Raw genomic sequence first — 284,961 nt, 5'->3', positions numbered from 1 at the left:
CATAGGTATAACGAAGGCTATAATCCATGTATAATGTGTACAAAATGGGGGCACACATTATACATGGTAAAATCTTTTAAAAAAGAAAGAAAGAAAGAAGCCAGAATTTTGTGCTGTCAACCCAGTAGCCACCTTGGAGGCGGGGTGCAAGCATTCACTTTTTTATTGAAATACTCATTTTCTCTGCTTAGCCTTGTTTTGGTCTTATGACCACATGTGTTTGTAACTCATTCCCAGTATATCCTGAAGCCTAGGAGAACCAGGAGACAGCCCTTTAAGCCCGTTCCACCTTACCCTCACTGGGACTTACCAGGATACCCAGCAAAGGAGCCATGATTAGACCTTATCTTCTGTGGCCTCAGAATGAATAGCAGCCCTCCTCAACCTGGAGGAGATGAGCTGAGTGACAGAATGGGAAAATCGTGCCTCCTACACAGGTCTTTCTGAATCAGGTCTTTGCAAGATGACTTACGTACCAGATGGGCCCTCCTTTGCATAACAACTGAAAACTCTGCTTATAGTAGGTTCTAGGCAGCTACTTGAAGACACTGGAGTGTGGTCAGAAGCAGGCAGGTTCCTACCAGGGGTCCTGCTTAGAGAAGAGGTGCTGCACAAAGTGAGTTCCCATTTTCTTTGGGCCCAGTCTGTGTGCCGAGGAATGCAGTGCATGAGGGGCAGTGCTGAGAAGTCCTAGCATTTCTGGAGGGTGGGACCAGAGATGGAATCTTTTTTTTATTTTTTGGTAAAGAATAAAGTTTTTATTCACTCTTCAAGAAAGGAGAGGGGCATGGTGTGGAGAGCTACACCAGCTTTGAGGGGTGGAGATTTAGAGCTTTTATTGGATTACAATTGGATTTAAAGAGGTTGCTGTTGTGTGGCCCCGGGCTGTTGGGATGGAACCAGAGGCTGCAGTTTGTTCCTGTGTTATCTTCCGCCTGTGGCTGCAGGGAGCAGTTAGTTCTGTTCTTACTTTCCAGTAATTTGCAGACCTGGAAAGACTGCCATGAGCTGTGTGACAAAGCAAGGTACCAGGCCATTTCTCCAAGGGGCTTTTAGTGGCTTCAAAAGTCAATCTTAATGCCTTAAGGCTTTCTGGTGACATCCAGAGTCCAGGCATGACTTCAGGAACAGTTGCTGAATTCTGGAGCGATTAGGTAGGGAGGAAGGATATAAATGTTTCAATATTGCTTATGAGCAATATTATCAATTGGTCCAGGGAAAAACCAAGTTTTCTTATATAACCTACTTACGATAAAGTTTAATTTACAAGTTCAGCACAGTAGGCTCAATAACCATAACTAATGATAAAATAGAAAAATTATAACAATATACTGTGAATGTGGTCTCTCTCTCCTCTCTCAAAATAGCTTCCTATGCGAAACTCACCTTTTCACTTACAAGAAGCATTTTCTGGCTTCTCTTTGGCTGATTGGAATTGCCAGCATCACTGCTCTTGTGCTTTGGGGCCTTTATTATGTAAAATAAGGGTGACTCAAACACAAGCAATACGCTACTTTGAGAGTTGATCTGATAACCGAGGGGACCACCGAGTGACTAACAAAGGGCGGGTAGCAGGGACAGCACGGACGCCCTGGACAGAGGGATGAGTCACCTGTAGGGCAGGACAGAGCAGGGCAGAGCTAGGTTTCATCATGCTGCTTCGAAGGACGAACAGTTTAAAACTTTTGGATTACTTCTTTATGAGATTTTCCATTGAATATTTTCAGGCCGAGTTTGATTGCAGGTAACTGAAACCGAGGAAAATAAGGGGAGAGACTGCAGCCCGTAAGGGGGGACTACAGTCCATACAATAAAAGCTGATGATCTTTTTAAAAGGAATTAGTGATTTGGGATTGCCGTAGTTCTAGGCGACTTCTACGGTAGTCTTCTGTGTAGTTTACAGACAGTTGACTTCTCAGAAGGACTGAAGTACTAGAGAACTCCGCATGTGGGTTTGTAGCTACAGGCATGGCAGCACCTGGTACTGAAACTTTTTTCCTTGCTTTTTACTATTAGAAGGTAATTCCGAGTCTAGCTTTTCTTCCTTATTGTCCCTAATTTTACTTATTTTTTAAAGATTTTATTTATTTTTAGAGCAAGAGGAAGAGAGGGAGAAAGATCAATGTGTGAGAGATACATCAACCGGGTGCCTCCCGCAGGCAGCCCAGGCGTGTGCCCTGACTGGGTATCACACTGGCAACCTTTCAGCTCACTGGCCAGCACGGAGCCCACTGAACCACACCAGCCAAGGCCCTAATCCCTGATTTTAGATGACAAAAGAATCATCTATTCTCTATTCTGTCCAGTGGGAGACAAGTAGTAGGCTTTAGAATTCATTCCTTCAAGAAAATAAGTCTTAACTCCAGGTCGTATCTTCAAAAATAAGCAAAACCTGAAGCATCTTCAGGGGGAAGAGTTTGGGATTAATTTTTAGTTGATAGCTGAGCCAGGCTCTGAGCCAAACCCAGGCCTCAGCCCAGGAATGATTTTTCATTCCTTTTACTGAGTCCAGCGTCGGACTCTGATGACAGAGCTCCTCCTAATATTAACATTATGCACAGTGGTTCCCCTGAGATTCATGTGGGTGGGTGTTACCATCCTACGACTTTGTAAGAGAAAGGCAAACCCTGGCTGCAAGAAGGAATGAATGACGTTGTGTACGGCACTCTGTTCTCTTAATGACAGCGGTTACACACGGTCCATCTGAAAGGTTCACTGCACACGTCCTAGGTTCACCTTGGGTCTGTCTGTCCGGACTGGGAACCAGGATCTGAGGACACAGCAAAACTGACAAGTTATAAGTAAATGGACAGGCTTAATGGAAACTTCCTTTTATTGATTTTGTCTTATCCTGAAAGTTATTTTGACAACATTTGGTGTGTTTTTTTGTGCTGCGGGGCCAGTAAACAAGCCTCGTTTCCTTCCCTGAGCTCGTTTCAGACACTGCTCCTTTTTAGCAGATCGAAGGCTCCGTGTGAGAAGCAAATGAAAAGAACACATATAAAAATGACTGGGATCCAGGTAATAATTATTCCTCTGTAAACTTTGAAAAAGTGCCTGGGAGAGCTCTTCCAGTGCTGAAATTAAAGAGCATCTTCCCTTCCTGGGAGCGTGGAGCTACAGCCAGCAACCAAGGCAGCAATTCTGTTAATCGCCTTCTGCTGCTGGCCGGGGCTTGCATGTTTATGGTACTGATATTATTCATGAAAGGCAGGTAGTAAGAATTCAGCATTTGTTGGACGTTGTTTACAGTGTCAAGAGAGGCAGAGGCATAGAGGAGCTTGATCTCTTCACCCCCAAACACCTCTCTACTTACTCTCAGACATCTTAGTTGCTGTTGCTCCATTTCAGTCTTAGAAGAAAAAAATCTTCTTGGGCCCTGGATGAGTGTCCTTGGGCTGCCGTGACGAAGTGCCGCAAACTGGGCGACTTAACACAACAAGGATGTGCTGCCTCATATTCAAGAGGCTACAGGTCCACGATCAAGACAGTGACAGGCCGCATTCCCCCCGACCCACTGTAGGAACATTCCTCCTTGCCCCTCGTAGTGTCCCGTGGCTTCCCAGCCACCTTTGGCGTTCATTGCCTTGTAGGTGCATAGCTCCTGTTTGTCGCCATCTGTATTCTCCTTGCATGCCAATATCTTTCCCTGGTTTCTTCTTACAAGGACACCAGTCACGTCGGGTCAGGGGCCCACCCTACCCTAGTGTGCCCTTGCCTTAACTGGTTACATCACAACAACCTCTTTCCCAGTAGAGTCATGTTCTGGGGCCCTAGGGGTTAGGATCTCAACATATCTTTTTGGAGGGAGCAGAGGACACAACTCAACCCATAACATGCCCCGAAGATTCCATGGTCCTTTCTCTTTCATGCTTGCGCCTCTCCATCTGTTCATTGTTGCTGCACCTTGAGAAGAGCCTGTTTTGTGTGGGGCATCTCTGTCTCTGTCACTCTCTTCCTTTTTTTTTTTTTAACTTTAAGTGTCTGTGCTACATCCAGAGTCTCAGAAAGGCAAGAGGAGCAATGTTTCTGACATGCTTACCTAGAAAGACATGGATTCATGCAGTTAAACAGAGGAAATAATAAGGGAACATAAAATAATTGCGGGGGTGGCTGTTGGCCTCGGTTCAAGTTCTGGTCTCGGTGCAAATCTGTTAACCTCTGTGAACCTCATTTTCCCCCCAGTCCTACCAACCTGACCGAGAGGTGGCAAGACCTAGATGGGATAACACATAGAGCTGCAGAGATTGTAAAGGGCTGTAAATACAAGACAGCAATGCTGATGACAACTGTGAATCATTATTATCATCGTCATTATTACTACCACCACCACCACTACTATTACTGTCTCATCCATAGATATGCGGGGTGGGGGGTTAGTGATTTTTTAAAAACCCACCAGAGATAATTTCATATTTAATCTACATGAACAGGCTGGAACTGTTAGAGCCTACACCACATCATGCCACGCTGTCACCATCAGTCATCTCAGATTTTGGAAAACAGACCTTATTACATGGGACCCAGTCTTCCGACTCCATACAGGGATCTCATGTTGCACGTGCCCCCGCGTTGTCACTCAACACTGGATGCCAACTCAACTGGAAAAACACATAGGGACCTCGATGCCTTGTAGTTATTGCACCAAAGGGACTCAGTACCTGTGTGGACTTGATCTGACCTCCAACAGTGTCGTTTTCTCCCTTTCTTACCTACCACTGGGAAGCAGTGGATACCGTCGCACGAAATGATTGTGCTTTTGTGAAGCAGGCTCTGAGCTATGTGCGTTACTGTTATTTCCGTCGATTCTCTCAGGAAGTCTGAGGGGAAGGTGGGGTTAGTCTCACTTTACAGGTGACTAAAGCAGCCCTGGCTGGCATGGCTCAGTTGGTTGGAGCGTTGTCACAGGTTTGATTCCCAGTTGAGGTACTCACCTAAATTGCAGGTTTGATCCCCGGTCAGGACACATATGAGAAAGCAACCAGTCAATGTTTCTCTCCATCTCTCCCTCTCCTCTCCTCCCTCTGTAAAAGCAATGAAAAAATGTCCTCAGATGAGGATAAAAAAAAAACCACAACAAATGACTAAATGAGGCCCCTCAAGGTTAAGAAAACTGCTGAGTGTTAACACTGCCAGCAAGTGGCCAACCTGACTTAAACCCAGGCAGTGTGTCTGCACCCAGCTCTTTGTTTCCTGACGTTATTAGACTGCTTATTTTTAAAAGAAAAAACAAATGAAGATTATTTTTAAGGCAAAGGATTATATCAATAATGGATGAAATGATAATTTCCCATGCTGAGGAGATTTACACATTCTAGTTTATTGAGTAGGGACTTGTGCCAAGTTCTAGTTGTTTAGTCATATACTTTTCATTTAAAATTTTTTTCTTTTTAATATATTTTATTGATTATGCCATTACAGTTGTCCCATTTCCCCCCTTCATTCCCCTCCACCCTGCACACCCCGTCCCCCACCATTCTCCCCTTTAGTTTATGACCACATGTCTCAAGTTCTTTAGATTCTATATTTCCCATACTATTCTTGCCCTCCCCCCTTTATTTTCTACCTACCGTCTATGCTACTTATTCTCTGTACCTTCTCCCCACTTTTCCTCCTCCCACTCCCCTGTTGCTAACCCTCCATGTGATCTCCATTTCTATGCTTCTGCTCCTAATCTAGCTGTCTTCTTTGTTTTTATTTTAGGTATGGCTGTAATAACTGTGCGTTTGCTGTCCTTTCACTGTTCATATTTTTTATCTTCTTTTTCTTAGATAAGTCCCTTTAACATTTCTTATAATAAGGGCTTGGTGATGATGAACTCCTTGAACTTGACCTTATCTGAGAAGCACTTTATCTGCCCTTCCATTCTAAATGAAAGCTTTGCTGGATAGAGCAATCTTGGATGTAGGTCTTTGTATTTCATGACTTGGAATACTTCTTTCCAGCCCCTTCCTTGCCTGTAAGGTCTCTTTTGAGAAATCAGCTGCCAGTCTGATGGGAACTCCTTTGTAGGTGACTGTCCCCTTATCTCTTGCTGCTTTTAGAATTCTCTCCTTCATTTTAATCTTGGCTAACATAATTATGATGTGCTTTAGTGTGTTCTTTCTTGGGTCCAACTTCTTTGGGACTCTCTGAGCTTCCTGGACTTCCTGGAAGTCTATTTCCTTTGCCAGATTGGGGAAGTTCTCCTTTATTATTTGTTCAGATAAGTGTTCCACTGGTGACTGTTCCTCTTCCCCTTCTGGTACCCCTATAATTCGGATGTTGGAACATTTAGAGATGTTCTGGAGGTTCCTAAGCCTCTCCTCACTTTTTTTCAATTCTTATTTCTTCATTCTTTTCTGTTTGGTGGTTTTTTTCTTCCTTCTGGTCCACTCCCTTGATTTGAGTCCCAGTTTCCTTTCCATCATTATTGGTTTTCTGGGTATTTCCCTTCATTTCCATTAGGTTAGCCTTCATTTGTTTCTCTAATTTGTGGCTAAAATCAACCAGTTCTGTGAGCATCCTGATCACCATTGTTTTGAACTGTGCATCAGATAGGTTGGCTATCTCTTGGTTGCTTAGAATTATTGGCTCTGGGGCTTTGATTTGTTCTTCTGTTTGAGCCATAATGTTTTGGTCTTTTCGTGCCAGATACGTATGAGGGGTGGAACCTTAGATGTTCACTGGGTAGGACGGCCCAGTCACTGGGTTATGATGCTGTATGTGGGGGCGGAGTCCGAGAGGGGCAGGGGCGTTTTTTTCTGCTGTTTCTCAAACCTCCATCCCCTCTGCTGCTTCCCGCATGCAAACCTGGCCCCCCTGGTGTCGGCTCCCGTGCGTGTGGGCCTGTGCACCCTCCAGGACCTTGTGGGTCTCTCCAACAAACTCTCTGTGAGCCTGGGAGCTTCTCCTGGCACCTCGACCCCAAAAGTCTTTCCAATTGGTGCTTTCAGGCTCTAATTCCCGTCGCTGGGGCCCTAGCCTGAGCGGTCTGTCTCACTGCTCGTTCCTTTGCTTGGTTTATCTGCATGCAAATGTGTGTCTGAGGTCAGCCAGCTGCCTTGGGCCCTCACTGGGTTCACTCATTGCCACCCCGCACCTGGGATCCACCTGTGCTCCTGGATCAGTCTAGCCACTTTTTCCTTCTCTACCCTGTTCCACCAGCCGCTGACTCTGCCCCTTATCGGTCTGGCTGAAAGGTTCATTGTTGTCGGACTTCTGTACAGTTCAATTTGCTGTGTTTTGGCTGTGTTTTTGTTATTAAAACTTTGTTGTCTTTAAACTTGGTTGTGCAAGGAAGCACAGTGTTTTTACCTACGCCTCCATCTTGGCCAGAAGTTGATCCCTTTTAAATTTTTTATTTATTGATTTGAGAGAGAAAGAAACATCAATTTGTGATTCCACTTATTTATGCATTCATTGGTTGATTCTTGTATGTGCCTTGACTGGGAATCAAACCCACAACCTTGGAGTATTGGGACAATGCACTATCCAACTGAGCTACCTGGCTAGGGCTTACTTTTTCATTAAGTAACAAAGTTTTCATCATTTCTCTGTGTCAAGGTAGCATCCCCCCAAAAACATTGTGATGAGTTGTACACCTGTTATACAGCTTATCTTATTTGGGTTTGTCTCAAGCCAGCATAATTTGCTGTCTCTCACTCCTTAAGATCCAGACCAGAAGCACAAGTTTCCAAATGTTCATTCCCACACATTAATGACTGAACGTTTAGTCATTAATGAATGCCTGTTTTTCCCAGGATCTCTACCACCTGTCAAATGTAAGATTTGTATATAGGACAGCAACTTAGAAGTCATGCCCTTAAATCTCTGAGTTAAACAGAGTTTATAGCTAGATTCCCCCCAAAGATAATCAAGGGCCTTTTTCAGGGGACTATTTTTCCCAGGATCTGTGCCCAGGTCTGAGAGACCAGGGCTGGAGGGCGTCAGGAGAGGGGCGGTGCCAGGCTGGAGACAGACCCAGCCTGCGGGAAGTGGGCGAACAGGAGAAAGGCCAGGCCTGGTCTGGGCAGACAAGCCGCTGCTGCTGCCCGCGGGAGGCGAGTGGGGCGCTCTATTCATCAGTGGTGCGAGAGCCTCCACTCCCCATCGCTGCATTTTGTTTTCCTCACATAATTTCTTACACTGAGATATTCATATGCATAAAATTTACCCTTTTAAAAGTGTACAAAATAAAGTTTTTAGTATATTCGTAAAGTTGAGTCAACATTACCACCACCTAATTCCAGAGCATTTTCATGAACCAGGAAAAGAAGCCCCTAATCTACTGTCTGTGTTGCAGCGGCCCGGTGCTGTGCCTCACATCCGATCGCCAGATCGCCTTCCTGGAAGAAACTTAATATTCCAACTAAGATCAGATGCTCATTCCAGCCTGAGCCAGGTGGGGTGTGTGGGGTTGCTGGTTCGTGTAAAACTGTATTTGTCCTCCACCATAGCCATTTGTGAGAGGAGGGGCTGGTCCCATATGTCTCCTCAGTGGTACGTTGGCCAAAGCCTTCTGGCATTAGTGATGAATTTGAGAATGAAAAGATTAGAACTCAGTACCTTACTGTGACTGCTAAAATATAAATGTTCAAACTCTTCTAGTGATAGCATAAGTGGCAGTTTGGAAGCCTTAACATTTAAAACTGCTCCCTTGCTGCCTTTTCTGCATGTCATTTACCTAGGTCTACATGCATTAGAACTTGGTTTGTCTTCCTCTTCTGCATCAGACTTATGCTAGTTTATTTTCTGTAGGACAGCTTTTTCTTTACCCCTATTTTCATCTAAAATGGCCAAGAAGATTATAGAAGAATTGCACACCCGAAACTATATAATTTTATTAACCAGTGTCACCCCAATAAATTCAGTTTAAAAAGTAAATAAAAAATAAAATGGCCAAGAAAAAGGTAATACCACTTAAATGCAGAATTTTAGAACGTTGGAGGTAGAAGAGGCCTTAGAGACTATATTTTACAAAAATTTCCCTTGGCTTATTAACCTCATGAGTTGCTCCTTTGGTATAAGGTCTCCATGGTCAAATAAGTTTGGAAAATGCTGCGTCCAACTATAGATTCTCTTTTTGGATATTTGGTGCACGTTAGCTTGTTAAGGAGTCTGAGGAGAAAACTAACAATTCCCTCAACTCATTTACCAAGGAACCCTCTCATCATTATCGTGCCAAGTAGTAATGTTCTGTGGGACATACTTTGGGAAATATTCCAACGATCTTGTTTTATGAATGAGGAAATAAAGTTCGTGAAGAGGCTGTCGTTATGATTTTCCAGAGCTAGCGCCAGGAAGAATTAGCACTCATTTCCAGTTGTTCCTGGTAGTTTGTGTTCGCCAGGAGCTAATGAAATTATAGTATCTCTCCTTCTCTCTTACCTAATTCACTTATTCACCTGAAACAAGGTTCATCTTAGTACCCGGGGCATCTTAGGTACCATCACAAATGTGAGTTGGAGCACAAGTTAAGCAGGAGATTTGGGAATGTCTGCTGTCAACTTTCTTTTCTCTAGATAAGACGCAAGATACAGATATCTTGTACTAGCAACTCAGGTGTACATCAAATGGCTGACTTTCCAAAATGATAAACTACTCTGTAAAGTTCCAGCAAATCAAAATATTGTCTTCTCTCAATTTATACAGTAGTTGCATTCCTAAAGAATTCAGTGAATGAGTGTATTAAAATCCCACAAAAATACTTTTACTGAGCATTTATTATATGATAGCACATAAGTTTGAGTGCTTTATATTAATTAAGTCATTCAGTCTTCAGAATAATCCCATTTAGGTATGATTAATATCTGCATTTTACACGGGAGGGAATGAAGACAGGGGAGATAAGAAACTTGTCCAACAACCAGTAAGTGGCAGTACATGACCCCCGGCAGCATGACTCCAGAACTAGTGCTCACATGTTCTGGGACTGTCCTCTGACGGACTCAGAACTGAGTCACTTGGGCCTTTGCGACACGATCGTGGCTAACAGAAGGCTGCTTCAGGTCCTGGGAACTCGATGCCCAAGAGACTTCCTCCCTGCAGCTATTTACTGTCTACCCTGGAGGGGACGGAACAGTGAGAGGAGTGTTGGGGCTTGCTCTGGACCCAGGTGCCCTGACCTCTCAGGACCTACCAGTGTGAACTCTGCAGAAAGCAGAGACAGAAAACAAGCTTGGCTTCCTTTTTACCCTTCCTCATGTTCCATTATCTTTTGCCAAAAGCACAGTCCAACCACGAGCTACGCCATCCAGCAACTTTCCATAATTTACACAGACCTGAAAAAAGCAGGGAATGGAGAAAAACTGATGTGAACAAACACCTTCGGGGCTGCCAGGCTGGGGAATAAGAGTCTTGGGGCTTTCCTCCTGCCCCGCAGCCTGACTGGGAATTGTGTCTTCCTCTGAGAGTGATTATTCTGATAATTAGATGGGCCTCTGGGTTGCAAAACCCAATTATCTTCTCTCCATTCTCTGAAAGGGAGTTCTGACTAGTGTTCCCTCCTTGGGGTGACTCAAAATGACATTCAGGATTGATGCTCTGGGGTCTGTTCCAGTCCGTTGCTCATCGCCCCATGGTTTATTTGCCCTCAGCAAATCTGCTCCAAATAAATTCCATCTTCTCTGGGATTTAGTGTTTAATAATAATATAACCAACACTTATTAAGGCCTTATTGTGTGCCAGGCAAATACTAAGTTCTTTGGACTCGTTATGTCATCGGTAACACCCCTGTGAGATAAATACGCCCATTCACTCTGTTTACAGATATGAAAATTGAGGTCCCAAAGTTTGCATATAGTTGCCCAGGTCAAAGAGCCAGTAAAAGGTAGAACCGAGTGCAAGCCCAGGCTGCCTTATTGACAGCTGGGCTGTTCAAAGGCCCTAATTACAACTGGCCCGAGACTATCCTTGAGGAAGAGGTGAACTGTTGTTATAGGTATATTGGGACACACTTGGCTTCCTCGGACCCTATTCCCTTAAGCACTGGACTTTATCCTACTGTAATTCTCCAGGGTCAACAGGTGTTCAGTTACTTGGGGAGCAGCCAGAGAGATCTTTCTGAAATGCACGTCTGCTGAGATCCAGTCCCCAGCCAGCAGTTTCTCAGTGGTTTCTGTGGTCTGTAAGATAAAGACCAGGCTCCTGCACAGGACACGCAAGGCCATGAGTGTCCCCCACCTGGACCCCACCTGACCTGTGTAACTGTCTTTCCTGTACTTTACTCACATGCCCTGAAAACCTCCTGCCAGCTCCAGATAAGCTGCATGCTGTTCTTGCCTCCACCACTTGGTCCATTCTATTTCTCGTGTCTCAGGTGCCTCCTTCCCCGCTTCCCCACCTGTGCATCTACTAAGCCTTTCTTCCTCCTTTAAGACTCTACCTAAGTGTCACTTCTTTGTGAAAAGCCTTTCCTGGTTTCTCAAGTAAAGTTAGTCCTCGCTTCTCCAGTCACTGCAGGACTAGATACTATAGTTCACGTCTGACGTCAAGAGAAACCCTGAGCCCCTGAACATATAGTCACATTTTTTAAAAGTTGTGATGAAATTTAGCACCTTAACCGTTTCTGAGTGTGAGGTTCGGCAGCGTTTTTGTGTACATTCGCATTGCTGTGCTCTGGTCACCGCCATCCCTCCGCAGAACTTTTCATCTTGCAAAGCTGGCACTCTGTGCCCACTAGCTCTCCGCTCCTCTCTCTTCCCAGCCCCTAGCAACGACCACTCTGTCTGTCCCAGTGACTGGGACCCCTCTAGGTACCTCATTCCATTCACTTGTATTTTCCCCAAATCTAGCACATTGCCTTGCACAGAATAAGTGCTTAATAGATGTTTGTGGAGAGAGCATATGAAATCTTTTACTGACGCAAACCCATCTTTTAAATTTCTTAGTACCTGACTTAGTAGTTAAGTAAATGTTTTAGATCTTAACCTGAAAATCCTGGACTTCCAAACTCTTCCAGGTTTCCCAAGAGCAGAAGTTGTCCGAACAAGTTTGGGAGTTTTACCTCTCCTACTTGGAAATGCCTAAAGTTTCTGTTGCCGTGGGTTGTAGACATGCTGTCACCAAAGCAGGTGGGACAAGAAGTCCTGAGGCAGAGTGACAGAATGAATATTGATGTGTAGCTGGAACCATCTGCATTTCAAAGCTTGGTTTCTCCCCTCCACACCTCATCCATGTAGATCTATTCGTATCTCGCATATATTCCCCTGCATTTCTCGTAATCCCAGCTAATTTTGCAGCGGAGGCAGCTGCACGTTGGTTGCCTATAACTTCCTCTGTGTTCAGAATTGCCCTTCACATACATGTGACTGACAACAAACTTTTAAGATATTTTGGGGAAAAAGATAAAATTTTAATTTGTGGACCAAAAGTGATTTTGACCCTGTCTCCTTTCTGGAAAATGAAAACCCGGTTGCTGAAAGTTTAGCAAGTTCCAGGAATGTAATAGGCTGTGTCCAAATCACATCACTTATAACTGGCACTTAGACTTTTCGAAGGTGAAGTCATAGCAGTGATCCCTATTTCTGAAACCAGGACGCATCTCTTACTGAGTCTTCTATCCAGTGCTTTTTCCTGACATCCTAAACTACTCTGTCAGTCACCTGAAGAGTATAAACAGAAATTAAAAAACAAATTAAGCCCTGAGCCCTAATCCCTAAGATTCTGATTCTGGGGCCCAGGCATTTAAAAAGCCCCCCCCCCCCCCGGGAATTACAGTGTGCAGCATGGGGGGAGGATCACTACACTGGAACAGCAATGTTGCTTAGACGCCAAGTCTGGGCTGTGCAGACATACCTGCAAGTGGGCCAGTGCTGTTTTCCAGTTCAGTCCACAGCGTGTGTTAGCACATAGTGCAGCCCCTGCCAGGGCCTCTGATGTGTAGTGACTCTGGTTTCTTCTGGCCTTTGGTCTGTCTAATTCTATAACCTTTTGTTCCTGAAGTGTCTGACTCAGAGCATTGAATTCCACTAAGTGAAAGCCCTAAGGAAAGTGGCCTGCTGCTTCACCTGTGGCCAACTCAAGCTCCACCTGAGGCTGTGTGACCCAGGTGAGCCAGGGGTGGGGCCAGGCCCTGCTACAAAGGAAACCCAAGTCTTGCCAGCAACTGGTAGACTGGTGGCTGCTCCCTCTCCTCCCTGATCAGATCCCATCTACATAAGGCAGCTTTGATGGTGCAGGAAAAAGGTCAGATGCTCTCCATAGCTTTCTTTTGCATATTGGATTTTCCCCAGACTACACATATTCAAAAGAAAGATTTGCAGTTAGCTCTAACAGACACAGGTTTGAATTCTAGCCACGCCCTTGAGCAAGTCACTGAACCTCCAAAAATCCCCTTTCCGTCCTTTGTAAACTGGGCCTAATAACACCTGCCTCACAGGATTAAATGAGATAGTGTGTGAAGGGCTGGCACGGTGGCTCAAATGTGGTAAACATGCACTATGTGGTAGTAGTGAGCCTGTTGCCATTACCATCTAATCCCACATGGGAGACATTCAGTGCAGAAAGGGAGGGAGCAGGACTGTGTTCCTCAGCAGGGTGTCTGTCCGGAGAGTTTCAAGGGCCAGGGAAATGAAGCCCTTTTCCCCAGACGTGATAAAGGGACACAGTCTGAAAGCTGGGATTGTAACCACCTTTAAGGAAAAAACTCCCAGTTTTTCCCACGAGCATCAGCCTGCGGTCTTTGCACATACTCCGGCCATTTTTCCTGCCTTCTTTGTTCTATTTCTGTGCCTGTGCGGGTGCAGAGCACGGAAAGCTGCTGCCTTCCTCAGGTTGCTATTTAAAGCCATCCCGAAAGATGCTGCTACCGCTGCTCCCAGCAGCAGAGCAGTCACTGTTTCAGTCTGCCACAGAACTGGCTGTAGCCTCTGTCGGCTCCGTCTGACACCGGGAAGCAAGCAGGAAGCATTTGGGTAGCATGCCTCAGCGTGATCTAGCCTAGAGTACACACAATTAGGTGTGAATCCCCTCACTTGCTTTTTGTGTAGGCCCCTAAACTGTGGCCCCACTCAGGGGTTAACTGGCTGTCTTGGTCTTGGTCTTTGTCCCTAACCTACCCGATCCCTGTAGCATTTTTGGCACTTGACCAGTTAAATTTTTTCCCCTTACTCTTCAACGAAAGTCACGCTTGATACCCTCCTGCCGCTCCCCACCCATCTCCAGTTTTCACTTGAGACACTCTCCCCATTTAACAGCCAGGCACAAGCCAGAAAGGGTAAAAATGCCATTTATCTCTGGGTCGAGCAGAGAAAAATACTATGGAAATAAAAGGTTTTTGAAAAGCCCAGTAACCTCCAGTTAATAGTAATGCTACCCTGAACTGTTCAGCATGTTTGGGACTGTCTGTCAGGCGTGGATAGAAATCTCCTAGACATTAGTAATCCTGTCTTTCTGTGCTGACCCTCCCAACGCTTTCAATGAAGTGGCTCAAAGCCTGGTCTTTCGGTCTGAATTGGCCCTCATTTCTGTTTCATAGACCCATCAAAGTGGAGGTTCGGGTTTTATCAGTAAAGCATGTATCCTTTGTCAGGCCAGAGCTCCCTGAATGAGGTCCCGATTGTCTACCTCCATCCTGCTTCCTCGGTTTGTACCCTGCTCGTTATCTCAGAGAGGCTGCTGGCCTCCTCGACCTCAGAGCCAGGCTCCTGTCCACTTGCTCAGCAGAATGCCTCCGGGTGCTCTCGGGTCTGCAGAAGTGGCCAGGCTCCCCGTATTGGCACCCATCCGGCCCTGACAGTGTGTGCGGGTGATGGGGTACCTATTTCCCTCCCCTTTTTTCTAACTCCCCTCCATGTGGTCACCTTCCTGACCACTCGTTTTTAGCTTCTGCTCTCTATTTTTTGTTTTCAGGGTTGTGCCTTCCCCCTCATTTTCTTAACCCCTTGGTGGTAAACCCAGTTACCTCAACGTCGGAGTAGTAATAGCAATGCTATTTTGAATTATATATCACTTTGCTTATGATTGCAAAGGGTTCTCACATGCTTTATGCACCCCACTTCATAGTAGTGAAAATACAGCCACTTTGAGAGACAGAACAGTGTAGTGGAATAACCAAGAACATGGGCTCCCAGTCCGGCTGCCAGGGTTTGAATTTTGGCTCTATGTGATTCTAGCTGTGTGGCCCTGGGCTAATTGGAGGTAATAATAGTACTTCTCTCTTTGTGTTGTTGTGAGGACTGAGTTAGCTAGATAAAATTCCTGAAACCATACCCGGCACATAACAGGTATTATGTAAGGATTAGCTATTGTTATCATTCATTCATTCACTCATTTATCAAAAAATTTACTGCGTGCCAGCCAGTGTTGTAGGCCTTAGTAATAGAAGAGTAACAAGTGGGGCGCAGTCCTGGACCTCAAAGAGATCAATCACAGCATTAGTGGGCAGACTGACAAGCCACCTCTTAGTTAGCAGCCCCCATACGCAAGTCCTTGTGGTTGGATCTTTAGAGACATTGATCCTTAGAACGGCCTTAAAAGGTGGCAGTGTTATCTCCATTTTACAGATGAGATCACTGGGTTCTGAGGGCTGAAGGTTCCTTAGCTAGTAATTGGGAACTCCAGGATTCACTTCACCCAGTTCTCCCGCCTCCAGGCCCTTAGGCTCAACTGCCCCAAAGGGTGGTTGCTCCTGACGGGCGGGCACTGGCCATCATCACCCAGAATACTCGGCACAGAGTCCTGCACACGGCCTCGGAGATGTTGGCTGAGCTGTGCTCTGTTGATGACCCGCTGCCCCGTTCCTAGTCTCGTCTGTTCACTTTTAACTTCCCTCAGCCACCAAATCATATGTTGGTTTTAACGCTGAGGCACAGAGGTCAAAGTGAGCGTTCTTAGAAGTTGGCTTTCAGTTTTCTGTCAGGTTCCTACTACACCGAATGGTTATTCCAACGTGTTTTTAACAGAACTAATCAGATGCTGCGGTTTCTTCCTCTTCTGATCCCAATCTAGAGGATGGTGTTGTGTGCCGGCCACTCCGCAGCTGCTCCCGTCCTCCTCCTCCCCGTGGCTGCCCCCGCTTCTTATTTCAGAGTCTGACTTGCCTGTTCGTCCTCTGTTTCTGTTTTTGTGCCCAGTACTTATTTCTGAGCCACAAAGGGAGCCACAGTCAGTGTTTGATAGGATTGTATGGAATTTAGTTTTCTTTCTTCCTGACCTTTCTTGCCTCATCTATTGGTGCTATAGAAGATTGAATTTCGAAGTATGTGCCAGCATTGAACTTTTTTATCCTTTTATATTTAGCAACCTATTTCCCCTTAAAGACTAAGGAATTGCAGGTGGAAAATCCTTGGCGGGATCATAATTTCCCAGGTCTTATTTCCGTAGATGTTTGTGATCATATGTGTTGTGTCTTGTTGATCTCCCATAATAATAATTTCATTCATCTAAGTTTCATTTGTAAAGTCACCTTGAAGTACAAATCACTTTTTAACTATTAAAATCATTTTTATATATTTTAAAGATTTTATTTATTTACTTTTTAGAGAGGGGAAGGGAGAGAGAAAGAGGGAGAGAAACATGAATGTGTGGTTGCCTCTCACGCCCCCTTCCTGGGACCTGGCCCACAGCCCAGGCCTGTGCCCTCACTAGGGATTGAACCTTCAACCCCTTGATTCGCAGGCCGGCACTCAACCACTGAGCCACACCAGCCAGGGCTGTTAAAGTCATTTTTAATGTAACTGAATCTACCAGTTACTAAGTGTCTTTACTAGTGGTGCTTACATTACAGAGGTTGTTTGGCTAGAGACTTTTTTTTCTTCCTCTATTTTTCAGATATTCTGGGTTGTGGTTATACTGCTTTTCAATTATTCAAAGAAGAAAGATTTTGGCCATCTATTGCTCTTTTTGATCTTAACTCAGATACAATAACCACTTCAGGGATGTTCCTGGTCAAGCTCATTGAAAGAGCCGAACACGGAACACCGCTTCCCGCTGTTCCATTGAAAGTGCACCTGTGTGCCCTAGGCAGTCTTCTGCTCTCACTGTTCCCTTTTCAGTAGGGCCTGCCTCCTCTCCTCACCTGGTCTTTTCTAACCCTGAAGATTCGCCCTTGTCCCTGAAGCATGAGCATTGCGTGCTTCAGGGAACGGGCGCCTAGAGAGGGCAGGGAGGGGCAGGGAGGGGCAGGGAGGGGTGGAAGTGTGTGTGCTCACCCACGCACATCTGCTGGGCTCCCACACTCTAAATTCTTTTAATAAAGCACCTGCACCCCACCTTTTCCCAAAGGATTTTCATACTGCACATCTTGGTATTTCTTTAAGACATCCCTGCCCCACCCCCACTCATCTCTACCCCACTCCACATTTGCTCGGAGTCCTTGGGCCTTGATGAGCAGAGGGATGAAGAGCAGGTGTGAACTCTTAATGAGAGGTTTCCTCTGTGGGATTGCCTGTATCCTGCCCACCACAGAAGCTCCTGTGAGTAACTTTACCTTTGAACTCTCCTTGTATTCAGCCCCTGATCCACCGGATTTGGTGACAATCCCTGGCTGGCAGGAAGCTTTGATCCCTGGGGAGTCCAGAGGAAGTCCTGTGATGTGTGGGATCCCTGGGGTTACAGGGATTGGAGGGAAGCGGACCAGGGTGGATTGCTCAGGTAGACCCATTAATTAAGAAGGAGGCTTTGCCTAACATTCAGTTACCTTAAAAAGGAGATCCGGTGACTGATAACAAGGAGCTCAGCATCCCTCAGGTATGAAACGCTTGGCGCTCGGCGTTTGCGCAAGCGTTACTGTTATTTTACGGGCACGGCAGGGCTGGGGGGAACATTCCTCCCTCCACCAGGAAAGTTCTGAGTAAAAGCCAACCCTGCTGTGGATGTTAGGAGGCTCTAAAAAAATCTCTAAGATAGGGCCCTGGCTGGTGTAGGGCCCTGGCTGGTGTAGGGCCCTGGCTGGTGTAGCTCAGTGGATTGAGCGCGGGCCTGCGAACCAGACAATCGCAGTTCGAATCCCAGTCAGGGCACATACCAGGGTTGCAGGCCAGTTCCCTGCAGGCCAGTTCCCAGCAGGGGACGCACAAAAGGCAGCCATACATTGATGTTTCTCTCCCTCTCTCCTTCCCTTCCCCTCTAAAGATACATAAAAATTAAAAAAAAAAATCTCTAAGTTAGTTTTAACTGGGTGAAAGACTGCTCTAGGAAAGAAAAAAAAACATGACCTTGTAATAAACAGTAGGAACTCTAGAATTTCTGTGACACTTTGGGCTATAACGCATTAGAGAGAATGTTAGGAGACAGATCTTTAAACTGCATTTGCATAACAAGCATGCCTGGCGGGTTCATACTCTGCATTTATTTGGTTACTTGCAGATGAGGGGACTCCCTGACACTTCCCCAGGCCACTCCTTGGTGCCACCCATTGGCTACAAATGAAAGGGTGAAGGCCCTTTCCATGGTATCTAGATGCTCTTCCCCCACCTACTTCCACAGGCGGAAGTGCTTCCACAGAACCCTCTCTCAGAGCGGGGGTCATGCTGTCTGAGGTGTGACTGCCTCCCTCCCCAGAGGGCAGGGTTTGTGCGTTACTCATCTTTTTATCACCGACACACTGTCTGGGCACGACGCAGACCCTTTATAACAATTACTGAGTGAATGAGTAATCCTGAGGACGTAGCTACGGGGATTCATCCTCTTTCCGGAATCATCCCTCTGTTTCCACACCGCCAGCCTGGAGGGAAGCAAGGGCACTTGGGGTAGTGCCACAGTCAGATGCCTGGTCAGGAGATCCACCTCCCGTTGTGTCTCAGCAGCGTTTTGAGAAAACCCAGGAGACAAGTGCGCAGCAGGGATGGGGCAGCATCTTTGGGAGGCTTTGCCCAGCAAGGAGCTCTATGAACTGTCTGCAAGGCCCACTGCATAGCATGTGGGGCCCCATACAAATGAAAATGCAGGGGTGCAGGGTCCCTTATTCAAAAAGTGCTGAGGTGGTGTCGACAAAAGAACATCCAGCCTAAGGAAAAGTCTTACAAGAGGTTTTCTGAGCCAAACCAGTGACAATTGCAGGGAACAAAATCTCAACGGGCTGAGAAAATGCTCTAGAGAAGGACAGTGTTGCACCTTATTTTATACATTAGAATCAAAGGAGGAGACGTAAGGGGGCTGCATGAAACCCACTGGTGGTAGCTTAGGGAGGCCGGAGTAAGCAAAGTGGGGCAACGTCTGAGACTGGATAAAAAGTAAAGTGGAGGGACACATGCGTCTCTTACACAGGTGAGCATTCGGCAGTTAACAGTTAACATTTACAGCACCGAGAGATGGTGTGTGGGCTCTGGTACCTGGAGCTGGACCTTTGAGGGGTCTGCACACGAAGAGTACTCTGACATTTCCCAGGTATGTTATCTTAGATGCACAGAGACAATAAACAATGTCAGAGTTAAATACTGACCTTCGCCAAGGATGCTACAGGCCTAGGACATGACTACCCACCATGACACACTTTCAGTTAGAAATTCTAACATTCTGACTGCCCCGTGTTGTTACGCTGGTCCCTGGGTTTGTAGGGCCCACCATGCAGGCGTCCCCTGAGTTTGTCAGGCTGAGTACGTGGCCCCTTTTTTATCCACGTGGTTTTAAAATACAGAGTTTTTTCCTTTCTTCCACAATCCTTCTATCTCTCAACTTGTCATGGTATGTTTTATTTGCAATTAATTTTGTTCTAAGTAAAGAAAAATGTAAATGTTATTAGCATGAATTTTACTGTTCATCTTTATATTGTGCAATGCCAATTGTATTTATTTTTATTTTTTAAAGATTTTATTTATTTACTATTAGAGAGAGGGGAAAGAGAGAAAGAGAAGCGTCAGTGTGTGAGAGATACAGCAGTTGGTTGCCTCTCACATGTCCCCAACTGGAGACCTGGCCTGCAACCCAGACATGTGCCCTGACTGGGAATTGAACTGGCGACCTTGCAGTTCACAGGCCGGCACTGAATCCACTCAGCCACACCAGCCAGGGCAGTAATGCCAATTTTAAATGCAAGTATAAGAGTATTTAACTCATATGTGGAACCTCCAAAATTACACAATTTGTAATCAGTAGCTTGTACATACATATGTATTTCCTTCTGAGCCGAACAGTGGAAACTGCACAAAACTAACGCAGCTGTTTTATCTCACTTCTTGACAGGTGCATATTCTGTCGGTCCTCTTTACCTTCGGTTTATTAATGAGTAAGAATGGATGGAAAGGAATGAGGTGTGGGTTGTCATGTTTCCTTCTGTGTCATCGTTTTCAGTGGAAATAAATGGTTGGCTGAAACAGGGAAGCAACATGGAGGATACATGGAGTTTATTTCTCCCCTGTGTTTCTTAGAAAACCATTGCCTGCTGTTCGAAGCGAGTTCTGGTTCCAGTGGAAAGCACGGCCCCTCTGAGTGCCTCTATTCGCTCAGTTGTAAACATAACAAACACACTCCCCTTCTCCTGGCTTTGAACCTGGCTGAACTCCCGTGTGGTGTGGCTCCTTCTGAACTCGGTGCTGGGGGAGCGCAGCAAACGCTATAGTCAAAGGCACCGTCAGAGAGTAGCGGACGTGCGTATGGGGCGATCTCTGCTCCCACTCATGTTCCTTTGTCCCCTTGGACTTCACATACACAACACAATTCAAAGATGAAATTAGTAAGAATTGTAAGATGACAACAGCATGGGGCCTCTTGATTGTGGGGGGGTCCCTGTGTGACTGTGGAGGTCACACACCCAGGAAGCTGACCCAGGTTGTGTAGCCTCGTTTTGATAGATATCCTTAAAATTTTTAGGTTTTCCCAAGTGAGAGACTGGCCAAGAACAGCGTGCGTTTCTTCTTTCTTTCATACATAGTTTTTAGGTATCTGCCATGTGCCCGTTACTGTATAAGGACACCAGCAGTTGAACAAGGCGAGATGTGACCTCGGGGTCAGTAGCATATGTGACCAGTGAGGAAAACTTTTTAAAATTACACAATAAGTATTTAAGTCACAATTGCGATAGGGGCCACAGAAGAACTACAGATAGGGTGGAAAGGCTTACTGTGGGTGTCCAGGGAAGGCATCCCTGCAGAAGTGGCATTTCAGGCTAAGTGTAAGTAGGAGTTCTAGGTGAGGAGGAAGTAAAATAGTCTCCCAGGCTCAGGGAGCAGCATATGCAAAGGCCCTGAGCAGGGAAGGAGCTTTGCTCAGACCAGGAAAGAAAGAAGGCCTGCACAACCGGAGCACAGGGCCTGGGGGCTTGATTTGATTTTTCCGTACCTTCCTCCTTCCACTTCCCAGAACCCATGCTGATTGAAAATACGAAAGGTGGAAAGGGCCCTTTCTCTGGTCTTTGGCAAGCCCAGGATATGTGGTGCCGCACCCGTGGTTTGCTGACTTGAGACGTGCAGGAGGCCCTGGGCCCAGACCATGTCCTTGTTACTCGCTGACGTAATCGTTCTCTTCATGTGTGTCCACCATCTCCAGTTCACTTCCTGTTCTTCAAACGTGGCCTTCTCTACCCTCTCATCTCCCTGTTCTCTTAGGACACTTAGCATGTTCTGTTTTGTGCCGTCTTTATTTATGTGCGCGTCTTACCTATAAGCCTTTGAAGGGCAGGTTCTGTATTCTTTTATCTGTGAAATGGCCTTAGGAAAAGCTTTATCTAGGAGTTGACTCAGTTCAAGAAAGGGTATTTATTTTTAATAGGTAAGATATTCATAAAATTAAATGCTGAAAATGTACAAAAGAGTATATAATTCTCCCCTTCCCTCCCAGTTTCCCTTTCTGGAGGCAACTAGTTTTTCAATGAGTTTTTTCATGAATACTTCATGTTTATACTATACAGGCTATCACACATATTTATTACATGTTTATATTATATAGGCTATTACACATATTATTTGTGAAAAGCCAAAAAATGAAAGAATGGGTGAATGTTCTATTTCTTTTTTTCTGATCATCCTCCTTTTAAGAAATTATATATTGGCACAGTCTTCAATGTACAGTAACTCTTGAAGTTCTAGTTGTTAGAGAAAAAGTTTTAAGTCCATTTGAACCAATTATCGTCATAGATGTCTGCATAAAGTGATGTAAACCCAGCTGGATGCATGTGGGTAGCATTATCAGTAAATAGAAAGAACATCGCATAGCATAGTTGCTAAGATTGTAGGCTCTATTTTTTCACAAAGAACCCTGACAAATCAATAAGGAAAAGTTCAGTTATTCATACTGGAAAACAGTTATATACTTTATGTATTTATTAGAAAGATGCAAATTTAAAATAGCAATGTGCTACTTCTTACAGGATTAGCAAAGATAGGAGTGTACGATGCGTAGTATGGATGAGAACATGGGGGAACAGGTAAAAATGTAAATTCTTGCAGCCTCTCTGGCCTTATTTATCAAAAGCATAAGTGTGCATCACTCTTTGACCTAGAATTTCCATTTCTAGATATTTGTCCTATAGATACCCTTGTACATGCCTGCAAAGACTTAGGTATCAAAATGTTTATTGCAGCAATATTTGCAATAGCAAAATATTAAAAACATGACTAAATGGCTTTCATTTGGAAGAGTGGGTAAATAAATTGTATGACATATATCATGTGCAGTCATTTTTAAAAGGTTATTTCCAGCCCGGGCTGGTGTGGCTCAGTGGGTTGAGTATCAGCTCGCGAACTGAAGGGTCTCCGGTTTGATTCCCGCACATGCCTGAGTTGCGGGCCAGGCCCCCACTGGAGCACATGTGAAAGGCAACCATTAGATGTTTCTCTCCCTCTCTTTCTCTTTCTCTCTAAAAATAAATAAAATTTAAAAATAAAAATAAAAAAGTTATTTTCATATGTGCCAGTCATACAAAAGGCCTTCCGAGTATGTCAAGTGTGGGGAAGGGCATATGTGTATACTCATGTATGCTCACAAACATCTCGAGTATTTCTCACAGTTAAGAACCGTAACTTCTGAGAAGGGAAACTAGGAGTCTGGAATCAAGGAGGGACTTATTTTTTTCCTGAGTATGATACTTTTTGTACTACATTGCCTTTTCTATATAAATAAGTAAATAAGAACACAGTCTCCACCATTTTTTTAGCTAAGTAACCTTGGAGGTTACTTAACCCTCTAATTCTTTGTTTCCTCATCTGTAAATGGGGCTAATAACTGTCATTTACGTGACTGGCATAAAGATTAGATGATATATGGAAAATATGTAGTATAGTACCTGACCCAAATGTAGTCGTTCTTGAGACAAAGAGCCAGACCAGAAGTGACTGCGGAAGTAGCCTCGGACAAGTTACATGACTCCTTGTGACCTTGTTGTCTTCAGTCCCCAGTTTGACCAGATGATCCTTAAGGCCCCTTGTTGCATTTTTCCATTCTTTTGAAACTTATTTCTTGCTAGAAGTTCTAGCTCCCAAGCCAGGAAGATTTTGGAGGAAACTGGGAGCTCCTGGGACTTCAAAGTAGTGGCAAGGGTAGGCATGACTGCCGAAGAAATAGCCTTCTGTGTTTCATAAGTGGATGCCTTCTCCTGTGGATATCAGCAAGGGCTTTGCAGAGCACGAGAGGGAAATGCTGGTGACTGCTCTAGCAGCTGTCGTGCAGTGCGCCTGAGGTCCGTGCCATGTTTTGGGACCAAAGCAAGGAGTTGGGGTACTTGGATCTGATGCTTAGTGGAGCAGCAGCCCCAAAGGACAGTGTTGTGAGGGGTCTGGAGTGTGTGAGAAATCAAAGGGAAGCCCGTCTCAGCACAGCTGCCCCTCCCTCTACCTCTAACCTGAGTGGGCCGTGCATGATCTTCTTAAGGGAGCATGCGAGTTCCTCACAGGACTCCTCAGATGGGAGAAGGCAATTTGCCCATCCCTGGAAATGCTCACACAGTGGACAGATGGTCATGACCCTCTCTCGCACAGGTGCTGAGGGACGTCCTCAAGGATCTCTACCACCTGCTGAAGCACGTAGTGTGTTTGGAGCCCGATGACGTGGCCAAGCTCCATGCCCAGCTGGCCTTGGAAGAGCTGGATGAGATCATGAGAAACTTCCTGTTTCCACCACAGAAGCTGGAGAAAAAGATCGTGGTCCTGCCATAGACCTGGCAGACTCAAAGGACCTGGAGGAGCCCTGAGGAACCCAGCAGCCAGAGCAGTGCCCGAGCCTTCCAGCAGGTGGCCCCACAATGTCTTTGAGGCTGGCAATATGGCTGACCCTGCAGGTGGCTTTATGTCTCTGGTCAAGAGGTATTTCAGAATATGAAAATGCAGTTGGAGGTAGGGAGGGGGAGGAAATTGTTACTGAACCATGCAAAATGCAATAAAATGACCCCGGCTGGAAAGGAAACAGGTCTAAATCTGGCCCTCTGCTATCGAGATGGAAAGCTGTGGTGTCAATCAAGGAGGATTTGCTCTCCAGGAAAGAGAATCAGGCTGGTTTCATCTCTAGAAAAGAAGGGCAAGCCCTGTATTTGTCCTCCCTGGCCATTTTCTTTCACGCCCTCTGCTGCTGTTTGCATGGAGCTGCCCTGGTACTAGGAGAAGGGAGCCACAAACGTCTCAGATGGAATCGTGTACGTCCTGTGTTTAGTCCTCTGCTCCTTTAGGGAGGTGAATGAATGCTTTCACAGTCGGTTTGTACTGAATGTGTGTGGACCGATGCCGGGTTTGTCAGAATCCTTTCAGGTGTAGCACTGTGGAGTCCTCTTTATTTATATATTTGGTCACTGGATTTTAGTTGCAGCTAAGAGAAGACAAAAAGGAGAAGCTTGCTGTTTCCAGGGTACTCCCTATTGTCAACACCTTGACAAGGCTGACCCTGAGCTCCTTGATCAGCTCTCAGCTTTGCAGGCCTGGGTACAGAATTTTACCACAGGACCTGACCCCTGTCTCTGGGGTGATGAGGCCCCGGGGAACCAGAACACAGTTTTCTAAAACTCTCAGGTGGCTGAAGGATCTGTATACAAGCATGCCTATTTCTGTGTGTCAGTTAACAACAAGATATTTCTTTCTGGCCAGATTACAAATACAGTTCTTATTTTAGAACCTTCGTGATATGCATTCCTTTTAAGAAGTTAAGTCATAGCCCTTGCGGGTGTAGCTCAGTAGATTGAGTACTGGACTACGAAGCAAAGGGTCACTGGTTTGATTCCCATTCAGGGCACATGCCTGGGTTGTGGGCCAGGTCCCCAGTAGGGGGCAAGCCAGAGGCAACCACACATTGATGTTTCTCTCCCTCTTTCTCCCTCCACCTCTCTCTCTAAAAATAAATAAATAAAATGTTTTTTTAAAAGTCAACTTATAGACAGTTAAGGATCACAAATTACCTTAGTGAGCCAAGAAGTAGAGCAACGGCTGTTTTAAGGAATGTTTCCATTCAGCTGGGGTAGCTGGGCTGATTTCCATTCTCCAAATCAAAGATATCCAGCAAATGAGGATTGGGGCTCTCAGAGGAGAGAAGACTCTCCTTGGGACCAGCTAGATATGCACAAAAAATCCTTGTTTCTTGACCTTCCTTTAACTAGACTCCATACAACCCGCATCACATAATCAGACTGATTGTTAGATGATTGACTTAACTTACGCCTTTTTATTTGATCCCCACCTAAGGACATGCACATCGATTTGAGAGAGAGGGAGAGAAAAAAGAATCCACTCTGTGAGAGATAGATGTCGTCAGTAGACGTCGTCAGCCTCCTGCACACTCTGCCGTGCGTCTAGGCTCGGGGTTGAACCCGCGACCCCGCCCGTGCCCTGAGCAGAGATCAAACCCGCAATCTCCATCTCCTGGTGTATGGATGACTCCCCACCCGATGAGTCACCTGGGCAGGGCTGACTTACAACTTATCTGTACTAAATGCGTTCCCACTCTGAAGACATGTCCTAGTTGATCATGTTGATTAGACTGAGAAACTCTGCAGTCTAAGAACCTAGTCTCCTAGGACCTCACGAAGTATTCTAGTCCCTGCATTTCCATTTCTAAATTGCCTCTTTTTCGCCCTGGATGAGTAGTTTAGTTGATTGGAGCATCGTCCCAATACGCCAAGGTTACAGGTTCCATCCCCAGTCAACCAATGCATGCAGAAATACATGGAACAACAAATCGATGTTTCTCACTCTCTTGCTCTCTCTGAAATCAATTTTTTAAAAATTAAATTGCCTTTTAAAAAATTGTAGAGAAATGAAGGGAGGGAGAAGGAAAGAGAGAAACATTGTTTTTCCACTTATTTACACATTAATTGGTTGATTCTTGTTTGTGGCCTGACTGGGGACCGAACCCATAACCTGGGCATATTGGGATAACACTCTAACCAACTGAGCTACCCATTCAGGGCCAAAATTGGCTCTTAATTTCACTTATTTGGCAAGTAAGCAATAAGCACCTGTCCTTTGTTGATTTCCATGGATTCGATCCACAGTGACTTTTTTTTACTTTGTTACCAAATTCAAGGGGAAGATGACTTAATGTAACCTTCCTAAACATGACCAAAATATTAAAAGTTTCCAAGTGCCCTGGCTGGTGTAGCTCAGTGGATTGAGCACAGGCCTCTGAAGCAAAGGGTAGCCAGTTGGTTTGATTCCCAGTCAGGACACATGCCTGAGTTGCGGGCCAGGTCCCCAGTAGGGGGCACATGAGAGGCAACCACACACTGATGTTTCTCTCCTACTCTTTCTCCTTCCCTTCTCTCTATAAATAAATAAGTAAGTAAGTAAGTAAGTAAATAAATAAATAAAATACTTTAAAAAAGTTTTCAAGTTATTAAATACCATATTTTTTGGACTGTAAGACACACTCCCCCACCAAAAAAATTTTGGAGGAATAATGGTTGTTAATGCTGCTGTTGAGTTCTGTTTACATTTACATTGGTAAAATATTATGTTATTAAATATTTTACCACATTTTTTGCTTCAAATTTTTTTTTCCTATTTTCCTCCTCTAAAACCTAGGTGTGTGTTATGGTTTGAAAAATATGTATGGTAGTTCTTTCAAGTTTATATATATAAAACCTCCATCCATCTCTGGGATAGAGCATAAGCACTGAGAACTTTAGAATGGTAAACACAAAACTTAAAAAAAACCCTCCAGGGGCAGATGGATGGCAGGAGCAGCGCTGATACTTCCCTGCACAGGTCTGTGAGGTGTCTGGCTCTGCGCAGTAACCACACGCCCCCGCTTCCTCCCCCTCTGCCCACCTCTTCTCCCTCGGAGGCCCCCTTCCTCCTGCTCCTTCAGTCTCCCGGCCTCTCGTCTTCGGGCTCCTCCACTGCCCAGTGTTCTGTCGCCCGAACTCCCCTGGATCGCCCACCTGCTCTTTTACTTGGCCCCTTCCCTCTTCTCCTTTCTTTCCCTTCCTGGTTTCTCCCACCTCTTCCCAGGCCTGCTGTGCGCAGCTCCCTTGACCTGCAGAGCATGGCACTGTGGCAGGAGCCCAAAGCTGTGGCTGCAGCCAAACCCCAGGAATCGTGCTCAGGCCTTGACTTCTTGTTCAGGTTAGGCTTCCTGGACATTCTAGAGAGTTTCCCTTTCTGCTGTGTTCTTCCTTCCTGGCACAAACTTGACCTTCTGCAAGTGCTCTGTTATTGAATCAGAAATCTCAGTTTATACTTTGCTCTTTATCTCTCCACACTCATAACTTTTACATATTTCCTAATATTCTTTTCCTTCCTTCATCCTTCTTCTTCATTCCTTTACTTCCCTGTGGCTGTACCCACCCATCCACATATAAGGGCCGAGGTGTCAAAAACTGGACGGTAGGGAAGCAAACCACAGACATCAGTGACAACAGTTTATTGAGCACCTACTAAGTTCCAGTTGGCTGCACCAGACACACTGCAAACACAGCAGTAAACAAAGCTGACAAAACCCTTGCCCTTGGGGAAGCTTACTTCATAGAGGAAGGAGACAGATAATAAGATTAATAGGATAGACAAAATGTCCAATGTTGTTCAATGCTATAGAGAAAAATAAAGTGGGGGAGGGGGTTGAGAAGCATATGGGGATGGGAGCTGTGAGTTTAGGTAGCTTGTCCAGAAGAGGACTCAGAGAAGTTGATGTGTGAGTGAGGATCGGAAGGAGGGGAAGAGCATTCCAGGCAGAGGCCCAGAGGGGAGTCTCTCTGGAGGCCGGTGTGGCTGCAGCAGAGGAAAGTGGAGGGGTGGGGGGAGGAAGGCGATGTGCCGACCACATCACATCAGAGCTGGCTGACCACTCTGAGCCCGGGGGCAGCCTCAGACCTACTTCTACCTGAAGCCCCTTCAGTCTGTTGCTGGAAAGTGCTTTGAGGCCAAGATGATAAGTTCTGTGAAATGGGAAATACTTGTAAACAAAAGGCATTCCATACCCAGCCGCAGTTTTCATCTCAGTCAGAATGGAGCAGGTGGACCCCTGTTCCTTTTCACCACCCCCTCTTCTCCAGCAGCAGCAGTTTCTCCTCACTGGCCTGAGAAGAAAGAGAAAAGCAGTTGTGTTATCTGCCCTCAGGCCACCCCCCTGCTCTGTCCCTTTGTCTGTGAGAGGGGGAGTGAAGGGAGCGTCGCCTGCCCCTGCTGTGACCCTCACCTGCAGTTATCCAGCGGAGGGCTGGCGAAACCATCTGAAAGTCGGTTGATTGGTAGGAATGACTTGGGGGATGACTCATCTGACCTGCAGGAACCAGATGGGCTTCCGCAGTCTTTTTGCACAGAAATCCAAAATGTCAGAGAGAATTTCAGTGGCAAGGGAGAGAGAAACAGGAGCTGGGTGCAGGGTGGGCTGTGAGAAGTGACCACTATTCTGTGACTATGGGGACTCTTCTTCCCCTGCTCCCTGTTCAGCAGACATGACCTCTGAGGGCCCGGCTGTGTCCTCCAGCGAGTTCTGCAGGCAGAGACATCCTGCAGTCACATGCGGCAGCTTCACTGCAGTGCCCAGCACCCCTGACTTCCATGCGCCACTCAGCTTGGAACCGAGTGGCTGCCTGGGGGTTGGGAAGTTGTCTTCTTAGAACATTGGCTGCTGCACTCTTCCCTGCTGGCCGTGCTCAGGCCTGTGCTCAGCACAACCCTATGTGCTGGCAAGTGAAGGGGAAATGCAGACCCTCACCATTAGCCCTGGAAGGGGCTGTGCCCACTAATTTGAAGGGTCATCTTCCAATGCCCCTCCCCACAGTTCTTTATACTGACTCAGTAGCACCAGGCCACCAGGAGGGCTCAGGGATTGCCTCTCAGCCCAGGTCACCCTCTGCAGTCCCCGTGGGGCATAGAGTAGCATGGTCAGTTGCTGTGTTTCCTGTAGTTTGGAAAGTCTTTCTTCTTTTCTTTTTCTTTTTAACCCACAAGCTTGTCTGGCTCTCACAACATCATGGAACAGGGAAGCACACTACTGTTAATCCCCCGTTGGTGGGATTTGGCCCCCCAGTCTCTTGGGCCCCAGCCAGACTCATTTGAACATCTGCTGAATATCACGGGGCCTCTTCCCCCAAAATGAGTGTGGAAGGAAGAGCCTTTCAATGAGAGCCCAGTGTGGGAAGCGCACAGGTCAGGGGCTCATATATCCCCGTGAGCCCTGGCATTCGGGTGCCACGAAGAAGTCACTTCATCTCCGCTGACACATCCTAAGGATGCCCACCAATGTCCTGTGCCCGCCTCTGCCCTCTGAGAGCACCGAAGAGCTGGAGCCCTCAGGTATGGATGCCCTGGCTGCCTCTGTGTGTGTGTGTGTGTGTGTGTGTGCGCGCGTGCTGACCACATAAAGTAATATGAGTCGCAACAAATTTAATGTGTGTGTAACAAAGAAAGAAAAATTCCCACAACGTGGCCTCCACTCCTTCCCCAAGAGCACCACTGACAGTTTGGTGCATCTCTCTCCAGAGCTTTCTTTCCTTTCACCCTTTTCCCAAATGAATGCTAACAAGTAGTACTGCTTTCAAAGACAAAAATGTGACTTTTACCGTAACTAGTGTCCCAGGTAGTTTTCCTTAGTTATATACCTCGGAGACACTCCTGTCGGTCCTTCTCCTTTGTGGCCAGGTGGTGGCCTGTCTTCCACTGTACAGGGGAGCCATGGTTGGTTTAAGCATTTTTTAAAAAGATTTTGTTTATTTTTAGAGAGAGGGGAAGGGATGAAGGGGGGGGAGAGAAACATCCATGTGTGAGAGAGACGTTGATCAGTTTTCTTTTGCGTGCTGTAGCCAGGGAACGAGTCTGCAGGCCAGGCACGTGCCTGACTGAGAATGAAACCTGCAACCTTTCTCTTTGTGGGACGACGCTCAGCCAAGTGAGCCACGCCAGTCAGGGCTAAGCATGCGTTCTTGATGATTCGTAGAGTTGTTCCTAATTTTCCATGATTTCTTCAGTGGTTCTTAAACATAACCCTTTGTGTACTGAAGTGTTTCTATAGAGGTGCTGGATCAAGGAGCTATGAGCATTTTAAATGTCTTTACCAAAATGTTCGCCATAAAGTCAGTCTTGGTCTGCACTCTCCTGTTCTCAGCTGACATTGCTTTAATACTCACAGTCAAGTGTTAACGCCATTCTCTAAATAACTTGGGACTAGGGAATCTTCAGGGGCTGGAGTTTTCTGTGCACCAAAACCGCCAGTAGGGGCACAATAACATGCTTCGCAAGTACACTTACCAGCAGCAGTATCCCAGCTGCAAGCATTAGGTCAGGGCTTACATGGTCCCGCCCTGGGCAGAAGTCCTGAGCCCCTGCAGGTCTACTGAAAAGGTCTGTTTCCCGACTCAGCCCCGAGATTCTGTCCTGAGGGTTAGGGTATACCTTCTCATGGGGTGTGGAATGACCTCAGGATCATGACCCCAGTTCCCAAACCAGACTCCAGACATAGGGTCTGATGGCCCCTCAAAGTATCTGTTCATCCTGTAAACCCTGGGCTGAATGGTTACAGTAGCCCTACGTCACTGCACCTAATCAGTTAACAGCATAAAGAGCAATTCTGCTCTTCTGTGCACTCGACATATATTAATCCATTGAGTCCTCACACTTCGCCTCTGAGACAGATGATGTTATTATCCCATTTTACAGATGGGAAAACTGAAGTACACAAGAGGCTAATTACTTGTCTCAGATTACAGAGCTAGTGAGAAGTAGCCAAACCAGTATTTGGACCCAGGCAGTCTGGCTCCTTTCCAAACTATAAAAATTGCTTAATACTAAGTGGTTCCCTTATTTAAATGGACCGCTTATATCGCCCCGATTCCTTCCAGGTAGTGTCTCGAACATCAAAACCCAACCTCAGACACCAGAACTTATTCTATGGGACTGGTGTTTGCCCTAGTAGTTTGCCCAGCAGCTGTGGATGAGATTTGCTCATGTTCCCCAGCCCACCTGCTCCTTCAACAGCCTTTCTAAACGGCTTGTTGGACGGCTTGCTCTTCTTTCTAGGGTGGCTACGGTTGTACTGTGGACCGAGGCTGCCTTCCTGGGAGCAGAGGGGCAGGGAGCCGTGTTGTGTGTGTGCATCAGGGAAAATGTAGCAGGTCTCCCCTGAACTCTGGAGCCCAGAAATGTCCCCTTTTGGTTTGGTTTGCTGTTGTATTTGATGTGTTTTATCCTTTCGTCTCCTGTAAGCAGTTTCAGTTCTCAGATTTCATTTTCAGAATGGTAACAATGGGACATTTAAACTATTATTTCAGCCCTGACTGGTGTGGATCAGTGGCTTGAGCACTGGCCTGCAAACCAAAGGGTCCATGGTTCGATTCCCAGTCAGGCAGGGCACATTCCTGGGTTGGGGGCCAGGTCCCCAGTGGGGGGGGCGTGTGAGAGGCAACCACACATTGATGTTTCTCTCCCCTTTCTTTCACCCTCCCTAACAATGAATAAATAAAATCTTTAAAAAAAAACTTACTTCTTGCATAAATATTTCTTGCACATGTACATTAATAGCTCTGTTCCATACCACTCCTTGAGAGAGACAGAGAGAGAAAAAAAAAGACATCAATTAATGGCCTTTGTTTGCAGAAAGGAAAAAGAAGGGCCAGAGAAGCAAGTTCTTACAAATGAGAAAAGAAAGGGGAGACGTTGAGTGCACTTGAGCAGAGAGAGTTCCTCCTCTATTTACTAGTTCTTAATATTAACCCGTTCAGCAGCGCCTAACTTCGCCACAGAGACGCGGACGGCTGCTGCGGGGAGAGTGGCTGAGATCAGAAGACGCAGTCTGCAGGAGCGCCCTGTGCGCTGGGGAACCAGGAGAAGCTTCTCGGCCTTTAAGTGATTTATTAAATGATGTAAGATTTAACCTTCACTGTCCGCCTTAGAACCAAAGCCCACTCGGAACAGCGCCTGGGCGGGGCTTTTCTGGTGCGCGGCCCTAGTCATCACATGCACAGGCAGCCCTGCGCTGGAGAGAACAAAGCCGCCCGCTCCACACTGGCGGAGTCTCTGGAACTTGAACGAGCTCCTCCCCTCCCCGCCGCCTCCCCATATACAGCCTTTATTAGACTACATACCATTTTCAAGACTTCAGAACCTGTGGAGACCGTATTAATCCCAGGGCAGGGCCATCCCGAAATGAGGCTGCCTTTACTAGGATGGTGGTGCTGCTGCTTCAAAGAGCTGGCAGGGGTGGGGGTGAGTCCCCCGCCCCAAAGACACTGTGAGTCTCCCCGTTGTTCAGAGACTGCAAAGAACGAGGCTCCAGTGTGTGGGTATTTTTCCAAGGCCAGGGCCCACTACCCTCATGGTCCTTGAGTAGGAAAAGCCCCCAAGTGCAGAAGTGCCGTCACTTAGAAAACAAAAGCTAATCCAAGTTGCATGTGGCAGCTCTGTCCTCCCGCTGGCAAGGGCTGGTGAGTTTTTCCTCAGTTCTCTGGTAGAGGCAGGCAGCCCCTTTGCCAGTCACAAGACCGTGTCCAATTCCAGGTAGACCGTGGAGCCCTGGGGGCTGGCCCGGCCCTTCTGGTCGGTCCCCTGTGGTTCTCCCCAGCTCGCCCTTCTAGTTTCCAGTTCCATCGGCGCCCTTTCTCTCTCTTTTTTCTTCTGGCTCGATAGCTCATTTGGTTACATTTTTAAAAAAGATTTTATTTATTTATTTTTAGAGAGAGGGAAGAGGAGGGAGAAAGAGAGAGAGACGTTGATGTGCGAGAGATACGTCGGATACATCAGTCGGTCGTCTCTCACGCGCCCCCCACTGGGGACCTGGCCTGCAACCCAGGCATGTGCCCTGGCTGGGAATCGAACCAGCGACCTTTTGATTAGCAGTCACTCGATTCACTGAGCCACACCAGCCAGGGCTCATTGGTTACATTTTTAAGGTTAGTTTAATTCAAACAGGTGTGGCAGGCAAGATGCTAGAGGAAGGTGGATAGACACTCAGTGTACTCTGGGGCTCACCTCTGAGACTGACTGGCTCTCCGGCACCGTCGAAACACAGTGCCAGAAACCCATCTGCAAGTCTCAGCTGAGCATAATCCTCTCTGTGCTAGATGTATAATAGAATTGCCTTGCGAATTTCAGGATTAACAAAACGACTCAAGCCTGAGGCTCACCCCCAGTGATTCTGACTAAATTGATTCAGGATAGGAACCAAGCATTAGCATTTTTTTAAAAAGTTTCCCAGGTTTTAAAAATCTAATGTGCAGCAGCCAGACGTGAGAACCACTATATTAGCTTGTCTGGTGAGAAAAGAAAGGGGGTGGTGTGTGTGTGTGTGTGTGTGTGTGTGTGTGTGTGTGTGTGTGTGTATGATAGTAGGATGTACTGTGGGGGTCCCTCCCACAAAGGAGCTGATGGGAACTGCTCCTACCCTTGGCTCTTCTGTAATAGCTTTGACGGAGGATCTGGCTGTGGACCTCCTCCGTGACAGTGACTAATGATGTCTTTAATCAAGAAAGAGAACATGAGGTAGAAGTGCCAGCACATTTAAGAACTGTAGTTGATACTATCGTAACAAGAGCCAAATGAATTTGGAACGAGGTTACCTTAAGCGATTTGTTCCCCTCCTGTGGATCTGGAGACCGGGATTGTGACTGTAGACTGGGACTGAGCTCCGTTAAGGTCTGGGAAAGTGTGCGCCTGTGTGGCCAGCTAGCGGGCATGTGTCCGTGTAGTGAGGGTGAGTTACGTGCATGCTCAGGAGTGGACGTGCACATGGGCACTTGCATCCGGTTTTCAGCACCTGGAGGACCTCTCTCTAGAGACCCCTCGGGCGGGAGTGCGGTGCTCTTGGCATCATCGCTCTTGGAATGCTTTTTCTGAGAAAGCGTGTCAGGGTACGCACAGAGCATATAATTATGTGCGCCTCCCTCCCTTCCCAGGGTCACCGTGGGGGCTGACACCAGCTGGGGTGCGCCAGGCAAACCATGAGCCCCGATTCAGTGCTGCGTTCCCGGGAGGAAGGGGCCTTTTTCTAATTCACGCCAAGCTGCTGGGTGAGCTAACACAGCTCTGCGTACTGCCCCCTTCCCTTTGAAATTTTTTCAAAGGAACAGTGGGAAGGATTTAAATAAAGCAAAGTACTCAAGTTTTGGCCACCACTACTCCTGTACCCTGGCCCCCCCAACTTGACTGAGGTGGTCTGATCCTTTTCAAATGAGTGCATCTGAGATACAGGCTCTGCCTGACCCATTCCCAGTGTGGAAGGGAATTCTGTGAACTCACAATTCACATCATCTCAAAATATCTTTTTGTCATAAAATTTTTATACCTATTGATAGGAAATTTGGAGAACACAGAGAAAAAGGCAGAGGAAAAAAATCTATTGTTCTACCACCCAAACCTGATCTTAATATCTGAGTGAACTTCTCTCTTGCCTTTTGACTCATAGGATTTAAAAGAAAACAAAGACCCTGGCTGGTGTGGCTCAGTGGGCTGAGTGCCAGCCTATGAACCAAAGGGTCACTGGTTCGATTCCCAGTCAGGTGACATGCCTGGGTTGAGGGCCAGGTCCCCATTGGGGGCGGTGCACGAGAGGCAACCACACACTGATGTTTCTCTCCCTCTTCCTCCTTTCCCCTCTCTCTAAGAATAAGTAGAATCTTTTTAAAAAAGAAAACAAAGTAAATGTAAGTCATTCATACCTAACAACTTTGTATCCTGCCTTGTTTACATTTTTGCTTATTTCTGCATTCTCTCTCTCTCTTTTAATTTATTGGGATGACGCTGGTTAAAATTGTACAGGTTTCCGGGGCGCAGTTCTACAACACAATGTACATCCTATTGTGTGTTCACCCCAAGTCAAGGCTGCACCCCTACATTCCCTTAATGAGCATAATTTTTATTAGCTGCCCACTACATTCCACGAAGAAGGCAGATTATGGTTGGAAATGTCCTGGATTTTTTTCTGCATTCACCTAGGGGAAGGAGAAAAAGGAAAAATGGCCAAGAAGAGCCTTTTCTGTTCCCAGGATTCCAAGAGAAGCATCCCCAGGTCTGGTTTGATACTCGGTTGTCACTCTGCTGTGCCCTCCTAACCCCGACCTTCACGCCCGCACGAGAACCTGGCCTCTTAGTAGGGACTGACCGCTCTGTTGCAGAGCAGGGTCTCCTTGATTTGAAATGAAAACAATTCTTCCATCCAAGGAGAGAGAGGGAGACTGGAGTTAAAAATCTCACCATTGTAACTGCGGGACTGCAAAGTCCTTACACCTGCTTCTTCAAACACAGCCCCTGGAAATGGGACTGGTTGCAGAGTGCTTGTCAGTAAGAGGGCAGAGTTATGAAAGGGCGACTTTGTGTGGTAGTAGCTACCTCGCTGTGGTCAAGGCACACGGTTTCCACTTTGAATTACGTATTAACTAGTATTGCAGATTAAACCACCCTGAAGAGAGAGCCCTATTTAGTCAGCTGGGGGACATAACCTGCTCCTCTTTATAGGCCAGTTCAAGTTCACCTTCATGAGCTTCAAGAGGTTTTGATTGTAGTCTGCCCAGGGGAAGCTGAAGGGATGGATGAACTGGGGGGGGGACCTGGCAGCTTGGCTGCCGTCCATTCTGCTCGGCTTGGACAAAGCTGTGGGCTGGTTGCCAGGAGGAGCACCGAGTGTGGGTCAGAGGGTGAGGGGCGGCAGCCAGAAGGAGCTAGAAGGACTCCCGCCCCCGAATCTTCCCCTCCCAGCCCCCAGCCACTCACTAGGAACCCAGCAGAGCCCAGCAGAGCAGCGCCTGCTTCCCAGAGGGTTGGTTCCCGCAGCCAGTGACCCAGTGATGACACGAGAGACTGGACGGCAGGCAGTCTCCTGTTGGCGCACAGTATTGGAGCATTTCAGGAGTTTGGATTTGAACTTCAGTGGAAAGGTGAAATCTTCGTGGACCTCTCAGCTTCGGTGACCCAAACCCCCCAAACAAACCATTGAGAATGGCCCTTTCATCCTTCCGAACTGTAGAAGTTACTCCTCCACCTCTACCCTCACTTGTGCCCAAGATGGTGACACTGCCTGCCCCCCCTTCTGAAGTCAGCACCCCTCTCTCGTGGCTTGTCTGCCTCCTAGCAGGTCTTGTACACCCCACTCCTGGCCCTTAACGCAAAACACCACTGGCACAGCTGTCCCCAAACAATACTTTCAGTCTATTACTACCTTGCTCAGACGTCTTCAGTAGTTCACCATCTACCCGATCGAATCCAAACTACTCGTTTGGTCATTCACAGCCTTCCACAATCTGACTCTAGCATCTTCCTCAGCTTGTAGGCGCTTCCTGTGTAATAGCAGGCACCAGTTAAGTTCTCTAGTGCAAATTTCTTGTCCCACCCAGTCCTCTCTTTACTGTCCTTCAAACACACCTCACCCATTTCTGTACCCGCTCCTGTCCTTAAGCTATTTTTCCCATCTAGGACGCTTTTACCTTTCTGCACAGTCAGCTCAAGGTCATGAACCCTCCCAGCCCCTTCCGGCTCACAGAGATCCCTTTCCTAAAATCCTCAAACTCTCCTAGTTGGATTCTGTCTTCAGTACTTAATGACAAACTGCCTTGTATGGTGACTTAATTGTTTAAATATAATTTGTCTTCAGAATGGAGAACCATTTAGCTGGCAGGGACCAGCCTGAAAGTTCCCAGTGGCCAAGCACCATTCTCTGGTCAGAGCAGGCCTGTAGAGTTTTTTAAATGAATGTTGAAATGAAGCACAGATCTTCTACAACTGAGCTGAACAGGGAGGCTTATCCTCTGGACCCTGAGTAAAAACCAATTCACAACATCTGAATTCACATTTTTAAGTGATTGGGTATGGAATTAGTCCTATTTCTGAATCCCCAGTGGTAGGCAGAGATAAAGTTGAGCTCTATTGTATCAGCCCCTTGAAAATTCCCCTGCCCAACTCCTCCCGAAGAGATGGATGTAAATAGGGCACCAAAAACCAGATGTTCGTTACAGACAAACCCTCCCCGGCCGGCACAGGCCGGCCTCAGAGGTAAAGACTCTCCTGGCTGCCTGATAGCACCAGATCTCTGGCCCTGCAAACAGAGAAGGGTTTCCTCCCTTGTGCAAGCCAGTTGGTATGGGCCAAGCCTTTCGTCACGATGTTGCAATGGGACTGGCTGTTCATTTAGGATGGTTGAATGGTGCTGCATCAGCCCACCACCACCTGTAAACCCCCCTGGAGCCAGCTGAGCAAGATGGGACAAAGTTAGGTGACCCTGGCGCAGCCCCAGGCAACGGGCACTGGAGGAGGTCTGTTGCCGTTGCCCTGAGGGCAGATGGGATCTTTCCAAACTAGCTATGCCTTATGCTTCTAAACGGGTCACGTGCCAGAGGCCAGTTGGTTGGCTATATGACTCAGATACACTTTTGCCTAGCCCATGGGGTGTATTTTTCAACATTGAATTAGCTTGCAAATTGGGAGACTTCACACAGAAATCCGAATTTCTGGCTTCTCCTGACAACGAACAGAACACCCGGCCATGCTGGGCCCTCCCTCTGACCTGGACAGCTCCTTCACGTGGGTTACTCACTGCCCAGCAGGCTGAGGCCGTCTCACTTTTTGCCCTCACCAAGTTCCTGCTTGTTTCCCCTGATCTGAAGTGTCACAGAGTGCAAATCTGGGTGGGAGGTAGGATCAGACAGCTAATTTCTGGCAACCCCAAGCTCCGTGATGCCCCTGAATGTGGAGGAGGTGGCGCAGGGCTCTGGGAGACCATAATGCAGTCAAGACAAAGCATTTGTCATCAACACTGATCTCTGAAATTCCCGTCACATCCTGGGGCGGGGGCATTTGGAATCCACAGCATGGCAAGTGGATGCCATTCACTGAGTACTTACTGTCAGCCAATCTCTTCAGTCCTTACAGCAACTCTGTAAAGCAGACACTCAGTCCCACTTCTGGGATGAAGGTACTGAGGCTAGTGCCACACAGCTGGCGGCGGAACTGGCTGCCTTTCCTCAGAGCCCTCTTCTTAACCAAGGGTTTTCCGCTCTCCCTGTGCATTGTTAGCCCTCTTTAGGGCCAGTCTTTAGTTCAAAACACGTTGCCATTGTGGACTCAATAATAGTTTTTAAAAGCACATAAATTGTTTAAACGATGTATCACATTTGTGATGATTTTCTCAAGCAAAAGTGTAAAATGATTTGATATCTGTAATGCAAGATGGGAGTGGGTGGAGGAGGTGTGTGTGTGGGGGGCAGTCTTTGCTTGCCTGGGGCGCTGGGGCGTGAGCTCTGTGGCCCGGAGTGAGGGCTGCTGGGCAGGCAGCTAAGGTGCCCGGAGGAGCAGTTTGTGGACCGAGACTCGGGCTTCTGTAAATTCGTGGCAGCTTGGAAAGAAATGGAAATTATCACAGGTGCGCTTGAAGGACATGCAAACTTACTTTTTAGTGGTCTTTAATGATAATTTCTCTTCGAGTTTTTCCGACACCGAGGAGCTCAGTGTGTTCAGCTAGTTCTAAACTTCCTCTGCTGATAACCCCCGCCTGTCCCCAACCCCGCCCCACCTCATCCAAGTCTAGCCTGAACTTTCAGGCACCTGGAAAACACCTGCCATAAGGTCAGTTGGGAATTTAAGAGGTCATGGATATCGGGAATAAAGGTGTATAAAAGGAGGAGGAGGAATCGGTTTTGGCGTTAAGACACCGGAACTTCCAAGGTTTTTTGCAAGACGCTTGCAGCCTTTGCAAACAGCCTTCAAGTCATCAGCGCCCCGCTGCGGAATTCAAAGCTAAGCTCGTCATAATTGTTAACACCTTCTCTGACCAGTCTTTTAATATCATCATCATCATCATTTTGCCGGCGGGAAGAGTCTGCGGTCTTGGTTTCAGGGAGTACTATATACAGGGAACAGCCTCCTCGCGTACATAAGTCAGGGAAGATTTCCACCGGCTTGCAGGGTGAGTAGATTTCCACGCTTAGAAAGCGGGGCGCGGGGCAGGGGAGACGGGGAGGATCGATTTTGGAAGGCCCCAGGGGTTGTGTTGGAAGTTAGCGACGCTTCAGGTTCTAGGTTGAGCACAACGACCGCTTTGCTCTGGGCAGCAGGCTGGACCCGAGGCGATCGCGGAGGAGCTCGGCCTCTGGCGCGGCCGGGGGACCCCAGTTCTCCAGGGCGCAGAGGCTGCGAGTCTCTGCAAAGCGGAGGAGCCGCGTCCACGCGGGAGCCGGCATCCTGCGGGGCGCCGGCCGCGTGCAGGTCCCTCCGCCCGAGCCAGGAAGGGGGTGCACGCTCGCGGCCCGGGGGGAGCCCTCCCACTCGTCCCAACTTTGCCGGCCCCGGGGCCGGAGGAGGGCGCCTCTCCCGGCGGCGATGCGCTCGGTACTTAAAGGCGTCTCGGCTGGGCCGGCGCTCGTCAGTCGGAGCGCGCGGCGGCGGTGGTGAGGAGCGGGAGGAGGGGCATGGAGCAGCCGCGGGCCCGCTGAGCACGGGAGCCGGTGGCCGGCGGCACGGTGAGCGAGGGCCGGGCCGCGGGGGCTGCGCAGAGAACGCGGGAGCGCCCGGCCGCGGGGCTGCCCGCGGAGTCCGGCGGCTCCCGCGGATGTGCGGGCGCCGAGTCCAGCGCCGGGAGGCGGGCCGAGGGCTGCGGCATCTCCAGGCTCCCTGGCGGCGGGTCCTGCAGCCCCCTCCCCACTGACCCTCCTCCCTTTCTTCCTCCATCCTCTGCTCCACTCTCCTCCCTTCCTCCCTCGCGGCTCCTGGTTTGTGAATGGATTGGGAGGCGGACGACCGTGCAGGGCGCGAGGCGGGCTGAAGTCTCTCCCTCCCCCAGGGCCGCCCGCGGGTCCGCACCTGTCCTGGCACCGAGACGCTCGGTGCCCGCGTTGCTGCGGGTCAGCCGGGCAGAGGCCGCAGGTACCCGCGGGCCTGGGCGTGTTTTCTTTTGCCGGCTCGGAGGGGCCGGTAGGAAAGAGCCCCCGCCCCGCGCACAAGTTTCCTCCCCGCCGCGTGTGGGCCCCGAAGCAGGGCACACCTGTCAGCTGGAGAAGCTGCAGATTGGGCAGCCCTGCAAAGTTTCGGGGTCGATCGGCTGTGTGCGTCCCCGGTTGGAGGTTTTCTCCTTCCGTTTGGCTCGTGGGTGGTGTGGGGAGGCGGGGGTCGGTCTTAGGGGTTGCCCCTGATCCGGTGCCTGTGAAGCCGGGTGCGCATTAGCCCGCCAGGGCCGAGCTCGAGTGAACCCCTGCTGAGCGAAGGGGGAAAGTGTGCGGGGACCGCCTCGGTCTAGCCTCCCCTCCGCCGGCCCGGGGTGACACGGCGCCCTGTCTGGGCAGGGGCACCTCGGCCAGAGCCCACACCAGCGCCTGGCTGTTCGCGAGGTCATCGGCTATAGAATCTCTTCGGCCTTCAGAGGGGTCGGGGGCGCAGGGTAGTGCCTCCAATTCCTGCTCCGGGTGTGGGAGTCCCGCCCGGGGAAAGGTGGGGGCCGGCGACACCGGGGATGTCGCCTTTGTCTGCAGGCAGACTTTGTCAAGGTAGCTCGGGCCCCGGGGGGATGAGTGGGGCCTGGTCCGACTGATTCCTTGGGTTTTCCTGTTCTCTCCCGTGGGTCGTGGGAACCCCGCACGTGGGTGTGGCCGGCGCCTCCTTCACCAGAAGGGGAGACCCAAAAGCGGGGGGCGGGGAGTGAGAAGCGTGGCGAGTGCCTTCCCGGCTGCATTTCCCTGGTGGGCACTGCCTCCGGCACTGCCCCGAGGCCACCGCCAGCGCCCGGCACGTTGCTGCACTGGCCTCGGACCCTCTGCCGTTTCCCAGATTGCAGGTGGACAGTGGAGCGGGTAGCGCCTCCTCGGCATGTGAGCTCTGGATGGGGACACGAGGGGGCAGCACGCCCCGGGCCCTGGGTACCCGGTCTGGGGGCCCCTGGGCCGCAGGCGGGTGCCGGGAGGAGGTGGGGTGGGAACCGGGGAGGGCTGGGAGCCCTGCAGAGGAAGCCTCTCGGGGATGGTGGGGCAGAGCTACCGCCCGGAGGCCGCGCTTCCCGGAGAGGCGAGGCTGCCAACAGCACTTTCCGGACTGAAGCTGCTGGAATGGGGCTGGTGCCTGAATCTCATTTGATACAGGCAGTGACTGCGTGCTCCCCTGGCAAGAAGGTGTGCTTGTGCTGGGGCGGGGCTCAGGGGGCGGTTTCAGTGAGACCCAGAGTTGGAGCAAGCCGCCAAGTGAGACCTCATTGTCTGCAGAGGGTGGTGGAGCTGGTAACGGGATTCTCCAGATCAGGTACCCCTCCCACCCACCCACCCCCACCCCCCACAGTCAGCTTTCCCACTTGGGTAGTCTTTCATGACTGGAAGCGCTTCCATTTTTAGAGAAATGATTTATTAATACCTGAGATCTATGAAGCAAGAAGCCATTAGAACCCCGGTTAAGGGGAGATACCAAGTCCAGAGAACTTGGGCAAGGTCAGGCAGCCAGGAGGTGGTAGAGCCCTGTTTTAATTTTAAGCACAAGTCTTCTGGTGTCTGTCTAGTCTTAGGCTCTTTTCATTAAAACACATTGGTTTCCAACAGTACAGTTGCTAACAGCCCTGATTATTGCACAGGTAATCTGGCAGCATTTGCAGGAGTGGCCGGGCAGGGGGACAAGCAGAGAGATTCCATGCGGGCGCTAGGACCAGGCTGATGGGGCCTCCCAGGCAGCTGCAGTGTGGCTGCAGTTCCCTTTGGTGCCCTGAGCGCTGGGCTCTTCCAGGAGAGCTGTCCACACCGCAGCCCTCATTTTCCTTTCTTTCCCTTGTCCGCCTTTCCCAGTTGCTTTCCTTTTCTCTCCTGACGCTCAAGTAAATGAGAAAAAGGTGACAAAGCAGAGAAAACAGGGAAACTTTCTCTTACTGATTTTGCTGTTTTGAGAAAAGGAAGCTGTTTCCTTCTTTTTTCCCCTGGCACCTCTTTATGTTTCCTGTTGTCCCTCCTCTCTTCCTCCCACACTTTCTTCATCGGCTGGGCTTTACTGGCACATGTTCTCCTCCCAGAGTGCAGTCCCCTAGTGGGTACAGCAGGGTAGAAGCTCATGGCCCACTGGCTGCCTCCGTGTCCGTCTTCCTTCTCCCTGGCCCCTCCTGTGCTCAGGAGTGCCTCAGGCTCCCCCCACCGATGCCTGCCTTCAGGAGGTTTTGGTCAGGCAGATCCCAGTTCTGCCATCCACTGCTCAGTATCCTGTAGCTCTCTCCAGCTTTGGTTTGTCTAACAATAACAAGTGCTACTTTAAGTGCTTTATGTAATCATATAACCCTCAAAGAGGCTACAAGGTTAGTGCTACAACCCACAGATTACAGATCAATTAACTAAGGGACAGAACATAGTCACACAGATAGTGTCAGGGCTGGGATTTGAACCCTAGTAGTCTGGCTTCCGAGTCTGCAGTTTTAGTCATGCTCAGCAATGAAAATGGTTTTGGTTAGTGGGTCATTTCACCAGTTTTGGGCCACACCCAGAGAAAATGCTTCCACTCCCAGTGACTGGAGATGCTGCCTCCTGCCTGACCCCCACACTTCCTGCCTTCTCCCACCAGATGCCGGTACAGCTAACGACAGCCCTGCGCGTGGTGGGCACCAGCCTGTTTGCCCTGGTAGTGCTGGGTGGCATCCTGGCAGCTTACGTGACAGGCTACCAGTTCATTCACACAGAAAAGCACTACCTGTCCTTCGGCCTATACGGCGCCATCCTGGGCCTGCACCTGCTCACCCAGAGCCTGTTTGCCTTCCTGGAGCACCGCCACATGAGGCAGGCAGGCCGGACACTGAAGCTGCCCTCCCCGCCACGGCGCACGGTGGCGCTCTGCATCGCTGCGTACCAGGAGGACCCTGACTACTTGCGCAAGTGTCTGCGCTCAGTCCAGCGCATTGCCTTCCCCAACCTCAAGGTGGTCATGGTGGTGGATGGCAATCGCCAGGAGGATGCCTACATGCTGGACATCTTCCATGAGGTGCTAGGTGGCACTGAGCAAGCCGGCTTCTTTGTGTGGCGCAGCAACTTCCATGAGGCGGGAGAGGGTGAGACAGAGGCCAGCCTGCAGGAGGGCATGGACCGTGTGCGGGACGTTGTGCGGGCCAGCACCTTCTCATGCATCATGCAGAAGTGGGGAGGCAAGCGAGAGGTCATGTACACGGCCTTTAAGGCCCTTGGCAATTCGGTGGACTACATTCAGGTAAGGGTGGCTCCCTGTGAGTGTGCGGCTGTGTGGCTTTGTCTGGCTAGCCGGGCACACCCTCCCCCAGAGTGTCTGTCCAGTCTGGATCCGTCGTGTGGTGCACGGCCCTCCTCTGCACTTAAGCTGACGATAGGCATAATGGTTCTGAACAGCCGTCCTGGGGTCAAAAAGGCCTGGGATGGAATCCTGATTTTGCTGTTACCTAACTCTGGGACTTGTGTCCTAATAATAATAATAATAATAATAGCAAACAGATGTATAGCACTTCCTTCATACCAGGCACTGTTCCGGGCTCTTCATACATATTAACTCTCTTAATCTTCGTAATACTCCTAAGGGAGAAGTACTGTTTTTTTGTTTTTTTTTTTAGATTTTGGGTTTTTATTTATTTTCAGAGGGAGGGGAAGGGAAGGATAAAGAGGGAAAGAAGCGTCTATTGTTTGCCTCTCCCATGCTCCCAAGTGGGGACATGGCAGGCAACCCAGGCACATGCCTGACTGGGAATCAAACTGTCAGCCTTTAGGTTCACAGGCTGGTGCTCAGTCCACTGAACCACACCAGTCAGGGCCAGGGATAAGTACTATTATTACTGTATTTTTCTGACTGTAAGACACACTTTCCTCCCCCCAAATTTGAGAGGAATAATGGTTGTTAATGCTGCTGTTCGGTTCTGTTTACATTTACATTGGTGAAATATTATGGTCTTTATGCTATTAAATATTTTACCACATTTTTTTGCTTCAAAAAATTTTTCCCTATTTTCCTCCTCTAAAACCTAGGTGCATCTTATGGTCCAAAAAATACAGTATCTCCACTCATAGAAGGCAATCCTGAAACACAGAGAGGCCAAGTGACTTGCCTGAAGTCACTCAGCAGTAAGGTACAGACAGAGCCAGAATTTGAGCCCAGGCATCAGCCCTTACTGTGCAATGCTGCCTCACCACTGGTGATGTGGGGATGAGCCTCTCCAGCACAAAGAAGTGTGGTGAAGAGTGGAAGTCATCACACAGGAAAGCACTTGAATACTGTTTTAGTTATGGACCAAAAGCCCTACTCTTCCCAGTGTCAAATTCACATCTGTAAGGTGGAGGGACACAGGTGCCACTCATCCTACAGTTAGATTCTGTCGCAGTCTTGGCAGGGCCAAAAACCTGAACAGCTTCTAGTCAAAGGGCTTGTTGACACCAGCCTGAAAACTTTATTAGATTGTCAAAGTTAAGTATTTCCGGCTTTCAAATAACAAAACCTAGAGAGAGCTGATTAGAGCTTCATGCATTTCAGTTACAAGAAACTGATCCCCAGGCCCCGAGATTTCGGGTCCAGCATCCACGCTGTCCATTCCTCTCTTTCTACACTTCTCTGTACTTGCCAGAGGGCTTTGCCCATCGCTTGAGTGAGTCGTGGCTGTTGTGGCAGCCTGCCTGTGTTGTGCTGTAACTCAGTCCTGCTGACAGCATGTTAAGTACTCCAATATTTAGATGTTCCATACCTCACTCACCTAAAATTAGCTTGCCAAAGACTTTTTGTTTGGGTTTATTTTTTTCTTTGGAAAGTTGCATCTTTGCATGAGATATGGTACATCTACCTTTTCCTGGTTCCTAGGCCCAAGGACCTCCTCAGCCTTGTAGGGAGGCATGTGAGACAGTTCTTGATTCTGCAGTTCACCTAGGGTCAAAGGGCTCTTGAACCTTTCCTGAGGACTCAGTAGGCCTAGCAAAAGCCCTTGAGCCCTGGCACAGGCTCAAGCCACAGTGACTTTGTCATCCACTCTCTTGAAGCACAGGATCCCCCGGAGCCTGCTCCGCTCATCTTTTCCTACGTGTTCTGGTGGATTAGCAACCAGGCTCACACTCCTGAGCCAGCCTTTCCCCTTAGTGCCCTGGTGGTGTTCAGCTTAGTCCTCCAACAGCCATGCTGAGGATGTATCTTTCCCTCTTTGTGGCGATTACCTTGCCCCAGACGGTGGGGAACAGCAGGCAGCCTGGAGCTCTAACTTCCCTAACCCTGCCCACTAGAAAGACCTTTCTGGAATGAAGGAAGCTGAGAAGCAAGAATGGGTAGGGTCAGAGCAGGAACTAGCCACAAGACCAGCAGCACTGGGAAGCTTGGTTTGTAAGCTGAGGAGGCTCTGAGTCTGGCCAGGAAGTCTGGACCTTCCCAGCCAGGCCAGAAAGTAAGAGGTGGGAGAGCAGGTGCGGCGCTCTGCCTGGTTCCCCCTCAGGATAAGCTTCTGTGGCTTATCTCTGGCCACTGTGTCTTCCAACAGGGAGACAGAAAGCTGGGTAGGTTGAAGCATGAGGGGCTGCCCCCTTCCCACAGGCTAATGGCTTTCACTCTGCACCTTCGTAAAAGGATTTGGGGCTTTGCAGAACAGGGTTTGGGTTCATCTGTGGACACTTTGCTCCCTCAGAGGTCAGGAAACCAATCTGCCTGCCCAATAGCTATCTGAGCTCTTTGTACCATCTCAGCAATTTTCTAGAAAACAGACAAGGACTCTGCAGCAGGGTGTGTTCATAGCCCAGATACAACTAATAACGGGTCTGCGTGTTGGAATCAGACCATGAGCCTCCTAGGAAAGGAGGGCAGGTGGGCAAGATTCGATCCAGATTTTAGAGGCAGTTGTTGCCAGAGTGCAATCCAGGCAAGAGTGGTCCCAAGCCATTCTGTGCCCTGATCTGAGACTTGGCCAAAGTGACTGGGTTGTGGGTCATCCAAGAGGCCAGAACCTGAAACAGGGAAGACCCTGTTGTTAAAATCCTATGGGACAGTTTTAGGCAGTAGCCTCTGCAAGAGCTTGGCCTTCTGAGGAGTGCCTGATGGCCCTGTGTCTATAATCTGATTTCAATGACTTGAGCCTTGTTTCTTCCCAAGGACCCAGAGAAACATTTTAAGATCATTTCTCAGGGGCGTGGCTTCACAGGGGCTAAACTTGCCCAGCACTAAACCTTTCTCTCCTTGCAGGTCCAGGGCTGACAGAGCCCAGGCTTCTCTCTCAGCCTACTTTCCTTTGTTTCTCCGCTCACCCCCTCCATTTGGCAGAGATCTCTTAGCTAGTGGCTGGAAATAAGTCATATGAATGGAGGTTATGTTCCTCAGGCCATGTGACCTGAGGCCAAAATGACCTGAGAACCCTGGCTGGTGTGGCTCACCTGGTTGGAGCATTTGTCCTACAAACTGAAAGGTCACTGGTTCAATTCCCTGTCAAGGCACATGCCTAGGATGCAGGTTGGATCCCTAGTTGAGGCGTGTGCGAGACGCAACCTGATCAGTGTTTCTCACATCGATGCTCTCTCCCTCCCTTCCCCTCTCTCTAAAATTAATGGGCATGTCCTTGGGCGAAGATAAGAAAATTTTTTTAATGGGCTGACGGTGCATTTCCTCTGCAGGTATGCGACTCCGACACTGTACTGGACCCAGCCTGCACCATTGAGATGCTTCGAGTCCTAGAGGAGGACCCCCAAGTAGGGGGAGTCGGGGGAGATGTCCAAGTAAGAAGTAATGAAGGGTTCCTGGGGGAGGGGTCTGGACTCTTTCTTTCTAATCCAATTGGATAAAGCTGGGAAGTGGCACCTTGACTTCTTAGTATTTGGTGGGTGGGGGAGACATTCCTCTTTGACAGTTTCAATGGGCTCACTTGCTACTCAACCTATCCCTGCCCTTTTTCAACCTAAGGGGGTAAAATTACCAGGTATGTGGAGAGCCTGTGATGCTGGGGGGGGGGCACAGGGTGCTGAGGCCATTGATCCTGGAGGGGTGCCTCCTTTTTTGCTGATGGCCCAGCAAGCACCTCCCAAGTTAGGCCCCTGAGAAACCTTTGCTCTTAGGTAAGTTGCTCTGAGGTGCTCTGGACAGTGTGGTCAGAATAAAGAGCATTATCTTCTTCCAGAGGGTACTGCTGATAACATACCAGGTCTTCCCAAGAAGCTTTCCAATGGAAGGGTCAGGACAGGTGGCTGGGTGTTGCTCTGCCTCTTCGTCAAGGCCTTCTGTCTGTCACTGCCATAGGCTGCCTCCTGAGACTGAAGGTGGCTTTGACTGCTAGAGTAATTTCACTGCGACAGCCTGTGCAGACGGCGCAGTGGAGAGTTGGGGCTGGTGCTCAGGAAAGTGGGTGTGGTTGGCTCCCCCGAACCTCAGGTTTGCCAGCCCTGGATGGGCTAGAGCTCACGGCTGGAATTTGAGCAATAGGCTACAGAACTCAGGGTAGGGAGGCCTCATGGTCTCCAGTGTCTGTCTCCTGGGGCTCACGGTCTCAGGTGAGGAAGCCCAGCATCTACGGTTCCCTTACAGATCCTCAACAAGTACGATTCATGGATCTCCTTCCTGAGCAGTGTGCGGTACTGGATGGCCTTCAACGTGGAGCGGGCCTGCCAGTCCTACTTTGGCTGTGTGCAGTGTATTAGTGGGCCATTGGGCATGTACCGCAACAGCCTCCTCCAGCAGTTCCTGGAAGATTGGTACCATCAGAAGTTCCTAGGCAGCAGGTGCAGCTTTGGGGATGACCGGCACCTTACCAACCGTGTCCTGAGCCTTGGCTACAGGACTAAATACACAGCACGCTCCAAGTGCCTCACAGAAACCCCCACGAAGTACCTCCGGTGGCTCAACCAGCAGACTCGCTGGAGCAAGTCTTACTTCCGGGAGTGGCTCTACAACTCTCTGTGGTTCCATAAGCACCACCTCTGGATGACCTATGAATCTGTGGTCACGGGTTTCTTCCCCTTCTTCCTCATTGCCACAGTCATACAGCTTTTCTACCGTGGCCGCATCTGGAACATTCTCCTCTTCCTGCTGACAGTGCAGCTGGTGGGCATCATCAAGGCTACCTATGCCTGCTTCCTCCGGGGCAACGCAGAGATGATCTTCATGTCCCTCTACTCCCTTCTCTATATGTCCAGTCTCCTGCCAGCCAAGATCTTTGCCATTGCTACCATCAATAAGTCTGGCTGGGGCACCTCTGGCCGAAAAACCATCGTGGTGAACTTCATTGGCCTCATCCCCGTGTCCATCTGGGTGGCAGTCCTTCTGGGAGGACTGGCATATACAGCTTACTGCCAGGATCTGTTCAGTGAGACGGAGCTGGCCTTCCTCGTCTCTGGGGCCATCCTGTACGGCTGCTACTGGGTGGCCCTCCTCATGTTGTATCTGGCCATCATCGCCCGGCGATGTGGGAAGAAGCCAGAGCAGTATAGCTTAGCTTTTGCTGAGGTGTGATGTAGCCCTCAAGCAGAGCGGGAAAAAGTGCAATGGGTAAGGGAGGGAAGGGGAACAGAAGAGAAAAGATGGGATGGGAGGGAGGAGGGAATGCTGTTTTAGTTTCTTAATGGTCCAAAGGACAAATCTGAAGTGCAAAGAAAGGTGATTAGTAGTATGGCCGGGGGCAGTTCTGCTTAGAGAAGGCAACACTGATCCCAGCTCAGGGGGGTGGAGAGAAGACTTACTTGTTTCTAGGCTGTCTGCTCCATGGTGGTCCGGGAAAGATTCTACTCCCTGCCCCAGGGGCCAGAGGGAACTCACAAGTGTGCTAACTCAAAGTAAGTTCTACTCAATGGCAACTTCTGATAGGCAAATGAGCAATGCCAGCTTGTGGGAAGAGGTTCTCTTAGCCCATCTGAACACAGCCAGAGGTGGTGGGAGAATTTGAGGTCTGGGCCAGCTAGTAAATAGCTCCCCCCTCAACCTAGTTATCAATGCAATAAGATTGTGCCTGAGATACAAGACCCAGAAGCTGGATCTCTGGGCATCAGAAAACAGGGTACAGGAATGGTGCTTTATTATGTGATATACCCCATTCCACATCTCCACATCCCAAGGATGAGCCAAACTGACAGGGATTTAGCACTGAACTGCTTTCAGGTGCACACAGATACGAATGTTAAAAAGGAAAGTTTGCTGGGAGGAACGACAATTGGCAGGGGCGCTAAAGACCATGGGCTATATGGAGGCCTGTATGTGTTCTACCTGGAAACTGCCCAGTCATCTAGATTGGCTTGTCTGTGAACTCTACTGGGGAGATAAAACATTTTGGTCATCTACTGGGAAGACTGAACCCCAACATACTAAAAAATGAAGTGAAGACTCGGTATTTCAACCTGTCTGCTTCCTGAATTCCTCTCAAATTCAGCTGAGCCCCAAGACGGCCTCCTCACTTTGCTTTCAATGAGCTGTCGTCCTCTTCACCCTCTTCCTCATTGGTTTTTCAAGATGGCTAGTGTGGCAGAGCCTGAACTCTCACAGGCCCCTCTGTAACAGGCAAGCCTGCCCTCAGCACATGGGGGAAAACCTATGAGAAGCCTCTGACCAAACTGGCTACCACCTTGGAACTGCTTGGGACAGATTCCTTGGCAGCTGGGTAGCATGTGTGACTTTCAGGTTACAATTCTTGACAATCGTCTCTAATGGTAAGCTTTTCAGTGTTCCCTAAGTGGACCCTCAAGTCCAAGCTGGTCATCTTTGAGACTGTCCATTCTCCTCAGTGGCTTCTCCAGGGAATTCTTACAGCCAAGCAGTGGATAGTCCCTATTGCAATCGCTTCTTTCCAGAAACCAAACTAGGAGACGGAATTGATTCCTAAGGTTCTTGCTTTCTCAGGCCACTCAAGGCTGTTTTACTTCTTCCTGCTTTCATAGGGGAATAAGGGAAAGCCTTTTTCTAGAGACTGGCAATCCACAGACTATTTTCAGCTCCTGGGTTTGAAACCTGGGATCTTGACTAAGCCTCTGAACGAGGGATTGCTTGCTTGTGTGTGCTCTCTCCAAATGGTCCACTCTCACGGGGTCCAGCTAACCCCAAAGGAACAGCACTAAGGGAGAGAGGAGTTGAGGGGACAAGCATCTAGTGTGCCCAGGTACTTCCTACAAAGGAGCAGTGTGCTGAGCCACAGACTGGCAAACCCTGGTGCTTTCCTGCATCTCCCATGAACTCAAAAGGTTTTCCAAGTGCAGCCAACACTGCTGCATCACACAGACCTCAAGTTTCTGATAAGACTGCTGGTTGCTGTTGGACCCGATCCATGGAGACTAGAAGAGGCAGCAGGCACTTGCTAAAGGCAGTTGTTCTAAGCTCTTCCATGATTTTTGCTGGCCAAGAAGTAAACTATTTTGAGCACTACAATGGAGGAAATTCGGGTCATCCAACTGCAGAGCTCAGACTTGACGAAGGGCTTCTTTTTCTTCAGGCTTTACTTGAAGGTTAATGCAGGATGGACCCCCAGGATGGGAAACTCTGGGCTGTCCTACCAGCAGCTCTGCCTTGCACTGCGGTTATCAACTTTCCTCACATCAAAAGTAGGCGAGTACAAGTAGTGGGCTCACAACATTTGACCTCGACTGGTTTTTCTAAGTTATTTTGTATATTTTTCAGCAGTGAAACCAAACTGGGTCTTCAGCTTTATCCCCATTTCTAGCAAGGGAAGAGCCTTTATATGATCGGGACACATTTTGGTTTTTCCTCATTGAGAATTTTAACTGTCCTTTTTTGTATTATTTCTACAATAATTTGTAAACATATTTATTTTTACCTGCCTTGTTTTTAACTTTTCATGTCAAATTTTTTATACACATTTGTCAAAATAAAGATTCTCACATAATGCTATTTATCTCTGAGCTACTTCCTCCCTTTTTGTACTTAATGAAAGCTAGCTCTTTATTCCAGTTTTAAAAGCAGCACTTGAGCTAGAAATGTAGTTGAAATAACCAAAGTGTTACTCAGAAACAGGGTAAGGTGTCAGTTGCCTGCACCAGGGACAGGCCCACCTTGGTAACTACACCTGTGATGGCTTAGCTTTTATTGTATGGGGTGGGCAGGGTCTTTGGTGAAATTATTGGCAGATGAGTGAGCCAAAGCTAAAAATCAAGCGTGCCTCTTCCTTAAGTGAAGGCATTTTATCTGGCAGATAATGGATTGTGGCCAAGCTGAAAACCATAACCAGCGGGTAAACTTCCTTCCCTGTGGACCAGGTTAACAAAATGGAGTGACATCGGCAGCCCTCTCATCCCGTTTATTAAAGAAACAGTTAGAAAAGATACAATGCAGGAAAAACAACCATCCTTTCACATCAGGTTGAACAAAGCACAGTGATTTCTCCCCTTCACCCCCAGCCCCCCACCCCATGTCCCATCCGCATCAGCTTAAATTCTGAGGTTCTGTGATCGGGAGTACCAGTGGAGGGAGTTGTATGAGCAGTGGAGCCTTGATTCTGGCCTCCTCTGAGTCCCAGAGAAGGCAGCTGCAGGACTGACTAGTCGTCAAGTAAAAATTGTATTTGGTGGGTCTGTAAAGTGGTTGCCCACCTCCCTATTCTGTGTTCAAGCCCCCAGGGAAAAGTACGGCAGTAGAGGATGGCCAGGTCCGAACTGCCGAAGCACGGTTTGTTCACCAGTGCCGCATTTCTAGAGAGCAGTGAGCTGATTCTCCAGTGGTGAGCAGGGGGCTGCATATGAATTGGGACCTGCAGGCCAATGTATCCCTGAGGAAAGTCCACAAGAACAATTCAAGGAACTAGTAAGAAACAAGGGGCAGAAAGCTGTGGGACAAAAGCACAGCAGGCTTCTGGAAGGCTAGGGATCCTTTCTCTCGAGGCTAGGATCACTCCACCTGCTGCAGTCCATGTCCCACAAATAACATTTCACCTTCAATCAAGAAAGAAGCAGAATTTGAAAAAGATGGCTCATTTGAACTTGAGCCCCAGCTATGTACTTCAGACTGTAGCTCCATGTCTACCCTTTTGCCTAAAACACGGCCTCTGCCCAGAACCACAATGCCTAGAAACCAAGGTGGTCCTGGAGAGAAAATGCTATTTAAGGGGGTAACATTCCATTTGGGTACATTGCAGCCATTGGACCTCCTGGTCTGGAGAAAGCAGCTGGGTTTGTACCAGGGAGACTACCCACTCTAGGAAACGGGACCAAAGTCTTGGCTACAGGGCCATTCATCCTTGGAAAGGAAGTTGGGTTTAGACCCAGAGTCCCTGTTGCCCTTGCAAAAGGAGCTGGGTTGATACCCACGGGGCCTGCTGAAGAACCCAGAGGCCCAGGAGCTGACCTGGGGAAAGTAACCTGACCAGAGCCAAGTGGGCCAGTAGACCTTGGGAACGTAGTTGGACTTGGACCTTGTAAGCCAGTGGCTCTTGGGAAGTTAGCTGGGTTGGGTCCTAAAGGCCCAGCGGCTCTTGGGAAAATTGCTGGATTTGAGCTCTGGAGACCAGCAGACCTCTGGAAGGTAGTTGGGTTTGAAGCCATTGTGCCAGAAGACTGAGAGAAGGCAGCTGGGTTCAGTGCCCCTGAACCTGTCCCCCTTGGAAAGGGATTAGAATTTACTCCCATGGGGCCAGCTGACCTGGAAAAATGAGCTGAATTAGGGCCTATGGGGCCAGGAGCCCTAGACAAGGGAGATGGATTTGGCCCTGGAAGGCCAATTCCCCGAGAGCCAGGACCAGAGTTTGGGCCCATGGGACCAGGTATTCTTGCCATGGAAGGTGGGCTTGTGCCTAAGTTTCCAGAAGCCTGTGAAAAAGACGATGAATTTGCTCCTAAAAGACCTGCTGCTCTTAGAATGGGGGCAAGATCTAGGCCTTGAGGGCCAGCCATTCTTAAGTTAAGACCAGACCCCGTGCCCAAGAGACCACCTGATCTGGTATCCAGATTAGGGCCTGGGCCCAGGCCACCCGCCCTTGGGTTAGGCCCAAGGCCTGGGCCCAGGTCACTTACTCTTGGGTTGGGCCCAAGGCCTGGGCCCAGGTCACTTGCTCTTGGGTTGGGCCCAAGGCCTGGGCCCAGGTCACTTACTCTTGGGTTGAGCCCAAGACCTGGGCCCAGGTCACTTGCTCTTGGGTTGAGCCCAAGACCTGGGCCCAGGTCACTTGCTCTTGGGTTGGGCCCAAGGCCTGGGCCTAGGTCACTTGTTCTTGGGTTGGGCCCAAGGCTGGGGCCTGGAAACATACTGGACCTTGGGGCAGGGTTTGTGCCCATGAAGCCCGATCTCAGACTGGGACTTGGTTCAGGGCCTAGGCCAACAGGCCTATTATTGGGAGGACCATTTCCAGAAGTCAAGAGGACACCCGTTCTCAGGTTGGGTGCAGGTCCAGGGCCCATGGGGCCACCACTTCTGGAGTTAGGACCTGTTCCTAGGAGACCACCAGCCCTCGAGTTGGGCACAGGACCTGGCCCTGGGAGACCCCCTAACCTTGGGTTAGACAGAGGCCCTGGGCCTGGAAGAGCCCCTGCTCTAGGGTTTACAGCTGGGCCTGGACCTGGGCCCAAGAGGCCACCCGGCCTTGGGAAAGAAACTGCACTTGTGCTAGTGGGATTCATTCCCCTTGGGAAAGAAGCCATGCCTGGGTCACGAGCACCAGCAGGGAAAGGTGCTGGATTTGAAGCCAATGAACCTGATGAAGCTGGAAAAGGAGAAGGGTTCCTTGGAAATGGAGCCAGATTTCTACCAAGAGAACCAGGTGTCATAAGGAGGGAATCCGAGATCATGCCCAGTGGGTGGCCTGTGTTTAGAACAGGACCCCCCTGTGGTCCCAGGGAACTGTCAAGCCGTCCTCGAGGTGGCAGTGGAGCACGAGTCCAAGGAGTTGGCCGCTCTCTAGGGAAAATCCGGGGTTCTTTCATACTTTCTTGGGAACGTTGGTGATAATGGGCTTCGGGCGAGTTTTGAAAAGAATCTTGTTTTTGATGAGTGCTGTCACCAAGTACCGGGTACCAGTCTTGCAGGCACGCTCATCACAGTCCTGCTCCCCAGAAATGTGTTTGATAAGGACTGCAAAAGGTTTTTCCAGGTGGATGATTTTCCCATACAGGATGTGATGCCCCACGATCAGCACAGGGATTCCCTTTGGCAGAACAAGAACGAGATGCCTGAGGTTCAGGGCAAGATCATAATGCTCAGGTGCTTCCTAGAGATGCTCTTAGCAGGCAACATTGCCACCTGCTGCCCTCCCTGGTCTGGCTCTTCCATTGCTGAGTAACCACAGTGGAAAACCCACCCTGTGCCCTTTTTTGCCCAGGTAAGAGAATTTTCATTTTTAAAACTGTGACCTTTCGAGCTAAACTGCCCTGCTACTACAGAGGTGGGAGGGACAATAAGCAGACAGCTTAGCAGATTAGCTAGACCTTGAATAACAAACCTGAGGGCAGTCCTCACTCTGGGTCCTGGGAGCACCACCTTGGTGTAGCTTGCTTTCCTGAGGCATTAGGCAGGGAAAGAAAAGCCCCCTCACCTCAGTGGTGTAATGTAGGTCTCCCAGGAGGTTTCCAGCTAATCCAGTGCTGTAGCGAGCCTCGATCTCCCCCTGTAGCTCCATCAGCACCCATTCTGCCAGGCCTCCAGCCCCAGCACTGCAAGCAAAGGGCTGGCGGTTACAATATTTTTGTGGGGTGAAGGATGACTAGTGTCCTACACCACCGTTCAAGGCCCAAAGGAACTTTGTGTTGAGCACAAGTTTTCGGGAAACTGGGCAGTGTTCCACACTGAACTAGAGATTGAAATGCAAGGATCTGTATGAAAGATACCTCAGGACCCTGATTCCTCCAGTAAATAGAACATCTATATAGCTCTAAACATTCAAGCTGAATAATAATAATAATAATAATAATAATAATAATAATAATAATAATAAAAAGCCTTAAAATGTACTCACCTGGAAACAATAATTTGTACCATGAGCCTTCCGTCTTTAAAAAAGCAACTGAAAATAAGCTGTAGAGGGGAAAAAGAGGTTTAGGATAGTAACAATAGCTTGTATTTGTATGTGTACTAGATACTTAGTGCTTCATATACATTTCATTTCATTCCTCTAATAATTCTATAAGGTGTAAACTTTAAAAAAGCTGATATACATATAAGGTTGTTTAACATCACCAGAGGTAACAATGTAAAGTTAATCAGATATCACAATTGGGTTCAAAACCACATGCCTACTAGTCAAAAAAACAGAATTTGAACCCAACCTATACACTGCACAGCCCACATTCTTGACTACTATACTAATAATCTGCCTTCCTCAAGGATATTAAGAACTAGTTCTTTCAGATTTTACTTTTTTCTTTGGTCATGCTATAAACTTTGTGCCTACTTTGCTTATCTGGTATTTCAAGGTTCAAAGATCTCCTTTAACTAAAAGCCTTGAGAAGTGAAAAGGCCCTCAGTCAACTTTAGTGAAAGGTAAGCTGATTTCTGATGTGACTCTCATCAAATGCTGACCATCTTCCACTTAAGACACTAAAAAGTGTACCATGACACTTCTAAGACTCTCATTTTATACAACAGCACCACCTGGTGGCAAGATTGTAGTACTATACAAGAATGGGTTTATACAGAACACTTGCTGGAAACTGGTTTCACTTGTACTTCTCTTTCTGGGAAGGGCAGATTTAGCAGGGATATAAACTACTTCTGTGTATGTCTTTCCAATGGATAGAATGTTACTGGAAGGTTATTAGTCCAGTGTTTACCAAATGCACTACAGCAAGTTAGTAGGTATAACTGTGCTCAAGTTTAGCCAATAAATTAAAATAGGTTTCTTTACTGATCTGTTAATCATTTTGGATCTCCAGGGAAGAGTGCACTACCATCAAACAAACTTAAAGGACAAGAGTCTTCTCTTGAGCACCAAACATACTTTGGGAACATGAGGTTGGTCAAATCACTGGTCTTTAAATATAAACGGCAGCTAATATTTAGCTAATTTTTATACAAATCAGATGCTGTGCACATATATAGGTGGTATCTCTTATTACTGTGACCACTCTGGAATAGGTACTTATCCCTATTTTGCAGATAACGCTATTGAGATACATTTGCTTGTATGTGGTGCACACACACACAGCCAGTGTATGGTAGAGCCAGCTTAAGAACCTAGGCCATCTGATTTTTATCTACACTGGTTATGACTACCCAATTCTGTCCTAAGGAGAAAACCAAGTGCCGGTGATAATTAAAAGGCATCAGGCAGGTACAGCATACACTTAAGAGCTGGTCAGAAGGGCAACAGGGAATCAAGAAGCCATCCTCAAGCCACACCTGCAGAAGCAGTGCCAGTTGTGGGACCACTTAAGAACAGGTAATGCACTACTAGCTCAGGAGGGCACTGGTCTTTTGACAAAGGAGGACCTCATCGAAAGAACCACCACTTCCAATGATTTCTTGGAGAAAAAGAGTAATGATTTAGAATAAAACCCCAAAGGTTTGACTGGATTCAGAACAATCTGGGTGGGATACACATTGTCATTTGGTTTCTAACTCTGTTTTGAAGTTAATTACTATTAAAATTATTAACTTAAAAACCTCAAAAATCAAAGTGCCACCACAATTTCTAAGAAGGTCCAGGCAGAGCATTATCTTTATAATACAAAAAGATTCATTTCTCACTCGTCTGAACTTAATCTGGAATCTTTCAGTTCTGAAATGAAAACAATTCTATGATGTAGGCACTGTCTCACCTCCCATTTTACAGATGAAGAAAACAGGCTTAAAGAAGCTAAAGGTCAAGTAACAACTCATAAAGTGGGAGAGCTGGGATGTGAACTAAGTCCATAACATGGTCTCTCTGGCCCCCTCTCCTACTACAACTATATTGTCGAAATTTAAAAATTCTACTTTAGGGCCTTAAAATATCCTATCGCCTGAATCGTGTATTTTTTTCTTGCAACAGTTGCCCTTTGGCAAAGTAGATAGGCATCCAGTATGCCTGTAGGAGAACTCTGACTGCTTTACAACACTAGCCTTTCCCACAGCATCTTTTACAAAATGCCAAGTAAGTAACCTATGCAGGTCTTGTCACCAAATAACTTGCCACCAGAGCAGCTATTACATCTGTGGGATGGGCAATTAAAAAAGAACTATAAACCTATTTATATTATCATTTCTAATTGTTTATAGAGGGCATTCTTTGATACTGATTCCTTTTCATCTCCAACAAAATTTATCTTTCAGTTTGTGAATTAAAAGATTAACAATGTCTTACAGAGAAGTCTTATAGTAAACAATTATTTTCATAATGGTAACTGCCCCCAAGATAATGTATGGCAGAATAAAGAACACAAAGCTTTTACTGAAAGGAGCCTTGACTCCATGGTTAACTTAACCACAAATAATTTTTTTCTAGAGCTAAATAATGTTTTATAAATTGTTTTCATTAGGATTTTTAAAATTCTTGTTATTTTAAGCTTTTTAAAGTAAGGGAATAAAGGCTTTAACATCTGCTAGGCCAACAGGTAACATTTACTGGTCTCTTATTTGGGCCCAGGGACTATTCCTGTGTTTAGGGATACTGGGAAGAAAGCCACTAGATCTAGATTCTATGATTATGCCACATATCCTATGTATGACAGGGGTAATTTAACCTTGTTTCAGTTCCCTGCTAATAAACCAGGCATAAAAAAGAACCACTTCAAGGAGTTGTATTAAATGAGGTTATGAATGTATTCAGCACAGTATCTAGCACATGATAAAGCCTTCAGGATCAAGCTATTGATTACCTGGAGGAACATGGCTTTTTCTTAGTATAGAATGTCTTTATATTGCACTATTATTATAATGTTTATAGTGGAGTAAAACATCCTATAGAAGCAGTGGGTTATCAGAATAAACCAAAATTCACACAATGGGAGAACAATTCAAACATGGCAGTCAGGATTCACTAAACTGCTTCAGTTCTTGAGGTTGTTTTCCTCTAAATTATGACTATTTTTCTGTGTGCCTTTCCACCAAATGAACAATTCAGGAAGTTTGATATATAAATGAATACAATTTTTTTTATTAGCAGTGTTACTGTGGTTTTGTGACTGAAGGGGATGGTCTAAAAGGAATATGGTCTGTGGACAGCTATCAAGTGATGAAATCCTGTTTCTGAATGAGAACCTTGCCTCCCTCCAAAAGGGGGCTATGGAGGGTAGGTGGAACTGAATGCTTCCAAACTTTTCTTAGTGAAGAGTGTGTTCAGAAACGTGTGTGGATACTATGCATACACGTGGTACTTTCCCATCACATTTTAGGATTCCCATGATGGAGGGAATCAATTACTGGTATTTGCAGACAATGAGTGGAAAAAATGGCTTCAGTCGATCTGAGTTACTCCAGTTTTCTCCATCTTCCGCCACTCTGCAACCCCATCTCCACCCTTCCTCCTCTTACTGCTACAGCACCCGGTGTTCCCCAAAGCCCCTTCCTTCTAACCCTGCTTGAGATCTCCCTCAATCGTGGACTCTCCTCCCACCAGCCCCCATTTCCTCCACCCTCTCTCTCCCTTTCCCATTCCTTCCCTTCAGTTTGGGCCACAAACACTTCCTACTCGTAGTCCCGCCCACTTTCTGGGAGTTCTCAATCCGCTTCCCCAGGCTTCACCAACCTCCACCAAATTACCCGGACTTTCTCTGGGACCTATTGCCAAGGTGTTTAATCCTTTCTCCTACTTCCCTGAGAAACGATTCTTTACACTACCTTACTCCACACCTCCTAGAGTGATGTTCCAAACCATTCACCCTCCTCCAAAGGTTAAACTTTCTTCTACCACCCTCATTCTCCAAAATCGTTTGTACCCCTCTAATTATGATATACTTCGTTCTTTTTTTGGAAGGACCCCGCCCGACTCTTCGCTTATCTCTCACTCCGCCCACAAAAGAACCTGGGTCACTTTTCAGACTTATCTCTTCCGACCACCCTCCAAAATAACTCTCCCAGGCGTCTACCCCTCCCCCCCAATTTAAAATGTCCCCTCAAACCTCACAGCCCTACAACCCCCCCACCCCCGAGAGTCCCCTTTCTGATATTCCCGCTACCGCTTAGGTTCCGGTTCTAGCCCGTCCCCATAAACCTCATGTACTGGGCTCCCACCCCACGAGGGAAGAGCCCCTTTCCGCACATACCTCGAGGATCCGGCCCGCGCCGCCCCCTTCTCCGTCCTCCGCCCGCGCTCGGCCACCCTTTCCGCCCTTCTCCGCTCCGCCCCACTCGCTCCCCTCCCTCCGCCTTCCGTCTGCACAGCGCTCCCTTCCCCCACAATTCCCGGCCTTCCTACGCCCGGGGCACCCCCTATTTCTTCCCCCACCTCTGCGTGGCCCTCCCCGCGCCCCTCCTTCTTCCCGACCTCCCCTCCCCCGCCAGCCGCTCCCCGCCCCTCCGCTCGCCATTCTTCTCCCGGAGCCGCGCGCCCCGCTCCGCCCCAGCTCCCTAGCTTACCGGTCCCTCACACCCTCGCCCCCATCCCCAGCTCGGTCCTCGATCCCCGCGGCCTCCCGCGCCCCCCCGCCCGCGGCCTGACCTGCAATGGCGGCCGCCGAGCGCGGCGCCGCGCGGCCAACGGGCGACAACCGAACCTCCCGCCGCCGTCGCCGCCGCCGCGAGCACTGCCTGCGCACTTCCGGCCTTGCTCCACGAGCACTTCCGGGGCAGAGCATGTGAGCGCGCGCGCACGTGGGGCCGGGGCGGAGAGAAGCTTACCCGTCCGCGGGTAAGTTGGAGAAGATGGGTGGGAAGCGGTTGTAAGGAAAGGGGACTTCGCGGAGTTGGGGTACTGCCTACACTAAGTCGTAGTCCCTTGGAGCTCGCCGGCTCCGTGTGTCGAGGGCTGGTGGAGGCTACTCCGTAGATCCCCGGAGATGGGAGGGGCGGTGGAGACCTTGGGCGGTCCTCGGACGCTCTCTTAGCCGGGCTGGGCCCAACACATTTTTCTGCCCTTGGGTTCCTTCCCTTCCGTTGAAAGGAGACAGCTAAGGAGTGAACGGGACCCGGCCCCTACCGTTGCAGAGTGCGTATGTTGGCAGCGGAGGTGGAGTGGGAGGGGTAGTTGACAGATGCCAAACCAAGTCCTGTCGCTTCCTTCTTGAGGAGCTCTCGTTTCTGGCTGCCCCATCAACCCCACCTTCACTGTTACAGTTTGAGTCTGTAATTTGCACACTTACCATGGAATAGAGTTAGGGAGAAGCGCTTGGTAAAACGCAGTTTCCTAATGGCTTCCGCCCCACGCCCAGAAATTGGAATTCTGGAGCTATGGAGTAAAGATCCTAATCTTGCATTTTTAACAACCATTTTTTCGAGGGAATTTTGATGCAGGGGTTCTGCAGACTTGACTTTGAGAAACTGGTTTAGGCTGTCAGCATTTCTTGCCTCTTTAGAGTGATGGTGGTGGTGTTTACCCTCCTCTTGGCCCTCAGAGAAACCTCACACCCCAAATAAAAAGAAGAACCTTAGTTCTGCTTGGACTACAACCGGTCAGCTCCATGTGTCTTCCTTTGTTCAAGTTCACGCTCCCATTAGAGAATGAGATTATTTTCAGTCGTTTGCTCTAAGATCAGTTTTAGGTGCTCCTACTACTTCAGCGGTTGTCAGGATTGTTAGAAGTCTGGTTGATGCTCTGTATGTTGACATTTTAGTTTTTTTGCAGAAGAATCTTGAGCTGCTGGAGATTGCCTAAAAGAGTCTTGCGTGGGGCATGAAGATATCATTACTTAGATACTTAGAAATGAACCTCAGGGGAATGTAGTTGGAGCCTTCCATCCAGAGCAGTGATACTAAGGAACAATATATATGGCATTCTGCAGTTAACATTTAACAAAAATTACTCTTTTTTTCCCCTCCCTTAGGAATGGGTGAATTTAAGGTCCATCGAGTTCGCTTCTTTAATTATGTTCCATCAGGAATCCGCTGTGTGGCTTACAATAACCAGTCAAACAGATTGGCTGTTTCAAGAACAGATGGTACCGTGGAAATTTATAACTTGTCAGCAAACTACTTTCAGGAGAAAGTAAGTCATTTAGGAGCCTGACTTGGTATTTCTGAGGTTAATTTTCTTAAGTTCAATTCTACAAAAATTAAGTCTTTTATAGTCAAAGAGGTCAAAAGGAAGTGAGACTCTGTACCCTCTCTCTCGAGTTGTTTTTGAACTGCGTAACATCTGTAGCATGTGATTTCTTGTCTGACTTTCTTGATGAGAAAAGTGCAGAGTTTTGGTCTGTGTAATGTTGGTTGGAAAGATCCTACCTAGGAACTGGGGCAGCTCACTGTCACTTAGAAAGTGAGGTTTGCTGGTTCTTTGGGGCACAAGAAGAGAAACTGTTGAGACCATTGATTTACATCAGTCTGCACACCATTGCAGCTTTGGTAACCTGGCATTTCCTGCTGGCGGTATCAGTACCTACCTCATTGGCAGTTCAGAAATATTCATGAAACATTTTTATATCAGAAACTCTGGTGATGTGATAGCAGGAAGGTAGATTTCCAAGTTCATCTGTCTGAGAGAATGTAGACTGACATGTCTATATATTGAGAGGAAGGGAGTTTTTTTAAATTAGGTAAAAACCGTTGTGGATGTATGCAACAGGCTGTTATTGCAGCATTTTTCTTCAGAGGCACTGATTATTCATTTCAGATGCAACATCTAATTCAATTCACATTTATTGCCTTACATGCCCTGGGCACCATGATGTAAATGGATAGATGAGTAAATGAATGAATTTAGAGCTTGGCTCAGCCTAGTACTTGGGAGATAGACTCTCTGTAAAAGTTTTTAAATGAATGAGGAGCAAGTATTAGGCATTAAAACAAATGTCAGAGGCCCTACCATCAAGGAGCTTAAAGTCCAGGGGGGAAAAGATGAATACGCAGTTTCCAAACATTGTCATAAGTTTGATATAAAGCTATGCACAGGCATGCTTTTAGTGGAGAGATGCTGTACTCTAATGAGATGGGTTTAGGAATCTTGGAAAAGGGATGACTTATTGAGCTGACCCCTGAAGAACTAACAGGAGTGAAAAAATTATTGGTCACCCCAGCTGGGTCCCATTCTGTATAGTGTGAAAGTCATGCTGTGGTTCGTGCTTGTTGCCTCACTTGTGACAACTAATTACATACTAGTTTATTTATTTAATGTCTTCCTCACTGAACTTCAGATTTTATGAAAATGGGACATGTCAGTGATGTTCATGACTATATTCCTAGCATTCAGCAGGTGTCTAGTATAAGCCACTGCTGAGTTAGTATTTGTTGAATGAATTAAGTCAACCATGTCTTACTTAGTATCTCTTATTCTCTGTTTTTTCAACAATTAATTCAATCTAGTCTGCTTTTTCCATATTTGCTACTATTTAAGATTACTTAGCTCTGTTAATCATTTCCACAACAAGAAAAAATTGTATCCATTAGAATGGAAAGAATAGGGACTAGGAATAGTGAGACCACCGTTCTCTTCATGTCATTGAGTTTGGCACTTTGGGCATGTCACTTAACTTACAAGTTGGCCCTTTCAGATTCAAGTAGGAAAAATTATATCTACCCAGTCTCTTTTGCATCAATCAAATACAAGAGAACAATGCCTTGATAGGTATGGAACTTTTTGAGGGCTAAGAAAGCACTTAGAAATGAGACTTGAATGAAAAACAGTGAGCTGCATTAGTTTACCTAATTTTTATTTTTTAAACGGCTTTTTATAGGTAAAATTGATACAACAAACTATGTATTTAAAAAGGCTATATGTTGATAACTTTCAACATACATACACACCTTTGAAACCATCGCACAATTAAGAGAGTGCATTGATTTTTTTAAAAGTTAGATACAATCAAATACAATGGGATAGAAACTATATTCTACTGAAAAGTCGTTGCAGAACAACTCCTAGTAAAAGAAACAAAACCAGTTGTGGAAGTCAGGAAAAATGTGAACCTGGAAAAAAATGAAAATGTCAGTAGAAATGATCTGGTAGCACAAAACCCCACACTTTTTTTCTAGGGAAGCATTTTGTTTTTCACCATGTTGGCTGTGATGACTCAGTGCTGATAGCTGATGGATCCATGGTGGGCTGAGAAGTTATGGTGTTTCTGTAGTTTTTCCCAGGTCATGAGTCTCGAGCTACAGAAGCTCTGTGTTGGGCAAAAGGACAGCGACTCTTCAGTGCTGGACTCAATGGAGAGATTATCGAGTATGATTTACAGGCATTAAACATCAAGTATTCTATGGATGCCTTTGGAGGACCCATCTGGAGCATGGCTGCCAGCCCCAGTGGCTCTCAACTTTTGGTTAGTAAGCAACTATTGGTCATTTAAGCCAAGATTTCTCTTGTGTTGATGTAAGCAACTTCCCTCCCTGCGTTCATAGGATGGTAGATTAAAGTTACGTTATGGCATATAGTGACTCCAATCTGAGCTGGATTCCAGCAACCCCAATATAAGGTTGGAGTTGATATTGCCAATTAAAAATCTCTTGTCCTCGCCTGGCTGTTGGGGCTCAGTTGGTTGGAGCATCATCGTGTAAATTGTAAGGTCAAGGTCATGGGTTCATTTCCAGTCAGGGCACATGCCTAGGTTGTGGGTTTGGTCCCTGGTCAGGGTGCAGTCAAAAGGCAGTGGATCGGTGTTTCTCACATCGATTTTTCTCTCCCTTCCTGTCCCCTTTCTGAAAACAATAAGCATGTGCTCAAGTGAGGGTAAATAAAGCAATTTAAAAAAATCTCTCATTCTTATACATCCTTTCTGCTCTGCTTTGGACCTTGTTTATTTATTTATAAAATGAGAGGGTTAGTTTGGTTTACCAAGCTTTGTTCTTTGGAAATGAGAGCTGTAGAGACTTTTTTGTTTAGTTGTGCTTCAGAATACAGCTTACTAAATCCATTTGTAGATTCACAGTGCACTAATGTGTATCTGAAGTTCTGAGATCCTTCCTCCAGTTAATCTGTGCAAGTACATTTTACCGCAGTATTTCTCAAAATTGTTTCAGTACAGATCGAGAGGACTACTCTCCCCCCACCCATTTAATATTGGAATGATGCTTTCAGAGATTTAATTTTCTGTGATAAGACTTTGATTCCCTTTTAATTTGCATTAATTTGTGCAATATCTCGGCAAGTATCTGTTTAGCTTATATAGTTAATAGGTCTTTTATTTAGGCCACGAGTCTCTAGCAGAGATAGGCTGTGAAATCCCGCTTTTCTCTTCTATGTCTTGTGCAGGAATTGGGTCGCTAATTAGCCTGCTTTCTCATTAGGACAGGAAGGCTGCCAAGAATAAATACACTATCAGTTTCTTGGTGCCAGTCCTTTTTCTCTCTCACCAACTGTTTTTCAGGGCAAGTGATCGGTTTAGGAAGAAATGTATGTATTTGTAAATATATACATCTAGTTGAAAGGATAAAATGCTTATCTTCTGTATTTTCTACCTTCTTTTCCCTATAGGTTGGTTGTGAGGATGGATCTGTGAAACTATTTCAAGTCATCCCAGACAAGATCCAGTTTGAAAGAAATTTTGATCGGCAGAAAAGTAAGGGTCATTTCTGGCGGGGCAGTGAATAGCCTTAACAGGTATTTGTGTTTTTCTGTCACTGGGGCTGCAATATTTTCCCACAGGCCCAGGTAACGTTTTATCCGTAAAACTTTCTTTTTCAAAAGAAGGTGGCAGACCTGATTTGGGCTTAGGGGCATAGTTTGCTGACTCCTTACTGAGAGAATAGTAACTATTCCATGTGTTCTCTGTGTCCATGAGTAATATTTATGCTCTGCTACTCAGATTTACGTTGGTTGTTTTTAAATATCTTGAGGTGTTCTTTTTAAATTACAAAGGTGATACAGTGCCTGTTAAAATTTTCATGTTTAGCCAAGTATAAAAGAAAATACCTCATTTCACAATGTAGACAACACTTTGGGATGATCTTCTAGACTTTTGTATATTCACGTAGACATACGCAGGGAGTGCCTGTACCTGTTTGCAGCTTTCTTTCACTTGTTATGTAGCAGACGCCTGTGGCAGTCACGCCAGTCTGCACAGCACAGCTTTGCATTTTATGGCGCTCCATAGTTTATTTAGCCAAATTCCTGCTGACGAATAGTGATTTTTTTTACTACTACAACCAGTAGTGCAGTGAATATTTTGATATACATATTTTTGGGTATTCATACAAGTATTTCTGTAATTAATTCCCAGTACAATTACTGGGCCAAATATGCAAATTTTATTTTGTTAGGTTACTGCCAGATCACCCTTCAAAAGGTTGTGTTTATTTATACTCCCGTCAACCATTTATACATTATTAAAGTTAGTGTCAAATACTTCATTATGGATCCCAGGGCAAAGCTGTTCCTCATCTGTTATAAAAATAGTTCTTCACAAGTGTGTAGTGGCGAGAGAGCTGAGACTATAGAACACTAGTCCTATTGATAATTGTGGAAGGAGAACTCAGTTACCTTTTGCTGTATATTTACATGTGTGTCACTTTCTTTTTTGTCGTTCAACTCCCAAGGTCGCATCCTGAGTCTCAGCTGGCATCCCTCTGGTACCCACATTGCAGCTGGCTCCATAGACTACATTAGTGTATTTGATGTCAAATCAGGTGACTGTTTTTCTCAGTTCATTTGGGATGCGGGCCTTGTTTGTCAGATTCACATTTCTGGGTTCCCAAAAGCTGGAACCCTTGTCATATTTTCAGGGATGTTCAAGGCCTAACCTTTCATTAATTTCCCAGGGTATTCATTGTGAATGTCAGACCTTTCTTGGTTTACTGATCAGTAGAACAGCTATTTATTTGTGCCAGTTCCTGGTAAGAGTGAGCATCTGTCTGAGGAACAGGAGATCTTGGTAGCAAAATTGGTGAGACGTGAAGTCAGAAAGGTAGAGAATCTCATGCTTTTTCTGCTCTTGGCCTAGAGAATTAGCTAGTGGAATCCTTCAGTGATGAGATTGACTTCAATTTGTTAGGTGGTTGTATCTGTACCCATTTAAGAAGAAGTTAAACTCATTTGGTCTGTCTCCTTTTTCTTTTTCTTCAATGCTTGAGTAAGTTTTTATTGTTACCAGTTATGCATACAGAGTCAAAGAATTCCTTAAGGCTTGTTACAGAAAAGCAGGGCTCCCTCATTTCCCTTGTCCACTTCTCAAAGGCAACCACCTGCAACTGTTAACTGATTCCTTTGGTACTTACCTCTATGCTATACATAGTATGCCTGTTAGGATATATTTTGATTTTTCTTTTTTTTTTTTAAATTTAATTGTTCAACTACAGTTTTCTATCTTTTATTTCCCTCCCAGCTTACCCCCCAGTGCTCCCCACTTCCCTCCCATTTCCACCCCCCTTAGTTGTTGTCCATGTGTCCTTTTGACTTTTCAATTTTAGACCATTGTTTATTGACTTCCACCATTTAGCCCTCTTTCTCCCATCTGTCACATGTACACTTTTTCCTCACCCTCCCAGTACAGTGATAACTTTGTTCAGATTAGTAGTCACTGTTTTCATGGTAATGAAATATAAAATAAATAGTACTCACATAGTAAATTACCTTTACTGTCCTGTATGCTTTTGGTCAGTGTTTCTCTCTCGCGCTCTCATACTATTTACACACACACATCTGTCTAATTCCTTCCTGCATTCTTTCAGTTGTATAAATTAGGTTCAGATACTTCTGGTTTTCTTTCTACCACTTTTGTCTTCTTGACTGATCTCTGCCAGAGAGTCTGACTTGCTCTAGTGCAGCCAGTTTCTGGGCCTCCTGTACAACTGTGAGATCTTGAACTCTGATTTTTCACTCATTCCAGGGATTCCCTTTGCTTTTCTTATTGGTAGAATCCCATTTTCATGTCATTCACTTTCTTGATTAATCTTTTGTTTGGTGGATCCTGAGAAAGGGTTCATGAGAAAGGATTCTGGGTTGGAAATTGTTTTCCCTTAGAATTTTGAAGGTATGGCTCCACTGTCTTCTAGCCTCACATATTTTTATGAAGTCTCATGTATTCTGAGAGTAGATCTTTTGTATGGGTCTCACCCAACCCCTGGTCCCCTCCCCAGAGGCTTTTAGGACCTTCTCTTTGTCCTTACTATTCTAAAATTTAAGTTATGTTTCTTGGTGTGCAGATCTCTTAACATATTTATCGAAGCCTTGGTAGTTTCTTTTAAACCAAAATCCATGTTTTTCCATTCTAGGGAAAATTCTAGTAGTTATTTTATAAATGAGCTTCCATTTTCTCTTTTCTGGAATTTTATTTGCATGTTATCTCTTTCAGTTTTCTTATTTCTTTTTTCCACTTATTTTTGTCTCTGTATTTTACTCTGCTTCTATGGAGACTTTGTTATCTTTATCTTTAAATCCTGTTATTGAGTTTTTCATTATTTTTTTTCTATAATTTTACATTCACTTATGTCATCATGTGACAGGTTTTTTTTAATCATTGTTCAAGTACAACTGTACTTGTCTCTTATTTTCCCACTACCACTTTCCCCTGCCCCCCGTTAATTAAGTTTTTCATTTCCAGAGGTTTTTTGTTTGTTTCCGGACTTTTACAGAATTCTCCTTCTGTTTTCACACTAGCTCTTCTCTTTCTAAGGCTGTTCTTTATGGTATTTGTCAAGTGTTCTTCGCCCTGCCTCTGTTTCCTCCTTGTTGAGTGTGTGTATGTGTGTCTGTGTATGTAAGTATTGCAGTCTGCTTGGCCCCTGCCTTTCATAGTGAAGCTTTCCCCACATGTCTGGTGATCGCTGTCATCACGACATGTGTGGAGCGTATTGTGCATAGGCTTCACTGAAGAGTGGTCTGGCTGGGATGTTTGGAGAGCCTCCAAGTGAGGACTGGGTTATTTGGATATTTTGTGGTGGTCATCTTCTCCAGAAATGTTCTTTTTTAAACACTTTTTAAAAAGATTTTATTTTCTTTAGAGGAGAAGGGAGGGAGAAAGAGGGGAAGAGAAACATCGATGTGTGAGAGAAACCTCAATCTGTTGCCTCTCAAATGTCCCCAGCAGGGGACCTGCCCCACAACCCAGGCACGTGGAGGAATCCAACTGGCAACCTTTTGAGTTGTAGGCCAGCACTCAATCCACTGAACCACACCAGCCAGGGTAGAGTGTTCTTTTTTAAAATTCTCCTGCCTGCATTATTGCCTGCATTATCAGCATTCTAAGGAGAAGGAAACTGGTGTTTTCAACATTTATGTAATCTACTCTCCATACAGGATTCCCATCTTCAATTCTGCCTGATGTCCCGCTTCAGAGAGTAGGTCTCTAGCCTTCTGTTGAGATGGGGTTTGGGGGAGGTGCCTGGCTGCTTAGTTAGGGGGTGAGTATCTGAGGGATTACAAGTTTCTTAACCTTACTTTCAACCAGCCCCTCCTTAGCCCCGCTTTCACCTCTGTTTCCAGAGTACCTGGGGAATCAGTGCCTGACTTTTCTGAGGATCATGTGGTGTAAGGTAGCTTCTTGGCTTTCCCCACAGCTGACCTGGGACTTGGTTTCAGGACTCTGCTAAGTCAGTTACCATCCTGTAAATGCCCCTAAATTGTCACTCTTCTCTTTCTTTCCCACGGGGTTTTGGAAAAGAGCAACATGTAATGGGTGTGTGTAATTGGCTAGTTTTAAGTGAAGTCCAGTGTGTCTTTTCCATTTCATCCCTTCCCTCTCTGTCCTCTCATCCTTAGGCAGCTGTTTTGCTGTTCAGAAACTGGGTTCACCATAACTAGTATTTACCAGCTGTTAGTGCTCAGGCAGCTAACTCGACATATGTCTACTACAGGTAGTGTTTGAAGACTGAAGGAGAAATAATTACCATTCAAATGTGGGCTTTTTTTATTTTTCAGGGAGCACTATTCATAAGATGCTTGTGGACAGGCAGTATATGGGTGTGTCTAAGCGGAAGTGTATCATATGGGGTGTGGCCTTTTTGTCCGATGGCACTGTCATAAGTGTGGATTCTGCTGGGAAGGTGCAGTTCTGGGACTCAGCCACTGGGACACTTATGAAGAGTCATCTCATTGCAAATGCTGACGTGCAGTCCATCGCCGTATCCGATGTGAGTATAGTCCCTGTTTTGAGTGGTTCCTGTACAGTCCAGGGGATGGCGCTCCACACACAGTGGTCCGTGATCCTAAGTGTTATACTGGAGGGAGATGCGTTTGGGAAAATGGATCTGAAAAGCCACGTAATTTCCCTGAACTCTTTTATTTTCTAACAACTAGAGAGTATTCCCCGAAAGACTAGCTGGCAGAAAGGTTTTCTGCAGACACCCCCCACCCCTAGCAAATCCAGTCTGATTGTAGACAGTGCACAAGTGTCCTAGAAGAACTTTGAGAAGCGCATTCCCTCTCTCTGTACAGTTGTTCTGCTTCCTTGCTTGGGAAATGAGAAGATAATTTTATAGTGATTTTGAAAGTGTTAATTGTCTCCTGTTTGAATAGACTTATGCAGATTTTTGCTAAACAAGTGTGCCTCTTCCCTTTTGGTAACCAGAATTCTTGATCAGAAATGTTTGGGTAGTTTAGTGGTGAGGTGTGGAAGTTAACTTTGGGATTTGACTAGATCCTTTATTCGTCTCATTAGTCTGAGAATTGTTTGCTATCTTCAGTGTGAAAATCTAGTTTTTAATGTAGAGATTGCTCCTATTTGCTTTTCTTGCCTGTAAAATGTTCCTGTCCCATTTTGTAGGTTTTCCATAAGAACAACGTGATGCGTGTTAAAAGCCCTGTGAAACATTTAGATGTTATCTATAAATATAAAAAAGTGTAAGCGAAATGAGGGGGGGAAATTCTCTTTTTAAAATAGTTTTGATCCAAACTGTTTGGAATTATTAGACTTAAGACTTAATTATTAAACTTAGTATCACTTAAAGTGTACTTACTCAAATATGCTTTTTCAAAGACCAAGGAAGATGTATATTTACTGCTGTGTAACAATTTTCAGGAGTTATTGTTAAGGGAAAATAGAACAGTGTAATAGTATATAACATAGGACATAATAGTGTATAAAGAGAAGAAAGGACAGATTTCTATATTAGACATTAGATGTTTGTATATTAGATACTTTATGTATATGCAGTTATCCTGATACATATACACATAGACATATAATATCTCTAAAAAGATTTTTAAAAAGCAAATAATTTCTGGAGAGTGAAGTTGTGGGGGAGCGGCAGGAGACAGGCTTAATTTGTACTGTATACTGTTTTATGCTGTCTCATCTTTTTTCTGCCATTTGCCTATATTACTACATGGCATTGAATCTTGATATAAATGACTGTAGGCCATAATTTTTTTATTATCATGGGAAAGAGAAATACTACCAATTAAACTATGCTATAGTGCTACTTTTAAAAGTTAAGTCTGAATTTTGTATGATAAACATGTAATATAAACTCTTACAATATAAAATGACACGATGCCTTTTTAAACATAGGATTTATATTTTCCTTTTTGAAGAACTCCTTGAGACTTAAATTTCTGTCATATTAGTTACGCATGTATAATAAGGGAAATATAACTGACTTGGGATTAAGGTATTCATGCGTTGTCTTCGCATTCAAAGTCGGGCTCTGAATCACTTTTCCACGAAATCGTCAAGGTCTGTGTCTGCCACACATGCCTCTCAGCCATCCATGTGGCAGTGATGATGCTCCGCTGTGGTCCCAAGCTTTTCTTTTACACTGTTGGAGAACCTTTCTGAAGTTCTGGTGCTCGCTCTTTACCTGAAGATGCCGCTCATGAACAGGCAGACAGATACAAGATATCGTGATCTGAGAGCTGTTAAAATGTGGTAAAATACGTGCTTGAGAATTAGCGAATTGTGATATATAATTAAGATAGAAAAATGTAGTTGTACATACAATATATAGATGATGCATTACAGTATTGCACACCCGAAACCTATATAATTTTATTAACCAACATTCCCCTAACAAATTCAATAGAAAACATGCAGCCGTACAAATGCCACCCCTCAGAAATGCTTATCACAGACTCTGGAATGGGCAGACTTGAATGTGACTCCCAGCTGTACCACTCAAACACTACGTATCTTCCTTGGGCAAGTAACTCCTTCCTGAGCCTCATTTCTTTTCTGTGAAAACAGGGATGCTAGTAATACATACAGAGTTGGGGGAAAGATGAAATGGGTAGCGCTTGTGAAGTACGAAGTACAGCGTCTCAGAGTGCATGTGGTGTTGGTGTTAATGTTTTTACATCTCCTTTGAAACATCCTAATTACAACGCTTTTCTCCACTACACTCTTGCCAGACAGCTGATTATTTTTAGATTTCTTTTTATTGGATTTTCATTGACTAAAATGTGAACAGTGGCAAACACCCAGTCTTTGATCTTTTTAGGTGTCTTTCATCCTCACCAAGTACAGGAATACTGATTCCTGCAGGATGTTGCAGGGAGCTTTGCTTTCCTTTGTAGGTCAGTCCTGAGATTTTTTTTCTTTTTCTGTGTGAAGCAGTCACTCTGATTAAATTAGGGCACACACACAACCACGTCCAGTACTGCTTTTCCCTTCATTCCTGCTTCACCCAGAGAGTGTTCTTTTGTTTCCTTTTTAGTTCTTTTATGGCTCCACCTCAGGGAAGGAGGCTGTGGAGTGAGGGAGACCTGCCTTCCGCATGCCTCTCAGTAGGTGGGACTTTGAGCAAACTGCAGCTCCCCCCACCCCCAAACTAAATGAACTGTTTAGTTGGAGATGGGAGAGAGTGTGTGGGTTCCTAAGCTGCTCAGTGTCTCCACTTTTGGCTTGAGTGAATGGATTTCAATTAGTGTCCTTAGAGGAGGTGAGGGAGAGGCTGGTCTGGGCCACTTTATGTGCTGTCCTTCAGATACACTTTCCTTCTTCACCATCATGTGCCTACAGGTGACCTCAAAGAGAGCTGGCATGAGATGGCACAAGGTTGAGCAGGTGTGGGGTGTCCAGAGCAAAAGCTTTGGAGGCAGAGAGCCGTGTGTCTTTGTCATGTCTCTAAACCTCTCGAAGTACCAGTTTTCTTATCTGTATAAAGGGCTATTAAATGATAGAAAAATGGGTAAAGTGATGAGTCATACAAACATGGACTGGAAATACGTCAGAGATGTTCTGTAACTCGTTAACTGAGAGAACTGGTAAGATGGTACAAGTACTTCAAAGGAGAATTTGAAGAACACAGATATATACGAGGTCATCAGGAATACTGAAACTGCCCACAAGGCAATACTCAGTTGCATTTTACCATGCAAAAGTTTTTGCATTTCTGTGCAAAAGAATCATCACCCCCAATTTTCTGCAATTGATGGAGTTGTAAAACAGCTTCTAGACAATCAAAGGGCTCAGTAAACAGGACACCAGTACTTTGAATGCTCATTTCAAAGTCTTACACAGTTTCTCCTGATAGGGCAAGTGATGCTTAATTTTGCAAGGTATTGAAGGATTAAAGATGATATGACATATGCAAAGTTTCTGGAACAGTAAGTGGGTTATTCGTGGCAGTTGCATGCTCAGACATATTCAGACATCTCATACCTCTTGACTGGTCAACCTAAGTCTTCAGGCTATTTCATTGATTAACTGCTGGTTTGGGTTCCTGATTTTTCTTTTTCTTTTTAAGGATTTTATTTATTTATTTTTAGACAGGGGGGAAGGGAGGGAGAAAGAGAGGCAACCACCATCAATGTGTGGTTGCCTCTCAGTGCCCCCTCCTAGGGACCTGGCCCGCAACCCAGGCGTGTGCCCTAGACAAGGAACCCAACCGGTGACCCTTTGGTTTGCAGGCCGGTGCTCAATCTACTGAGCCACACCAGCCAGGGCTGGTTCTTAACTTTCCTTACTTTTCTTTCAAACACCCTATTTTTTTTGTCTTGCTCAGAGTTATGTGCATTTTAAAAAATTAGTTAAAGTGAAAAGGTTTTAAGAATATAGAGGATTTAAAAAAGTAAACTAAAACCTTTTAAAACTAACAAATCACAGTGTTCAACATACTGGCAAGAGAAAGCCTCAAACTGGGGACCAGGGACCCTGGGTCTTCAGTACTGATCAGGCTATTTCCCCTGCTCAGCCCACTTTCTCTTTATCTTTAAAATGATGACAATGGCCGCCAAGATGGAGGCATAGGTGGAGACGCCATGCTTTCTCACACAACCAAGTTTAGAGACAACAAAATATTAGCAACAGAAAACACAGCCAGAACACAGAAAATTGAACTTTTTGGAAGTCTGATAACAACAAATTCTTCAGCCTGACTGGTAAGAGGGGCGAAACCAGCAGCTGGCAGAGCGGGGTTGCACAGGAAAACGCGGTCAGACGGACTCAGGCGCGCGGGTCCCAGGCGTGGGGATCCCAGGCGTGGGGTTGCAAAGGGCCGACCCAGTGAGTGACTTATTGAGCGCGACCCAGTGAGTGACTGGCGAGTCTGGCGAGGGTGAATGGCGGCGGGTTGACTGTGCTGGCGCATTCCTGCTCAGATAGACTGGCGAGGGAGTGGGCAGTGAGATGGGACCCAGTGGGTCCCAGCAAATGGCGGCAGCAGAGACGGCCGCCATTTCCTGGCTCTGACCCCACCCCCACATACAGCGTCACAACCCAGCGACCTGAGCTATCCTTCTCTGGTGAACACCTAAGGCTCTGCTCCTCATAATTAAGGGGTGCGAACAGACCAAAAATGGCTCAAGAAGATCTCAAAGCCCCAGAGTCCATAAATCTAAGTGACGAAGAAATAGCAAAACTTTCAGATGCACAGTTCAAAACACTGGTGATCAGGATGCTCACAGAACTGGTTGATTTTAGTCACAAATTAGAGGAACATATGAAGGCTAAACTAATTGAAATGAATGGCAGGGCACAGGAAACCAATAGTAATGGAAAGGAAACTGGGACTCAAATCAAAGGAGTGGACCAGAAGGAGGATAAAAATGACTAACCAGAAAAGAATGAAGAAACAAGAATTCAAAAAAATGAGGAGAGACTTAGGAACCTCCAGGACATCTTTAAACGCTCCAACATCCAGATCATAGGGGTACCAGAAGGGGAAAAGGAACAGCCACCAGTGGAAAACTTATTTGAACAAATAATAAAGGAGAATTTCCCCAAGCTGGCAAAGGAAATACACTTCCAGGAAATCCAGGAAGCTCAGAGAATCCCAAACAAGTTGGACCCAAGAAGGAACATACCAAGGCACATCATCATTACATTAGCCAAGGTTAAAATGAAGGAGAGAATCCTAGAAGCAGCAAGAGATAAGGGGACAGTCACCTACAAAGGAGTTCCCATCAGACTGTCAGCTGATTTCTCAAAAGAGACCTTACAGGCAAGAAGGGGCTGGAAAGAGGTATTCCAAGTCATGAAATCCAAAGACCTACATCCAAGATTGCTCTATCCAGCAAAACTTTCATTTAGAATGGAAGGACAGATAAAGTGCTTCTCAGATAAGATCAAATTCAAGGGGTTCATCATCACCAAGCCCCTATTATATGAAATGTTAAAGGGACTTATCTAAGAAAAAGAAGATAAAAAATGTGAACAGTGAAATGACAGCAAACTCACAGTTAGTAACAACCACACCTAAAACAAAAGCAAACTAAGAGGACAGCTAGATCAGGAGGAGAACCATAGAAATGAAGATCACATGGAGGGTTAGCAACAGGGGAGTGGGAGGAGGAGAAGGGGGGAGAAGGTACAGAGAATAAGTAGCATAGACGGTAGGTAGAAAACAGATAGGGGGAGGGCAAGAATAGTATGGGAAATATAGAATCCAAAGAACTTGAGACACATGGTCATAAACTAAAGGGGGGAATGGTAGGGGTGGGGGGGTGCAGGGTGGAGGTGAATGAAGGGGGGCAATAGAACAACTGTAATGGCATCATCAAAATAAAAATAAAAAATGATAATGAATTTCAGGGATTTTCAAACTTCAGTCTTTTGACTACCTGTTTTGCAATTTTCCCTATATTCTCAATAACTTTATGTACATTAAAGTTTTTTATTGTAAAATTTTACCATTTTAACTAGTTGTAAGTGTATAGTTCAGTGGCATTAAGTAAATTCACGGTGTTGTGCATCTGTCACCTGTCCGTTTTCAGAACTTTTTCATCACCCCAAATAAACTCTATGCATTAAAGAATAACTGCTTTATTCCTCTCCTCTCCTGGCCCCTTGTTACCTCCATTCTACTTTCTGTCCCTGTAAATTTGCCTGTTCTGGGTGCCTCATAAATGGAATCATGTAATATTTGTTCTTTTGTGCCTGTGTTATTTTACTTAGCGTATTATTTTCAAAGTTCACCCATGTTAGAGCATTATCAGAATTTCATTTCTCCTTATGGCTGAATGATACTTCATTGTGTGCATACACCTCATTGAGCTTATTCATCTGCTGATGGACATTTGAGTGGTGTCTGTATTTTGGCTTTTGTGAATAATGCTGCTGTGTACGTGCATCTGTTTGAGTACCTGCTTCCAAATCTTTCTTTGAGTATATGTTTTCATTACTATTCTTTTTTTTTTTTTTAAGGTTTTATTTATTTAGAGGGGAAGGGAAGGAGAGAGGGAGAGAAACATCAATGTATGGTTGCCTTTGGTGTGTCCCTGCTGGGAACTGGCCTACAGGGAACCGGCCTGCAACCCAGGCATGTGCCCTGACTGGGAATTGAACCGCAATTGTCTGGTTCGCAGGCCTGTGCTCAATCCACTGAGCTACACCAGCCAGGGCTCATTACTATTCTTGACCGGGTTTGTTTCTTATGTTTTTCAGGGGTTTTGTTTTCTCATTTTTTAAAAAGATTTTATCTATATATTTTCAGAGAGAGAGGAGAAGGGAGGGAGGGAGAGAGAGAGGGGGAAAGAAACATCTATGTGCAAGAGAAGCATCAGTCGGTTGCCTCTCACACAGCCCCAACTGGGGATCTGGCCCACAACCCAGGGATATACCTTGACTGGGAATTGAACCGGTGACCCTTTGGTTCACAGGCCGGCCCTCAGTCCACTGAGCCACACCAGCTAGGGCTGACTGTTAGTATTTTTAGTGTGTTATGTAAAACTTATAAATTTCCTTAGTGATCATCAATATCTTTATTACGTTAAATATTCCTATTCAAGAATATGGTACGGATTTCTCTGTTTAGGTAATCTACTACGTCCTTTAGAAGGATTAGATTTTTTTTTCTTATATAGGCCTAGCACATTTTTGTTAAGTTTATTTCTAGGTGTTTTATCTTTTTCGTTGAATTCCTAATTAGGTCTAGTTTGTGTATAGGAAAGCACTTTCCTGTTTGAGGTGCATAATGTTAATTTTGTCAGTAGGGGGCGCATTGTTATCTCTGAGGGAGCTTGTTCTATGAAGGGTGTTGGTGATGTTAGCTTCTGGAGGAAAAAGACCCCTGTGACCTACCTTCCGATTCTGGCCATAAGTTTTCCCCTAAGCTGTCCAGACAGACAACTTCAGGAAATATTGTCTAAGTAGGCCCTGTTTTGCTCAAATGTACCTCCCTGATGATTTAATTTCTCAGCAAGAAGACAGTATCGTGGTGGGCACAGCCGAGGGGACAGTATTCCATTTTCAGCTGGTCTCTGTGACTTCCAACAGCAGTGAGAAGCAGTGGGTGCGGACAAAGCCATTCCAGCATCACACTCACGACGTGCGAACCGTGGCCCACAGCCCAACAGCACTGATATCTGGAGGTACGTTCTGCTCTTGGCCAGGCTGCTTCTTGACTCTGCCCAGCTCCTGCTGGCTTCATGCGGGACATTTTCTAATTCTGTCTTCTCCCCTCACCTCTTGCCCAGGCACTGACACCCACTTGGTCATTCGTCCTCTCATGGAGAAAGTGGAGGTAAAGAATTATGATGCTGCTCTCCGAAAAATCACTTTCCCCCATGTAAGTATCGCCCCTAACCCCCACCGTCCCCTCAATTCTCTGTGCCCCTGCCTCACAGACTGAGCACAGCTCACAGTTCCTGAGCAGATCTGTAAGACTTCAGTTGTACCTTCCTTCATCCTCCTGTTTCTGAGGCAGGCCTCTTGCAGAGACGTTTCTGTGGCCAAGAAAGTTACAGTAGCGCTTCCAGTTCAGTTTCTAGGGGTATCATCATTCCCTTCTTCAGAAAGCAGTGGTTATTGTGGAGTTTGTTTTTAACTCTAGGCTCTTTATTATTCTGGGTGGGAGGAGGAAAACTCAGGGTTGCAGTGTTCCTTGGTAGGTAAATGGACATCTTCCCAAGCCAAAAACTCATTTTCCTACTACCTGCTTCTATATTCCATTCAACCAGTAAACCTTCCTGAGTCTACCTCCTCATTCTCTCTTTAAAAAAAAAAATTACTGAGTTTAGAGAAAGGGGGAGAGAGAAAGAAACATCAGTTTGCTGTTCCACTCATTTATGCGTTCATTGGTTGCTTCTAGTAGGTGCCCTGACCAGATATGGAACCCACGACGTTGATGTATTCAGAGGACACTCTAACCAACTGAGCAACCTGGCCAGGGCCTCAGTCTCTCTCTGGTGTTTTTTGTTGTTGTTTGTTTGTTTGTTTGTTTTTAGAGAGAGAGAGAAGGGAAGGGGAGGGAGGAAGAAAAGGAGAACTATCCATAGGCTGCCTCTGCATGCACCTGACCGGGGCCAAACCCGCAACCTAGTCATGAGCCCTGACTGGGAATCAAACCCCATGGCCAGTCGATTTACCGGAACATGCCCAACCAACTGAGTCACACCAGCCAGGGCTCATTCTCTGTTGAGAGAGAATTTACAGCTATTCTAGCTGTTTCTCTTTATTTACATTGCCATTATCCTTGTTTGGATTACTGTCTTTTTATATATGGATGTCTTTAAAGTAGCTTGGTAATGATCTTTACTTACATTTGTATTATTCCAGCCTGTTCTCCCCTGATCAGTCCAAAAAGCAACTTGGTTCATCACTCCATACTTAAAAACCTTTGGTTGACCCCTATTTCCTTCAGCATAAAAACCTAATTCCTTAGCACAGCTCAGGAAACCTGGCTTGATCTGGCCCTGGCCCTCCCTCTCTCACACCCTTGCACACCCGAGCCAGTCTAGCCATTCAGAAAGATTCATTTAATTCCCTCTAATGCTCTTTTACTTTTCAGCTGTTTCACACGCCATTTTCTGTCCTTGGAATGTCTTGCCCTACTTCTTCCTGAGTAGACTTGACCCGTGGGCTCCTCTCTTTACCTTCGCGAGGCTAGAATAGATGTCCATGTACTTTTTTGTTACATACTGTGTTCAGGCGTGTTAAAGCTCTTAGCACATTTAGTGTAAATGCCTATTAGTTCTATTGCAACCCTTCAGACTATAAGCTTGAGAGCAGTAGGTATGTTTTTATTTACCAGTGTGTTTTTAGACCTTAGGCCTTAGTGCTTGGCATATGGTAGTATGTAGGAAATATTTATCAAGGGAATGGATTTCAACAGTAAAAAATGTGCAGTAGATGTTGCTGCTGTACCTAGTGCTGAGGCACAATATGATCTTGGCCTACTTACTGCTTTTAATTCTTGGATACAGCGACGTCTCATTTCCTGTTCAAAAAAGAAGCAGCTTCTCCTCTTCCAGTTTTCTCATCACTTGGATCTCTGGCGATTGGGATCTACAGTTGCAACAGGTAAGATTGAGAGCAAGTTTTTTCCAGTAAGAAAACTGGAGAGAGAAGCCAGAAATTAGAATTGTAGTTGATACTCTGTGCTTATGGAAAAAAGACTTTTCTGTGTCTGTTGGAGCTCACAGCTTTTCCATCCACTAGGTGGAGCAAAGGAGTTCTTCAGAGTGTTAGAATCCTCAGCAGGGTACTGGATCTTGTGTTCAGGTTGCAGATCTGAACTGTTGAGAGGGTGATAGTGGAGGTGCAGGATGTAGTGGATGTAAGGGTTCTGGGATCATCGTTTGCTCTGGCTTGACTGAGGTAAAAACAGGATGTGGAGAAATGACAGGATTTAGTGTTGGTTAGTGACAACTCTGCATGAAAAAGCTTACCTGGGTCTTAATGGGGTGACAGCTTAGTGGCCATTTGTATCTCCTGTTAGGAAATGTTTGGGTTTTGTTGTTTTATATTGGATTAGTTTATACTGGATTTAGGTTCCAAATGAGCAAATGAAGTTGAGGCCACACAAATTCCACTTCCAGCCTGGCTGTGGGGTAGAACTTCAGCGAATTAGTGAGGTACTGTAGGCCGTGGCCAGGGCACCCGAATAGAAGCTAAGAAACCGTTCACTGCTTTCCTCTTCATATACCCTCAGAAAACAGTGGGCTTCCTGAGACATTTTTTTGATTTCTCACTGGTAGAGATTCCATTCTACCCAGGAATGACTTTTGAGAAGAAAAAATATGTATACAAATAACCTTTCTTTGAGAAGAAAAAGCTTCAAGGAAATTTCTTATTCTAGGAAAGCATGGGGATACCCTTCCTCTCTCTAAAGATGCAGATCATTTACTGCACCTCAAGACAAAGGTAAGGAAGTTCGACTGAGTGTGTTCAGGCTCTGAAACCCACAGTGTTCTTCTCTTTCTGAATTCTGAGGATTGCTTAGTTAACATCACTAACTATAAAATCTAAAATAATTTGAATGAAGTACTATGTGAATAGAACTAGATATCCTGACTTTTTTTTTTAAGATTTTATTTATTTATCTTTAGAGGGGAAGGGAAGGAGAGAGTGAGAGAAACATCAATGTATGGTTGCCTTTGGTGCGTCCCCTGCTGGGAACTGGCCTACAGGGAACCGGCCTGCAACCCAGGCATGTGCCCTGACTGGGAATCAAACCGCTATTGTCTGGTTCGCAGGCCCGCGCTCAATCCACTGAGCTACACCAGCCAGGGCTCTGACATTTTTAAGTTGGGCATTCAAAATTTGTTGGTTGAATACAGGAAATTGGTTTTATTTTTTTTTATTTTGTTATGGAAGTAAGATCCTTTTTCAAAAATTAAAATGATATAGAAGAGTATGCAATGAAAAATGAGTCCCTCTTACCCAAATCCCTGGTCCCACTCTGCAGAGGTAATTATTGCCAATAGTTTCTTATATATCCTTCCAGAAAAAGATTCTACCGGTTTGTGCATATATCCTTTATTTTGACAGTAATGGAAATATACACACTTCTTTGTATCCTTAAAAAAACCCTTTATTACACAGATGTGTGAATACAGTCTTACTGTAAAGAATTAAAACAATATCGATAGTTTAAATCTTTGTCTACCTCTTTAATTCTAGTCTCCTCTAATGTAATTGTTGTTAATTGATTAGCTGTATATATCCCACATCTTTGTGTGAGAAAGTATTTGTGTGTGTATGTGTACGTATACATATTTACATACATTTAGATATATTTCTTGAGTTTTTTGAATTATAAAAGTGTTACATTAAACCTTTCATTTGTTCTGCACATTTTTCACTTACCATTTTTTATTTTTTTAATCCTCACCTGAAGATATGTTTATTGGTTTTAGAGAAGGAGGGACAGAGAGAGAAATAACAACTGGTCACCTCTTGTACACTCCTTGACCAGGGATCGAACCCACAACCTTTTGATGTAGGGATGACACTCTGAACCTACTAAGCCACCTGGCCAGGACCACGAACTATTTATTAGAGGTTTTTAAAGCAGGTTGTCATATACCAAACAAAATCAGTTCTTTAAGTCACCTTGCTTCCAGAGTTTCCCTGCATTAAATTTTGCTGAGGTTTCTGAATTAGGGTTTGGTATGAGGCTTTCTGTGAGGTACACAAGGGCTTAGATGAGTTCACAGTGCTCATAGACCCCTGTTCTTAGAAATTGAAGCCGCACCAGTTAGGTGCTCCACTTCTGAGAGAATCGTGGTGACACAGCGAATGACTGTTAGAATTATGCGCAGGTGTTTGTGGATCTGCCCAGGGTGACGGCAGCTCGGGGATTCATGTCACAGTGAGCCTTGTCGTATGAAGCTTTACTTGAACATTCATCCTGATTCCTAACATTGCCAGGGTCCCGAGAATATTATTTGCAGCTGTATCTCCCCATGTGGAAGTTGGATAGCCTATTCTACAGCTTCACGGTTTTTTCTCTGTCGGTTGAATTATGAACATGACAACATAAGCCTCCAAAGGGTAAGTGATAAAGCCCAATGTCTGGTTGAAAAGGAAGAAAATTTATATTTTTGTGTGAAGTAAGAGTGTACTGGATATGAATCCTTGTGTAGCGAAAGCTCTTTGGAGACAGCTGCTACAAAAAAGCCTTTTATTTCTACTTTGATTTGTTTTTGTTTTTGGAGGAGTAGGGAAATGCCAGGAAGTGGCAGTGAAGTTCAGGCTTTTGAAGAAGAGATGAAGGAGGGAGTGGATAGGTTTCAATATGTATGGCAGCGTTCCAGGCCCTTGGTCAGTGGGCTTCTGTAGGGACCGGAAATGTTCGTGTAATTGAGGCCTGGCTGTGATTATTTTTTATGGTCTCTGGGTCTCACTTCTTTCTCTTCTCTCTCTTGTTTTTACTACTGGTTCACCCCCAGGTTTCCAAAATGCCAGCGTTCCTTCGCTCTGCTGTTCAGATTTTGTTTTCTGAAGATTCAACAAAGCTCTTTGTGGCTTCAAATCAAGGGTCTTTGCATGTCATTCGGCTGTTGGAGGGAAGCTTCAAGCACCTGCATACTTTTCAGGCTCAGTCAGGTAGGAACTTGGTAACTGGCCACAGGAGAGAGTTGTCAGTCTTCGATATTTTTTTTTTTTCCCTTTTAAACCTTATTCATTGTCGAGTGTTCACTAATAACTCTTCTCCAGCCTGCAAATGTACATTCACTCACATGTTTGCAATTTAAAGTAGGAGGAGAGATCTGGCAAATGAAAACATTGATGAGGTCTGAAATGTTCCTTACACCTACTCTTTTCTCACTGGGCTCTTGATTCCTTATTTGGGTCCACAGAAGTTTCATCACCCTTCTTAGGGTTTTTGTTAGCAGAGCAAGAAGAAAGTTAAAGTCATCTGTAATCCTGACACCCAGAAATAACTACTGTTAATATTTTTGTATATTTCCAACATGTGTTTGTTCATAAGCATTTTATAAAGATAAATTTACACATATAGTTTCATTACCTGTCATGTAATATTCGTGACCATTCTTCCATGTTTTATGTGAACATGAGTGTCCCTGAATGAATGAATGGTTAGCTAACTGGCTGAATTAATTATTGAGGACTTACTATCCAGTTTAGTTGGTAGTTTTTTGGGTACTTCCTATGGGCCTTTTCCCTTCTCCCTGACCCTGGATTATAGCAGCTTCACTGTCATTTAGATTCTGTCAGCGTGGAAAGTCAACTCTTTTAACTTAAATTCTGAACATTCATAAGCTGCTTCGGAGGCATACAGGAAGAGAAATGCACAAGTTAGTAATAAGACAAAGTAAACTGCCAATTTTTATTGAGTTATTTGTGTATGTTTTTATTATAAAACTTAGACCCTTTATTTTGCATTTAGCATCCCTTAATATTGGGCTCTGCATTATATATATATATAATTTATTTCTCTCTCACTTCATTTCCCCCTTATAGTCTGGCTGGTTTCTTTACAGCCCTAACACCTGTATTTCAGTCCTTGTCACTTAGTTCACGTTGTTCTTCGTCCTTCTCTTCCTACCTCCCTCATCCTTTAGCACCTGGCTTATGTCTTGTTTGAGAGCTGCTTTATGGTTTAGGAGTGTTACATGCAGCATATATTTCGGCACATAGCATCACTGCCACATTTCTACCCCACGTGAGTCTTCACATTGCCAAATTGGTTTAAAATCTTTTGATGACAAAGATGGCTTATATGCGCCCATGCTCCCTTAGTGCTAAGTATGTGGCAGGCACTCAATAAATTTTAAGGTTTGCTTCAAGCCTGTTGAATAGGCTGTCTGTCCATACCTTTAATTAAAAACTATTTGGTAGGAAAGGATTTTTAAACAATTACAGATTTTAGTGCAGCCGCTGTCCTGATCCTTCATTCCTATAGTGGGCAGTGTCTCACTAAGGCCTGGGCAAGTAATGTTTTCGTGTGTATCTCTCTGGCTCCTCTTTATCTGCAGAATGGTTAGTTAAATGGAAATAGACAGGTTGGCTTATCTAGAACTTATTTGCAAAATGATCACAAAATGACCGTTAGTAATTTAAAACTGAGTGTCTCACTCGCTTTTGCCATCATCTTCAAGGCAGGGCTGGCTGTGGGCACTGATGCAAACCTAACTGTTTTCTGCCCTTGCAGGGACAGTGGAGTCCATGTGTCTTTTGGCAGTTAGTCCAGATGGCAGTTGGTTGGCTGCATCAGGCACCAGTGCTGGAGTCCATGTCTATAGCCTAAAACGTCTAAAGGTGAGCTTTGGGTTCAGTAGTGGCAAAAGGAGGAAGTTAGCCCTGTGGTTTTGAGGCTCAAGGCCAGTCGGTATGACCCAGAAAATTGCTAGGTTTTTTTTTTTTTAAACCAAGAATTTTTTCTCTTTCACTTGTTTGGAACCCAAAGCTATAATCTGTCATATTAAAATCAGTCAACAGGAACAGTGAAACCACTCATGCACAGAAATTTGAAATTAAGGATTTATGGCCATTGAATCCACATCCAAGTTATTTCTGTATTTTGGAGAGGAAAAATTCTGATTTACCAAGGTGATGAGTTACAGGCAGTGACAATTTCCTTAATAGCCTATCTTGTACTCTCAATGTATTTTTTTTTTAATTAAACAGGCAAAGGAATAGCAGGAAGGCATTTTTCACAAATCAGTAATGATATTGTCATTTATACATTGAATCACTAATGATTCCTTGCAAGTTCTCTTCATCATAAAAGTCAGATAAGAACTACCCAAAACTTGCATTAAGCATTACAACCACATCTAAAACAAAAGCAAGCTAAAAGGACAGCTAGATCAGGAGCAGAACCATAGAAATGAAGATCTCATGAAGGGTTAGCAACAGGGGAGTGGGAGGAGAAGAGAGGAGAAGGTACAGAAAATAAGTAGCATAGACAGTAGGTAGAAAATAGATAGGGGGGAGGGCAAGAATAGTATGGGAAATATAGAATCCAAAGAACTTGAGACACATGGTCATAAACTAAAGGGGGGAATGGTAGAGGTGGGGGGGTGCAGGGTGGAGGGGAATAAAGGGGGGAATAGAACAACTATAATGGCATAATAAATAAAATAAAATAAAAAGAAAAAAGAAAGCCTGCCAGACAGATGAGGAGCGCCCTCAAATCTGACTTATGCCTACCTACATTGCATTAAGTTTTTTTGCAAGGGGGAAAAAAATAAATAAATAAAAAATAAAACAGTATCAGACTGCTGTATTTAATGGATTTGCCTGTTAACTACACAACTTCATTATATTGTGGCAGGAGCATGTACTGCTTGCTCCTCGAGGCTTGCCTGGCATTTATGAATGTTCCTCTGGAGTGGTGCACATGCCTAGCAGTTGCATGTAAATGTCCACGCCTAGGCACTGATTTCTTTTAAACCCAGTATAGAGCTGCAAATTCCCTGTTTAATGATGTGTTTATGGTCAGTTCACAAATCTCAGCTTTACTCTGAAGTTCTTTGCAAATGCTGTCGGTTTCATAAGCAGTTACACATTTTTTAAAATGAAATTAAAGTTTAGTGTTTGGAGAAACACCTGGCATATATGAGAACTTCCATAGAATCCTTTGAGTTCCAAAGAATGCTGTTTAAAAACAACTGACTTAGAACACCCCGTCTTTTCTGGGGGGAGGTATCACATGGAGTTGCCCTGTTTCTGTTTTTTCTTCCCAGCTTCACTGCACAGTTCCTGCTTACAACTTCCCTGTGACTGCCATGGCCATCGCCCCCAACACCAACAACCTTGTCATTGCTCATTCTGACCAGCAGGTAAGAGAGTCCTGTTTTTTCTAATTCCTGGATGGTAACTTAGAAGCCGAGATAATGACAATTTTGGAAGACTCTTTCTTTGAAAGTAGTGGATGACGTAAAGGTGGTTTTCTGCTGTGTGAAATAAAGCTTTCACGACTAGTTTGGGCCAGTCGTAGGCCAGTGATCTCCATGGGCTTGATAGGGCACAGTGGAATGGTGACGCACCGAGGTTCTAAAATAAAGAGGTACAAGAGGGCAAGAATTTTGAAGTACTTGTTTTACTCATTGTTTTTAGAGTGGAGATGACTGGACTCAGGTATTAGACTAAGTATCGGATGGAGTAAGATTTTGAGAGTTGAAAGTGACTAAAAATCAGCCTTCACTTTTGCCAGAGAGGAAATCAGGTATCTAACAGCAGCCAAAATTAGTGCTTAGTCTACTGCTTCTTTCCATGCCAAGTTGTAAGAAGACTGTAATTATAAGAAGAGTTTTAAAATACCCGAGATGCAGAAAATACTGAAATTATTATCAATACTTCAGTGTGTAATGTATCTTCATCTGTAAAATGGGCATGATAGTACCTTCCTCGCTGGAGAGATTAAATGGGATCCACGAAGCACATTTAAGTAGCCTGTTAGGCAAATGATGCTTACTACTTTGATTAGCAGTTTTGAGGGTTTTTAAAGATTTTATTTATTTATTTTTATAGAGAGGGGAAGGGAAGGAGAAAGAGGGAGAGAAATGTCAGTATGAGAAGCATCAATTGTTGCATCTCGTACACGACCCAACTGGGGACTGAATCTGCAACTCAGGCATGTACCTTGACTAGAGATTGAACCAGCGACCTTTTGCTCTGTGTGATGAGGTCCACCCAACTGAGCTATACTGGTCAGGGTTGATTAGCAGTTTTTACACTCACACATTCACACACATATGCATTCTATCTAAAAGTTTATATCTGTCACTTCAGTTTCATAGATATGCGTCCTTTACCAGTAACTGAAAGATAAGCGAAGCAACGTCCTTGTCTTTGTCACACATAATGATAATGTCCACCTAATGCCTTTAACTGTCAGTTGGTCCCCAAAGTGCATCAGTCATTAAAACTGGTGGGAAAGATTTTTGTTTGTGTCAGATTATCAAAGATCAGTAGAGTTGATAATATACAGGGGTGTGAGAGTAAGGGGAAACAGCATTTCACACATTGCATGAATAACATTGTATGACTTCTTTAGAGGACATGTTGGCCATATCTAAAAAAAAATTTAATGCACGTAATCTTTGGTTCAGAAGTTCTGAGTCTATAAGTTCTTCCTACAGATAATATGCTTTCAGTTGTGCAGATGGATATTCTACAGAGATGATCATTGCAGCCTTGTTTGTAGTAAAGATTAGAAATAACCTAAATGTCCATTGAACAGACTAGAAAAGTAAACAATAATGGCACATCCACAAAGTGAGTGGATTATTACATGTTCTTCAAAGGGGGCATGAATGGTCACTACTGACATGAGTCAGTCTCTGTGATACAGTGCTAAAGGGAAAAAACAAAATACAGGGTGGTGTGTCTTATATGCATAAAATATCTCTGAAAAGATGTAAATAAGAAATAGGCTACTTTGGTCTTGGGGAAAAGAGCTGTCAAGATTGCAGGGTGATTTTTCATTATCAGCCTTTCCATGCTGTTTGAATTATTTATTCTGTAATTTACCTTACATTTTCTTTATTTAAAAAAAGCAGTGAGAAAGCAAAAGGCTGAATGTGATACATTCAAGGTTTGTGTAGGTATTTTCTGGTTGGGAATGAGGGATGCCCTTCTGGTCTTTCTGGATACCAGCCAGCATTTCCTCTGTATCATGTCCTTCCTCAGATGTTTGAATATAGCATCCCAGACAAACAGTATACAGAGTGGAGCCGGACTGTCCAGAAGCAGGGGTTTCATCACCTTTGGCTCCAAAGGGATACTCCCATCACGCACATCAGTTTTCATCCCAAGAGACCAATGCACATTCTTCTCCACGATGCCTACATGTTCTGCATCATTGACAAGTCGTTGGTGAGTTCTTTGCCGCTATCACCTGTGCTCTCACTGAATCTTAAGAATCTTCAAGTTCTAAAAGCAAGATGTACAATAAGTTAGAAGGAGAATCAGAATTTTAAGTTTTTCTGCTATATATAGTCTTTGGAGGAGAGGAGCTTTGTGTTCTGCAGATTCCTCATTTGTGCTCCCACATTCTTTAGGCTCCCAGGGATGGAGTGGGCCTTTGTGTGGCTTCTGCTGATTTCATCATTTCTCTGTTTTGTCTATGAGCACATAAACTTAAGTAGGAAAGTGATTGGATCCGTGTTCAGAAGGTGACCCTCATGGGGGAAGATCATTGATTTGGCTGAAACACTTCCAGCTTTGTACCCTGAGTGATTGAATAATGTGGTTTCATCAAAGATACAGACTGTGGTTTTGACCGCACATGCCCCTCGGCTGCATGTACTGACACTATGTGCAGGCTTGAGGAGTTGTTGGTCTTAAGGTCTTAAAAAAAAGTCCGTCTTGGAAAATTTCATTCTTCAGGGCTGTGGTGCATATGCACACACCTTCGTTTAGGTGGGATGTGAGCATATTTTCAGTTCTAGAGTCCATCCTCTGCAAGCTGCTGTTTGGATTCACTACTAATCAGTATGTCTTTTCTGGGCAGGCACTTTCTTTCCTAGGAGTGCAATGAACTGTGGCCTTTCCTGTAATGCCCTTTGGGCTTAAATTACAAGCAACACACACACACACACACAGTATTTTGGTGTGTCTGTGAAGGTGGGGGTGGAAGGAACATGGAGAAAGCAGCAGATGGCTCTAAGGGAGCTGTGCGTGATGTGTCACTGGAACTCTTCTCATGGGCCCTGCGTCCTCTGGGTGTGGGAAGCAAAGCCCGCTGACAAGTACCTTCTGCGATTTAGTGATACAGGAAGGGCCTCTCCCACTTGCTTGCCTCTTTGTAATCCAGTCCAGATTGGCCCATATTTTTTCCCAAGTGTTGGTGATAAGTCCATCACTTCCTCTTGCCGGGCAGAGCTATTTCCCAAGGAAGTCAGAGATGAAATATCACTTGCTTGGCCAGAGGCCATCTCTTGAGGTGTCAGTGACATCAGTGGGGGTGGTTTTGTTGCAGTTTCTCCTGGGGAGAACTTTAGTTACTTGGCCAGTCTGTGATCTGATTGGGGGAGAGTCTAGAAAGCAGAGGCTGCATGGGCTAAGCTCCTGCACATGCCACTTTGTTCCTGTCACACTAAGTGTTGCTGACAAGACTGGCCAGAAGCCCCGGCTGGACAGTTTGATCTTGCCGGCAGAGTGCCAAGCCCTTTTTGCCTCATTCTGCCCCCTCTGCAGTACAGCTCTCTTCCTGAAGCAGGGAGAGTCAGGGAGGTACTGAGTGTATGCTGTGATGGTTGGAAGATAGTGTTTGCCTGAAAAATCACTAGAGTCCTTTGTTCTGTACAAGCGCAATAAAAATAACGACTTAAACAGTATATCTTTGTCTTTTTAGCCTCTTCCAAATGACAAAACCTTACTGTACAATCCACTTCCTCCCACGAATGAGTCAGATGTCATCAGGAGGCGCACGGCCCATGCCTTTAAAATTTCTAAGATATATAAGGTAAAACATCTTCCATAATACTCTGGACAGTTGATTCCTTGTGATATTATCAAAATGTAGTAAGCTGTCAAAATGTCACCTTTGTTTTTCATGCAGAGGACCTAGTTTTGGGAGACAAGTGACCTTTCCTAGTTTTGGGAGACAAGTGACCTTTCCAAGGATGTGCGACCCTTATGTCTGTATTGCATTGCTCTTGCTTTAGTAGATTGGAGGCAGGCACATGATACCTCACCGGAGTGAAATACATAGGTAGTGAGAAATGATGGTGGAGCTCAGAGGGGTTTTTCTTTTAAACCTGGCTTTTAAATTTGACTTCTGGTTGGAGAATGTTCCATAAGATAATTTACAGCAAATGGAAGTCATTGACTTTATTATGACTTTCTTTTCCGGGCTACGGTTTTCACTGTATATAAAACAAATATCTGTTGAGCTTATGACAGTTCAGCTATTTGTGCCACCTCAGAAGTTCTATATATATGCTTCTCAGATTGGAGTTCCTTGGGCACCCGGGGACATTTTCTCAGGTGTCTGTGTGCATTTTTTAAAGGGGGTATCTGCGAATTATTCAAGTATGATATGCTTCTTGGTGCATTTGTAACTTGCCATTTGTCCAGAATTTTGGCTAGAAAGCCCTCAGTTAACATTGATAGAAGAAATTGGATTTTCTGTACAGAGAAACATGAAAAATCTTGCTTAAATCTTCTATGAGTGAACTCAGTTAAAAGTCTCCAACCTTTTCAGCTATTTTGAGTCCTCGGGCAGGAAGGATTGTCAGAGATTTATATCCCTCCAGCCTCTAGGTCCTATGTTCAGGACTAGCCCTGGAGCCTAACTCCTGGTAGAGTCATTCTTATCTCTCTGCAGCCTCTACTCTTCATGGATCTTTTGGATGAAAGAACACTCGTGGCAGTAGAACGGCCCCTGGATGACATCATCGCTCAACTTCCACCACCCATCAAAAAGAAGAAATTTGGGACCTAAAACAGAGCACTATCTGTGCCCTTCCTTGAACTCTTCTACCCTATTTGTTTTCACCAGACATGCTAATAAAACAAAGTTATTCTTAAGGACAAGTCATCATAAATATCACCTTTCAAAGTAATGGACAGTGATTTCTCTTCGTTGAATGAGAGTGAACGGAAACACTAAGGTATTTGTAGGTGGGGTAGTATTCCATGTAACTACAAATACATGTAACTTTCTTAGGGTTCTGCTTGTTCTTTAGAACGTAATCTAAGGGAAAAAAATTTTACTCTCTATTTCCTAACATGTGCCTGAGGCTTCAGAGTGCTGATGACCTTCACTGTCTGCAGCCTCCAACGTGTAGCCCATGCTAAGGCCTGCCCAACATTGCCCTTGAAGGCAGGGGAACTATGCTTGCTTACCAAAGATAGCCTAACTACCAACAGCAATAATCAGCCTGTGTTTGAAGGAAAAATTTTAACTGCAGTGCTCCTTCAGAAAAGCAGATGCTTTGGCCTTTAGTTGTCAGGTATTAATTTTATTTAAAAGGGAAAAACTAGGCTTTGGAATATCAATTCCATTAACCTTCTTTTCACCTGTTTTATGCTAGCATCAGAGGTTAAGAAACCATTGGGCATTTTGTTAGGCAGTAGGACTCCAAATGGAGATCAGAAGCCTGCCATATATTTCACTATTCTGTCCTCGCGTACTCTCTCTGACATTGTTACTGCTGTGGGTATGATCAGCGGACAAGTTTTAATGCGATCTTTTAAATTAGAAAGTGAAGGACTATACTTCACCTGAACTGCGCAGATAGATTTCTTTCCCATCTCAGTGGATGTATTCTGTTGCATGCCTGTGGAAACCCAGTATGTGTGGTTTTGTTTGTATGTTTGTTTTGGGGATGGAGGGCTGTGGTGTAGGCAGAGAGAAGTATGTGATGTGAGCTCTGATGACATGAATACAATGCTGGTGGAAAAACATTTTGCTAACGTGACACCCCCTCGGAGTCTGGAAGGGAAAATAAATGTGAGAACCTAAGGTAGATGTGTGGGAGGAGGATTAGCAGGTAATAAGAGATAAAGGGAGCCCAATACTTACAGGACAGCCTTGGTTCGTTTGTTAAGAGGGAACAACGAGGTTTATAATAGACACACTGTCTTGGCCACACCTGTTTAGATTTTTTATAGTGATAATCAGGACTAATTTAAACAAACAGATGCAATTTTGTAGGTCCTCTGTGTAAAATAACTTTCCTCTTGAATAAATAATGACCTTAGTGTGGCATATTCTCCCAGTCTGTATTTGATTGGACTATTACAAACTTTCAATAGACTAGAAGATCCTGCCTTTTCTAAGAAATGTTTTAGGTGCTCTTGTGTGATCAAAACCAAAGTTCACGTCACTGGTCCATGTTGACTGTGACCAGAGGGAGATTAGGATTCCGTAAATATTAACTCACTTGCTTTTCACTGACTGTAGAGCTATAAATTCAGAGGATCTTTATTAACTGGAGTTTAGTTCATTACTTGATTTACGTAACCTTAAACATTCTGAAACTGTGTGGATGCTGGAGGATGTACTTCTGACAGAGAGGGCTCACAGCCCATCTGAAGAAGTAGAACTTCTTAAAGTAGATAGCGTTCTTTTGCAACATTTCCAGCCAGTGATTTGGATTTCCATAAATGGTATGGGAAGTAAGAGCTTTGGGCCTTGAAATTCTTCCTAAGCAGAGAACTTTGAATTCAAATGAAGCAGAAACTGACTGGGGGGAGGAAAGGCGAAACAGTACGAGAGTGCGGGACACAGTTTGGGCGTTAATTTACCTTTCACCATGGAGATTACAGCAGATTAGACTGGAATATTGGAAAAAAGTTAGAGATTATCTAGTGTGGGTTTTTGAGTTTTTTTTTAAGCTCTTTGTGTAAGCATGAAAACTTTGTTCCAGTGGAACTCTGTTCTCAATTGCAGTACATGGTATGGATAAAAGTGGAACTGTTCTGGTTGCCGGGAGGAGGGATGGGAAGGAAGCAGAGTTTGTGAAAGAAACCATGTGTTTCTCGGCCTCATTTTTATATTCTTGGTGATGGGGACCAAGAGATGAAAAGGTCGATTTTTTCCCCCATGGTCAAACAGTGGTTCATTAGAGACCAGGGTGGCATTCTTCCGGTTATTTTCCCACTGTCTCTTGGTTATAGGGACCCAAACATAAATAAATATGATCAGCAGGCATGGTATACTAAGGATTTTCCATTTCACAGGTTACAGGGAAGGTGTTCTTCCATTTCTTGCCCTGGACAAGCACTGGATGTAGCACAGTTCTGTGGCAGTCTTGTGTGTAAGTCGTACACGGCGCTGTAGTGAACAGCCTAGTACATTGCTTCATGTCTAGAAACCCGGCGGTGTTTCTCCAGCGGTACTTCCTGGGACTGGAATGGCCCATTTATGCCCATAATATGCCCATTTTCTTTCATTTTTAGTTGCCTTTTGGAGGGGTTGTATTTCTTTCAGCAGTGTTTGAAAGTACTCATTTTCTTTCATGTTGCCAGTATAGTGCTGAACTTTAGCCCATCTAATGGGTGAAACAGTATTTTATTTTGCTTTTTGCCTGTTTACTAATGAGATTGCTCACTTTTTTATGTGCTTTGGCTGTTTGTATAAATTGCACATTCATAACCTTTTTTTTCCCCTAGCCTGTCTTTTTTACTGATGTTTCAAGGTATTTTAGGATACAGGTCAGCACTGCCCCGTAAACTGTCTGTGGTGTTAGAAATAGTCAGTGTCCCTACTGTACACTACGATGGTGACTAGGCACATGTGGCCGTTGATTGAGCACTTGAATCGTGGCTGATGTGACAAAGGAACCGAATTTTTATTTTTAATTTAAACATTCACACATGGCTACTGGCTTTTGTGTTAGACAGCAGAGAGTAAGCTGTTAAGGCCTAGCTTTTTGTCAGTCTTTTATTTTCAGGAAGTTAAAGAACTTAATACTCACTAAGCCTACATTTATTAAGTTCCTGTTCTATGCTGTGTACCAACAACAGGTGAAAAGATGATCTCAGCCTTCAAGAGCTTCACAGCCCAGTTGGAGAGAGAAACAAGTAGATCAGTGATGCTACATTAGAGGTGAGCATTGAGAAGAGGCACCTAACCAGGAGGGTTAGAGAAGGTTGAAGGTAGGAGATGGTTCATAAGCTAATTCCTCTTGAACTAGGTGGTAATTAGCAAGATGGAAGGGAGAAAAGAAGATGATTCCTGAAGCATTCTTAGTGCCAAAGCCTGAAGCCAGAGAGAGTCTGTCCAAGGAACCGCCAGTAGTTCCACATGGCTAACACACAGCACATTAGAAATGGAGGAAAAGGAGGCTGTGAGGCCCTCTGTCATGGTACTGAGAGCATGCATGCCTCACTCAAGAAAACATCCCTGCCAGGTGACAGCTTCCCTAGTTGATAGAACTAGGTGAGTTTCCTAGAAGAAGTAAGAGTAGAGCAGTTTCCAAAGAGGAAAGGTAGAAAAGTATGTGGAAAAGTTAAGTAGGTTTGGATAAAGAAGCCTTAAGCCAACGTGTAGAGAAATGACACCAGGTAGGAATAAGCCTTGCAGTCAGGTTAAAAATTGTCATTCAGTGGAGAACAGATGTGGACCACTCAGATTCAAAGGAATAACACAGCACAAATGCCCATTTAAGTAAATAAGGGACAGAAGAGCCTGGCAGTTGGAAAGGCAAAAAAAAGGGCCGTTGTATAGATTCTTGATTTGGGGGTCTGTGTTTGTTTGCTAAAGCTGCCATAACACTGTGGCTTAAACAATAAATTTATTTTCTCATAATTCTTGAGGGTAGAAGTCCAAGGTCACAGTATTAGCAACTTTGCTCTCTTTTAAAGCCTCTTTCCTAGGCTTGCAGATGGCCATCTTCTGGTGTCTTCACATGGTCTTTCCCATGTGTGGTCTGTGTCCCAGTTTCTTATAAGGAGACCGATCTGTTGGATTAGGGCCCACCCTAATGACCTTGTTTTAACTTGAGATTACCTTTAAAGAACCTCTCACCAAATATAGGTACATTCTGAGGCATTGTGGGTTAGGACTTCAGCCTATAAGTTTAGAGGACACACAGTTCAGCCCATACAGCAGTCATTGGGAGGGTTTTAGGGGCCTTTCAAGCTCCAAAGTCTGAATGCTGAACTTTGTACAAGTCCCCATTTGCCTGAGGCCTTGTCCACAGCATGCACCTGATTCCCAAAGGCACCCATGGTCCCTCACAATTGGCCATTCCATTAACTCAGGAGGGAGTCACAGCTGTAAAACAAAGGCCTAGAAATACCATATGCATTGATAAACATGATTAGTGTTCAATAGTATATAAAAAAAATGAAAGTTAAAGCTGACTATAAGACTGCAAATCTTAGGAGGTACTGGAAATTCTGTTAGAACTGATACTGGGGGAAGGAGATTTTGACTTTGCAACTATATTTGAATTTCATGACAAATTATGTTATTTTCTTGTCAATTAAAAACACTGGTAATTTTCCATAACTAAGTGGATTCAAGGAGACTAACCTTCTGCTTAGTATGTCCTTGCTAATATTTTCCTAAGAAGAAAGCCACAGAGCTACAAAACTGTCACCAGCTGCTTCTCATTAGTAATGTGGTTAGCAGATGTGGGTTTCTATCGTCATAAAGCATGAGATAGTTAATCCATTTTTGTGGGTTTCAGATGGATAGTGATTTATCTTGGCGGGATTAATTTTAAAGTGTGGTTGCATCAGCTAAAGGATATATGCACCTTTTCCTCTTTCACTTCATGTTTGTGCTGGAGAGAAAAATATATTTTAGGATATTTCTTCTGGAAGGCAGAGAACTGTCTGCTGTGAAAAGGACAGTTGATCTCACCGTCTTCCACCTGGAGAACTTTTCAAAGTTGGAGGTTGGATCGGTTACCTTATAAGCCTATTTTGTCTCTTTGGCCTCTTTAGTAGCAACTGAGCAGCTCTTGCTTTTGTTCCTCTGGCATTGGGCTGCCTTTGTGGTAGTGACCTTCAGGCTTGCTAAGGGCTGCAGTTTCGCCTGGGGCCTTCCTTCCTTATGAAATTGCACAACACTCAAACCTTGGATGGGGCCCCAGATCCTCTAATTCTTTCCTTTGACGGACTCTTGGCAATATGTTCTCCCTTTCAGCCCAAGTGTAGCTTTATACAAGATCTGTTTGTCACCAAAATTAATTTGGCCATTTGCCCTTTAAGCCTGGAATCAAATGGTATCATGGCAGACTTATTCCTAGATAAAGTATAGACTCAACCAAAGGTTTTATTACTGCTGCAACTGAAGATCGGCAGGTAATAATAACAGTAGTGGGTGCTTTTTCTGGAACTCTTCATAGTGTGGTAGGTACAAGTGCTGCTAAGCGCTTTGCATTTGTTGTCCCATTCAGCCCTCACAGCCCTCACTACCTTCAGAGGTAGAAGGTATCCGGATTTTTCCAAAGAAGAAACTAGAGCCCATGACCCTCAGCTCCTTGACCATTGTCATAGAGCTAACAAGTTGCCACCTGCCATTTGAACTCTATGCTCTTAATTACCATGCTATATTATACATCCATGAAGGAGAGGGAAAAAACAGACCATTGGGTTTTGAGGGGGCATGGAATCAGAGCCTGAGTCATAGAGCTGTAGGAAATTATGGAACAGAGCTCTTCCAACCCCCTCATTTTAAAATAGCAACAATCCTTGCCTTGTTCTGAGAAATAGTAAGATAACAGCTTGAGCAGCAAAGATTACATATTGATAGGTGACAGGAATAAAAGATTATTATGAATTATCTCAGTCATTTCCTTTTTTAGAGGTAGAGAAAATAACATGGCTGTTCAAAAATTGCCTAAGCTTGTCTCACAGTCCCTACGAAGCCATGGAAACAGATGTGTACTCTTTTTTATTTCAGATTTCATTATCAACAGTAAGTAGATTTCCACTGACTACTTGAAATTTCCTAGATGGTAATTTTCACTCTGCAAGGAACCAATAACCTTCACAGGGATTATTTGAAATGACAACAGCCCAGGAGGCACTGAATGCCAATCAATCACAGCTTAATGAGTTCCTTTTCTGCAAGGAAATATTTTTTGGAATAGTGGAGAATAAAAGAAATCAATGGGTGGTCCTTGCCCTACTGTAGTTTTAAATCTGCTTGGGCAAACCAGCCAAGCATAATATAAAATTCTTCAAAGGAAAAATCCCAATGAATTGTGTAGACAGGGAACACTTGGATCTTGGTAGGTGAGAATCTTGCAGCCCTTAGCAAGCCTGAAGGTCACTACCACAAAGGCAGCCTGATGCCAGAGGAATGAAGCAAGAGCCGCTGAAGTGCTACTGAAGAGGCTAAAAGGAAAAATAAGCTTATAGGATAACCAATCCCACATCTAACTTGGTAGGTAGGTAGTGGTTGAAAGGGGCAGGAGATGTTTGGAAGGATGAACTCAAGCAGGAATTTGCAAAGCATCATTGAGAAATACTGACGGGATGAATTTGGCTAATCTGAAAGTGATGTGATTGTTGAAAATTAATTTAGGTTCTGATGGAAGATGTAAAAACAGCTTGATAGTGTGGGATTTTTAAATGGATATATTTTTAAAACCCCAAGTAATCCAAATACCAGTCTTCATTACTGTCTGTCCTCCCAGGGTTAAATATTTCATTATATAACTTACTACCTTATGTAAGTGCCCTCATTTGCTATTTAGTTGGAAGACCTATAACTTCCTTCAACTCTGTGGACCAAAAGATCTTGATACTTTGGGAGAGAATTTCCAGCACTTCCCTTTTGCTAATAAAGGACAGTGTCCTCAAGTGCCCAACCTCTGGGTGATTACATTTGTAAAACTGTTCAAAATAGTACTCGTACTCTCAGGAATCAGCTGCAAAGTGCTCTCTAATAAGCAGAAATCTCACATAACTCAGTCCTCTGGGGGCTCATGCCTCACCTGGAGCAAAGCCAGAAACGTCTGGGACTGCAGGTGCACTTGGGCACATCGGGACCTGCTGGAACAGCGAGCTGGCCTCATTGCAGTTGATTTAGGAGAGGGCTGGAGGGTTGAGCTTCTGCTGACATTTGCAGCTTGGAAAATCCAGCTCCATTAATTGCAAAGCAGATTCTGTTGGAATGATTTTTTTAGTAGGATACTTTTCTCAGTTTGAATTCTTCCTTTGGGCTCCAGGTGCTTTCCAGTCTCTATTTTTATTGTTTTAACTCCTGGTATGGGAGACTGTCAAAGTTTTGCCAACACATGAATGTGCATTCAAAACATGAATGTGCATTCATAGTGTGGTTCATGGACATGGCTTGCAAGCTTCAACATGATATACTTCGTGAGCAAGCAGCTTATACAACCCTTTTACAGGAATTGGTGCACACTCCCTCTTGCTGCCCCCCTCTTCCCCCATGAAAACATGGGGATTTTGCTTTCGCTGCTGAGAGTTAAAGGGCACCTTGACCTCATGTTTTTGTGGGGATGTTTCTCAGCAGTGTGATTTCTGGACCCTCAGTTTTGAGGTCTGAGGTATGTAGTTTGTTTTGTTTTGCTTAAGTACTGGTCCAGGAGGCTGGGTTTCTCTGCTTACTGTGTACTTGGGCCAGATTCATTGGTTTTCTGAATCTCACTTTCCTCAGCTCTTCCATTCTATGAAGCTGGAAGCAGCAGGTGGATTGCATCACCCATGCCTTAGGATAAAAGCTACTTACTGTAGGCTCTGCAGGGTACGTAGGATTTCTGGAACCACCCAACTACACTTGTACCAACCAAAGGCCATGGCCTCCAGGATAAGAAAGTCAGATCTGCAAACCCAAGTTCAAACTCTTTGATAATTAATTATATGTGGCTTTTCACACTCATGTTTCTGCCTCCACTGATCCTATGCTCCATTCACATTGGAATTTTGGCATCTTCCTAAGTAACCATCCCTGCAAATCTCTTCAAGGCCTACCAGTGTTACAGGCAAGTAAACAGATGATTACAAAGCAAGGTGACAAATGCTTGGAATCCTGTCTCTGGACCTTTGCCTATGCAGTTACCTCTGCTCCACTTACCATCCGTTGTTACCTCTCTGAAGCTGACCTCAGACCCAACTAAATGTTTCTCCTACTCTGTTCTCAGGGTGTTTTCTCTCACTTAACCACACAATATCACACCAAGTTCGTTGGGTCTGTTTTCCTCCCCCCACTAAACCACTAGCTCTCAGCTGTGGTAGGTTTTATTCATCTCCTGGCCTCAAAACTGAGCACACCAGCGGAGCCCTCAGTAAATACGGAATGAACCAATCAATGCAAGAATGAACCTGCAGCGCCCAGTTTTGCAGGCTTGCAAAGTACTCTTCAGAGCTGACTTTGCTTTCCGTGCTCAGGCAGCTCGGGTTAATTGCACAGTAGAGGTCAGGAGTTGGGGGCGGAGCTGGGGTCTGTCGGAGGCTAAAGGAAGGAAGACGGGGCCCAATAAGGCCCACGCTGCCCAACGTCCGGTGAGCTGCCTTGGACTAGACTGCCGGCAACGACTTAACCTCCCGGAAGCGGCTCGTATCCCCGCCCCTCTGGGGGGCGGGCGTGGCCTCATGAATAATGATCACAGGGGGTGGGACCGGGCCCACCCCCTCCGGCGGGAAGGGGGAAGCGCTGAGGCTGCCTGACTGGAATGAGGGTAGCTGCAGCGACTGCGGCGGCGGGAGCGGGACAGGCCATGGCGGTGTGGACACGGGCCACCAAAGCGGGGCTGGTGGAGCTGCTCCTGAGGGAGCGCTGGGTCCGGGTGGTTGCCGAACTGAGTGGGGAGAGCCTGAGCTTGACCGGAGACGCTGCGGTGGCTGAGCCTGAGCCCGCTCTAGGGCCGGCGGCGACAGCCTTCAACGGCCTCCCAAACGGTGGCGGCGCCGGTGACTCGCTGCCCGGGAGCCCGAGCCGCGGCCTGGGCCCCCCGAGCCCGCCCGTGCCATCAAGGGGTCCGGCGGGCGAAGCTGGCGCGTCGCCTCCGGTGCGCCGGGTGCGGGTGGTGAAGCAGGAGGCGGGCGGCCTGGGCATCAGCATCAAGGGCGGCCGCGAGAACCGGATGCCGATCCTCATCTCCAAGATCTTCCCGGGGCTGGCGGCCGACCAGAGCCGGGCACTGCGGCTGGGCGACGCCATCCTGTCGGTGAACGGCACCGACCTGCGCCAGGCCACCCACGACCAGGCCGTGCAGGCACTGAAGCGCGCGGGCAAGGAGGTGCTGTTGGAAGGTAAGCGGGGCTGGCGGGCGGGCTGGCGGGCCGACGCTCACTTTGTTCCTGCCACCCTACCCCCTTTGCGGAGCGAGCCCCTTCCCTCCCCCTCCGAGTCTTCGTCGCCCCTCTGCTGGTGACCCAGCTCTCTCCAGGACCTGTGGGCTGAGGCTTTGAGTATGGAAAAACTGATGCTACTTGCAGGAAAAGTTGGGCAGTCGCGGACTTGCAGTCCCTGGAAGACTCGGTTGAGATTTAGTAAAATGCAGCCGCGCTTGAAGCCCCGCCCATACACGCTAAACTGACACTAAGAATTTAGAGGGCTCGAGTTCTGGAGGTCTCGGTTTGCCTCCTGAGGAGTGCCGGGTTAGCGGTTTCTTCACGCACCTCTGGCTCTCAGGGCGGACGGGTTTGTTTAAAAAAAAAGTTATCCAGAGGGATGTCAGAGGTATGGTTGGACAAACCACCAAAACGCCAGTTAATTTATGGGAATTTAACCCATCATTGGCTCTCGACAATAACCAAAGGAGATCATAGAACTTCCTTGAAGCCAGAAAGCTGAAACAGCAAGTTTGTGTGGTTAATGAGCCCTATTTAACAGTGGAGGCTCACGTGTTTGAACATTTACAGCCAACTAGAGTTTTGCCCCTTTTGCAAGAGACCGGCGCCAGCTTCCTTCCATTCACAGGCGTGCTGCTGCATGGCTTTAAGCTTTTAGAAGTTTGAAATGTTAAATCGCAAGATACGTTTGAATAGCCAGAGTTATTACTTTAAGTATATGTGGTCTGGATCTTTCTTGGTGAATTTATGGGACTAAGGCAGAACTAAATCTCATCTCCTTGAAGGACTTGCATTTTGGAGGTGATAGAGTATTGTAAATGTGATCTGAAAAGCCAGTTAGATCAAAAGTTTTTGAGCGATTGGCCGTTTTCACTGGTGATTCAGTCATTCAGGAAGCATTTATTGCTGGCTGTATGGAAGAGAATATAAGAGATGATGTGTTTCTGGTCCTCTACTTGAGGAAGTGATAGGAAAATGCAAAACTTACAAGTTATTGATTATCTAGTGCCAACTTTATATAAATGCCAAGGGGATGCCAAGTTAGGGAGTATAGTAGTTAGTGAAAGTGAGGATTAGTCATGGAGAACTTTTTCAAGGAGCTCAATCTTGAGCCACATCTCCAAGGATGTGATGGACTTAGGCAGACGTGACTCAGGAGGGTATTCCTGGTCCAGAAAGAACAGGGGAAAGGGGTGGGGAGTGGGAGTAGGAAGGCTCTAGTTCTCAAAGTGAGAAACCAGAACTCCTGCTTGGCAAAGGGATTTTCACTTTTTTTCAGTATTGCTGGTAAATATTTTGAAAAATAATTAGTTTGCAAGTACATGGTTTGATGTGCTCTAATTGTGAAATTCCAGTGTTCCACCTTTATAATATCCTGTTTATAAGTCATATATATCTCACTCATAGGTGGGGCTAGACAGTGCTTAGAAATTAGTGTTAATAAAGCAACAAATGAGCAAACAAGAAAAGCAAACAAAAGCTCATAGACACAGACAACAGTGTGGAGGTTACCAGAGGGAAGTGGAGGTGGGGGGATAGTAAAGAGTAAAGGGGGGTGAAATATACGATCACAGAAGAAGATTTGTCTTTGGATGGCAGGCACACAATGCTTTATTATAGAATTGTACACGCGAAACCTATATACTTTTATTAACCAGTGTCACCCCAATAAATAAAAAAGAAATTAGTGTTAATAAAAGGAGTAAAATTATGTATTGTGGCTTGGGTGGTGTGCATATAAAGAAATTGTTACTTTGACCATGTACCTTGAAAGTGTCCTAAGCGTTTGGTTATAAATTCTTAGAGCCCCGATATTGAATGTAATATTTATGTAGCACTCAGTGGTGATGGACAGACATTTCGAGTGCTTACGCCGTCCTTTTTTAAAACTCAGTTTTAGTTTAAGTATAATTTGAATCTGGTATTTATACCAACTAAATGAAAATCATTTAGTAAATGTTTTCGTTAGTTTAAATTGGCCACATGTGCTTTTAGAAGGTTTACAAATGGTGGCTTAGTAACATTTACTGAGTGCCTTTTTACCTAACAGACACAGGTTCAACTTTACTTTCCCATTTTGTAAAAGACAAGTGGTTTTTATACTAATGTGGGGTGGGACATATTTAAAATTATACTTTAAAGCCAAGGGATATAAAAATAAAGTTACTTAGGTTAAGCAAAAATCGCTGAAAGTAGTGATTTAATTGATCTAGTCAGACTATTTAAAATTGAGAGCTGGTGTCCTATCCAGGTAGGCCACTTTTAGAAGATAGATTTTATTGAATATGTTTAGCTTTTAAAGTTTTGGAACTGTATTGACCTTTCATTAGATGTCTCAAAACTTGAAAAACTGCTTTAACATAGCACAGTGATGCTCTTTTGTGGAGTGGGCAGGGAATTTCAGGCATGCCCTTGCCACCCTCAAGCAAAGGAAGGCTGCAGTCTCTGGTTGCCTGTGGTTAGGGAGCTGAGCTAAAGGGTTCCTGTTTATCTCTTGGATTTGTAGGGATTATTCATTCACACATCCAACATTTATTCAGCTCTGCCATGTGCCAGAGGCATTTAAATATACCTAATTTGTGTCCCCTGGGAAGTTTGAAGTTGAGATACAAAATAAATACAGCAAAGGGCTAAAAGCAAAGGGCTGTAATAATAGAACTCTGAGAGGACACAGCACAAAGGAAGGAGAGATCTACAGAAGATCATAGTGGGCATCAGAGGTTGAGGATGCCCAGGAAAAGGTTGATGGAGAAGCTGAAGCTTGAATTGAGCCTTCTCCTAAAGAGAAAGCTGCTACCAGTAAAGACAGGGTAAGAGACATTAAGAAGGTATTCTAGGCAGTGAGGGTGGAGCACAAATGACGACTTTGTGGTCAGACAGATACGGGTTTGTTTCTGGCTAGTGGTGTAACCCCTAGGCAAGTTATTTAACCTTCCTAAACCTTAGTTCCTCATCTGCAAAACCAGGATGGCAATAATGACTCCCTCAGAGGTTGTTGTTCACTTGACAGTTTATGTGCTGGGTACTTTTTAGAGACTGGCATACAGCAGCAAACAAAAACAACAATAAAAAACAAAGTCTGAATGAGAAAGGTAGGGTAGGTGTGCCTTGAGTTAACAAAGATATTCTCAGAATAGCCAAGCTAACAGTTGTTAAAAATCAGAAAGCTTCATTTCACTTGAAAAGAAATATATAATAAGATTAAGAATTATTTTAGGTGAACAAGTTAAGAATGGGTTTGCATTTCTTGGATGCGAAGACCTTTTTTTCTAATCTAGTTTTTCTGTTTTTTCTATAATATGTGGTCTAGGCAAACTTCTTTATCCTTGAATTTTTCATTTCCTTTCCCATACCTCTTCCTTCACATTTACTACTCAGAACCTTAAAACCTGCTATTAACTGTGTGCTCGTAGTTTTGGCTAGTGACTCTTAGCAAATATGTAAAGAGACATGCAGATTGTAAGCCTAAACAGTGACTACCTACCTGTCAGATATTGTACATTGAATTTACTGTATCCTGTGTGCTGGAAATAGGGTCTATCCAGAAAGCTTCTAGAAGTTATATTTTTAGGGCTATAAAATTAGTTAAGCAAACGTGAATTACACTATACATCAAAAAGTGTTCCAGAGAAGGTCAGGGAAGACAGTGTACAGTGTCCAGTTTAAGGTTTGATATTTGAGAAAAGGTCAGTATTTTTAAAGCAATTCCCATGGCAGTATTGTTGAAAAGATCATCTTTTATTGCCTAAATATGGTTCTTAAAGTATTACTATCTAATCGACTGAAAAGAAAATGGTTAAATGTATAGAGGAAGTAGATTGACGTGAAATTTAACTTCGGGATTGAAAATAGCCCCAGATTTTACTTTGTGATCGATCACATGTGTGTCTTTGTACACAAGAGGTGAGGTACAGCCTGTGGCTATAGAACAGTGGTCATTCGGGGGCCCCCTCCCCTTGGCTAGGTAAGCACGCTATCCTCACTGAACAACAAATAATGTTGCTTGCTTACATTCCCCACTAACTATAATGCCTTGCATTTTTATCAGGGTTTAAAAATTATTGGTGCATTTTTATCTATATTTTCTCCTCTGACTTTACACAGTCCTTCGAAGTGGTGGGCTGTTTTATCTTTGTTTTATAGATGATTACACTGAAGTTCATTAAAATTAAGTGAGTTACTAAAGGTCTCAGGATTTCTCTTGATTTTTAAAAGAAAAAATTTAATGTTTCCTTTGGACAAGAGGGGAATTTCAATTCCCCTGGAATTTCAAAAGTTGTAAAGTCTCATCTTCTAGATGAGAAATTAATGACCAGAGAGGTTAGTGGCGTGTTCAAGGTCATCTAATTAGTGGCGGAACTTGGACTAAAACCTAGTGCAGTGCTTTCTCCCTGTACCATGCTATCTACAACCAGTCAGATCCTTTAGCATCTCTTACACATCATCATGTTGCAATGTGTTGTTAAGAGATCAATGTGCAGAAGAAGTTGAAGGTGGTCCCTGGCATCTGAAGACTTAGACTTAAAATTGGGGAGAGAAATATACCACATAGAGAGTAACTGCTAAATGTGTGGTACTCACTCTTGTTTAAAAGTTCTCTGAAGGGACTTATGATCAGTTGGGAGACAGAAGAGTTGAGTATGACTTCATGGGGAAGGGATAATTTGATCGGAGGTGTGAAGGACAGATTGCTTCTCTATATGGAAGGCTGTCCAAGTGGAGGAGGTAACCTGAGCAAAAACCAAAATGAGCATGACATATGATAGGAAGTGAGGAGAATTGGAATGGACTTGGGGAAAGAAAATAAAGTTGGGTAGATAAATCGGAGCCAGACTGTGCAAGGCCTTGAAAGCCAGCCAGAGGAATTTGGACCTTTTTCATTCTGTCAGTCAACATTTATTAAGTACCTATTGCAAACAAGGTATTATGGTAAATGCTAGAAATTCAAAATTGGGAGTAATTCCTGCCCTTTCGGCTAGTAAGGAAGCACAGCAGGTTGTGATAGGGCTTTGGAAGAGATAACGTGGTACCCACAAAGCAGAGGTAGAAAGAAGCTCAAAGGAGACAGCATGTCAAAGATAAGAAAGTGATGAGTATCTGGCGTGTTGAGAGAAGTACCGCATGGTGTGGAATGGGAAGTGTGTACATGGAGACCAGGCAGAGGCGGGCAGAGGCAGATCATCAAGGGGCCTGTGTGCCGTGCTAAGCAGTGGTCTCTAACTGCAGTTTATACAGGGTAGGGCAAAAGTAGGTTTACAGTTTTGAATATGCAAAACACAGTTTATTCTTGTATTATTATTAATGTATTATTTTCCATACAAACAACTGTAAACCTACTTTTGCCCTACCCTATATTTACTTTTCAACCTGATAAAAGATCTTGAGCTTTATTAATATTTAATGTATGGATGACACTGGCTCTCTCAGTCTTTTTTTTTAAATATTTTATTTGTTTATTTCTTAGAGGGGAAGGGAAGGAGAAAGAGTGGGAGAGAAACACGAATGTGTGGTTGCCTCTCATGTGTCTCCTACTGGGGACCTGGCCTGCAACTCAGGCATGTGCCCTGACTGGGAATCGAACCAGTGACCCTTTACTTCACAGGCCTGTGCTCAATCCACTGAGCTACACCAGCCAGGACTTTCTCAGTTTTATGAGATGGTGCCATAATACATTCGACATACAAGGTGATGTCTTAGGGGAAGAGTAGAAACCTCACAAAGCTGAGGAACTAAGTGGTGACTATACTAATTTGCCTGCTGTTACCACATTGCAACTCACTGCAGTTTTACTTGAGTCTGACTGGAGTAGATTTACTTTATATTATCTGCTTTTAACTCAGTCTTCACACAAAGAAACAATAACAAATGTGGCTTAGAGATTTGCACAAAGAAGTCACGGATTGAAGATAATTCTAACAAAACAAATAATAACAGGAAGATAGAACTGACATTTCTCCTAGTAGGAGCTCTTTCTCACATTTCAAGGTAATCATATGTGTCAAGAGGTCAGACTGGCCCTGGCTGGGTAGTTCAGTTGGTTAGAGCATAGTTTCAGCGCTCCAAGGTTGTGGGTTTGATGCCTGGTCAGAGCACATAAAAGAATCAACCAGTGAATGCATAAACAAGTAGAACAACAAATCGATGTTGTTCTCTCTTTCCGCCCCTCTTTCCTCTCACTCTCTCTCTAAAAATCAATAAATAAAAAAAAATTTTTAAGGTAAACGAGTCAGCCTAAAAAGTTGCCAAGTAGACTATGTGAAATGTAGATTAGCACATTATTATTAATAATTAAAAAAATGAACTTCACCCTGAGAATATTGTACTTTGAGTCATGTAATAGCTAATGGTAGTATGACTTCATCAGGGATATATTTGTGTGTTTATTTTATCTTATTTTTTATTTCTGTATTTTATGTTTTATAATATACATTATATGCATTAATGAATATTCATAGTTTAGGGTGTAGACTCATATTTTTACTGATAGGTATGAACTGTTCAAAGTTTTAGGCCAGGGGAGCCACTGAGACTTTAAAGTGCTTTAAATGAGAAAGTCCTTTAAACGAGGGGCTGATGTCTTAGAAAGTTCAGAGTGGCAGAGGGAATGTGGAAAGCTCAAAACATGAGGTAAGGGATAGCAGTTAGGAGACTAGAAGGACAGTATGAAACCAAAAAGCATTCAGGATGGAAGCAACAGGTCTAAGTGATCAGTCTGAGGGCAGAGGAAGAGAGAAGAGCGGAGGGTCACCCCTATGTACTTGGCTCGGGAAACTGGAGAGCTAGGAAACCAGAATGAATGGGGGAAGAACTAGTTTTTTGAATAAAGATAAGAAATGTTTGATTCGGGACATGTTAAATGTCCTAGAGTTACCTGTGTGACATCCTGGTGCAAAAGGCCAGTAGCTGGCAAAAGGCCAGTAGCTGGTTTCTGTAGTGAAGAAAAATATCAAAACTGAGCTGAAGGTTTGAGATGTCAGGGCAGAGGTGGTAATTGAGGCCGTGCATGGATGTAACCAGTGAGTGCAAATTAAAAAGGGAAATCGAACTAAGATGGAACCCTGCAGAACCTCTCATTCAAAGTGAGAGTGGAGGAAGAAGCTGGAAAGAGATGGTCCAGGAGGTAGAGAGCAAGTCTGGAGAAAATGGTGTATTGGAGGCCAGGGAATCAGGAGTTTCAAAAGATGGGAGTGATAAGCATCTTCAGATGCTACACAGAATCCAAGAAAGTCAAGGTAAAAGAAGGAAAGATGATAACTAGAGTTGAATGAAATGTGTAAAGAAGGTTTTATTTCTGTGGTGGTTTGTGTTTTATTTTGTTTTGTTTTAAATGGGAAAGAATTGAGACATACTTGTATAGCAAGGAGAGGAGGCCAACAGAGAAAGGGAGAGGTTGAAGAGATCGAAAGGGTGGGGAACTGATGCAATCCATTTTTAAGCCAGGAAGTGACATGATGGGAACAGAATTTTGGGTTGGCAGCAGTGGACACATCGAATGCAATGCAAGAAGGGAAGACCAAAGGTAGGAACACTACAGCTGTTGTAAAATGCAACCAAACCAGACGTGATAACCTTGAAAAGGGTAGTGGCAGTGGCACTGGGAATAGATAGAAAGATTCAACTCAAGCAACATTTTAAAGCAGGTGATTCTTGCCAGGAGACAGCAGAATCCACTAGGGACCTTTCCCCACCCAGGCCGCCTCCTCTGACTGACTACCCGTGCACCCAAAGATTTGAAACTTGGAGAGAATCTCTGGCAGTGAACCTCTGGGCTGGAAAATTGAGAGCCACTGTTTTAAGGAAAGAAATGACAGGATGTGGGGGCAGGCTGGGTATGGTGATTTAGCCCTGAGATTTCTATCTCAGGACACTAGAAGATTAGTTGTTACCAGTGCGTGTGTGTGTGGGGGGAATGGTATAATCTGGAGGGTGTTACGTTTATACCATTCAGCTTTGTTTTAAAGCACTTAAGCAATGTAACTCTGTGGCTGTGGGGAGTGAGAGGAAAAATTTTAGTCCATAAACATTACATAGAGTCACAAAGCATGAGGACATACTCTTCCTTAAAGGGTTTTTTTGTTTCTTTCCCCCTAGCTTAGGGAAATGAGCTTTTGGCTTCCTCTGGAGAAATTATGATGTGTTCATGTGAGTTTAAAATTTTATGTCTAGAGAAATACAGTTGATTTAGTTACTTCGTGCTGTTCTAAGGAAAATACACTGATTCCTTTATCAAATATGTGTTTAAGTTCAGTTTAAAAACAAAACTCATGAAATAATTTTGTAAATGAATAAAGTGCCAGTGATTATGGTGTCAATAGTTCACCTTTTGGGAAGGGTAAAATAGTTACAAAACTCAAATTTGGTTTCATTTCTGTAACCCAGCTCCCAAGACATTGCTAGAATGCCTTGACATGTAACTAGGTAAGGATATGTGAAGTGCAGATTTCTTTAAAAATTCCTTTGGCTTTTCTGCAGCATTTTTTCTTTCTACTGTCTTCTGATCCTCTTGTTTTTGAATTTACAAATTATTTAAAGTGCTTTATGGTAAATAAACTTAATGGGAGAGATAATAAAGTTGAGTCAGGTATCTTTCCATTTAATTATCTATCTGTGTAAAATATTACACCTCACACTTGGAAAATGGGAAGCATGGATTTTTCATTGAAAGAGACTCAGAAAAATTATAGATAGATTGATTGATTTTAAGCAAAATGAGTTGATTGACTAACAACACAAAATGATAGTATGCATTCCTTATTCAAGGCTCTTTTGGTTTCAAAGCACAGAAAACTATTCCAACTAGTTAAAATAAAGGGATGATGTGTTATCAGGATGCAGACTGGTCTCAGAAATGTCAGGAACCAGGGCAGTGCTTGGACCACTACTCCTCTCGTATCTCAGCTCAGGACTTCTGGTTCTCTTCTGAGAATATCTTTTACAACAGTTTTGTTCTACTCCTTTTATGGTTTGGTTTTTTGTTGGTTTTTTTTTTACATTTAACTTTACGTAGAGTTTATTTTGGCATATGGTATGTAGTAGACATGTAACTATTTATTTTCTCAAATAGTTAGCCGATTGTCTCAGCATTACTTGTCAAATACTCCTCTTGCATGCACTGTCTGTGAGATGGATGAGGCTGCCTGGAATGCCATGTGAGGAGATTCCAAAGCCGTATCTGGGTTCAGCAGGAAAGCATGCTAGTTAATTAGCGATGTCTGGGGCGAGTGTGGTGAAGTACAAAACACACGCTACCTATCTGCCATGGTTGGGATGACCTGTCCTTCCCTGATTGATTTGAAATGCACCTTTTTTTATACACTTAATTTTTTACATTTTGTGATCTGATTCTGGATTTTCTATTGTGTTCTATTTGAGTGTTCTTGTAGCAAACCATACTGTATGTTGTACCTTTAACATTTAATATGTGATGGCTCAAGTGGACTATACCAGTCAAGAAAGATGTGAAAAATAGCAGTAAATAATTGCACAGTGGTGTCGTTATTTATTTCTTCAGATAAAATTTGGAATGATTTTATCAGTCCTTAAAAAATTTAGGGATTCTTATTAAAATTGTTATAAATTCATAAGTTATTATAAAGAAAACTAATGTCTTTGTAATATCTTTCCTAGTTGTTCTGCCAGAAATCTGGACCTCACTCAGCTGTGTTGCAGTCAGGTGGCAAGGCTTAGATGAGGTACTCACCTTGGAGCCAGGGACTAGGGCAGCCTCTCCTAGTTCCACGTGCACTGAAAGTGAGGGTTTCTCAAAGGATAATCAAAGTAATGTTACCAGAATAAGGAGACATGGATACTAGACAGACGTAAACAACAGGTGTCCACTACGATGTTCTGTACTCAGATTAAATGAGAAACTTCCGTATTAATCAATTTAGAAATGTTATAGACAACAGCAAAGGGAAAGCAAGAAGAGTACAGGTTAATGAGCTGGAGTATTTCACAAACTCTTGACACTCCAAAGTGAATAATAAATTATCCCCAGGATTTATTTTAGCACATTTTGAACATCACTTTCATGTGAATTTCAAGCAACTTTGCAAGTATGCACTATGATTATCACTTTATAACTAAGACAACAAAAATATATAGAGCTCAGGGATAGATCTTGAAGTTAGCTTGAGATGGAAGAAAATTATTGTCTATCAAAATAGACATACACAATTTTTTTAGTGAGAATTATTTTGAACCTAAGCAGAAGTGGAGTATATTGCCTCATATAACTCCTAAGAGTGGGGGTGGATCTAGGTTTAGGTCCGAAGGGATCCAAAGGCTCAAATTATCTTGGCTGCAACACCTCCTGCTGTGGAGAGTCTAATTCTATGTAGTCAGCTCAGATGGTGCCGGCAGTTCTGGGAATATACTGCCCTAACTTAGTAACCCTGTTAAAAGAAAAAAAAAGGAAAGTCTGGGACCCACATATAAGTTTCTGGGAAGGACTTCTGAGTAGCACTGCTTTTTCTACCCCTTCAACCTCTCATTATTTCCAAGATTTTGGACACTTATGAGCTGGGTCTGTGGCACTTGTCCATCACTGGTATGTTGAAATTGGCAGGCTTACCACACTAGGAAATGTGGAATGGGGTAGTGGCTAGGCAGACTTATGTCCATTACAGCAATGCAGATGCTGAAGCTGTAGAGCTTAAAATATTTTGATAGCTAAATTACAAATTTAAAAAATTCAGGCAATATAAATAAATAATATTATTGGGTACTCTGCTAAGCTATTTACATGTATTATCACAGTTATCACCCATGCAGCAGGTAGCATCATACCTATTTTAAATATGAAGAAATTGAGGTCTGGAGAGATTCAGTAACTCACCCACAGTAACAGCACTTGGATGGTGAAGGCAAGGTGTTACTCAGATTTGTCAGACTCCACAGCTCTTGGTGTTTACCATTATAACAAATTGCTTCTCTGATGGATCAGTTTAGGTTAAGAAACTAGCAAGTCTAAAGACCAACAGGATTTATTGTCGTGATTGGCTTAATGTACAGGAAATTGTGCCCTGGTTTCTTTGTTGTCACTACTGTCTGGAGATTATCATTAATGTTGCTTTTTGTTTCTGATTTCTTCATGCTGGGCCCAAATAGATAGCTGTATATGATTAATCAACTCATATTGAGTACCCATACTCAGCTGGGCACTTTGTGTATTTTTAAGTACCCAGAATGAATTTATAAATGTTAATGAACTGCATAAATTAATCCAAATTATTTCATACATTACAAGTGATAGACAAATGCTGAAAGATCTTGGAATAAAGAATAATCTAATGTTAGGAGTATGTTTTGGGTCAGGTAAAAGAAAGGCAGGACAAGAAATGGAGATGGGGGAGGTATGGAAGGTCGAGGTATTTTATGTGAGGGGAATGGCATGTCCAAAGGGCAGAGATGGGAATAAGCAAGTGATGTTCAAACTCCAGCTAATACAGAGTAGTTTTGACAGAGCAGTTGATTTTCAAGACTCTGGTGCACTGACTTTAATAATTTTAATGTTTTATTAGTAAAAATGATACAAGCGACTTCTTAGATAATTTTTAAACAATTTTGTTCATTATCTGCTGCTTTGTAATGCCAAATCAAATTTTCTTTTATAATTATTCTAGCCAAACATTTTTTTGTTAGCTCTTCCATTTTTAATTTATTACTATGTTGTTTTACTTTTGGAAAACATCAATTTTAGCAAAGTAACATTCTCCAAACTTTTTTTTACAAAAAAATATATGTCTAAATGAAACACAGTCTGTTTCATTGAACACTAAGTGTCTTGGATTTGCCTCCTTATTCTTCTGTAATCATTGGCCACAAAAGATATTCAAATTATTAGCTATTTTCATTGCAATATGGGCAGTGTAAGTTTTTTTAATCACTAGTAATTAATACAATATTTTAGAGTATCAAGAATAAATCCTTTGTATTAATATCTTCAAAGATAATGAATTACATTCTGGAATAAAACTTCATTTATTTTTACAATGAACATAAAGTAAAAATAATTGAAAAAATTAAGCTACCTCTAGGAAAGTAAAAATTCTGCAGAAAAACAACAACAACAAAAAAAGCTAAAGTAAATTTCTGAAAATCACTGTTCACTGTAGATTTTTTAAAAGGTTTTATTTATTTTTAGACAGAGGGGAAAGGAGGGAGAAAGAGAGGGAGAAAAACATCAATGTGTGGTTGCCTCTCATGCACCTCCAACTGGGGACCTGACCTGCAACCCAGGCATGTGCCCTGACTGGGAATCAAATCAGTGACCCTTTGGTTTGCAGGTCAGCACTCAATCCACTGAGCCACACCAGCCAGGGCACTATAGATGTTTTAATAATATTGATCTTTATCTTACAGTGGCATAGAGTTGATTTTTGTACTTGTTAATTTCATTTTAGGATACAGAATAATGACAGCACGCACAAGATTAGTATTAGTCACTTATACTGGAAATAAAGAAATGACTTAATTTTAAATGCTGCCACGCTGGTTTTTAGCAGCCAGGTGTGGTAGGTAGTATCAAACAGCTGTATTTCTATGTATATTTCACACAAATTTTGACAACATGTTTTTCTTGCATGATTTTCCTCTGCTTCTCTCTAAAGAGATTGTAGTGGAGAGAAAGAAAATTTACTTCCCTCTTATTCCTCAATCACCTACAGGTTTACTCCCTCTACTCTCTTTTCATTTCTCATATTTCCTCCTACTTCCTTTGTGCTTGGGTCTCAAAAGGAGTCTAGGCTCATTAAGGCATGTCTAACCCGCAAAATGCAGTTACGGAAACTACCTGAATTTTCTGGTACCAAAAATGATTTGATTCCAAACTGAAGCATGAGAGAACAAGATACTTTGGAAAAAATACAGCAAAGCATATCTGACAGCCTTTAGCTCTTAATGTGACCTTAGAAAAAATAATTTCAGCAGTACAAGCCTTGGTGCCTTACAGTTCTCATATTTTATAATTCTAAATATGAGATAATCAGAGAAAGAAGAATTGTAGTTAATATAAATGGACTGTGTACAAATACATGGATTGTCAGAGAATTAGAATGCAAATTATTTTTAATACTAAAAATATTTTAAATGTAATCAAATCAATCTATGATCATGCCCATGGAACCTCAGGATTTGTAATACCTTATTGTGAACTTCACTGTTGTGATAGAGATGCACAGAAGTGCTGGATAAGATTTTAATGTTATAGATTTGCAGATAAATCAGCTTTTGCCCTTCTTTCTGCCTTTCATTATAACTAGTAACAACTATAACAACTATAGCAACTATAACAACTATAGCAACTATAGCAACTAGTAACAACTAGTAACAACTAGTAACAACTATAACTAGTGTAACTATAGCAAAAAAACCAACACAGGAAGCTTTTTAAATGATCCTTTTCTCCAAATGGAAAAGAATCACTTAGAGAAAAGAGAAATATTGACCCATCTAGATTGCAATGAATTTCGTCCCCAATTGTTGTGTAACTTGAGGTTTCTTCATTGTTCTTTAGTGAATGAGGGCAAGACTCTCTTAATGAATATTGCAAAGAAAGGTCAAAGTCTACGACTCAGATGCCAAATAATCCCTTCTTTCTCCTTTGTAGTATGAAAAAGCAGGAGAAATGTGGAAATTATTTACATAAATATTATATTTATTTGTGTTGGCTACTGTTAAGCAGTTGGTGATTTAGGAATTTAGATGCTAGAATATTTTGATAAGGTGGGGAATCAATTTCTTTTGCAAAGAAATTAATATATATCTCATTTAGCATTAGCACATTAGTATGAAATTATTTGTATGGTAGCATTCTGCTCCTCTGTACTGTGTTCTTGGCACCTAGCAAAGTGCCAGTCACATCACTGGTATTATGTGTGTTTGTTAAATGAAAGAAGAATGGAATTATGGAGCATTGAATCTTAAATAAAAGAGGGCATTTAAAGCATAGGTGACTTAAAAAAATGTTCATGGTTTATGTTTAACTTTATAAGAAATTGCTAAACAGTTCCTTAGATAGGTGTACCATTTTATACTCGCAACAACAATGTGTGAGAGTTCCAGTTGCTCCACAAACTTACCATTGTAAGATATTATTAGTCTTTTCATTTTAGCCTTTTTAGTAGGTGTGAAGTGGTATTTCATTCTGGTTTTTTATTTCCATTTCCCTGGCAAATAAAGGTAAGTCACCTTTCCATGTGTTTATTGGCCATTCAATGATCTTAAAAGTGTTTCTTCAAGTATTTTACCATTTTTTACTGGGTTATTTATCTTTTTATTGTTGGTTTGTAGAACTCATATATTCTGTATACAAGTCTGTTGTCAGATGTGTTGTATTGTGAATATTTTTTCTAGTCTGTAGCTTGTCTACTCATTTTTAAAATCTTTTTTGCCTTATTTGTTTACTCATTTTCTTAATGCTGGATTTAGATGAACTGAAACAATTTTTTTCATCTTTAGTGTTGTGTGTCCTGTACAACACATCTTTGCCTACTTCATGGTCATGAAGATCTGTGTTTTCTTCTAGAAGCTTTATGGTGTGTTTCAAGTGTAGACCTATAACCCATCTTGAAATAATGTTTATATATTTAGAATATATATATTTTTGCTATTACTTTGTCCTCACCTGACTGATAAGGTTCTTCTGAGTGTAAAGATGCTCATTATTCTCTTTGGAGGGTAATGACTCTCTTTGGAGGGGAAGACAGCTCTGTAAATTTTACCAAATGCTTTTACTGAACACTGCTGCCACCTATTCATTATGTGTGTTTCCTCTTCAGTGATGCCTCACTGAATCACAGACAGATCGAGCTCTCTCACTCTCCCTTAATAGTTACTCACTGTCACACTTTCAGGGCCTCCAAGGGCCTGGCTTTAAAGCAAAATATTTAGGAAAGCCATAGCAAAACAGCATATTGACTTAAAAGTTGCCACCTGGAATATTGAAGTTTATGCATGGTTATTTAAAGGATTTAGATATTTTTGCCCTGATCAGTGTGGCTTGGTTGGGCACAGTTGGTTGGGCATTGTCCTGCAAAGTTAGGGGTTGCCATTTGATTCCTGGTTGGGGCACATGCCTGGGTGGCAGGCCAGGTCCCTGGTAGGGTGTGCAAGAGGCAACCGATTAATGTTTCTCACATCAATGTTTCTCTCCCTCTCTTTCTCCCTTCCCTCCCATTTCTCTAAAATAAAAAAAAAAAAAATCTAAAAAAGGGATTTTGATGCCTTCTTTACCTTTTATTTAAATCTTGTTTAGTGTAGCATTGTAATGGTACTAATGTCACAGAATTAAAAGGACTACTCACTAACACTAATAAATGGGAAACCGTGCACTGAAGTGAAAGATGCAGTCTTTCAGCTTATGAGACACTCTTAAATGCAGATTTGTACATAAAACAGCAGGCTAACGTATTTTTGTAGTATTGATATGCTGAAGGGAGAGGAAGGAACAGTGGCAAAATTGAAAATATTAAGGGGGTAAGAACATAAAATGCTTTCATATTGCTTAAGTAAGGTATTCATTTTCTCCATCTGAAAAAATCTAAAGTTATTTAAGAGAGGAATATATTTTCAAGTTGGGGGAAGGTGGGGAACTGTTAGTATCATATTGGTTATTAACCAGGTTAGGGTACAGACCAGAGTACATCTGAAAGGAAATGTTAATCCTGATAGATTGTGTTTATTGTCAACAACATGCCAAAAAAACTAACCAATCGAACAAACCCCAAAATGTACCCTGGCTGACTATTCTCAGATTTTTCAGGAAAGAAAAAGGTTTAGATAGTTTTTTCAGATTTCTTATTTGGAGGGTAATAATCTTGAGTCTGGTTAAACCATTTTCTCTGAGCAGTCAACACTTAATTATTTATGTGAAATCAATCAATTTTGCTGCTTATTTTCCTAAAATATTTCATCTTATTCGGGTTCCTCTTGCCCTCTGGTTCTGGGTGGAGAATGAATTGCCACAATCTGCTGCATTTACTATGAGAAGGAAGATGCGTTGTAATATTCGCTTCAGCAGAATGTAATTAGATAAAACTGCTGCTACAAAAGAACAAAAAAATCCTAAGATTTAAATTATTTTTGAAATACCCACTATGTAGACTCTTTCACTATCCTTTCCACTAGTGCGAATGGTAAGGTTAGAAGTCTTGACTCCTATGGAATTCTGCTTTTTACATGTTTTTAATTTGCTGACTGTTCATGCATGCTTTTTCCATGGTATCCCAGCAGCATCTCCTCAGTAATAAGAGTAAGTTCTGTAGCTGTCGTGGGCCACTACAGGCACAGCCTGAGCTTTAATCAAGGCAAGAGCTAGGAAGTCAGTGGCTCATATGGTGTAGGAGAAAGTAAAAGGTCCAGAAACCTATGCGTCAACAAAGTAAGGTAGTTAGCACAGTCCAACTACCTTAGGGTTGTCTGTCTTTTAGGGCAAGAAAAAGTACTCTCGAGCAGAATATTCTCAAGGGCATCTCTGCCAGTGATGTATTTGTGTTGTATTACAGAAACAGTATTGGCTTTGAAGCCAAACAGACCTAGCATTGTGCATGATGTCAGGAAAATAACTTACACTCCTTGAGCTTCAGTTTCTTTTCAGTCAACTGATTGTGAAGGTTACCCAGGACCTGACCTTCAACCAGGTATGTGCCCAGACCCCAGGAATCGAACCAGTGACCTTTCAGTGTGTGGGGCAACGCCCAAGCCACTGAGCTACACCAGTTCAGGGCAAACATACTTTTTATAATGTACCAAACACATAATAGTCATTCAAAAAATGCTAATCTCCTTTCCCTTCTATACTTTATACCTAGATGCAAAATTGTTTCAGGATCTCATTCCGCCTGTCTGGAGAAACTGGTGCCAGCTGGTTTAGGGGCAGATCAATGAAGCAACACAAACAGATAGGGTCCTGATTCATCTCCCTCATGTACGCCCAATGTTTAGGTCGGGTGTTCCTATACTGTCAGCTCTTACCTGAGTATCTATAACGTTCAGTCATGTCTTTTTGTTCCCAGCTTTTCTGTGATCCCTTACCAGCATATCAGATTTAACCATGATGTTGCCAACCATCTTTGTGGTCGTTTATTATTTGATTAAGGAGGTACAGCCCTTGGCCCTGTCTCCTCTGTTCTCTGGCTTTCTCATTGATTTTCAGGAGTAACTCCCCACATCTCCTCAGTTAGTAGGCATTATTTTGAACGAATGAAAATTCTTACCTCTAAAGAGCTTATCTTGGGAGACAGTATGATGATTACTATTCATACCAAATGTAGCTCATGAGTTTGTTGCACTATTGATATTTTTTTTTCACTTTTTTAAAGATCTAATTGGCTTTATTCAACAATCCATGAATCGGACAGCATCCTATGTAGTAAATATAAAGGTGCTCCTGTATTATTGATAACTCGAACAGTAATGTTAATTTTTGGATTTTTGCCTTTTCCATTTAAAACAATTTTCTTAAACCCTTTCTTTCTCCTTTTCATTGCGACACAAATCTGTTGTTTAGTGAGAGCCTCCCTCTTGATATTGTCTCATAAGCTAGAGGCGTGTGAGGACTCTCCTTTGCTCTGAGTATGGGGAAGCAGAAGTGGGTAGATAGCACTGTGACTCAGCCGCATTTGCTTCCACAGGGTCACTGGGGTCACCAGAAATCTCCCACCAGGCACCAGGTTCACTGCATTGTATGCCATCGGGTCTCGTTCCATATATGGAATTCCACTACTCCTCAAAAGAAAAACATGTTGGGACAGTTGTTTCTAAGAAGTCAGACTTTGCCACAATTCCTTTCAGACTTAGTACATCAGGCCTTTCTTAGCATAGATTTAAAATTCTTTCAGAAGCACAAATTCTTCACAGGGACAGATGATTCATTGATTTTGCTCTGTGGAAAGAAAGGATCTCAGGTTACTACATTGCTCACAACCTAAATGAACTGACTGCAGATTTAAGCTTTGAGAAACTTAAAACATATTTAAGAACATTCAGTCATAAAATGAAGTGCTATACTTTCAGATGAACTACCAACATACTGAAGTTTGCAGCATTGACCCCTTCAGTAATCCATCTTGGTTGACTAGTCTGTGGCTTAAGCAAGTATTTTCACTCTCCAGCTTACCACCTGTTCCTTAGCATGAAATGACTTTTCTATTCAATTCAGATCATAAGTTTAGTTATGAAAGTGGAAATGGAAGTTATTCAGTGATGTTACTGCTGTATCAGTAATGTACGGTCATAATGGTTAATGCTGATGACTGGGGAGGGGCTGTGGAAGTTCTTTTATTGTTTATTTTCCATGAATTTTTTGTTGTTTTGATTTTGGCTTTTTCTTTTTTCTGTTTTTCTCTTTTTTTAAGTAATTTTTTTAAAGATTTTATTTATTTATCTTTAGAGGGGAAGGGAAGGAGAGAGAGAAACATCAATGTATTGTTGCCTTTCGTGCATCCCCTGCTGGGAACTGGCCTGCAGGGAACCGGCCTGCAACCCAGGCATGTGCCCTGACTGGAAATCGAACTGTGACTGTCTGGTTCGCAGGCCCGCGCTCAATCCACTGAGCTACACCAGCCAGGGTGGTGTAGCTTTTTTTCTGTTTTTAATGAAAGTGTATCTTACATACAGTATTATATTAGTTTCAGTTATGTAACATAGTGATTCGACATTTGTATACCTTATAGTGTGATCACCACAAGAAGTCAGATAACCATCTGTCACAAAACAAAGTTATTATGATATTATTGACTGTCTTCCCGATGCTGTACATTATATTCTGTGACTCAGTGATTTTATAACCGGGAGTTCATACCTCCTATTTCCCTTTACTTTTTTCATTATCCTCCATTCCCCTCCCTTCTGCCAATTATGAGTTTATTTTCTGTATCTATGCATCTGCTTCTGTTTCATTTTGTTTGTTCATTTGTTTTTCTCAGATTCCACATGTAAATGAAATTATATGGTATCTATTTTTCTCTGACTTAATGCACTTAGCATAATACTCTCTAGGTCCATCCATTTTTGTTGCAAATGGCAAGATTTCATTCTTTTTTATGTCTGAGCAATATTCTGTTTATATGTAAGTAGGTAAGTATGTATACACACACATACACATACACATACACACACCACATCTGTATCCATTCTTCCGTTGATGGACAGGCACCTACGTTGCTTTCATATCTTAGCTATTATATAATGCTATAATGAACATAGGGGTGCATATATCTTTTCAAATCAGTGTTTTTATTTTCTACAGATAAATACCAGCCATGGAATTATTGAGTCACATGGTAGTTCTATTTTTTAAAGGAACCTCCATACTGTTTTCTATAGTAGCTTCACCAATTTACAATCCCACCCAACAGTACAGGAAGGTTAACACCTGTTATTTGTTTACTTTTTGATAGTTGCCATTCTGACACTATATTTAATATTGGTTTTGATTTCCATTTCCCTGGTGATTTAGTGATATTGAGCGTCTTTTCATGTCTGTTGGCCATCATCTCTGTCTTTGGAGAAATGTCTACTCATGTCTTCTTCCTGTTTTGTTGTTGTTTAATCGGATTGTTTGTGGGGTTTTTTTAAAGATTTTTTTTTATTATTTATCTTTAGAGGGGAAGGGAAGGTGAGTGAGAGAAACATCAATGTATGGTTGCCTCTTGTGCGCCCCCTGCTGGGAACTTGGCCTGCAATCCAGGCATGTGCCCTGACTGGGAATCCAACCGTAATCCTCTGGTTTGCAGGCCCGTGCTCAATCCATTGAGCTACACCAGCCAGGGTGGGTTTGTTTTTGTTTGTTTGTTTTATGTTAACTTGCATGAGCTCTTTATATATTTGGGGCTTTGTTCAAAAGAAAATTCCTTTATTTTCAGAGAGAGAGAAAGAACGGGAGAAAGAGGGGGAGAGAAACATTGATGATGTGCAAGAGATATTTTAGTTGCCTCTTGCTGGTCCTCTACCAAAGACCTGGCTCACAACCCAGGCTGGGAATTGACATGGCAAATTTGCTGTACAGGACCACCCCCAACGAACTGAACCACACTGGTCAGGACATTATTATTTACCATCTCTCCTTTCCTGCTCTAGTGGTCCACGTGGTTTACAAAGGAGGCAAATAAACACATGGTCAATACATTTCTTTGATCAGAAATCTCTAATCTTTAAATTTTGTACTTCGTAAGGCTAATAAGTGGAGATCTGTTAGGAACCCTACACTCTTAACTACTATGCTGGTTATGATTAGAATTCATCCCAAATGTGATTGATTCTGAGACAGCTAGATTCTGAGTAACTAGGAAAATGTGCAACAGAGGGGACAGAAACTTTAGCAAGACAGAATATACATTGCAAAATTTGGGAAACCTTTGTTCTTGTAATTTCTTCATTTTTGGTAAGTGTTATATTTTCATTTTCATTTTATTATTTAATGTTTAAAAATAACTCTTTGGTCCTGACTGGTGTGAATCAGTTGGCTGGGCGTGGTCCCACAAAGTGAGAGGTTGCCAATTCCATTCCCCATCAGGGGACATGCCTGGGTTGCAGGCCCAGTTCCTGACTGGGGTGCCTTAAAGAGGCAACCAGTCAATGTTTCTCTCACACGTTGGTGTTTCTCTCCCTCATTTTATCCCTTCCTTATCCTCTCCCTAAAAATGAATAAAATTTTCAAAAAATAAAATAAAGTAACTTTTTGTCACAAAATGATCAAGTACTTTAAAAAATTCAGTCAATAGGGAAGTATATTAAAAAATTAAATAAAGATTTTCTCCTTCCCCAGGATGTTTTTCTGATTATACAGTTTCCTTTGCTTTGAATATTTTATAGGATAAGGGAATACAAGGTCTGTCCAGAAAGTAATTCTTCTGCTTGTTGCAGGCCTTCCAGAATATGGATCACTTTCAACAGATCCTCAGCCATTTTTGAAGCATTTGTGTCACTTTTATCTGTGCTGCAGTCATTGCATCGTCCCCAAAAGCCTTCTGAATTATCCAGATAGTTTCTGTGGAGGAATGTTCAAGCTTAATGCAAAAAATTTTTTAAAGATTTATATTTATTTTAGAGAGAGGAGGAGAGGGAGAGAAACATCAATGTGTGGTTGCCTCTTGCGTACCCCTACTGAGGGCCTGGCCTACCTCTCAGGCATGTGCCCTGACTAGCAATCGAATGGCAATCCTTTGGTTCACAGACTGGCACTCAGTCCATTGAGCCACACCAGCCAGGGCTGCTTAATGCAAAATTTAATGCAGATTCATTGCCCTGCTCAGTCATTTTGAATACAATGGCCACATAGTACACATGCTCACTTACCAGCATCTGCCTCCTCCACTGACTAGTACAGTGAAGTTATCGTTGTTTATGCATGTATATTCCAGTCCACTCTCCTTGGCTTCCAGGTTATATCAGTGTTGTGCAAACAGTTCTCATTATGTTAACAATGGCTGGGCTCTTTCTGGACAGACTTCATATATTATTATGCACGTATAGATCTACATACCTGGTATATCTAACAGTGGCAGAGGTAGGAGAGTAACCTGTACTTTCAGTGATCATTTAGGGAGGTTTTTACAGAGCCCCCTCATCTACTATGTTACATACTTCTGTAATATTAAAATGCTTATAGAGTACCCGATTCCTTTTGTGGTTTATCCAATGAGGGTGAAAATTGTTTTAAAGCAATGAAATAAAAGAAAGGAATATTATACTAATTTACCTGAGCCCTAGGGTGATATTCTAGGATACTTTGGAGGAAAACTTTGTTTCCTTTAAATTCTTCAAAACATTTTTAAAAAGAAAATCTCCATTTACATTTTTAAAGGTTTTATTTATTTTAGAGAGGGGAGGGAGGAAGAGAGGAGAAAAACATCAATGTGTGGTTGCCTCTCATGTGCCCCCAGTGGGGGTTCTGGCCCTGCAACCCAGGCATGTGCCTTGACTGGGAATCAAACCAGCAACCCTTTGGTTTGCAGGCCAGTGCTCAATCCACTGAGCCACACCAGCCAGGGCAAAACTTTTGTTTTCTTAAGTATATACCCAGTTGTTTGGTAATTGTGTGTGTGTATTTATTTTGATATTGTTTAACATTTCAAAATTTTAAAAAGATTTTATTTACTTATTTTTAGAGAAAGGGAAGGGAGGAAAAAAGAGAGGGAGGGAAACACTGATGAGTGAGAAACATGATTAGTTGCCTCCTATGTGCCTGACCAGTAACTGAACCTACAACCCAAACATATGCCCTGACAGAGAATTGAACTGGTGACCTTTCACTTTGTGGGACTGCACCCAACCAACTAACTGAGCCAACACCAATCAGGGCAATCCTGATACTATTCAATCATTCTTTAGCTACTCTTCAATATAAACTTGAAATGTAAAAGAATTGAAAACGATTTCCTATATGGCTTTAATTGTTGTTTGTTTGTTTTGCTTGTATTTGTAGCTTAAGGCTAAGGCCAAATCTGAGATAACCTGTTCCTGCGTCTTTGGCATGCACAGAGACGATCCCTTTACCTGCCTGTATGTTATTACTAAGGGCAGGAGCCCTGTAATACACATCTTACCTGCTCACAACTATGGTGACGTTTTTGATGCAGGAGTGAGGTTCTTTTTTTACTTGAAAGTTAGCTTTAAAAAGGTACATATTTTTAACCTTACAAAGATTTTGACCTGTATTTTCATAGTGATTCTTAAGCTCCGCTTTGAGGGAAAAGTCTTTTATGGTTTTTAGGGTACTACTTTTCTTTTGTAGACTTACCTTGGTAGCTCTTTAAGGAGAAATAATCCATAAAAGTTGATACTATCTTTCCTGGTGTCTGATAACTCTTAACTGAATATCAGTGATCTTTCATATGCAGATTACTGCTTTTCACCCTGAACCCTGCACTCTAGCCTTTCATAACTGCTTGCGTTTCTCCGAGTGTTGCATGTTCCTCCTTGCCTCTGTGTTGTAACCCCAGCCAGACTCATTCATTTCCACCTTGTCTGCCTGGGGCACTTCTGCTTGCCTTTCAGTGATCAGGGTCTCCTGTGTGAAGTCTTGCCTGACTGACTCCATCCTTCTTCCCCCTTTAAAGTTAAACACTTTTTTACTTTTGTAATACATTTTTATGTATATTTCTATAACAGTGCTTAGTATACTGGGTTGTAATTATTGGTTCATTGGTAAAATACAGTAGTAGTTACATGGTTGGTCTTTGTCAATTTTTGCTATATTAATGGTAGACTGGCAAGTGGCAAGTTTTTACCTTCTCTAAGACCTCAGTTTCCATCCGTTCACTCGGAGCCCTGTCTGCTTTGATAATATCTTTGATAATGTGGGAGGAGGTCTTAACCACTTTGTACACTAATTCATTTGACAAACACTTATTGAGCACTTGTATTTTGCCGTGTACTGTGCTAGTTCTGAAACCAAAAATGATTAAGTTCTACATTAGGTAATAATAGTAATATCTCAAATTTGCTCTACAAATTACTTTTCTAAAATTCTTTTTTTTTTACTTTAATTTATTTAATCTTCATAATAACCCCCTAAGGATAGGTTTTATGATTTTACAATATAAAGAAGCTAAAATCCAAAACAATGGAATTAAGCCAGTCAGTGGATGTACATTCTGAAGCAATGGACACATGGAAGCACAATCTTTTCTAAAAAATAATAACTTTCTTTGAAAAAAGCATTCTTATTTCATGCTTTTTATTAGGTTTTGTCTTGGCTCCGGCTGCTGTGCTTCTTTTCCAACTGCAGACTGTCTCCCTGCACCATGGCTGCCAGGCCCACGACAGGGAGGGAACAGTGGCTATGACTGGTGTTAGGTTCCTCTGTGCTTCTGAGCAAATGATCCGAAAGCATCACTTGCTTTCAGAATGGGTGTAATAGTTAGTCAGTTAAATATTGATCCCTGATATTCTTTAAATAGTTTGTGTTTGAGGTAGAAAAAGTGAGTTACCAAGGACTCTGGCCCGAGTTTTTAAAATATATTAATGGTTAAGTAATAGTAATAAAATGTACCCTGCGAGATTGTTAGCACCCACGTTGTGCCCTTTTTTTTTTTTTCATTCTTGAAACATGAATTGTAATGCTCACTTGTTCTCGTACGCGGGGAGATTATCGTATTAATCTTAGATGAGAACTGATTAATTCGTTTTTTGGCTGCAAAGACCTAGTGAGCAAATTTGAGTGTTGGATGCATTTGCACTGGCTGCCGAGAAACCTATACAAATAGTGTTCCAGGATTTTATGCTAACTGAAACACCAAATTGAAAGTAGAAAATTTATTCAGGAAAAGATGACATGGGTTTTTAGCCATGGCTTTGTCACAGACTGACTCTGACTTAGAAGAAGTTTTTTAATTTCTTTGAGCCTCATATTTCTTAGGGTTTCAGTTTAACATTTTAATTTAATTATTTATGTCGTTACTTATTTATTTATTTCATTCTTACCTGAGGTTATGTTTATTGGTTTTAGAGAAAGAGAGAGAATGAGAAAAAGAGAGAAAGAAAGAGAAATATTAATGTGAGGATGAAGCATCAGTTGGTTGCCTTGTGCATATGCTCCAGACAGGGATTGAACCGCAACCTTTTGGTATGTGGGACTGCGCTCCAACCAACAGAACCGCCTGGCCAGGGCTCAGTCTAACATTTTAAAATATGAACAGGTTGGACTGAGTTATCACTAAGGTCTTTTCCAGCTCTAAAATTCTATATGTTACCTGTTTTTAGATTAGTATATGCAATTAGGACACTATGGATGGGCTTGCATGTGTAGTGGGCAGAACCTAATATACTTGCAATTAATAGCTATTTTATTAATCTTCTCTAAATAGTGTCATTTACTTAGGCTGTCTTGAGTGTAGCTCTGTAATTTATGTGTACTTGCTACACTGGTGAATCTTTCTCCTTTCCTAGAATAATCTCCCTTCAGGAAAGATGGGAGGATTTAGCGTGCATGAAGATAAATGTAATCTCAAGATAAGCACTCTTACTGATTATAGGAAGCTACTGTTAACACAATTGGCTGTCAGTTTCAAGGACAAACATTGACATATCCAAAGCTTATTTATAATATGACCTTAATATTTTTTTACCAGAATATTTATCATGGAATTTTGGGATTAAATATAGATACATTTAGAATGACAGTATTCTTTGGTTTTGTCATTATTCTACCACCTCAAATTTACTCTGGTTTATGAAGAATGAAGTAAAAATGGGTGGGGGAAGTTTGTATTCCTTGACCCAGTACAAACTTTCAGCTATAAGATGAATGGTTCTGGGGATCTAATACTTAGCATGGTGATTATAGTTAACAGTACTATTAAGTATATTTGAAAGTTGCTAAGAGAGTAGATCTAAAAAGTTCTCACCACAAACAAAAATTGTAATTATATGAGGTGATATATATGTGTTAACTAATAACCTTATTGTGGTAATCAATTTTGAATCATTTGCATCATTTTGTAGGATGTTTACCAATTTGAATTTGTGTCTTATTTTGTTGAGACTGCAAATATGCTGTTATTCTTAAACTTTTCACTAATTTTGGCATTTATCAGTGGGTCTTGCCTACAATTATTACTGTAGTTTTCTTTTTTTACTCTTAATTTTAGAGAGAGAGGAGGCAGAGAGAGAGAGACATTGATTTGCTGTCCCACTTATTTATGCATTCATTGGTTTATTCTGGTATTTCTTGTATGTGCCCTGACCAGGGATTGAGCCCGTAACCTTGGAATATCAGGACGACACTCTAACCAACTGAGCTACCTGGACAGTGCTATCTCTTATTCCTCTAACATTTATTAACTGGGATTCTTCTATAAGAGTTGTCCCTTCTCACCCATTTATTTGTTTATTTATGTTTATATGAATTTGTGGGTATCTATTTTGTTTTAGAGGTTATAATCTGATACCACTATTATTTATTTTGGTGCTCAGATTGTTCCAGGTTTTGTTTTCATCACCTTTTAATTTTAAAAATTAATAAAACAAATTACCAGTGAATACAGTTACTGGATATGGGTTGAACAATGTATTTCACAATAGCTTAACATTCAGTAGTTGATTTCTATGAACTGACAATTCTTGTCCAATACTAGTGAACTCCTTAGTCATGTGTTATATAAGAATGAAGAGGGAAAGAATACGAACCCATCTTTGTCTTTTCTGCTCTTCCTGAACCCAGTTAATTCTGCCAATTTGGTTAGAAAATCCCTAATGACAACAAAAGCTTGGCAGTTACTAAGAGCAGTTCTTTTGTACAAAAAAATAAATGACAAAGTGTCTAAAGATATGGAAACTTGATGGTGTTCTCATTCCCCAGTGGTGACTCTGACTGGTTGTTCAGGATGGAGTGCGTGCTGACCCCTGGAACACAGCTATTGTGCTTGGTTAATATTGTGTTTCCGTATGGAGTTTATCACCTGGGGTGCTGATCCAAAACAAACCATCCGGTGTGTCCAGCTTGTCCAGGACATACCCACTTAGCAACAAAAATACAGCTAAGGATTTCCTTGTGCTCAAACTGCTAGGGTTTTGGGTTTGGGTTTGGTTTCCCTTTTTCTAGTGAAAAGCATTATTTTTAGTATTTTTCTTTTTCAGTTATTTCATTGTTTACAGCTGTTATATCCAGTTATGTGTAACATTTTATTTATACTTCTCTTACAACATTTATCACATTTTTTTAAAATTTTACTTATTTAGTTAAAGTATTTATTTATTTATTTTTAGAGAGGGTAATGGTGGGAGAAAGAGAGGGAGATAAACATCAATGTGTGGTTGCCTCTCACGTGCCCCCTACTGGGGACCTGGCCCACAACCCAGGCATGTGCCCTGACTGGGAATCAAACCAGCAACCCTTTGTCTTACAGACCAGTGCTCAATCCACTGAACCAGCCAGGGCCTAATTTTATTTATTTTAGAAAGAGAAGATGGGAGAGAGATGATGTTGTTCCACCTATCCACACACTCATTGGTTCCCTCCTGTATGCGCCCTGACTAGGGATCAAACCTGCCACCTTGGCATATCAGGACGGTGCACCAGTCAACTGAATTCTCCCCAGCCAGGGCTGTATGTCAAACATTTTCAATATCCCACATGCTTTGCACACAAGAAAGAGTTCTTTGTTGTTGAAAAGGAGAAATACTACGATTTTTGAGAGTAAAAAAAATAGTTTCCTATCACTTATGTTAGGAATATATTAAAGCCTATACTATACATTGGGTTTGTGAGGCAAGGATTTTCTTTATTTATAGAAGAATGTTCTAATCCATTAGACTCATCATAATAAGATTAAATTTTTATGTCACTGCAAGAGCAAACTGCTCCTACTTAAGCCATGTGTTTAAGTTGGTAGTTTATTAAGGAGAATTTGTTTTAATGGCAGATTGTTCTGATAGCACATTTAGCTGAAGAGAACAAAGATCAGACATATAGAATTTATGTGATAATCCTCAGTATAGGGAGAGAGTGACTGTGTGTGTCCTACATAGTCTATAGGCACATAATGATGTGCAACAAGGTTCCTTTATCCAAAATATTTGCAAAAATCCTTAAGCTAGAGCTATTAACAACATTTTTAAACTGGATTTTATTATCCATGCCATAAATATTTCTTAAGATTTCTCCAGTATAGGGAAATTAAGATTACAAAAATTTATCTGTATTTATGACAGAATTTTTCATAATTCATCTAAACAATATTTACATCGTGTCTTCTCTTTATTGGTGATCCCTGCTGTGAACACTAGCAATGTACTGCCCAATTTTGACTAATGTATAAAATTCATTTGTCCTACAACTGAGGATGCATATTGTTATGGCGATGTCCTGTGGACTGGGGTACAACTTGCTCTAAAAGTTTTGAAGCAAGTATGATATCAAGCCAGAGTCACAGAAAGGTTGTGAATGTAATTGAAAAACACATGAATTTTACCTCATGGGTGTGCAAGAGGATGTATGCAGGGCCTTAGATAGTCCCACACAAACTGCAGCACGGTTCAGAAAAGTGACTCAAAGAAAAAAGTGAAAGAACCTTGGCAGATAAGCACCACAGAAGTGATGTGTTGTAATTATCATTGACCTTTATGGTGTCAAGTTTTAATTTTTTCCATGTACTTTGGTCATATGGGAAAGATGGGGAAAACAGAAACCATGACTTATGACAAGTGCCATAATAGTGACATGTGGAGTGTTAAAAGAATATAAGTAAGGAAGGCTAAGTGCTGTCAAAATTGGTCTTTATGTAACAGGGAAGACAAAGAACCTTGCTGTCTTTCTGGAGATATCTTAACTACCATCTCCAGATATTCTTCCATGTTGCATAATAACCCCATTCTGTAGATCAGCGATTTTCCAACTGCTGTGCTGTGGCAGGCGCACCTGTGTGCTGCAAGTTTAGAACATGCAGTACCTGACTGTTTAGTCAGGGGCAGTGACCTTGACCTCTCTTCCCTTAAACTGTCAAATTAAAAAAAAGGAACAGCAAACACGACAATAGCCGGCCCGTGTGGATGAATCAAAATCCTACCTGTTTTTTGTCAGATCAGCAAAAAGTATAATATATTTTTTGGGGTGCTGCAGAATTATAGTCATTAGTTTATGTGTGCCATAAGATGAAAAAGGTTAGAAATCACTGGTGTAGATTATTTATGTTCAATAGTTCATATCTTTCAGGCTCTCTAAAGCAATTTACTTTTATTAGTTAATCTTATCCACTCCTCTCAGTTATTCATTAAAATTAGTATAGGGTTAGTATTAGAGTTTTATGGATTAGAAGTTGAGATTGAAAAGTGAAATTATTTGTCTATATCACAAATTTTATAATTGACAGAAGTGAAATTCAAATCTGACCTGTTCAATTTCACATCTTAGACTACTATACTATAATACCTCTTAAGTATATTGTATTGATTGTACACAACACACACACACACACACGCACACACAATAAATACCTACAGTGCTCAAGCACTTTTCCAACATCATCTCATTCAGTCCTCACAACACTCATTTGAGGGTGGTGTTTTGTTGTAAAAATGAAGAGACGGATGCTCAGAGAGGTAAATTATGTGCTTCAAACCTCCCAAAAGGTAAATGGTAATATCAAGGCTTTCACTGAGATTCTTTTGACTAAAGTTTGTTGCTCTGAACAAACTTTATACTTTAATGATTTTGCAAATTATCTAAAGAGCATGAACAGTAGATTAATGCAAATGCATGGTAGGGTATGAGGTATAGATCTAAGATAATTTCCTACTTGCTACCCCATTGTTCTTTCAGCACTTACTGAATAATAACTTTCCCCCATTGTTGTATTGTTTCCACTTTTAATCTACTTCTGAAATTACTTTTCTAATCCATTTTCTTTATTAATCAATGGCATATTTTTTAAATTAACTTTAATATTATTTATTATAGTGCTCATGCTTATCATTAAAAAATTCTAACATATAGAAAGTAAACTTCAAAAATGTGAAAGAAGTCCCTGTAATTACAGTGCACATATAACCATCATTAGCAATTGGCATGTTTTCTTGAACACTATATGAACATACTAATCTACATATAATTTTTAAAACATAACTGAGAACTTGCTTTTATCACTCAACAATTTGGATACCCTTGGTTGTACCCTAGTTTTATCACATGAGTCATTTTATGATGCTTTTAGAAATCTAGTAGGGTTCTTTTTTGTTTTTTCTTTTCCAAAAACTAATCTCTGCTTTAATATTTCAACAGAGGCAGAGAAGTAATACAAATGATTCCTCTCTAGCCTGTTTCTTCTTATGCAAATTGCCTTTTTCATTGCCTCTGCTTTAGTGAAAATGGAATTAAAGTCTTGTCTTTCTACTTTTTTCTAATCCTGTAAGTGGTCAAGGCTTTTCTCCTGTTGTCAGCGGTCCTCTGTGCTGAGTATGTTTTGAAGTAGGCAGAAAGAACATGGTTGCACATAAAGCAATACTTCTTTATAGGGAAGGGAGAAATGCTAGGAATGGAATTGACTTACAAAAAACAAAGGTATGGCATAGAAAATGAATATAAATTGCAACACCAAAAGAAGAAGAAAAATATGTAATTCGAAGAAATTTTTCAGGTGCAGTGTCTCCCAGTTTGGGGATTGATTATATAAGGGTTTATAAACACACCACTTAAAGTACAGCAGTTTCCACAGGGAAATTTGCTGGTAGCTGCCTTGCTTACAAAAGCACTTAAAAATGGAAACCTAAGCTGTTTAAAGCTTTTTTAAATAAAAAAGTTGAAAATCATACATATCTTTTACAGTTTGAAGAAACATTCCAAAGAGAAACACTTTTAAAATTCATTTTTTAAATGTTTACTTTATGAATGGCCCACAACTAGCTTTACCATATAAGATTAGTAGTTAAAGAAGAAATTACATACTAAACAGTCCCAAGACCCATATTGTTTCAATCTAGCTTGTTCTATGTTTGTGTATATAAAAGTGTGAAAGCTAATACTTTTGTATAAAAGTAATAGATAGCTATGTTAGAATTTGATTGAGGCCTAAAATATCTTTTTTTTTGCCAGTTTACATGAATTTATTATAAAAAGCCATAATTTTAAAATTTTATTTGCTGTTGACAAATTTCAGAGCTACCTAATTTCTGGTGTTTTTGGACTTGTTCCACTATACCTCAGAGATTTAAAAGGAAACTTGAGTTCTCCTTGTTAATACTAATAGTAATTTGAGATCCTCAAAAAGGATATATAACTCCTACTTTTATTGACTTGGACAGGCCTTGTATTGAAATGGAGAAGGAATGATGGGTAATGAAGGGAATTGAAAACCCCAGGACTAACATAAACCACAGCTGGTTTTTTTTTAGACCCCAAAATGTTGAAATCACATCTTATAAACACATGCACTGCTTGGTTCTGAGGACATCCTTGGTTTCCTGGTGGGGGATTTTTTTTTTCCCTCCTGATAGCTAGTAAGAAGAAAGGAGCTAACTTCACAGAGTTCAATGATAAGGCAATAATGAGAAATTAAGAGTGGCTTTGGAAATGCTAGTACAGCAAACCCAAGGAATTGTAACTCAAATTTTTGTTATATCTAAGGTGCTGGTGATTGTCTTGAAACTCCTCCCATGTCTTTAGACAAAAAAAAAAAAAGTATAAAGAGACAAGGATTTCCTGCTTTTAAAGAAAATAAAATAATAATATCCTGCATTTGTTGAGGCAGGGGATCAAGATTGGGTGGGCATATGACATAGCATTTTTCATCCATTAAAATAGCAAATACTGTTTTAAATAAGATTTCTTAATGTTCACAAGTGTACCGACATGGACAAGTTCATACGTGCTGGTGAGAACATAAGATGGTATAATCCTTTTAAGGATTTGCAATATTTGTCATAACCTTAAATATTCCATTGACCCAGTAGTTTGTCCTTAAAAAATATGTAAGTGCCCAATAATTATGGAATGCCTAAATAAATTATGGTAAACACATAATAGAATACTGTCTAGATATTTTTTTAAGAGTTTAGTCTTTTTTTTTATTGTGTTATTTTTAGAGAGATGGGAAGGGAGGGAGAAAGAAAGGGAGAGAAACATCGATATGTGAGAGATATATCCATCAGTTAGTTGCCTCTCACAAGCCCCCAACTGGGGAGCTGGCCCACAATCCAGGCATGTGCCTGGACTGGGAATCAAACCAGTGACCTTTTGGTTTACAGGCCAACACTGATGTTTCTCTCTCTCTCTCTAAAAATAAATAAATAAAATCTTTTAAAAAAGTGGTTAAAATGGTAAATTTTATGTCATGTCTATTTCACCACAATTGCAACAGCAACAAAGGCCATTATAATGGTTTGGGTAACCCAGAAACATGTTGACAGTGGGAATTGAACAGAGTACAGTTAGAGAAAAATTTCAGAGATGGGATGGGAGGGTTTGGCACTTGGCTAGGGAGAGGGAGGCGTCTGCAAAGTGGTTCCCAGAGATTGACTGAGTGTGAGAATCAACCACTTTTAATAAAATAGATTATTGGGCTAGGTGACTAGAAAGGTGCTAATAACTAAAACAGTGCACACAGGAGGAGATTAAAAGGAATTAGCTTACCTTTGGACAAATTGAGTTTGAAGGATGAGGACAGCACCCAGGTGGAAGGAATTGGAACCAACAAGGGACGACAGTTCCAGAGCTCCGACATTGAAAGTTGCTGGGGACTAGAGACACAATGAGAGGAAAGTGCGATCATCAGAGCCTTTGGAGACAACTACCTGTAGGGACTGGAGGAGAAACAAGGCATTAGAAACTAATGGCGCACAGGGGAAATAAAAAACAGGTAATAGAGTATATTGTCAGATGTCGGAATGTTCAAGAATAAGGATTGGGAAAGGACCTTTGGATTGGGTAAGAAAACATTGTGACTCTTTAGAATTCAGGTTAATTCAGAATAGTTAAGGAGAAACAGGAGGAAACAGAAATTGTAAAAGTAGACTTTTTTTTTCAAGAAGTGATAAAGAGAGGAAGGAACCAAGTCAGGATTAGTAAGGTCAAAGCGAGGCTCTCTCAGTCTGGATAAACTTGGTAATGTTTTAGGCCAGTGCTTCTGTGGAGCACTTGTCTCTCCTGGGCCTCCTGTCTCTTCCGCTGTTCCTTCTCTCCTCCCAGCCCTTTCATTGTGGGATGCCCTCTTCCTCACCCAAACTCACTCCCTGGGCGCCGGAAAGTCTTCCATCTGCCCGTCTAGGTCCACTTCTCCATCTCTAATTGCTTTCTCTCCCAGAAGGCTGACCTCCTTGGACTAGTCAACAAGCTTCCTGGGATGCTGGAGGGAAAGAAGTTGGAACATTTATCCCCTCAGCTTTCCAGTCTGAAGGGTAACTTTAGTCTGGCTGAATCGACTGAAAGTCACTGCCACTCTCAAGTCTATAGGACTCTCTCCTCATGGGTAACCACTTCCTCTCCCAGTCCCTTCAGGCTGAGGTGTAGAAACCGGATATCACAGTCTATTTTCTTTGTGGTTTCCCTGAACTCTTTCCTATACCTTTATAAATTGTCCCTTTATTAACTCTGTGTCATTCATTTCCTGCTGGGACCCTGACTGATGCAGCGATCTTATCCAGTCTCATGACTTTAATATCAACTACTACATGCCAGCAATTCCCACATTTCTAGGTCCAGCCCAGACCCATCTCCTGAACTGCAGACTCATGCATCTGGCTGCCTGCTAGTTGTGATTGTCTAACGTATGTCTTAACTTACTGATCTTTTCTCCTAAACTGTTCATGGCAACTCTGTCCCAGTTGTTTAGGACAAAAAAAATCTTATAATCATCCTTGATTGTTTTTTTTCTCACACCCCTTATCCAATCTGTCAGGATATCCGAACAGGGCTTCCTTTCGTAGAGAATCTGATCTCTTACCACCTCTTCTCCTATCACCCTGCTTTAACTACTATGCTCTCTCACTTATAATACATCCCAGTTCGTCTTCATGCTTTTTCTTTAACCTCTTTCACCTTATTTTCAACATAGTAGTAGTGAAAATGATTAAAATGCAAGTTAGATCATGTCACTCCTCTGCTTAAAACCTCCCAATGGCTTTCCATTTCAGAATAAAAGCCCAAGTCCTTAGGCTGACCTGAAAGGTCCTACACCATCTGCCTCCCACACCCCGTACCTCTGTGACCCCATTTTCTGTTCTTTCCCCACATTACCTGCACTAGTCACGCTGGCTTCCCTTATTGCTCTAACAAGGTTCTCTCTGTCACGAATGCTTCTCCCAAATATCTGCCTGACTAACTCCCCTACCCCCTTTAAATCTCCATTCAATGTTTTTTTGCGGTTTTTTTTTATTTTATTTATTTATTTTTAGAGAGTGAAAGGGAGAGAGAGAAACATCAATGTGTGGTTGCCTCTCAAGCGTGTGTCCCCCTCCCCCCCCCCGCCCGGGGATCCGGTCTGCAACCCAGGCATGTACCCTGAGTAGGCATCAAACCAGTGACCCTTTGGTTTGCAGGCCAGCACTCAATCCACTAAGCCACACTAGCCAGGGCCCACTGTTGTCTTAATAGAGCTTACCCTAACCACCTTACTTATTTAGAATGGCAAATTTACCAACCTCTCCCCGTGGCACTCCTGATCCATCTTTCCTGTTTTTCCTTTTCTGCAACACTTAATATCTTCTAACATACTGTATAATTTACTTTTTTGTTTTTTAATTATCATGCAATAAAATTATTTCCCTCTCCCTGCTCCCCCACCCACAACACCCCCACTGCCCTTAGGGTATACAGTCCTATGAATTTTAATACATGTGTAAATTCTTATGTTTATTGCCACAGTCAGGATATAGGATATTTCCATGCTCAAAAAAAATAATCGCATCTTCCCTAACCCTAACCCCTGGCAACCACTGATGTGTTTATCATAGTTTGCCTTTTCAATAATGGGATCATGCAGTATCTAACATTTTGACACTGGCTTCTTTTACTCAGTGTAACACCTTTGACATTTATCCTAGTTCATGAGTGTATCAGTAGTGCATTCCTTTTTATCACCTAGTATTCTGTTCTGTGGCTATCCTGCAGTTTATTCATTCACCCACTGAAGGACATTTGGATTGCTTCCAGTTTGCAGGGCACTTAGGAAAAGAGCTGCAAAAACATTCATGTACAGGCTTTTATGTGAACATAAGTTGTTGTTTCTTTGGAATATAATTTACTTATTACATTCATCTTTCTTTTTCACGTTTTGTTCACAGATGTATTATTCTAAGTTCCTAAAACAGTTCCTGGCACATACCAGGAGCTCAACAAATTGGTGAATTTGCAGTGTTACTTTAAAATGGTTACTTTAAAACAGTACAGCAAAACCCGGGTTACTCAGAACACATTCAGGGTTTGCATCGCCAACACCTGGACTGGAGCCTGCTCACATTCCAAGTGTCAGGAGACCTGAGTTGAAAGACACCTGCTAGTTGAGAGTGTAAATGTCCTTACTGAAAGTAATTCCTTCCTAATGTTTTTGGTGGCCATCTATCAGATTCCTGATTTGGAGGAGGAGCTTGGGATGAGATTAAGGAAAAACCTCTTGGGAGAATACTTTAACAGTGATGTCAACATAATTCATTTGTGAGCAAAAGGAAAAGCCAGCTCTTCCTCCCTAAGGATAACCCAGGAATGAACTTGCTTGCAAAAGCAGGGGAAATGATGGCACTGCTATCCCCACATTGTCTGACCCACTTAGTTTCACTTAAACTCATAGTAATAAGTCCCCAGATGGGATTAAGAAAAAGATAATTTTTAGAGATAAAGAGGAAAATAATGATTATATGAGAGGTTGGTGGTTATAAGGAAAGGTAATTGATTTACTGGAATATTTGTGTTAACAGTCATAGCCTATGTCTGACTGTGAAGTATATTTTGGGTAAGCTTTTAAGCGACATTCGATTTAAAATCATTTGCTGCCTAATACTCCAAACCAGATAGCAGTGTATCTCATTAAAATCCATGGCCCCCCTGTAACCTTATTCCTCGGAGTACAGAATTCAGTAAGAATCAGTTGGCTCTTGGATCCCATCCAGTGCATTATGGTTTTTGAAGGCTCAGCCAGCTTTCACTCTAAGGTAGTTCTATGTTTAAAGTTTGAGGAAGGTTTTAGAATAAGGCTTCTTCATTTATCAAGTAAATTTTTTCTTGGTATAAATGATAACAGATTCATAAAAACTTCAAGTATACAGAACTATATAAATAGAGAAAGAGAGATACCTGTGCATAAGCATTATTGATATTTTGATGAAAATCCTTCCAGACGTCTTTCCAGGTGGGTGTATAACACATGTATGTTTTCATTACTCTAAAGAGAAGGGCTACAACGATGCTTTTAGGGTAGGGGAAAGCCCTCTTCTTTTTCTTTTTTTTAAAAATTATTATTTATTTATTTTAAAGAGAGAAGGGAAGGGAGAGAAAAAGAGAGAAGTATCAGTTTGTTGTTCCACTTCTTTATGCATTCATTGGTTGATTCTCATATGTGCCCTGACTGGGGATCAAACCCTCAACCTTGGTGTATTGAGATGATGTTCTAACCAACTGAGTTACCTGGCCGGGACCCCCTTCATTTTCAATAAGAGTGATCAGTATATAGAAGGAAGAAAATTTACTTTAGTACCTAAAACCTAAAACACTGCAAACATCAGTGTTTAATTAAACATTTTGAGGATGATCTTTATCAGGAAAAATGAAATAATTCTGAAATACAGAGTCTGACAGAAGTAACACGTGCTTGAGTGTGTTTGGTGGGGAAATGATATGAGTGTAATAATTTATAGCTTTAATTTGAACATTTCACCTAAAATGTCATGTGGTGTGCTTGAGTGTGATATTGTTATGTTACAGAATTACATGCCTATGATTTTATAATAAAAGATTTTGTAATAAAAAAGGGGCGTTATTTGTGCCAGACCCTGTATATTGAGGGATCTGAGTTGACCTGAATGCCATGTGGTGGTATAGAGGCTTTGCTTATTCATTCAAGTATCCAGGTTAAAGCACTGTGGCAACTTAGAAGGTCTAAGTATAGAACTAAAACAGGACCATTAACTTTCTATCTTCCCCAAATCTTGGGTGAATTAGAAATAGATGTCTTTTCACAGTTCTTCAGCCATTACAGATGGGAGTATGAGCATTGCTGTCATCAACTCGAGTGAAACTCATTGCTCTCTGAAAGCCATGCAATAGGCTGTGTATGTGTGTCTGTTTTAATTCAATGTGTACAATAATCAGTTCAGCAATGCTACTGTGGAATTGAGTGAACCTCGGAGTAGATCATACAGGGTCCTTTCTAACCACTATAATATTCAAGATTAGTCATTTACAATATGTTTAATTTCCTCCAGTTGTTGGCCTAATAGTTGGTATACTGCCTTAAATAGTTCAAAAAGCAAGTTTCTGCCATGGCAGTGACTGGAAACTAGGAATTTCTGCCAAAGTTCTTGTGATCTAATCCTCTTTCGAAAGTACAAAGCTAAAGCATGTATTGAAATGCCTGAGTCAGCTGCTCAAGGGGTATACTGGCTGCAACTCTGCTCATTTTTCTAGGATGAAAAAAATCTCTTTGGTGACCTGAGGCAGCTAGCTAGCTTTAACTCTCTCCACCTAGAGATACATGTATTATACCTATGCGTAGAAAGCATTCACACATATATATGAACACATGTAAATTATATCTACATGCTAGCATAATTTTAAAAGGATGCTTTATGCTCTATTATATTTTCTAGAATTATGCTTAATTTTAACAGATCTTGTTTAATGACTTATAAAAAATAACTTTACTTCTATTGATTGCTGTTTAAAAGTTTTAACTTACCCAGCTTTCTAATTTAGGGAAGGGAAAAAAACTACTATTTATCAGATGTTTAATATATGCCTGGGATTTTGACTTGTTTAATTTGAACTCCCATTTCATAGATGAGGACCTCAGAACAGGCAGGTGAGGTCACATAGCTCCGAGGCAGCAAGCACAGTGAGTGTTTGAGCCAGGTCAGTATGATTCCAAAGGCCTCTCTACCGCAAACCACCACATCATGCTGTAGAATGAGCTGTAGAATGCTTATTAAAAAGACTTTATTATTAATATTGTTATGTAAAAAAATATAACATGCAGAACAGTAAACATAATATACTGCCACTGTGTGATATGTGTGTATACATACATTCACGCATGTATCTGTTTTACATATACTTAGCATAGCCAGTAGATCTCTGGAACACCGTCTAATGGTTGCCCCCAGGATGGGAATTGGGTTGCTAGAAACCTAGCATTTTTATTATAAAATCGTGTACACCATTGAATTTATTTATGTGCCTATATTACCTGTTCAAAAAAGAAACTATTTTAAAGACAGTTGTTAGCTATGTTTTTAGAAACATTTGTCTTTTATTTTTATTTTATTTTAAAAATTTTTAAAATTTATTTTTAGAGAGAGGGGAAGGAGGGGAAGAAAGAGGGAGAGAGACAACGATGTGAGAGAAAAATATTGCTTTATTGCCTCTCCTGTGTGCCCAGACTGAGGACCAAAACTGCATCCCAGGCCTGTGCCTGACCAGGATTCAAATGGGCAACCTTTCACTTTGCCAGACAATGCCCAACCAGTTGCATCAGGGCTGATTAGTTTGTAGATTTAGTAATCTGTTTGTGAGTAAAGTTTCATAGACTTGTAAAGCTTCATAGACTTGTAAAGCTTCTAATGCTACAAAATGTTAATGCTAGGTAATATACTGATAATCATTGATAATGATAGTATCATTCTAGTTTTCAATTCCCAAAATCTACTCTAATGACCTACCACTTTGGAATTTGAGAGGGAGGTAGAATATGATATAACATATTGATGTTAGCAGAGGTAATGGTGACTGATTCATCTGCATTCAACTATTTACATTTTAGTGTTATGTAAGATTTTAATAATCTTTGGTTTATCTGGTTTTTGAAACAAGAGCACTGTGTTTCAGATGATGGTAGTTGCCAGTCATTCTTGAGGTAAAAGAAGTATTTTTATATGATTCCTAAAATTGAACTTTAAAAAGTTTCCCATCTACTAAAAGGTGTATTTTAGCTTGGGGCTACCATTAATGGAAATACCTTATTTTGAATGTACTTATTTTTCTACTTGTTTGTACTTATTTTCAAAGCTGTAAATGTCTGTTTACATAGCTGCCTTCCTTATTGGACTGTCCATTCCTTGACCAGTGTCCATTCCTTGAGCGCAGTGTCCATGCCTCGTTTACTCTTGTTTCTCGGTGCCTAGCCTAATGCTTGATACTCGGTAGGTAGCTAAAAATGTTGATTGAATTGAATCAAATTGAACTAGAGATATTTAGCTCAGCCCAGAGAAGAGAGAGAGAGATAATCTCAGTCTTCAGATATTTGAAGGTGTTCTCTTGTGGAAGACATTTGTTCTATAGGCTTCAATAGACAGAAAGCCAGCGAGTGGAAGTTTTAAGGTTTATAAATGTTCACTTATCTAAAGCTACATGGCACTGTCTCTGGGGGTACTGAATCTACACCGGGAGATTCATTCATGGCTGGTCAGCTACTGATACAATTCAAGAATTCAGTTATTCGTTTGTTCCTTCACACATTATCAAAACATTTATTGAACAGACACTGTTCTAAATATTGGATGCCAAGATTGAATAAATCATAACCGCTGCCCTGGGGAACTCAGCAGTCAACAGGGGACACAGAAGTTTTCGAAAAGGATCACAACCCAGGGTTGTTCTGAGAGGCTGTTAACAGAGGTGTAATGTATAACCTGGAGAGAGTGGACAGGAAAGGCTGCTGAGGAGGTGACTGTTGAGTAGAGTTGGCCAGGCAGACACGGGGGGAAAGGAGTGTCCTAAGCAGATGGGACAATACATGCAAGCTCAGAAATTAACGTTTTTAGAATAGACTGATGCTATTTCATTTGGATTTATATGCCCTTAAAGGACTCTCCAAACTTAAGATTCTGTGTGCTAGCTCGTTAACGTACTATTTTTTGTTTTACTTCATGACAGATATTTCATGAATGCATGTATTTTAGTTGTCATTTTTTTATAGGAAGCAAGAATACTAATCTTCTTCTTTGATTTTTGTTCATAGTCAAGTTCATCCGAGAAGTAACGCCATATATCAAGAAGCCATCATTAGTATCAGATCTGCCATGGGAAGGTGCAGCTCCCCAGTCACCAAGCTTTAGTGGCAGTGAGGACTCTGGCTCTCCAAAACACCAGAACAGCACCAAGGACAGGAAGGTCATTCCTCTCAAAATGTGCTTTGCTGCTAGAAACCTAAGCATGCCGGATCTGGAGAACAGGTGAGCTGTACCTGAGCAGAACATCATACTTACAGCCTTGCAGACTTAAAGACATGCTGCGATATTACTTATGCATGCTATTATGCTATAATATGCCTAAATTACACAGAGGAAAAGTCAGTCTGAGATGAGAGAATAATTTTTGGTGTTCCATATTTAAATTACTTCACACGTATATGTGTAGTAAATATATAGAAAAATTTTGGACAAACACAAGAAACTTAACGGTATATACTCCTGGGGAGTGAAATGGGGTTAGAAGGAAAGAATGTTAGTGATTTTAGAGAGAGGGGGAGAAAAGGAGAAAAACATCAATGTGAGAGAGAAACATTGACCAGTTAGTTACCTTTCATATGCCCCCTGACCAGGGACTGAACTTGCAACCTAGGCATGTGCCCTGACTGGGAATCGAACCTACAGCCTTCCGGTTTATGGTATGACACCCCATAAAGAAAGCTTTCCAGGGTGATGATAATGTTCTATATCTTAGTTGTTCTGTATGGGACAACTAGGCCACACCAGCCAGAGCTGGAGTCCCAGTCTTAATGCTGCAAAGTGATTTGTTTCAACTTTTATTTGAAATACCAAAAATTGCAAATAATTAGCTTTTTGTAAAATGTAAATTGAAAAAGAGAGTCAAGGTTATTCCTTTATCAGTCTTACTTGCATTCCAGAGGAAAAGGAAAGCAGTGGAATTACAGGTACCTGGCAAAATTATGCATAACTTATATCCACAGGAATGTGAGCATCCATGCTGTATTGGCAGAAAAAAATGTTCAGAACTATTGACTGATTAAACAGAAATTAGGATGATGGTCTTTGTAACTTTGGCCAAGCTATTTGTTTTCCAGAAGCCGTAGTTTCCTCCTGTATAAAATGAAAGGTTATATAAGGATTAAATAAGAGAATGATTGTAAAATTGGCATAATGAGCTTTCAGTATATTCTAAATGCTGTTAGTGGCCTTGTGACCTAAGTTCCTTAATTTCTCTGTTGTCCTGGGGTTTTTTTTCTGTCTGTAAAATGGACATAATAATAACTGCTCAACTGTATACTCTTTAGAACTACTTCAAGGATAAATAAGATCATATCTATAAAATCACTTGGAGCTCTTTGATCCTTAAACTTGTCCCCACTCTGTCAAAGGAAATGTCATGGCAGGTGACACAGTTGCAGCATTCAAAGCTGCGCATAAAGAAAATGAAACAGTTCATATAGGAACAGCAAAAATAAGTTTCATGAGGACACATATCACCAAGACACTTTTAAAATTACAGCTTTATATAACTGATCGTGTTTCTGTTTGAAAATCTTCATCTTCCATGTAGTCTCTTGTACAACTCTGAGCAAGAAATAGGCTCAGGTGTGCCCTCACCTGGAACGTACTTAGGAATCTGTTTTTAAGCCTTAGGTAGGCATGTAGTTTCCCATCATTCTTTATTTTTTCCCTAACATTCTATTATGAAAATCTTCAAAAAGTAGTAGCAAAGTAAAAATAATTTTATAATCAATGCTCATTTTCCCACCACCTAAATTCTGTCATTAACATTTTTCTGTAGATACTTTATCACAGATTGGCCCAACTGTCCATCCACCAATCCAGGGTTTGTTTTTTTTTAATGCATTTCAGAGTACATTGCAGACATTAATATACTTCCCTCTAAATATATAAGCATGCATTTAAATAATGAGAGTTCAGTGTTTCATTACAGTTTCTTTTCCTTTTGGGGATAATATTTATATACAATAATATGCACAAATCTTAAATTTTTTTAATCCCCACCCCCTCGAGGGTATATGTATTGATTTTAGAGAAAGAGAAAGGGAGAGAGAGACATCAGTCACTTACCTCCCATACACTCCCGACCAGGGATTGAACCTGCAACCTAGGTATGTGCCCTGACTGGGAATGGAACTTGCATCCTTTTGGTGCAAAGAACGATGCTCCAGTCAACTAAGCCAATCAGTTTGTGGCCAGGGTGCAAATGACAAGTTTTGACAAATGCATACAATTATATAACCCAGGCCTGTCAAGATACAGAACATTATCATCACCCTGGAAAGCTTTCTTGTGACCCTACAGTCATTTCTCTCTCCTGCCTCCCAAGGCAACTACTGTTCGGACTTTCTATCATTAGATTAGTTCTAACTGTCCTAAAACTTTATATAAGTATAACCGTATCATGTGTATTCTTTTGTGACAGAATTCTTTACCCCACGTAAGGTTTTTGACATTCGTCCATTTGCCCTGACTGGTGTGACTCGTTTGGGTGTCATCCACGAAGTGAAAGGGCACACATTGGATTCCCGGTCAGGGCACGTGCCTGGGTTGCGGGTTTGGTCCCCAGATGGGGTGCATACAAGAGGCAACAGATCAGTGTTCCTCTCTCCCTCTCAGTCTCTCTCCCTTCCCATCTCTATCGCTGAGTAGTATTGTGTCATATGAACGTATTACACTTTCCTTGTCCATTTTTGTGTGGATGGACATGTGAGCTGTTTCCAGTTTGGAGCTAATACTATTTATTGTACAACTCTTTTGGGAAGCATACACCTTCATTTCTCTCAGGTAAATTCTTATAAGTGGAATTGCTGGATCAAAGGGTAGGTAGGCATATATTTAGCTTTTTTTTAAAAAAGGCTAAACTTTTTCCCAAAGTGGTTGTGCCATTTTACATTCCCACCAACAATGCAGGAGAGTGTCTGTTGCTTCACATCCTCACCAACATTGCTGATGTCAGTCTTCCTAATAACTATTGTGGGGGGTAAGTAGGAATCTGTTTGTGGTTCATCTTTTACCTTCTAAATGAAAAACGTATTTGACATGAACGGGAAGGCTTCTTTTCTTCCATTTTACTACTTTTACTTAGTTTAACGTTCACTGTCCAGAGCTGGGAAAAAAAGAAAGTGCCAACCATCAGAATGAGTAAGGAAGGAGGAGGAGGAAGTTTACTGTCTTCCCCACCTTGAGTTCTCAGTACCTCACTGTGTGCTCCTGATAGTTATAAACCGTGCATTCTGGAAATTGAAAGCTAAATAAATAATGGTGAAGTTCGGGGAGAGAACATGAGCCCATTCCTTAGCAAACAGCATTGTGGGCTGTGTGGAGCTTAGCAAGGACAAGGTGTTCTTAAACACCGCTTTTCAGAAATGTAAATCTGTTTCCTTTGAGCTGGTTCACAATGCCTGGTACATCTTCACACCCGCTGTTTTTCATGTAAAAGATAATTTTGGCTTATGACATATAAGACAATATGATTATTGCTAAATTGAACACATAAGTTATGTCAAAGACTTTACTAAACAGAAGAAATAAGAAGACTAGACTTAAAGAATCCTGTGCTTCTGTGTACCTAAACATTGATTTGATTTATATGATCAAAATGGAATTGCATTTCTCAGGAAATCCTCAGTGGTTTGACGAGAAGCCAAAACTCTTTGCACTGTGGCTGCTTCCTCCCCTCTCCTGTGGACCGAAACAATTACTGGCAGGCTGCCTCGAAAATTTTTGTTAGAAGAGTCTTCATATGAATTTTTCTTTTAAAACAGCAGTAGGCTTTAGGAAACACTTTGTCCCCTTTATCAGATGTAGAGGGGCTTTCTCTTCAGAGGTAGATTCTTCTGGACCTTAGAATCATCAGGATTTCGGAGTTTCTGTTCTGTTTCTTCTAATGTAATTGGCTATTTCACAATTCTTTTTTTAAAAACACTGCAAAATTTCTCTTCATGAAAAATTGACAATCTTGGCATGGGGACTGATTTACTGCCTGTTTTCATCTTTTTCTAGCCTAGTGGTCCTTGTTAATCAGGTTTAATTTTATTTTATAATAGACTTATTTTCCATTCTTCCAGTTATTAAAAATTCAGGTCTCTGGCATTAGGATTTTCAGTTTAGAGTGTGTCGAAGGAGACGTGTCTGAGAGAGACACTGTCTCAGGAACTGTAGGAGGTGAAAAGGCTTTTTCAGAAGGTGAGCATTTTGTGGCCAGAGAAGGGTGAACTGATTCCTATCTGTAGTGCTAAGTAGGCCAGGAGGAGGAGTGAAAGCAATTTCTTGTCATGGTTTTATGGCTGAACTTTTAGCCTGTGTGTGAAGGATGTGAAGCTGGTTACAGTGCCAAAGCAACCAGGTGGGAATAATTAGCCTCTGTAGAAAACTATCAGGCCGGCACAGGGTCTGAATTAGGGACATCACTGGCTCTTCCGTCCAGCTGGGTGGGATGAGTGTGGGTTTGGATCTTTTGCTGGTTTGAGGGTGGGGTAGTCAGTCACTGGTTTCTGGGTGTGGGGAACGTTGAGCCAGCCCCTTGACTTACTAAGAGCTGTGTGCTTTACTCCTACCTCCAGAGGTGACTAGTGGCTGTAATTCCCTAGCCCCTGGGATTCTACAACATGGATTGGCTGGGATTTGACTTCCCCCACCTTTCTTAAGTCTTATTATGTCATTTAACTCCTCTGCCTGCTTGCCAGTTTCCAAAATTGTATAGTTGCTCCTCCCTGATCTTGTAGGATTGTGCTTTTTAAAAATCCCTTTTAAAAAAATCTTTTTTGAAGAACATTGATGACTTCTTAATACAACACCAAAATCACAATACATAAAATTAAAAAGTTGATAAGTTGACTTATATTATAATTAAAAACTTCTCTGTAAAAGATACAGAAAAGCCAGTGGTATAACTTAGTTTGAGTTCAAAGGTCCAAGAATCAGGAGTGCCAATGTGCAAGGGTAGGAGAAGACGGTTGTCCCAACTCAAGCAGAGAGCAAACGTGTCCGACCTCCACCTTTTCTATTCATGCCCTCAGTGGATTGAATGGTGCCTGTACCGAATTTGGTGAGGGCCATCCTTACTTAGTCTGCTGGTTCAAACGCTAATCTCTTCTGGAAACACCCTCACAGACACACCCAGAAATAATGTGTAACAGCTATTTGGTCACCCTTTACTCAAGGATGACACATAAAATTAACCATCACACACTTTTAGAGCAAGAAAACATAAACCACAGACTGAGGGAAAATCTTTGTAAAATACATATGAGGTAAAGGGCCGAAGGACTTGTACCCAAAGAACAAAACATTCTTAAAACTCAACAGTAAGCCCTGGCTGGTGTAGCTCAGTGGATTGAGTGCGGGCCTGTGAACCAGACAATCGTGGTTCGATTCCCAGTCAGGGCACATACCAGGGTTGCAGGCCGGTTCCCTGCAGGCCAGTTCCCAGCAGAGGATGCATGAAAGGCAACCATACATTGATGTTTCTCTCCCTCTCTCCTTCCCTTCCCCTCTAAAGATAAATAAATAAAATCTTTAAAACAAAAAAACTCAACAATAAGAAACCAACCTAATTAAAAAATGAGCAACAGATCTGAATAGACACCTTATCAAAGGGAAATACAGTGGCAAATAAGCATATGAATGGTGCTCACCATCATGTGTCATTAGAGAATTACAAATTAAAACAATGAGATACCACCACACACCTATTAAAGTGGTCAAAGTCAGAGCAACAGGAATCTTATTCATTGCTGGTGGGAATGCCAAATGGTACAGCTACTTTGGAAGACAGTTTGGCAAGTTCTTACAAAGCTAAACATGGTCTTACCATATGACCCAGTAATTGTGCTCCTTGGTATTTATCTTCAAAGTAGTTACATGGGTAACTCCAGTGGGAGGGCACATGAGTGGATGAGTAGATAGGTACCAAGTGGCTGTGCTTATGACCTGTGTTATAGCATGACACCAGCTGGGGGGTGTGCCCCAGAGATATAGAGTCCTCCATTGCAGTCCTGCTTTGCTACTCCCATCTTGGGAGTGCCTTTTTAGTCAGGAACTTCATAGTAGTCATCACAGTTCTTAATAGAAGTACCTTTTATAACCCATAATTGTGTATTAATTAATTGTTAAATTTCTTCCTTCGCCCACTAGATTATAAACCCAGCGAGAGCGGAGATTTTTTTTCTGTCTTTTTCACCACTGTATCTCCAATACCAGTTATCTACCTCAGTATCTGATATATATAGTAGGTGCGCAGTAATATGTGTTTAGCTATTACTGGTATGGTCCAGTTGATTGGGTATTGTCCCACAAACTGAAAGTTTGCTGGTTCAATTCCCGGTCAGGGCACATGCCTGGGTTGTGGGCTAGGTCCCCAGTTGGGGGCAAGCAAGAGGCAACCCGTCGATGCACATCTTTCTCTTGCACATCAGTGTTTCTCTTTCTGTCTTTCTCCCTACCTTCCCCTCTCTCTAAAAATAAACAAAAATAAAGTCTTTTAAAAAAGGAATTGAAGATCTCTTAAATTAACTATTTTCTACTATGACTCAACATATGATTCAATCATCTAATATTACCCAGACACTAAAGAACAGTTGTAAATTTTTGTAAAGAATCATATTCTTCAGATATTTTCTCTTTCCTTTATTTCACACAGCTGAAATTTCACTTCACTATTTGTCAATAGGTTTTATTTACCTAGTAACACCTTATAATGATGTATTATAAGGTATTTTATATATATATATTTTTTATCTCAGTTCCTTCTTTACAGTGTGCCTGTGAGTCAACAAGCATGCTTCCCATTTCTGTGACACAGAAATGGAGGCATATGGTTTATACAACTGTACGACAGGTTCCCTCATCTTAGGTCATTGCATTAACACATTGAAACACGAGACCCAGTAGTTAAGTTCGTCTTCCTGATGATTACCTTTCCATGTGTGCTTTTCTCTGGAATTGGACCCTACGGAATTAAGAGAAAGTATCTTTATTCTGGAGTGTGAAATTAAAATAGATTTCCAGTAATGTATGTGCAACACTGGCAGGTGTGATGCCTTCTGATCTAGCTCACTTTTTTTTTCTTTTTCCACACAGATTGATAGAGCTGCATTCTCCTGATAGCAGGAACACGTTGATCCTACGCTGCAAGGATACAGCTACCGCCCACTCCTGGTTCGTAGCCATCCACACCAACATAATGGCTCTCCTCCCACAGGTGTTGGCTGAACTCAATGCCATGCTTGGTGCAACCAGTACGGCAGGAGGCAGCAAGGAGGTCAAGCACATTGCCTGGCTGGCAGAACAGGTAGGCTGGGAGGTAGGGCAGTGTCTCCCCTGGCTGCCATTCAGAGGCAGGATGGTTCTGCCATATATCGTATTTATCATAAAGTCAGGTCCTGGCTCTCCAGCTTACAGATTTCACGTATCTGTAATATTGATCATATAGTCAGGTCCTAGATGTCTACCACGCAGATCTTTCGTTTCTCCTCCCTACCATTTAGCTCTTGCTAATTATCACCTCCTCCAGAAAAACTGACCATCATGATAATATCATCATCGCAACATAACTAAAAAGAGGTTTCTTATTTAGAATCTGGGATATAAGGCTTCTTGTCCCCAGGAGGTTAGCCATGTAACTGCTGACAAGAAGACAATTCTGAGATGTCCTAAATTAAATGACCACAGACCAGAGTACACAAGAAAGGGACAAAAGATGTCAATGGGTTAACTGCAGGGCAAAACCAGCAAAAGATTGCTTGCATCCTTAGTGTATGTTGAAACCTTGAATTTAATTACCTTCCAGGTAGCTATTCCACCATTATCTAAAGAGGACTGTAGTAGACCGCTCTGCCTGATTTTAGGAATTGTATCTCTACCCCTTGTCGCTAAGGGTGAGAGACAACCTTTGGAATGCCAGCCACAGGAGACAAAGCTTGTCTCTGGTAGCAAACGCTGCCTCAGTTCCTCTCCCTGCCCCCAAAGCTTGGTCGGAAGTCAATGACGGGTAAGACCCCTCACAGTGGGGGGCAACCTAAGCCAGACTGGGTCACCTGGGAGGCCTTCTTGGAAGGACTCTGGGGGCTGCAACAAAGAGCAATGGACTCTTGCCCCCCCCCCCCCCAGCTTTGACAAAGCCTAGTCTCCATGTCCTCTGGGAGAAGCCCCTCCTGGCTCTAATCCCCTTAAACCTGAATACCTGTTGGGGAAAGGTGCAGCTCCTTGCCTTGCTAGAGCATGTCCTGGGGGAAATCTGGCATCACAAAGACTCTGTTCTTAATGACAGAGAACAATTTTCATGATTTTAGAACAGGATCAGCAAACTGTTCTAAAAGGGCCAGATAGTGTCACAACCATTTGAGTCTGCCATTATAGCAAGAAGACAGTCATAGACAACATGAAAATGAATAGGTGTGGCTGTGTTTCAATAAAACTTTATTTACAAAAACAAGTAGTGGGGCTGTATTTGGCCCACAGGTCATAATTTCCCAGCCCCTGTGCTAGTCTACGGACAGAGTTTCAGGGGCATCAGGCTTATCCGCCCTGCTCTGAGAAAAGTATACAATATACAAAATATTTTACAAGCCATTAGACAGATGTCTTCCACAACTGAAAAATGAAGAGAAGAGAAACAAGAAAACCTGGGTGGATATTGGCTGAAGGGAAAGGAGGAACTTAATCCAAGTCTGATGTAAGGGACACTAAAAGTTCTATGTGATGTTGTGGTAAATACTTTTTCTTTTGGGTCCTTCACTGTCAGCTAGGCCAGAAGGAGTTAGAAAAAGAAGACTGTGCTTGGGGTTCAGAGATCAAGGTTCAAGAGCTAGTTCTGTTTTTCACTATTTTAGATCTTTTTGAAAGTTCCTTCATCTTTTTGTATCCTGGTTCCCTCATTTGTGTGTAAGCGGACAGTTTAAGTATCAGCCCGGGGAGGTTTTGTTCTTTTGTTTCTGTTTTGTTGTATTGTGTTTTATTTTACGTATAGTTTCCCAGGTCTGCCCCTTCCAACTTCAGGGTTGAGAAATCACACTAAGAAGAAAATTTCCACCATTTTAAATATAGTACCACTTAACTAATTTCAAGGTACTATTTTAAAAATATTCTTGATTTTTACTTTTCAAAGTAGTTGAGTTACTCAAATTAAATATTGCTCTCAGAATAGGGTGTTCAAGCAAGATCGGATACCATTTCTCAGGTATTGTGGTCGTATGTATCTGATAAAGGTTGGACTAGGTAAATGCCAAAGCCTTTTCTGACTATACGACTTTTTATGAGGATGAAAGTGGTCAAGATAATTTCAGATCATGTAACCTGTTTAGTATAGGTAAGCATTTCTTCTGGCAAGAGATATATCTCCTCAAAAGCTTGCATGTAAATGAAACTGTTTCAGTTATACTTAGAAAATACAGTCATTTAGGACAAATTAAGAAAGGATCATGTATTTAAGTTTAAATAATTTCTCCTTTTTGTTATTTCACATTGTCATAAATTGAGTTTGCTTAAAACAGGGAAAACCTCTAATACAGACATGTAGTAAATGATAACTAATCCATTCTACGCATAGGAAGGTCTGCCCTTCATTGATGCTGACTTTTATGTGGCTGAGAATTTACCTTTAGTTGGTTGTATTCTTGAAAGGGAATGTTCTTTAAATACACTAAATGGGGGAACATGAATGGTCTATAAAACCAGTATTTTTAAGCATTTGAGCACAGATTAGAAAAGCCAAGGCAGCCAGAGAAGGGTTTGTTTTTATAGTTTTTACTTTGTCCCTGGTAATTCCCCAAATGTGTAAAGACTCAGATTTGTACTAGTGTAATGATTTGTTTAATTTCTCTGTGTTTTCTATTATAAAAAGAAATAAAGAACAGAAGTGTATCAATTGACCAAAAAGATTGATAAGATTAAGAGGTTTAGGGAGTAAGAACTGTTAGTATTTCTTCATCTTTGGTTCTATTTGCTCTATTTATTAGAAAATAAAATTTGGAGAGGGCTTTGATTTGGCTAAAGTGTGTGCATGTAAATGGATGCATGGGTTTTGAAACCCAGCAAACCAGACCCTGACTTTAGTGTCCCTTTTTTCTCCAGCCAAAACCTCAGTAGCGGAGCCCCAGGCTGCCTGCATTAATACCACAACCGAAATCTCATGCTATACATAGCAGGCAGCGTTTGCCTCCAGTAAAAGCAAACCATATCTTTAAAGTTAAAGCAAATAGGCAAACAGAATGACTTAAATTAAGGTTTCATTATTTTCCAATCAAAAGTGGAAGAGGGAAGGTATATTCTCCAAAAACTAAGGACTTGAGAGCTAAAGAATAAACACTTGTTAAAAATTTTTTAGTTAAAAATTTTTCTCTCTTGAAATTGGATATTACTTATATTGACATTAGCAGTTTTCCTTAGAGCCTAAAATATCTTCTTTGGGAAGAAATAAATTTAATTTAGCATTTCCAAATCTATATACTCTGATATAGGCTTCAAGATCTCTTTCTTACCAGTTAGAGGATAATTAATTTTAAAAAATCAAATTATCATTTTAATTCTTTGGGAAAGTAGATCTTACATTATTTTCCCCATTGATATATTATGCCAAACAATCTCAAAGACAAAGACTTAATAAGTACACACATAAACTAGAAATCCCCTTTGCGGGGGTACCAGTGACCCAAAAATGTAAGAATCCAGAGAATCTCTTTAGAGATTCTCCAGATATTATAGAATTACCAGATATTATAGTTACTCATGGACTAATACAGAGTCTTAGAAACACTTACATTTATTAGTAAGAAAAGTGTAATTATTTCTACGGTACTTTGCTTGACTTCTCAAAGTCAGTTCATATATTTTGTACTTTCAGCACACATTAGAACAGGGGTCACTTCACTGGGTGGAATTCACTTTCCACATCTGATGTTGTAACAGAACAGAACCACTTAGTCCACTTTTCAGACTGTAGCATGTATTCTTAAAATGCTGCAACATGTTTAGATTACCTTTCAAAGTCATTAAGGAGGAGAAAATAAAAAGTGGCTCTGAGACAACTCTTTAAGGGACAGGTCATTCATCAATTTGGATTCTCACTGAAACCATCCATCAGTGATAGTGAGCTGAAGGATCGGTGCTAAAATTACACTGCTGTTAAGCATTGTCTGCTCAAGGAAGGCAAATATTTTGATGATACCAGGACTTTTCTTGAACATAGTCTTTTGCTTTTAGTCCTTGGATCCTTGACAATATTGGGTAAACAGTGGTTGTTTTCCTACATTTTTAAACCTTCACAGAGATCAATGAACTTTATGCAAGTAAAGGCAATGGTGCATTTGACATTGAAGGGTAAACTTCCTAAGTATAATGGGGAAGTCTTCCACAATAGCTTGTATGAGTGTTTTCCAAAATACAACATAGCCGGTCATCAGCATTTTTAAAAAACTAGAATAGAAATTATCATAGTACACTGCATAAAATACAGATATTGCATTGTTTTGGACATTTTTAATTTTAGGTATTTATATGTGTGTTGGGTTGTGATACAAAATGTATTCCTTATTTAAAAATTCGAAAAATAACTGATGTTTAGATATATGGTTGGGGAAACAGTGGAGAACCCACTATGTTAGATCATCACTAAAGGGACTTACACAATTATATATCATTAGTGTTAGTTCTGCTTTCCGGATTTCGCCATTGTAACAGGCAAAACTGGACGGTGGAAGGCAACAGTGGAGACCGGTCCTCATGGCTGTGACTGAGAAGGATCTGCTGCTTTATGACTGTATGCCGTGGACACGGGACGCCTGGGCATCGCCATGTCACAGCTACCCTCTTGTTGCCACAAGGTAAGACACAAGGCAAATAAGATATCTACTCTACTCTAAATCTCCTAAAGAATGTTCAAATGAAACAAAAAAGAAATTTTAAGTGAATTCTGTTAGCTTAGTGCCTAAAATAGGATTTAAGTGGCTGATATAGTTGATTTAGACAAAAACTTTTCTTTTACAACCTTACTGATTACTTAGCATCTCCTATCTCAGAATAAATGATTTCTGTCCTTAGTATTTTTGCGTGCATTTATTAAGTTACTGAGGCAGCTTCCTAACTGCTCCCTTCAAGACTTTTGCTTAGTCATGAAGATAAGCAAATAGTGTTTCTGTTTCTTTGACTTTATTGACTGTGACTGGAAAGCCACTGAAATTATGGTAGCTTTTTGACTGAGTGATGAAATAATTTAAACCAGAATGTGGTACTGTGGATAAACCACACAATTCAGGCAAAATGTTCTTCAATTTCTCTTTCTGGCATAAGAACACATAATTTTGATTCCATCAAATAAACATTGATTTGACCTGAAGCAACAGGATGTTTTTAGCATGCTAGATGTGGGGACTTGGAAGCGCAAAGAACAGAGACAACTTGAAATTAGTTATCTGGTGTTAAACTAGAAGACATATTTACACTCAGTCTTATGTGAGCTTAAAAAATGATATTTTGATGTAACTAAATCATGATATAACTAAATATTTTATAACCAGAAAACCACACATGAGCCCCACAGAAAAGTATGTGGTAGTCAAAAAAGCTAAATGATGAGACCACTGGTATGTCCCACAGGGAACAAAGGTTATGGGGAGGTGGCAGTTCCTTTTTTAAGCAAAAAAGATTCATGTGAGGAAGAGTATGGGAAGACTTTCATGTTATACAGAGTTCCTTCAACTTGCCAAATTCCCTTACATATATCATTTTTTAAATAAAAATATAATTTTTACGTAGCTTTTCAGGAGTTTCTCTGAAACTCCCAATCTAGAGGTAGAGCGCTGAGATCACAGACTAAGGATAAGGAATTCGCTGAGCCTCAGAATTAGGGGGGTGCACCCTCATTCCTCATTAGTCAGGACATAAAGGTTCTGCAGGAGGACTGAATCTAACCATCAGTTTCTGTTTTTGTTTTGTTAATCCCCAATGAATTATAACTTTCCTGAGGTCAAGAACTATGACTTAACTCATTTTAGCATTTCCCTTAATGCTTGGCATATTGTAGGCCCTCAATAAATCTTAGCTGAGTTAAATTCTGTTACTTAAGTTATAGTTTCTCTGTCATGGTTACATTATAACAGGAAAACTACAAAAACATGTGGACATGTCTCAGTACTTATAAGTAAAGGGATTAAATTTACGTTTTTCAAAGAGAGTTTAGGAATATGATTGTAGAGAGCACGTAAGTTTACATTTTATAGAAAAAATTATTCTCTGGTTATGATCATAAAATGCAAGGAAGGAGTTTTTATCTTTAGACATGTCCTTAACTGTGTGTTGTTAGAGGGGTGGAACAGAAAACCTGTCACATCCCATAGGTGGGATGTTTAATACTAGGAGGAATTACAGTCCTATGAACAAGTCATTTCTGTCCATAGACTAGGCTGGGCCCAGAGCACCAGAGCGCCTGGTACTAACGAAGGGAATGGGGTGATTGTGGTTGTACTGTCAGTGTGGTACTAATTCACAACTAGAGAAAAAAATACAAACAAGATTTGAGTTAAAACTGTAAAACTAAGAGTTTTATACAGGAGTAGATATTCATGACCTTGGCTTAGGCAGAGCTTTCTCAGATAGGACACTAAAAGCACAAGCAACAAGAGAAAAAATAAATTAATTGGACTTCATCAAAATTAAAAAAACTTTTGTACTTCAAATGTCACAATCAAGAAAGTAAAAAGCAAAAAAAAAAAGCATAAAAAGACAACCCACAGAATGGGAGAAAATATTTGCAAATCATATATCTAATCTGGGACTTGTATCTAGAAAATATAAAGAGCTCTTACAACTCAATAATAAAAAGATAAATTACCCAATTAAAAAATGGGAAAAGATCTGAAATAGACATTTGTCCCAAGAAGATATATAAGTAGCTAAAAAGCACATAAAAAGATGGTCAACACGATTAGCCATCAAGGGAAAAATGCAAATCGAAACCGCAGTGTGATACCTCTTCCCAGCCACTAGGATGGCTATAATTAAAAAGATAATAGCAATTGTAGACGAGGATGTGGAGAAATGGAACCCTCATACACTGCTGGTGGGAATGTAAAATGCACAGTCCATGTGGAAAACAGTCTGGCAGCTCCTCAAAAGGGTAAACTTAGAGTCACCATATGACCCAGGAATTTCACTCCTACGTATACCCACGAGAAATGAAAACTTAAATCCACCCAAAAACTTACATCCACCCAAAAACTTACATGTGAATGTTTACAACACCATTATTCATAAAACCCAAACAGTGGAAACAACCAAGTGTCCACCAACAAATGAATGGAGAAACAAAACATGGTATATCCATATAATAGAATACTGTTCAGCAACAGAAAAGAACAAGATTTTGATAAACTGCTACAAGGATGAACCTTGAAAACATGCTAAGTGAAAGGAGCTAGACACAGAACACCAAATATTATATGATTGCATTTGTGTAAAATGTGCAGAATAGGCAGATCTGTAGAGAAAGATTAGCCATTGACAGGAGGGGCGTTGGTGAGGAGTGGGAGAAATAAGCAATGACTGCTAATGAGTATTGGATTTTTTTGTAGTAATGAGAGTCTGCTAAAATTAAATGTCATGGTTGCATATCTCTGAATATACTAAAATCTATTGAACTGTACACTTTAAATGGGTAAAGCGGATAGAATTATATCTCAAAGATGTAATTTTGGAGAACAGTATGATCTAATAGAAGGGACTAAGGTCAGTCCTTAATAAACTTGAGTTTGAATCCATGTTCTGCCACTTTTAGTAGGTAATTAGGAGCATGTTACTTAACCTTTCTGTGCTACATATTTTTCATTTGTTAATGAAACCATAATGGATCATAATGAGATAGGGTGGGTGTGATTGTTAAATGAATCAATCCTTGTAAAATGCCTGCAGTGGTACCTGACACATTGTTTTGTTAGCTGCTTAAATTAGAATAATTTGTTATTAAATGAAAATATGTCAGTGAAGAATTCTATGTAAAAAGTATACTTGTTTTAATTTGGCCATTGTTAAAAGAGGAGCTTAGTTCTACAACAGTTTGTATAAGTAATGAAAGTTTCATACTAAATGAGTAATTCAGATATATTATTTGGATCAACCTAGACATGCAGATTTAACTTGGCCATTAATTTAATGGGTGGGGCCTGTAGCTTCCTGAACGTGTTACTCACTAAGTTTAATTAATATAAGTCCTTGTTCAGGAAGTACCAGTGGATCAGGAGTAAAGATAATGGGCCAATAAGAGGTTTATTTTTCCATGCGGCCATGTCTGCCAGTGGAATTGTTTTAAGTAACTGCATGATAGAATTCAGTGGGACCTAATCATCCTCTGGCCCCCAGAGCGGGTAGAGTATGGTCAGTGACTGAGAGAAACCAGAGGATGGAACTAGACCAGGAGGTGTACCACAAAAAAAGGCAAGGCCAGAAAGTGGTGTGCTTATGTCTTTTTAGAATGGGGTTTATGATTTATGTGAGTAATGAAAAAGGGCTGAATGTTCACTTTTCACTAATTCTATTTCTAATAATTTGGAACATAGTCTTATGAGAGGATGAGACAAAAAAAGATAGCATAAACACATAGAGAAGAAAAAAGAAATTAAGGATCTTGGCTACCCACAAGAGTAGATAGTCCAAAAGCAAAGAACATTGTTCGGGTGACGTAAATTAACATGAGTTATCATTTATATTGGCTTGTACCTTTACAGATTCTTAGAAACCAAGGCTCTCTGTGTGTGTGATTATGTTTACTTAACAGCTGATATTTTAGACTGGTAAAGAATTAAGTAAAACATGAAAGTGGTAAATGAAGAAGATTTTTATGATTTTATTTATTTTATTTTTATTTTACACACCTTTTGAGATTAAAGCCAGATGCACTATAGGTGTAAAAGAACCATTTGGGTTTTAAAGGGGTGTGGATTTTGCAGGCCATGCATTTTATCGTCCTTTCCAGTAAGCTTTCTTTGACTAGAAGAGGAAAAAGATCCAAAGAAAGTGTGACTACTTTACAGGGTGGAAAAGTGAGTGGTGGTGTTCTCACGGGACTCACGGAGCAAAAGCTGCTAAAACGCCTTTGCAGGAGCTCATCGGCCTCCCCCACTAAAGGGGCCTTTTGGCGGCGGTGTGCGCTAACCAACTGCTCAGAGCAAGGCTTCAGCAGCTGGTTTCCATTAGATTCCCTCTGCCAAATATTACAATAATCAGATCTGTAGGAAAAATTTTCCTAGACTCTGTATTTTTTAATGTCTGATTTGGGATTAACAAACTGAATATGGTAGGCTACACCCTGTCAGTTTCCCCGTGCTCTGTCTTACTTGGATCTTGTGTAGAGTGATTTTTGAAACTTACTTACCTTCTGCTGAAATAGCTAATATTTAAGCTGCACATTGACTCTCTGGGAATCAGCTCGGTGAGATGGTTCTCAAAGTCACTTTCATGGACCTCAGGGGATCCCCTCCTCGGGGGATCTGTGGATTTAAAACTATTACTAAGATATAACTTGCTTTTTTCACTGTTGACATTTACACTGAGGCTTGCTAAAATTGCTGGTGCCTGAGCATGAATCAAGGCGGTTGGCACCAAACCATATTCACTGGCAGCCAATTTAACCTCAACATGACTTTGTTGAAGCAGTTAAAATTACTAGTTTTATTCCCTCTCAATCTTTGAGGATTTATCTTTTTAATATTCTGTGAAGTGTGATGGTTTTCTCGAAAGAAAAGCCCGTGTGGGTTTGAGTTGTGAGCTGAACTAGCTGTGTTGGGTTTTTTTAACGGAACACTATTTTTTACTTGAAACAACAGAATTACAAGCGATGGTTAGTCAGACTTGCGTATTTGTCAGACATTTTTCTCTAAAATGACCAAAGCTATTTTGTCATTCAAGGAAAACACCGATAGAATTTGTTGCCAATTATAAAATTCTAGTTTTCAAACAAAAATTAGAATTCTGGAAAACTTGCATCTGTCACTGTGAGTCGACAACTTCTCAATAACTGAAAGGATTTTTTTTAATTTTTTAAAATTTATTTATCTTTAGAAGGGAAGGGAAGGAGAGAAGGAGAGAAATATCAATGTATTGTTGCTTCTGGTGCATCCCTTGCTGGGAACTGGCCTGCAACCCAGGCATGTGCCCTGACGGGGAATCGAACCGCGATCGTCTGGTTCGCAGGCCCGCACTCAGTCCTCTGAGCTACGCCAGCCAGGGCTCTGGAAGGATTTTTTGATGAGATCAGTGGTGATATTAGCAAATGTGACTCTTTTTTAAAAGAATTTATTTATTTATTTTTAGAGAGAGGGGAAGGGAAGGAGAAAGAGAGGGAAAGAAGCATCAGTGTGTGGTTGCCTCTCAAACTCCCCCCCTCCAGGGACCTGGCCCACAACTCAGGCCTGTGCCCTGACTGGGAATTGAAACAGTGACCATTTGGTTCACAGAGCTCCACCAGCCAGCGCACAAATGTCACTTTTCGATATTGTATAATAAGATGCTTTAAATGTTTGGAAAATCTGCATAGCTCAGGGAAAAAATATTTTCCAGATGACCAATACATAATGTTACAAAATCATGCAGGCATATAAAATAAAAAAGATCCATTCAAAGTATAAGACAAATCAGTGATTTTTAATATAACAGGTTATGAAAACTTTATTGAGAAGGTTTCAGATTCTGCATTACAACTAACCTTTAAGAAACCCCTTCAGTTTTGGTTTGGTGGCCAGGATATCCAAAGGCTATTAAAATATTTTCTTTTCTAACTGCATGCTACTGTGCAAAGCTGGCGTTTCCTCATATGCTTCAACAACATACTGCAACAGAATGCAGAGGCAGATGTGAGAATGCAGTCATCTTTCCTTAAGCTGATATTAAAGAGTTGTAAAAAATTTAAAACAGTGCCACTCTTCACATTAAATTTTTTGTATTAGAAAATACTTTAATAAAAATAAATTATTCACATTAATGTGTAACCGGATTATTATTTTTATTTTTAAATGAATTAATGTTTTAATTTCTAATTGTAGTAAATATCGATAATTTTTTTAAAGTGCTTTAGAATACTCAGCAGTTTTTAAGAGTGTAGAAGGGAACTCAGACCAAAACACTAGCAAAACACTAGTTTAATGCTTCTCAATTAGTGCTACACACTTGAATCATCTAGAGAAATTTCAGTAAAATACGGTGGTCTGGCCCCGCCCTAGGTCTGACTTTTGAGGATGTGAGCTAGGTGTTGGTCGTTTTTTCCCCAATCCTCACTCAAGGATATGCTTCATTGATCTTAGAAAGGAAGGAGCGGGGAGATAGAGAAGGAGGGGGAGAGAGAGAGACATCAATGGGTTGTCTCCCACATGCACCCCAACCCGGAATCAAACCTGAAACCTTTTGGTGCACGGGATGACACTCCAACCAGCTTGGCCACCTGACCAGGGCAGGTATCAGTCATTTTTAAAAGGTGTGTGTGAAGTGACTCCCTGACAACTAAAGGAAATGTAGAGGAACATCCGCATGCTCTTAGATGTGTTCTTGCTCAGGTTATTACTAGAGGAGTGAAGGAAGGAACCAACAAATTTGTAGAAAAGTGTTATAGGTATACAGCCTACAGTGAAGCCAACAAGCCATTTATTTATTTCTCTTTGTTGTATACACTTCACAGCCAAGTTTTTAAAAATTCTGTATGGAAAACATTGTCTGCTGGATTTCTTGTAAATGAGGAAGTGTGTTTGTTCTGTTTTACCAATCTACTTAGAACTTCTTAAACATAGGGAAAATATTTTTGGAAAAAGTGAATAAATTAAACTATAAAATGTTTGTCGTGACACAAAATGTTGGAGAGTTTAGTGACCCTCGAAAAGCTACTTTTTAATGATTTTTTAGTATGTTCACAGAGTTGTGCAACCATCAATATAAGGACACTTTCATCACCCCAAAAGGAAGCTCCTTACCCACTAGCAGTCACTCCTCATTTTCCCCTCCCCCAGCCATAGGCAACCACAAATTTACCGTCTGTCTCTGTGGATCTGCCTATTCCATATAAATGGAATCATGTGTTTTACAGCCCTTTGTGCCTTCAAGGTTCTCCCATGTTGTAATCACAACTTGATTTTTTACAGCTGAATAATATTCCATTGCTTGGATTGGTGTTTTTTTTTAATTAATTTATTTATCTTTAGAGGGGAAGGGAAGGAGAGGAGAGAAATATTAATGTATGGTTCTCTCTCGTGCGTCCCCTGCCAGGAACTGGCCTGCAACCCGGGCATGTTCCCTGACTGAGAATTGAACTGCGATCCTCTGGTTCGCAGGCCCGCGCTCAATCCACTGAGCTACACCAGCCAGGGCGGATTGTTTTTTTATTGATTGATTTTGGGGGGTGGGGAGAGAAGCAGCGATTTTGTTCCACCCATCCACATATTCACTGGTTGCTTCTTTTATGTGCCCTGACTGGGGATTGAACCTGCAAGCCTGGTGTAGCAGGACAACGCTGTAACCACCTGAGCTACCAAGCCAGCGCATGGATATGCCACATATTTTGTTTATCCATTCATCAGTTTATGGGCGCTTGAGTTATTTCTACTTTTTGGCTATTATGAATAATACTGCTGTGAACATTTGTGAACAAGTTTTTGTGTTAACATATGTTTCTAGTTCTTCTGAGTACAAACCTAATATCTATTACCTATCCTACATTTAATATTTCTATTTTTTTTAAATTTACTTATCTTTAGACGGGTAAGGAAGGAGAGAGGGAGAGAAACATCAATGTATGGTTGCCCTTCGCGCATCCCCTGCTGGGAACTGGCCTGCAACCCAGGCATGTGCCCTGACTGGGAATCGAACCGCGATTGTCTGGTTCGCAGGCCCGAGCTCAATCCACTGAGCTACACCAGCCAGGGCTAGATTTAATATTTCTAAAAACAAATCTTGTGTTTCCCTGACAAACCTGTTCTGGGAAGCAGGAGCACTTTTTTCCTATTTACTTAATGGAAAAATGTTTTCATATACTTATTTGCTATCTGTATATCCTCATTGATGAGGTGGTTGTTCAGATCTTTTTCCATTTTTTCCATAATTCCAAAGATCTTTAAAAGTCCATAATAATATTTACCACCTTAACTATTTTTAAGTGTCCAAGAGTAATGTTGTATGTACATTGTTCTGCAGCAGATACCTAGAACTTTCTAATCTTGCAAAACTGAGACTCCATTTCCCCATTCAGCACAGTTCCTGGTAACTACATTCTACTTTCTGTTTCTCTGAGTTAACTACCTTGGGTACCTCATATAACTGGAGTGGTGTTTGTGTCTTTGTGACTGGCTTATTTCACTTAGCATAATTTCCTCAAAGTTCATCTTTGTCACAGTATACGACAGGATTTTCTTTTTTTAAAAAAGTATTCTGTTGTACGTAGATACCTCATTTCCTTTATCCACTCATGCGATTCATGCATCAATAGACATTTAGGTTGCTTCCATCTCTTGGCTGTTGTGGATAATGCTACAATTAATATGGCCTTCAAGAACCTGGTTTTGATTCTTTTGGATACATACCAAGAAATGAGTATTTTGCCCATATTTAAACTTTTTTTAAAGATTTTATTTATTTATTTTTGGAGAGGGAAGGGGAGGAGAAAGAGAGGAAGAGAAACATCAATGTGTGGTTGCCTCTTGCGCACCCCTCATTAGGAACCTGGCCCACAAGCCAAGCATGTGCCTTGACTGGGAATCAAACCAGCAACCTTTTGGTTCACAAGCCTGTGCTCAATCCATTGAGCTACACCAGCCAGGCTAAACTTTTTTTTTCTTATTGTTGAGTTTTAAAGAGTTCTGTGTATATTTTGGATGCCAGTCATTTATCATATATGTGTTTTTCACATTTTTTTCTCTTACTCTCTGTGGCCTTTTTCATTCTCTTATTAGTGTCTTTCAAGGAACAGTTTTTAATTAATGACTTTTTTTTCATGGATCGAGCTTTTAATGTAATTTTTTTAGATTACCTAGATTTTCTCTTAAGATGTCTTCTAGAAATTTTATACTTTTGCAAGTTTTGCATTTAGGTGTAAGATTCATTTTGACTTAATCTTTGTGAAAAGTTTCCAAACCAGAAAGCACCAGGCCCAGCTGAGTTCACTGGTGAATTCTACCAAACATTTAAGGGAGAAATATTCTCTAATCTTTTTCAAACAATAAAAGCAGGGACAATACTTCCTAACTCTTTCTATGAGGCTAGCATTACCCAAAACCAGACAGATGTTACAAGAAAGGAAAATTAAAGACCAAGATCTCTCATAAACATAAATATAAAAATGCTCAACAAATATTAGCAAATCAAATCTAAAAAATATAAAAGAATTATACAGCATAACCAAGTGGGGTTTATTTCATGTATGCAAGGCTGGTTCAGCATTTGAAAATCAGTTAATGTAATTCATCATATAAACAAACTAAAGAAGAAAATCCAGTGATAATATTAAGAGATTTAGAAAAGCATTTGACAAAATCCAACACCCATTCATGATTAAAAATCCTCAATAAACTAGCAATGGAGGGGAACTTTCTCCATGGAATAAAAACTATCTACAAAAAATGTATGTGTAACATCATACTTAGTGGTGACAAACATGAAGTTTTCCCACTAAGATCAGGTACAAGGCAAGGGTGTCCCCTCTTGCCACTCCTTTTCAACACTGTACTGGAAGTCCTTGCTAATAAGGCAAGGAAAGGAAGTAAAAGATGTGCAGATTGAGAAGGAAGACACAGAGCTCTTTGTTCACAGGTGACATGATTATCTATATAAAAAATCCAGAGGAATTGACCAAAAACTCCTGGAACTAATAACAATTATAACAACTTTGTAAGATACAAGGTTAGTATACAAAAATCAATTGCTTTTCTATATATCAACCATACACAAGTGGAATTCAAAATTAAAAACATCCCCTGGCTGGTGTGGCTCAGTGGGTTGAGTGCAGTCGGAAAGGTTGTAGGTTCAATTCCTGGTCAGGGCACAAGCCTGGGTTATGAGCCAGGTTCCTAGTTGGGGGCATGGGAGAGGCAGCTACTGGATGTTTCTCTTGCACATCAATGTTTCTCTCCCTCTCTTTCTCCCTTTATTCCTCTCTCTCAAATAAATAAATAAGATCTTGGGGGCAGCATAGTGCCATTTACATCAGCACCCCCCCAAAATGAAATACTTAGGTGTAAATCTAACAAAAAATGTTCAAAATATGTATGAGGGAAACTATAAAACTCTGAGCAAAGTCAAACAAGAACTAAATAAATGGAGAGTCCATTTCCATATTCATGGATAGGAAGCCATAATATTGTCAAGATGTCAGTCAGTTCTTCCCAAATCGATCTATAGATTTAATATAATTTTGATAAAAATTCTAGCAAGTTATTTTATGGATATTGACAAAATGATTCTGAAGTTTTTATGGAGAGGCAAAAGACCAGAATAGCCAACACAACACTGAAGGAGAAAAACAAAATTGAACTGATACTGCTCAACTTTAGGGCTTGCTATAAAAAAATACACCAATCAAGACACGTGTGGTTTCGGTGAGAGAATAGACAGATCAGTGAAAGAGAATGGAGAGCCCAGAATTAGAACCCTATAAATATAGTCATCTGATCTTTGACAAAGGAGCAAAAAAAAAAAAATACAATGGAGCAAAGATAGTGTCTTCAACAAATGGTGCTGGAACAACTAGACATCTGCATGCAAAAAAAAAAAAAGAATTTAGACAGACCTCACACCCTTTGTAAAACTTAATCAAAATGCAAAACTAAATCTTCCAGAAGATAATGTGGGAGAAAACCTGTATGACCTTGGGTGTGTTGATGGCTTTTTTAGATACCAAAGCAAAGATATTCATGAAAGAAATAAGTGATAAACTAGATTCTATTAAAATTAAAATTTTATGTCCTGGCTGGGTAGCTCAGTTATTTAGAGTGTTCTCTCAGTATGCCATGGTCATAGGTTTGATCCCTGATTGGGGCACATACAAGAATCAGCCAATGAATGCATAAATAGGTGGAGTAGCAAATTAATATTTTTCTCTCTTCCCTCCTCCTTCCCTCTCTCTCCTTTTTCCCTAAAAAAATAAAATTAAAAATGTCTGCTCCACAAAATGCAATGATAAAAGAATTAGAAAATGAGCCATAGACTAGGAGAAATATTTGCAAAAGACACATCTAATAAAAAGGACTATTCAAAATATCAAAGAACTCTTAAAGTTCAACAATAAAAAAAAGAAACACCTCAATTAAAAAATGGGCCAAGGACCTTAACAGACACCTCATCAAAGAAGATAGAGGGATGTCAAATAATGTGAAAATGTTCTCCACATCTGTGTTGTCAGGAAAATGCAAATTAAAATAACAGTGAGATACCACTACAGTCTTAAAATGGCCAGTGTCTGGAACACTGACAAATGCTGGTGAGGATGTGAAGCAACAAGAACTCTTATGCACTGGTGGTGGGAATGCAAAAAGGCTACAACTACTTTGGAAGACAGTTAACTGGTTTCCTACAAACATACTCTTATGATACAATCCAGCTATTCCACTCCTTGGTGTTTACCCAGAGAAGTTGAAAACATGTTTATACAAAAATCTGCACAAAGATGTTTATAGCAGCTTTATGCATAGTTGCCAAAACTTGGAAGCAACCAAGATGCGTTCAGTAGGTGAATGGAGAAATAAACGGCTGATACATCCAGACAATGAAATAATATTCAGAGCAAAAAGAAATGAACTATGAAGCTATGAAAAAAAACATGGAGGAAACTTAAATGCACATTACTAAGTGAATGAAGCCTATCTGGCAAAGCTTTATACTGTATGATTATGACAGTGTTACATCTTGGAAACAGCAAGACAATGGAGACAATAAAAAGGTCAATGGTTGCTGGGCAAAGGGGAAGCTGGATGGGCAGAGTAGAGAGCGTTTCGGAGGCAGTGAAAATATTCTGTACGATACTGCAATGATAGGCACATTTGTCCAAACCTGTAGAACATACAACAAGAGTAAACCCTGAAGTAAACTATGGACTTTGGGTGATTGTGCTGTCAGTGTAGGTTCATCCTTGGCAAAAAAAAAAGTACCAATCTGGTGAGTGATGTTGATTAGGTGGTGGCTATGCATGTGTGGGGGCTTATCATTTCCTAATCCAAATTGAATGTCTCACTGATATGCATAGCCTCTTGGAAGCATAAAGATGCCAGTGGAAAATTGGGGCCTTGGACCACCAGCACGGTGTTCTGACTGTGACGCCAAGGGTCATTTTATGGTAAAATAGAATGGTATCTACTTAAAAGACTATAATCTTATTTTGAAATGTAGTTTTCCAAACACTGCTGATGGCTTTTATAATTTTCTGCATATCCATCAGCATAAATTGCTGACATTTTCCTCTGACAGTACATTAAGTACTTTTAATCTTTGCTCTGTTTGTGGTCCTAGGTTGGTTCATTCTGGCTCTGGATGTCGATCACCCTCACTTGGATCTGACCTCACATTCGCTACCAGGACAGGCTCCCGGCAGGGCATTGAGATGCATCTCTTCAGGGTGGAGACACATCGGGATCTGTCGACCTGGACCAGGGTACTTGTTCAGGGTTGCCATGCTGCTGCTGAGCTGATCAAGGAAGTCTCTCTAGGTATAGACCCTGGCATTCATTTCTAATAGTAGTTAAATGGAACTGTTATACAGACAGTGAAAACTATTATCATGTGTGCCAGACTTAGAAGTGTTCTGAAATATGGCAGTTTAAAGTGATCATGATGGGAAGAAACCTGGTTTCTTTGTTTCAATAACAAAGTTTTTCAAAGCCTTGTGCATGGCTCTGAACACATTCATAAAATCCTGTGTACAAGATGGCAGTCTTACTGTTCATCATTTAAGGCTGTGTAATAATGTAAGGGCTCATTTACCAAGTACTAGATACATTGATCCTATAGTTAAGATTTGGAATCTAAGATACAGATAGATACCCTTAAAATAAATGCATATGGCAAACTTGTAGCTATAGAAAAGTAAAGAATTTGGAATAGGAGTTTCTCTTAAAGTTTGAAAATGTGTCCCCAATACCCACTGCACTAAGCTTCTGGAGTTCCGTTCCTCTCTTTCCATTCTTGAAGCGCCCTCTTGTGGCTGGTCTCTATAAATTGGGGTATGGTTTCATATACGTGTATTTGTGTGTGTTGTGTCCCACATATATATATATAAATATTTCCAGATTGCTTTTTTTATTTTAATAAGAATAGAGAATAGTTAAAAGTAACATCACATTTTCTAATACAGTTTGAATTACTTTAAATATCTTGGCTATAAGTTGGTTTACTTTGCTCCTTTTATCTATGATTTTATTTTATAAATCTAGTTTTACAGAATCTATATAAAAAAAAGAAAACGTTTCAAGAGCAGAATGCCTTGTGATTTATCTTTCTTTCTGTTGCCTTTTGAATGTGAGGGAGCTCCAAGGCTTTGGCACCACACGGGCAGCATCGCCACGGGCCGTCGTCTAACGTCAGCACAGGGAGAGTTTTTTAATGTTGTCACACATTGCAGGCTTCATCCGTCTAGGACCTGCTTGATATTTTGGTCACGGTCACTGTGATGATTCAAACAGTGACACCAATGACTAGTAAGAACCCACTGTGGAGTTTGACCAAAGCCACCACATCCACACTTTGTCCCCTGTCTTCTGCCTGTTTTCTCTATGGAATGGTTGGTCACCGCATGAAGGGCTGTGGGGCTCTGGTTTCCATCTTGACCACACAATGTGCTTTCTGGGAGGGGCCAGTCCTCAATTTGAAGGTCTGTGATGGCAGCTAAACTTCACATTGCAGGAAATTAGAATCTATCTAGTCCCTGGCTCACAACTGTTTAGATATAGATGGCTTGAGGAGAGGGAGAATAAGGACCAGCTCATTCTTTATATTGAATATTTTTATTTTATTTATTTTTTAAAGATTGTATCTATTTATTTTTTAAGAGAAGGGAAGGGTGGGGAGAGAGTGAAACATTGATGTGGGAGAGAAACATCAGTTGGTTGCCTCTCACATGCCCCCTACCATGGACTTGAACTGCAACCCAGGCATGTGCTCTGACCAGGAATCGAACTGGTGACCGTTTGGTTTGCAGGACAACATCCAACCCACTGAGCCACACCAGTCAGGGTGGTTCCTTATATTTTTGAATAGGCAAAAAAAAGTATTTTTAGGTAATTTTGAACTTTTTTGCTCTCATTCACAGCTGTATTTTAATATTACCTTGGTAATACTTTCATTTTCACAATTTAGGTCAACCGATGTACTGTACCTATTAATCACTTACTTCATATTGAAGGCTGTGCCAGATATATTAAACTGGCTGAAGGTAGACTGCTTTGATGAAAGTCAGAGTTTCTGTAAAACGTGTGTGTTTATATGTATATGCACATATTCATGTGTGTTCATGCTTAGTCTGTTGTGTTTTGTTATGTGTATGCTTAGTGTGCATGGCCACATTTGCATATGTGCACACATACATACATAAGACAAGTGTGTCCTTCAGATACATGTTACCACCTTCTGTTACGGTGTTGGGAGATTCAGAAAAGATCATTTAAGACTATAGCCCCGGCTGGGAAGATCAGTGGGTTGCAGCATCGTCCCATACACCAAAAGGTTGTGGGTTTGATCCTGGTCTGTGTATATGCAGGAGGCAACCAACTGATGTTTCTCTCTTCCTCTCTCTTTCTCCCCCCTCTTCGTCTCTTTAAAAATCAATATATCCTCAGGTAAGGATTTTAAAATACTAAGATTGTCGCACATATTCAGATACTTGTGGCCTAAAAAAGTTAGGTAGTTGACAAAAAATAAATCATTTAAGGTCTGTTTTTATTTCTCTTATGTATTTTGATTGTAGTTCATCCATTTTGAAAAATTTCAGTGTCTACCTACAAAATTTGACTAGTGAATATAACACATGATCTTCATAATGTTTGTTTAGTTTTAAACATTCATTAGATTATAGTTATAGTAGAATTGATGAGTGACCCTTCTAGTATGTGAGGTCTTTTTCTTTTTAGCGAATGTGAACTTCAAGATGACTAAGCAGAGAATGCGCTTAACTCCCTCAAGCCCATAAAACCATTTTCCATTTGCCACAGGAATTGAAAATACGAAAATACATATGCATGCATAGTAGTTATAACTTAGTAAGTATGCTTTTAAAGGCTTAATTTCATCATACCAATTACCCAAGCTATTCAGGTTTTTAAATCATCCAAGAACTTTATGAAGATACTTTATATTTCGGTATCTTTGGTGATACGAAGACTAAGAAGTCATAGATGTAGGTGGGAGTTGCATTAATAAATATATAAATGGGGGAAAGCTTTTCAGGAGCAACTATAAAGGACACAGGAATGAAACCAAGGCGGGGATGAGATCAGGGGAGGGAAGTGGGTGAGGATGGCTGGGGGAGTGGTGGGGAGAAAATGGAGACAACTGTACTTGAACAACAATAAAAAATAAAAATAAAAATATGTAGAAAATCTGCAAGAGGAGAAGGACCATGGATATTTAACAGTGTTTCTACTGTGGGCCTCTGTGAGGAGAAAAGGAGTTCGTTCTAACCATGTTGTTCTCAGTTTTATAGAAATTCTCTTGAGTCCCTTTTTCTTCATCTACTCAGCAAATATTGACTGAGTGTATTCACTGTGCTTTTACTGGTTTTACTAAAATAAATAAGGTAGGCACAGCCCCTGCCTTTGAAGTAAGAAGGACAGAAACAGAAATAGCAATATGGACATATCAGGGTTGTTATAAGTCATACCTGAGAAACATGTTATTTAACTGTAACACACAACCCTCTAAGGCACATTTTATTTCCTCCATGTTCAAGATGAAGGTACTGTGGCTCAGACTTGAATTGTGGACTCCCGACTTCAAAACCAGTGACTGAAGCCCCTGCGTTCACCCCTCTCAATGGCTCCTCCTTATGGCCAAATTAAACTCCTGGAGGACATAGACATTATCAGTTTCTCTTAATTCACTAAATCAACAGTACTGAGTATTTTAGTATTTACAAAGCTCTGCTTGGTAATGAGACAAATAAAAATAAATAAAACCTTACCTCATGCCTTTGATCGTGTAGCTCTAAGAAAGGAACATAGTGTCATGTTCTTTGTAACCCCAGGTATGACTATCCTGTTGGTTATACGTGATGGACTGGCTTTTCCCCATGTGGAGTAAGGAGAGTGGCAGCCCGGTCTCTCTGTGAGACAGCCCTGAGCAGTCAGACCAGGTTGAACCTGGGAAGCCTGCTCCCTTCTGGGTTGTTCTGATGCCCAGAGGACCCCCCCGGTCCTGCAGCTGCTAAAGGATTTTGCTGGAAACATTGCAGTCCCCCAGAGCCCTTTTCCCAAGTAACTGGGAAAGTAACTGAGCCCAAATTACTGAGTAACTTTTCCCAAGTAACTGAGCCCTTTTCCCAAGTAACAGCAGCAACAGGATTTTCAAGATAGCATTAAAATTTTTTTCTTAATTGATTTTAGAAAGAAAGCAGGAGGCATCAATTTGTTGTCCTACTTATTTATACATTCAAAATGGTTGCTTCTTGTATGTACCCTGACCGGGCATCAGGCCCACAATCTTGGCATATCCGGACAACTTTCTAACCAGCTGAGCTAGCTGGCCAGGGCAGGATAGGATTTCTTTGACATCAGGGTCTTTGTCCTTCATGGTACACTGGTAACCACCAGCACTCTCTCATTTAGAAAGACACAAAGTAGAGAACGTAAGTCGTATTTACCAGTATTCATCTTGATGGAACACGAATAGATATATTACTACCTAACAAGCTTTTTTTCCCCTCTTCACTTTAAAATCTTTTTTTTTACCACTAATGGAGCTGCTTAGAAAGTTATCTTTAATGTATGTCATTACACTCAACAATATCCTTGTGGTTTGAAAAAGCCAGTGTCCCTTGCACTTAGCAGGTTGTGAAGCTGTAGCCAGAGCAGAAGGAAAAGTAGGGCGGGTGGGGACACTAAGTGTCACGGAAGCCAAAGAAAGAGTATTTCAAGGAGAGGAATGGCCAGTAGGGTTAAATGTACCAGTGGCGATGGCTTAGGGTGCAATGAACAGAAAATGCCCTCACAAACTAGGTGAAACATTAAAGAAATATATTGCCTTACATAAAAGAGAGAGAACCAGTGTAAAAGGGGGGTGGTGTTGTGTTTTCTCTTCCCCATCATAGTTCTTTTCAACCTGAGCCAGTTTGGTTCATATGCACACCCTGGACCAATGCCAGTCACCAGGGGAAAGCCAGCCTGGCTGCCCTTGAAGGTGAGGTCGCTTTTCCCTGAAACACATTAGGAGAAAGTAGAAACCTGAATAAAATCTGGGCTTGGCAGTAAAGGAAGAATGGAGAAATAGAAGCTGGGTAGAGAGCCAACAATGAGTACTACAAGTATCAAGTAAGATGAGGGTTGAAGAAGCAGGTTGGATACAGCAACATGGTGATACTTGGTACCCTTGGGGAGGGACACTTTGTGGTGTGATGGCGGATTGTAGAGGGCTGAGGTTTGAAGGGGAGGTGAAACGTGGGTAAACTGTGTGTAGACACGTCTTTCAAGAAGTTTTGCTCTGCGTGTCCTGGCCTATGCTTTCTCTGCTCCCCTGTGCTCAGTTGTAACAGGGGAGTCTGGAAAGACATAAAGCAGTCTCGCTCTCAGTTTAGGAGGGCCGTCCTGAGTATAGGGCTGTCTCTTAAAGGCACAAGAGGACAATAAGATAAAGAAAGAAAAAGAAGTTTTGCTCTGAGGATGAGGAGAGAGGAGACTGGTAGAAAGAAGGTGAGGAGTACAGGTATTTCTTTTAATCACAAGAGACTAGAACATTTGTAAAAGTTAATAGAGGGATCTGGTTTAAAGGGAGATATTGCAGATGGCAAGAGGAATAAGGAATAACCAGTCTTATACAGTTTCTGAGAAGATGGGAGTGGACAGGATCCAAAGCACAGGTGGAGGGGTTGGCCCTAGCCTGGAAAAGGGACAGATGGGAGAAGGGAGAGGATGGGTAGAGCTGCGTGTCCGCACCTTAGCTGTTGAAGTGGGCATTGCTGAGTCGTTTGTGCTGCAGGCATCCCTGGCTTTTACTCCATCACTAACTTCAAATGCAATTGCAGGCTACTTTTATGTTGTTCGAATTCTTTAAGTTATACCTTACTTGTATGATTAGAAGAACTTTTCTCTTTCTTTCTTTCTTTCTTTCTTTTTTTTTTTGCTTAAGAGAAGTCAGTCTCCTACAACAAAAACATCACTGTAAAGGATTTTACAATTTAATATTGCTGAACTATAGAATATGTGAGTTATATATATCAATACAGCTATTACTAAAAGAATAAATGAGTTTAATCATTGAAACCTTAGAAGTAAAGTCAGAATTTTCCGGTGCAGTTATTCATGATGCAGGGAGTCTCATCAGAGATCTTTGTTTGAAATGATTGTGCTTAGATGAGTATATATGGTGAACTCAAGATTCCTGGTGTTATGTGGTCTGTCTGCACCTAGGCCTGCTCCCCTCGCCTCTGTCACCCTATCCCTGATTGCCACCTGTCCTCAACCCCTGCCCCGTATTGTGGGTGGGTATTGAAGCGGGTGTCAGGGATGAGATGAATGTTAAGCAAGAGATAAGAATGTCGGTTTTGCATATTAGTTGGTAATAAAATTTATCCCAAACCCTGAAAGCTTATTATTTTAATTTTTAGGTGAATTAAAAGGTTATGGTTAACTAATTTTGATGTGCACATTCAACAAAGTGGCCATTGTTGTTATAGTTTTTATTATTATTTAAGACTCAACTAAAATAGCAGCTCTAGTAAGGCTTTTCCAATTCCCCAGAGTTAATCTCCTCCCCTCTCGTCTATCCTCTCACAGTGTTTTATCCATCTTTCTGTTACAGTACTTACTTCATCCTACTGTATCCACATTTCCTTTTCTTCCTCCCTCTTGTCTGAACAGAAACCCTCTTTTACTCAGTTCTGTATCTCCCAGCACCCAACACAATGTCTCTCACTAGTAAGCGCTCGAAATGGTCCAGTACAGATTGCTTGTGATTGTTGGTTTGTCTTCCCTGCTGTACTGTGAGAGCAGAGAATCTAAAAATGTGTGAATAAATGAAAGAATGATTAAACAAGCCAATGAAGGAAGACAATTCACCATTCCACCAGATAGTTACTCTTCATGCATATTTTCTAATTATTCTGGGTTCAGGCTCATGAAGTTTCCTCTCTTATCTTCGGCCCTGCCCGCTCGCTGCCAACCCACGTCGTACCCTACAAAAGGAACACAAAGCCCCCAGTGCCAAGTGCTGAATGTTTGTCTCCCTTCACTGATTAATTTTTAAAACTGTAGTTTTCTTCTCTTTTAAGCTTCAGTGTCTGACATGCTGTGAAAGTCCCTAATTGTTTCTGTTGTGTGTCTTTTTATATTTCTGTTAACAACTTTGTAAAGCAAAATCAGTATATTAAATTTTTCGCTGACTTACCTATAAATCTAGGTGAATAATGAATCTATAGCCATCTGAAAGAATTTTAGTTGAATGAAGACATCAGGATGGTTATACTAAGTCACCTGGACCAGCTCAGAGTTTTGCTAGTAATGACTCCCAGATCCTGCCCTATCGGAATAGGGCTGTTTGTCACACGTGTCTGCCCCGCACTGCACACATACATGTGCATGTGTGCACACGCTCCCTCCACCTCCTCTCATTAAATCAGAGTTAGAGGCTTATATATGTTTGGTTCATTACTCCTGAGACCTTCTAAGGGTGAGGTGTATCAGGTACTTAATGAACATCGCCTCAGCTGTTTTATGACCAATTCATACTCATTCAAAATTGTTTGGCATTTATACTTTTTAAACTAAAACTCAATTCTAAACCTAAACGTATTCAGTATGACCTTTACTTACTCCTTTTCAATGTAGAGTTAATAATCATAAACAATAATCAAGGTTTATTCAGAAAAAGCCCAACCATTAATATAATGAGAACAGTTTGTGTAACATTGCTATAAGCTGGCAGCCAAAGAGAATGAACTAGAATGCGCATGTGTGAACAATGACAACTTCACTGTTCATTCAGTTAGTAGGGGCGGTAGATGCCCCCCCCACCCCAAGTGAGCATGTGTATTGTGTGACCACCGCATTCAAAATGACTGAGGAAGTAAAGCAATGAATTTGCATCAGATTTTGCATTAAGCTTGCATATTCCTCTGTGGAAGTGATTCGAATGATTCAGGAGGCCGCAGCTATGGGCAACTGGTGATTGGCAGCTCCATCACAACAATGCACCTGCTGATGCATTACATCTCATGCAGTTTTCTGGTGAAACATCAAATCACCCAGATTACTCAGCCCCCTACAGCCCAGATTTGGCTGCAACTTCTGGTTTTTCCCAAAAACTAGTTACCTTTGAAAGGGAAGAGATTTCACACCATTGATGAGATTCAGGAAAATTTGATGGGGCAGTTGATGGTGTTTGGGAGAACTGTATGAGGTCCCAAGGTGCCTACTTTGAAGGGAACTGAGATGTCATTGTCCTGTGTACAATGGTTCTTGTACCTTGTATCTTCAACAAGTGTCTATACTCATATTGCATGTCTGGATACTTTCTGGACACCTTGTATATACATTTTTTAAGTAATATACAGACACTAACGTTTGCTTTCCTTTCTTTACCTCCTGAGGGGGAGCAGTCCTAAATATAACACTTTAAGAAGTCTCTTACATGCCAAGCTTGTTGGGGAGTTAATGGCTTGCCTTTGCTAGTCATGATTGCGGATCTCGCCCCACTGGTGATGCACCTGCAGGCAGGAATACTCGCCTACCTGTACGGCACCCTCTCCACCCAGTGCTGTGAGGACTTGGGCAGATCCTTGTTCTTTGAGCTTTTCTTTCCTAGACTAGAACTGACCCCTCTTTCTTCAGACTTCAACACCCTTCAGGGATATTGAGGTAAAATCCTCTTGAAAACTGTACCCTGGTTGCCTTGATTGGAATCTGTCTTTTCTCTCTCCAAACCCCTCAGCCATTCATTTAGAGATTACTGCATTGGCTTATTTCTACAACGAGTTAATTTTATCTGTGCTCCTCCCCAAGGTAACATCAGTTACATGAGGATAACTAATATTCAGTCCATTGTCCAAAACTCTCCTGAGCTGAGAGTGAACACTGCCAATATTTATGATGTTACTCATTTTCCTTATTTCCTCTACACACCAGCTGCCTTGACCAATTGAATGCTTTTGCACGCCCAGTGAAAGAATCAGGTTGAGTGTGAGCACTTGCTCCTTTGGGAGTCACTTTTTCTGTGTAAAGTGACTATGCGGGCTGTGTTAATTCCCATGTCTCAGAGGGCCTCTCACGTGTAGGCCCTGTATAACACAGCAGTGTTCCAATTGTTAGTGAAGACATTAGCCAGTCCGATGATCAAAGTTTTTTGTCCTCTCAATTCAAAAGTATCCTCTGAATTTAATCTCCGATAGGACCAACAGTACTTTTGTTAACTATAGCGTTTATCTTTGATAAACATTATTTTTATCTTTTTCCCAAATGCCAACCAAACTGTTACTGCTCCTGAAAGGCAGAAATGCCGTTCGTTCTCTGCCTTCTCCTCTGGTGGTTCCTTCTTCTCGCCCAGCCGAAACTTTCTCTGTGTTCCTCACTGCCTGTCAGGTTGGATCTGTTCGTTAGGGCCTGTCTGAAGTCCCATCTCCTCCAGGAAACCTTTCCTTGACTCTGGCCTCATTCGGTTTAGTGTTTGGTCATGTCCTGTATGTTCTAGTTTGCCTAGTTAGGGGTTTCATGTTTATGCCTATTCATGTATGAGGTCCTGGACGGCAGGGACTTCGTGTCTTACTTCTCCAGTATCACACACAGGCCACTGCCAGCACCAGTGTTCGGTTGATACTCACTGAACTGAATCAGATCAGATGTCAAGGAGAGTAATGGTAATTTCCTCCTTATCTCAATCAAGATGTTGACTTGAGTGACCAGAGCAAAACTTATTTTAGAAGGTTCCCAATAGGTTAGTTATCACACATTCTTACGAAAAGATTTGGTTTTCTCTTTTGAAGTCAGAAGAATCCTTTTCCACTTAATAATCAAAGTAGGAACTTGATTAATGTTTTTGCTTATCTTCACCAGGCTGCACGTTAAATGGCCAAGAGGCAAGACTCACTGTCCACTATGAAAATGGGTTCACCATCTCCAGGGAAAACGGAGCTCCCGGCAGCGTGCTGTACCGCTATCCCTTTGAACGCCTGAGGATGTCTGCTGACGACGGCATCCGGAACCTGTACCTGGACTTCGGCGGCCCCGAGGGGGAGCTGGTAAGAGGCGTGAGAAACGTGTTTATCCGCATAGGTGTCTCACTTATTGCTTCTTTCCCTCTCGTATGGAAATATTATGGACTGATAATCCACTTTTTTCTGGAAAACTGTTCTTCAGTTTCAAGATGCTGTGGGTTTGGGCTCTTTTTTTTTTTTCTTTCTTTCCCCCATATTAGGAAATCATTTCCTTTTTTTTTTTTTTATTGATTATGCCATTACACTTGCTCTATTCCCCCCCTCCATTCCCCTCCACCCCGAATACCCCTCCCCCACCATTTCCCCCCCTAGTTCATGAACACGTGTCTCAAATTCCTTAGATTCTGTATTTCCCCTACTATTCTTACCCTCCCCCCTATCCACCTTCTATCCACTGTCTATGCTACTTATTTTCTGTACCCTCTCCCCCCTTCTCCTCCTCCCACTCCCCTGTTGCTAACCCTCCATGAGATCTTCATTTCTATGGTTCTGCTCCTGATCCAGCTGTCCTCTTAGTTTGCTTTTGTTTTAGGTGTGGTTGTTACTAACTGTGAGTTTGCTGTCCTTTCACTGTTCATCTTTTTTATATTCTTTTTCTTAGATAAGTCCCTTTAACACTTCATATAATAAGGGCTTGGTGATGATGAACTCCTTGAATTTGGTCTTATCTGAGAAGCACTTTATCTGTCCTTCCATTCTAAATGAAAACTTTGCTGGGTAGAGCAATCTTGGTTGTAGGTCTTTGGTTTTCATGACTTGGAATACCTCTTTCCAGCCCCTTCTTGCCTGTAAGGTCTCTTTTGAGAAATCAGCTGACAGTCTGATGGGAACTCCTTTGTAGGTGACTGTCCCCTTAGCTCTTGCTGCTTCTAGGATTCTCTCCTTCATTTTAATCTTGGCTAATGTAATGATGATGTGCCTTGGTGTGTTCCTTCTTGGGTCCAACTTCTTTGGGACTCTCTGAGCTTCCTGGATTTCCTGGAAGTCTATTTCCTTTGCCAGCTTGGGGAAATTCTCCTTTATTATTTGTTCAAATAAGTTTTCCACTGGTGGCTGTGCCTTTCCCCCTTCTGGTACCCCTATAATTCGGATGTTGGAATGTTAAAGATGTCCTGGAGGTTCCTAAGCTTCTCCTCATTTTTCTGAATTCTTATTTCTTCATTCTTTTCTGTTTGATCATTTTTTTCCTCCTTGTGGTCCACTCCCTTGATTTGAGTCCCAATTTTCTTTCCATTACTATTGGTTTCCTTTGTATTACCATTCATTTCAATTAGTTTAGCTTCCATATGTTTCTCTAATTTGTGACTAAACTCAACCAGTTCTGTAAGGTTCCTGATAACCAGTGTTTTGAACCGTGCATCTGAAAGACTGGCTATTTCTTCATCGCTTAGATCTATCGGTTCTGGGGCTCTGAGTTGTCCTAGAGCCATTTTTGGTCTATTCGTGCTGTTAAGTAAGCGGAGCGAAGCCTTAGTTGTTTATCAGGACAGGGGCGACCCTGGTCGCTGGTTTGTGACGCTGTGTGTGGGGGCGTGGTCAGAGAGGGAGCAATGGCGGTCCTCTCCGCTAGCCCAGCCCGTCCAGTCACACCACTCGCCACGGGCTTGTTTATCTGATCGGAATTGTGCGAGCCTGCTGCCCCGCGCCGGCTTCCCTTCTCACTGGTTTCTCCGCACGCAGATGCGCGCGACCAACCGAGACAGCCCGCTGCGCCTCTTCCCTGTGCGCTCCCGCAGCTAGCCCGTGATCGGCCTTCGGCTGCTTGCGCACCGCGCACCCCCCGGGGATTTTTTCTTGCTAACCTGCTCCGCTTCTGGTTTTGCTTCTCTTACCGGTTTAGCTGAGCATTTAGTTGTCTTTGGACTCCGTATTGTCGATTTTCCGTGTGGCTTGGTTGTGATTGTTGTTAAAAATAGTTGTTCTTAGATTTGGTTGTGCACAGAGGCAAGGTGGTTCCTTCACCTACGTCTCCATCTTGGCGGAAGTGATCATTTCCTTTTTTGAAAAGTTTTGTTTGGCCCTGGCTGGTGTAGCTCAGTGGATTGAGCGCGGGCTGTGAACCAAAGGGTCGCTGGTTTGATTCCCAGTCAGGGTACATGCCTGGGTTGCAGGCCAAGTCCCCCCAGTGAGGGTCACATGAGAGGCAACCACACATTGATGTTTCTCTCCTTCTCTTTCTCCCTTCCTTCCTCTCTCTCTAAAAATAAATAAATATAAAACAAACAAAAAAAACAACAAAAAAGTTTTGTTTGAATCTTAGAAAACACAGCCCTTCTGAGAAATAGGCTTTTATACAACATAAGATATTAAATTATTAAACATTAAATACTAAATGAATTCTATTAATTGCTATTAAGCAGTTGTTGGGATAAAAATTAAAAGTGATGGCCGTGGCTGGTATAGCTCAGTGGACTGAGCGCGGGCCTGCGAACCAGACAATTGTGGTTCGATTCCCAGTCAGGGCACATGCCTGGGTTGCAGGCCGGTTTCCAGCAGGGGACGCACGAAACGCAACCATACATTGATGTTTCGCTCCCTCTCTCCTTCCCTTCCACTCTAAACATAAATAAATTTTTTTAAAAAGCGATAGAGTGACTTGGTTGCTACAGAAATTCTGTTGATAATAAAAAAGATGTAGAGGTATGTCCGTACAACCATCATTTTCATTTTGTACTTTCTTGTCCCTTAAAGGGAATGTCAACAGGAATTCATGACTCCCCTTTAGAGAACTAGAAAAGTGTGTCAAATATACTTCAGAAATCATAAATTATGATAAAGGAGTAAAACAATGCCTTTTCCTCTTTTTAAAATCATTATTAAGCCAGTAGTTCAGGTCTTGTATGTGAAATCTTATGTCCATTGAAACAGTCACAATATGTGTGAATTTGAAAACAGAATCTTGACACTTTAGAACTGAAATAGATCTTAGAGATAACGTAGTTCAACCAACAGATGAGAAAACTGGCTAGAAATCTTATTTTAAATGATGAGCCTTAGAGAGACCAGACTATGGATAGGCCATTGACAAGGGCTTTTCAAAAGCCTGAAGCAACCCTGACCAGTGTGGCTCAGTTGAGTGGGCGTTGTCCCACAAAACCAAAGGTCTGGTTCCCAGTCAGAGCACCTCCCTGGATTATGGGTTCGAAGCAACCAGTCGATGTTTCTCTCATGCATCAATGTTTCTCTCCTTCTTCCCTCCCTTTCCGTTTCTCTAAAAATAAATAAAATATTTTTTAAAGAAGCTTGAAGCATTAGAAAAAGTTAAGTGCTTCTATTAAAGAACTTCTATTTAATTAACCAGTTATTAATATCAGTTGCCATTTAGCAAGCAAAGTGTTCGATTATCCCTGGCTATATATGTATTTTAATCTCTGCTTTATATTTAATATAGATAAAGTTTAGTGATGAATTTAGTGCTCTATAACTTACATTCTTCATAAAGTTTTATTTTTCTTTACAAAACATAACTAAGCTATGTCCTGTTCCTGGTCTCTGGTATCAGTGCCAATGATTGACACCCCCCCTGACTCATGCAGCCAGAGCCTAGGTCTCCTGCTCTCTGGCACCAGGTATTCAAATTAGAGTCCTGGGCTTAGGAAAGTGTAACCAGCCTCCTTACTAACATCAAGTTGTCATTCTGCCACAAACTCATATGGGGTGTCAGAAATCCTACCATAGATGGTCACACTTCAGCTGAGCTTACTGTGGTTCCTGCTCAGAAATAGTATAATTACAATTAATGGTGTCCATATAGAATATTCCTTTCTTTTACATCCTTAACGTCTCAGTTCTTCCAGGCGTGGCGGAACCCAGCGTACCAGCATGTGGATCCTAACTGTGGATGTGGAACCTTGTGCTGATGTTTAATTATACCACAGAATAGCCTGACTTCAGAGAACACTTTCATGGGTGCCTTTCATTTCCCAAGAGTTTCCATAGCTCTGGCACATTCTTTATCTTAGCTCTTTTTAAAAAGTAGAGCGTCAAGTCTAAATTTGTTTATTTTGCATGTTTGTTATTTAAAGCATCCATATATGGTAGTGATAACTAATGTCCTTTCTCCGCAGACCATGGACCTGCACTCTTGTCCGAAGCCGATTGTATTTGTGTTGCACACGTTCTTATCGGCCAAAGTCACTCGCATGGGACTGCTTGTATGAGCAGCAAAAAATCAGAAAAGAGCCTTGAATGTCACAAGAAGTATTTCCACCTCCAAGAAAAAAATTTTTTTTAAAGCACAAAAAGAAAGCTCTTTTCTCTATCCTCCAGCACAGTGCCTTGACAAGGACCTGCAAATCACTGCTGACCCACAACCATGTTTAAAGAAGAGCCTGCCTTTCACAAGCTACCGTGGCCAGAATTTCTAGGATTCTGATAAGCTCCAAAATGAAGCTATTGATTTATTGGCTGGTTTCCTAACATGGTTTCTAAGTAATTCTGTTTAATTCTCCTGTTACAAAGGGTGGCTCGTTGTTTTTCTTTCTGGACATAGTCAAATATCTAAGAAGTTGTTTTTCTTCTTTTCTTCCTGTAGGATTTATTTCAAACTTAGCTTTGGATGACTGTCTCTTCCCAGGTGCTAGTTTGCAGCAGCCCGTGCTTCTTGGTCATTCCAGCCAGGCTCTCGTTGTGTTGGCATTTTGGAGTTTATCGTCCTCCCTTGCTCACTCCCTCCACCCCAGGAGGTCCTCAAGTTGTATCACCAAAGCGTTCTCCCATCTGCCCCAGCTCTCACTGCATCCCACGCTGGACCCACTGCATCACAAGCTTCGCCCCTCCTAAGTGCTAACTTTAGGTCTTAGGACTCACAAGATTTGATTTGCCTTGCTTTCCACTCCCTTGTTGGTGGTGACCAAGTTGAAAAGCAAGTTGGAAACCACTGCTTTAAAAAAAAGTTTTACTCATTTGAGGATTTTCTGATTTTCTCTTTGGTAGGAGCCAGGAGATATGGTTAAGATTTATTTTAAAAGAAAAATCCTCATTTTAGCCTAAGCCATTTTTTATTGTTACCAAATGTGCCTTTGGTTAGGGTTAGTGGAGCTTTATTAGTCACTATTTGAATAACTGGATATCACTGCCACTCCAGGGAGATCATCTATCCTAGTTTCAAAGAATAGCCTTTGAGGCAGCTTTCCTTAGTGGTGTCTTTCCTAATGGGCAGATATCTTTGAGGAAGATAAATCCTGGAGAGCAAGCTTGTTTTAAGAGTAGAATTTGTGGGAGAAGTGGGCTTTGCAGCCCAAACAAAATATCAAGTTGTTTTGGGCTCTGTGCACCCATGTGGGATCCTGGCCCTGGCTCTGGCCCTCTCCATTTGTGGCAGCAGAGTGGCATGAACAGGCAGCTAACTCAGGACTGTGTGACTTAGTACTGCGTCCTACAGTGGGCAGTATAACAAGACCATGGAACAGCTGCCTGGGTTTTGCTAAGCAGTAAGATGGCTGACTTTGTGGTACTGGAGAGCACATTTAGCTTGTTATGTCTAATTTTGAAGTAGGTGTGTATCTGAAAACTTTTAAAGTAGTGTAACGGCTATATAAAACATCAAGTAGCACAGTCCCTGGAACTCAGAAAAGTAATATTGACATGGGTGTTCTCTGTGTTTTCTCAAGAAAGGACTGGGTTTAGTTCTCATTTACCAGACCGATCAGGAGTGCCAGAAGAGGATGTGAACACTCTGGAGGATGCAGATATTTGGTTTGAGTGCAGACTGATGTACAGGTGGGACATGTGAAAGAGCCGAATCATGGGCAGAAAGTCCTAGTTAGACATTGTAACCCCATTGTCTTCACTGCTTCCCTGTGTACGGTGAGATTAACCATAGGCAGAGGCTGGGGAGAGATGTCTTTTCTGCCCCCAACATCAGTCCCAAAAAATGAATGATATGATCCACTTAAAACTGGAAATTTAAATCTAGACTAGAATATGTTCTTCAAGAGCTTTCTATGTTTTGAAAATTCATAAACCCCAGTTTGCTTCCATCTGGAGTTAAGTTTACAAATTAGGGAAGATAAAAATACCTTAAAGGTCCTGCTATGATTTCTGGAAGGATTTAGACACATAATACTCTCAGATGAAGGAGCTTAGACATTCTTTGCAGTGAGAGTATTAATCTGAGAAGATGAATCATGTAATCACAGACTTTGGCAGCAAAGCCATTTAGCTGAGGTTTTCTGTGTTAGTGTGAAAGAGCCACCTGCTCAACAGTTACATGAAAAAGGTCTGTAAAAAGGCTGTGACTAAAATGTGGGCAGGAGAGGCAAGGCATGTGTGCATTTCAGACCCTTTTGCTCAAACTTAAACCATCATGTATAGCCCCTAGGTCCATAGGGTTTTTAATACTTAATAGGGTTTTGAGTCATAGTGTGAAATGAAATTGTGTGGGAGGTTTCCTGTGACCACTAGCACCCCCAGGGCAAGAGCCCTTAAGCCTGTTCAGCATACGTCAACAGCTTTCCAGTGATGGGTGACCAGGTTGTTCTTCCATTGAGTGTATTAGTGGGATTTTCGATCCACAGTAGGGATCTGCATGTGAGGAGGGCTGACTGCATCCATTGCTCTGCACCCTTTCTTATAAAGAACGGGGGCCTCCACGGAGTTTGGTGTCCATGGGCAGTCCTGGAACCAATCCCTTGTGGATGCCAAACTGTAGATAAGTTTTGGGGGGCTCAGATGCCAATAAGTGGATTTTTGACTGCATGGGGAGTTGGCACCCCAGTCCCCACGTCCTTCAAGGGTCAAGTTGTACTTTGTATTTAGATGCCAAAATATGGCAAGTTATTTTCAAATGATAACTAATAATTGACATTTTTTGATAGTTCACATCTTTTATAGAACAGCTGACTTTTCATTTCCTTTTTATGTTGAATTAGGAAAATGGCTTAGAATGCTGTGGGCTTCCATGTGTAGAATGTAAAGGAATTGCAGAATAGTGTCCCCCTCATTCCAGTGGACCACTTCCTGTGCCCCCGAGACCAGGCTTAGACATCTTCTCCATATTCCACACAGATGCCTGTAAAAGCAAAGGCTCAGTTACTGCTTTTCTGAAAAAGGTAAGCCCTTTCCTGAAGTCGTCAAATGAACCTTACCTGGAAATTAATATGTAATATTTTATATGAAGAAATACTTTATGTTTATACACTATTTATTAGATATTTGTAACTGTAAACTCACCTACCTAGTAGACAGAGTTTCAGGTTAAAAACTGGGACATGCACAGGTCATCAAAAATACTACTTTAAATGTCATCCACCTATTTTAAAGCCATGCCAGTTAGCACTTTTGGGGCTAGGTAAAGTCTGATCGAGCCTGTTTTTATCATCTGTAATCTCACAGACCTTGATATTGAAAATTACTGCATGGCAGGAGAGACTGAAGTATTTATTTCTTATATTTTTGTTAGTGGAAAAGCCTCTAACCAACAAATGATTAAAGTTGTTACTGATTGTTTTCTTATCCTCCTAAGCAGAAGGGTAACAAAGCTTTTTTTCAGCTGATTAAATGCACTTAGCTAATACACCAAATTTTTTTTTCTTAAGCTGTGTGGAATCTGGATAAGATTACATTTCTCCCAGGAAAACAAGTTTTACTGTAAGTCGTTTTGATGGGCAGAAGTGTGACCATAACTTTGAGGAAAGGTTATGATGGATGCGTGTGTATGCGTGAGAACCTCCAGGTCTCCTTGTTTAATTTATATGCATGTGGATATATTTGTATGTTTTCAAAAACATGGGAGAATCTCCGTATTTTTTTATGCAAATTATCTTGTAAGCTGCTATGCAACTTCTTTTAAAAGCCCTACCTACTTAAAGAATTAAACATTTTTGAAGCTTTCAGGGAAGACCTGTAGACTTAAGCACTTTCTCTGCTTTTTTGTATCTTATCTTGGACACTTAACGCTAAATTATGTTATTGTTTTTACTGGTTATAAGCTATTGATTGTACATAATATTTAAACCATCCAAATATCCAGCATACATTTCCATGTCGCTGCCATTCGCTATTGACACCATGAATGAAATGGCTGGCTAGAAAGCCAAAGGTCGGGTTTTTTCAAACCCTAACAAAAAAGTAAAATGCCAGATCTCTTCGATCTCAAAACATTGTTTGGTCTGATATGACTATCTATGTAGGAAAAGAGACTTGTTTAACTGTGGGATGCTTAAACTTTTCAGTTGAATTTGACTATAGTCATATCCTGTTTATGTATCTTTATCAGGCATATTATGGAGCAGGTGAGACTATATTCTGTCTTGAGTTTAGAAATTTTCATTCACTTGGAATTGTTACAGTGGCTCCTGAAGATGAAAACAAAAGAATCTGCCATCTGCTACAATTCTCTATGTCCCGATTTCAGTTGCTTGGAAATCTAGAATAATTTTGACTTTTTATATACTTTCTTTAAAAACCAACTGCAGCAGTCATCCATCCTCCTTCCTCCTACCTTTTTAAGCCACATCTTTCACTTTGCTGAGTATATAGACACTTGATAAATGTTTGATAATAGTTTAAAATAATTATGCTTTATATCAGGATTCTGTTATCTTGATCAATATAGCTAGCTCTTCCTATGGTGTAATGATATTAAGTGAAATTTATTTTACACTAGTAATAGACTGCTTAAGTGGCTGATTTGAAAGCCTTTCTCTAAAAAAACGAAAACACCTGGCAGATAGGTGATTCGAGTTCATCCTATAAGTGGATCAAATTCCAGGTTAAGGTACAATAAGTGGGCACATACAACACATGTTTCCTTGTCTCCCTCTGACACTAGCTGAACTGCCAACTGGAAGAATTATTGCTGTATATTAACTAGAAAAATATTTTAACAGGATTTCTTCTATTTCAAAACTGATATACTTGAACTTAATCTCTTGCCACTTATTCTTCCTTTCTACTTCAGGTGACTGAACCAAAGCCTATTCTGCTTTTCAAAGTGAATCTATATTTGACAAAATGCATAAAATATGCTATTTGCAAATGACTGCTTATTCTCCAATGAACATTTAGTTATATTCAACAAAAATCTACCATATGAACTGTAACCCTTGAATTGCCCAAAAATAGACTGGTTGGAACTAAAAGGCTATAGTAGGGAAATTATTAATGCTTTGTTATACAGGGGTGGACAAAAGTAGGTTTATAGTTCATATGGAAAATAATTCAATAATCAAAAAATAATAATACAAGAATAAGCTCCATTTTGTGTACTTATAACTATAAACCTACTTTTGCCTATCCCTGACGGTTCAGGTTAGGTGACCTGATAGATTTGACTTCTGAGTCCTCCACATACCTCACTCAATTTTGCAGTAATCATCACCTCCGTGCCATTGACACAAATGCTTCTTTAGTTTTTGCATCCCTCTTTATCCCAGTCACATACACACCCTGACCCTGGGTGTTCTGTCACCTCTTCCAAAGTGATAGAAGTCTTGTATGCACAGACAAAAGGTTCTTTGTAGGCTGGGAGAAATTTTGAAACTGCAGAGTTAATTAACAACACATTAATTTCTATAGTCTTCCATCTGAGACGCATGTACAGTTCTTCACGGGCACTTACTCCGAAGGGTCCAAAAGAAAGTTCCTGACCTCACACTGCACATAACCCATCACTTCTCAATCGCCCCACGCCCCCTGTCAATCCAAGGTTAAGTGAAAAACCACTTCACCAAAGCACGGCAGAAGTTCTGCTCATCTGGCAAACTGCATGGTGTTTGAAAGGACACCCGGTCTTTGGGCCATGCCAGCATGAAAGAATTACAAACACATTTAAGTAGGGTGGTCTTTTTATCATGCATAATTTTTTAAAATGCAAAATGAGGATTTTAGTTTGGGAAGGAGAACACTGTAGAATATCCTTAGGGAGATAAATCACAACAATTTTCTATTGCCCAAAGTGGATCAATGGGAAAGTTTTTAAAGAAATGCTGCTTTTAATGATAATGAGCAAAATGAACTCACCCCTATTTCTAAATTGTGCTGGCCCACTCATTTTCACACTTACACCCTTCAAAGATCTCATCTGCTGTAAGTCCTTACACATGGTAGATGGAGTATTTCTTCTTAATGAGAGATCAAAATGGAGATATTTAAAACTTGGTACAATCCCACTTATTCTAGACACTGGCATTCAAACTCAGTAAAAAGGGCACTTAAAAGAAAATGAGACATTATTTGAATATTTCCATAATTTTTATATAGTAACATCCCTTTCCTGTCCAGCCGCTCTCTTTATCACTTGGGTCAGCCTTTCGGGTAACATCCTTCATCATGCTCAGGAAGGATCTGAACTCTGTGACTGGAATGGCAGAGGGAACATACTCTCATGGGTTCCTTCCCCTTTGTTTTCAAGTGTCCTGGAGTCGTGCACAGGCAAATTCAGTCATGCCTCCAGTGTCCTGCCTCTCCTGCCCTTTGACAATCAGGTGCTAATGATTATATATTATTGGAACCAGCACATGAGTATTGTCATGTAAGTGTCTGTTCCTCCCAGGTTGGAAGAAGCGCTTTTCTCCTGTCTCGGTCCTGCTCAGAGTGGGTGTCAGTTATGTTGTTTTCACCTCTGTTTTGTCAGTTGAGAGAATTGGGGGGAGAGGAAATGATTAAAACTAGGTTTTGGGTTCGGCACAGTTCTCAGTCGTGATGATACTCTTCACAACTTAGAGGAAACCCGCCCTTTACTGTAAGATCCAGATTGATCTTTCCTTTTCCTGCAGGGTAGGACTCCAGTGTTACGTTTACAATCTGTTGGGTGGATTCAGTGTGATAAGACCTTGGTACCCAAAGAATAGTTTCCCTTTTGGTATCAGACCCAAGGTCTTTTAGAAGAAACTACCCTGTGAAGACCTGTTTTGGCTAATCTGTGCAAACTCTGATTATCCTCACTCGTTTGTATTCTGTCCCACACTACTTTCATTTCCGTTAAGTATTGAGACTTAGAAACCTAGAATAATACTGCTACAAAGAATTCAAAGTATGTGATATTCTGAGGGGAATTTTTCTTCTGTTGAGAACCCTGTATTTAAACAAGACTTCATTTTAAGTGTTGTTTAAAATAGAAGTTTCAAACCTGGCATCACCAGACTACCAAATCAACACCGATGGCATAAAACAGGGCAGTGTTTGTGTTCTTGGTTAAAAAAGGAGAAAGCTTTATGTAAGTGTGCTCTAGAAATACAAACGCATAGACAACACTTTCCCTTGAGTTGCACCTCAACGTATAGCATTGTATATTACAATGGAAGTTTGTAACTTAAGGGTATTATTATATATATAAATAAATATATACCTTTGTAATCTTTATACTGTAAATAAAAAAATTGCTTTTAGACTTGTATTTTTTCCATTTCTTTAATGTTAAAATAGTCCCAAACCTACCAGGGAGTCTTAAGAACAGTACAAAGAACCCCTACGTCACCTTTACCCAGTTTCCAGTTGTTAACATTTTACATTTGCTCCATCTTTCTTTTTTTCTTTTCCTGACATGATGCTCTATCAGCTTTAAATTCTCTACTGTGTACTTCCCAAACCCAAGGACACTCTCCTGCGCTGCCAACAGCCGGCCCTCCCAGTTAGGAAACCAACATTGTACAGCGCCACCACCTCATCCACAGACCCCACTCAGATGGTACCCATTGTCCCAGCAATGTTTTCCTTTCTTGCATGAGACCCTCCCTATCCAGTGCCGCATTGTGTTCGGTTTTCATGTCTCATCACTCCCTTCTGGTGCTATTTTTAAGCAGATTCGGGGCAAATCCAAACTCTTATTAAAAACTTAGTTTGGGTTCTCGTTCCATCTGTGTGATGGGAGCTTAATCACTGGATCATCTGAGCTTTATCACACTTTGAGTCACACACAGGAGTAAGAGGGGAGATGGTTTCTCAGGAATCATCAGTGCTCCATTTATTTGAATGTCTTGTCACTCACTTTGTGTGACATCTTAGCATAATTTGCCCTGGCCCTACCTCTCCAAGATGTTACTCACCTAAACCTGTTTTCTTATCACAATGCTCTTGGCCCCCCACCCTAGGTGCTCCTCAACAAACTATTAGGAGCCTGTTTCTTGGCACAAGCCCTAGAATGCTGGAGTCTGTCTGGCCTGGTTTTACTAAGTTGTATTAGCTAAGCAGAGCTGACTCACTGACCTGAGCTTGGGTTAACAAGTGCTACCTTCTCAGCATCAGAATCCAGTCTAGAAAAGTGCTATGCAACAAAGAGCAAATGGAATGACTTCCTACCTAAAGTGTGGGAGCTGAGAGTCTGGTTTCTGTTCTCCTGAGAAAGTTAGAACTTAAACGTACTGATCTGATTCAGAATTATCAAGCCTAAACGTGCCCCAAGTGCCAGCCCACAAATAACTTAAATTTAGTGCCTTTATTCCCCCTTTCCTCCTCCACTTATTCTATCATCCCCACCAACGGCGCTGCCACTGCAGAACTGAGGGTTTTCTCAGTCTGTTTTCAGGATTTCTAAGGAGAAAGTCAACAATGACTAAGTTAGAGGGGAGGAAATCCCACTTCCTGTTGTCAGCAGCAGCAGCAGCACCTCAGGACAACTGTTCCTCTACAAGGAGGCTCGGTGTCTGGAGGGCAGGCTTGTGGAAGACAGAAGCTAAGTGAGACGTGCAAGAAAGTTGTGGAGGCAGAACAAAGAAGACACCCACAGCCAGTGGATGGCGAACCCAGAACTTATTATGGGCTGAATTGTGAGCTGCCAAAATTCATATGTTGAGCCCTACCCCACAGCACCTCAGAATGTGTCTGTTTGGAGATAGAGCCTTTAAAGAGGTGGCTCCATTGAAATGAGTCCATCAGGATGGGCGCTCATTCAATCTGACTGGTGTCCTTATAAGAAGAGGAAAGTTGGACACAGATACCGACCGGGGTGCGCACACCTAGACCAGAGACCCTGAGAGGACACAGCAAAAGTGTGGCCATGTGCAAGCCAGGGAAAGAGGCCTCAAGAAACCAACACTAACACTTTCACCTTGGACTTCTGGTCTCCAGAGCTGGGAGAAAGTACATTTCTATTGTTTAAAGCAACCCTGTTTGTGCTATTTTGTTAAAGCAACCCTAGCAAACTTATATAGCCCTCTTCTAATTGTAGGGATTTTTTAATTTTAATTCCATCTTTCAGCTTACACAGCCCATCTAAGATGTGGGGTTAATATGTTCTCAAGTTCTCTGCCTCACTCTCACCCGCCAGCTGGAGTCCCTCTCTTTTGTTTGCTCACTTATTAATTCTGAATAAGTTGATTATTAATTCTCCCAGCAGATATTAAGTGCCTGTGCCAGGCCCCGCCCCCTCAGTGAGGCAAAGGGACAGTGACTATGCCAGAGGCCAAAACAGCAAACAAAAGCTTCCCCACTCAGCTCTGTCAGTGTCTAAAAAAAAGAGCAGAAAGTTCGGGGTAGAAGCTAAGAAGCCACGACTTGCAGGGTGTGTGCCTCCCCATCTCACCCAGACTCATCAGAGGCCTTGTCCTGCCACTCAGGTCATTATCCCCACTCAGTCCGCAGGGATGCTCAGCACTTGGGCCTTTTGGTTCTTGACCTCCCCATATGCCCCATCATGTCATCTCGCTGTCGTCCTGCTCCCATGGTTACCCTTCGGACTGCATTATTGCTGAAAAAACCATTTCTGAAATCAGTATCTGAAGTATCCCTCTCCAGCGTGCTCTCACTGTGATCTTCCTTCAATCTTTTGGGTCCTCAGTAGAACACCGACTCTTAACTTTCTTCCTATGCACTTCCAACCTTACCTGGCTCCGATTCCACAGTCATCTGGGTGAATCCTGCCATCTCCCTGCATCTAAAGATCTGAGTATTAAGGAGAAAAAGCCAAGGCAAATCGGTACCTCTATACATTTCTAGAGGTTGCCAATCTTCACCAGGTTTGCCATCCGGTTAACTGCTCACTTTTGATTCACTTTAAATTTTAAACCATCTTTACTCTCCTCAAACCCCAGATCTCCCACCTCCTCTCCCTCCCTCTCTTTCTCTCTCTCTCTCTCTCTCTCTTTCTCTCTCTCAGCAGGTTTTCTTTTCTTCCATTCATGAAGAAAATAGAAGCCACCCAAAGGTACTCACCTACCTTCCTGTTACCTTCTGGCCGACAAGGTAAGCATCTATTTACTTCTCCCCTGCTACAATGTCTAATGCTAGTCCTCCTACCCATTCCTATTCCCACTGATCTTTACTAGATCCTTTCTACTGGTTTTTCAAACATGCTGAAATCTTCTCATATTAACATCAATCAAAAACTCCTTTCTGGACCCCATGATTCCTTCAGCTATTGTTCTGGGCCTCCCTTTCTTTTCCCCAATCTTTTTGAGAGTTCTGCCTTCCCCATGGACTGCATGTCCTCTTGACCCACTCACTCTCAACCCTCTGCAGTCCGCCTTCTGCCTCCATCACTTACTGAAACATCTCTGGCTGAGGTCATCAGTATCTTACATATCACTTTCTGCCTTCTCAGCTGCATTAGGTACTGTGTCCCCCTCTCCTTATTCACAGTCCTCCCGCGCCCCTCCCTTGACTTCTGAGACACTCTTCTGGCTCTCCTACCTCTCCAGCTGTCTTTCTGAGCTGCTTTTGTAGGCTCATCCTCCTCTGGTCGGCTAAACAAACCTCCAAGCTTTGTCCTAGGCTCTCTCCTCACCTCACCCTATACTCTACTCTTCCCTAGGAGGTTATTCAAACAGCTTCCATCTCCACCTATACCCAGATGTCTCAGAGATGTGCATCTCCAGCCCTCATCTTTATTCTGACTTCCAGATACACATATCTGACACTTGACATTTCAAAGGCATCTCAAACTCTTCACCCCTCTACCCCTGCCCCAAATCTGGTCTTTGTCCAGTACTCTCCATCTCAGTGGCACCGCCACTGGTCCAGGTGCTAAAGCCAGCAACCCAGGAGTCCCCTCCTGACCCTCACCATACCCCATATCTAATCCACTTCTGAACACTTATGATTTGTGTTCCAAAACTTCCCCCTTCTGTGTATGTCTCTCCAAGTCCCCCTCCCCCCAGTCCAAGCTTCCCTTACTCTTCTGGACCACAGCAATAGCTTCATATAAAATAGCCACCCCATCCCTGCAATCTGTTGTGCATACAAGGGCTAGAGTCATCTATCCAAAAAAAAAAAAAAAAGTTTCTCATTGTTCTTACGATAAAACCCAAAATCTTGACCATAGCCAAATGTCCTGGCCCCTTCCAAACTCCCTGACATCGCTTCATCAGAGGGCAGTAGACTTACTACTTTCTGCTCTCTGGCTATCTGAGCCTTCTTCCAGTTTCTTAAATTTCACCAGTGGCCTCCTTAGGGACTCAGGGCCTTTGCACAGGCTGTTTCATCAACCTGGAATGTTCTGCCCCAGCCCCCTCATCCCTTAATTAATGGGAACCTTTTCTGACCCCCTGTCTTGGATAGTTGGCTGTTAGAAGCCCACATAGCACATGGGTTTTCACACACAGGCTTACTACATAGTTTTTCCTGATGTACATCATCTTTCTCCTTAGACTGCAGGTTCCCCTAGAGCTGTTTGTATCATTGCTGTGTCCCCAGAAACTACACAGAGCTCCACACATAGTCTACATTGACTAAATGTTAAATGAATGAATGTGAACAGCCAACCTGCTACACTGAAGTTCACTGGAATAAACCCCCTAGCTATAAAGGTTTAAGGAAACCACTTTTTTCGAAAGAGGAAAGTAGAAGCGTTAATATGAAAAACAACAAAAACTACCTCCAACCAAAAAATACCTTTAGACAGAGCCATGAGCATTATAAATTACCAGGCACTGAACCCAGTGGAGAGTATGTGTTTACATTAGCTAGCTCACTCATTACCCTCAAAAGCCAGAAAAGGTAGCTACTGATTATTAGTACACCCATTAAACATCAGAAACACAGAGCTCAGGGAACTAACGTTTACTGTGCCAAGAAAGCTGCCCTACAGGGGCTGTTTCATTCGAAGTGGAGTCTGGGACTGGACGTTCTACCCAGCCCTGCCTATGGCTTCGCCCCCTCATCCCGTTCGGCCCCCCCGGCCCCCCCTAACTCTCCCGGAGCTCGCGGCCCAGTACCGCCCACCCGGACACGCCCCGCCGAGTCCCAGCCTGGGCCGCAGAGAGCGGTGCCTGCAGTGCTGGCCGTGACCGCTGGGGGCAGCCGCGCTGCTCAGGCCCGACCGCTCTGGGCAGCTTTCCTCTCTGGTTCTCGGACGCCGCTCCGGCTGCCAGCAGCCGCCCTTCCCCGCGTCGGACCTAGTACCTCGGCGCTCCGAGGCCGGACCGAGGCCGCAAGCAGCGCCGCGGGGTGTGAGGCGGACCCAGGAGATGAAATGACAACGTCAACCCTCCAGGTACCTCGGCGCGGCCCGGCCGGCTTGCGGAAGCCGCAGGAGGCGCGGCGGGGCCTGCCCGCCGGCAGCCTGGGCGGGCGCGGGGCCTCCTCAGAGCCCCGCAGCCCAGTAGCTGCTGCGCCGGTTTCTGTGTTCACCCGCTCGGAGCCGAGGGCCACTTCCTTTCCAGAACGCCCGGCACTGCTGCCCTGGCCGAGCCCCCCTGGCCTGGCCGAGCCCCCTTGCCAGCTACGTGCAGCTGGCAGCCCCGAGGCCGCCGTGGGGCTCAGCCTCACCCGGGCCTCACAGGCGCCGCCTGGGACGCTCAGGCCCGCAGTCCGGCTGCTCACTGTCCCTCCTCCTCCTGCCTCCCTTCCAGCAAGCCCCTGCTTCTTCCCTGGTCTCCGATTTCCTTTTTTCGGCCAACGACCCTTCATTCATTGCCTAGATTGTGCAGGGTGGTGCTGGGGTGGCGCCACCTGGATGCGTGACTGACCCACCCAGTCGCTGCCATTCCTGCTTGGCCGGAAAACATAAACATGGGCAGGCCTCCGATCAGGGTTTGAATGTCGACTCTGCCACCCACACTAGTATGTGACTTTGGGCTAGTTACGTGATCCTGGTGTCTGGAGTAGGGTTGTTGTGACAGTGACTCTAGATTAGTTCCGGTAAAGCATTCTTAACATGGTGTCAACTACATAGTAATTGCTCAGTTAAGTGATGACAGATACAAAGCTTGCCAGAGTTAGGCAGGACTTCCTGGAAGAAGTGGCATTTGGCGGGGTCATAAAAGGATGGGTAGTCATCCAGATTCCTGGAGGTGGAGGAGAGATGGCTGCTTCAGGTGGAGGAAAAAGCAGGAACAGTGGGGAAATTTCCACCTGCAGGTCCCACCTGCCTAGTTTTTTTGTATGGCCTGTGAGCTAAGAATGTTTTTTTTACATATTTTTTACAAACGTCTTTATTAAGGTACAACTCATACAACATGCAGTTCACCCATTTAAATTGTGCCATTCAATGCTTTGGTATATTCACAGTGTTTTGCAGCCATCACCACAATCACTCCAAAAGAAACCCTGTACCCTGTAGCTGTCACCCCCCCAACTCCTCTATCCCTCCCAGCCCCTAGCAACCACTAATCTATTTCCTATCCCCATGGATTTGCCTATTCTGGGCATTTTATATAAATGGAAATTATACAATATGAAGTTCTTTGTGACTGGCTTCTTTCATGTAACATATGTTGTAGGCTTTCATATTTTTAAAAGGATACGTGAAAATCATGAAATTTAAATTTCAATGTTTACAAATAAAGTTTTATTGGAACACATCCTGCTCACTTATTTATGTATTATCTGTGGCTGCTTTGGGGCTACCAAGGCAGAGAGGAATTGTTGCTACAGAGATTGTATGGCCAGCAAAGTCTAAAATATTAGCCGTCTGGTCATTTACAGAAAGGTTGCCAGCTCCTCTTGTTAGTACATTTTCACAGCCCTTTTCTTTATCCTCATCTTTTGTAATACATGTTACTACAGGTGCAGCAGGGCTGGCAGTTTTGTCACCTTACCCTCCTGTTATGCAAAACTGCCCCTCTCCAAATTGCAACTGAGTCCTCTTGCACTTGAAAAACTGTATGTGGGTGGCAGAAAAATCTGAAGTGCTTCCGTTAGTGTAGTATCAAGAAGGCGGGAGGAGATGGGCCTGCTCTGCCACATACCTGGAGTATTGTTCTGTCCCCGTCTTTCAAAAGGACAAACCTAAACAAGAAGCTGTGTAGAGGGAAGAAGTCTGAGGAACTGCGGGTGTTTGTTCTGGAGAAGAGAACCGCCAGGAACAGGGACACCCCTTTCTTGTGTTATCTGACGGGCCCTCGTTGGGGAGAGAGTAGGCAAGTGAAGCCTGTGTTGAAGCTAATCCAGTCAGAAGGTTTAGAACTCCTAGCCCTTCTCTATTTGTAGGTAGTGGAGGGTGCTGAAGCTTGGAAATAGCCTGCACTCTCACCTTTCCTCATCTTTAAAAAATTTTTTTTATTTATGTATTATTAGAGAGAGAGAGAGAGGAAGGGAGGGAGAAAGGGAGAGAAACATCAGTGTGTGGTTGCCTCTCATGTGGCCCCCACTGGGGGACTTGGTCTGCAACCCAGGCATGTGCCCTGACTGGGAATTGAACTGGTGACTCTGGTTTGCAGCCCACACTCAATCCATTGAGCTATACACCAGCCAGGGCCCTTTCCTCATCTCTTCAGCCTAGTGAGTCGACATCAACTTAGCCTGACCTACCCATGTTAGTTTTGTAGAGCTATCTGTGTCTCTTTCTGAGACTTCTTGCTTCAGATGGGGAAGGGCTGCACAAAAGCCTGGGCCCTGCCAAGAGCTGGCCAGGGGGTTTATCATTTGCTGTGGGTAGAATTGTGTGTATAGCGGCGGGATCTGCCCACCTGGTGTCTAGTGCCATATCAGCTTGAGGATGATAATTCTGGGAACGCTTCCTGGGCTGGTGAAGCTGTGGTTTCTAAAACGGGATATGTGAGTGCGGGACGCTGCCTGAAAGATCCAGCGTGCTGCAAGTTCAGTGTAGAGCACAGGCTACAGGATATGAGATGCACACAGACACTCTCACGGAGTTCTTAAAAGGTTCCAGCCCTGGCTGGTGTAGCTCAGTGGATTGATCTCGGGCCTGCGAACCAGACAGTCGAGGTTCAATTCCCAGTCAGGGTGCATGCCTGGGTTGCAGGTCAGTTCCCAGCAGGGGACGCATGAGAGGCAACCATACATTGACATTTCTCTTCCTCTCTCCTTCCCTTCCCCTCTAAAGATAAATGAATAAAATCTTTAAAAAAAAAGATTTATTTAAAAAAAAAGGTTCCAGAGGGCTGTTCCCCTCAACTGGCAGCACATATATGCCTGTGGGGTAAGCCAGCACTTTTAATACTGTAGATGCTGGCATATTGACCCATGTGTCTAAGTAACTTATCAGCTTGATGAAACCATCATTTCTTTTCAGCCTAGACAAGCAGGTTGGGCCTGCAGATCCCTTTAAGTCTGTCTCGTAAGATTCAGATCAATGAAAAGACTTTCTCGCCGGCTGGCTCTTCTCTGGCCCTTGAGGTCAAGTGCTTTTTCTGGCCTCCCTGCTAAACAACACAGGAATCACTTGGTTCTGGTGTTTCTCTTGTTCCAGGCTCTGAGTCAGGTCCATTTCTCTTTCCCTTGAGGTACGGAACAGAAACTGAACTTTCCCTGGGACCGTAATCTGAGCTATTTCATCAGGCTTCCACTTGCTGAAATCCAGAGTGACAACTGAGGAGGAGGTTGCTTTCATTGCATTGAGTGCCTTGTGAAGAGGGATGGCTATCTTTTAAAACACCCTTTTAAGGCCTTTCCCGTTGATGTTGGAAAAGTAGGCCAACATAATGGACTGCAACTGACTAATTCCCAGGCTTGGCGAGATCTCTAATCAGTATATTCCTACTGTTTGGTACCCTGAAGGCTTTTGGGATCCCTTGGGAAGCACTGAGCCGTTCACTTTGCCTTTTCAGAAAGCCATTGATCTGGTGACCAAAGCCACAGAAGAGGATAAAGCCAAGAATTACGAGGAGGCGCTCCGACTCTACCAGCATGCCGTGGAGTATTTCCTACACGCTATCAAATGTGAGTCACACGTGGGCCCTCCCCAGCCACCAAGCCCCTGTGAGAGGAGAGCGGGCCCCTGGGGACTCACAGGGCCTCTCTTGGGTTCTCCTTTTGCAGATGAGGCACACAGTGACAAGGCCAAGGAGAGCATTCGAGCCAAGTGCATGCAGTACCTAGACCGGGCAGAGAAGCTTAAGGATTATTTACGGAACAAGGAGAAACACAGCAAGAAGCCAGTCAAGGAGAATCAGAGTGAGAGCAAGGGGTGAGTGTGGGGGAGGGGCAGGGTCTACCAGGACCAGAGCCCCCACAAGGACGTGCCCTCTTCCTCTGTTGCTGTCGTTTTTGGTGCTGATGCCGCCTTGGACTTCCACAGCACCTTTCTTTCGGGGAATTCTACTCACAGCAGCCCATAGCTGCTTTCGTCAAATGCTTTCAGAATACTTCTGTGTACACTATCTCATTGGATCTGGGCTGGGCAGCCAGCATTTATTAGCCTTGGACTCTGCAGCCAGACCCTCTGGGTATAACCTAGAAAGCGGCTCTGCTACGTTCTAGTCGGGTGGCCTTTGAACAAGGGCCATGACCTCCCCCTCCCGATCCCCATGCCTCCAGGCTCCTTGTCGGTAGGAGGAAGAAGATAATGGGACTTAACTCCTAGCGTTGCTCTAAGGAGCAGATGAGATGATGGGATGAGGCCCTGAGAATAGAGCTTGGTGCACAGTCGGGGTTAAATAATGTCAGCTGCAGTTGCCATCTGGCGTCCTCTTTGACCTCTGAGACCTATGAGGCAACAGACTCAGGTTCAGAGATTGCCAAGGTTGCAGAGCTGGAACGTGGTGGAGTCTGCACCTGCACCAGGGCCTATCTTTCTGACTCCAAAGCCAGTGTTCCCTTCGCACTTTCTGTCCTCGTGTCTGTGGTTTGCCCACTGTGGACATTCCAGTTATCTGAGCACAGAGGCCAGTGGTGTCCTGGAGGGGAGGGGAGGATCCTGGGCAGGATGGCCATGGAGTAGAGAGAGGTGGGTGTTGTGTCAGCTGCATCACCAGAGACGAGAGGCTCTGCCCCTGGGTGCAGAGGAGTCCCTGGAGTGAGAGACCCACCAAGGAAGGGACAGGAAGCCAAGCATCTCCAGGAGGGCTGCAGGGGTTTTGAGGATGGCAGATCACTTCTATCCGGATAGGGATTGGTCTAGGCTGGGGGAGGGGGAACGACAGCGACTGTGTTTCTTTTCCAGGTGCTCCCCTGTAGACCTAAGAAGACTTACCTCTTCTCCAAGTCAGAGCCACTTGCTGTCTGGTTTTGAGTCCATATGAGAGGCCAGTGAGAGCGCCAATTGGTTGCCTTGTCTGGCTGCTCTTGAAGTCCAGCCAAAGCACATGTCCCACACTGGGCTCTAGAAAGGGCACATGTCTCTGTTCTTATCCCCTTAGTGAAGCAATGAGGATGGGTTATGAGAGTTTCCTACAGGATCCATGTAGGCCCTGGATGTACTTGGGGTAGTTGTTTGTGGGTCCGTCACCACTGTTGAGCAGGGAGCATCCCTGTACCACCAGAGCCTGGCCTCACTCTGAGAGCCTCCTTACTGGCCTCCTCTTGCTCCAACCTATCATCTTTTGTCTCCTTTCCCAGCAGCGATAGTGACAGTGAAGGGGATAATCCAGAGAAAAAGAAATTACAAGAACAACTGATGGGTAAGAGGCTCGAGGCCCACCGCTGTGCTGGGGGCGGGGAGGTGGGGGCTCTGGGTTGAAGGATCTGCCTCCTTCTGCAGGTGCCGTCGTGATGGAGAAGCCCAACATTCGGTGGAATGATGTGGCCGGGCTGGAGGGGGCCAAGGAGGCCCTCAAAGAAGCTGTCATATTGCCAATTAAATTTCCACACTTGTTCACAGGTAAGGGTCGAGCCACCATGGGCCTAGGTAAAAACCTCAGGCTTCTGAGGCAGCAGGCTCAAGGCTCCCACTCGGAAGGTGTTCGGGAGCAGGTGGCGACTCAGCTCCCTTTGCCCTTCGTGGATGAGGCCTGGCCTTCTCGGGGCTCCCACTGGGCAAGGCCCCAGGGCATGCCAATTGTGCTCATCTAATCCTTGGCTTCTCTTGGTGTCAGAAACGCCTTTATGACTAGCACTTTGAATTGATTGTCCCAGTGGGTGGGCAGGGTCAGGAACCAGTGCCAGCCACTGTCACTTTGCAAAGTTATGTGGGTCATGAGCCAGGGCTAAGACCACGCTCTTCGCAGGTAATTTAATTCCCTTTACTCCTTTGCTTTTAGAAGAATCAGTGTGTTATAGAACTTTCCATTTCTGACTGTATTTATAGTAACTAAGGCCCCTCTGCTTTTTTCTGTTCCCCTTCCCCAGTCAGAAGGAAGCTAACTTCATTCTTTCCTGCAGGCAAGCGTACCCCCTGGCGAGGAATACTGCTCTTTGGACCCCCTGGCACAGGGAAATCCTACCTGGCCAAGGCGGTGGCAACAGAGGCCAACAACTCCACCTTCTTCTCTGTGTCCTCCTCAGACTTGATGTCTAAGTGGTTGGGGGAGAGTGAGAAGTAAGTCAGCCCCCAGGCCCCGCTCTGCTGCCACCCCTGCATTGCGGGTGGCCCAGACTCCCTGCCGGTGGAGTCACCTCCAAGAGGAGCTGCCATTGGATCTTAGGGAGCAGTGGCCAGCAGAGGGGTATCTTGCTAGCTTGTTGGGTGGGATACTGTCCTGACTAGGACAGCTGAAATTAGAAGGGAGCTTGGAAGAAATGAGTCTTTGTGAAGAGAAGAAAAAGGCACTGCCAATAATTGGGTATTGGATGAGCGTCCTTTGCTGGGCACTTTGGAGTTAACTTATTTCCCACACTGACTCCTGTTTTGCAGGTGATGAAACTGAGGCTGAGAGGGAGGGAAGTGACTTGTCTTAAATCCAGAGCTAGTGGAGGGGGCTGCCAGGATCGAAGCTGACCTCAGGCTTGTGCGTCCTCTTGGTACAGAGCTGCCAGAGGATTTATTACCACTGCGTTTTCTGACATCCAAGCATGACTAGAGTCTCAACCTCCCTGTGGGAAGGGTGACAGAAGTGGTGACTGGGACTCTGGCTGGGCCTGTCCCAACCCCATTGTGCCAACCCCATTTTTCACCTTCACAGGCTAGTCAAGAACCTGTTTGAGCTGGCCAGGCAGCATAAGCCTTCCATCATCTTCATCGATGAGGTGGATTCCCTCTGTGGATCGCGCAATGAAAATGAGAGTGAGGCTGCCCGAAGGATCAAAACAGAGTTCTTGGTCCAGATGCAGGGTGCGTGCTCTTTCATTGTGGAGCGGTCCCGGGAGCGTTGCCCTCCTCCCTGCCCCTCCTGAGGCAGGCAGGACGTCAGGGCTCTTTGCTCCAGGGAAGCTCGATAGCACCCCCCCACCACCACAGCATGTGGCACAGGGATGGCAGTTGAGTACAGGGCCCCAAGGTTCTTTCCCACAGGTTTTGACCCATCCCTGCAGGTGTGCTGAGTCAGCGTCTGTGTTTCCCTTTGCCTGTAGGGGTGGGGAATAACAACGATGGGACTCTGGTTCTTGGTGCCACAAACATCCCGTGGGTGTTGGATTCAGCCATTAGAAGGAGGTGAGTCTTCCCCAGTAGGATGCAGGGGCTGAGCTCTTTTCTCTGGCCATGGTCAATGTGCCGCCACAGCCGGGGATGCAGCCAGACCTCATTTTTCTGGAGGCTTCTCTGTGTCTGCATGATGAGCAGTGCCCCGAATGAAGCCAGCTCTGGAGGGCCTTGCTGTGCCCCTGCATTAAGACTCCTCCTCCATCTGCTCTCAAGTCCAGCCGTGTGCTTGGCTCTCTAGGTTTGAAAAGCGGATTTACATCCCGTTGCCAGAAGAGGCTGCCCGTGCCCAGATGTTCCGCTTGCACCTGGGTAGCACCCCCCACAACCTCACGGACGCCAATATCCACGAGCTGGCTCGGAAGACAGAAGGCTACTCAGGTGCAGACATCAGCATCATCGTGCGGGACTCCCTCATGCAGCCTGTTAGAAAAGTACAGTCAGCAACACACTTCAAAAAGGTGAGTGAGCCAGCAAGGAATCACTTAGAAAGTGTCACAAGAAAGGGGATATCAGCTTCTTTTGCCAGCTGACACATCTTGGGTCTCCTGGAGAACCACGGGCAAGTGCAGAGTGACCCTTTGGTTCCGGGGGTCAGGGTCGTATCTGCTCTCCCCTTCCCTGCAGTTCTTGCTTGTGTGTGGCCATCTCAGATCTCATGAACCTAGAGGTCAGGGCACCATGACAGTCACCTCCACCGCCCTCACCGTCAGCACTGTGCTGGTGTGTGTGGTGGGCCTGACCCAGTGTTTAAGAAGTTGTGGGTACAAAACCACACAGTGTAAGGAGGAACTCCGCACAGCAGATCTGCTAGGTGTCTGGCAAGGGCCCTGCTCTGTGCCTGGTCTCGTTCTAAATGCTGGGGAGACGTTGGTAACCGACCACAGCAGGCAGAAGTCTCTGCCTTCCAGGAGCCTCCTTTCTAGTGGAGGAGTTAAGCAACAGCCAAAACAGACTTGTTCTCAGGAGGGCAGTGAGGGGCAAGAGATCAGGGAAGGGAGGTCTGGCATTTCCAAGGTTTGGGGGGGGAGGGGCAGGTTGCACTCTTAAAGGATAGGCCACGCTGGATGACATTCGAGTCAAGAATTGAAGCAGGTGAGGGAAGGAACCTTCGACTATTTGGGAGAATGTTGCCAATGAGATTTCAGTTGGAAAAATATTTTTTATGTCACTGCACTCATGGTGAAACTTGAGTTAATTAGGAAGAGGAAAATACCAAGGCATTTAGGACCACAAAATGAAATTCTGAAGGACAGTGGCTGGAATAGCATGCTGATCTTGAACTTCTGAAATCAGACTTCAGGCCACTTCGACTATTCAGTCTGAGAGTTTTGAAGGAGCCCTTCCCTCCTCAGACAATGACCCAGAGACCCAGGCATTTAATCGTACCCTGGCATCACCCTCTCTTCAGGACCCATAAATCTGAGGTGTCCTGCTCCTTCCTCCAAAACCAAGGGGCAGCCCCTTCAGCCAATCAAATTCCTGTTTGGTTTCAGGTCTGTGGCCCTTCCCGCACCAACCCTAGCATTATGATCAATGACCTCCTGACCCCATGCTCACCAGGGGACCCAGGGGCCATGGAGATGACTTGGATGGATGTCCCTAGTGACAAACTCTTAGAGCCTGTGGTTTGCATGGTAAGTGGCCATCTGGCAGGGAGGACTGCACAGCCTGGAAAATTGGGGACTTGGCTCCAAAAATAAAAATCAGATTCTCCCCTTTTCTATCCTAGGCTGTTGTGGCTCCTAAACAGAGAATGGCCTGTGGGGTTCTGAGTAGCTAGGGCTTCTACTGTTAGACTCAGTGAGGGCCCAGGATGGAGGCCATAATATTAGAATTTATTTTCTTCAGCAAAAGAGTAAAGGCCAGGTGATATGACTGCCTTATTCCAAGGGGTTGGCTTGTTCTGTACACAGAAGGAACCAGCGAATGAATGTTCGCACCACGTGATTTGGTGGAGTTGCACAGGCAGCCTCTCACCTGGCCAGTCTTAACCTCCCCTTATCCTAGTCTTGCTGATGGTCTTGCTCGTTCTGTGTGGCAGCTGTCTGCCTTGTGGCTGGTGTGGTGGGCATGCAGTTAGAGAGAGCTTCTCACGGGAGGTAAGAGAGGATGGGATCTTAGATTCCCTCAGACTGGAAGGAGGCCCATCTGGAGATGACATGAGCTGCCTCAGGAGGTAAGAGCATCCCTGCCACGGGAAGCATTCAGGCAGAAGCCAGGCAGCCACAGGGAGTTCTGCTTTTGGGGCTGGGGCTGACCTCACAGGCTGGCCTCTTCCTACCTTAGACTGCATGGGTCTGCGCTGCTGGGAGGCTGAGGGCCTGGAGTCCAGCTACTCCTCAGCCACATGCTCTTGTCTTTGCAGTCGGACATGCTCCGGTCTTTGGCCACCACTCGGCCCACCGTGAATGCAGATGACCTCCTGAAAGTGAAGAAATTCTCAGAGGACTTTGGACAGGAGGGTTAAAAGCTTCTTCACTCTGGTGACAGTGAAGGTGGGAAGTTGATTGGGGTAAATTCATGCACTCCCCATGTCAGCAGCCAGACAGGGCTCCAGGGCTTCTCCTAAAGTCCCTACAGTGTCCCCTCTGCTGTCTGGCCACCAGTCAAGGAGCAGGAAGGAAGGGGCTCCCAGGCACAGAGACGCAGAAGTACATTCGGCAGCCAGTGAGATACTGGTTCTTCCTACTTCCTCCTCTTCCTCTTGGATGCTCACCAACTCCTTGTTCTGCCCCTCTCTATTTTTTTTAAACCATTTTTTGTTCTCCTAAATTAATGCTGCTTGGATTTTCATCTTGTTTATAAATAAAGTTAAAATCACCTGGAAACATCACGGAGTGGGAGCCCGTGCTGTGGGGTCGGTGCAGCAGACCTGCAGAAGCCCCATGGCTCATTCCCTTCAGACCCAGATTTGCTCCTTGTGAAGAATGACTGATGCCCTGGATCCCTAGCCCAAGCTCTGCCTGTAAAGGCCAAGAGTAAAGCCAGGCCACTCACACCTTCCTAGGTTGGCATCCTGTGCTCTGTGTCCTTGCAGGAGGAGAGGTTGGTCTGTGAGCACAGAGCTGTGTGAATCAGAATGAGTGGAGGCAGTCAGGCGGGTTTCACTGCTGCCTTTTCTTCCCTCTGAATGTGAGAACACAACCCAGCCACTGGCCCCAGGTCCCTGCCCTGGAAATGTGCTAATAAATCCTTTTCCCTTCTTGAGCCACCTGAGTGATCTCTTTGACTCTTGTCTGGAGCTCTTCAAAGGCCATGCTTGCTTCCACTGGAAACACCTTGTGGTTTTCTCTGCTGTCTTCTCTTCTGCAGAGTAGGAAGGAGGAATGTTGCCAACTGCCACTGTGCCTAGGCCTGTATTCCAGATGGGTTCGTGAGACCTTTCTTTTCCCAGGGACTGGAAAGTGTGGCCGGGAGTGTTGTTGAGGGACTTGAATTTTCCTTCCTGTTGTCCAGCCTCCAGATCAGAGTGTTGAATTGGGAAGCCTGTGAGCCAGATGTGGCCTGCAGCTGTTTCCTTTGCTCTACCACCAAAAATCAAGAGTAGATATAAAAATTCAGTTAGGTAATGCTGGGCTTGCATCCCCTTGAGGCAGCCTATCAGCTGCTGCTGAGCAGGGATGGCTTTACTCAGATGGTGACATGCTCCGCAGTTCACTGTCCCCACTGGCCTGTTTACACATTTGCACTGTTTGCCTAGTCCCTCTGGCCACTTGAATTTGTGACCCCTGATTGTGAGACACCCAAGGCTCCAGAGTCACCCTTGGAAATGCTGTCTGACGGGGAGCAGAAGCAGGAGAGGGTGACTCACACTGACCACGAACATCTGTGAACACAGAAGAGGCCTGGCCCCATACCAGCCCTTCTCCCCTCCCCAAACTGGTATCTTCAAAACCAAAGGGTCCAGAACTGAGTGCATGGTCAACTCCTAGATAGTTTTATCCTTGCACTGTGGTGGTTCTTTGATCTGATTACGACTGTCTGCTAAATTGAGCCTACTTTTGCTTAGTTTCTTGAAGGCTCGGGCTCAGGCCCTGTGCTCCTCTCCATTGCTGGTGGGTTAGCCCTGCCTGGTTACCTGGAGCACCAGCCTGCCTGACCTCCAGATGACACTTACACAGCAACTGTGACTGAAATTTTTGTCACTTGCTCTGGAGTTCCCACGTATTTCTTAGTGAGTTATGTGCCCTCAGCCACCTGTTATATTTATAAATGCTGGACTAGATGCCAGGATAAGACACTACCCCCCCCCCCCCCCCCCGCAGTCATTTTAGCATTGTGTTTAGTTTTATTTTCTTACATACCTCTAGTTACCTTCAGTCAGAAAGTCCTTGCCTTCTTTTGTCTTTAAACCTGCTTCCTCATTTCTACTGCTTGAAGGCTTAGACAGGTCAGAGGGGTTAACAGAAACTTCAGGGCTGCTAGGGTTTGTCTTCATGGCTCTAGTCACAGCTTTCAGGCACCCACTGAGGCTGAACTAACCTCAGACTGATTCTGCGGCCTCACAGTCTGTTAATTATGACCAATACCTACAGAGGAATTTCCTCCCCTAAATGCTTATTCTGAAATCCACTTCTTCCCTGCCAGGAATACTGTTCCAAATCTTCTGCCTACATTGGCTTTCACTACAGCCAATTCTCATTAGCTGTAACACTCATTAGCTCCAGATGCTGATTGTGTGTGGGTTTTATGGCTAACACATCTGCCTGAGGTGGAAGAGAATTTCTTAATTGGAAATGCAAGCATTTGCCCTTGGGCTGTGGTATCTTAACTTGTAGACCAAATCCTTTCTTTTGAGTGGATTTGGTCACAACAGTAAATCTCCTACATTGTCAGCAACAGAGATAGCCGCTGGCTTTCTCCAGGGTCCACTCTGAGCAATCATTAACTCTCGGGCCTTAAGGTCAGGAAGCTGAAGCCAAATGCTAGTAAGGACTATTAACTTCAGAGCACTGTAAGAAAGCATCAGAATGTTCCGAGGGCCAACCTGCAAAAGCTTTTGACCATCATGTTCAGAAGTGAAGTCTGACTTTCTGAAGGACCCATGTTTTCACTGTTGAGAGCTTTCTACACAGTTCCCCAGTGGTCAAGGGTCTCACCTTACCTGGGATAGTGGCAGGTCCTGTTCCTCTCCCAAGTTTAATTCGCAGAGAGCCAGTTCACTTTCCCTTGTCCTCGCGGGCCCTCCAGACTTGGCTTGTTTAGAGAAAGCCATAGAGGAGAGTAGGTCTTTCCTGGTTTAGTTTAATTAACTGCTGCTTAAAACATGGTTTTACTACATGGGTGCTTGGACATGGAGGACTGTGGTACAATACCAGTGATGCAAAGTCAGTGTGAAAATGAGGTACGACAAGTACCTAAAGAAACAAATTCCTTCACCTGACAGGATCTTAAGGTTAAACACTGGTTAGTAATTGTGATGCTAATTTATTTTCCCAAAATGAGTGCAGTGTCCAGGAAGCACAGTTCTGCTTTCTATTCTAATTGTGACAGGGAAGCTCACTGACTCCCTCTCAACTATTACCCTTGCCTTAGTCCTGCTCCATGGTCTCAACACAAAGAACTAGCCAAGCACCAGCTGCCTAATAAATCTCAAAAGAGGACACTGTCCCAGCTGCCGCCTAGACTCAGAGCTCACCTAAAGCCCCCAGCCAAGACATCCAGCCATGGCCATGCAGAAAATCTTTGCCCGGGAAATCCTAGACTCCAGGGGCAACCCATGGTGGAGGTGGACCTATACACAGCCAAGGGCCGATTCCGAGCAGCTGTGCCCAGTGGAGTTTGTACAGGTATCTATGAAGCTCTGGAACTAAGAGATGGAGACAAATCTCGATACCTGGGCAAGGGTGTCCTGAAGGCTGTGGAACACATCAACAAGTCTCTGGGTCCTGCTCTGCTGGAAAAGAAACTAAGAGTTGTGGATCAAGAAAAAGTTGACAAATTTATGATTGAGCTGGATGGGACTGAGAATAAATCCAAGTTTGGGGCCAATGCCATCCTGGGAGTGTCCCTGGCCGTGTGCAAGGCTGGAGCAGCTAGAAGGGGGTCCCACTCTACCGACACATTGCAGATCTTGCTGGGAACCCAGACCCAGTCCTCCCGGTCCCTGCCTTCAATGTGATCGGTGGGGACTTCCATGCTGGAAACAAGCTGGCCATGCAGGAGTTCATGATTCTGCCTGTGGGAGCCAGCTCCTTCAAGGAAGCCATGTGCATTAGCACCGAGGTCTACCACCACCTCAAGGGGGTCATCAAGGCCAAGTATGGGAATGATGCCACCAACATGGGTGATGAGGGCAGCTTTGCACCCAACATCCTGGAGAACAATGATGCCCTGAAGCTGCTGAAGACAACCATCCAGGCTGCTGGCTACCGAGACAAAGTGGTGATTAGTATGGATATGGCGGTGTCTGAGTTCTATCGCAATGGGAAGTATGATCTTGACTTCAAGTCACCCGATGACCCCTCACAGCACATCACTGAGAAGCTGGGGGAGCTGTACAAGAGCTTCATTAAGAACTATCCTGTGGTCTTCAAAAGACCCCTTTGACCAAGATGATTGGGCCACTTGGACCTCGTTCCTCTCGGGTGTGGACATCCAGATCGTGGGAGATGACCTCACAGTCACCAACCCTAAGAGGATCGCCTAGGCCATTGAGAAAAAAGCCTGTAACTGGTTGCTGCTGAAGGTCAACCAGATTGGATGCATGACTGAATCCATCCAGGCCTGCAAACTGGCTCAGTCTAATGGCTGGGGAGTGATGGTGAGCCACCACTCTGGGGAGACTGAGGACACATTCATTGCTGACCTCATGGTGGGGGTCTGCATGGGACAGATCAAGACTGGTGCCCCCTGCTGCTCAGAGCGTCTGGACAAATACAACCAGCTCGTGAGGATTGAGGAGGCTCTTGGGGACAAGGCTGTCTTTGTGGACGCAAGTTCCGTAACCCAAAGGCCAAGTGAGGAGCTGGAGTCCCCAAGACCCTACAAAACAGATGTAGGCCTTCAAGCCCTTCTCCCTGAAATAAATACTGGTGCCAATGGAAAAAAAAATCTCAAAAGGAAAATCTTCCCCCACATCTGTTAAAGTTTGAAGGCAAAAGGTGGAAACCTAAACTCTACCTGAACCTATTAAAATGTGTGGGTACTCACTTATGCTAATATTCTCACTAAACACCTCCGTGACCTGGGGCCATTCTGTTCTGCGTTTACTTCCACAAGCACTCTGGTGTCCAAGGCAAAGAAGAACCCTGTAGGTAAGAAATACACAAATCCCTTGTAAAAATGAGTTTGGTAAAATTTTTAAACACGGCTATGGCTTTCAGATATTTTGTGACTACATTTATTATAAAATCTTGGCTTTGGGAATAGATTGTATAGGTTTTACCAAGTCATGTCTACTGAGAGTGGTTACAGCCCCACTCATCTCCATACAAGCTTATTAGGAAATGTCCACTCCTTCAGGGAGGTATTTTTCTTCTCAAGTTGAAGGCAATATTTCATAGATCATTTGGGGGCAATCATTTTTAACACCATCCCCCAACTCAGTTCGGCAGGTATCGGAAGTCCACTGTTTTCTGTCAGTCAAGTTGATGCCAAGTAAGACAATGCCTGGCTCCAAGCTGACACATTTGTGTCGGTTTTCAGAATCCTCAGATACAGCAGGAAAGCTTTAGTCATTCACCACCATCCAGTGGATGTTTGTAAATGTCTTGCTATCCATTTTGTCAATGAACAGGCAGCCCTGCAAGTGGTCCATCTCGTGCTGGATGATGCGTGCTGCCCACCCACTGGCCTGCCACACCATCTGTTCTCCTCTGGGGTCCAGCCCTGCAAAGGAAGTTCAAAGGAAGTTACAGTCTGGGTGAGGACATGCTGAAGTTCATCACCCTGAACCTCCTGGCCCTTTCCCTGCCCTTAGATGTTCCTATTTACAGGAGGCAACATCAGAAGGGAACTCAGATAGCATCTCTTATCCTCCCTAGAAAAGATGCTGCAGCTCTGTCTATATTACCAAGTAGTCAACCTGGTTCTCAACTCTAACAATTAGCTTGCTGGGCTTACTATGTAGATGAGATGAGAAATGATCTTCCTAATAAGGTGCTTCTCTTCTGAACACTCCTCCTGTTTCCAAAGTATTGCTGCTTGCTTTCAATTCCTAACAAAAGTATTTCAGTTTGGTACAATATAAAATAAGGAATACCACTGACTTTCTGACCCTCATGGACCAAGTGGTTTGTTCAGGAAGAGCAATCATCCCAAACAGGAAAGAACCACATTCCACAAAACATCCTGGTATGACACAGGGAATGAATGGCTCGTCACCCTGAGCTGGGCAAAGCAGGTCCCACTTCGCCCACTCCACCATGACAGATATCACTGGGGCAGAAGTGTGTGTGTGTGACAGACACAGTGAGCAAAGGCATTGGGCAGGGCCTGGATGTGGGGAAACACGACCCAGGCCACTGTAACAACCGCACTCTATACCTCCCACCCCATTCCCCTACTTAAGCTGCCTGTACTCAGAGGGGCTTCATTCCCAACCCGATCTGTCATTCCCAAGTCCCGTCCATTCCCAGGTCCTGTCTTCTGTTCTTGCCGGGAGGTTCTGCTGATCATCTATTAGCAGAGAGCTGATTTGAATTGGAGCTTTATAGAAACTTTTGTGGGATCAGAGGCAGAAGAGATACGCGCTTACCAACCCGCTTTAGGGGCCCTGCCATACCGCACCTGAGATCTGCACGGCCTGGAAGCGGGGCACGCAGGCCAGGAAACCGGCGACACTTTCGCAGCCCTCAGGGAAAGTGACCAGGCGGCTGTCCAGCACCCGAAGGCTGGGGTTCACGAACACGCGCAGGGGGAAGGGCTCCATCTGGCGGGCCTCGCGCAGGCGCGGCGCGCAGGCGCGGAAGAGAGCCTCAGGAAACTCTACGGCCAACACCTGCAGCGGCACTCCCAGCTGCGGCGCGCTGAGGCCCACACAGCGCCGGCGTCGCATCACGTGCACCAGCCGCTGCACCAGCCGCTGCAGCTCGGGCCCCGCCAGCTGCGCCGACTCCACTGGGGCCGCAACAGCCCGCAGGATTGGGTCCCCGACCTGGCACACGCGTGTGTACGGCGGCTTGGGTGCTCCTTGCACTAGACGCCACAGGTAGCGCCAGTAGGAGCGTGGGCGCGCCGGCCCCTCGGGGCCATCCCCGGCGGGCGTGGAGCTGTAGGCCCGGGTGGCGCCGCCTGCCACCTTCTCTCCCCACGGCAGGGCCGGCCCCACGAGGCGACAGGCCCGCGCCAGCAGTGGCCCGGCCCCCAGTCGGCCCATGATGCAAGCGAGTAGAGCCACCTGCCCGGCCGTGTTCCTCTACAAGCCCCTTAGCCAAGCGCTTCCGCCGCCAGGAATGCCGGGAAGGGTAGATCCCGCCCACAGAATATTGTCCACTTCTCCGGGTGTCAATCAACTTTATTTTTTAATTGCATTTATTATAAGAGGACTGACCAGGAAGTGCCCCCTTTTAATTTTGTCTCATGCATGCCTTCGCAGCCTCTTCCCTGGGGCTGCCCCAGGTTTTCTGAGGCAGGCAACTCCCCCTAAGGACGCTGCAGTAAGCCTTGTTCTGGGAGCGGGAACACCTGTGAAGTGCTAGCAATGGGCACATCGGCCTCTAGTGGCTCTGCTGATTCAAACTGCTCTTGCCCCTCCTCAGGGAAAGACGGAGTGACGGGCTCAAGGCTTGAGTCTTCCACCGGAAGTTCTGATGCTGGCGCTGTGGGCTCCGGCACTAGCTCCTTTTCATCCAGACAGAAGACCACCTCTCTCTTCGGCAGGATGAAGGCGAGAGGCTCCTGGACGACGCTGATGTTCACATGCCCAAGGTTTCCGTACTTGGAGAGCTGAGTGGGTGGAATGCCTGACCCAGATGGTAGGCAAAGTGAAATGGAAAAAACATTTAACAAGTGTATATACTGTTGTGTCACAGGAAAAAAGAAACATTTGGTGGAAGTAACTCACAATTACCATATTTCAGTATAAGTGATATAAGTCTATACTGTAAAGCAAGACTTTGAAGGCAATCCAGAACAGCACTGTGCAAGGCGGATGGAGTAAGGGGAGTAGGAGCCAAGAGAACCACTTCAGTAGGCACAGGCTTCCCTGTGCCAGGCCCAAGTGAAATGCTGTGTGGGGGGCGGGGCTCAGGAGTGGGGATAGGCCACTCTTTGCTTATGTGATCACTGGTCCATTGCCTTTTGGGAAGTTCCGTCTCCCACATCCTCCATACCCACCCCAGGGACAGAGAGTGAGTAGAGGAAAGTGAAGGTAACCTGGGAAATCATACAATATCTGGTTCTTTTGTGATCAGCTTCTTCCACTTAGCAAGATATACACATATTATATAATTCCATTTATATGAAATGTCCAGAAAAAGCAGATCTATTGCATCAGAAGATAGATAAGTGGTTGCCAGGGGCTAAAAGTGGGATTAGGGAATGATTACACTGGGTGTGAGGGGTCTTTTTGGCATGATGGAAATGTTCTATAATTGGATGGTAGTAAAGGTTGTATACCTCTGTTCATTTACTAAAGCATAATTGAATTTTATGAATGGGTGAATTAATTATTATGTGAATTATATTAATAAAGTAGCTTTAAGGGCCTTTTCTGCTTTCTCTTACCTAACGTCTGTGCTATCTGAGCTGGTGGAAAAAGGACCTGGAGACAGCGATTTAAATAAGGAACCAGGTCCTCCAAGAAGACAGTGCAGAACTGGATGAACAGCTCTTGCTCTCCACTGGTGAAGGCAGCCTCTTCAGCACGATAGAAGGCCAGGATTACTTTGGTTACCTAAGAGACAAAGGTACCGTTACTGTAGTAGTATATCACTATCAGCCTTGCGTGAAACTAAGCACAAATGCGCAGCCCTCAAGTTTTCATGAAGAAAGTTGTTCCAAACAGTCCATTATATTATTATCTTGTTTAAATTCAGAATTGTTATCACTCTCCACAATTCTGTCACTTCATTGATGTATTTCTTTTTTCTTTTTTTAAATATTTTATTTATTTATAGTTAGAGGGGAAGGGAAGGAGAGAGGGAGAGAAACATCAGCGTATGGTTGCCTCTCGTGCATCTCTGCTGGGAACTGGCCTGCAACCCAGGCATGTGTCCTGACTGGGAATCGAACCGAAATCATGTAGTTCACAGGCCCACACTCAATCCACTGAGCTACACCAGCCAGGGCGATGTATTTTTTTTTTTATTATAAAATTAGTTTCTATTCATTGATGTATTTCTGACCCAACTTGTTCCATTACTGGTGCTTTTTTCCAGTGGAAGAGCATCCTGAAATTATACAGAGAATAATACATAGTTCTTGACTCCCTAGAAGACCATCTAGAACTATGTTTGATCCAGGAAAATGAAACAAAAACTACAAGAGGTTTTTACTGAGTAAGGCTTTAAGGTTCCAGGAAGCTAGATCATTAGAAAATTGTAAAGGAATAATGAAACAGCTGAAAAAGAAGTTCCAAATATAAAGAACAGAACAGCCTAGTTGGCCTAATAGGTCATGCTAACAAGGTCAATAACAGACTCTTGTGCTAGACTTCCTGGTTCAAGTCCTAGCTATAACACTTTCTGGTTCTGTGACTTCCAAGTGATTACTTAAGCCCTCCATGCCATCTCTCCCTGTTTCCTCATCTACTAAGTAGGGTCAGCGGCAGGACCCACCTCATAGGGTCGTGCAGATCAAGTCTTAATGTGTTAAGTACCATGAACATGAACACTACTTGGCATGGAGTAAGTTCTATATAAATATTAGCTAATTACTATTACTTGAATTTCATTGACTCTAAAAACTCCAGAGCTCATGCTTTCTTGCTCTTACATGATCTATCAATAGAATTATTTTTTAAAATATTTTATTTATTTATTTTTAGAGAGAGGGGAAGGGAAGGAGAGAGTGGGAGAGAAACATCAATGTGTGGTTGCCTCTCATGTGTCCCCTACTGGGGACCTGGCCTGCAACCCAGGCATGTGCCCTGACTGGAAATCAAACCAGTGACCCTTTGCTTCACAGGCCCGTGCTCAATCCACTGAGCTGTACCACCCAGGGTTCAATAAGATTATTTTATAGTTATGTCACAACTGCCACCTGGCTCAAAGTGATTATGAGATGTTATCAACCATAGAGAAGCATCCCAATATCTAAAGGTTTAAATGTGTAAAAAATGTGCACTATATTAGGATACTAACAGCAGTAACAGCATTACTTGTGTTAGGCAGAATTCTAAGATGCTCTTGTAATTTCCACCTCCTGGTGTGCCACTTCTTTGCGTAATCTCCTCCCCCAAATTCAGGCAGAATCTGTGGCTTGTTCCTAAACATAGACTATGGCAAAAGTAAAGGATTTGTGGTTGTAATTAAAGATCCTAATGAAGCAACTGAATTAATCAAAAGAGAGATTATCCTGAGCGGGCCTGACAATCGATGAGCCCTTTATAAGAGGATTGAGGACTTCCCTAAGAGATGCGTGCAGGGCAGATACTCTTCCATTAGCCTTAAAGAATCACAAAGGCACAGTATAAACTGCCCGTGGAGTGAGGTGGCCTCTCGGAGCTGAGGGCCTCAGTCCCACAACTGCAAGGAACAGAAATGTGCTAATGTGGGCTTGAAAGGGGACCCCAGGCTCCAGATGAGACCACAGCCTGGCCAACACCTTGACTGCAATCTTGTGAGATCCTGAGCAGAGGACCCAGTTACGCTGTGCCTGGGCTCCTGATCCACAGAAATTGGGAGATGCTAAATGTCTGTGGGAGTCTGTCACGCAGCAGCAGAAAACTAACACATCACTGAATCGTTACTACAGGTGAGCCACTTCATGGATTGTTTTAGATTACATGAAGGGGGCCTAACTGGGTAAGAGCTGCTCAGCCATTAAAAACCTTCAAAACCACACTAAACCTCTCTACCTCAGCAGTCACCACTGTCATATGGACTGGTTTATTACCAAAGTCTGGCCTCCTATAACAAAGGAAAGTTCCGGGAGAGCGCCAACAGCATGTGCTCACCTTAGCAAGGGCGTCCTCCAGGACCCTAGTCACATCCTGTGCCAGGGCTATGGGGCAGCAAAGGCGCAGATCGTTGAAGGCAACCAGAATATTGTTGAGGAAGCAGGCAAGGGGTGGGAAGTCTAAAAGCACCATGGGTGGCTGCAGGGTCCCTGGCTGGGTGACTGGCACAGCAGCAGGCAGGTTACTACTGCCCAGGATGGCTGGAGCCAAGATGAGGGTGTAGGAGTTCATTTCCTCTTGGAACTTCTCCACTGCTTCCTGAATTGCTTTCTGGAAAGTGCTGATGGCTACCTGCTGGAAAACAGGAGCCAACTGGCCCCGGAAGTCAGCCCCCACCCGGCTGAAGGACAGCCCAAAATACATGCACTGGCCCAGCAGAGAGTCCAGGCGGCCGCCTATCCCCCGGTGAAGGTCAGTTTCCAGAACCTGCAGAAACTGTGACACTTTCTGCAGTACCCAGCCATGGAAGATAGCACTCTCATTCACAGTGTGCTCACCCTTGGCAGGAGACAGCAATGGGTCCTCATCTGAGAAGATGGCACGGTACTGAGTGATGATATCAAACAGATGGACACGGCAGGCCTCAATGGTTTTTGTGATGTGGAAATAGGGATCATCGTTGGGGATGGCAGTCAGAATGGAACGGAGCCAAGCATCTCGGGCCTGAAGAAATTTCACCCTCAACTCAGCCTCCGTGAAGATGTCCATGCGCCTCAGGAAGCCAATGACACGGAGGCAGGCAGGGAGCTGGATGTTGGTCCTCAGTTGCTGGATGAGCTGGCTCAGCATCAGCTGCATGGACTGGCGCACTTCGTTCACAATGCCCTGACAATATAGTCATATGACATTTGTAAAAGCACTCTGGGACCCATTCACTAACCCTGAATATTACAGACCAACATTCCCACTGCTTCCCTGACATATGAAGTAGATTTCCTAGAGCTGACACATGCAGAGATCCAAAATGGCAACAGAGTAGGTAGAAGCTACACTAACCTCCTTCCAGGACCAAACGGGTATCACAATGAAGTTATAGAACCTCGCCAGCTTCCTTATACTCTCCCCTAGCTCACTGCAATCCAGTCCCACTGGCTGTCTTTGTATTTCTTAACATGCCAACTCCCCCCGTCAGCCTGCTGTATTTGTTCCACTTTCTGGTTTGCTCTCTCTCCTCGCATCTACATGTGGCTGAGTCCTTCCCATTATCTGGGTCTCAGCTGAAATGTTCGTTCTCCAGAAGAGCCTTTCCTGATTCATCTCCCTAGAGTAATTCACCCTGGTCTGCTCCTACCCCATTCCCTGGTTGGTTTTCTCCATGATTAACCACTGTCTGAAAGGATTACATTGTTTATCTGTTTATTTGACTCATCTTACACTGATGAGAGCCAGCGCCTTGTCTGCTTTGTTCACACTGTACACCCAGGACCTAGATCAGAGCCTGGCACACAAGATTAATATTTCTCAGTTGAATGAATGAATGAATGAACGAATGAATGTTTAATGTTCAAACCTGTCCAGCTGGCAGGAACTGATGTGAAACATGCAAAGAGTTTCCCTACAGTTTCTGCCTAAAGGTTCAGTGATGACCACAGAATCACTGATCCCAAGAACATCAGTTTGAGTTCTTTGAGGAAGTTGGCTACCTGGATGACAGGGATGGAGGAGTATTTCCTTTCCAGTCGGCGAACGTAGGCTGCAAGCTCCAGGGCCTCTTCATAATAGCTGTTCCGGACACAGGTGTCCATGAGCTGAGGAATTTCTAGGATTTCCAGGATTTCTGTGTGCCGGTTTAGAGTCAGGGTATTCATCCGGCGGTTGGAGCTAATTTCCTCAGCCTCTTTCACAAAGTTCCTAGTACAATGAGGAGAATGTTGGTTGCTCATTGTTCTGCACCCAAACCTTAGCTGTAATTACCAAGCATTTACTATGAACTGGGCACTGGGCTGGATGGTATAACTGATTTAATCTTCACACCAAACCTGTAAGTAAGCCGAGGAAACTTTATAATCTCAGAAAGGTTAAGCAACCTGTTCAAGATCACAAAACTAATAAATGATTAAGATTTAAACCCAGATAAGCCACTTAACTAGCAGTTTCATAACTGTTTCCTCATTGGTAGATAGGACCCAAGTCATAAGGATGTGAAGGTTTAAGGAGATGATGTGTATAAAGCATTTAACAGAGAACCTGACTCATACTAAATGTTCCTTTAATAGCTATACTTTTTATTTTCAAAATAATCAACTAGCCTAGAGGCTACAGCCTTACTCCCAAGTCCCCTCAGTCTCTTAATGTATTCCTATGCTATTGTTTAACCTTGGTTCTCGCCAGTTTCCATTTCTTCTCCATAAAGGCAGAGATCTGCTTTATGAAGTCCCCTATCTATTCAGGGGTGGATGGAAGGGTGTAAATGCTATGGTCAAATATCCCAAGACTCAAAACTTAAAACTTTTATCATGAAAAGCTGGAAGCCAGAATTAGGGATGATGGACTGAGGATCTAGGGAAGCAAAATGACTCAAAAAAGAGGGATTTGGGGGCATAATTTTTGCTACCCCTAAGTAAGAGGATTTTCCTTGTCAGCTTCCAATCAATGAAAGTGTTGGAGCAGGTAACTTCTAGTCTGAGCTGTTGTATGTGTTGTATCTACACGTGTGTTTATGTATATTTACGTAAACATGTATATATATTAAGCTGCCAATTGTAGATAGTTAAGTGTTGTAGATAGTTCAGGCCAAATTCTTAGTGCTTTGCACGAATTCTCTTTATTTACTGCTCACACAGCCCTCTGTGGGACGGTTGTGCAGCGACGTTCCAGTTCCAACTTTGAAACTTAACTATACCTGTGCCCTTAGATAGTCACTGATCTCTCCGTGTCTCAACTTCCTCATACATAAAACGGGAAAACAGTACCTACCTCGAAAGCTGTTGTGAAGTTTAAATAGAGTAATAAAGTACTCAGAGCCTGGCACGTGGTAAGCGCTTTGTAAGTGTTAGCTATCTCTACCATGGTAAATTGCATTTACTACAGCTGTTAAAAGCCCCTTTAGCACCGGCTCTGCCGCACCTGCAGCTCTGCTGGAAGCTCGGCAAGCGGTCGAGCAGGTGGCCGAGCGACGCTTCCACGTCGCCAAATAGGCGGTGGATGCGCTCGGTGCACTCGGCGCCGCGGATGAAGGTTTTGTAGTTAGCGAAGGCCAAGTCGCGCGTCTGCTGTAGCAGCTGGGCCCGTTCCTCCGCCAGGCGCTCGGGTTCGCGCCGCAGACGCTCCAGCCCGGAGCCGCTCAACTCCCGAAGGTACCGACCCACGTCGGGCCGTTCCCGCCACTGGGCCTCCGGGAAGCGATCCCTGAACAGCGATGCCAGGAGCCCTTCATCCTCCACTTCCCCGAGAGCCGCTGCAGTGGCAGTGGCGGATGCTGAAATGGAGGATGCACAGGCCATGGCAGATGCCGGAGTGGAAGATGGAATTGTCGCCGTCGCCGCCATCTTTCCGGCAGCAGCGTCACTTCCCCCTCGCGCCCACAGAGGGCGCAGGCTCCAAATCTAGGACCGGAAGCAATGGAGGTGCACTTCCGTTCTCTACGGTTGCTCAGCGGGCGGCTTTGGGAAGCGATTGTAAGGTGGGCTTTTGGGGTTGCCAGGGAGCGGCTGAAGGCTGACTTCCGCTTCCGGCGACTGTGGCACGAGGAGCTGGTGTGGCTACGGCGGGAAGATGCGGCCTTTGACTGAGGAGGAGACTCGTGTCATGTTTGAGAAGATAGCGAAATAGTAAGAGCGCGCGGGTTAGAGGAGAGTGCATGTGGTGGGAAGGGGCGGGGGTGGAGTGGGGCGCGGGACCGGTACCGGTCCGTTCGCACGCGGCCTCCAGTTCTCCTTTTACCTACAGCATCGGGGAGAATCTCCAACTGCTGGTCGACAGGCCTGACGGCACCTACTGTTTCAGGCTGCACAACGACCGGGTGTACTACGTGAGGTGAGGAGGGGCAGGGTGAGCAGCACGGCCCCGGGTGGGGGCCTGGGTCCCACCAGCGTCCGTACTTGACACCTCTTATTTACCCTTTTAGTGAAAAGATCTTGAAGTTGGCCGCCAACATCTCCGGTGACAAGCTGGTGTCTCTGGGGACCTGCTTCGGAAAATTCACGAAGACCCACAAATTCCGGTTGCACGTCACAGCTCTGGATTACCTTGCACCCTATGCCAAGGTTTGTGAGGTGGTTTCCAGTCGTCCACTGGGGACGGATGAAGTCAGGGATGAGGGCCACCTCAGAATGCAGACAAGTGGGCAGCTTCTCTGCCACGGAGTTTTAACAGTGCTTGGGATCAGTGTCAGCACGTGGACATGCATGTAGGTCTTAACTCTTCGGGTATGGTTAGGGCTGTGGGGCGGGAGTGCTCTTAATTATCTCCAGCGAAGGAGAAAAGCCTGTGCAAACCCAGCTGGAGATCGAAAAGCAAATTGGTGGCTGTGAGGAGGAGCATAGTTTAACTGTCCGTGGAAGAAGTTGCTTGTAGAGTGGAGGAAAGAAGCTGGCAGTTCTGTTTAGGGGGTATACCGTTTGAGAGAAACATGCATCTTTTTCTTAAAACGCTTTCAAGAAATCAGATACAGCAGCTAGCTTATCTGCGGGGAGATAACTATTGCCACTTTTATGTGTCTTGGATTTATTTCTCTTTCTTATAGTACAAAGTGTGGATAAAGCCTGGAGCAGAGCAGTCCTTCCTGTATGGGAACCATGTGTTAAAATCTGGACTGGGTCGAATCACTGAAAATACTTCTCAATACCAGGGAGTGGTGGTGTACTCCATGGCAGATATCCCTTTGGTGAGTACAGATGGTAGCTGTTACAGAGATTAAGAATCTTTATTCACGAAGGATGTATTTCCAGACTGTGGGCTTGAGAGACTAAATTTTCTGCAGCTTTTGGATTTCTCAAAGAACTGTATTTTTTCATCTTTGTTATTTCCAGCCCTCCATGCATGCTTATTGAATGACTTGAGTGAATCAGTGTCTCTTCTTTTGAATCCCAGGGTTTTGGGGTGGCAGCAAAGTCTACACAAGACTGCAGGAAAGTAGACCCCATGGCGATTGTGGTATTTCATCAAGCAGACATTGGGGAGTATGTGCGACATGAAGAGACATTGACTTAAAACGAAATCATCGCGAGGACTTATGGCTGTGTGGAAGGGCCTAGCTTTGTTTCCTGTGTCTGTGTAGGTTCCACCATCATGTTGAATTTTGTCAACACTGACCTCTCCAGGGACTTGTTAGTTTTATATTCTATCACAGACAAACGCAGGCTGGATTCTAACTAAGCGGAGATGGTTCAAAAGTGGAGTTTCGGATTTTTGTGTTTGTTACTAAATAGAACGTTGTGTTTTATATTTTAATCAGAGGGCTTCTTGTTTTCAGTAAAAGGTTCTGAATCATTGGAATTGAGGACAAGAATAGCTTTTTATTGTTATCTGTGATAACACTGTTTTCCAAACTCATGATAACATAAGTTTTCTTATTTATTTATTAATATAATGAAAGATACATATTGCTGTATCCAAATAATAGGCCATGCATGGGATTTTACACGTGAAATTTGGATAAAATACTAAGCAATTTATTCTGATGATTTTCTTTATGGTAGGTTCTGCGCGGTGTGGAAGAAAACTTGGATTTAAAACCTAGTTCTAACACCTACTGGCTATATGATGCTTTATCTGAGTCATTAAACTTTCATGAGCTTCATTTTCTTCTGTTTCAAAAAACAGCTTTGGCCATCTACCTAAGAATGGTTTTTAGAATTAGAAATCATGATTGCAAAGTACCTAGCACAGTGCCTGGCAAATGATAGGTATTAAATAAATGCTGAGAATTATTTTTATGTTGTATATACTGAGTGTTGCTGCTACTAAGAGTAGGATCTAATGGGTATAATTCGATTATATTATTTTGGTTTTTCCAAGCTGTTTTCTTAGTCTTTCTTTTTTGTGGATGGTGTGATCTCAGGTTGAATTTTATTTCCATCAACTTGGTTTCCTCAAACATTTTCCTTACGAGCCTTTACTCAGCTTACTGCACTGGACAAAAAGCACTAACTGGAGACGCTGAAATAATTTACCTCCTCTGTTCTTCCCTTCACTTCATGAAATCATTTTTAGAATTATTAAAATATTTTTTAAATGAAAAACATTTGCAAATATTTTTAAAACTACCTGTATTGTAAAACTTTCTCTAATGAATATACTGCTTATTTTAAATTCCAAAGGCCACATCTCTAAAAATAAAGCATTTTGCATTCTATCAACTTCTGTTTTTGTATGCACATACAAAACCCATATAAAAACTGGGTTTTGTATGTTTTTGTCCCATTTTTTTCAAGTATTCTCCCTTCCAGGGTTCTCTGTTAACCTCTATGTAGACTTAGTGAAGTTTAAGGGATCACTATATGATGAAAAGTATTTTGATGTTAAACTTTAAAGTTTGATTAAACTTTAAAAATAGCCAACATCAAAACTTACACATTTTTTATTTTTTTATTGCCATTTTGCCTCTGTGAATGAGATCAATAAACTAAAACTTCCTAAGAGGAGAAATTGAATTTTTCCCAATAACTTTAAAAAGCTGATTTAACCAAAGCTTTGACAAGCTTCTGCCCCAGAAGGAGAGAGCTGCTATGGTTATTTTAGCTTAGCATCTTGGCTTCTTTGTATCTGTAGTCATTGGGACATTGAAGAGGCGCTTCAAGAAGTACAGCTGCAGGACCCCGGAAAGAACAATAACAAGGCTCTGGGCTATCGACCACCAGTTCACGTAGTTATAGTTTGATTGAAGAAGGAAAAAGTCAGCCGTTTTCCTCATGCGGGCAAAGTTGTAGTATCGCCACATGTGAAAGATATTTCTCTGTACCTTTTGGGTACTTTCCTGTGGGACAGACAATGAAATAAGGAAAGGGCTCCTCCTTACCACCCCCCTGCCCACCATCTTTCCTCACCTGGGTGCTCACCAGCACTGAGTTCTCTGGAAATTGAGTAACTTAAATGAATTTATGACATGTAATAAGTTGGCAGCTGTTGTAGTTAATAAATGGTAATTTAGCTGTATAGGAAAATGGCCTGGACTTTATGTTGAACTTTTTTAATGGAAAACTTCAATGTTGAAACCAGAGAGCTCTTCCAGGTCTCTAGATTTAGGTACCTACTCAACACTGTTACCATATCCTGAGTGGTGTCTTCAGCTCTTGCATATGGTAGAAGACAAGGGCCAGCAAACTTATTATAGAGCCAGATAGTCTAATAAATACTTTTGGTTTTGCAGGCCAAACAGCCTCTTGCAACTGCTGAACTCTGCCATTGTAGCACCAAAAAGCCAGAGACCATATGTAATTGTCAGTTGAACATGTCTGTTCCAATAAAATTTCATTTACAAAACTAGGCAGTGGACTTTAATGCATCCAGGAGAACATCACGAAAGTGCAGCTATCCCATAAAATGGGAGAAAATACCTGTAAATCATCAATCAGTGACTTCTATCCAGGTTTTATACACACACACACACACACACACACACACACAGATCCAATATATAAAACACACAGCTCAGAAAAAGACTACCTGATTTTAAAGTGGACACAGTATTTAGACATTTCTCCAAAGATACATAGATGGCTGAAAAGCACATGAAAAGATGCTCGGAGTCATTAGGGAGACAACTCAAAATCAGAAGATACCATTTCATACCCACTAAAGAGGCTAATAAGACATGTTGGTGAGGATGTGGAGAAAGTGCAGCCCTCATTCACTGCCAGTGGGAGTGTAAAATGGTTTAGCCTCTATGACCCAGTGCAGTACTTGTATATATACAAAAAATTAAAACATGCCTACACCAAACTTTGCATGCAAATGTTCATAGCGTTATTCATGATAGCAAAAAAGGAAATAACCCAAATGCCTGTCAGTTGATAAGTGTGTAAATGTATATATCCATACAGTAGGACATTATTCAGGCATAAAAAGGAAAGAGATACTAATAAATACCACGATGTGGATGAGCCTTGAAAACATACTAAGTGAAAGAAGCCTGACACAAAAGGCCACACTGTGATTTCACTCATTAAATACACAGAATAGGCAAATCTGTAAACAGAAAGTAGACTAGTGAGAGAGAGGCCAGAGCGGGAGGTGTGGGGAATGGATAGTGACTAATGGGTTTGGAGTTTTTTGGGGGAGTGATGAAACTGATAGAATTAGATGCTCTTGATTGTTCCAGAGCCGTGGGAATGTGCTGAAAACCACTGAATTATATACTTTAAAATGGTGAATTATATATAAATTTTTTTTTAAGAGAAAAAAAAAAAAGGCAGCAGGCCAGCTTTGGCCTGTGAGCCATAGTTTGCCAATCCCTGGTATAAACCAAAGGAGGAATTTCAAGAGCTCCAAGTGATAAAAATAAAAGGCTTCTAATTCCCTTGCCTGGTTGGTTTCTACACAAATGAGTGCTTGGATCAAGTGATAACTACTCCTGTATTTTTAATCTTTCCTCCACATTTAAGAACAGTTTTCATGGATGCTTCTCTCCCAAAAAATAATTACCTCAATCGCATCTAGGGTATCATTCAGTTGTTTTCTTTCACTCTTCTGTTTGTGGTCCATCTCCAGCCCCTCATAGAAGACTCCAAAATCAAGGTGCACTTGCACAGAACCAAAGTGATTTTGCTGATTTTTTAGACAAAGTTGATAAAAACCTGTAAGAATCCCTAGATCATTACCGAGTCTTGGTCTCCCATGCTTTGTTTCTCTTTCATCCTCTGGGTTTAGAAGCTGTCTATTCTCCTGTGGTCAGTGTACTACATTAGCACCTTCTCTTTACTTAGCAAGTACAAAGATCCAATTTTTGATGTGGAAGAAAGATACTGATCTTACAGGAAACTTATTTACTGAATATTATGTATAATAATTGCTTTGCAAATATTACTAGCTAGTTCTATACTGAAAAGAAAACCGTGTTTCCTTCCTCTTTTTCAGCATTAAGAAATTTTTCAAATTGAGTTGAAATTAAGAGAATGGTATTTGATTACTTTTTATATACCATTAGAGCTGGGGATACCATCTTGAACTTGCAACTAGGAGAAACTTGATGTGTTGTGAAAGAAACCATCCTGCTGTAGTAACTAACTGCAAGGTCGTCTGTATCAGGACTGATGGTTCTGGGTGCTGGTTCTCCCCTGGGCTTGCCTCCCCTTGTGTGTGTGGGAGTGGGGAGGAGTGGGATTGGAAAGGTGTGGCAGTGTGTTTATTAAAATGATTGGAAGGCACTACTGGCATGTAGGGGCCACCAAATGCTAAATATTCTATAATGCTGAGTAGAGTATCCTGTGTTACACATGAAGGATTGTCTTAGGTTCCTGTAGAGAAACATCTTTTTTTGTACACCTGGCCGGTAGAGTGTGCATCTGGTGCTGTTCGGGAGTGGGGACAAGTTCGATCTACATGGAAACAGGCTATAAGAATTTTCTGGTGACTAGAGAAATGCTTTGTTGTGGAATATAGGTATTTTTCATGGCCGTGCATTTCCTTTTGTTCTGAGTCTGCTTTTTGGAACTGGCTCATGTATTCCCATGACTGGAAAGAGATGTTATCCCATAATAAATTTGCTAATTGGAATTCTCTATCTAAAATGGGCTTTTGGGTCACTTTCTCATATTCTGGTCAGTTGGAGATGATGACATAAAATTGAGCTTCTGGACTTTGGAGTGACAATTAGTCACGTGGAGACTGCCCCCAAACTGCCAGAGAACCGCCACTTGGCCATTGGCAGTGGAAAACTGGGTTTTGGTGTCCTAGGCTCCGTTTTCTTCCTACGGTTTCACCATCCCTATCTGAAAACGCCAGGGTTTTTACATCTCAGGTACTTAATTTTAGTACTTCATTATTTTCCCATTTTCAAAGAAACCTATGATTATCATAATAGCTGTGGTAATGAAAACAGACCTGTCTCTTGGGTATGGAAGTTAATCTGGCCCCGAACATTCTGAGAGGTTTCTATGAGAAAACCTTGTGGGGTATGTGCAGTGGCAGAAATATGCCGGTCATGTGACATTCCCAGTGTCCGCTGAACCTGCCAAGACATTAAAGAGGGAGAAGAGCCCCTGATTCATCACCAAGAAGCTAATTAAGTGGTAAGATTGACATCCCACAATCATCAGCACAGTGGTTCTCAATCATGGATGGTACTGCCCAACCCCTTCTGGGAATTTGGGTTGAGACATCAATGGTGTTGGCTGGGGTGGGGAGGGACTGCAAAGCTGAACATCCTGCCATGTTAGAATTGGTTCTTCGGGATAAAGAATTGCCCCAAATGCTGATAGCACTCTTGTGAAGGACATGTCACAGACCATACAGCTGGCCTGTATCGGTTGGTGTGTAAAATTCTGGTTGTCGATTTTTTTACAATATTTTATTTATTTTTAAAGAGGGGGCTGGGAGGAGAAAGAACTCTCTCATGTGGCCTGAAACCCAGGCATGTGCCCTGACTGGGAATTGAACCGGTAACCCTTTGGTTCACAGGCTGGTGCTCAATCCATTGAGCCAGGGCTAACTATAGAGTTCTTTACTGAACTAGCGTGGTTTTGAGCTCCCTGGTGTTGTCATCAGATACTTGGGCTTATTTCACGCTTGACAGCACATAAGGCATTTGATGGACACTTGCTGTCAAGGTGGATCTTGAAAGCTACAGTGAGCTGACTATAGGTACTCTTCTATCATAAATTTAGAGATAAGAAAAAGTTCTAATTTAAAATTAAGTTACAGTGGAGTGGAATAAGGTCATTATATGCAGTGTTACTCTAAACAAAGATTAGAAAGTTAACAGGTTTCTGAGATAAAGAACAAAGGAAATGAACAGCCTCTAACTTGACTGCTGAGCAGACCGTCCTTGGGAACTGGTGTGGATGAAAGTACCTGGCCTGTGAACAGGCGCCTTGAAAACATTCACCTTCCTAACACAAACAGGACTGTCTGGCTGAAGAGAGAAATCTTGAGCCAGTGATTCTCCAGTTTGCCAGAATTACCTGTAAAGTTAAGAGTAAATGTTGCTGTCCTAACTCCATAAACTGTTTTTTTGAATTGTCTGGGTCTCTAAAGTTCACAGGACTTTCCATTTCCATATTATTTTAATATTTAAAAAATGTATTCTCTCCCCTTTCATTTCCACAACCAAGTGGTTGTGATAATTATTTCTCCAGGAAAAGGTACCCCATTTGTCCCGTGGCTTTGAGCACACTTCTGTGGCCCCCACTTTGAGAAACCGAGCCATATGTTTTAATGATTATTCACCCATCAGGAGTTTCCATCTACCTGCAGGTCTATTTCATTAATAGGTGGAGAATCATAGCTTAATAAAGACAACCAGAACCTCGTGTTAGTCTAAAACTATGACCCACTTTACAAAAGGAAACAAACAAAAAACAAGTCTCCCATATGGCCAGAAGAGCCCAGGTACCTACCTCATAATCAAAATAAAAGTATCCAGTCTGGTGGGCAAATTGCCAAAAACATTCTGCGCCTCCTGAAGGGATCATGATGGCAAAGTCATACTGATCTGCTCCTCGAAAGAGTGGCTGGTCCCCAGAGCCACTAAGGGGTTCCGTCTTCTGGCTCCTAGCTGAGGCCACCAGGTTCAGAACCACAAGTCCGGCCCCAACAAGCAAAGGGAACATGCTGGTTCCTGGAAACTCCTCTGCAAGTGAACTGCCTGAAGCCCAGTGGAACCAAGTAGTTTGCTGGGGTAATCATTAACTCTACAAGTCATACTTGGGCCAGTTCCAGGGCCATACAGAGATATTCCATAATAGAACTGGCACGATACCCCCATGTTTGGCTCACAGGAAGAGTTTTTTGCTTTGTTTTCACCTAAAAAACTCTGGTTTACAGAAGCCACTTCATGGGTGCTAGATAGAATCTACTACTTCTGAAGAGGTATTTCCATCCTTCCTTTGGGCTGTCATTTTTCCAGTTCTTGCTTCCTGGGGATAAATATTGAGTTAAGTTTATTTACAACCAACTGAATATACAGAGTATTTGGCCAGGGAGATTTTTCTCTTATTGGTATCAAATTGCTAGGTGATCCTTATTATTCTAGTAAGACACATGGGGCAACATCCATTTCAGTGGACTTCTTCCTGCACAATGCTAGTTTGAGAACAGAACACAACACGAAAGTGTGTGCAGAAATTTAAATGGAGCTGTGTCTGGTGTGGCTCGGTGGCTTGAGCGCCAGCTTGCAAACCAAAGGGTCGCCAGTTTGATTCCCAGTCAGGGCACACGTCTGGGTTATGGGCTGGGTTCCCGGTAGGAGATGCATGAGAGGCAACCACACATTGATGTCTCTCTCCCTCCTTTCTCGTCTAAGAATAAATAAATAAAATCTTTTTAAAAATCTTAAATAAATGAAGCAAGACAGAAATGGACATCAGAGACCCCACTGGGTGGTTCACCATCCCACAAGCACAGCTGGCACAGCGGGGGCCCTCCGTGGGCCTCACACTCTTAGCCAGGAGGACACTGTTTCTGTCAGTCTCTGGATCCTGCCAATGCCTAAATGTTTTCAGCCATAATCCTAAAAAACCAAAACAGCATTAATAGCTTCTAACCAAGTCTTGCTTCAGAATTCACCACATTGACTCCAAGTGGTACTATTTGAATGATCACAAGCTAATAATTAAAGAGCAGACTTTATAATTGTGTTCAGCTGTAACACAGGCTAAATGATGATATCACAACACCCTGGAGCCACAGTGGCTCTGCAGCAGTCCTGCCGAGGTGGAGGTGGGAGATGGGGATCATTTCTCAGCACACAGTGGCACAGGCACCCCCGCCCCGGTCCCGCCACTGCCAGTTTTTACATTGTGCATGTTGTGAGCAGTGACTTAGAGTCAACAAAACAGTCAACAGTACACGGTAAGTTTTATAGTTCTCTAGAAGCTATAGGCTTAGTTTTTTTGTTTGCACACACTTCAGTTAACAGTATAGCACTGACATTCAGTTTAAAAATGTTAATGGACCTATGGTTTTTCAAATTTGAGAAATGCTGATTAGGGTATGTTGCTTCCCTAACTGCATCACAGTTTCACTCTTCTACCCAGAGAGCCATCTTAATGGTGAGAGTTGAGAGTTGAGGGGAGAAAAGCTTCTGGATCCGAATCTAATTCAGAGGGAGACCACATGAGCTGCAACCAGTTCAGGAGGAGGTGGCTGTATTGAGAGGAGATAAGTTCTCACTGTAGTTTCATTTGGGGTTAATTGGCAGAAAAACAGTAATACTAAATTCTAAAACACGTAGTTAACAGGTAATAGAGCTGTACAAAATTTCTAACTTGTAACTACAGGATAAATTTTAAAACTTTAGCATTTCTTTACATCTTTCACTCGAAAGTGAGAAAGGGTTCAACAGAGCTTCCAAAGACTAGAATATCCAATACAGTTTGACATTGACGTTTTAACAGTCAACATGGTTCAGCAAAATTTGTTTAACGTGTTCATACATGCTGTGCTGCAATTAAACAGCTACTTAAATTTGAGAGAAGCAAGACTTTAATGAAGAATGCTGTAAGGTATGGACAATTGGTTCTCAAATTTTAAAAAATAATTACATAAAACACTTTCCTGATTTTTTTTTTTTTTTTCAAAAAGACGGTCTTTTAAGGATGTTCAAGAGAGACGGCAAGCACAACACAGTACAAAAGGAGAAGGAAATGTTGAATTTCAGTGCAAGACACTAACACACAGCACAATTAGGGAATCAGGTGGAAGCAACCATTTCATAAAGAATGGAATTAGGCATTTATATTCAATCAGGATTTTTTAAGCTTTAAAAGTCCAGCATAGGGAAGGGAATTGGGAAGAGAATGGGGGAGGAGCTAAGCTTTTCTACAATCACCAAAAAACACACTGGTTCAACCACATGAGAAGTGGAGGTTAAACCTGCCTATGTAGTCCAGCAAATAGTAAGAGCAAATGCCAAGACTAGGTCTAGGTGTTGATGTCACAACAGGCTAAACAGTTTTTAAAGGGACCCTGATTCCACCACGACTGGTCTCTCATTCATTATTATTAGCCTGGGCTCATGACAGATGAAGTTCCTTTGCATTTGCATCAGGAGGCCAAAGCTTTACCTGGAACAAGTTCACTCCAGATAATGCTCATGTTGCTGGTTTTAACAGGTCATGGAGTCCTAAGTGCTTCTAACAGACTCCACCGTATTCCTAGGAGAAGGTTCTACTGATTACTGGGGATTTAAATTCAAGCAAACCACTGAAGAAGGGAAATACTAATGATATTCTGGCACTGTACAAGCTGTCTGCCTGTCATCTCTGCCAAGGACATAGGGTAGACTTGGCTTTGTCTTTCAGCTCTATGATCTCCAACAGTGATGAAGTAGAACTGGGACCTTCCCCACATCGGATGAGGATGCCCAAAATTTTTATCCTAGCCCAGCTTCTGAAAGAAAGAGCAGACTATCTGGCTATTAATTAGGAACCATACTCTTGTGAATCCTGTGGAAACGAAAGCTTGTTTCAATTCATGCCAAGTCTTTTCATGGTCCGCCAGCGATCCTTAATCATCACAGCTGTTCGGTTAACAAATGGGTAATTTTTAGAAATGGCAACCCAGTTTCCTTCCCCGAATTTCTCCACTCCAGCCTTGACCCACTCGCTTTCTTCTATAGTCCACTTCTGCAAAAGAAAACCAAAGATTTATCACCTCTCTCTCCACTTACATTTTCAAACAGCGAAGAGGTTAACTCAAGAATCCTAAGAGAAAAATCTGAACCCAATAGAAGGGTTTACTATGATCATAAATTAACAGTGGATTTGTACATTTAATAATTTTCAATGTCCTGCCATTTCATCTTCAACTACTAATCACCTCTGCATACAAACTTCAAATGTGTGTTGTTCATGGTCAGGAAAATGTGTCAGATTTCTGTCCAACTAGATTTTTCTTCCAGAGGAAGAAAAATGTGAGTAGGTCCTCAAATAACATCATTGATAGGTTCTGCGACTGTAAGCATAATGACATATAACAAAACCAGTTTTACCATAGGCTAATTGATATAAACAAGAGTTAAGTTTCTATAGCATCTAATCAACATTATAACAAAAAGACATTGAACGAAAAGATGTTATTCAAGGACTTACTCTATTTAACTTAGTTTGGATCATCAGAAAAAATGCAAACAATATTTTGCCTGGTGCATGGGTCATTGATCTGTGAGATGTGGGTACTTATTTTACCTCTGTTCTACCCACACAATCAGAAAAGATTAGAAAAGAGAATTTTAAATTACCTGCTTTTTTGTTGCACTGGTTGTACTCTCTTCATCTGGTGCTGCTGGAAAACATTAAAAGTAGACTCATTTCAGAGCTTACCTTTCTCTGCACAAACCACCAGAAAAAGACACAGAATGTTCCTAAAGGGAAAGCCAATTCACATTTGACAATCTTTGAGAAAAGAAAGGATATAACTAAAGCATAATTTGTTTTGTCCTTTGGAAATCTGCACAAAGCAAATATTTACAAAACATTCAATAAATGTTGGTTAATGATGGATTCAGGCTCTTTAATAAAACTAGCATATTCTCAAGTTACTGAGGGACTGTGGTATTTAAAACCCTAATACATATATATCTGTTTATACATACATAACTTCTGCCTTATAACCCCTTGCTAGCCAGTATTTTTTTTTTAAGTATTTATTTATTTATTTTTAGACAGAAGAGAAGGGAAGGAGAAACATCACTGTGTGGTTGCCTCTTGCAAACCCCCTACTGGGGACCTGGCCTGCAGCTATGTGCCCTGACTGGGAATCGAACCACTGACTCTTTGGCTCGCAGGCCAGCACTCAATCCACTGAGTCACACCAGCCAGCAAGCCACTGTTTTGAAATAACACAATTTTACTGTTTCATGCCAGAATTTTCAAATCCCTGATAATTTTTATATAAGTAAAAGTAGGTTCAATTCCTTAAACAAAAGAATGGGGAAAAAAAGAAAAAGAAAAAAAAAGAATGGGGTAACAACTACGGCTTCCCATATGGAGAAACCATCTAAGATCTATCTGCTCAAGCTCTGCCCTTTCACCATATGGAAAGAGATCAGGCCTCAAGAAACATGGACCAAGGTAATTTTTTAAAGGGCCCGAGGGCTACAGGAGGCTGGTTATACAAGTATAAAAGACATACCATTTCAAGACATTGAGAGCCAGTTAAAAAGCTGCAAGAAAAGGCAAAGTTGCATAAACATGATACTTGCTAGAGTGTCTGCTACTGTCCCAGCAGTGCTTTCCACACAATGAAGGAAGGTGTCCCGGGAGCAGATTATTTATTTTTAAATTATGAAGTATTCACAGTGTAGTGGAAGATTTCTAGAGCTGACAAATCTGGACTGCATTAAAAGTGGGTGTTTCCTAGAACTTTTATATCCTGATGTTTTTACATATTTAGTGTCATTTTTATTGATTTTATGTTACTAACCTCCCATTTTCCCTGTGATCTGGATCTTGCCAACCATGTTTTTGCCACTGAGCCTACTTTTTTAAAGACGAAACCTACGGATTGGCAATAGATTACTGTTGTGTTATAAAAGTGCTTAGAATCTGTAGCACTTAAATATTTTCATTAGAATAAAAAAAATATGTGGTGGGAGAGATTTTAATGCAAATGCTATGACATTCAGTAATAATTAATGTAAGGAATGTCCTTTTCTAAATAAAAGACTTTAGGAAGAACATCAACTACAATTAGATACAGGGTTTATTAAAACCAAGCCAGGAACTTTATTTCAATACAAAGTGCTGCCCTGACAGTCTGCACTGCTGAATGGGAGAGGACATAGAACTGACTCTCCGGGAGTCACAGTGAGGAACTCACTAAACTTGTTCTGGTTGGGAGACAAGCAGTTTCTGGAACATCTATGTGATAGTTACATGCATCTCATACTTCAGCAAGTGTCAAGGAGAGCCCAAGGAGTCTCCTGGCTTACCCTGAACATCAAACAGGTCATCCTCTTCCACCCAAGTCTCTTTTTCTTCAACCCCATTAGAACTGTTCCACTTGGCTTTGGGTAATCTGAGGAGAGATCAGTGAGAGGACAAGTCGTGAAACAAAGTCATCATGGGCCGTCCTGTGTTCTGCCCTTGGCTCACTACAGTCCTTGTTTCTCCTTGTTTTGCTGTGACCCATTTGAGGTTCACCTACACCCACCTCCCCAATCCTGGTCAGGTATCTCCATGTCATCAGCCCCCAAGCTGGAGGACCACCCCTCAAACTCAGCACTGTGTACATCACCATCCCCCTCCAAATATATATTTTTTGCAAGTAAGTGATGAAAGCAATTTGTGTAATAAGTGCATAGGCTTGAAAGAATTCCTTGAGTTCCACGAGTTTTCTATGCAATTACCTAAGTGGCTGTACTATTTACTTTCCATTGTTTTGAATTGGATCATATCCCCCCAAATGTTATTTCTAAGAATAACTTGTCTGAGACAAAGGATTTTTTTCATTTTCAGGATATTAAAGTCTGCTTAAGTTTTCTATCTACTTATCCTAGTGCTGGAAAAAAAAATGATTTTAACCACTGGGTCTATCATTTTCACCCAAGGAACTGTTCAGTCTTCCTGCAGACAACCTTTGCAGATGAGTGGTAACCTCCTGCTCCTTCCTCCTCTGAACTTGGCATTTATTATGTGTACAAATGTTTTGGTACCTTCCAATTTCTCATGTTGTACAAGGGGCTGGGATCTGGGTCCTCATCCTGTTAATGGCTATATAACCAGGCAAGCCAGGTCACTTCCTGGTGCTTGCGCTCCTTATTGGTAAACTTAGAACCTGAGCAGTTGTCTAGAGGGGTCGGCAAACTAAAGCCTGTGGCTCCTAGTTTTTGAACAGCCCTTGAACCAAGAATGGGTTTCACATTTTCAAAGGGTTGTCCAGAAACAAAACAAGAATATACAATAGATACAGAAGTGGTTCATGAAGTCTAAAATGTTAAACTTTTACTGGCCTTTTATTAAAATTTTGCGTGCTCCCTTAAATTGCAAAAATCAGTAATTATTTGGTTAATAAATATCTAGTAAGCACTCGTTCATGCCAAGTGCCAGGGGGATATGAAAACCTAGTAAGTCATGGCCCTGCCCTCTAGGGGATATACTAACTAGCCCTAACTAATGCTGCCTTCCCCTCCTCTTCCAGTGGCCCAGCTTCTCGCAAGCGCTCAGCGTCACCTGGCAGCAATGTCTAACCACCCTACTTCTCTCCTTTGCCTCAGCGCCTATTCAGAAGCCCTCAGTGGTATCTCTTCAAACCTTCAGCTTGGTTCGGTTAGAATTATTTGGAGTTTTAAGCAGATTAACAGAGCATTCCCGACCCTTCTAATTCAGTAGCCAGGAGCCAGAGAATGTGTATTTTCAAACATTCTACAGGTAATTGTGATATGAAGCCCAGTTTGAGAACCTCTGCCTGATAGAATACAGTAGGAACTCAAGTTCTGGTCCATTTACCCACCCAAACTTTTCTCCCTTCATCCTCTCTGCATTGTATTCTATGACATTTTTTTCAGAGCATACCAGGCTTTTCCATGCCTTTATGCAAGGGGTTTCTGTGCTTAAAACCCCCAGCCCCCAATATGCTCAATGACCTCTTACTCATCCTTCAAGGCCAACTCAGTATTTGCTCTTCTGTAAGGTTTGCTCCACCAACTCTCCTGAGCAGGCTCAGCTCTTCTTCCCTGGAGCTCCCAGTGCCCCTCACACGCACACTTCCTTTACAGCCTGGGTCATGGGATCCCTTTTCTGCAAAGGGCCAGATAGGATCTTTGGCTTTGCAGGCCTTACAGCCTCTGTTGCAACTACTCAACTCAATGTAGCATCAAAAGTAGCTATAGACAATACAGCCAAACAATACATAAATGATAGATGTGGCTGTGTTCTAATAAAACTTTATTTATAAAAACAGGCAGCAGACAGATTGGACTCGGGCTGTAGTGTGCCAACCTCTGCTTTAAAGTATTCATCATACTTCATACCCTTGACACATGACAGAGGTGGTTATGTCTGAAACCTTCACAAATCCATCAATAAAACCACTGTAATCATGCACTCTATCCAGTTTTCTCATCTGTTTTGGGGGCAATACCTAGACTTCACAGGACTGCTGTAAGGAGTTAAGGAGGTCACGTATAAAACAAGAATAAAAGTGTTGAGCTACATCTGCTTGCCCAGCCGTAACTCACTCACTTCCAAGTGCAGGTAGTGGTGCATGTGGTGCAGATTAGTGCCTGAGTACGAGTCACTTGTCAGATGCCAAAGCCCCACAGGCACCTGCCAGAGCACAGGCTCCTGTACCACAAGAGCAGTGGTAGAGATGATGGTGGCTTTGGGAGACCAACAAGGTGATCTCTTAGAGCAGGATGACCAAGGGAGATTCAAGGAGAAGGTAGGATTTTAAAGAGGCAGCCTGTGCTAAGTGATGTACATACAGGGCAGGCCATGGGCCTTTGTGTCCAGACTGACCTGGATTAAAAACCCCAAAGCCAACTTTGCCACTTTTCAGCTCTGCGACTTATGGCAAATTAATAACTTTTCTGGTCCTTTCTCATCTATAAAATGGGGCTAATAATATATCACTGAGGACTGTATAGATTCATGAGTGTACACGGCCCACAAAAAGTACTTCTCTTCCCTTTGAGGAGAGATGGGATTCTGACAAGCAATGATGAAAAGATGATAATCCAACTGTGGGGAGTGACAGGGAGCAAGGATACAGTAGTAGAAATAAACATAGCGCGTTCCAGAGGGAGCAAGCAGACCAGTTTGCCCAGAGGAAGGATCCACAAAACGGCACAAAGGAGCCAGGTCAAGGGTCAGGATAGGGAGCAAAATGAAAGCATTCTAACCACTACTCCATAGAATGTAGCAGAATGTGACAGATTAGTAAATATTTACTGAATTTGGCAAGTCTCCAAAACTCATAGAAAGTATAAAACTGTAAGCATTCATAGATCTCTAGTTAGTAGTTAAGGTACTCAGAAGTCTGCTAAAAATGAAAGCAGCCATGAACAGGAGGCTCTGAAACCTTTGCATCCTCACTGATGCCCTAGTGCAATGCCTGGAAGCCCTTGTTTGGGGCTTTGGAACTGGCAGGGATGGCTATGTCGTCACTCCCCACTCCTGAGTCACATTCTAGCAGTCTGAGCAAGCCTTGGTGGTGAATAACTTAGTTGAAAGTTACTTCATTCACAGAAGCAATACCGGGCCCAACCAGGACCACCAACCAGCCCCCAAACTCCTACAAAGAAGGTCTTCATACTTGGGATTCTTCTCCCTGGGGAGCGGTTGGTTGAGAACGGCAGGCTTGGATGGTGATGATGGAATGACTTCCTGAGAGGCGTCGAGGCCTGAGTTCAGCTCAGTACTCTGACTATCCTCCTCCAAAACCAATCTGCTTATTGTCATACGCTTGGTCTTGGGCTGCAGTTCAGAGCCACCCTCTCCCTCAGCAGGAGCTGAACTTTCGTTTTCATCTTTTCTTGGTCTCTTGTTTTTGAGGGCTGGCGATGATGGGGATGCTTTATTAGGAAGTACCAGGTCTTTCTGGTCCAGTTTTGAGAAGACTGCCTCAGAATCTTGTGAACCAGACAGAGTCTTGAAAGCTGCTTTCAGAGTCATAATTCCAAAGGTGGTTGGAGTATTCCGTAGCTGCCTACAAAGAAGGCAAACATACAAAGATCAGTTTCACCACTGTTGATGCTCACCTAAACAGCCACAACGTTTTCAAAGTGTGAAGCTTCGTGTTAGCAGAGGGTTCCTCAAGTTTTCGTTAAAAGAGAAAGAGAGGTTGCTTGATACAACCTTTATTTATAAAATCTTCCATTTAAGTTGAACTATGGAGTTTTAATTAATTCCAAACCAGAGTGCCTCAGCAGAACTAGGACCAAGCATACTACCCATAGAGACCTCTTTAGTCTGTGTGCGGCTGAACCCAGTAGTGTGTGTGGACTAAAGCAGTGTTTGCCATCATGTAAGGGTTCTGCACAGTGGCTAAACAAGTACATCCAGACACCCTGCAGTCTTAACTCTTCTTCCAGCCGTCCTCGTCCAACCCTCATGTGACGGAAGTGAAAGGCCAGTCTCCATTCTGCCCATTTTCTGTCACGATACATTTATGAATGGGATCTTGAGAATTTGCAGGGTAAGAAGTGTGCCACACAGTCTTGGAACAATGAGAACCTGCCTTTTCTAAACGAAGTTCATCTACTATTTGGAGTGGCTAGCATGCTTTAAGTAAACACTGTTAGGAGAGGGCAAACTGGCAACCTGTAGGCCAAACCCAGCTGGAAGATGTCTTCCTGCCTAACCTATGCAAGAGTTTTGTTTTTTGTTTTTAAATCCTCACTCAAGGATGTTTATTGATTTTATAGAGGAAGGAAAAGAGAAAGAGAAACATGGATATGAAAGAAACACTGATTGGTTGCCTCCTGTATGCACCATGACCAGGGATCAAACTCACAACCTAGTATGTGCCTTGACCAGGGATCGAACCCACCACCTTTTTTTTTTTGGTATACAGGCCAAAGCTCCAACCAACTGAATGAGCCACCCAGCCAGGGCACAAGTGTTTTTTAAAAACTGAGTAACTGCCAACATTAAAAAATTGGGAGAGCTAAAAATAAAAAATTAGACATCTCACACAAAAATGTGGACTGAAGCTCTGGCATCCTTGGACAGTCTCATACCGCAATGATCGCACGAAGCTGGAAAGCACGCCCTCTCTGGGTCACAGTCCCATGCTCTCAACTATCCTAGACCCACTTCCGTTCCTTTACGTTTCCTACCATGCCCCAAAGGCATCTAAATTTTTGATCCCTGCTTTCACAGCTGGTCTTGGGAATCTGAATCAGAAGTCTGGACACTGTATTAGGAGATAGATATCGACAAGAAAGTACTGAGTAGATTAGGGTGAGTCACAGAGAAACAGAGGAAAGAACCTTTGAAAGACAGTAAGCCAGGAACTTCTGTCAGGGATCTGACATACAATCTTTAATACTCCCATTTTCGAAGGGTATGCTCTATAACTCCCACTGTGCCTTGTATGAGTAACACAGTAACATGTGAGGGGGGTCAAATCACCAGGAGGAACCAACTGACCTTGCTCTAAGGAGGAGGCCATGTTTTGAAAAGACCACCCAGTGTTTCACCTAACATCACAAAAGGGCGCCTCTCTCACCTCACAGGTTCTCTGGGTGCCTTTTCCACAGGCTCTGGTGCTGGCCGTTTATCTTCCTTCACGGTAGTTGATGCAGCAGATTCAGATTTCAAGGCCTTTTTGGCCATCTGGGAAAGGAAGGATATCATCAGGAAGAGGAAGCCACAGAATTTCATTAATTTTCTGCCTCTGTAACCATGAACATACTCAATATGCAAACATGTTCACCTGCAAATCCAATCTAGGCATAAACTAGAGGGAACCATAAAAAGAGAACTTACAAGAATGATCTCAATTTCTTCTTAAAAAAAAACAAAAACTCATAGTTTCAACGCTAAAGAACTCAAGTTAAATACGCTAACCATCTCAACATTGCAAAAACCCTTTATGTGATTTTACTTTGCATTTCCTCTTCCATCCCTCCAATCTCATCCCTAATCTAGTTTCTGAATCCCAAATACACCTTAGGGGTCATGTATAAAAGTCAAACATCTTTCTCCCAAACTTATGATAACTAATGTTTATATTAATGTCTTTTAGTTTGTGTATAGAACTTTTTATGACTGTATGTCCACAAATATGTTTTGCCTGTTAACTCTTTGAAAATCTTTACTTTTATCACATGAAGCCCAGAGTAGGTCCATCTTGCTCTAACTCAACCTGCTCATCTGTCTCCCTGACTGAAGTCTTTGACACATTTCCAATCAGTCCAGTATATTCCGTTTCAGATACATGTAACTGTAATGAGTGATGTCTTAAGAGCTGAGAGTTCTACCCTCACCGAGAAACATTGGCAGGTTATTTTCCAGTTACCTGGAACATAAAGGAAAGTTTCCTAGGCCAAGCTCAAGTATCCTGACACTTGCTCCCTGATTGTTCTGAACTATCTGCTTTGCACATCATTTGAGATTTACCAAATGATGGTTAGGCTCCGTGACACTACCCTGATGTAGGCCTTGCACATCTACTGTTAAGAGCTGTATCTTCAATATTCTCAAATCCTGGTTTTAAAGGAAAAAAACCCTTCTTACTAATTTTTCCTTATCACAGTCTACCTAGGAAAGACTGGGTTCTGATTTCTCTACAAACTATCTTGAGCCTCATTGTTTCCCTTATTCATATCTCTTTGATCCAGGTAAAGAATGTCTTCATTTGGCATCTCCTGCCTTATCATACTTCTAGTGACCTTTTCTCCAGTTATGCTTTCTTCCTGTTAACAACTCCATCATACCACGTCTAATAAACCACTCCTCCTCCAAAATTTAACTTGCATTTCATTTCCTCTGAATTGTAAGATGAATTTCTGCTTTAACCACAACAGATAATCGTACATAAAGGAGGTAAAAATGGGAGGTGAGGAAGACCAGCTTTTGTTCCATTTGCTTCTGCCAGGACCTCTGTTTCTGTTTACTGAAGGCATTTAATAAAGGAAGATCGTGCATATGATTCAGTCTCCCACACATTTACTCTTCCACTTCTAAAAAGATCTGTCCTTTTCTCACTGCCTGCACATCCTCAAGGCCACGTCATGGTTATGAGAGGAGAAGGCCACAGCCCACCGTGAGGAGGTAGGGCTCTGCATTATCCAGGTGACTCTCGAGAAAGCGAAGCATCTTTTGTTGGAAGGTCTCGTAGGAAAAGTTCTGGATAACTGGGTGGGTCAAGTTCTTTTCACGGATAATGTTCAGGAGATCATTTCTCAGCTTCTATACAAAGGACCAATATTGACAACATGAGAAAGGAGGACTGCAGTAAAAAATCAATGATGATAAACTGAGATACTGCTATCAGAGATTTCACAATGCTCTCAATGAAAATCATTGGCACACACACGAAGGGGAGCCCACCATGAAGAACGGGGTCAAGAAATACAATGGATTACTATGCAGCTATAAAATAATAATGAAGAAGAGGATCTAAAGTGCCTTTATACATTTACATAGATTTACTTATTTCAATTAGCAATAATTGTGCCTTGGATAAACCTCATTGGCTACGACAGTGTCAATGCACAAAGCTCATAAAGATTTTAAATATTATTTTTGTAAAGATTTATTTTTAGAGAGGGGAAGGGAGGGAGAAAGAGAGGGAAACATCAGTGTGTGTTTGGTTCTCATATGCCCCCTACTGGCGACCTGGCCCACAACCCAGGCCTGTGCTCTAGACTAGGAATCGAACCAGCGATCCTTTGGTTCCCAGGCCAACATTCAATCACTGAACCACACCAGTCAAGGCAGCACATAAGGATCTTAAAACTTTCCAACCCCCACCCCCATCAAAACACAAAAAGGATAGAGAAGCTCTGTATGTGCTGATATAGAATGATCTCCAAGATACAGTAGGTGACAGGAGCAATTTGCAAAAATGCTCAAATTAGTGTGTAGAATATGCTCACATATGCATATATATATCTATATATATATCTACTACATATACACATACTTGCACACGTTTTTGCTTGCATATACATAGAATGTCTCTGAAAAGATCAAAGTAAAGTCTCTGAAGAGAGGAACAAGATGACTGAGTCAGAGATTAAAATTTTTTCAATAAGATCTTTTGTTGTACTTCTTAAATCTTTTATTATGTACATATATTACCTTTTCAAAAACTAAAATTTAAAGAGAAAAAAAAAAAAACACAAGAGGAGGGTACCAACAGAGGTTTCGACAACCAGAAAATAGAGGAGTTAAGTCCTTACAAAGGCAGATTCTCAAGTCTGCAGGATCAGTGTTTATGTAAGGAAAGCTGGAAGTGTTACAAAACTTGATAGTTTGATATTTGCCTTGGTGCGGTCACTGAAATAAAGTTCTGTCACAAACCAGGCAGAAATGGGGAAGTAAATGACTTACATAAATTTGTCTAATAAAAAAATAAAATTTTCAAAGCTAATCTAACAGGAAGTTATCCTGCATATAAAGACAACACACTAAAGGCCCTGAATATTTAAACATGAATATTTAGAGAACGTTCCTAATGACGAACCCTTTCCCTGTTTTCCCACAAAAATCAATGAAATGGATTTAAGTCTTAGGAGCAAAATAACAAATTTACCTGAGTTGCAGGGTCCTTGGACATATGTTTTTTCAAAATCTTTGAAGCTTTTTCAAATTCTTTATTTTTGATACAAATAATGACAGCCTACAAAAAGGAGGAAAAACCTTTTTTTAACTGTTGTAATGACAGGTGTAATGAGAATATCAAATATCAAAATAAGCTCTACTGAAAAGTAAAATGGAATTATATATACCCAAGAACTTTTTCACATTCTATCAAATTCCTGTACTCAAAAACTAACAAGTATTGTTGAAATGTTACGAACAACCGTAAGCTCTCCGTCAGTGTATAGCATAGATTTTCAGCATGACATTGTTTTGTTTTTAAAAAGAAGCCTGATATAGCAAAATCTGATCCCCTGGATTATGGACCATTTAGTCAATTTGAATAGGACCTCCTAAAGAAAGGCAAAATGGACACAAGTCATTCCAGGTCCTCAGAACAATTGGTTGTATTCTTTTTATATTTTATATTTTTTTATATTTTATTTATTTATTTTTAGAGAGATGGGAAGGGAAGGAGAAAGAGTGAAAGGGAAACATCAATGTGTGGTTGCCTCTCATGTGTCCCCCACTGAGGACCTGGCCCGCAACCCAGGCACGTGCCCTGACTGGGAATGGAACTGGTGACCCTTTGCTTCACAGGCCTGTGCTCAATCCACCGAGCTATACCAATTAGGGCGGTTCTGTTCTTTTTAAATGCAAAAGCTTTGATGTAATTGAGGGAAAGAGGGGAGTATTTACTGTAAAAAAAAAATTAAAGTGATCTGCTGACTACAGAGTGCTGCTAGTTCCATCTAGGAGAGGCCTGAGGCCAGTTCTATAGAAGAACACACGTAGCCTCTCACTACCGTAAACCCCAGCTGGCAACTCCAGTTAGAGTGAAGTGTGCAGGAATTACTGAGACAGACCGAGCTCGTCTACAGGCAGCAATGAAGGAGGACAAAGTTCCAGTTAGGATGTCTTATTAGCCACAGAGAAAAAGAAGAGTCCTTTGGTAAAAAGAAACCCAAGAGACTATGTAGAGGGAAATGAACAGTAATTGAAAATTAAAAAATATATTAAAAAAATATGTACACATTTTTTTAAAAATCAGAAAGGCCAGGGGAAAACTGGGACTACTTGGAGTTATTTAACGGGATAAAGTAACTACCTTACATCCTGTCTCAAGAGGTGTCAGACAGACCTCACAGACAAAAAGAAAACTGGTTCATAGATATTTCCAATTTTCCCAGGAAGAATTTAGGGAGAAACAGACCAAGAGCAGGAGGAATGAATAGCAAGGGAATTCAGTACATATTAATCCCTGGTGATCCTGTTAACATGCTGAGCACAGCCCTACAGGGCAAAGGAAACTGGTGTCATATGCTGCTGAATGCACACACCCAAATTCTTGCTGCCCAGGGGAGGTAGGAAGTCAGTCTTTTCATTTGAATCAGATGACCATATTGACTTTTACATCATTTTCAGCAGAGAAACTACACCGAACTATATTTACTTTCTTGAACACAAAGATTTCACTTTTATAAATCAGTTACATCTCGGTTTTTTATTTACCTTGCATACAGTAAAATTAAGTTTACTGTTGAGTTTTAACACATGGATTGCCTCTTGTAACCACCACAAAAATAGAAAGAGAAACCTTTGTTGTGCTACCTTTCTGCAGTCACACCACCCTCCATCCCTAATTTTTCCTTTGATTTGTCTCTTCAAGAATGTTATATAAAGGGATTCATACAGTACAAAGCACTGATTTTTGAAGGACAGAGCCTCGAGACTGGCTTCTTCCCCTCAGTGTATCTTTAAAATCCATCTATGTTGTTGCATTATCAATAATTCCTTCTTTTTAATTGCTCAGCAATTAAATTTCTAAAAAGAAGGAATTAAAAAGTATATCCCATTGTACAGAAATCGACTTGTTTATACATTCACCTATTGAAGGACATTTCAGTTGTCTGCAATTTTGGGTGATTATGAAGAGATGTTAAAACATTTATATACAGGTTTTGTTATGAATATAACTTCATTTCCTTAAGGTAAATATCCAGGAGTGGGATTGATGGGTCATATAGAAAATATAGGTTTAACATTTTTAAAAAATATTTTATTTGTTTATTTTTAGAGAGAGGGGAAGGGAAAGGAAGGAGAAAGAATGGGAGAGAAACGTCAATGTGTGGTTGCCTCTCATGTGTCCCCTGCTGGGGACCTGGCTTGCAACCCAGGCATGTGCCCTGACTAGGAATTGAACCAGCAACCATTTGCTTCACAGGCTTGTGCTCAATCCACTGAGCTACACCAGCCAGGGCAGGTTTAACTTCTTAAGAAATAGCCAAACTGTCTTCCTGGGTGGTTATATGCCATTTTGCATTCCCATCAGTAATGTATGAGAGTTCCAGTTGCTCCATATCCTCACTAGCACTTTAGTGTTAATATTTTATATATTTCTACAATATTATTTCTGTAGACCAGGGAAAGGAGGGAAAAAAAGGGGGAGAGAAACACCGACTGGTTGCCTTTTGCACCCCACCTAGGGCCCCAGCCTGCAACACAGGCATGTGCCCTGATTGGGAATCGAACCAGCAACCTTTTGGTCTGCAGGTTGGCACTCTATCCACTGAGCCACACTAGTCAGGGCTGGTTAGTGTTAGTATTTTTTTAGTTTTGTCCCTGTGATAGGTTCACAATGAGGAAAATACTTTGTATTTCCCCAGTGACTTCTGTTGAGCATCTTTTCATGTGCTTGCTTGCCATCTGTATATTCCCTTTACGAGTCTTTTGCCCATTATTAAAATAGGGTTCTTTTCTTTTGTGAGTTCTTTGTATATCTTGAATGCAAGTCCTTTGTCAGGTATAAAATTTGCAAATATTTTCTCCTAGTCTACGGTATGTCTTTTCTTTTTCTTAGTCTATTTCTCAGAACAAAAGTTTTACATTTTGTTTAAGTCCAGTTACCCATTTTTCCTCTTATGGATCATAGAGTGTCATATCTAACAACTTTTCGCCTAAATCTAGGACATGAAGATTTACTTTCATGTTTTCTTCTCAAAGTTTTGTAGCTCCATTTTGAATTAATTTTTGTATGAGTTTTAGATTAAGGTTCATTTCTTGCAGGTGGACATTCAATTGTTTCAATACTGTTTGTTGAAGACTATCCTGTTTCCACTGAATTTTCATATTTTTAATCAAAGATCAGTCATTATTTGTGTGTGTCTGTTTCTAGACTCTTCTGTTCAACACTAATCTACAGGTCTCTGGTCACGAGTACCACAGCTTTACAGTAATTCTTAAAATTGGGTATTAAGTCCTCCAACTTTGTTCTAGAAAACTTTTATTTTCATACCTGTCTCCTAACATTTTAGAATCAGTTTGTATTTACAGAAAATCCTACTGAAATTGTAACTGGAATTATGTTAAGCCTATAGGTCAACTGGAGAAAAATGACAACTATATCCCATAAGGTTGTCCACTCCACAGACATGGTATCTTTCCATTTATTAGGTCTTGATTTCTTTCATCAGCATTTTGTATTTTTCCACATACAGATCTTACACATGTCTTGTTAGACTTATACTCGAGCATTTTTCTTCTCTGGAGCTACAGTAGTCTCTGTGGTCAATTGCAGTCCAAAAATATTAAATGTAAAATTCCATCAGTAAACAATTCATAGGTTCTAAATTGTGCATTGCTCTGGGTAGCATCATGACATTTTTGGCTGTCCTGCTTCATCCCACCTGGAATGTGAGTCATTCTTGTCCAATGTGTCCCTGCTGTACATGCCCCCTGCCTCAGTCACTGAGTAGTCATTTTGGTTATCAGATTGATGGTCGCAGTATCACAGTGCTTGCATGCATGTTACCCTTATTTTACTTAACAGTGGCCCCAAAGCAAAAAGTAGTGATGCCGGAAATTAGGATATGCCGAAAAGATGCCATTGGTGTATGTGTAGGAAAAAGCATAGTGTATATAGGATTTGGTATTATCCATGGTTTTAGGCATCCACTGGGGATCTTGGAGTGTATGCCCCACAGTTAAGCGGGGAGGACTGCTATATTGTAAATGGCACCATTTTGGTCATTTCATTTAAAATCCTTTACTGTTAGTACATGGAAACGATTGATTTTTGTGCTGATCTTGTATCCTATCTTGCTAAACTCAGTATAGCTTTTTTTTTTTTTTAAATATTCCACAGGATTTTTAAAATACAGGGTGGGAGAAAAGTAGGTTTAAAGTTGTGTGTATGTGAAACACAATTTATTCTTGTATTATTGTTTCTTAATAATTGTACCATTTTACTTTTTTTAATGGGTTTCCTTTCTTTTTTTTTTTAAAGATTTTATTTCTTTATCTTTAAAGGGTAAGGGGAGGAGAGAGGGAGAGAAATATCAATGTATCATGCGTCCCCTGCTGGGAACTGGCCTGCAACCCAGGCATGTGCCCTGATTGGGAATCGAACCACGATCCTTCGGTTTGCAGGCCCGTGCTCAATCCACTGAGCTACACCAGCCAGAGCTCATTTTCTATATGAACAACTGTAAACCTACTTTTGCCCTACCCTGTATACACAATGATGTTACCTGTAAGTACAGACAATTTTATTCCTACTTTTCTAATCTGTTGTCTTTTATTTCCTTTTCTTATTGCACTTGCTAGGTCTTCTAGTATGATACAGAAGTAGTGAGAATGGATTCCTTGCCTTGTTTTAGATCTCAAAGACAAAGCAGTCACTCTCCACCATTAAGTATGATGTTAGCTGTAGGTTTTCTGTAGCTGCCCTTTATCAGGTTGAGGAAGTTACCTTTTATTCCTAGTTTCCGAGTGTTTTTTAATCATGAGCTAATATTGACTTTTGTCAAATGCTTTTTCAGCCAATATGATCATGTGGTTTTTTTCCTTCTTTAGATGAATAGGGTAGATTACATTGATTGATTTTCAAATATTGAACCAGCTTTGCATTTCTGGGCTTATTTTCCCTACTGTGCTAAACACTAACTGCATCTGTATCCAGGGCTAAGCAGCAGGATGTACAGTAAGAAGAGCAGTGGAACCTGCTCCAAGTTCTGGGGATCAAAGCTCCACTGCCTGAGGGAAAAGGGGTTCTCTCCCTTCAGTTTCAGGTTCCTGCCCTGCTGCCCCCACTGTAGTACTTAGTGCCTAGGTGCTGGGACAGAAAAGAAGGAAGAAAAAAAAAAGCAAAATTGAAACTGGAATTTCTCCCACCCTTTCTGGCCCTTAAAAGATCTCTTTCTTGCTCTTCAGAACAGAGAGAACCTCTCTGGGAGTTCTTTCTGTTCATACCTGGAGTGTACTTTCAGGTTGTAGAAGCCTTGAAGTCCAGGCTGGAAGATACCAGACAGGGAAAAAATGGTAAACTACTCATCACCAGTTTGGTAGCCTTTCAAATTCTGGTGTTCTTCCCCATCTGCTTACTACCATTTATATTTCTAAGTCCTCAGAGAGCTGTTCCATACATTCTATGCAGGACTTAGACTTGCAGCATTAAGGGAAGCACGAGAGAGTATAATTTATTCCAGAACTGGAACATAGGTCCTACTGTATTTAGAAAGGATATGTAAATGCTTTCAAAGTGTAAAATCTGCCTCCAGAGTCTATGCTGTGGATTTATTTTTTTAAACTAAGTATTAATTTCCTGTGCAGATTTCTCTTAACGAGATGAACCACTGCTTTTTTCACTTGAGAGTGTTCAGAAATAAGTGTAATTTTTCCCTCTTTGTGTGTCTGTTAAGATTCTTAAGGAGCAGGCAATAGCAGTGGTCTCTTGCTAACTTAAACAAATGGAAATTTCAAGCACAGATTTTCAATAGAGGTGACACAGGTTTATACCTGGGAATAAAAGACAGAAAAAGCAGAGGAAGAAAAAAAACCAAACTCACAGAAGTGAATAAAGGCTAAAGTAAACTCAGCAAGAAACCAGGCTGTTATGGCAAGCAGGAATGCTCAAAGCTTTGACAAAGCCTTTTGCTTCAAGAATTAAAGTTCTAGGAGGTTGTGTAAGATACACTAGCTCCCCAAATGGGGTGAAGCGCCAAAAGAAAATCAATGTGCTGTTACCAAGGTTCAGGAAAGAGTGCTGCACAGAAAGAGCAACAAATCAATGCTTCTCTGAGAACATACCACACATGTTACTCTCTCCTGTTTTCGACAGAACTCTTAACTAAGGAATGTCTCTTCTACAAAGAGAAAACCAATGCAGTCTCAATATCATTAATAGCTTACAGAAGCAGTTCTCAAAACTTTCTGGTCTTGAGGTTACTTTACACTCTTAAATATTAATGAGGATCCCAAAGAGCTTTTGTTTATGTGGGTTACATCTGTCAATAATCAGTGTTAGAAAAATAAAACTGAGGAAATTTAAAGATATTTATTAAGTCATTAAAAAATAACAATAAGCTCATTACAAGTTAACATAAATATCGTATCTTTATGAAAATTATATTTTCTAAGACAAAAGTTTAATGAGAAGGGTGGCACTGTTTTACATTTTTGCTAATTCCCTTAATACCTGGTTTAATAGAAGATGGATTCTGTATCTGCTTCTGTATTCATTCTGTTGTTTCATTTGAAATAGAAAGATATGAATTTGGAAAATGGAGGAATATTTTAATAGCACTTTCAGAAAATTATGGCTATACTTTGACTCTACACCCAACTTTGGCAAGTAAACTTTTCATCATCTGTTGTTACATTAAAATGGGTTGTACTTTATTTTTTAAAAGATATTTATTTACTTGTAGAGAGATGAGAAGGGAGGGGAAAGAGGGAGAGAAACATCAATGTGTGAGAGATGCATTGATCAGTTGCTTCTCACACACCCCCCAAACTGGGGATCAGCCCCCAACCCAGGCATGTGCCCTGACTGGGAATTGAATCAGTGATCTTTTGGTTCGCATGGCAGCATTCAGTCCACGGAGCCACACCAGCCAAGGCTCTATCTTATACTTTAAATGAATCTTTCACCCACCAATGATTTTTGTAATATAATAAATACAGTGATCATTTGGAAAATATTGGTTTGCCGAATTATATAGATCCTCCACATATTGATACATTAAGATTATTTTTAAAAGTCACAGTTGTTAATACCACCATCAATCTTAACACCTAAATCAAAGAACTGGAAAGTTATCAAGCACATGAATACAAGTTTTCCAAAACCAACTTTCACTTGAAAGCTTGAATTTTATTATGGGCAACAAATAATGACAACTGTTTTCCTTGAAGCAACAAGTTCATTTTGTTCTTTATCAAAAAAAAAAAAAAAGGGCTGCCAAATACCCATCACTGAATAACCAAGGTTTGTCAGTTCTTTCAAGTAAAAACGGGGTCCATTAAAGCAGCTAGTCAGCATGCAACCCAAACACACACGTGCTTTCCTGAAGACAACCTTCATGCTTGCAGCAGAAATGCTTTGGACAAACTTTCTATTTTGTCACACAAAATAAGGAAAAGATGTTTGCTCAAGGGTCTGGATTTAATAAAATCGATCATTTTTACTGCTTCCTCAAAAACATTCAATCAAATTGGCTAAAAAAAAAAAAACAAAAAAACCCTGCAAGCATGTGGCAATGAATACAATGACTACTGTACAATTTATTACCACTATCTTGATCATGCTAAGGCACTAATTTTACCCATCATTGTTTTTGCACCACAGTGCAGATGTCAGTACACTAAAAAAGTCAATTAATGTTTGGCATTGTTATGAAAATTGTTTTTGACCTGATAAAGGATCCCAAAGACCTGCAAGCGATCCCCAGACCATATGTTGAGATCTAACTTAGAAAAATAACTCCCCTAGTAAACTTCCTAAAAAAATCCAATATACTTTTAAATTAAATGTTGTGACACTTTAAAAAGCTTAAGATGCACCAAAAAGCCTCATTGAACCTAGGCATCCCAAGGTATTTTCCCAATGACCACTAACAGGTTTTATAGTTCTAAATGAGAAATGGAGAAAAGAAAAAGACTGAACAAATGATACAGTATCATTTAGTAACTAGGAAATCAAGGTAATTTTGGTCGCCAGCCTCTTAAGATGGCGGCTAGTGATCCCTACTTGCTACATAGTCCGATGCCATACACTAGTTCAGAGCTGGTCTGGTCTGTGCAATCAGTAGCATTTGGCTAAAGCTGATAAAACGTTACTTCTGAGATTAAGTTATAAAAGGCTGCAGCTTCTGTCTTGGGCGGGCTCTTGTTCTCCTGGGTCTCTTCCTCTAGGGGAAGCAAGCTACCATTTTGTAAGCAGCCCTGTGGGAGGTAAACAGCTGAAGCCCACAGCCCTGGAGGGAGTGAGTCCTGCTAACAACTGTGTGGGTGAGCATGGAAGGGGATCTTGTGGCCCTAGTTGAATCTTGAGATGACTTCAAGCCTAGCAGCCATCTTGACTGTAACTAGTGGGAGACTTCGAGCCAGAAATACGCACCTAAAACACTACTACATTCCTGACTCTTGGAGAGAAACAGAGAAAATATTTAATGTTTTAAGCTGCTAAAGTTTTGGGGTAACTTGTTACACAGCAATAATAGTAATACAGTAAGTTTAACAAGAGATGTTACACCTGGTGGAAAATGGAAAAGCAAAAGGGAGTCAACATAAGAAAATGCTTAACTATTTTCAGGAAATTTAGATTTTACAAACAGATTTTTCCTAATGAAGTTCCTAAACAAAAAAGATCTATGAACTTAAAATAATATGAAATAATATTCAGCTGAAAGATGAAGACAAACCTATAGCTCTTCTGTTCTGAAGGAGCTGTATTCCTGAACCAGCTAGTTACTTAATTGGAGTTACACGAATTACTCTGAACTGATGCCATTTATTCCCATTCAAAAGCTATTCCGAAAATAAGGGTGGATTTCTCCTCCCTTGCTAATATGTTCTTTCTAGCACTTTCCCTCCAATACCTGACTTGCCTAGCTAAAATTCTGTTCTTGGAACTGGAATTAGAAAGTATTCTTTGGGAAACCAAAAGTAGTTCCTGCCAAGGTCCTTAAATGAATAAATATCTGCACGTCTCATACACTACTTGTTTGTTGACAGCTACCTGAGTACTCGACACACAGCCAAGGGGCAGTCTTCATGGCTAAGCAAGGCTTTATCCTCAGGCCCCCCACACCCATTCTATCCTTTTAGGCTGTGATCTTTGCTCCTTTCTTTGCTCCTTACTTTCCACCATCAAAGCAAGGCTAAACTGTTGTTCCTCAGTCCTTACCTCTGAATCTGCTTCGACACCCTAGCCTTTAAACCGCAGAACAAAAAGGGTTTTCTGACTGGTTCTCAGGGCCACTTCTTTGTTTTAAGTAAAAATAAGTTCTACTACTTGAAGATACCCCAGCCGTGACATGGTCAAAAGTCCCAAATTCCTAGACACACCACTAGCTTTTTTCTTGTCAACAACACTACCTGTGCCAGCCTTCTACCATTACTATTTTTCTAACTGGCTGATTATCACAGCAACTCTGAAATTCTATTCAAGAATTAGAATAGACCAAAACCTCTCATTCTGCAGACAACTGCATGAAGTAGCTCAAAGTCCCACACTTCCCAAAGCCCCAGCTCTTCTTTATAGTATATTATAAATACGGTGGCCAAACAGTTACTTCTAGCCCTTCCACAACTCTCCTAAATGGTATATAATAACCTGCAGTCTTCAATGCCAACCCATCACCTGTGTACTGTGGGCCCTCTTGCCTGGACCACAAGTAAGACTACTAAAATCACAAAAGCTGAGCACCTACCATTAATGTTCTTTCCAAATCTTGGCTGAGAAGGGTTGCCCAAAGAGATAATATTTCTGTGTATGTTCATATGTTTGAGTGTGCTGACTTGCTTTCTCTCCACCCTTTTTCACCTACCCCCAAACATAAAGGTAAACATTGTATCCTCAAAGACCTCTGATTTTTGTTCAAAGAAAAAAGAAAAAAGAGTCTTACAGCCTCCTTGACCAGTTTTCTACTGGATTCCACCATTGCCTCTGTCAGTGTAAATTCCGTTTTAATCATCTCCAGTACATTGATTGCTGATTCCAGGGGTGTGAGCTCAGCCTCCATATCAAAGGAACAGTCTAGAATAAAGAGCACAGGTTTCACGTTAAGCTGTTTCCTATAGACCAGAAAGGTTATGTCCAAAAAGACATACATTTAGGGGCAAAAAAACCCCACATGCAAATGTAGTGAAGATTTGCATTTTAACTGTTTACTCACTATAGATTTACAAATATGTTAAGGATCCAAAGTCAAATCAATGAATTTGAAATACTAATTTTCAAGACAAGTAAAAATTATTTTTAATAGATGCATTTGCATCTCAAATTTCAGGATACAGCATGTCCTCCTACTCAGATACAAGCGGCCAGAAACTGTAGACCCTTTGCTAAACAGATGTCAAGTTCAATTCAGGGAAAAAAATGTGCCACTATCTGAAAAACACTCTACTATAGAGGAAAAGATGTGGTCATCTTAACATAACTCACTTCAGATAGCACCAAAGTTGGGGCGAGCAAGAAACAGGTGGGAGGAAATTTGAAAAACAAAACAAAACAGAAAAGCAGGCAAGAGAATCTCAACTGAAGAAAACTAGAGCCAGAGCATACCCATTCTAGAAAGAAAAAAGAACTACCCTGTGATCAAAACACAACAGCGCACTTTAATCTCGAATCCTTCATTCCTGGACGTAAATTTGATAACAGAGTAACTCTACGCCCGGAGAATGCAAAAATAGCCATACCTAAATTTTCCCCTTCTTCAATGCGAGATAGGCACTGCATAACCCGCAGCAGCCGGGACACGGTATGCTCCTTCCCCAAGGGCCTGACAAGCAAAGCTGGGAAAGAAGACATCATTGGTTTGGCGATCCCCTCGCCTCCCAAGCCATCCCCAACACCGGGACCCCAGAGATCCCCTCCGCAGACGCCGCAGCCCCCTTCCCAGGCTTGGCCCTCACCCTGCATGATGTCCCGGATCTGCCTGAAGTCCCCGTACCGGCTGCTTCGAAAGGCCCGCAGCGCCTCGTAGAAGTAGAACTTGAGCACCCAGCGGTTCACCGCCTCCTCCAGCCGTGCCTCCCCCGCGGCCCGCTCCCCAGCACCCCCCAGCCCGGGACCGTGCCGCCCTCGCCGAGCCCGCCCACCGCTGCGGGACGCCCGCCGGCTTGCCGCCCTCCTGCTGCCGTCGCTGCTCCCGCCTCCTCCCGCCATCGCGTCCGTTCGCCGCGCACGCTCCCCACTTTCCCGACCGGGCCGCTTCCTCGACTGTGACGCCGCCGGATCACGCAGGACGTCCGGGCCGGAAGCGAGACCCCCCGTCCCGGCTCCCGCGGCCATGATACAGACAACGTTCCGACCAGCCCGCGGGCTTCTGGGTGGGAATGGATTGTCTGGCCCCAGCCCCCAGTCGGACTCCGTAGTTCCGGTATGCGGGCGCAATGCCTCTCGGGGCTTGAAGTCCAAGATGCCCAGACCCGTAAACCAACCGGTGTTTGAGCGAATTGTCAACTTTGTACCGAAATTATGGGACACTATAGTAGGGTTGCGGGTCTGAGTATAAAATATTGAAAAATAAGAACGTGAAGATTATTAAGCACTTTTAAAATCGTGAAATGTAACCTACATGGAGGAAACTTTATTAAGTAAATTTACACTAACAATTTAAAGCAAAGACCAATGTTATCCTAGTCGAGATCAAGAAATGGATTATGGCCGATACCCTCGAAATCTCTGGACATATCTACCATAATTTTTTTCATATACCATAATTTTTTAATTACAAAAATAACACATATTGTGGTAGAGCAAAAAAGATTAACATTTAAATCATCTGTAATCCCACATGAAAAAAATACGTTGATTTATAGGTTTATAGACTTCCGATATCTTGTATAACCTATTGCGTGTGTATGTATTTGCAAAAATGGGATACTATTTATATTTTATATAACTTTCAATTTGTATTTAACATATAATGAGTATCTTTCCATGTCATTAAGTAGTTTTTCTGCAGTATCTTCAGCAGTTATTGTACATAGCATTCTAATATATGGGCGAACCAGAGTTTTCTTTATCTAAACCCCTGCTGTAAGATGTTTAAGTTTTTCAAAATTTTGTAATTCGAGGCAATCTTCATATTAGAAATCCTTTAAACAGTACTGTTGCACAAATTTATAATTATTTTCTTAGGATAGTTTCCTAAAAATGGAATGATTGAGTTGCAGAATACACAGTGGAACACAGATCAGAACATTTCCCTTATCACTCAGCAACCTTTTGCTTTTTAACTAGGCACAGATATCTTATCATGTCTCTTAAAGCCTGCAGAGGTCACCTGTTTGCCAACCTCATTTTGGGCTCATACCTGCACAACTTCTATCATTTCCTCCTCAATCTGCTACTCAATCTGCCTAGAGCCTTAGTCTTGTCCATTTTAGGCTAATTAGATACTTCTTGTTCTTCAAGCCTCATTTAAAAGACATTTTATTCTTTCTTGACTTTCTGGGCCAGGTTAATTCCCTCTTGCTGCCCCTCCTTAGCATCTCATATTTAATCCTTCCTGAAATTAGGTCCTTGGGGGCAGGCACCCTCTTTACTCATTCATCCTACGTCCCGAAACCTAACCCAGGACCCGACACATTTCTTAAGGTTGGATTGAATTAATGAGGCACATGAGTAAGGCTTCTGATACAAGTTGAAAAACTGTACCACCGAAGAATTATATTTACTGAAATTTAATTCCATGCCTACCAGCAACCTGATATGGGGACATTCTTAGGGAATCCTCCCATTTCTTATGTATTTGTGTCATGATTTGTTAGATACAGAACAGCTGACTACATAATCTTATGACTACACAGTATAACTTCCTTGAGTTCTTTTCTCCATTTCCATTCTTGTAGATAGGCCCGGAGAGGACTTTTTAAAAAATCATGGTCCCTCTCTCCTTTGGTACTTTTCTTGTCCAACCCCAGTGCTAAGTGCACTTTCATCCCCATCTTACTGGACACATTCCTGAACCTTACTTTCTTCTTTGCATTTCTGTGATAGGTTGGCCACACTGATCTTGGAGAGTCCATTCCCCATATCTTCTTTGGGTGCATCATTGTCTGTATCTTTCACAGGCAGAGGAGTGAGTTAGGGCATTTCCAGAGGACTGGGTGGCCTGGAGTGAGTGTCATGAGGAAATGGGGGCATAGGGTGTGAATCACCTGCAGGTGTCTCTGATGCTCTTGGAACTCACCACACACTACTCAGATCAAATAGAGAAATCCAAGTTCTGGTGGGTGGGGATGACCCCTTCCTGAGATGCCCAGTAACTGGTTTAATTTAAAAAACTTATTCTACTAGCCCCACTGGACTAGAACCAGGAAAGATCCACATTGGGGCCACTAAAGGACAATTCAGGAGGGCAATTAGCAGCATCATTGAAGTTGTAAAATCACATGCTGGACCCTGGAATTAATTCAACGTGGACCTCAATCTGTATAGTATCTTGGTCTGACAAAACCTCCATGTGGTGGACATCCTAGAATAGGGGAAGAGGCCTCTCAGCCAGACCTTTGGTGATTGTGGCTGCTTTGTGATCCAGGTCTACCTGCCAAAACAAGGAGCTAAGTTATCTACCTCAAATCCTGACTCTTCCACTTGCCAGCTGTATAATCTTTTTTGTTGTTGTTATTTCCTTTTTTTAAAATTTTTTTATTGATTATGCTGTTACAGTTGTTCTATTCCCCCCCTTCATTCCCCTCCACCCTACCCCCCCGTCCCCACCATTAACCCCCCTTTAGTTTATGACCATGTGTCTCAGGTCCTTTAGATTCTATATTTCCCATGCTATTCTTGCCCCCCATCTATTTTCTATCTACTGTCTATGCTACTTATTTTCTGTACCTTCTCCACCCTTCTCCTCCTCCCACTCCCCTGTTGCTAACCCTCCTTGAGATCTTCATTTCTATGTTTTCACTCCTGATCTAGCTGTCCTTTTAGTTTGCTTTTGTTTTAGGTGTGGTTGTTAATAACTGTGAGTTTGTTGTCCTTTCACTGTTCATGTTTCTTTAACCTCTTTTTCTTAGATAAGTCCCTTTAACATTTCATATAATAAGGACTTGGTGATGATGAACTCCTTGAATTTGATCTTATTTGAGAAGCACTTTATCTGCCCTTCCATTCTAAATGAAAGTTTTGCTGGATAGAGCAATCTTGGTTGTAGGTCTTTGGATTTCATGACTTGGAATACCTCTTTCCAGCCCCTTCTTGCCTGTAAGGTCTCTTTTGAGAAATCCGCTGACAGTCTGATGGGAACTCCTTTGTAGGTGACTGTCCCCTTAGCTCTTGCTGCTTCTAGGATTCTCTCCTTCATTTTAACCTTGGCTAATGTAATTATGATGTGCCTTGGTGTGTTCCTTCTTGGGTCCAACTTCTTTGGGACTCTCTGAGCTTCCTGGATTTCCTGGAAGTCTATTTCCTTTGCCAGATTGGGGAAATTCTCCTTTATTATTTGTTCAAATAAGTTTTCCACTGATGGCTGTCCCTTTCCCCCCTTCTGGTACCCCCTATAATTTGGATGTTGGAGCATTTAAAGATGTCCTGGAGGTTCCTAAGACTCTCCTCATTTCTTTGAATTCTTGCTTCTTGACTCTTTTCTGTTTGGCCATTATTTGCTTTCTTCTGGTCCACTCCATTGATTTGAGTCCCAGTTTCCTTTTCATTGCTATTGGTGTCCTGAGCAATTCCATTCATTTCAATTAGTTTCGCCTTCATATATTTGTCTAATTTGTGGCTATAATCAACCAGTTCTGTGAGGATCCTGATCACCAGTGTTTTAAACTGTGCGTCTGAGAGTTTTGCTATTTCTTCATTGCTTAGATTTATAGGCTCTGGGGCTTTGAGATCTTCTTGAGCCATTTTTGGTCTGTTCTGGCCCTTTAAATGTGAGAAGCGGTGCCTTGGACTCCCAGGTGGCTGGTTTGTGATGCTGTATGTGGGGGCGTGGCCAGAGCTGGGAAATGGCGACCCCCTCTGCTGTTTCGCGGTGCTGGGTGAGGAGCAGTGTCTTAAGTGGTTCACCAGGGCAGGGCCACTCAGAGTCGCTGGGTTATGACGCTGTATGTGGAGGTGGGGTCAGAGCAGGGAAATGGCGGCGCCCTCCGCTGCCGCTTGCTGTGGGGACCCGCTGGGTTCCAGTCCAATCACCCACTCCCTCGCTTGTCTAACCGCGCACAAATGCGCGACCACAGTCAACCCGCAGCCCTACTCCCTCGGTGTTTCCCCAAGGTCGCTCGCTCAGTCGCTCGGTTGGTCACTCACTAGGTCCAACCCTGCGCCTGGATTCCACGCGCCTGGATTCCGCGCATCTGAGTCCATCTGACCGAGTTTTCCTGTGCAACCCCGCTCCACCAGCTGCTGGTTTAGCCCCTCTTACTGATCAGGCTGAAGAATTTGTTGTTAACAGACTTCCGAAAAGTTCAATTTTCTGTGTTCTGGCTGTGTTTTCTGTTGCTAATATTTAGTTGTCTCTAAACTTGGTTGTGTGAGAAGGCACGGCTTATCCACCTATGCCTCCATCTTGGCGGAAGTCCTCCCAGCTGTATAATCTTGAACAAGTTACTTAACTATCTCTGTGTCTCTGTTTCCTTAGCTGTCAAGCGTAAATAATAGAGGTACCTCATGGGGATTGTATGAAAATTGAATGAACTACTTATTTCCAGTGTAGGCTTTGGCTCACTATATGGACTCAGTAAGCGTAAACTTTTTTTTTAAGATTTTATTTATTTATTTATTTATTTATTTATTTATTTATTTATTTTTAGAAAGGGGGAAGGGAGGGAGGAAGAGAGGGAGAGAAACATCAATGTGTGGTCACCTCTCATGTGCCCTCCACTGGGGACCTGGCCTGCCACCCTGGCTTGTGCCCTGACTGGGAATCGAACTGGCGATCCTTGGTTTTGCATGCCGGCATTCAATCCACTGAGCCACACCACCCATGAGTATTTTATTAATTCATCCAGAGTCTTCCTGAAAAATCTTTTCTTCTCTATCAAAATTCTCCTAATTTTCATTTTTGGAACTTAAGATATAACTTACCTAAAGTACATGTATATTAAGTGTAAAGCTTGATAAGTTTTCTCCCCATTTTTCAAAGTCCCATCATCATGTGGTTGTCCCACCATCACTTTCTTCCTTACTCAGGACAAACACCCAACTCTCACCTAAGGAATCTGTTTTGAGGAACTTGAGTGTTTCATGCCTTCTCCTTGGGCACCAGCAGGAGGCAGTGAAGCACAGGGGAAAAGCCATAGCATGTTGAGGACCAACAACAGGCCTGTTATCCTGGCCCAACAACTTACTGGTTTGAGGGATCATTTTGTAAATTATATAATTGTCTAACCATTATGCTGTACACATGAAACTAATAAAAATATTAAATGTCACTGTAATTCTTTCTAAAAAACAACTTAACCTCTTAGAGCCTTGTTTTTCCCATCTGCTAAAGAGGAACAGGCTGTCAAATGGACACTTTACAGGCCTGTGGTGAAGATGAAATGAGATTAGCCCTGTAAACGATGTCTGACATATGCCAATTAAATTAGCGAGGTTTTAAAAATAATAATATGCAGTATCATAGAGAGCGCCGAGAAACAGGCACTTTCAGCCAGAGAACAACTCAGAAACAAAACAAAACAAACAGTGAGAGCCATAAAGATTCCATGTTTTAATGGAATGGAAATGAGCCCCAAGATTGAAGTATAAGGATTTTTATCATAGCATTATTTATAAAGTTTAAAAATTATAACTGAAAAGATCTGGTAGTAAAATTGTTAAATAAGTCATGGTGTGTTCATAGCAAGGAATTTTATTCTGTGCTAAAAAGTATTCCCCTATAAAAATAAACAATTATATATGCAAAGATTAGTTAATGCTCAAGATAAAATAAGAGAAAAAGGAAAGAAATATGCAATGTTAGCACAAACTTATGGAAATAATGATAATAAATTGTGAGCATTGCTGGTTTTCACTTACAATGCTAGGGTGCTTTAAACCTGTTATTTTAGTTCATTTTCACAAGAACCCTAAAAAGCTGCATTTATTTTGCCAGTTTCACAGGTGAGTGGCCTGAGGCTCCAGGGGGTGAAGTGACTTGCCTAAGATGTCAGAATGAATAGATTTCTGAGTCTGGAATTCTGGCCAAGATGGAGGCATAGGTGGACACACTGTGCCTCCTCGCACAACCAAAATAAGGACAACAACAAATGTACAAACAAAAAACCAACCAGAACTGACAGAAAATCAAACTGTATGGAAGTCTTTAACTCCTTGGTTGGAAGACAACCAAGGAGTTAAAGAAGAAACATTCATCCAGACCAGTAGGAGGGGTGAAGACAGGCTGGTGGGGAGGACTCAAGGCAAGAGTCCTGGTAGACCAGGGCTCACAATGCTGCAGCTGGCCAGCAAAGCAGCAGCTGGCAGACCAGGTGGTCCAACATTCGAGTACAGATAAACCTGGAGAAACAAAGGAGAAGCAGGATGGACCGCACAACCCAGGGTCCCGGCATAGGGAAATAAAGCCTCAAATCGATGATTGAAACACCTGTGGGGATTGCCGGGGCGGGAGGAACTCCCACCTGTGGAGGGACTCACTGGTTCTGGAAGTACACAAACCCACCCACTGGGAATCAGCACCAGAAGGGCCCAGTTTGATTGTGGGTAGCAGGGGAAGTGACTGAAAACCAGCAGAGAGCAAAGCATTATTCCTTCTCTGACTCCTCCCCCCACATGCAGTGACACAATGCAGCTAGGCAGCTAGGTGGGTTGCCCTGCCCTGGTGTACACTTAAGGCTCCACCCCTTACTACATAACACATATGTGGAGACAAAAAAAAAAATGGCCCAAATGAAAGAACAGATTAAAGCTCCAGAAAAAGTACAACTAAGTGAAGAAGAGATAGCCAACCTATCAGATGCACAGTTCAAAACACTGGTAATCAGGATGCTCCAAGAACTCACTGGGTAGCAAGGCATCTTTTTTATGCTGTTGAAATAAAAGCCTTTACTTGAGGCTTTTATTTCAATGTAAAGGCTTTTATTTCAACAGCATAAAAAAGGCCCAGGCAACAATGAAGGTTGCATTATGTGAAATAAAGAATAATCTACATGGAACCATCATCAGTGATGGGAAGAAAACCAGGCCTCAAATCAACAGTTTGGACCAGAAGGAGAAAGAAACATCCAATCAGAACAGAATGAAGAAACAAGAATTCAAAGAAACGAAGAAAGGCTTACGAACCTCTAGGACATCTTTAAATGTTCCAACACCCAAATCATAGAGGTGCCAGGAGGAGAAGAGGAAGAGCAACAAATCAAAATCATATTTGAACAAATAATGAAGGAGAATTTTCCCAGTCTTTGCTCAGTGGCAAAGAAATTAGAGCTTTCAGGAAATCTAGGAAGCTCAGAGAATCCCAAAGAAGTTGGACCCAAGGAGGAACACACCAAGGCACAGTATAATTACATTACCCAAGATGAAAGATAAGGAGAGAATCTTAAAAGCAGCAAGAGAAAAGGAGAGAGTTACCACCAAAGGAGTTCCTATTAGACTATCAGCTGATTTCTCAAAAGAAGTCAGGCAAGTCTTGCCTTACAGGCAAGAAGGGGCTGGAAAGAAGTATTTGAAGTCATAAAAGGCAAGGACCTACGTCCAAGATTACTCTATCCAGCAAAGCTATCATTTAGAATGGAAGGAAAAATCAAGTGCTTCCCTGATAAGGTCAAGTTAAAGGAGTTCATCATCAACCAGCCCTTATTATATGAAATAGTAAATGGATGAGCTAAGTCCATTTTTCCCCTAAAGAAAAAGAAGATAAAAAAATATGAACATTAAAATGACAACAAACTCAGTTATTAACAACTAAATGTAAAAAAAAAAACCTGAGCAAACAACTAGAACAGGAACAGAATTACAGGAATGGAGATCACATGCAGAGTTATCAGTGGGGGAGTGGGAGGGGGAGAGAGGGACAAAAGGTACAGAGAAAAAGTAGCATAAATGGTAGGTAGAAAATAGACAGGGGAAGGTTAAGAATAGTATGGGAAACAGAGAAGCCAAAGAAGTTACATGTACAACCCATAGACATGAACTAAATGGGGGGAATGTGGGTGGGAGGGGGTGTGCAGGGTAGAGGGGAATAAAGGGGGGGAATGGGACAACTGTAATAGCATAATCAATAAAATATATTTTAAAAAGTCTGAGTCTGATTTTACATCTAGATATGTTTGGTATTAACCAAGACAGAATGACAAGAAATTTCAATTTTTTCCTTAGACTTTTCTTTGTTTTTCTAATTTTCTGCAATAAATAGAGGGAGATAATATCCAATGAATATTATCCTTAAAAAATTTTTTTATTGATTATGCTGTTACAGTTGTTCTATTCCCCCCTTCATTCCCCTTCACCCTACCCCCCATCCCCACCATTACCCCCCTTTAGTTTATGACCATGTGTCTCAATTCCTTTAGATTCTATATTTCCCATGCTATTCTTGCCCCCCCATCTATTTTCTATCTACTGTCTATGCTACTTATTTTCTGTACCTTCTCCACCCTTCTCCTCCTCCCACTCCCCTGTTGCTAACCCTCCTTGAGATCTTCATTTCTATGTTTCCACTCCTGATCTAGCTGTCCTTTTAGTTTGCTTTTGTTTTAGGTGTGGTTGTTAATAACTGTGAGTTTGTTGTCCTTTCACTGTTCATGTTTCTTTAACCTCTTTTTCTTAGATAAGTCCCTTTAACATTTCATATAATAAGGGCTTGGTGATGATGTACTCCTTGAATTTGATCTTATCTGAGAAGCACTTTATGTCCTTCCATTCTAAATGAAAGTTTTGCTGGATAGAGCCATCTTGGTTGTAGGTCTTTGGATTTCATGACTTGGAATACTTCTTTCCAGCCCCTTGTTGCCTGTAAGGTCTCTTTTCAGAAATCTGCTGACAGTCTGATGGGGACTCCTTTGTAGGTGACTGTCCCCTTAGCTCTTGCTGCTTCTAGGATTCTCTCCTTCAGTTTAATTTTGGCTAATGTAATGATGATGTGCCTTGGTGTGTTCCTTCTTGGGTCCAACTTCTTTGGGACTCTCTGAGCTTCCTGGATTTCCTGGAAGTCTATTTCCTTTGCCAGATTGGGGAAATTCTCCTTTATTATTTGTTCAAATAAGTTTTCCACTGATGGCTGTCCCTTTCCCCCTTCTGGTACCCCTATAATTTGGATGTTGGAGCATTTAAAGATGTCCTGGAGGTTCCTAAGACTCTCCTCATTTCTTTGAATTCTTGCTTCTTGACTCTTTTCTGTTTGGCCAGTATTTGCTTTCTTCTGGTCCACTCCATTGATTTGAGTCCCAGTTTCCTTTTCATTGCTATTGGTGTCCTGAGCAATTCCATTCATTTCAATTAGTTTCGCCTTCATATATTTGTCTAATTTGTGGCTATAATCAACCAGTTCTGTGAGGATCCTGATCACCAGTGTTTTAAACTGTGCGTCTGAGAGTTTTGCTATTTCTTCATTGCTTAGATTTATAGGCTCTGGGGCTTTGAGATCTTCTTGAGCCATTTTTGGTCTGTTCTGGCCCTTTAAGTGTGAGAAGCGGTGCCTTGGACTCCCAGGTGGCTGGTTTGTGATGCTGTATGTGGGGGGCGTGGCCAGAGCTGGGAAATGGCGACCCCCTCTGCTGTTTCGCGGTGCTGGGTGAGGAGCAGTGTCTTAAGTGGTTCACCAGGGCAGGGCCACTCAGAGTCGCTGGGTTATGACGCTGTATGTGGAGGTGGGGTCAGAGCAGGGAAATGGCGGCGCTCTCCGCTGCCGCTTGCTGTGGGGACCCGCTGGGTTCCAGTCCAATCACCCACTCCCTCGCTTGTCTAACCGCGCACAAATGCGCGACCACAGTCAACCCGCAGCCCTGCTCCCTCGGTGTTTCCCCCAAGGTCGCTCGCCTGGTCGCTCGGTCGGTCGCTCACTAGGTCCAACCCCGCGCCTGGATTCTACGTGCCTGGATTCCGCGCACCTGAGTCCATCTGACCGAGTTTTCCTGTGCAACCCCGCTTCACCAGCTGCTGGTTTCGCCCCTTACCGGTCAGGCTGAAGAATTTGTTAACAGACTTCCGAAAAGTTCAATTTTCTGTGTTCTGGCTGTGTTTTCTGTTGCTAATATTTAGTTGTCTCTAAACTTGGTTGTGTGAGAAGGCACGGCATATCCACCTATGCCTCCATCTTGGCGGAAGTCTGAATATTATCCTTTATGAAGGCTTAGCATGGTGCCTGACTCATAGAAGGTGCTCAGGAGATCTTTTGAGTCTAACTACTTTCTGTCTAAACAGCATTTCCTGGCATATGTTATATGAGATTATCTGACATGGTGTACCAACCAATATTTTAAGTCTTCAACTCAAATCTGGTTCTCTTATTCATGCAGGTCAGAGACTCAAAAATGGTCTTATCCTCCTCGGGCATTTGCTGTACATTTATTGAGGTCCTGCTTTGTGAGTTCAAGCTCTGTAGGACCTTGCTGCACAGATAGAGATAAAGCACTAGTCTTGTCTTCAAGGAGTTCAAGGTTTAGATTGGGGAATCAATAAGAAAAAGTAATGATATTATATTTTAATTTTGGGAAATGGCTATATATTGCTTATATTGCCCTTCCCTCCAGCCTGGCTAAATAAATTCCCTTAAAATGGTCTTTTCAAGACAAAGCGATAAGGAACACATTAGAATTACATGGGACAGTTGACTGAATTTAAGCGGATAGTCAGGTTTACCTGGGTTAGAGTCCCATCTCCCCATCATTCTAACCTGAAGGTGTTCAAACTGGAATTACACGTGTCTGTGGGCACGAAGCCTTTTTAGGGGCAAATCAGTCTTCGTGTGTTAACCTCAAAACAAGTCTACCTGAGAACACATGAGCACCAGAGATCCTACCGGTTTCCCTGTCCCAGTCATCTTTCTCCCACTTTGCTTAAGGTAAGGCAGACCATCTGAATCTTACTGTGGTGTATATGTGTATTATGACTAAGTTTGGATACAAATATAAAGGCATAATTTGAAAGACTAAAGTCCCAGTAACTACTCCTTCATTTATTTCTGTGAAAGATGAACTTTCAATGGAAATAATTATATGCTACTTTAATCAATATTATTAGTGTATAACTAATCATTGTAAGGTTAACTTGAGCCCAAATAAAATTTTTTGATATTTAGAGCCTTATGATCATAGTATATTTTTAAAGATTTGAAAAGTCATATACTGTTGCAAAATAATAGGGTGATGATTAAGAGGCTTCCAAATGTAAAAATATATTACATGAGAGTAATATTTGGTAGGAGACAAAGATTTCAAGGAGAGAAAGAATGATTTAAAATATCTGACTGTTCAAGAAGGGCATGTCCATACTTTTAACTTTAAATGGATGACAGTACATATAAAATCACTACGGTATTTATATTTCTTTGGATGATTTTATGACAGTGATATAGCAGTTTTATTTTTAAATGTTAAGATCTGTAATGTGCCAGAAAATACATCCTTTGCATCAACTTAAATACATGACAAGTCACCCCAGAAAATTCCGTTTGCCACTTTCAAATGGCAACAGAAAGTGCCATTTGCCATCCGCCAACTGCTGTTTGGTTTTCAAACATCTTAGTTCTGTCTATCCTTGAATTTCATATAAAGAGAATCATAGAGTAGGTACTTTTGTGTTTGACGTCTTTTGTGTAACGATATTTTTGAGATTCATCCATGTCATTTCTTTTTATTGCTGAGTACTGTTTTATTGTATGAAAACTCACCATTTACTTGTCCATGCTCCATAGATATTTCAGCTGTTTCCAGTTTGGGCAATTACAAAGAAGGCTGCTATGGCATTCTTGTTCAAGTAAAAAACAAACAAACAAACAAACAAACAAACAAACAAAAAAAGCAGTAGTCTCCCCTTACCCACAGTTTTGCTTTCCTTGGTTTCAATTACCCACGGTCAGCTGCAGTCCAAAAATATTAAATGGAAAATTACAGAAATAGTTCGTGTTTTAAATCACGTGCCATTCTGAGTAGTGTGATGAAATCTCGTGCCTTCTGGCTCCATCCCACCCCACAGGTGAATCACCCCTTTGTCCAGCGTGTCCACACTGTATACACTACCCACCTTAGCCATCTCGGTTATCAGACCGTCAGAGTGTCACACTGCTTGTGTTCAAGAGCCCTTACTTTACTTAGTAATGTCCCCAAAGTGCACGAGTGGCCAGGCTGGCAATTCAGACACGTCAAAGAGCGGCTATGAAGTGCTTTCATTAAGTGAGAGGTGAGTACTTGCATTGTGCAAGGAGATATTCAGAGAGAGAACAACCACATTCACATAACTTTTATTACAGTATATTGTTATAATTGCTCTATTTTTATTAGTGTTGTTAATCTTTTACTATGTCTAAATTATAGATTAAACTATAACACAGGTAGGTATGTATACAGGAAAAAACATAGTATGAATAGGGTTTGGTGCTATTTGTAATTTCAGGTTCCAGTGGAGGTCTTGGAATATACCCCTGCAGATAAGGAGGGACTAGTATAGATGAAAACTTTTAGATGTCAACTTTAAAATGTGCAAGGAGATGCATATTATTAGCTGGCGGTTTCTTTTCCTTTTTCTTGTGCAATGCAACATACAAACAAAAGAATGACAAACTTTTCCAAAGAACTTGTACCATTTAACAAGGCCACCTCAGCCTAATATTGCAACAATCTGATGGGCATATAGTTGTTTGTTGCAAATATCTTTTTTCACTCTGCAGTTTATCTTAACAGAGTGTATTTATGAACCCAAGTATGTAACTTTAGTTTAACCGAATCTATCGTTCTTTTCCTTTATTGTGGGAACTGTTCGTGACTTGTTTAATAAATCCTTTCCTATTCATGAATCATGGAGATAGTTTCACACATTATCTTCTGAAAATTTGTAGATGTTTGCCTTTTGCATTTATCTTTTTTTTTTTCCATCTGGATTTGATGTTTGCGTATGGAGTGAAGCAGAGCCCAATTTCATTTTTTTTCCATATGGGTATCCAGCTATCCCAACACTATTTGTTAAAAAGATCTTTTTCTACTCTCTGTAGTGCTTCCTTTGTTATAAATTACATGGCCTTAGGTGTGTGTGTGTCTGTTTCTAGGGATATACAGTTTTCAAAACCATTTTGATGGAATGTGCAAGCAGAAATTATGAAAAGCACTCTACTACACACACTGTGCGGCCTTTATCCAGTTATTTAACTTCTCTGAGTTCCCTGCTCGGTTGAGAGAGTAAAATGGGGTCATGCAGTAAAGCAGCTAGAAGCTCAGACTCAATAAGCCTCGGGGAGCAGCAGTAATAGTTTTTATGTGTGTATATTTCTTTTTTCTGTTGTTATGTTTCAAGAGCTATGGAATACACGGAAACACCACCTGCTCTGGGGGCAGGAACTGCCAGAGGATGTGACATTTGGGTGGGTTGTGAATGACAGTGGAATCTGTCATCTCTTTTTATGACTGTGATCTGTTGGCTGTCCATGGCTCATTTCCCATGTGTGTTTCGTTTATATTATATTTTATCTGGGTTAGAAGGGCCCAGAGGGAAAGGACTGTGCTGTGCCCCATGTGTTGGCTTGTGGTGACCTCCAGTAGCAGTCACCTAAGACCTAGAATTGTGCTGACTTCTTGTTTGTTACACACACACAGACATGTCGTGGAGGACAGGGCTGGGTCTTTGTAAAATTCCTGCCACTGTAGTGCTGCAGGATTCCTGAGTTTCACCCACACACTGCTCCCTCCCCAAACCCCAGCCACCCGCCAACACAGGCACACCAGCAAACTCACCCACTCGCCCCCAGCACCACCACCCATGGGAGTGGTGAAATCCATAACCACTCCTTCTGAACAGTCTTGCCTCTGGGGGAGAGAGAGCATAGGGTCTTGTACACACTGTAGGCACTTGATAAGCATCTGGTGAATAACAATTGAGTAACCACATTAAGATTAGGATGTGGGAGCACCTTTCCATCTGCCGCAGTGTAGCAGGAAATGGGTAGATTATCTGGCTATTCTCAGTGGTGTGCGTACATTGGAATCACAGGGGTGGGGGTGGAGTGCAGAGTCACCTTCCTCCCTACCCCACTGAACAACAGAGAAGAGATGTGCAGAAAGGAGCTGTTTTAAATGAACCGTCTGGGAGATTCTGGTTTTGATGCGCAGGCTGGTATGGGAACGATAGAATTGCTAAACATCTGAATCCATTCTTCCTCAAAAGTACTTTGGCAGTATTTATCAAAACTTAAAATTCACATACCTTTGCACCTACGCCTCTTTCTAGACTTTGTCCTATGCCCAAAAATAAAGGCACAAAAATACTCAGGGCAGCAGTTTTGAAACTGAGAAATATTTAAAACTAGGAAAATGGCCGTTCATTCGTTAAACTTATTTTACTGAGCATTACAGGCATACCCCAGAGGTATTGCAGGTTCGCTTCCAGACCTCAGTAATACAGCCAGCATCACAAAGAAGTGATTTGTGATCTTGCTGCTGTTGGGGGGTCTTGCTTTCATTTTGTAAAAAAAACGCAACAACATCTGTGAAGCGCAATAAAATGAGGTAAGCCTGTTTTCTCATCACCCAGAGACAGCAGTGAGTTAACAACAACAAAATAAAAAAATTCCCACTCTTATAGAGATTTACGTTTTAGTCCATCAGAGGAGGACTGAATAAATAATTTATGATGGAATGTAATAAACTACTCCATTGGAATATTATTCTGCCACATCAAAAGGAGCACAATTTGTCAATATATACTGACAAAGTACATACTGTCAAAGCAATATATACTGCTTTGAAAAGACATTCAAGGCCGTTCTTTAAAAATGTAGGAAGCTTTTGAATGTATTACCTATTCAAAAGCAGTAAAACAAAGAAAAAAGAGGAAAGCAAGTTACAAAACTGTGTAGCATTGTCCTACTTGTGGATGACATATATGTACATGTGCATAGATATATGTGTGTGTATATATATCCATAAGTGAAAGTGGATATCCATATATATCCAGAATGCCACAATTTTTTAATTTTATAAAAAATGCTAATTTTCTAATTTAAAAAATTTTTTCTAAAAAAAATTAAAGTATGCTAAAGCTTATTTTGCTACTGTTTTTCAGGACAAAAATAAAATTATTGGGCATTTGGGAATGCTTAGGAAAATGTATGGTCCACTGTGCACGTTAAAAATAAAGGTAAGCAGTCAAAAAATGAGAACATTGTCAGTAGTTTCTGAGCCGTAGAGGGGAAAATGCAGAGAACTTTTCTAGTTCAGTGGGATGCAGGAAAGGAAGAAGGAAAGACACAAAAACGAATGAAAGTGAACCAGGAAATCAAAAGAGTAAAAATAATTTTAAACTGATGAATAATCCCCAAAAATTGAAAATGGAATAAACTCACTATAAAAATAAGAGATTATACAATTAAATTGAATTTTTTAAATCTAGCCATCATTTTTTTTTTACAGAAGATACATGTAAAATAAAGCCACCCTGATAGGCTAAAACAAAAGGGGTGGAAAAATCTGTCCCATACAAATGATAAAAATAATTATCCTAAGAATAGCAGTATCAATTCCATACAAAATACAATTTATGGCAGAAACATTTTATGGCTAAGAAAGGAAAGAACTTATAATAAGAGGAATATATAGTACTTATGAACTTGTATATACCTAAAAAATAGCCTTGAAATTGAGAAGGCAAATATTAACTTACGTAAGGAAAGAGGACAAACCTATAATCAGATGATGGGATTTTAACACATTTCTAAAAGATACAAATTGGTTACATAATTTTTTAAAAAAAAAGTCAGGATATAGAAATAAAAAATAAAATAAAAAACTTGATGTAATGAATTATTTTCAAAAATAACAACATAGTAATAGAATCTACAAATTAAAAAAAATACATAACAGACCACATTCATTCTCAGGCTACAGTAAAATTTGTTGAGAACCTAAAAAATGTTTAAAAAGCAAAATAAATAAATAAATAAATAATGGAAGTACTAATAAATAAATAGTATGCAAATGCATTTAAAAACCACAATGTTCTCAACAATTTGTGAATTAATTTAAGAGGAAATCATAGTGAAAAATGCATCATTTAAGACCAGAATGATAATAAATTTATGTTACGTATCAAAATTTGTGGGATGAAGCACAAAGTCATCGGGAACACATTTTGTAGGCTTAAATGTAGTTTTGAGGAAGAAATTTTGAAAACAAATGAGAAAACCACTTGACTCAAGTTAGCAAGAGAACAGTGTGAATATTAAATGAGTAGAAGGAAGGAATTTTAAAGAATAGAATGAGAAAGTAATGAAGTACAAAGGGAAGGAAAAGAAAGAAAAAGCAAGCAAGAAAGAAAGAAAGACAAAGAAAATTAACAACAGTTACCACTGGGAAGGGAAATTGAAGAAGGGAAATTTCTGTTTTTCCCTTTATTCCATTTCATGCTGTTTAAGCTTTTTAACCTAAGGAAATATTACTTTTATAACTTTTTTTTGTTTAAAAAATTCCATAGAACCTTGAGAGCCTGTAAGATTTTAAATTTACAGCAGGAGGCAGCAGTGATTCTCAAATATTTCTGACGTCAGCCCCAAACTGAGGCTTAGTGTTTACAGATTCTTAATTTCAGGCCCAGATACTGTACTTGGATCACAAGACTATAAAAAAAGAAACAAAAAGCAATACCTCGCTTTAAGATGCTATAGATATTGTTGTGATGAAATATTTTCTCTACAGATCTTTATTGACATCTGTGTGAGTCTAAACCGAGTTTTTCTTTTCTGGAGCTCAAAGTTTTCTTACTCACTAAAATCATACCGTCGGATGAGACAATCGTAAAAGGTCTTCAGCTCCAAAATTCCATGGCTTTAAGAATCTAAGTCAGCATCAGGAAGAAACAAGCCTTAGTGCCCTCCGATATTAATTGGCTTATCAAAGAATCTGCTTTACAGCCCTTAGCTAATCAGGATGAATTATTACCAGTTTATCTTCAGTGTAGATCAAAGAATCCTCTTCTGGAGGGGAGAGGAGGATGTTGGTATTTATTCAATTTGCTGAGGGAGAAAAAAGGAGAACTCTCCCACTCTGTAAATGTTTAGCGTGTGTGTAAAGGTCGTAGGTCTGGTGTTTAGAAATTACATGCAAGCTTACGAAAGAATCTCTGCTGGGTTGGCCAAATTAAACAGCAGGCAGTTGTAGAGAAATAAACACAAGTTAACATTTAACCACAAGGCCCTGTATTTGCTGCTTGGTCTTTCTCAACAGGAGAGGCCTGAGAAGGGTCAGCGGGCTGCTGGCTGCTCTAGTGAGACCGGGGCTCTTCTGAGAACGTGCCCACCCGCCACATTTCTCAAGTACATATTTAAGCAACGTAATACTTATATATTTAAGCATCTGAATCATAAACTTTTCCAGCTATTGCCCCAACAGCAGTTCTTTTTTTGCAGATAACCCTTAACAAATTGCAAAGTGTATTATAATTTTCTTTCCACATTGGCACAGGGCTACACAACTAATACGTGGCTGAAACAGGATCCAAACCTGTGACTGGCTCCAAGGCCCTCACTTGACCACGGCACTATATGAGATGAGAGGACTCACTTCATCAGCGAGTTACCTGGAAGCAGTCGAATGTTGCAGCGCAGCCGGGATAAGTGTATGAAGCGAGTGATTGTTGTGTCACAAAGCTCCGTCCCCCTCACATGCGTTAAGCACTCACTATGTGCTAGTCTTTGTCAGGCATTGGGGGTAAGGGTGTCAAAAGATGAAGTAGATGTGATCATCACACTTTAAGAAACTTCTGGTGCGCTCTCTCTCCCGTACACCCACGCCTTCCTCCCGCCCCCCACTGCTTTCTTCAGGTGTGTATCTTGGCTTTCTTTCTCCCAAGCTCTGAAGGTTCCCAGGAGACTTTGTACCGCGGGAGCAGCAGGCAGGGGCAGCTAGTCCTGGGCTCACCCCCAGAACCTGTCTTCAAGGGTCCTCTTTTTGCCCCCCTAACTTGTTTCCTGAGTCCACACACCCCAACTGGCTCACTTCTTCTGCCTCCCTGACTTTCTTTTATTTGTTTGTTTGTTTGTTTGTTTACAACGTTTATTTGCTTATTTTTCGAGTACAGTTTTCTGTCTATTTCTCCCATCCCAGCCCACCCCGTCCAGAGCTCCCCACCTCCCTCCCATTTCCACCCCCCTTAGTTCTCGTCCCTGTGTCCTTCATACTTGTTCCTCCAAATCCCTCCCCCCTTTTCCCCTTAAATTCTATTCCCTCTCCCCTCTGGTCACTGTCCCCTTGTTCTCTATTTCAGTGTCTTTGTTTTTATTCTGCTTGCTTGTTTGTTTTGTTGTTTAGCTTCCTGTTAAAGGAGAGATCATATGGTATTTGTCTTTGAACACCTGGCTTATTTCACTCAGCATAATGCTTTCCAGTTCCATCCATGTTGTTGCAAAGGGTAGGAGCTCCTTCTTGCTCTCTGCTGCATAGAATTCCATTGTGTATATGTACCACCATTTTTTTTAAAGATTTTATTTATTTATCTTTAGAGGGGAAGGGAAGGAGAGAAGGAGAGAAACATCAATGTACGGTTACCTTTTGTGTGTCCCCTGCTGGGAACTGGCCTGCAGGGAACCGGCCTGCAACCCAGGCATGTGCCCTGACTGAGAATCGAACTGCGATTGTCTGGTTCGCAGGCCCGTGCTCAATCCACTGAGCTACACCAGCCAGGGCAGTACCACCATTTTTTGATCCATTCATTTACTGACGGGCACCAAGGTTGCTTCCAACTCTTGGCTATTGTAAATTGTGCTGCTATGAACATTGTGATGCATAGGTTCTTTGAAATTGATGTTTTAGGATTCTTAGGATATAATCCTAGCAGTGGAATTGCTGGGTCGAAAGGCAGGTCAATTTTTATTTTTCTGAGAAAATTCCATACTGTTTTCCATAATGGTTGCACCAGCTGACTTTTCTTTCTAAAGGGCCAAGGCAGCCGCACTTCAGCTCAGTCCTGTTGTTATGATCTTGCCTCTTCTATCTTAAGCCCTTGCTTTGTTTCACTGTCCCTAGCTTTAATGAACATACTCTCAAAATTTTTTTTAAAGTCTAGGTTTTAAAGGAGGGAGGAGCTGACAAATAAGCAAACATAACATGTGAAAAATAATAGGGAAACACAGATAAGGAAGGAGATATCAAAGCAGCATGGCAGGATGGTTAAATCACTGGGCTGTGGAGTCCAGTTCTTAGCTGTGGAACCTCTAAGCCTCAGTTTCCTCATCTGTAAAATGGGGAGAGCCTTTCATAAAGGTAATTGCTGTGACAGTTAAATAATTTAATGCATTGCTAAGTTGCTTAGCATTGAACCTGGCAGATGGGAAGACTTGTTAAGCATGTTAGTTGATGATATTGTTTGATAAAGTGTAAGCAAAATCAGAATCATGTCTACAACCATATTTCGGGGATGTCAATGCCCCTTTCTCAGGTTATTCTGAATTGCCCTGAGGTTTGTTCTTCTTTCTAACATACTTATCTTTTGATCCTCTAAGAATGTTTCTGGGAGAGAATGATGAGGCAAAGTGGTCCCAGCCCCCAGACCAAGCCCTTGGGCTGCAGCACAGGGAAGGGGAGCGGGAACAGGAGCAGACCTCATGCCAGGCAGATCAGGAGAGTCAGCCTGGAGTGTTGTTGAGAAAATTTCCAGGACCTACTGCCCACGATTTCCAATCTTCTCCGAACTGAATTTCAGTACATACTTTACTAATATTTTAATGTAACTATAATCATGGAAAGGGTTTTACATGATTTTATCCTGCAATCAATTCCCTTCCCAACCAGCTTATTTTTATTTTCTCTCAAACACTGACTCACCTCTTTTATCCTCAGTCAAGGACATGGCTTTGATATGCTACAGTGGCTGCCCCTCCAACTTCTGAATCTTGGCATGAGGGCATGTGAGACCTTTCAACTGAAACCCTCTGCCTTCTGAGAGCTGTACCTACGCCAGCACTTCTGCTCTCCTCTAAAAATCAACTGAAAACTCGCCTCCTGGAAGCTTTTCCTGCTGAGTTCTTTACTTTTACACTCTGGTCCCTGCCACAGAACGGCAACTGGGGTTGTCAGAACCTAAGCAGGGCGGTGCTCTTACATCTTTATTATGTGTGTGTAAGTTCTGGTTCTTCCCGTGGGGGCAGCATGAATTTGTGGAGAGGGCAGGGACCCTGGGGCCTGGCATGGACTCATACAGCAAGCAGCACCACCCCTGAGTTCTCAAATTCATTTGGCTGTCCTTTGTCACCTTGGGACGGCTGCTTTATTCTCGGGGGTTGTCTTCTTCCATCCAGGCCTCCCCAGGCCGCTGTCCCTTCCCTGCTTCACTTTACTGCTCCCCTAGAGTGGGCAGGAGGCCTTCATTTAATTTCTTAAAGCACAACTGAGACCTGCCTATGTGCTTCACCACTTCCTGTAGCGTCCTCCTCTGTCAAGTGGGGGCCATTGCGGGCCTTTCTGACTGAATTCTTGTACGAATGAAACATGAGCTCAGGTATGTTGACAGAACTTGGCACACAGTAGGTGGTGGCAGATTCTTTAGATGGTTCTTTCAAAAGTCCATTCCAACCCCTTTTCTAGCTCCGCTTCCTGGACCGCAGAGGCTGGAAAACTAAACACTACATTTCTCAAACTCCCTTGCAGCTGCGGTTGTGTTTGTGATTTGGATTCCACCGTGTCAGACTTTAGAACCATGAGTTATGTGGCGGCAGAAGCAGGTGTGAAACATCCATTTCGCTGGTGCTGATTATGGCAAAGGCAACGTGATTCTGGAGCCAGCAGCTGCGGCAGCAGCTTAGCAATCCTGAAGTTTCTGGACGGTGACAGAGACTGCGGCTCGCTTGTCAACCAGTTCCAGAGCGTAATTTTAGAAGTGTAATTTCATTCCTGCATGTTTAACCTAGAGTCTATTTCTTAACTTTCCTAAGGATTCTGTGAGCTACCCAAACCCTTTACTGAATCCCTTTGTGCTTAAGTTAGCGAGAGAGGAACCTGTTGGCTGCAACCAAGAAAACTCACCAATACCTAAGTGATCTATAAATGCCAGCAGCTCTTATTCTTTTAAGACTTTGTTGAAGGCTTGGTGATAAAGTAAGTAATTACATTTCAAGAAAGAAAGTTAAAAACTAGGAACTAGATGATAATTTTTGGAGTACACTGTCCCATACGTAGGGCTTTCTTTAATGAGGGGTATGTTCTATATTTGCGCCCAGCGTGGGGGCCACTTGTAACATGTGGCTCTGAGCACTTGAAATGTGGCTATTGTGATGGGGGAGTGGATTTTAGATTTGATTTTATTTTAATTCCATTACATTTAAAATTAAATAATCATGTAGCATCTGGTGCTACAGTGGTGGACAGGACAGTCCTCGAGTGCCTGAGCCTGGCCCTTCCACAGGGTCTTTTATTGATTGATTTATTTATCCTCACCCTAGGACATTTTCCCCCTCCTCTTTCAGAGAGAGAAGGAGGGAAAGAGAAGCACTGATGTGAGAGGGAAGCATCAACTGGTTGCTTTCTCGTCAGTGCCCAGGCCAGGGATTGTAGGCACCCAAACTGGGATCAAACCACAACCTAAGTATGTGCTCTGAGGGGAATTGAACCTGCAACCCCTCAGTTACAAGAGGATGCTCCAACCAACTGAGCCACACCAGCCAGGGCCACAGGGGTCTTTCTCTCTCTCTGCAAGAAACTTCTTCAATCAGTTTTCTCTCACTCCCTAGTCTCAGGGCACATCTTAATAATCTACAGAAGTGGAACATGCCCGGGTCAAAACAACTTTTATACGATAAGTTGAGGGTCTCATTGTCTTCAACTTCCATTCTAGGATTCCACACTGACTTTTTATTTGCACAATTCACCGAACTGCTTTGCTGAAATGCAAACTATCTCAAAAGACAACTTTCACCCTTCACTTATAGAAAGTCATTTTTTTGTATTGAAAAATACATATTTCCAATCATTTCTACAGAGTGAGTTTCTAAAATATTAGGGACCTGGACCAGTTAGACAAGTGGTTCTCACAGTCTGCAGCATATTAGAATCATCATAATAAAGTAATTTATTGCCAGCCACTCTCCAGCCCAATTAAATTAGCATTGTGGGTAATGATGAAAGGGAAACAAAACTTCATTTGCATCACTAATGTTTTTAAAGGGTAGAATGTATTCCAATATTAACTAGTAATTAAAAGTTAATAAAGATAGAAGGAAATGATGGTAGGATTTAAGAGGGGTAATTTATTGTGAGATAAGATAAATAATTATAAACTTGTTATTTAAAGCAAAACTCCCCCCCCCCCCATTTTGGTTGACTAGCAACCAATAAGGAGACTTGTAATCATCACAGAACAATCATCCAACCACTCTGGGAAGCTTCTGGAATACAAACATTCACAAAGAGTGCAGATTCCAGTCAGACTCCTTTTCCATATTGTCACTTTCACGTGTTCTATGAACAAACCCAAATAATAAACCATAAATGTTTTATAGACCTTCCTTCCCTTACCACCAAACAAATAGACGACCCAGGGGAAGCTGGGGAAAAAAGACAAGAGGTGTCCAAGTTCAGTGTCAGATGGCCTCTTTATTATGCTCCCCATCCCTCCACCTCCACACACACAGATGTTCCCTGTGAATGAACTTGGCTCTGTGTGATTCACACCAGAATAGGACGGTCCCAAAAAGTTTGAAGAGAGGAACTCGCACTTCCTGAAATGATTTTTCTCTTGACATTAATTCAAATTTAGGAAGGAGCTGCTGAAGTCTTTTATAAATACCCGTGAAACGTATGTCACTCGAGACTGATTTTGTTTCCTTCTGCTCTCTCCGTGCCTCTTTTATCTTGCCCGAGTGCCGCTGTGACTTCGGTTCACCACTGCCCTGAGTGGCAGCTGGGAGCTGGCCCTTTCCTCCTGCCCTGATTAAAAAAATGGTCGGGCGCTTCCCTCCCCTCGAGGGCCCAGGTGCTTGAAAATACTGCCAAATACTTCTTCCAACTTAAAAAAAATTGTAATTATATCCATTAATTCTGGATTAGGTAGCACATTTCAATGATTTAAAAGTTCAGAAGATACAAAGAGCATAAAGTAACATTTGTTCTTCTATCCATGCCCCTCCTTCCTCGTTCCCTCCCCCAATGCCACCATTTGCTGGTGTATCTGCTCTGAGATGGATATTTTGTGCATATTTCAAAGAACACATTTACGTTACCTTACTCTCTTTTATTCTTTTATTTTACAGATGATAACGCAGCACACAAATATATTTTCCATTTGTTTGTTTTTTCTCTCACTCCTCCCATTCGAACGGGAGCTCCACAAGAGAAGGGATTTGATTTCGTACCATGCTGTTCGCTCAGTGAGGAGAGGGGTGCCTGGCATGTCATAGCTGCCCCACACAGATTTGTTGAGTGAGTGAATGAACACACCCTGTTCTGTGTCTGGCTTTCTTCACTTTGGGGATCACCTCATTTCAGTACATGAGAAACCTCCTCAGTTTTTTTTCTAGATTGTATAGTGTTCCATTGTCTAGACTCATTATAGTTTGTTCAGTCAGATCCCTACTGATGGGTATTAGTTTTGTTTCTAATCCTTGGCTTTGAAAAATAATCCTGCCATTTGTATTCTTGTACAAACATGCCACACTTGTGTGAATATATCTGTCTGTAAGAGAAACTCTTAAGGGCAGAATGGCTGGGTCCAAGGGTGAGGTATGAGGTATTTTTTGCCAACTTCTTTTACATCAAAAGCACCTTGCTGTGTTTAAATAGCATTGCTGCAGTCTGTGGCAGTCTATGCTGCAGTCTATGCAGTCTAGGGAAATCTATCAGGAATGAAATTGTTCTGGTTAGGCCTGAATGTATTAACCTCACCTTATTCCTCCATATCCAACAGGAAAACCCCACACAGGTTGGAACAACACAGGTGAATCTCGAAAACATAACATAGAAAGAAAGAAGTACACGCAAAAAAGTTCACACTGTGCCGTTCCATTCGTGTGCTGGTAAGTCAAGAAGAAATAAGACAAGCCTGTAGTTACAGAAATTAGAACAGCACTGCCTGAGGCTGGTGGGGTCGGGGGGGCATTGACTGGAAAGGGAAACCATGGAACTTTCTGAAGAGACGGATAAGTTTATACCCTGATTGGGGTGGTGAATGGCCAAAACTCAACGAGTACATTAAAATGTAGGCATTTTATTTTATGTAAATTATACCTCAATTTAAAAATTTTGGAAGAACTGTACTGGGAGGACATAATGTGTTTTTATCTGTAGATTCCAGTCACGCTGGCCTTTTAAAAATTCCTCAAACGCATCATGCTTTTCCCCATCTGACAGCTTGCTTACATGCTGTTCCCACTGCTTGGAATATGCTCTCTTCCCACTTCTCAACACACAAGCATATCCACGCACCCATACGCGCGCGCGCGCACACACACACACACACACAGAGTTATCCTTTTCTAATTCACGGCGTGTCAAAATTCATGTAGCATACAAAATAGCTGGAAGGGTACACATACTGTTATAACCTGTATTACCTTGCAAAACTCTGGTATAAGAAATTGTACATTTCTCAGGTTGGGGAAACCTGAACTTCAGTGCACCTCTGTATCTTTCTAGGAGGGGAAGATGATACAATCACAATCATTTCTGGCCACACTTCCCACTTGGCCTTTTGAGATAGGAGAAATATCCGGGGTTTAGGAAATTCAGAAAAATTGGAGAAGGGCCTCTGGTGCACCTGGCATCACTGAGATGCACCTTGTGGTGTGTGATTTACTAGAAAGTAAAAGGCTCAGATTCAGTGTCAAGCTCAGTCACCAGGACTTTCTTGGAGGGTTCTGAGATCTAAGAGGTGCTAAGTGCTCAGTCTTCCTGGGACATGGGCCATTCCCATTCTGCCCCTTTCTGGGCTCTGCATGGGGATGGGGTGGGAGTCTCTGTCACTCTGGAACTTTTCCTCTCCATCCTGCCAGTGGATTTGCACTGTAGAAACCCATTCTGTTGAGAGCAGGTGAGAGAAGGCTAGAGGGGACTTGGGAAGACCCACTAAAGCTGGTAAGTCTCCAGGCTTGGGCTCTGCTTCAGCTTCTATTAAATAGCAAGTGGGAAAACTGGGAAAGGGGAAAGAAATGCATTTCCCCCCAAGCTTCTAAGAGTTTTGCAAACAATTAGAGTAATTAAAAGTTCTCAGAAGTAGCCGATGGTGCCCTTTTCACCGAGGGAATGTGGGCCAAGCATGATATATTAAAAGAGAAGGAGCTGTTCTATTGAAGTTAAAAATAATCTTCTGTCACATGGCTAATTTGTTGGAATGCAGCAATTAAAGGGCTGTGAGCAGAAGGAGAGCTGGAAGCAGCTGGGGAGCTCACAGGCGGAGTGCACACCCTGGGGATTGCGTTTGCAGAGAGAAAAAACAGTGTCACAGATGACTTAGGGCACCTTATCAGAAAACCCACAAAAGGGCCAGGAAGAAGGAAAAGTGGGGTCATTTAGAGCTGTGACCTTTGGGCTTATCAGACAGTGACGGGATGGGTCAGGACTTGTCACCTGTGCTCCGGGATGCTGATTCACTCAGCAAGGATGAAGGCCTTCCAGTCCCCCCTGCACTTTGAAAACCATGCCTTTGAATCCATTTCAAAGGAAACCAGAACAGAAAGGAGCCCTTTGATCCTAAATCCATGGGAAAGCCAATCTATATGGTCTTGAGTGGGAAAGCTCAGAGCAGGAATACAAATCCTAGTTTGGTAAATTAGGGATTAAGTTTTGGAAACGTTTTTTTGGGGGGGATTTTTGAGTTGAAAGAGTTTTGTTTTTTGGGTTTTTAAAAAATTTATCTAGTATAATATCTGAAATTTCCAGGTGAGGCAATAAGCTCAGAGAGGCTTATTTGCTCTAGGTCATTCAACCAGCAGGTAACAAGCTAGATTCCAATCCAGCTCTTTGGAAAGAGGGGGAATTCATGGTAGTCAGGAACTGAGGAATCAGACCGCCCTGTTTGTGCAATCCTGGCTCTGTGAGTCGTAGGACCATCTCACCCAGTTCCAAATCTCTGTCTCAGTATTACCCCCTGCAAAATGGGAATAACAAGAGTACCTAAAATTGTTATAATTCATGTAAAGGGTTTAGTGTAACATCTAGCCTGGAGTAAATGATTAAAGTGTTAGCTGTCATTATCCTATAGCTTTTTTGCTTTTTTTTTACACCACCCCATATCCAGTTGGCGCCTTTGCAGGGTGATTTGTGCAGACACATCCTCTTCGGTTTGGGCAGGATTCTCTTTCTCTCCTTTCCACCTCCAACTCTCATTCACGATATATAAAGAAAAAGAGGACTAGTCACTCTCTCCTAGCATTTCCTGCATTTTAACACACCCGTGTTACTTGTTTTCTGTCAAGTCACATGCCCTCCAGCCTGTGCTTTCAGTATGGTCTCCAAGTTGCTGGCAAGCAGAGATGGGGCCTACCTGAAGAAGCAAGTCCTTCTGCTCCAAATGAGGTGGCCTGTTCCATCTGAATCTTGTAGCGTACTCGATCAATTTTCAAATTTATAATGGGCACCACTAACAGAAGGGCCTCTGGATGTCCAGGGGAGGTTTGGGCTTCACAGTCTGAGCACCCCTGTAGGTGAAGGCCAACTTCTGTGTGTGCGCATATGTTCCAAGGGACAGAAACCTACCTCACTGGAGCTTGGGGGGGGGCGGGGGGAAGGCAAATTTAGCAGCTCATGTAACAAGTCTAGATTTCATTATGTCTATATTCAAGGGTTCAACAGTGTCCCCAGGGCATTGTTCCGCTTTGTCGGGCCCTATTCTTTAGACTCTTTCCACTTGGCAGTCAAAACAGCTGTGAAGAGCCGCCAGCTTTACTTTTCTCTGGTTTCGTATTTTTCTTTTTCTTTTTTTTTTTAAATTTATTTTTTTAAATTGATTATGCTGTTACAGTTGTTCTATTCCCCCCCTTCATTCCCCTCCACCCTGCCCCCCCATCCCCACCATTACCCCCCCTTTAGTTTATGTCCATGTGTCTCAAGTCCTTTAGGTTCTATATTTCCCATGCTATTCTTGCCCCCCCCCCCATTTTCTACCTACTGTCTATGCTACTTATTTTCTGTACCTTCTTCCCCCATCTCCTCCTCCCACTCCCCTGTTGCTAACCCTCCTTGAGATCTTCATTTCTATGTTTCCACTCCTGATCTAGCTGTTCTTTTAGTTTGCTTTCGTTTTAGGTGTGGTTGTTAATAACTGTGAGTTTGTTGTCCTTTCACTGTTCATGTTTCTTTAACTTCTTTTTCTTAGATAAGTCCCTTTAACATTTCATATAATAAGGGCTTGGTGATGATGAACTCCTTGAATTTGATCTTATCTGAGAAGCACCTTATCTGTCCTTCCATTCTAAATGAAAGTTTTGCTGGATAGAGCAATCTTGGTTGTAGGTCTTTAGATTTCATGACTTGGAATATTTCTTTCCAGCCCCTTCTTGCCTGTAAGGTCTCTTTTGAGAAATCTGCTGACAGTCTGATGGGGACTCCTTTGTAGGTGATTGTCCCCTTAGCTCTTGCTGCTTCTAGGATTCTCTCCTTCATTTTCATCTTGGATATGTAATGATGATGTGCCTTGGTGTGTTTCTTCTTGAGTCCAACTTTTTTTGTACTCTCTGAGCTTCCTGGATTTCTTGGAAGTCTATTTCCTTTGCCAGATTGGGGAAATTTTCTTTTATTATTTGTTCAAATAAGTTTTCCACTGGTGGCTGTGCCTTTCCCCCTTCTGGTACCCCTATAATTCGGATGTTGGAGCGTTTAAAGATGTCCTGGAGGTTCCTAAGACTCTCCTCATTTCTTTGAATTCTTGCTTCTTCAGTCTTTTCTGTTTGGCCATTATTTGCTTTCTTCTGGTCCACTCCATTGATTTGAGTCCCAGTTTCCTTTTCATCTCTATGGGTTTCCTGTGGAATTCCATTTATTTCCCTTAGTTTAGCCTTCATATGTTTCTCTAATTTGTGGCTATAATCAACCAGATCTGTTAGGATCCTGATGACCAGTGTTTTAAACTGTGCGTCTGAGAGTTTTGCTATTTCTTCGTCGCTTAGATTTATCTCTGGGGCTTTGAGGTCTTCCTGCGACATTTTTGGTCTGTTCTGGCCCTTTAAATGTGAGAAGCGGCGCCTTGGACTCCCAGGTCGCTGGGTTGTGACGCTGTATGTGGGGGTGTGGTCAGAGCCGGGAAATGGCGGCGCCCTCTACTGCCGCAAGCCACGGGGACCGCCGGCCCCGGTCCAACCGCCCACTCCCTCGCCTGTCCGCTCGCCCGCAGATAGGCAACCGCAGTCAACATGCAGCACCGCCTCCCCACTGTCTCCTCAGCAGTCGCTCACCTGGTGGGTTGCTCGGTCGCTCACTAGGTCCAATCCTGGGTTTGGAACCCGTGCGTCTGGATTTGCGCGTCTGGATTCCGCGCCTGGGTCTGTCCGACCGGAGCCCTCCTGTGCAACCCCTCACCAGACGCCGGTTTCGCCCCTTACCGGTCGGGCTGAAGAATTTGTTGTTAACGGACTTCCGAAAAGTTCAATTTCCCGTGTTCTGGTTGTGTTTTCTGATGCTAATATTTAGTTGTCCCTAAACTTGGTTGTGTGAGAAGGCACGGCACATCCACCTATACCTCCATCTTGGCGGAAGTCTCTGGTTTCGTATTTTTCAAGAAGCAGCCTTACCCGCTTAGTTCTCTTTCCCTGATTGGCTGCCATAAATCCACCTGCAAGCGAAGGGAGGAGGAGCATATTGATTGGCAGCCCCACTAGCTTGACACAGACTGGCCTCAGAACAGTTTCTCTGAGGAAGATGGGGTACTGAGCCCAGAAGAAAGGGAAAGGCAGGCAGATTCAAACCATCAGTGCTGAAGTACAGCACTTATGTGCAGTTTTCTGAGGTGTTGGCTTATAGCTTGTTCTGTATTCTTAAAGTGTTCTGTCATCCAAGAACTGGTAAGAACTTTTGGAGAGGAAAGTGCTTTCTCCCCACTCCATGTATTTCCTTCCCATAGCAAGTCATCAATTAAAGTCAAGGCTGCAGTCTCCTCCTCATGCCTTCATCTTTGGCACTCAGGGGAGGGAGAGCGTTAGGAGAAACTGGGTATGAGTTGCCCAGCGTCTTCCTCTTTCCCGTCTGTCAGGAACCAGACCCTGGGAGGGAGCACAAGTCCTCTCCCTCCACCTGGGGAGGCCATCCTGCCCCCTGTGCCACTGCCGCCAGGGCTGATGGGAAAGTCTGTTTGATTCAGGCGTAAGGAAGACTATTGGGCACACACACTCAGCCACATTCGACAACCTACGTCCTTATCAGCAGATCATCCATCTACCCGGAGCCACCACTGACCCAGAGCCTGAGGAGGCCTGCTATCTATTGAGCCCCTTCTCCAAAGTCCACGAACCCCCTAAGTTACAACATGGGGGAGCCACAGACTTATCCTTTCACTTTCCGCTTCCTGGCTGGGTCCCTTGTAGGAGGAGCGGGTCGCCCTGGGAATCCACAGAGATGGTGGAGTGCACTGGCAGTAGGCTCGAAGGGAGGTACCAAAAATGACAAAAGGCGAGGAAGCTACACATGCAACGGCAGTTGAGAGGCACTGGGACTATGTCACGTGGAGGGGGGACAAAAACAATGGTGGGGTGATTTAACCGTGGCCTTCCCCAGAACCACGCTGAGGGTGTGGCACCGACTGGTAGTTTTCCACAGCCTCGCCCTGACCCGGATCAGAGTCACGTCTGTCCCCCCACCTCTCCCGGCCCACGCGTGTCCTCCTACGTCCACCTCTTGGAAAACAAATTGTTCCATTTCCACAGAAAGTTACGGAAGGTTAGGGCACATAAACCTACTTGAATAAAATGCCATTTTATCATCGTTTCTTTGTAATTACAAAACAAATATTCTGCACAAAGAACTACAAAGTACACAAAAGATGAAAATGAAAATCAACTCTCAGCCCTCACCCTGAGATAGCCCTTAGTGTTTTTGGTCTATTACTGGGCAGCCTTTTTCTAGACATGTTTTTAATTTTATTTATTTCTTTAAAAAATATCAACATATTTCAAACAAAATAGCAGTGTATAGTGTGAAAGAAGAAAATATTCTGCTGTTTCTCTTAATATTGTGATCCATATGTACTATTAAATTGAATATTTTTATTGTTACCACTTCCTTTTCTCTGTCCAGGCCTTAGGAATAGTTGACATTAATGTCCCACATTTAAGAGGAATGTACTGGTATTATGACACCCACTTTAGAATCAGGAAGCTGAGGTTCTCAGACTTACCCACAGCCATACTCAACTCCCGACAGGGTCCCTGGGGGGGGAGGGGGCAGGAAGAATTTCCTAACAAAATAGACAGCTTTGTTAAGAAAAGGGGGTAAAAGAAGGGGCTTTACTCCTGACAGGGCCCCACAAGCAGGGTCGTTGGCCTTCCTTCTCTACCAGAAACGCCCATCACATCACCCTGAGCCACACACTGGCCTCCAAGCTCCAAGGTTTTGATTCTGGGAACATATAACTGAAAGGGAACAAAGAGTCAAGGGAAGGTTCTTTATCGGCAGGAGAATTATTTTATTCAATGTGTTTCCTTACACGAGTTGGGACAATAAAGGGAAAGAATGAGAAGAAATAAAAGGCCAGTAACTCAGGCCACTTTTAATGAATCACCCCCCACCCCACCCCCCGTGTCATTACCCATCCCCAGTCAGGAAAAGCTTGAGTTTTTCCTTGCCAAGAAAAACAGAGGGCAGGAAGAAACAAATTATGACCTTGTTTGTGTTTTGTGTCTTAACTATTTGATTTATAGGCCCTGATCCAGTGATTATGGATGAAAGAAAATATCCCAGGGTCCCAAACCTAACCTGAACTTAACCGAGAGTGGGTCTCACATCCACTGCTCAAAGTTAGCACGAAGTTAAAATGCTTTAGGAATAAAGTTGCAGTGTTAGGGGCTGCCTGTAGGCAATCTCAGCCCAAGGACAAGGCCAAATTCCTTTCCCACACTCCATTTTCCAAAAAACCCTGTTTAGAAAATGTTTAGAAACTTAACCCCTTTTATCTCATTCCAGAAGTTGGAAATTTATCTATTCAGCAGATAGTTATTAAACACCCACTGTGTGCCAAGCACCGTGTCAGATACTGGGGATACAATGATGTGCATACAGGTCAATTGACACATAAACCAGAAAAGAATCAGGTAGCCATGGGTTCTATGGAGAGAAAGAAAACAGAATGATGTGTCAGAGACACTGGGTAGCTATGTAGGACAGGTGGCTCACCTAGGTCTCACCAAGGGAGTGACATTTAATGTAAGATAAGCATGCTAAAATCTGAATGTAAAGTTGGGGCGGGAGACCGGTCCAGGCAGAGGGACTATCCCTTAAGGTGGGTTCATGTTTGGCATAAAGAAATAAAGCCCTCGCAACGCAAAAGAAATTCTTGGCTATTAAGGGTTATTTTTCAGGAGTTGATTTAGATAGAAGGTTGATAATTCCTTTATTATCCTTAGCCATAGAATCGATGTTTGACCTCACATATAAGAAGAGAAATGCAAATCAAGACTACAGTGTGATACAATTTTTGAAACTTTCAGACTGGTGTAATTCAAAAATTTTGATAATGCATTCAGTTTGTGGGTCCATGAGGAAACAGGCGTGATTCACGCACATTGCCAGTGAGAATATAAATTGGTACAGTTGCTAACATACAAATGTCTATGCTTTTGATCTAGAAATCCTATTTCTTCTTGTACATGTGTGTCAGGTGAGATGAAGGCTATTGATGACGGCATTGTTTGTAATCCTAAAAAATTGAGACTAGTGAAATTATGATATGTGCATACCAACTGAATAATAAACTATAAAAACTATACTTGCAGTAATAAAATAAAGCATATGAGGAGGCTCTCTATGTCTTACTATCTATACATTCCTAAGATATCATTAAGTTAGGAAGCCAAGATACAGAACTGAGTGTTGTTTGCCACCTTTCATATTAAAAGTGAATAAAACTAAGCACAAATATTTATATTTACATAGACAAACTTAAGAAAGATACACAAAAAATTATTAAGGCATTATTTGGGGTCGGTTAGTGAAAGGAGGTGGAAAGTGGGTGGGAAAGGTTGGCAAGAAACTTTTTGTTGAGCTGTTTAACTTTTTTTTTTTATAGTTTTGAACAATGTCAATGAATTAAAGACTTAAACAATTAAACTTAAAAATTGTCCCCTCTGCTACCCCTTATCTTAATTTATTAACTTGTCACTTAATTCATTGTTTACTCCTCAGCCACACCCCTGAGAAAGGTTCCACTTAAATCCTGTTTAATGAAAAGTACATTAGTGCAAGTAAATTATATTCACTAAAGCTTATTTTTAAAACGCATTAGAGGTTAATCTAATCACAAAGGCACTTTCTGTGCCCTGCTGTGCATCCCCAACAGACTAGGTAAAGGACATTGAACAAAGACAACTGAGTATTCTGCCTAAAGGAAATTGTGTTTGTGGAAACAATTATGGGTTTTATTTTTTTGTTTCATATATTTTTTAATTGGGGTGACATTGGTTAATAAAATTATACAGATTTCAGGTGTACAATTCTATAATGCATTATCTGTATTGTGTGTTCACCACCCGAAGTCAAGTCTTCTTCCATCACCATTTAACCCCCTTTACCCTCTTGTACCTCCCCATCCCGCTTAGTCCCTGGTAATCACCATACCATGAGCTGTCTGTGAGTGTTTTTAGTTGAATTTATTGGGCTGACATTGGTTAATAAAAATGATATAGGTTTCAGATGTACAACTCTGTAATATATATTTTTTGCTTAATCCCTTTACCTTTTTCACCCAGCCCCCCCAAACCCCTCCTCTCTGACAACTGTCAGTCTCTTCTCTGTATCTACGAGTCTGTCTTAGTTTGTTAGTTTATTTTGTTCATTAGATTCCACATATACCGATAGGTGAAATCATATGGTATTTCTCTTTCTCCGACTGGCTTTTCAAAATAGCCTTTTGCCCAGTAGATTGTAGTACAAACAGTGACATTATCCAGTCTCTGTCCTAGATTATCTCTATCAACCCCGCCCCCCAATACTCCCTACACTCTAAAAAACTTCAGCATTTTCATGTATTTCATGTGCATTCTTTTCTTGGCTCCACCACTGGGATGTATTGTAGCCTTTCATGTATTTTAATTCCTCTTTTTCCTGCTCTGCATGCTCACCCCCTAACCACTAGTCCATACTTCTAACACTATGTTTCAGTTTTGTCTGTTTTTTCTTCAACAGATTTGTTGAGATATAACTCACACAGTATACAATTCACCTATTGAAAGTGTACACTTCAGTATCTTAATATTGTCCTAGGGTTGTGCAGCCATTGTTGTAATCTAATTATAGAATACTTTACTCTCCCATCAAAGGAACCTCAAAACCATTCCCCTAAAGCTTTCAAGCCCTGCACAACCACTACATCTACTCTCTCTATGGGTGTGTCTCTTCTGGAAATTTCACATAGATGAAATCATACTCCATGTGGTCTGTCATGACAGGCTTCTTTCACTGAGCATGGCATTTTTAAAGTACACCCATGTTTTAGTATGTTATTTTTCTCCAGAATAGTATTTCATTGCAAGGACACACCACACTCTATTCATTCATCAGCTGAGGGACATTTGAGTTGTTTTCACTTTTTGGCTATTATGAATAATACTGGTATGAACACTGGTGATCCACTTTTTGTGTGGATATATGTTTTCATTTCTCTTGAGCATATACCTAGTAGTGTAATTACCAAGTCATATGTTAACTCTGTGTTTAACTTTGTGAATGTGCAAAACTGTTGGGATGTTTTGTACAGTATATGCTCTGTCTTACATTCACACTGGCAATGTGTGAGTGTAGTTTTCTGAATACTCACCAACACTTGTTACTGTCTGTCTTTTTAACTGCGGCCATCCTAGTGAGTAGGAAGTGGAATCTCATTATAGTTTTGAGTTGCATTTCCCTGACAGTAGTGATGTTGAGAATCTTTTCATAAGCTTATTGGCCATTTGTACAGCTTCTTTGGTGAAATGTCTACTTAAATCCCTCGTCCATTTTTAAATTTTTTTTTATTGTTGAAAGGTTTCTTTCTTTCTTTCTTATTTTTTAAAAGATTTTATTTATTTATCTTTTAGAGAGAGGGGAAAGGAAGGAGAAAGAGAGGGAGAGAAACATCAATGTGTGGTTGCTTCTTGCACGCCCCCAGTTGGGGACCTGGCCTGCAGCCGAGGCATGTGCCCTGGCTGGGCGTTGAACCAGTGACCTTTTGGTTCGCAGGCCTGCTCTCAGTCCACTGAGCTACACCAGCCAGGGCACTGAAAGGTTTCTTTATACATTCTGGATACAAGTCCCTTCTCAAAACAGGCATACCACCTTTTATTGTGATTTACTTTATTGTGCTTTACAGGTGTTGTGCTTCTATACAAATGGAAGGCAAGACCCTCCACCAGCAACAAGATTACAACTCTATCTCAGTACTCAGCTTTATTGAAGCAGTCTGGATCTGAACCTGCACTGTTTCCAAGGTATGCTTGTATATGATTTGGAAATACTTTCTCTCATCCTGTGGATTGTCATTTCAGTCTTTAATGGTATTGTTTGCAGCACAAACGTTACAAATTTTGATGAACTTCAGCTTTTCCGTTTATTCTTTTATCACTCATGTTTTTGTTGTATTTATTTTATGTTTTTGATCTTTGAATAAATAGAATAATACTCTTTATTTTTCTCAGTTCTTTTTAAAAAGATTTTATTTATTTTTAGAGAGAAAGGAAGGGAAGGAGAAAGAGAGGGAAACAACCATGTGTGGTTGCCTCTCACATGTCCCCTACTGGGGACCTGGCCTACAACCCAGGCATGTGCCCTGACTGGGAATCAAACCAGTGACCCTTTGGCTTGCATGTCTGTGCTCAATCCACTAAACTACACCAGGCAGGGCTGTTTTTCTCAGTTCTTATGTTTAAATCTTTGATCAAGCTGGGATTTCTTTTGGTATATGGATACATAGCCAAATTATTTTTTCCCAGGAAACATTTCTGGCAAAGCTTTAGTTATTACAATTTTGTTTCATCTGTAAAAGCCCCCTTTTCCTCAATAATTTGAGATAATGTTTTATCATATTTTCTATTCTTGACTGTATATTTTAGGACTTTCTGTTTTGTTTCATTGATCTATTTGATCACATACCACCTTACCAAAAGGTAAGGCTTAACGAAAGCAGGCATTCTCACACATTATAGGCAGGTGTGTAAATCAGCAAATTACACCTGTATGAAGGGCAAGTTGCTAATATCTACCACAATGATAGGCACACTCTCCTTGGTCCAGCTATTCCCACTTCTGGTAATATATCCTATAGGTGAAATTGCATGTAAGCAAAATGACAAACGTACATTCATCAAAGCATTGAGGATAATGACAAAAGACTGGGAACAATCCAAATATATATTATTATATAAAATAAAATGTGGTATAACTAAAAATGAAATACCAGGTGGCTGTAAAAAAGAATGAGGAACCTCTCACTAAACTGATATGGAATGATCTTGAGAAATTATTAAGTGAATAAAGCAGCATTCACGAAGTGTGTACAATAAGCTACACTTTGCTTTAAAATAAATAAGAAAATAGAAGTTACATGGTGGTTATTTGGTAGGAATGAATATTATGAGGTCTGTCCAGGAAGTTCCCAGCCATATAATATGAAAAATAGACATTTATTGAAGAAGATACAAGATACAAGAAACATTGTACGTAGAACAGTGATGCCTCAGTCTCCTTCAAAGCAGGCACCTTGGGACCTCACACAGTTCTCCCAGTCACCATCAGCTGCCCTGCTGTATTTTTCTGAATCTTATTGATGGTTTGAAATCTTTTCCCTTTCTTATTTTATTTTATTAGGTTATTAGGTTGTTTTATTTTATTATTTTTTTTAAGATTTTATTTATTTATTTTTAGAAAGAGGGGAAGGGAAGGAGAGAGAGAAGCATCAGTGTGTGGTTGCCTCTCATTTGCCCCCTACTGGGGGGGGACCTGGCTCACAACCCAGGCTTGTGCCCTGACTGGGAATCGAACTGGTGACCCTTTGGTTCACAGCCCATGCTCAATCCACTGAGCTATACCAGCCAGGGCCAAAGGTTATTTTAGTTTGGGGAAAAGCCAGAAGTCACAGGATGCCAAATCTGGGTTGTAGGGGGGCTGAGTCACTTGGGTGATTTGATGTTTCTCCAAGAAATTCTGCTCAAGACATGATGCATGAGCAGGCACGTTGTTTGTGATGAGGCTGCCAATCACCAGCTTCTGAGTCATCTGAATAGCTTCCGTGGAGGAATGTTCAAGCTTAAAGCAAAATTTGATGCAGATTCATTGCTGTACTCACTCAGTCATTTTGAATGTGATGGCCACACAGTACACATGCTCAGTCAACAGTGTCTACTGCCACCACTGACTGTGAAGTTGTCATTGTTCACACATGCACGTTCCAGTCCACTCTCCTTGGCTGACAGGTTATACTTATGTTGCACAAACCTTTTTCGTTATATTAACAATGATTGGACTTTTTCTGGACAGACCTCATACATATATATGTGTGTGTGTGTATATATATATATGTATTTATATACATATATATTTTGAAACATGCGAATAAAAACACTGGAAGAAAAGTGGGTGTCCTGAACCAGGGAAACCAACCCAGGGTAGAAAGTGTCCTTGTTGATGGCTGCACAGCCATAGTCTCCTTCTCTCCTAGCAACTGGGCTAGGCTGGTGGGTATTGGGCTCCCTAGGCATAAAACTTAACAGGATGGCCTGGAGGAAGCTCCAGAAGAGTCCACCCAACAGGCCAGAGGTGTCTGACTGAACCTAGGATGCTTGCAGCCAACCCCTCCCTGAGGCTGTACCCGGAGGATATGGGTCCCTAACTTTGCACTAACTTCTGGAAGCCTCGCTGACACTGAATGGCCAGGCCCAGCCCTGGGAAGGAAGGAGAGTGCTGGACTGTGATGGCTGTAAGAGTTTGTCTTAACTCTGGCAGGGGAAGAGATAGGTTGCTGGGGGACATAATACTTTGAGAAGGGCAAGAAGGGCAAGATTTGAGGGCCACCTCATTGTATTCCACTCCTGAGAATGGGAAGGGGTACCCCCAACCCCCACCCCCCAAAAAGAATGTAAGAATGAATACAGGAGGTGTGTTTGAGATCTGTAAAATTCGTGGCTCAGTTGGAAAGGAGCATGCATGGTGTTTTCCTGGCCAGTTCCCTGTTCTAATTTAACTATTTACATAAAAGCTGTAAAATGAACTTGCAAGGTAAATAACAACTCCCCTGGAGCAGCATCTCACACACTGATCCAGCTGTTACCTGAGATAAATTTCAGAGCACACACCTGGTAAGCAGCAGAGAGAGTACTTTCTAATATGTAAAAAGGCGAAAGTGAAATGTTAATGTTAAATATGTCTCTGGTGGTAAGCGCCATCTGCCCCTTAGTAAGTTTCCTTAAGAGCGGGGTTTCATTAATAGCATCTAGCAATAATAACTCCAAAATAGTCAGCATTTTGGAGTTATTACCCAGAATGAGGACACTCTGGGGCAGGTACTTTTCTGAGTTTTGCTTAATATTCATGTTGATGGTGTACTTAGCTATAGTTACTCAGTAAATATTTATCAAAGATCTTTTAAAAAACTATTAAAGATATAAAAGATATTCAGGAAGAAAAAATTACAGTTTCTTCAGGACTTCCACCGAGATGGAGGCATAGGTGGAAACCCTGTGCATTCTTGCACAACCAAGTCTAAAAACAACAAAGTTTTAGCAACAAAAAACGCAGCCAAACCACAAAAAATTGAACAAAACGGAAGTCCGAAAATAATGAACCACTCGGCCAGACCGGTAAGAGGGGTGGAGCCAGCAGCGGAGTGGGTCGGGCAAAAGAAGATCCCCTGACCCAGGTGTGTAGGCAGCCATGGGCGGATCCCAGGTGTGGGGTAGCAATGGGTGGACCTAGTGAAGGTGCAAGGCAGCAGGCTGACCGTGGTCACATATTTGCGGGCAGATACCAGCGAAGGAGCGAGCAGTGAGACAGACTGGGAAAGCCCCAGTGGTGGGAAGCAGCCCCCACATACAGCATCACAAACCAGCAACCTGGGTGGCCCTGCCCTGGTGAACACCTAAGGCTCTGCTCCTCATACGTAACAGGTGCGAACAGATCAAAACATGGCTCAAGAAGAACTCAGAGCCCCAGAGCCAATAAATCTAAGTGAACAAGAAATTGCCAAACTGCCAGAGGCACAGTTCAAAACATTGGTAATCAGGATGCTCACAGAACTGGTTGATTTTAGCCACAAACTAGAGGAACATATGAAGGCTAAACTAATTGAAATGAAGGGAAATGCACAGGAAAGTAATAGTGATGGAAAGGAAACTGGGACTTAATTCAAGGGAGTGGAACAGAAGGAAGAAAAAAATGACCAAACAGAAAAATATGAAGAAACAAGAATTCAAAAAACTGAGGAGAAGCTAAGGAACCTCCAGGACATCTTTAAATGCTCTAACATCTGAATTATAGGGGTACCAGAAGGGGAACAGAAACAGCAAGTGGAAATCTTATTTGAACAAATAATAAAAGAGAACTTCCCCAATCTGGCAAAGGCAATAGACTTCCAGGAAATCCAGAAAGTTCAGAGAGTCCCAAACAAGTTGGACCCAAGAAGGAACACACCAAGGCACATCATAATTATATTAGCCAAGATTAAAATGAAGGAGAGAATCCTAGAAGCAGCAAGAGATAAGGGGACAGTCACCTACAAAGGAGTTCCCATCAGACTGTCAGCAGATTTCTCAAAAGAGACCTTACAGGCAAGAAGGGGCTGGAAAGAAGTATTCCAAGTCATGAAAACCAAAGACCTACAACCAAGATTGCTCTATCCAGCAAAGCTTTCATTTAGAATGGAAGGACAGATAAAGTGCTTCTCAGATAAGATCAAGTTCAAGGAGTTCATCATCACCAAGCCATTATTATATGAAATGTTAA

General features: G+C 42.8%; 11 protein-coding genes, 2 non-coding genes and 1 pseudogene across 20 annotated transcripts in view; 8 read left to right on the top strand and 6 right to left on the bottom strand.

Annotated features, from left to right (window-relative positions):
- TANGO6 (transport and golgi organization 6 homolog) overlaps positions 1-28,050 on the top strand; it is a 158,056-nt gene extending 130,006 nt beyond the window's left edge. Inside the window, exon 18 of the mRNA XM_037162706.2 lies at positions 23,832-28,050. Coding sequence (XP_037018601.2) covers positions 23,832-24,008 — 177 coding nt within the window. The 3' untranslated portion in view covers positions 24,009-28,050. The remainder of the gene's footprint in view (positions 1-23,831) is intronic.
- Positions 24,099-50,971, top strand: HAS3 (hyaluronan synthase 3). 2 transcript variants are annotated; one of them, XM_037162710.2, is made up of 4 exons: positions 24,099-24,155; positions 42,765-43,400; positions 46,790-46,891; positions 47,694-50,971. In XM_037162710.2, exons 2-4 carry the CDS (start codon positions 42,765-42,767, stop codon positions 48,615-48,617), a joined length of 1,662 nt encoding a protein of 553 aa, XP_037018605.1. In that variant the 5' UTR covers positions 24,099-24,155; the 3' UTR covers positions 48,618-50,971. The 2 variants fall into 2 exon arrangements, with proteins under 2 accessions (XP_037018605.1, XP_053522742.1); XM_053666767.1 differs by lacking the exon at positions 24,099-24,155 and having other exon boundaries at positions 41,580-43,400.
- Positions 50,972-51,867: 896 nt separating this feature from the next.
- On the bottom strand, positions 51,868-54,016 carry DERPC (DERPC proline and glycine rich nuclear protein). The gene has a single exon (XM_037162709.2). The coding sequence runs from the start codon at positions 54,014-54,016 to the stop codon at positions 52,202-52,204; it is 1,815 nt and encodes a 604-aa protein (XP_037018604.2). The 3' UTR covers positions 51,868-52,201.
- On the bottom strand, positions 54,013-59,762 carry CHTF8 (chromosome transmission fidelity factor 8). Of its 2 annotated transcripts, none has more exons than XM_037162712.2 (4): positions 59,665-59,762; positions 55,045-55,103; positions 54,625-54,742; positions 54,013-54,237 (listed from the first exon to the last, which is right to left on the bottom strand). In XM_037162712.2, the coding sequence occupies exons 2-4, from the start codon at positions 55,065-55,067 to the stop codon at positions 54,013-54,015; spliced, it is 366 nt and encodes a 121-aa protein (XP_037018607.1). In that variant the 5' UTR covers positions 55,068-55,103; positions 59,665-59,762. The 2 variants fall into 2 exon arrangements, with proteins under 2 accessions (XP_037018607.1, XP_037018606.1); XM_037162711.2 differs by lacking the exon at positions 59,665-59,762 and adding an exon at positions 59,270-59,341.
- A 9-nt stretch (positions 59,763-59,771) lies between these two features.
- UTP4 (UTP4 small subunit processome component) lies at positions 59,772-89,632 on the top strand. Of its 2 annotated transcripts, none has more exons than XM_037162707.2 (17): positions 59,772-59,853; positions 60,986-61,146; positions 63,224-63,415; positions 64,567-64,651; positions 65,628-65,717; positions 68,947-69,158; positions 76,602-76,773; positions 76,879-76,970; positions 78,607-78,703; positions 79,482-79,546; positions 81,056-81,178; positions 81,577-81,733; positions 83,304-83,410; positions 84,841-84,936; positions 86,789-86,974; positions 88,455-88,565; positions 89,430-89,632. In XM_037162707.2, exons 2-17 carry the CDS (start codon positions 60,988-60,990, stop codon positions 89,544-89,546), a joined length of 2,061 nt encoding a protein of 686 aa, XP_037018602.2. In that variant the 5' UTR covers positions 59,772-59,853; positions 60,986-60,987; the 3' UTR covers positions 89,547-89,632. The 2 variants fall into 2 exon arrangements, with proteins under 2 accessions (XP_037018602.2, XP_037018603.2); XM_037162708.2 differs by lacking the exon at positions 59,772-59,853 and adding an exon at positions 59,947-60,150.
- An 8,511-nt stretch (positions 89,633-98,143) lies between these two features.
- Positions 98,144-184,093, top strand: SNTB2 (syntrophin beta 2). The gene is made up of 7 exons (XM_037162535.2): positions 98,144-98,785; positions 138,424-138,637; positions 145,499-145,709; positions 150,095-150,237; positions 162,881-163,077; positions 172,618-172,802; positions 176,846-184,093. Exons 1-7 carry the CDS (start codon positions 98,206-98,208, stop codon positions 176,936-176,938), a joined length of 1,623 nt encoding a protein of 540 aa, XP_037018430.2. The 5' UTR covers positions 98,144-98,205; the 3' UTR covers positions 176,939-184,093.
- On the top strand, positions 168,060-168,199 carry LOC119061966 (small Cajal body-specific RNA 11). Its single transcript, XR_005084895.2, has one exon. It is a non-coding gene; the product is annotated as a small Cajal body-specific RNA 11 (non-coding RNA).
- A 4,886-nt stretch (positions 184,094-188,979) lies between the features above and the next one.
- VPS4A (vacuolar protein sorting 4 homolog A) lies at positions 188,980-199,563 on the top strand. 2 transcript variants are annotated; one of them, XM_037162601.2, is made up of 11 exons: positions 188,980-189,147; positions 192,665-192,776; positions 192,876-193,023; positions 194,397-194,455; positions 194,536-194,655; positions 195,156-195,312; positions 195,896-196,044; positions 196,284-196,365; positions 196,595-196,814; positions 197,850-197,990; positions 198,722-199,563. In XM_037162601.2, the coding sequence occupies exons 1-11, from the start codon at positions 189,127-189,129 to the stop codon at positions 198,821-198,823; spliced, it is 1,311 nt and encodes a 436-aa protein (XP_037018496.1). In that variant the 5' UTR covers positions 188,980-189,126; the 3' UTR covers positions 198,824-199,563. The 2 variants fall into 2 exon arrangements, with proteins under 2 accessions (XP_037018496.1, XP_037018495.1); XM_037162600.2 differs by having other exon boundaries at positions 188,981-189,147; positions 194,394-194,455.
- Positions 199,564-200,605: 1,042 nt separating this feature from the next.
- On the top strand, positions 200,606-204,183 carry LOC119061877 (beta-enolase-like; annotated as a pseudogene).
- On the bottom strand, positions 203,650-212,907 carry COG8 (component of oligomeric golgi complex 8). Of its 2 annotated transcripts, XM_037162595.2 has the most exons (6): positions 212,486-212,907; positions 211,063-211,270; positions 209,417-210,244; positions 207,025-207,193; positions 206,085-206,261; positions 203,650-204,186 (listed from the first exon to the last, which is right to left on the bottom strand). In XM_037162595.2, exons 1-6 carry the CDS (start codon positions 212,905-212,907, stop codon positions 204,029-204,031), a joined length of 1,962 nt encoding a protein of 653 aa, XP_037018490.2. In that variant the 3' UTR covers positions 203,650-204,028. The 2 variants fall into 2 exon arrangements, with proteins under 2 accessions (XP_037018490.2, XP_037018488.2); XM_037162593.2 differs by lacking the exon at positions 203,650-204,186 and having other exon boundaries at positions 205,882-206,261.
- A 116-nt stretch (positions 212,908-213,023) lies between these two features.
- Positions 213,024-280,438, top strand: NIP7 (nucleolar pre-rRNA processing protein NIP7). Of its 2 annotated transcripts, none has more exons than XM_037162605.2 (5): positions 213,024-213,189; positions 213,308-213,394; positions 213,486-213,624; positions 214,104-214,244; positions 280,340-280,438. In XM_037162605.2, the coding sequence occupies exons 1-5, from the start codon at positions 213,134-213,136 to the stop codon at positions 280,421-280,423; spliced, it is 507 nt and encodes a 168-aa protein (XP_037018500.1). In that variant the 5' UTR covers positions 213,024-213,133; the 3' UTR covers positions 280,424-280,438. The 2 variants fall into 2 exon arrangements, with proteins under 2 accessions (XP_037018500.1, XP_037018499.1); XM_037162604.2 differs by lacking the exon at positions 280,340-280,438 and adding an exon at positions 214,451-215,855 and having other exon boundaries at positions 213,048-213,189.
- TMED6 (transmembrane p24 trafficking protein 6) lies at positions 215,934-221,173 on the bottom strand. The gene is made up of 4 exons (XM_037162603.2): positions 220,915-221,173; positions 219,401-219,527; positions 218,003-218,154; positions 215,934-216,335 (listed from the first exon to the last, which is right to left on the bottom strand). The coding sequence occupies exons 1-4, from the start codon at positions 221,125-221,127 to the stop codon at positions 216,102-216,104; spliced, it is 726 nt and encodes a 241-aa protein (XP_037018498.2). The 5' UTR covers positions 221,128-221,173; the 3' UTR covers positions 215,934-216,101.
- Positions 223,237-246,079, bottom strand: TERF2 (telomeric repeat binding factor 2). Of its 2 annotated transcripts, none has more exons than XM_037162596.2 (10): positions 245,686-246,079; positions 245,470-245,565; positions 244,677-244,807; positions 234,722-234,808; positions 233,227-233,373; positions 231,689-231,795; positions 229,772-230,164; positions 226,449-226,534; positions 224,757-224,800; positions 223,237-224,142 (listed from the first exon to the last, which is right to left on the bottom strand). In XM_037162596.2, the coding sequence occupies exons 1-10, from the start codon at positions 246,062-246,064 to the stop codon at positions 223,984-223,986; spliced, it is 1,629 nt and encodes a 542-aa protein (XP_037018491.1). In that variant the 5' UTR covers positions 246,065-246,079; the 3' UTR covers positions 223,237-223,983. The 2 variants fall into 2 exon arrangements, with proteins under 2 accessions (XP_037018491.1, XP_037018494.1); XM_037162599.2 differs by having other exon boundaries at positions 224,757-224,797.
- Positions 233,548-233,686, bottom strand: LOC119061968 (U4 spliceosomal RNA). The gene has a single exon (XR_005084896.2). It is a non-coding gene; the product is annotated as a U4 spliceosomal RNA (small nuclear RNA).
- Positions 280,439-284,961: the final 4,523 nt, after the last annotated feature.

Source organism: Artibeus jamaicensis, unplaced genomic scaffold, assembly GCF_021234435.1.
Source record: "Artibeus jamaicensis isolate MK-2021 breed Jamaican fruit bat unplaced genomic scaffold, CSHL_Jam_final contig_464, whole genome shotgun sequence".
Taxonomy (NCBI): domain Eukaryota; kingdom Metazoa; phylum Chordata; class Mammalia; order Chiroptera; family Phyllostomidae; genus Artibeus; species Artibeus jamaicensis.
Note: the sequence above shows the minus strand (reverse complement) of the source record. Positions and strands in the feature narration are given on the sequence as shown.

What these genes read in the sequence shown, in the direction of transcription:
- HAS3 (XM_053666767.1), top strand. Translation starts at nt 42,693, where the DNA reads ATGCTTCCACTCCCAGTGACTGGAGATGCTGCCTCCTGCCTGACCCCC. An exon ending in ATTCGGTGGACTACATTCAG is followed by an intron (nt 43,401 to 46,789) that starts GTAAGGGTGGCT and finishes TTTCCTCTGCAG; the next exon opens with GTATGCGACTCCGACACTGT. An exon ending in GAGTCGGGGGAGATGTCCAA is followed by an intron (nt 46,892 to 47,693) that starts GTAAGAAGTAAT and finishes GTTCCCTTACAG; the next exon opens with ATCCTCAACAAGTACGATTC.
- DERPC (XM_037162709.2), bottom strand. Translation starts at nt 54,016, where the DNA reads ATGAAAGAACCCCGGATTTTCCCTAGAGAGCGGCCAACTCCTTGGACT.
- CHTF8 (XM_037162712.2), bottom strand. Translation starts at nt 55,067, where the DNA reads ATGGTACAAATTATTGTTTCCAG. An exon ending in GTACAAATTATTGTTTCCAG is followed by an intron (nt 54,743 to 55,044) that starts GTGAGTACATTT and finishes CTTTGCTTGCAG; the next exon opens with TGCTGGGGCTGGAGGCCTGG. An exon ending in ACCTACATTACACCACTGAG is followed by an intron (nt 54,238 to 54,624) that starts GTGAGGGGGCTT and finishes GTTCTGCCAAAG; the next exon opens with GGAATCCCTGTGCTGATCGT.
- UTP4 (XM_037162707.2), top strand. Translation starts at nt 60,988, where the DNA reads ATGGGTGAATTTAAGGTCCATCGAGTTCGCTTCTTTAATTATGTTCCA. An exon ending in CCAGTGGCTCTCAACTTTTG is followed by an intron (nt 63,416 to 64,566) that starts GTTAGTAAGCAA and finishes TTTTCCCTATAG; the next exon opens with GTTGGTTGTGAGGATGGATC. An exon ending in AACAGCACTGATATCTGGAG is followed by an intron (nt 76,774 to 76,878) that starts GTACGTTCTGCT and finishes CCTCTTGCCCAG; the next exon opens with GCACTGACACCCACTTGGTC.
- SNTB2 (XM_037162535.2), top strand. Translation starts at nt 98,206, where the DNA reads ATGAGGGTAGCTGCAGCGACTGCGGCGGCGGGAGCGGGACAGGCCATG. An exon ending in ATGCCGGATCTGGAGAACAG is followed by an intron (nt 138,638 to 145,498) that starts GTGAGCTGTACC and finishes TTTTCCACACAG; the next exon opens with ATTGATAGAGCTGCATTCTC. An exon ending in GATCAAGGAAGTCTCTCTAG is followed by an intron (nt 163,078 to 172,617) that starts GTATAGACCCTG and finishes TATCTTCACCAG; the next exon opens with GCTGCACGTTAAATGGCCAA.
- VPS4A (XM_037162600.2), top strand. Translation starts at nt 189,127, where the DNA reads ATGACAACGTCAACCCTCCAG. An exon ending in ATTTCCACACTTGTTCACAG is followed by an intron (nt 194,656 to 195,155) that starts GTAAGGGTCGAG and finishes TCTTTCCTGCAG; the next exon opens with GCAAGCGTACCCCCTGGCGA. An exon ending in TGGTTGGGGGAGAGTGAGAA is followed by an intron (nt 195,313 to 195,895) that starts GTAAGTCAGCCC and finishes TCACCTTCACAG; the next exon opens with GCTAGTCAAGAACCTGTTTG.
- COG8 (XM_037162595.2), bottom strand. Translation starts at nt 212,907, where the DNA reads ATGGCGGCGACGGCGACAATTCCATCTTCCACTCCGGCATCTGCCATG. An exon ending in AGCTTCCAGCAGAGCTGCAG is followed by an intron (nt 211,271 to 212,485) that starts GTGCGGCAGAGC and finishes TCATTGTACTAG; the next exon opens with GAACTTTGTGAAAGAGGCTG. An exon ending in TCAGATAGCACAGACGTTAG is followed by an intron (nt 206,262 to 207,024) that starts GTAAGAGAAAGC and finishes CATCTGGGTCAG; the next exon opens with GCATTCCACCCACTCAGCTC.
- NIP7 (XM_037162604.2), top strand. Translation starts at nt 213,134, where the DNA reads ATGCGGCCTTTGACTGAGGAGGAGACTCGTGTCATGTTTGAGAAGATA. An exon ending in TTTGAGAAGATAGCGAAATA is followed by an intron (nt 213,190 to 213,307) that starts GTAAGAGCGCGC and finishes TTTTACCTACAG; the next exon opens with CATCGGGGAGAATCTCCAAC. An exon ending in CCATGGCAGATATCCCTTTG is followed by an intron (nt 214,245 to 214,450) that starts GTGAGTACAGAT and finishes TTTGAATCCCAG; the next exon opens with GGTTTTGGGGTGGCAGCAAA.
- TMED6 (XM_037162603.2), bottom strand. Translation starts at nt 221,127, where the DNA reads ATGTTCCCTTTGCTTGTTGGGGCCGGACTTGTGGTTCTGAACCTGGTG. An exon ending in CTTCCATACCCAAGAGACAG is followed by an intron (nt 218,155 to 219,400) that starts GTCTGTTTTCAT and finishes GGATTCTTACAG; the next exon opens with GTTTTTATCAACTTTGTCTA. An exon ending in ATACCCTAGATGCGATTGAG is followed by an intron (nt 216,336 to 218,002) that starts GTAATTATTTTT and finishes TCTGTCCCACAG; the next exon opens with GAAAGTACCCAAAAGGTACA.
- TERF2 (XM_037162596.2), bottom strand. Translation starts at nt 246,064, where the DNA reads ATGGCCGCGGGAGCCGGGACGGGGGGTCTCGCTTCCGGCCCGGACGTC. An exon ending in GAAAACTGGTCAAGGAGGCT is followed by an intron (nt 234,809 to 244,676) that starts GTAAGACTCTTT and finishes TCCTTTTTGTAG; the next exon opens with GCTGTCATTATTTGTATCAA. An exon ending in CAGAGCCCTACCTCCTCACG is followed by an intron (nt 231,796 to 233,226) that starts GTGGGCTGTGGC and finishes TTCCTTTCCCAG; the next exon opens with ATGGCCAAAAAGGCCTTGAA.